Source organism: Lepidochelys kempii, chromosome 1 (genome assembly GCF_965140265.1).
Source record: "Lepidochelys kempii isolate rLepKem1 chromosome 1, rLepKem1.hap2, whole genome shotgun sequence".
NCBI lineage: Eukaryota > Metazoa > Chordata > Testudines > Cheloniidae > Lepidochelys > Lepidochelys kempii.
In genome coordinates this window covers 256,091,791-256,339,316 of record NC_133256.1, presented here as the reverse complement: position 1 = coordinate 256,339,316, position 247,526 = coordinate 256,091,791, and the positions used below count along the sequence as shown (strand labels likewise).

General features: G+C 48.3%; 9 protein-coding genes and 2 non-coding genes across 30 annotated transcripts; 6 read left to right on the top strand and 5 right to left on the bottom strand.

Moving 5' to 3' along the window:
• The first annotated feature begins 6,939 nt into the window (after nt 1-6,939).
• TMPRSS6 (transmembrane serine protease 6) lies at nt 6,940-38,690 on the top strand. Its single transcript, XM_073325420.1, has 17 exons — nt 6,940-7,096; nt 7,323-7,465; nt 7,657-7,724; nt 9,013-9,197; nt 12,566-12,607; nt 13,376-13,580; nt 15,387-15,523; nt 16,633-16,745; nt 17,712-17,821; nt 19,673-19,818; nt 20,752-20,850; nt 29,958-30,071; nt 30,537-30,653; nt 31,161-31,329; nt 33,533-33,807; nt 37,450-37,586; nt 38,532-38,690. Exons 1-17 carry the CDS (start codon nt 6,940-6,942, stop codon nt 38,688-38,690), a joined length of 2,376 nt encoding a protein of 791 aa, XP_073181521.1.
• On the top strand, nt 21,282-21,443 carry LOC140905663 (U1 spliceosomal RNA). Its single transcript, XR_012156906.1, has one exon. It is a non-coding gene; the product is annotated as a U1 spliceosomal RNA (small nuclear RNA).
• On the bottom strand, nt 36,857-37,049 carry LOC140905667 (U2 spliceosomal RNA). The gene has a single exon (XR_012156910.1). It is a non-coding gene; the product is annotated as a U2 spliceosomal RNA (small nuclear RNA).
• Nucleotides 38,691-41,098: 2,408 nt separating the features above from the next.
• Nucleotides 41,099-51,431, bottom strand: KCTD17 (potassium channel tetramerization domain containing 17). Of its 9 annotated transcripts, none has more exons than XM_073325530.1 (8): nt 50,968-51,049; nt 49,592-49,744; nt 48,774-48,882; nt 46,840-46,931; nt 44,976-45,071; nt 43,589-43,714; nt 42,774-42,971; nt 41,162-42,532 (listed from the first exon to the last, which is right to left on the bottom strand). In XM_073325530.1, the coding sequence occupies exons 3-8, from the start codon at nt 48,784-48,786 to the stop codon at nt 42,194-42,196; spliced, it is 864 nt and encodes a 287-aa protein (XP_073181631.1). In that variant the 5' UTR covers nt 48,787-48,882; nt 49,592-49,744; nt 50,968-51,049; the 3' UTR covers nt 41,162-42,193. The 9 variants fall into 9 exon arrangements, with proteins under 9 accessions (XP_073181645.1, XP_073181654.1, XP_073181631.1 ...); XM_073325493.1 differs by lacking the exons at nt 49,592-49,744; nt 50,968-51,049 and adding exons at nt 49,001-49,117; nt 50,710-50,948; XM_073325544.1 differs by lacking the exon at nt 49,592-49,744 and having other exon boundaries at nt 41,099-41,255; nt 42,774-42,837; nt 50,968-51,223.
• A 2,826-nt stretch (nt 51,432-54,257) lies between these two features.
• On the bottom strand, nt 54,258-88,394 carry MPST (mercaptopyruvate sulfurtransferase). 6 transcript variants are annotated; one of them, XM_073325434.1, is made up of 3 exons: nt 87,937-88,394; nt 60,588-61,225; nt 54,258-55,602 (listed from the first exon to the last, which is right to left on the bottom strand). In XM_073325434.1, exons 1-3 carry the CDS (start codon nt 88,254-88,256, stop codon nt 55,304-55,306), a joined length of 1,257 nt encoding a protein of 418 aa, XP_073181535.1. In that variant the 5' UTR covers nt 88,257-88,394; the 3' UTR covers nt 54,258-55,303. The 6 variants fall into 6 exon arrangements, with proteins under 6 accessions (XP_073181535.1, XP_073181555.1, XP_073181545.1 ...); XM_073325454.1 differs by lacking the exon at nt 87,937-88,394 and adding an exon at nt 63,756-63,774; XM_073325444.1 differs by lacking the exon at nt 87,937-88,394 and adding an exon at nt 63,155-63,352.
• TST (thiosulfate sulfurtransferase) lies at nt 70,686-77,207 on the top strand. Its single transcript, XM_073325384.1, has 2 exons — nt 70,686-71,345; nt 76,707-77,207. Exons 1-2 carry the CDS (start codon nt 70,751-70,753, stop codon nt 77,003-77,005), a joined length of 894 nt encoding a protein of 297 aa, XP_073181485.1. The 5' UTR covers nt 70,686-70,750; the 3' UTR covers nt 77,006-77,207.
• CIMIP4 (ciliary microtubule inner protein 4) lies at nt 77,667-83,865 on the top strand. 2 transcript variants are annotated; one of them, XM_073325362.1, is made up of 6 exons: nt 77,667-77,924; nt 79,951-80,026; nt 80,633-81,285; nt 81,964-82,114; nt 83,361-83,471; nt 83,692-83,865. In XM_073325362.1, the coding sequence occupies exons 1-6, from the start codon at nt 77,916-77,918 to the stop codon at nt 83,781-83,783; spliced, it is 1,092 nt and encodes a 363-aa protein (XP_073181463.1). In that variant the 5' UTR covers nt 77,667-77,915; the 3' UTR covers nt 83,784-83,865. The 2 variants fall into 2 exon arrangements, with proteins under 2 accessions (XP_073181463.1, XP_073181471.1); XM_073325370.1 differs by lacking the exon at nt 83,361-83,471.
• Nucleotides 88,395-88,538: 144 nt separating the features above from the next.
• LOC140903696 (cytokine receptor common subunit beta-like) lies at nt 88,539-125,115 on the bottom strand. Of its 2 annotated transcripts, XM_073325405.1 has the most exons (15): nt 124,870-125,115; nt 118,857-118,987; nt 117,704-117,873; nt 114,440-114,569; nt 111,872-112,056; nt 111,056-111,213; nt 110,448-110,619; nt 104,798-104,933; nt 104,547-104,707; nt 104,002-104,147; nt 103,732-103,903; nt 94,279-94,369; nt 93,928-93,997; nt 92,345-92,448; nt 88,539-90,894 (listed from the first exon to the last, which is right to left on the bottom strand). In XM_073325405.1, exons 3-15 carry the CDS (start codon nt 117,771-117,773, stop codon nt 89,637-89,639), a joined length of 2,853 nt encoding a protein of 950 aa, XP_073181506.1. In that variant the 5' UTR covers nt 117,774-117,873; nt 118,857-118,987; nt 124,870-125,115; the 3' UTR covers nt 88,539-89,636. The 2 variants fall into 2 exon arrangements, with proteins under 2 accessions (XP_073181506.1, XP_073181496.1); XM_073325395.1 differs by lacking the exon at nt 124,870-125,115 and having other exon boundaries at nt 118,857-119,138.
• Nucleotides 125,116-140,014: 14,899 nt separating this feature from the next.
• CSF2RB (colony stimulating factor 2 receptor subunit beta) lies at nt 140,015-165,370 on the top strand. The gene is made up of 14 exons (XM_073330213.1): nt 140,015-140,223; nt 141,347-141,516; nt 144,673-144,802; nt 148,154-148,338; nt 150,824-150,966; nt 151,399-151,570; nt 152,223-152,358; nt 152,449-152,609; nt 153,009-153,154; nt 153,253-153,424; nt 154,855-154,945; nt 156,355-156,424; nt 161,679-161,782; nt 164,685-165,370. The coding sequence occupies exons 2-14, from the start codon at nt 141,447-141,449 to the stop codon at nt 165,274-165,276; spliced, it is 2,172 nt and encodes a 723-aa protein (XP_073186314.1). The 5' UTR covers nt 140,015-140,223; nt 141,347-141,446; the 3' UTR covers nt 165,277-165,370.
• Nucleotides 165,371-169,400: 4,030 nt separating this feature from the next.
• NCF4 (neutrophil cytosolic factor 4) lies at nt 169,401-187,735 on the bottom strand. 2 transcript variants are annotated; one of them, XM_073325348.1, is made up of 11 exons: nt 187,520-187,735; nt 184,219-184,303; nt 182,709-182,862; nt 182,317-182,387; nt 181,603-181,730; nt 180,558-180,615; nt 176,994-177,092; nt 174,855-174,985; nt 174,679-174,744; nt 171,629-171,888; nt 169,401-169,598 (listed from the first exon to the last, which is right to left on the bottom strand). In XM_073325348.1, the coding sequence occupies exons 1-10, from the start codon at nt 187,549-187,551 to the stop codon at nt 171,654-171,656; spliced, it is 1,059 nt and encodes a 352-aa protein (XP_073181449.1). In that variant the 5' UTR covers nt 187,552-187,735; the 3' UTR covers nt 169,401-169,598; nt 171,629-171,653. The 2 variants fall into 2 exon arrangements, with proteins under 2 accessions (XP_073181449.1, XP_073181440.1); XM_073325339.1 differs by lacking the exon at nt 169,401-169,598 and having other exon boundaries at nt 170,707-171,888.
• A 43,455-nt stretch (nt 187,736-231,190) lies between these two features.
• PVALB (parvalbumin) lies at nt 231,191-238,184 on the top strand. Of its 4 annotated transcripts, none has more exons than XR_012156324.1 (5): nt 231,191-231,485; nt 233,257-233,389; nt 233,810-233,919; nt 236,554-236,681; nt 237,965-238,184. XR_012156324.1 is itself a non-coding variant. In XM_073325316.1 (5 exons), the coding sequence occupies exons 1-4, from the start codon at nt 231,425-231,427 to the stop codon at nt 236,095-236,097; spliced, it is 342 nt and encodes a 113-aa protein (XP_073181417.1). In that variant the 5' UTR covers nt 231,199-231,424; the 3' UTR covers nt 236,098-236,138; nt 236,554-236,648. The 4 variants fall into 4 exon arrangements, 3 of the variants coding, with proteins under 3 accessions (XP_073181417.1, XP_073181408.1, XP_073181426.1); XM_073325316.1 differs by lacking the exon at nt 237,965-238,184 and adding an exon at nt 236,060-236,138 and having other exon boundaries at nt 231,199-231,485; nt 236,554-236,648; XM_073325307.1 differs by lacking the exon at nt 236,554-236,681 and adding an exon at nt 236,060-236,138 and having other exon boundaries at nt 231,200-231,485.
• The last annotated feature ends 9,342 nt before the right edge of the window (nt 238,185-247,526 follow it).

Below are 247,526 nucleotides of genomic sequence, written 5' to 3'. Positions count from 1 at the left end.
AAATTTCCTAGTGGCCAGTTTATATCCATTTGTTCTTGTGTCCACATTGGTATTGAGTTTAAATAATTCCTCTCCCTCTCTGGTATTTATCCCTCTGATATATTTATAGAGAGCAATCATATCTCCCCTCAACCTTCTTTTAGTTAGGCTAAACAAGCCAAGCTCCCTGAGTCTCCTTTCATAAGACAAGTTTTCCATTCCTCGGATCATCCTAGTAGCCCTTCTCTGTACCTGTTCCAGTTTGAATTCATCCTTCTTAAACATGGGAGACCAGAACTGCACACAGTATTCCAGGTGAGGTCTCACCAGTGCCTTATATAACGGTACTAAAACCTCCTTATCCCTACTGGAAATACCTCTCCTGATGCATCCCAAGACGACATTAGCTTTTTTCACAGCCATATCACATTGGCAGCTCATAGTCAACCTATGATCAACCAATACTCCAAGGTCCTTTTCCTCCTCCGTTACTTCTAGTTGATGCGTCCCTAGCTTATAACTAAAATTCTTGTTATTAATCCCTAAATGCATGACCTTACACTTCTCACTATTAAATTTCATCCTATTCCTATTACTCCAGTTTACAAGGTCATCCAGATCCTCCTGTAGGGTATCCCTGTCCTTCTCTAAATTAGCAATACCTCCCAGCTTTGTATCATCTGCAAACTTTATTAGCACACTCCCACTTTTTGTGCCCAGGTCAGTAATAAAAAGATTAAATAAGATTGGTCCCAAAACTGATCCTTGAGGAACTCCACTGGTAACCTCCCTCCAACTTGACAGTTCACCTTTCAGTAGGACCCGTTGTAGTCTCCCCTTTAACCAATTCCCTATCCACCTTTCAATTTTCCTATTGATGCCCATCTTATCCAATTTAACTAATAATTCCCCATGTGGCACAGTATCAAACGCCTTACTAAAATCTAAATAAATTAGATCCACTGCGTTTCCTTTATCTAAAAAATCTGTTACTCTCTCAAAGAAGGAAATCAGGTTGGTTTGGCACGATCTACCTTTTGTAAAACCATGTTGTATTTTGTCCCATTTACCATTGACTTCAATGTCCTTAACTACCTTCTCCTTCAAAATTTTTTCCAAGACCTTGCATACTACAGATGTCAAACTAACAGGCCTATAATTACTTGGATCACTTTTTTTTCCCTTTCTTAAAAATAGGAACTATGTTAGCAATTCTCCAATCATATGGTACAACCCCTGAATTTACAGATTCATTAAAAATTCTTGCTAATGGGCTTGCAATTTCTTGTGCCAATTCTTTTAATATTCTTGGATGAAGATTATCTGGGCCCCCCGATTTAGCCCCATTAAGCTGTTTGAGTTTCGCTTCTACCTCAGATATGGTGATGTCTACCTCCATATCCTCATTCCCATTTATCATGCTACCATTATCCCTAAGATCCTCTTTAGTCTTATTAAAGACTGAGGCAAAGTATTTGTTTAGATATTGGGCCATGCCTAGATTATCCTTGACCTCCACTCCATCCTCAGTTTTTAGCGGTCCCACTTCTTCTTTCTTTGTTTTTTTCCTATTTATATGACTATAGAACCTTTTACTATTGGTTTTAATTCCCTTTGCAAGGTCCAACTCTACTTGACTTTTAGCCTGTCTCACTTTATCCCTACATATTCTGACCTCAATAAGGTAGCTTTCCTTACTGATCCCTCCCTTCTTCCACTCCCTATATGCTTTCTGCTTTTTCTTAATTACCTCTCTAAGATGCTTGCTCATCCAGCTTGGTCTACAACTCCTGCCTATGAATTTTTTCCCCTTTCTTGGGATGCAGGCTTCCGATAGCTTCTGCAGCTTTAATTTAAAATAATCCCAGGCCTCCTCTACCTTTAAACCCATAAATTCTTCAGTCCAATCCACTTCCCTAACTAATTTCCTTAATTTTTGAAAGTCAGCCCTTTTGAAATCAAAAACCCTAGTTGCAGATTTATTTTTGTTAATCCTTCCATTCAATTTGAACTGAATTAGCTCATGATCACTTGAGCCAAGATTATCCCCTACAACCATTTCCTCTATGAGATCCTCATTACTCGCCAAGACCAGATCTAAAATGGCATCCCCTCTAGTCGGTTCAGCAACTACTTGTTGAAGGAATCCATCAGCTATCGCATCTAGGAAAATCTGAGCCCTATTATTATTACTAGCACTCATCCTCCAGTCTATATCTGGGAAGTTAAAGTCTCCCATGATCACACAGTTTCCATTAGTATTTACTTTATTAAAAACATTAAAAAGGGCTCTATCCATATCCAAATTAGATCCCGGTGGTCTATAGCACACCCCAAGCACTATCCTAGGGGAGGCTCTAATAGTTTTCTTCCCCAATTTAATTATTGCCCAGACAGACTCAGTCATATCCATTTCATCGCTTCTTATTTCTTTACATTCTATCTCATCATTGATATACAGTGCTACTCCACCACCTTTACCTTTATTTCGGTCTTTCCTAAACAGCACATACCCTTCAATACCTGTAGCCCAATCATGACTACTATTCCACCAGGTCTCTGTTATACCTATAATATCTGGTTTCACTTCCTGCACCAGTAACTCTAGTTCCTCCATTTTGTTACCTAGGCTCCTTGCATTAGTGTACAAACATCTTAATTTTTGCTGTTTGGCCTCACTCACATTCTGTACCCTATTAGGCACGGTTATTTTACTACCAGTATAACCTATTAGACTTGTATCTACACTGCCCTTCCTCCTACCTACAGCTGTATCCACTCTTACTTCATTTTCTTTCCACTCTATGCTAAATTCTGGCGTGGAGATTACCTGGACATCTCCCAACCATCTCCCCCAAATTCCTAGTTTAAAGCTCTCTTAATCAGTTGTGCCAGCCTCCATCCTAGAAGTCTATTTCCTTCCCTACTCAGATGAAGTCCATCCCGAGAGAACTGTCCTCTATCCATGAATGCCTCCCAATGGCCATACATCCCAAAGCCCTCCTTATAGCACCACTGCCTAAGCCATCTATTGATAGTCATAATCTTGTCACACCTTTGTTGCCCTTCTCTAGGAACAGGCAAAATCCCACTAAAGATCACCTGAGCCTCAATTTCCTTAAGCGTCCTCCCCAGCCTAACATAGTCTCCCTTAATACTTTCCAGTGAGAATCTAGCCGTATCATTTGTTCCCACATGAAGGATAATTAGGGGATTCTTTCCCGCTCCCTTTAGAATCCTTTTTAACCTCAGGTCTACATCCCGTATCTTAGCACCTGGAAGACAGCACACCCTCCTATTTTCTGGATCAGCTCTGGTTACAGGCCTATCTATTCTTCTCAATAAAATAACATAAAAATACATCTTTCCTTGGACCAACTTCTAAAGCTCATCTTTCTCACCAACAGAAGTTGGTCCAATAAAAGATATAACTGTCTCCCCATTTGCCTTGGCCTTTATTTCTTTATGGCTAAAGCATAGGTACTTCTGGTAAAAAAAAAAAAAAAAACGAGGTACATTTTCAGAGCACAAGGGTGCATGTAGGGTGGGGTCCCTGGACTGTACGCCAGAAGGTGAGTCAGGTGAGATGTATTGTCAGAGCTGCATGGAGAGCCTGGGGCTAAAGAAATGGGATGTGCCAAGCTGGAGTGAGGGGCACTGGCAAATCCGCGTGGGAGCCAAGGGTTGGATTAGCAGTGGGTGCTCTAGGGTGAAGGTGAGGAGAATTGGCAAAGAAGGGACAGGGGGAGGCTGATAATTGGAGTGGCAGGGAGCGTTACAGGACAGGACTGAGGGGCATGGATAAAGCTTTGCCTAGTTCTTACCAGTGCTATTAGTTTGGACAGTGCTAGCCCCTGCCACCTCCCATTGTCCCGCCTTTGTACAGCCCACTGCTTTCAGCAAGAGCGTCCCCCACCCTACCCTGTCTGAACAAGTCTTTTCTTCTCAGTGCCATTTGTGCCTTTTATCTCCACTGGGACCCATGAGCGTAACTAAGACAGAAAGCGGTTGCTGAGCAACTAGTTGCCCCCATAGAGGGAATCTGTGATCCATCTGCACCTGCTTTCCAGGTTAGGCTTCTCAGGGGACAGGGGAACTGTTACCCTGGCTGTTTACAGCATCATCTCTTCACAGCCTGCAGATCCTCTCTCTTGTCAAACCTCCTTTCCCTCTGAGTCATCCTCCATTAGAGAAAGCTGTGGCTCTCCTGGGCAAGCTCAGCCCTCTCTGTAGGGCAGGACAGGGCAAAGGCCAAAACAAAGGGACATGGCCTCAGATTATTGATCGCCAGAGAGGCCAGGGGCTTGAGTAAACACATGTCTACCAATGTGTGTGCGCCTGGCCACACGCAGAGCTGGAGGTTTCAAAGGTAGGTCTGTAGCTCTGGGGGAAACCCCAGTGCCTAGAATTGATCTTCTAGCAAAGGGAGGCTCTTTTTGATCAGTTTGTGGTTCTTTATGCGGCTGCTGTTTTGAAGGAATCCCTTGAAGGTGGAGTAGAGACCCTCGACTCCTCCCTTCTGCTCTGGGGTGGGGGGATACCCCTGAGGAACGTCAGCTGAAAGGAGACCACAGTGAAGAGCAACATCGGTGTATTCCGATCTCTACCGCATGTGAGAGGGTTGTAGGAGACAGGAAGTGGTGGCGTTAATGGATTCATTGTTGTCTTTGTGCCCACTCTTGTTAAGTTAGATGTTTCCACTGAGTTGCTTTTTTTTTTTTAACATTTTTTACATGTGTCTCTTTTTAGAGTGGCAGCCATGTTAGTCTGTATCCACAAAAAGAACAGGAGGACTTGTGGCACCTTAGAGACTAACCAATTTATTAGAACATAAGCTTTCGTGGGCTACAACCCACTGCATTGGATGCATAGAATTCATAGAATGCATCCAATGAAGTGAGCTGTAGCCCACGAAAGCTTATGCTCTAATAAATTTGTTAGTCTCTAAGGTGCCACAAGTCCTCCTGTTCTTTTTACATGTGTCTCTGTATTTGAGGAGCAAAGTTGAGGGTTGGGAGGAGCCTCAGTATCGGGGTGAATAAGGAATGTTGGCTGTCCTTTGTTGTTCTCATGTGGTCATGCAGCATACATGGTAATACAGACTTCCATGTGAGCACATGTATGTGCATCCACATGCTTCAACCCCCTAGGGACCTCCTCTAACAGGCACTCACATAGACCCCTCACACCTACACTCTAACACACACAGGCACAGTCCCATGCATGTACATAACTCACTAACACACACACACGTGTGTCCTCCAGGCAGGCAGAGCACCATGTAAACAGGCTTTGGAACATGCTAACACACACTCAGGCACTCTCTGACACCCCCTCACGTTCACACACACTCATACATCGCTTCTCAGTGAAGGAGACATGCAAATCCTTTGGCCTCTGCTAGTATGTTATTGTGTGACAGGACTTTCACAGGGCCTCTTAAGGGACAGGAGAGGGAAAGTGTCCGAGGAGGCCAGCCCAGGAGCATCCAGTCTTGGCAGGCTACAGTACTTCTTTGCAGAGAATCACGGGGGATTACAGGAAGGGGAGAAGGCAGGAATAAGTCAGACAATCAAGTGTTGTGGGAGGAGGAGTAAAGATGGCGATGTAGAAGGTAGAGGGCTGAATTACATTTGGGGGGTCACCGCTCCCTAGTATCCATCAGTGAGGAGTGGGGAGAGGTGGGGTAGCAAGGAGGTACCTTAGTGTGGGTTTTGCAACATTTGAAAGCATTCCTGTTGCCTTGCAGAACCCTGGAGCTCAGCAGTCTGCAAAGGTGATACTGTTGCATTCAGTGAGATTTGTGGGGAGACACAGGTATGTTGGGGAATGTATTAAAAAGCTAGGACATACAGACGCTAGGGGCACAGAGCTAGCAGGAGGATGGATAGGGCATGATCCTAAAGGTCTCAGTCAGCTGCTGCCTAAGTAATGACTGAATAAACTCCTGCGGGACTTCAACAGGAGTTTTGCTTGTGAAAGCAATGAGCAAGGTCCTAGGGATTTGGCATAGATAGGGCCCTACCAAATTCACAGTCCATTTTGGTCAATTTCACGGTCATAGGATTTTAAAAATCATAAATTTCATGATTTCAGCTATTTAAATCTGAAATTTCACAGTGTAGTAATTGTAGGGGTCCTGACCCAAAAAGGAGTTGTTCAGGGGTTGCAAGATTATTGTAGGGGGATCTCAAAGATATTGTAGGGGGGGTTGCGGTGCTGCTACCCTAACTTCTGCACTGCTGCTGGCAGCGGCGCTGCCTTCAGAGCTGGGCAGCTGGAGAGTGGCGGCTGCCAGCCGGGAGCCCAGCTCTGAAGGCAGCGCCGCCGCCAGCAGCAGCGCAGAAGGAAGGATGGCACGGTGTGGTATTGACACCCTTACCTCTGTGCTGCTGCCTGCAGAGCTGGGCCCTCAGTCAGCAGCCACCATCCTCCGGCACCCAGCTCTGCATGCAGCAGCACAGAAGTAAGGGTGGCAATACCATACTATGCCCTCCTTACTTCTGCACTGCTGCTGACAGGGTTCTGTCTTCAGAGATGGGATGGGATGGCATTGCCACCCTTACCTCTGTGCTGCTGCTGACGGGGTGCTGCCTTCAGAGCTGGACACCCAGCCAATAGCCACCGCTCTCCAGCCACCCAGCTCTGAAGGCAGCATAGAAGTAAGGGTGGCAATACCGTGACTCTCCTGCAACTCCCTTTTGGGTCAGGACCCTCAATTTGAGAAATGCTAGTCTCCCCTGTGAAATCTGTATAGTAGAGGGTAAAAGCACACAAAAGACCAGATTTCACTGTCTGTGACACGTTTTTCACGACCGTGAATTTGGTAGGGCCCTAGGCATAGATAATAAGGGGATACACAGATAGGAAGAGGAGCATATAGATGGTAAAGGACACATAGGAAGGGAGGAAGGGATGCATAGATAATTCAGCCTCACCGATGGTCTGCTGCCTGACTAGATGCCCATGATGGAGGCTGAGCAGCAGGAGGAAGATGCAAACACCCCATCTGAAGATGAACCCAAGAGCAAGGCTCACGACTGCCTGCGCTATGCACCCCTCTGGATAGTCCTTGTGCTGTTGGCTGGAGCTGGTGTGCTGACCTGGTATTTCCTAGGTAACAGTTCTACCGTGTTTTGTCTTTTACACTGGTGATCATGTGTCCTAGCAAGGAAGAAGCTGATTTAGATGCCAAAGAGAATCAGTGACTCCTGGATGGGTTGCCATGGGTCACCCATCTGTGCACTGATTCCCTAGGGAGCTAGCTAAGTTCCTCCACCCAGCCAAAGAGCCTTCTGTCCTCCACATCCATGGGTTAAGCTGTCTGTGTCTTTTGTTGTCAGACTACAGACCACGACACTTGGAATCAACCGTCCTGCAGTTCTACTCTGGCAGCCTCCGGATCCTCAATTGTCAGTACTCCCTGGATCTTGGACGGCCAGAATCCAGAGCCTTCTGGACTGAGTCAGCAAAGCTACAGAAGATGGTGAGGGTGGTTTCATGTGTGGGGGCTGAGGCAGGTCAGTGAGTGGGAGAAGTGGGCCACAGGTACTTCTGTGAATGGAAGCCTAAGCAGGTTATACCAAAACAGAGGGGGCTGGAGCACTGGGTGGGTTCCCTGGGAAGTTTGCTGTTGTACTCTTGCTGGCTAGTTATCAGTTGGCATTCTCGTTACAGCTGAGGGAACTTATTCGTGTCACGGACCTGGATCCATATTACAACTCCAGCACAGTATATGCCTTCGGGTGAGTGTTACTTCCACATTTGTTTGCTTTTCAGGACTCTGTCTCTTCTGTCCCATGTGAAAGTTACAGCTAGGTTGTGAACTTGTTCAGTAGCCATCTATTCATCAGACAAGAGCTGCTGCAACCTCCATTCTTACTCCACATGGGCTCTGGATTAGAGCCTATTGAAAAGTGGAATTTCCATCCCAGAGGAAATTCCAATAATTTAACATTGCTTGTCAGCCCATACTCAGATGAAAATCAAAATATCAAAACTTCTAATGGAACAAAAAGTCCAGAAAGAAAATTAATTCAGAAATGTCAAAAGGTTTAGTCTCAGCATTTTCTTTTGAAAGAATGTTTTGGCATTCTTTGAATCGAAATGTTTCATTTTGTACTGTCAGCACAAAATGAAATACCACAGAGAAAGACCATGATGCATCCTGGGAGATGTAGTTCTGCACAGGGCAGGGCCCGGAAGGGAGAAGTGGAGTAGGAGGGACCTGGACCTACAACTGCCACAGAACACTGTGGTGGCTAGGACAGATGTGGAGATTAGTGTCAACACGATCCTGACATTTTGTTTTGCTTTTCCCAATGGCAAATTACATCAACAGTGATCTTTGCCCACCAAAAATGTCTATTTCAGCAAAAAAAAAAACAAAAAAAACACACCAAAAAAAAACAAACCCAACACCTTTTTCCAGCAGGAGAATGTTTCATTCACATTTTTTCACTCAGGCTTCCTGGCTTGGTCCATTTTCTCTGTCATTTAGCTGACAAACTACAGTAGTTGTGATCTCCTGCAATGTATCAATGGTCCCTGCACAGGATTAAAGGCTCATTCTGATCAGCTGAACAGAGTCTAGAATCAGTCACTTGTCACTACTGGGAGATGGGACATGGAGCCTTAAAGGTCAACATTTTCAATCTATGGCAGCAGCGACCACAAGTCATTTCCACCTGAAGCACATTCAAGTGGATTATAAAAAAGTTTAAATGATCTCATTTTAGTTTCTAGTGGGGCAGGTATCCAGATCATTAAACCCACCATTCCCAGTGGCACAAGATGGCTTCCTCAGCAGAAAGACCAACTATTGAATGGACCATTGATACACTGGCTCTTCTTTTCCACTAAAGGTGGTCTCTCTAGGTTGGGGCTGAGGCACATTGGTGGGGCAGTGTGTTCTGGGACATTTGCACTGATGTGCTTGATCTGTAGCTAAAGAGAGGAGGACATCTGTCTCCAGGGCTGAACTCACTTGAAATGAAAAGGATGAAGGAAATTAATGTGCTATCTCCCTGCTAGGGAGGGGTCCCTGACCTTCTTCTTCTGGTTCGCCCTTCAAGTCCCCAAGAGTCAGCACAAGGAGATGACTGCTGAGAGGGTGAACATGACTCTCTGCAGAGAGCTTCTCGCCAGTGCCAATGGTACAGGCAGACTCTCCTACCAGACAGAGTACAAGGTTGATCCAGATTCTCTGGTTCTGCTGGGTATGTATCAGCCACCCAAGTGTGACCTAAGCTTTCAGGATCAGGGGCTGAGGCCTATAAGTTGCTGCCGGCAGGCTGAGAGGCTAGGCTGAATGGCATTACTAAAAGGGAAGAAGAGAGGAAAGGAGGAGAGGAGTGTGTTAAAGAAGGGAGAGGAAGGGGGATGAGGGGAAAAAGAGAGGAAGGGTAGAGTGTAAGCTAGAGGGAAAGGCAAAAGACAGAACAGGACAGGGGAATGAATTACAAATGTTTCCTCCTTGTACACACTTTTCATGAAGTTTGGTTATTCCCCTGAAGAATTACAGACTCATGGAGTAAGAGATAGCAGTGACTGACTAGGTAGCATCTTGTCCTTTCCTCTACCTCCTCCTTCAACTTTGGCAAACACTGAGTTGTTCCCTACACTATATGCTTTGTAGCTTTACTCCAGTGTCCTAAGCAACTGGGCTTCCATGACATTCCTTGGGAGACTATTCCACTCTCCGATAGACTGAGAACAGAACTGAATGCAACATACTTAGATTACAGTTGTTTCTGCTTCATGATGCTTGTAATATTTCCATCATTTCAATTCCTTATATTGACTTCAAGATTTTATTTTTAATCAGTGCACAAAATAGAGATCACAGCTTGTTAAAGTGTCCTGGGAACGAGGTCCTGACAACTGCCCTTGATATTTCAGGTCCTTTTTAGGCCTTGATCCAAAGTCCATTAAGTCAATGGAAAAAAATGCCATTGATGGCACTGGGGTTTGGATCAGGCTTATGGTGTGATTGCTCCCTCCTTGCTCTGTGCTGCGATACCTCTGTGCATAGAGCTCACAATGACTGTTTGTTTGTTTAAATTCTGCCCTATTGCATTGCAAACTCATCTGTAAGTTTGCTATCACTGTTACTCCCAGGGTCTCTTTCACTATTGCCAGTTCCAAGTTTCTCATTAAATAATATGTTCCAACCATTTCCCCCTAGATACATTATTTTGCATTTTCCCCAGATTAATCTTATTTTGGTATATCCCTACCCTATTTGTCATTTCACACAGTCCTTTTCTCTCTGTTCTCATGGCTGTTTTTGAATTTAGTATTGGGGAATGTAATTAAAATGCTTTTTACTCCCTTTTTCAGATCATTAATGAGGATGTTAAATAAGACCAAACCTAACGTCCCACTGAACACCTCTCTCCGTTTATTAAATTGCCATTTATAATTATTTTTTATTTGCAGCTTTTCAGTTTCTGGTGCACTGTATGTGACAGTGCTCACATTCAAGCCAATTTAAATTAAGATTTCATGAAACACATGCCTAATGATTCACTAAAAATCAAGCTATATTGCATCTTCTGCTTTCCCTTTATCCACTAATTTAGTAATTTAGCAATTGAGTTTGTCAGTACCATTATCTTTTAAAGGTTTTCAGTTTTTTCCTCTCATCCCCTTCACATTTATTCATTATTTTATTAGGGTCTAAAGTTAGATTTGCTCAATTCTAATTGCCACGATCATCCATGGGGGTTTCCCTGTTTCTCCATGAAATTTCAAAATGTAATGTCTGTAGTTGAATAAGATTTGACAGTTTGGGAAGAAGTATGCCTAGCACCTAGAGCAGGGGGCAAAAATCTGGACCCCAGGATTCTATCTCTGGGATAGACACTGCTTTGGCAAATCACTTAATCTAGGTCTTTGTTTACCCATCTGTAAAGTGGGAATAAAATGATAGTTAACAACACTTTCCAACCTCACAGCTTGTTGAGGTGTAATTAATTGACAGCGGTAAAGTGTTTTAAAACCCTCAACCAAATGCTCCTACGTGAAGACTCTTAATATTACTAAATTTGTTAGCTGCCTCTCTATCATGGGGTGCCTATTTTATCAGCCCACTGATTTGTATGTGGTAAGATTGTCCAAGTCTTCCCTCACTTTACTAATAGCTATTTGTAAGCCCGCAATCTCTCTCTAGCCACAGGATTTCAGCCCCTTTTCTTTCAGGAACTCATTTTTATTTCTCCAGAATAAAAATCTATTTAACACAGGTTCAAAAAGATCAATCACATCCTTTCACCCTGACTCAAGGTCTTCTGTAGGAGCCTGTCTACTCCCTATAGGATTACCCTTAGCAGGCCATCTGCCTTGGAATCATATATAACCTGGCCTCTTTTCCCTGCCCTAGGAACTCCTGAAACCACACTCTTCCCACCCCTCAGCAGCCCTCTGCTCAACAAACCTCTTGCTGGCCTTTATGAGGACCAGGTGATCTACAAGCTATCACATGATCACTGCCTCTTAGCATGAGCTGGGAGGCAGCTGATCAGTCACAGGTGGGGCTGGGCCCAACTCCCCTAAATGAGCCAACCACCCTATGACACTATTTTTTTAAACAGGCTTGTGGATTGTCCTCTCTTTATGTTCCTTTTTAAAAGTACATTTAATAAAGCAGTATCCATTGGGCATCACTCACCGGAGGCCCTGTTATCTCTCCACCCCTGTCTCTCAGAGACTACAAGAAACTCCCACTGTTTCCAATGAAAGTTATTCATATCCTGTAACAGGAAGAATAGGGGCCCAGATTTCTTAATTCCCCATAACTGGTTTTCTTGTTAAAGAATCCTTTTGGACTGCAGTATTCTGTTAACCTAGTATTCACTGTGCCAAACTCACATACCTTGTGGTCACTTGTACCAATCCTCCCTATTATCCTCACATTTTCAGGGTTTTTTTTTCCCCCATTCATAACTCTTTGACAGCAGATTCAAAGCCCACTGAAGTCAATGGAAAGAATCCTCCTGCCTTTAGTCCCTGAGTGAGAAGAGCCCAATCCCCTTTGGGATTTGGATCCTTCTACCCCCACATCTCTGCTCACCCCAAGGAACTTTCTTTCCACCTAAAGAAAGAGAGAAAGAAGGTGGAAAGTGGGTTGGGTCACAGGCAGGCAGCCAGGGTAGAACCTGGGAGGTGTGGGAAGCAAGGCACTTCCCTGGTGTACTAGTGCTTGACAATGAGCACGGTTAGGAGGGGAAGGATAAGGACTGGTGGCCTAGGTTAATGACTGACTTGTGTGGGAAGGAAAGAATATACTTGAGAGAGGACCAGATGATGGGCAAGCAAAGAAGGAGAGAGGCTCATGGCAGGCTGAGGCATCATGGGTAAGAGGGACAGGGCCCAGGATAGGAGGAATGGGAGCTAGAGGAGGTGACCAAGGTAGATCTTGATAACAGGCATAGGAAGGAACGAAGGCACCCAGGGTAGTGCTTGATGTGGGGGGAGAGAGAACCATTGGGCACAGAAAGGAGAAGAGGGGCCCCATCCTACAGCTTAGATTTTAGGTACTACAGATTCTTATGTTTTTGTCTTTTATATATTTCCTTTCCAACAGAATCCAGTGTGAAAGACATAGTAGTGCTGAAATCCACTCGGGGTAGGCCATCCTTTCCCTTGCTCTTTGAGTTCATTTTGTTTGGGGGGATTTGGTGAGGGGCCAGAATTATTGTTTACTGTCCTGAGATGTGAGATCAAGGAAAATGACAGGAAGAGAACTGTATTCACGAAGCACTGATGCTGCACACAGTGAAGAACACTTTCAAAAGCACCACTGTGACTTTCAGATCCGCAGAGGTGTTAGGTATTTATCTCTCAATGGAAGTTAAGCACCGAAATCTCTTTGAGGATCTGGGCTAAGGTGCCTAAATCACATAGGTACTTTTGAACACTTATCACAAACTCTCTGGCTAATAGCTGGACATTTGCGCTCAGGTGCTGCGTATGCATGAATGTGTGCATTTGGAAACGCTCTTCCCTTCGCTTACCGTCCCCCTTCAGAGCTGCCAACGCAAAGAGAATTAGAAGGGGCAGCAGGAGAACAGGCAGCATGTACTGTAAACGGAGGATGGGGCCAGGGGAACAAGGAAAATGAGTCAAACAGAAGAGAAATAGGAGAGTGAGAGTTCGCCTAGAAGAAGGGGATAATTAGCATGGAGTTAGCTAGTGAGAGGGGATTGGTGTCACGGGGAGGAACTAGGGTAAAGCGTGACAGTAAACTGAGATCACTGGGAGGAACTGGGCTAACACAGAACCTAACCCTGTAGTAGGGGTTTGTATTGGTCATCATTAGGGTATCTTGTTGGCAAGAGCCCTTCCAACACTCAGCTAACAGCACTCTGGGGTTCGGTTTGTCTCATGGATTCAGGTTGCTACAGGTACAGCCGCATCAGGGCAGAGGAAGTCTTCAGGCTGAAGGGCCCTGACTACTTGGCCTCCAGTTGTCTTTGGCACCTCCGTGGTCCCGAAGGCCACATGATCAAACTACGTCTGGAGTGGACCCTCCCAGAGTGCAGGGACCGGCTGGCCATGTATGATGCAGCTGGGCCACTGGAGAACCATCTCATCACCTCGTAGGTAGCTTTTGTACGACACTGATATCAAATACAGTGAGCGGTAGGAAGAAGGTCAGTCAGCTCCTTAGCTAGTATAAATTGGTGTAGCTGCACTGACTTGAGTGTAACTCTTCTGATTTTACACCAGCTGAAGATCTGGCTCTAAGATTCCTTAGGAATGGGGTCTGGCACAAATTAAGATGAGAGGGAGAACTAGGGCTCCTGAAGGGTCTAAAATAACTGATTTATGGATGAGGGGTTGGTCCCTCTTCTGGGGTGCCACCTGGTGCACTGCGGTTCCACTGAGCCCATGCGTACCACCAGCCTAGGCTGCCTCACCCTGTCCTGCTGCACACACACAGCTAGGGACACACCCAGCTGCAAACAGACACAGAGATCAGCTCTGTGTGGGAAGACTCAGTTCAGGGATTGCCCAGCACTCAGGTGCACACACTCTCTGGAGTGTAAACCCAAAATTATATTGCCTTGCACTGTGGAGAGATCTATACAGCATAAAGTCATGAAATTCGCTCCCCCTTTCAATGTGGAGGAAGATATGCTCAGCTTTTTGCCCTCCCCATTATGAATTACACAAACTGGTTATAGAACAAAAAAACCCAAAAAACCCAAGTGCATTAACTATAAAAGGTAGATTTTAAGTGATAAGGGATAGCAAACAGATCAAAGCAGATTACTGAGCAAATAAAACACACGCAACCTAAGCTTAATATACTAAATTAACTAGTTAATAGTAGCACATTCTCACCCTAAATGTTGTTTCATGCAGATTAGAGTTTCTTGAAAGTAAGCTGCACTGCTTGCAGCTTAAATCTCCAGGTGTTCTTTCCACAGGCTAGACCTTTCTCACCTGCGCTCCCTGCCCCACAGCTTGGTTCCTTTGTTTCTTCAGGTGTTTGCAGCAGTCTTCCTTCTTGGGCAGGGAGGCAGTGAAGAACCACCAAGATTAACTCACTTCCCAGCCTTAAATAGGATTTGCATATGGCAGGAATCCTTTGTTTCCCAGTTTGACCCTCCACCCCCTCCTAGTGGAAAAATACCAGCAGTCCAAGATGGTGTCCAGTATTAGGTGACATGAACACATGACCCTGTAGTGTCAAAGCAACTTCCCAGGAAACTTCTCAGGAAGGAGGGAGATTAGTATCTTTAAAGTCCTATTGTCCTTCCTAATGGCCCATCCAGGCTGATTGCACACTGTCTGGTGGGTGTTCCCCAAGCGTAAACACAGTTGTAATTGTTATAGTCAATATTCCTAACTTCAGATACAGAAATGATATATGCATACAAATGAATAATCATATACAGTAAATCATAACCTTTCCAATGATACCTCACATGATCCATTTTGCATAAAATATATCTTAGTTATGCCATATTCATATCATAAGCATCTCTCTAAGAAGAATATGGGGCATAGCGTCACAAGGGGGACCCCATGGTCTCAGAGTCCTCATGAAGGTGGTCTGGTTTGAGACAAGATGAAGATCCTAACAAGGGGTGCGGACATGTTCCCCCACCCTGATCTGAGCCCTTTTCTCTGTGCTATACCTTGATTTGGTTACTAGGTCCAGAGCTTCAAAGGTATGTAGGCTCCTAATGTTCATTGATTTTGATGAAAGTCAGAAGCCTAAACACCTTTGAGGATCTGGGCCTTAATGTCTAGCAACATACTGAAGTTAAAGGTCTGAATAATCGCATCCTCTCTCTCCCCTCCGTCTCTTACCACCACTTCACTCCTCTCCTTTCCTCACTGCTTTTACTCATTCCCATCCTCTTTCACACTTCCTGCTCTCTCTTTCCTCTCAGATTCTATGGCTGCAGCCGTCAGGAGCCCATGGTGGAAGTCCTTTCTTCGGGCCACGTCATGTCCGTGGTATGGAAGAAAGCGATGTACAGCTACTACGATCCTTTCATCCTCACTGCCCAGGCTGTGCCCTCTGAAGGTGAGGAAGGCTGGAGGGAAAGCGTGGAGAATGAAGGAGCTGGGAGAGCTCACACAGTGCAGACCCCTTGTCAGTTAGCCTCACACGTATTCTACAGGTCACTTCACCCACCATCACAAGATACTCCTCCATTGAGATGGAATATGGCAGCTGTTTCACAGCACATAGAACCACCACACAATGGCTTGGAATAGGAATTCATTAAAGATTGTGAGGCACTTAGATGCTCCAGTGATGGCAGCCAAAAGAAGGATGGCAATAGATAGAAGTGAGGAGTCCTGCATTCAGCTAAAGTCACAGGGGAATTTAGGTCAGCAGAACAGATTCCTATTCGAAATTGGCCAAGAGAAGGAGGTTAACAACCTTAATTTGCACGAAGTGCCATGGGAACTTTAATAACCATGAGTGGTCAGGGCTGGGGTTGCCAAGGCAACTGACAGAAGGCCACACTAATGTCTCAGTAACCCCTAACGTCAGGCTGGAGCAATGGCAGAGAGTCAGAGGGAAGAGCACTGCCGGGTACAGCAGCAACACTGCTTTGGACACTTCTCTGTTGTGTCTCCCAAGCTAATACAAGCCAGGCTTGACCCCGGCTTAGCTCACGAGATCACAGCTTGTAGCCTTTCCCAGTTGGCCTTTCCTCTTTTTTCAGACACTTACTCATTTTTGTGCTGTACCCACTGCCCTTTTCTCCAGCTCTGGTCTCTTGGCATCTCCTGCACTATGATCCTTCACCCTATCGTCCCCAGCTCTTCCCGACACGTACGCACTGTGGGAAGGCGGCATAGCAATGTAGGAAGCCAAGCAGGCAACCACACCTGCAGTTGATTGTCTCGGCAGTCTGCTTCTGAGGGCCCCCCCTCATCAGGAAGTAGCTCCCCTGGGATGTTTCTGGTGCTCCCAGTGAACCCAGCTGGGAAAGCATGATGTTGGTCCCACAGAGAACACAGACCATGAGCACAGCAAACAGCTTCATGGGTCTCTAGCAAACGCGTAGCCTGTGTCTTCCTCCATTCTTCTCTTGCGGGTGAGGCATGTCCCTTTTTTCTGAGGATCCAGTTTTCCCAGGTGATGTGTGTGTGTGTGTGGGGGGGTGTCTGTGTTTTCAGACTGCCAGGTGAATCTAACGCTGCAGGGAGGCCTGGAACTGCAGGGGAAGATCAACACTCCACACTACCCGAGCTACTACTCGCCCAACACACAGTGCACCTGGCTCATGACGGTGAGCCCCACCCCCCGTGGCTCCTCCTCTTTCTCTAGCCAAACCTTTCCACAGTAGTGGCTTTAGACAGAGCACCAGGGCACCTTTTCCCCTACACCACTGCTCTGTGGCAATGCCCTCTCCACTCAGACTCAAGTGATGTGTGGGCGGGGGTTGAGTGCCCTGCAGTTTCATCTCTGCAGACCCTACAGCAGAGAGTCTCAAACAGAAGGTCATGAGATCACAGCTCTTCCTGTAATGCTAAATGGGAGGGAGTCCCCGCTAGATCCCCAGCTAGATGGGAGGAAGGTTGCGGGGAGGCGTGCGGGAAGAGGTTTCCTGTAAGGAAACGGCTGGGAATCATTGCCTTACAATACTTCCAATTCTGGCTGTGGCTCTCAGCCTAGATCTCCACCCTGGACTTGTGACTATCAAACTCACTAGGCAGTCACCTTCTGTTCTTCAAATCCAGCCTGTCTCAGTTCAACCAAGACCCAGCATTAGAGTAGCAGGGATGAGGAGAGAGGTGCATTGGCACAGCTAGGTGCAAGGCCCCAGGACTGGAGCAGCAGGCTTCCTGCAGGGCTGAGGTGCTTTAGCAGGGCTGGAAGTAGGATCTAGGGCTGGAACAGCCAGCAGTGATGGTGCAATGGGAAAGGTGTTTAGGGAGAGGTAGGAGTGGTCTAGCAGGGAGTGTTGGAGGCCATGACTGAGGGGCTCTGGCAGAGGTCTGGGAGGCAGGCCTGGGAGGCAGGCCTGGAATGACTGAGGGTGCCACACTTCAGGATTAAGGTGGTGGCCAGAGGGGGCAGTGGCCTGGTGCCTGTGTAGACTGTGCCTAACTCTTGCCAGCTTGGTACTGTGTGAATTCACTGCTCTCCCATTTGCGTTCATTTGCCCCTTTCATGCCAACGGGTCCCATTTGTTTGGCTGGAAACAGCTTGCTGCTGCTCTCTCATCTCTGCTCTTGGACCACTCTCCATGCAGGTCCCATCTCTCGACTACGGAGTTGTCCTATGGTTTGATGGCTACACACTGAGGAGACAGAAGTATGATCTGCTGTGTACTCAAGGCCAGTGGATTATTCAGAACAGAAGGTCTGTGCTCATGTTCTTGCTGGATTATCACTCTCCATCTCCAACCCCAGATTACTTCTCCATGAGTCTGAATTCGCCCCCACACCTCTGGTTTAGCCAGTCCCCAGGTCTGCTAGGAAACATTTGCCAGCTCTAACTTCTATCTTCTTGCTCCCACTCAGTCATTTGATCTGTGCTATTAACCGTAACTGCTACTACTGTGCTGATGGCACTCAGTTGTCCATATCTTTTTCAATATTCTAGTAACTCCTCCTTGTCCACTGACTGCCTATCTTGATCAAGTCAATGTATTGCTTTGCCTCAGCTTCCTTCAGAAAAGGATCTCAGAGAGAGAGACGTGCTTCTTTTGGGCAAAGGCAACATCCTCAAACCTCTCCAATGTCGCTATCAACTTCCCTTCTTCCTCGTGCTGCGTAAAGCAGATTGTCTTGTTTCCCCCACTTTGTGCAGCCCTGGCGTCCTCCCACACCTCCTGTGTTTGCAAATGTGCCTATCACCACCTCTGCAGTATCGTCTGTGTGCTACTGCCTCAAATCTTCCTCCGCACAAATCTGCCTGAGTCTCTGCCTCTTCTTGCTTTGCCTATTAAAAACTCCCTTCTATAAAGACTTCTCTATGGCGTCCCTAAGCCCAGCTGCCGTCATGCACTGCCTGCCGCTGCCCATTTTCTCCCACGTACAAAGAAGCACAGCCAATGCACTGCCATTCTCAGAGCCTTCCAGCTGGCTCCACTTTAGTTTCAGGAGCCTGTTCAAAATTGTGCTCTTATTTTAAAACTCTGTTTGGGCCTTTTCCAACCTACCATGCAGACCTTGTCTCTGCTGCTCACCTGAGCTCAGCCACCTCTGTCTTTGGACCCAATCCAGGGAATTGTTCCAATGACCTCAGACTCTCCACTATGGGTGTCACAGCCTATCAGCAGCAACAGCTGTCTTGTATGTCTCCAACTTCCCCTTTATTTGTATCCCTTCCTTGCATGTACTTTTTCCTTCTTTTCTCCCTAGTCCAACCTCCCTAACTCTTATTTAGCCATGTGAAGATCTAGGACATGAGTTCATAGGAAAGACAATATAGAAATAGCACTGGTTTAGAAAGCACAAGTTCTGCTCTTACCCAGACAGGTCTAAATCAGGATTAATGCCTCCAAAGTAGGTGGAATCATTCTGGATTTATGCCGAGGTAGCAGAGCAGAATTTGGGCCTGTGTATAAAATATGGCCTGTTTGCAGAAGGACAACCATGACACCAATTCCCTATGCCTGGTTTTTGTTACCAAGTGCATAATATTCTCCCCAAAGCTGTTCAGTCCGGAACATCCAGAACCATTACATGTCTCTCACAAACTTTAAATGGTGTTTTACTTTCGCCATCATTTCAAATTCTCTCCATCTCACCCTTAGCATGTCTCTTTTCCTTTCCCTCCATCAGTCTCTAGGGCTGCTTCCTCACACATTTCATTTTCTCTGGGCACTCGGGGCTAGCCCCTGATCTTGGTTATACTAGTGTAAAACCAGTGATGTCTCCAGAGTTGCTCTGGCCTCAGGACGTTCCAGTCAAGTAGCTAAGTGCTGGTGCAGTGGAGAGCAGAGCGTGGTGCTGGATGGCCTGTCTGCTGAAAAAGCCTGGCTTCCCCTGCATTTCCAGGAGCATCATCACTCTACATCCCCAAAACATAGAGTTTTTTTCCCCATCTCTGCTATCCCAGTCCTTGTGGTTCTCTCCTTCTCATGGTCCAGACCCCAATTCTCAAGTGCCATGGAACCTTCCTGCCCCAACACCCTTTTCCCTTGAGGACGACATTTTTTCTCCTTCATACAAACTCTTGGATATCCTGCCTGTACTTCTCTATCAGGTTGTGTGGCCTGCGGACCCTGCAAGCCTATGCCGAGCGAATTCCTGTTGTATCCTCTACTGGCATCACCATCAGCTTCACCTCTCAGATCTCTCTAACCGGACCTGGAGTGCAGGCTGCCTACAGCCTCTATAACCAATCTGATCGTGAGTACAGGGCTTCTTATAGATTAGACACACTGATTGAGAATGTAGTCTGCATCTTTCACTGCTACCCAGTCACCAGCAGGTTTCTCAAGCTCCTGGCACGTGTTGAGAGCCACACATGCCAAGTCCTAGATACAAGCTCACCTATAGGTACAGACGCACGTTACCCTCATGAATGTGTGCGCATACACCACTCTGAACCATGGACACACAAGCACACAACACTTGATCATATGCACAGCTCACAGAGGTACTGAGGGACCGTACACCTAGGCACAGGTAGACTCACCTCTGCCTCTGTTTTACTGAGCTGGCCTTGGAATTAGATGCCTTAGCTTATTTTAATTTGAAATGACTGTTTCAATCACAAAGGCTCCTGGAGAGTTATTTCCGGCTTTTCCTTGAAATCCGTGTGTGTGTGTGAGAAACAAAGCCTGACACACACACACATTCTCTCTCCAAGTCTGTCTTGTCTCACTGTGCAGTACTTGGCAGGGTACACGGTCCCTCTCTACATACTCCCTGAATGTCATGGGGACACCTCTTTCATGTCCCTGACCAGGGTTTTGCAACAGCCCCAGGGAATCTATCCCAGTATTCCTCCCAGCATCATGCCTGGTGTGGCAGGATGTAATAACAGTGTAGCCCCCAGGAGTTCTGGTGAGAGATTGCCCTTGATTTCCTGGACCCTGTCATATGACCTGCATTGGTTACAAACTTTCAATACCCCCATTGCCTAGCCAGGGTGCATATGCACGGAGTCCAGGGGCTGCCATTACACAGGACTTTGGAAACATAGCAAGCACTGAGCAAACATCCCTGGAGAGCTGGCAAGGTCAATAGCACTTGTAGCCACACACTTTTGAGCCTCAGTGTTTTGCTTTTAGGAGGTCCTGTAATGGGGACTAAACATTCCCTTGTGATTCTTTTTAGCCTGTCCCGGGGAGTTCCTCTGTTCTGTCAATGGACTGTGCGTCCCAGCCTGTGACGGGATCAAAGACTGCCCCAATGGACTGGACGAGAGGAACTGTGGTGAGTCATCCATTATTTCTACCCCCTGTCTCTCCTCAGCGATTTTCAGCCCAGTTCAACCCTCTCCTGCACAAAGGAGTAGGTCTCCATGGTCCAAATCCAACTCTCTAATGGGGGATCTCTGTGGGAGACAGGAGAACCCCACAGAGACTTCACTGCATCAGTCAGGGGGGTGAAAGTAACAAAGGCATTGGCCTGGTTACATGCAGGCAGTCAGTCTTCAGTCCACCAGAATCATACTGCTTCAGTCTGTTAGGAAGCAAGACTGAAAGCTCAACGCGCACCAGGCTCCTCCACGCACTCTCGAGGCCATATATCCCACAGAGACAGTTGGCCCCAGAAAATGGGGCAGTAGAAACAGTTTCCATACGCCAAGATCTACAAGTTCCTCAAATAAATCAGTGTCCAACCTGCAGCATTCCTCTACCCCCACACTGCTAGTACAGTGCAGGCCATGACCACAAAGGTAGTTTTCCAAGGATGAGGCTCATCTGTTGCACTGCAGGTGTGCTGACCCCTGCAATTTCCCCAAATACGGGAAACTTGACCTCATAATTTGTGGTAGTGGGGGACTGCGTTCGCACTCTCCCCTGAAAACAACCCCTCCCCCCAAACAAAACTATACTCCTCTCTCCCACCACAGCTCTGCCAGTGATCCTCAGTCCTGGCCTACAGCCCCACCTGCTGTTCTAGGCCTGAGTGTCCCACGCTGCTCTGCCAACACACCACAGTCTTGGCCACCCATAACATATGGAGTGCTCGCACAGCAGAGCTCTGTGTAAGAGTACTCTACTCACCACTGGATAGTGCTGCCTGCTGGCCATTCTGGGTATTAGCTCCATCAGGCCAATACCCTTTCCTGCAGTTGCACTCCATCTCTCTCTTTCAGTCTGCACCCTTCTCTCAACCTAGGAGCTACTGCTTCCTCTTCATGACTTGGCCCTCCATCCAGTTCACTCAGATCTTCCTCTTCCAGGGTAGTCTTTCAAAATCTCTCCCCAAGCAGCGTCAGGCAGTCCTCACACTGCTGCCCTGACTAAGTCATTCCTACACCGACTCCGGCAGTCTTTGTATCCACTACCCTTAACCATGCCATTCTGCAGTGGATGGTAGGAGAACCCAGGCCCACCCTCTACTCTGGGTTCCAGTCCAGGGCCCTGTAGTGAAGTAGTTAAGATGGGCATCTTCACCACCTTACTGCTCTCAGCCCTAGACTTCTGCCTACTGTGCTTCTTCTCCCCCTTCTTTCTCCTTTACCTCAGGGAGAGGGACTACAGGCTGGCTTCCTCCCTGTTGTCCTCACACACTGCTGCCGGCCTCCTGTCTTTATAGATGCCCCACCTATTTCCTCACAGGTGAGCTTCCTTCTAAATAGCTCCCTCCACACAGCTTAAAGCACTGTCGTTTGCAGTTTAATTGGCTGATTGGGCCCACTTGGCCTAATTCAGCTCTGGCAGGGCCAGTGTGGGGAGTACAGCCCCCTCACAAACTCTTTGTATTGTCAAACCACTTGCAAATATCACCTAATTAACTCTCACAGCTGCCCTGGGAAGTATGCTTAGTATTACTACAGATGGTGTGTGTGTGTGTGTGTGTGGGGAAACAGAGAGGAAAGTTAGATTATTTGCCCAGGGCCACCCAGCAAATCAGTGGAGGGATTAGCACTAGAACTCTGGCATTCTTGGTCTCATGCCCTGAGGATGGGATTAGGAGTTATGTGCCTCTGTGCAGCGCTGCCCATGCCTGTTAGTCCTGGCATGCAATAGTCCCTCCCTGCTGTTCCAGGCCTCCCATGAAACTCACAGTCCTGTGCTCACAGGAACATAAGAATCACAGTGCTGGGTCTCACAGGGCTCTAGTTACCCCAGGATCTGGTCTCTGACCATGGCCAGCACCAGATGATTCAATAAGAGGTACAGAAAACCTTATTGTGGAAAGTTATTGACTAAACCTGTCCATGGAGGAAGTTTCTTTCTAAATCCATCAGTTAGTGCTTGATTCGAAGCAAGAGGGTTTGTTATCTCTAGTTGTGTCCTCCCTGGTGTCTTATATAGCTGTGGATGTTCTCATCCTCTAAATGTCTGATCCTTTTTAGAACCCTATTAAGATGAATTCAAACTAGAACAGGTGCAGAGAAAGGCTATGAGGATGATCAGAGGAATGGAAAACCTGCCTCATGAGAGGAGACTCAAGGAACTTGGCTTGTATTGCTTAACCAAATGAAGGCTGAGGGGAAATATGATTGCTCTCTGTAAATACATCAGAGGGATAAACACTCGGGAGAGAAAGGAGTTATTTAAATTAAAGGCCAATGTTGGCAATAAGAACAAATGGATATAAAATATTCATCAATACGTTTAGGCTTGAAATTAGATGAAGGTTTCTAACCATCAGAGTGATGTTCTGGAACAGCCTTCCAAGGGCAGTAGTGCTGGGGGGGTAGAGGGGAAACACAACAGGTTTCAAGATTGATCTTGATAAATTTACAGGGGAGAAACAGTATGATGAGACTGCCGTGACGGTTATTAGCAAATATCTCCAAAGGCTGGTGATGGGACTCTAGATGGGGAAGGCCCTGCATTACTACAGAGAATTCTCTCCCAGGTTTCTGGGCTGGTGAGTCTCGCCACTTGTTCAGGGTTTAACTGGTGGCCATTTTTGGGGTTGGGAAGGAATTTTCCCCCAGGTTATATTGTCAGAGATCGGGGGCGGGGGGGGGGGTCACCTTCCTCTGCAGCGTGCGGCACGGGTCACCTGCAGATTTTAAGTAGTGTAAATGGTGGATTCTCTGTAACTTGAAGTTTTTAAAATCAAGATTTGAGGACTCCAATAACTCAACCAGAGATTAAAGGCCAATTATTGGAGTGTGTGGGTCAGGTTCTGTGGCCTGTGACGTGCAGGTGGTCAGACTAGATGATCCTGATGGCCCCTTCCGGCCTTAAAGTCTGTGAGTTCTTGGCCTCTGATATCTTGTGGCTGTGAGTTCCACAGGCTAATTATGAGTTGGCTGTAAAAAGACAGTATTTCCTTTTTCAGTTCCAAATGTGCTGCATTTCAGTTTCATTCAATGTCTCTGTGTCGTTGTATTATTAAAATGGATAAAAAGAAGCAGCCCAATTTACCTTCTCTACCACGTTCATTGTCCTGTGTGCCTGTCAAGCCCCCTCCTTTTCATCTCATCTCTAAAGTAAACAGCCCTAGTCTTTTAAATCTCTGTTTTTATTATTCCAGATTTTTCCAGGCCTCTAATCATCTGAACTCCTTGTGTTAATTATTACATAAATAATAAATATATGGAGGCAGTGCCTGGAGGCCCCAGCCCCATTGAGTTTGGGCCTGTTCACACAAGCATAGCAAGCAGACAGTCCCTGCCCCCAAAGGACTTATAATCTAATGATAAGACAAAAGACAACAAGTAGATGCAACAAACAGCAAGGGGAGCACGAGGTAACAGTGAGCCGACCGTAATACATGTCATGTGCTGTGGCCAGTGCTTACCAGTGCCTGAGCCACTGTTGAGTGTTTTGCAGGCAGTGTGACAAAGGTGGGCTTAAGGAAGGATTTGAAGATGTGTAATCTAGTGGCTTTGTGGTCTTCTAGTTTTGTTGTAGATGGGCTAACCAGGACTGGGTACAGTATTCCAAGTGAAGACGCACCTTTGATTTATAGAACAACATTAGAATATTTTCAGTATTACTCTCATTCCTATTCCTGATAGATCCGGACTCTTTGCTTGTCTTTTTAGGGTATGTCCACACTGCATGCTAAGCCCAGGCTATACCTCAGGTTTCAGCCAAGTCCCCCTTCCATCCACACACAAATCAGTCTGACTTGGGTCAGCAAAACACTCAGGACCTGGGTCTTAAGACCATGCTGGGGGGTGGTTCAGTGTCTGAGTCCTGCTGTGACTCAGATCCAGGCCCTGTCATTTTGATGTGTAGATGCAGCTGAAGCCACAGACCCCATTCAGAATGTCTGCGTAGTGCAGTGTGGACACATTAGCACAGCTCAGACACCTGCGTCCAGCAATTGTAAGCCCAGGTTTACAATGCAGCGTGGACACTCAAGCGCAGGCTTGGTAACACCAAGTCCACAAGCCCAGGTCCCACCGACCTGGGATTACAATGCAGTGTAGACATACCCTTTGAGCCTGGCTGTACATGGAATGGAAGCTTTCAATAAGCTAGTTAGGTGACATCCAAGACTTTTTCTTGCATGGTTAGTGAATTTAAAACAGATCAAGTTTCTTCTTCCTAGATGCATTACTGAGCATTTGTTAACAATTTCTTTAATCTGCTAATGAGCTGCCCTCTGAAATTTGCTGCAGTCTTCTCTAGTCTTGACTAACCAAAATAATTTTGTAGCAGCTGCGAATGTTGCCACCTCACTGCGCTCTTTTCCCTCAATTATTAATGAATATATTAAACACCAGTCCTAGCATGGAACCTTGGGCATGCCATTCTCTTCTGCAGGGCCTGATGAAATTCATTCTAAAGTGATTGCTTCAGCTAGTTCTGTAATCTCAGAACTGTTAGTAATTATCTTTGAGAATGTATGGAGGACAGGTGAGGTCCCAGAGGGCTGGAGAAGGGCAAATAGTACTTATCTTTAAAAGGGGGAACAAGACTAAAAGAGGATCCCAGGAATTATAGACTAGTCAGCCTAACTTTAATACCTGGAAAGATACTGGAACACATTATTAAAAAATCAATTTGTAAGCACCTAGAGGATAATAGGATTATGAGGAATAGCCAGCATAGATTTGTCAAGAACAAATCATGCCAAACCAAATTAATTTATTTCTTGACAAGGTTACTGGCCTAGTGGATAAGCTGTGGACATGGTATATCTTGATTTTAGTAAGGCTTTTGACACAGTCCCACATGACAGTCTCATCTAGGGTAATATGAATTTACTATAAGACGTGTGCACAATGGATTGAACGGCTGTACTCAAGGAGTAGTTATTAGTGGTCTGCAGTCAAACTGGGGGTATGTCTCTAGTGGGGTCCCACAGGGGTCAGTCTTGTATCTGGTATTATTCAATATTTTCATTAATGGCTTGGATAATGGAGTGGGAAGTTTGCAGATGACACCAAGCTGGGAGGGGTTGCAAGCACTTTGGAGGACAGGATTAGAATTCAGAAGGATCTTGCCAAATTGGAGGATTGGTCCAATTTCAACAAAATAAAAGTCAATAAAGATAAGTGCAAAGTATCAGAGGGGTAACTGTGTTAGTCTGTATCCACAAAATCAATGAGGAGTCCGGTAGCACCTTAAAGACTAACCAATTTATTTGGGCATAAGCTTTCGTGGTAAAAAACCCACTTCGTCAGATGCATGGAGTGAAAATTACAGATGCATACATAAATATACTGACACATGAAGAAAAGGGAGTTATCTTACAAGTGGAGAACCAGTGTTGACAAGACCAATTCAATCAGGGTGGATGTGGTTCACTTCCAATACCTGATGAGGTGTCAATACCAAGAGGGAAAATTGCTTTTGTAGTGAGCCAGCTGCTCCCAGTCCCTATTCAAGCCCAAATTAATGGTGTTAAATTTGCACTAGCTACCCAAGATCCATGGCACATTTGGTGGCTGAGCTTTGTGACTTTGTCCTCACCCACAACCATTTCAGATTTGGGGACAAATTATACCTTCAAGTCAGTGGCACTGGTGTGGGTACCCGCGTGGCCCCACAGTATGCCAACATTTTTATGGTCGACTTAGAACACTGCCTCAGCTCTCGTCCCCTAGCGCCCCTCCTCTACTTGCGCTACATTGATATCTTCATCATATGGACCCACGGGAAGGAGGCCCTTGAAGAATTCCACCTGGATTTCAACAATTTCCACCCCACCATCAACCTCAGCCTGGACCAGTCCACACAAGAGATCCACTTCCTGGACACTACAGTGCAAATAAGTGACAGTCACATAACCACCACCCTATACCGGAAACCTACTGAACGCTATACTTACCTACATGCCTCCAGCTTCCATACAGGACACATCACATGATCCATTGTCTACAGTCAAGCCCTAAGATACAACCAAATTTGCTCCAATCCCTCAGACAGAGACAAACACCTACAAGAGCTTTATCAAGCATTCTTAAAGCTACAATACCCACCTGAGGAACTGAGGAAACAGATTGACAGAGTGAGATGGGTACCCAGAAATCACCTAGTACAGGACAGGCCCAACAAGGAAAAACAACAGAACACCACTGGCCATCACAAACAGCCCCCAGCTAAAACCTCTCCAGCACATTATCAATGATCTACAACCTATCCTGGAAAATGATCCCTCACTCTCACAGACCTTGGGAGGCAGGCCAGTCCTCACCTACAGACAGCCCCCCAACCTGGAGCAAATACTCACCAGTAACTACACACCCCACCACAGAAACACTAACCCAGGAACCAATCCCTGTAACAAACCCCATTGCCTACTCTGTCTCCATATCTACTCTAACGACACCATCATAGGACCCGACCACATCAGCCACACCATCAGGGGCTCATTCACCTGCAAGTCTACTAATGTGATATATGCCATCACATGCCAGCAATGCCCCTCTGCCATGTACATTGGCCAAACCGGACAGTCTCTATGCAAAAGAATAAATGGACACAAATCAGACATCAGGAATGGTAACATACAAAAGCCAGTAGGAGAAGACTTCAATCTCCCTGGACATTCTATAACAGATTTAAAAGTAGTCATTCCTCAGGAAAAAAAACTTCTAAAAACAGACTTCAAAGAGAAGCCACAGAACTACATTTGTTGGTATGTGCAAAGGACTTCACGTAGGAAGGGAAAAATCAAATGCACAACTACAAAATGGGGACTAGCTGCCTAGGTGGTAGCACTAGGCCAGGTTTTGCTCTTGCTGAGCTAGTTCACTCCCCAGTGTAATTCAGTCTGAGCTCTCTCAAGGAATCCAGGGAAGCAGATTCCAGCAGGTTTAGTTGTTTTTTATTTCAAGCCACCTTAACAAATCAAAAACCCCTTCAAAGGCTAAGCAGTCCCTTCCCCAAATCCATCCCTCACACCGGGAAGTGCCACAACCCATTCTCCTGGCTCTTACCTCAGAGCCTCAGGAATAGGAGGACTTCACACAGTCTCCCTTCTGTCCATTTGGTTTTTGGAGCAACCCCTCTGTACAGTTGCTCCAGCAGAAAGTATTAAGCACACAGCCCCCTCAGCTTTCAGGAGGGTCTGGCCATCTCACCCCTCCATTTCCTGCTGCCCTCTTTTCTGAGGCTTAGCCAGTTACGGTCCAGCTCTTTTCCCAGGTGCAGCAGGTGAGGCTAATCAGCCAGTCAGCTAGCGGCAGGCCTCTGACCCCAAAGGAATGGTATCCCTTATACTGTCATAGGGTTATGGTGGATCACAAATTGAATATCAATCAACAATGTGATGCAGCTGAAAAAAAGGCTAATATCATTCTGGGGTCTATTAATGGGAGTGTTATAGGTAAGACATGGGAGATAATTGTCCCATTCTACTTGGCACTGGTGAGGCCTCAGCAGGAGTGCTGGGTCAAATTCTGGGCATCACATTTTAGGGAAGATGTGGACAAACTGGAGAAAATCCAGAGGAGAGCAACAAAAATTAGAAAAAGTTTAGAAAACCTGACCTGTGAAAGAAGGTTAAAAAAACTGGAGAGAAAAGAAAACTGAGTGGGAACCTAAAAAGAGTTTTCAGATGTGTTAAGGGCTGTTATACAGAGGACGGGGATCAATTGTTTCCATTGTTTTCCATGTTCACTCAAGGCAGGACAAGAATAAATGGGCTTAATCTGCAGCAAGGGAGATTTAGATATTAGGAAAAACTTTCTATCTATAAGGGTAGTTAAGCTCTGGAACAGGCTTCCAAAGGAGGTTGTGGAGGTTTTTAAGAACAGGCTGGACAAACACCTGTCAGGGGGCTGGACTTGGTGACCTCTCGAGGTCCCTTCCAGCCCTACTCTTCTATGATTCTGTGATTAACCTGCTTTAAATCAAGATGGGGCGTCTTTCTAAAATATAGGTTCGAGCTCAGCCATAAGTTATTGAGCCTGAAGCAGGAGCCCCTGGGTGAAAATCCGTAGCCTGTCTTATGCAGGAAGCCAGACTAGATGATCAGAACGGTCTCTTCTGACCTTGTAATCGCTGACTCTGTGGAACCTTTGCCATGATGAAAAGCTACCCATGTATTTCTACTCTTTGTTTTCTTTTAGAGTAACAGCTGTGTTAGTCTGTATTTGCAAAAAGAAAAGGAGTACTTGTGGCACCTTAGAGACTAACCAATTTATTTGAGCATAAGCTTTTGTGAGCTACAGCTCACTTCATCAGATGCATACTTTGTTTTCTGTTGCTTTCCTCTGCTCAGTGCATAAGTCCATGTTGCCTCTCCTAGAGCTCTGTCCACGCACTACAGTCCTGACCCACAGCACCTTTCTGGTGTGCTCTGTTCGCTATACCACATCGGTGCTCTGCTGATACACCTAAATTCTCGTGTACTCCCTTAGTCTCTCTTAAACAAAGCTGGCCAGTTTTGCCAAAAACGGGGCTGTGTGATGGGCACAATATGTGACAAGGCTGAGTGTCCCCCTCCCCACCCGCCCAATTCATTTCACACATGACTTGTCCTATATTTGATGCCAGGACTCCAGAGGCAAAATGGGCTGGTCTCTTAACGCTCACACCACGTGGGCCTCTCAGCCTGGGTAGACAGACTCGCGCTAGCGGGGCCGAGCTCGGGTGCTAACAGTAGCGGTGTGGATGTTGCCGATCAGGCTCTCACGCCCACGTGATCCCTGGGTCTGAGCTCGGGGCGCCAGCCTGAGTCTCTGCTGGAGCCACAACGTTCCCACTGCTATTTACAGTTAGCTCGAGCCCCACTAGCGTGAGTCTGACTGCCCCGCCCAGGTGAGGAGGCTTGCTGCCAGCTGCAGTGCAGACATACCCAAAGTCCCTTTCTCCTCTACCACATGGTGTTTCCAGTTGAAGCCCCCTTGTGACTAGTGGTGGGTATTGCTGAGGGATAAGAGACCCACTCTTTCCCTTTGCCTTGCTTTTCTGAATCCCACCCGTTTCTTCCGGGTGCTTTGGTCTTAGTGTGCTCGGCGAAATTCCAGTGTCAGGAGGACAGCACTTGCATAGAGTTCACCAAGGTCTGCGACCAACACCTGGACTGTGTCAACGGGAGTGACGAGGAGCAGTGCAATGAAGGTAGGGAGGGGAGACTGCTGGGTAGCGATAAATTTCCCCCTATCAGCTAACAATGCAGGCAGTGTTGTTGTAGCCGTGTCAATACCCGGATTTTAGAGGGACAAGGGAGGTGAGGTAATAGCTTTTATTGGACCAGCTTTTGTTGGTGAGAAGTTGGTCCAATCAAAGATGTTACCTCACCCACCTTGTCTCTCTAATAAGCTACTGATAAAATTCCTGTGCTGAGTCCCAGATCAGGACCCTGCTACCAGCTAACACCAAAGTACAGCTAGTAACATTCTCTCTCTTAACCTACCAGCTAATACAGGGGTATTACTGAGGGAACTCCCACCCATTAATCTAGGGGTTCACCCAGGCAGAAGGTTGACGTGGAGTTTTTTGGCTGCCCCATGCTCTCCACTGAAATCCCCCAACCCTCATTCAAGTCTCTCCCCTTTACTCCCCCAACCAACTTCATCTTTCCAGGAGTCCCCTGCGGGCCTTTCACTTACCAGTGTGCAGACAGGAGCTGCGTGAAGAAACCCAACCCTCAGTGCGACTCCACCACTGACTGCAAGGACTCGTCTGATGAGAAGCACTGTGGTGAGGAGTGAGAAGGGAGGGCACTCTCCTAGGCATTGCCAGGGGGAAGCTCCCACTCCTGGAGTTAAGAACAGTGCTGGCTGGGCCCTGCTGTGAGGAACCTCGCTCTACCAGAGCCCTGGTTTGCACTGCTGGAGTCCTGGTTGCCAGTAGTGGGATGCTGCTCCGAGGAAGCTCACATTAACAGAACACTGACTGGCACAGACCGGGCACTGCTGAGAGGAGGCTCACAGCACGGGTGTCCCAGCTGCTGCTGACTGAGCTCAAGCGTGTGGGAAAGGTGGTGCAGGGTTCACCTGTGTTAATAATAGGGAAAAACCTCACACTGGAATTTTCAGTCATCTCAGCCCTGACATGCTATAAAATGGCTCCAGCCAGTGCCAGGCAGGGTGTAAATGGCCAAGGGTATAAATGGTGTAAATGGCAGACTGGAAAGTCAGTAAAGCAAAGGGGAAGGGCAGACTTGATGTCTTTGCTCCTTGTCTTCCTATGTCTTCCTCTCCTTAGACTGTGGATGGCAGGCCCCTCTGAACCGGATTGTGGGTGGCGCCAATTCTGTAGAAGGGGAATGGCCATGGCAGGCTAGCCTTCAGGTCCGCGGGAGCCATATTTGTGGTGGAACGCTGATTGCCGATCGGTGGGTGGTCTCGGCTGCTCACTGCTTCCAGGATGACAGGTAAATGGTGAGGGAAGAGCGCTGTGGAGGAGACCGAGTTCAGACTGCTTTCACATCAAAGCCGGTTGGGTCTCAGCCTAAATCAACTTGGAACCACGTCACAGAATGGCCACTCACTTCGGAACCATTGACGGTAGTGGCTCAGAGCTGGAACAAGGAAGTCAGGCCTGGGAAGCCCTGCTGGAGATGTGTGTGTATGAGGGCAAGATTGTGGTAGCAGGGAGGTGCTGAGGTGCTCTGGGAAGGCATAGAGGGGAGGGAAGCTTGCATAGCTCCCATCCGCTCTGTGCTTGGCTCTGGTTCCACAATGGTCATGAACCCTAAAAACATACACAATTGGACTTTTCTCCTTCATGCGAGAAAAGAGTAAATGGGGACTCACAGGGGGAAGCCCAGCCTAGCTTTATGTGGTGAGAGCATTGGTGGAGCTCAAGCTACCAGCACATTGGCCCCTCACCCGATAGGTGTTAGGCCAGTGATGACTTGCAACCCCATCTTCTCATTTAAAGGTTTCAGAGTAGCAGCCGTGTTAGTCTGTATTCGCAAAAAGAAAAGGAGTGCTTGTGGCACCTTAGAGACTAACCAATTTATTTGAGCATAAGCTTTCGTGAGCTACATGCATCCAATGAAGTGAGCTGTAGCTCACGAAAGCTTTTATGCTCAAATAAATTGGTTAGTCTCTAAGGTGCCACAAGTCCTCCTTTTCTTTTTTCTCATTTAAAGTGGGCCTCAAGCTTTGCTGTCACTCATGTCACAGCCCTCTAGAGGTGACTCGTAGTAAATAATTATATATGGTAGTCCGCAAAGGCCTTAATTAGAATCGGAGCTCCATTTTGCTGGGAACTTGGGCAAGCACCGAAGAGAGAAAATCCCTGCCCAGAGGAGCTTACCATCCGGAGACACACACAGACGAAGGGTAGAGGAAATGGCTACAACAGTCCAGCAGATGGATCTGGTGGAACACTAGCACCGCTTTGCTAGTTATGTATTTTGTAGGGTGGGGCTTGTTTTTATTACTATTATTATTTTGTCCTGGGGTTAGAGGTAGGGAGGAAGAAAAGGGGAAGAGGAATAGTTACAGTTGGGCATGCGCCCAGCTAGGACCAGCAGGCTGGGGTTCAGAGGCATCATGGCAGAGATGAACCTTAAGGAGGGATTTGATGGAGGATGAGGTGGCCAGGGCCGGCTCTACAGGTTTCACTGCCCCAAGCGGTGAAAAAAACTGCAGCCGCGGATGCCAAAAGGGAGAAGCTGCCGCCGAATTGCTGCCGTGGCCGGCGAGACAGAGGAGCTGCCGCCGAATTGCCGCCGCCGTGGAAACACTGCCGCCCCTTTCTAACTACTGCCCCAAGCACCTGCTTGGAACGCTGGTGCCTTGAGCCGGCCCTGAAGGTAGCAGCTGTTTGGAGCGTTTGTCAGGGAGTATTTCCCATGCATTAGGGGCAGCGTGGGAGAAGGCACAGAGGTGGAAGGGACCGTGTGTCCAAACAATAGGCCTCTTACAGTTTTTTTTCCCCAGTCTTCTCCACTGTGTTTTCTTCTCTGCCCTTCACCCTCCCACTTGCAACATGCTCTCCCCTCTCCCATCCCCTTAGGCATGCTAGCTAATCTATCTAAACATCTCCACTGCTCCACCTCCAATCCCCACCTCTCTTGGCTTTTCCCAGTAGGAGGTATGTGCTATTTAATCTATGCTCCCATTTAGGGCTGTTCCTCCTTGTAATGTACCCTTGCTCAACCGAAGGGTATGTCTGCACCACTGGAGTGTAGACACTACAGTGACAGAAGGGGTTCTTCCATCACTGCAGTAAATCCTAGTTAGGTTGACAGAAGAATTCTTCCATTGAGTTAGCGCTGTCTACACTGGGGCTTAGGTTGGCTTACCTATGTCTCTCAGGGGTGTGAATTTTTCACACTGCTGAGCGACGTAGCTAGGTTGACCTACGTTTTCAGTGTAGACCAGCCCTCAGCTATGTCTTTCCCCTCCTTTACATCCCTCCCTCTCTGACCTTTTCACAGAGCTGTCACTTCCCCCATGCTCCCTTCCTTTCCTTTGCCGGTCCGTTGTCTCTCTGATTTTCCAGCCTTCTCCTCACTTCCCTCACTCTCCTTCATTTCCCCCAATTTCTCACTCTCCCTTTTTGTGCTGCACGCCCCACCTGTCTCTCTAACACTGACACACTTTTTCTCCCTTTGCCCCCAGTAGATTGGCTTCCCCATCCATCTGGACTGTCTACCTGGGCAAGTACTTTCAGAATGTCAGCAGCCAGAATGAGGTGTCCTTCAAGGTGAGCCGCCTCCTCCTGCACCCATATTATGAGGAGGACAGCCACGACTACGACGTGGCCCTGCTCCAGCTTGACCACCCAGTTATCAACTCGTCCTTCATTCAGCCCATCTGCTTGCCCGCCCACTCCCACCTCTTTGAACCTGGCCTCCGTTGCTGGATCACTGGATGGGGGGCTCTCAAGGAAGGAGGTACATGCAGGATGTTTGCTGCTCTTGTTAGGATCCACCTTTCTTCCAGGATTTACGGGGGGAGGAAGGGGGGATTTTTCAAAGGTAGTTAGACACCCAGCTCCCATGAAAAGTTGGGCTAATTACTCTTTCTGCCTTTGAAAATCTCCTCCCAAATAAATAAATTCTGTTGTGACGCTAGGAGGCTCACCTCAGGGCTTGGTTGCTTCAGTGTGGCATAATGTTCTTGGCAAGAATCTGACGCGGGGTCCCTCAAACAAAAGTCAGAGAATGTTGCAGTTCCAAGCTCCTTGAAAGATAATGGAAAGCTTTGATATGTCAGTGCCCTTTCCCCCTTTACCTACTGCAACTGCAATCTACCCTAATAGTGCCTCCAGCTCTCCCTAGTGGATCATCATATTGCATCATGCAGAATTATCACATATGGATGTAACATCACAGCATGAAGACAGACTAGCACGAGTCCCCCAAAAGATGAGAGATTTTAACTGTCTGGGCTTGCAGGACCTAGGACAAACTCATGACAGTATGGGTCATCCTGGGAGGACTGGGATGGGAAGGTGCACTGCTCTGGGACAGCTCTCAGCTGGAGGCGTTGGGTCCAAAGACCTAGAGAAGGGTCTTTGTCAGCAAGTGAAGGGAGCATGAAGGATTTTTGTAGCTATAATTCTTTACGGGGAGCTATATGTGTGCATGGTGTATTACACACACAACAACATAGTCTCCCAAGGGAAGCAGTAGAAGCCAAAAGTGGCTGGTGCCCCTGACTGTCAGAAAGAGCTGAGCTCCTGCCCTCTGAAAATCAGGCCCCTTCAAGACGTTGAGCATCCCAAATATGGAGGCACCCAAAATCAGGTGTCACCCCTCCTCAACCTAGGTCATTTAAAACTACACTGGACAAAGCACTAGTAAAAGTATAGTAAGGAAGAATCCTACCCTGGCAGGGAACTGGGCTAAATGACCTACAGTGACAGGTTCCGTCCATATAATAGCTATAATTCTCTGACTGATGAAAAGGGTCCAAATTCTAACCTGTTGTAGACTGGTACAACTCCTTTGGGAGTGTTGAACCCAGTTATATCAGGTTTCAGTTGCAGTGCCCTGCCAATGAGCTTAGTGTTTAATTCAGACAGGTAAGTATGAAACATGGAGAAAGAATTCCCAGGGCAATATTGTCATGAAGATCAATGCTGGACAGCTTTGTGAAAGAAGTGGGCAAGGAGGAGCAGGAGCTCTCTTGGCAGACAAAAAGGCTAGAGATGTTCCAGACTTGGAACACAAGGGATGGCATGAGAGAAGGTGTGGAGCTGAGGTCAAGAAAAGGAGCCAAAGCGCAATAACGAGAGAGGCCTGAGAAGATCAGAGCTGGCTGCGGGGACAACACTGGGCCCAGATATAGCCCTGCACTTGTGCAGGGATAAGGCACCATCAGACAGATGGAGGGGCTGCAGCTTGAACTTCCTCCGATCAGCAGCTGCAGGAGCCAGTGCAGCCCCTGAGGGCTGTCCTAACTTGTGCCCCTGGTGGGAGGGTCACTACAGCCTGCTGCACTCATACAGTATTGCCCATGTGCCTCCTGCAGGGCTGGTGCAACCACTAGGCAAACTAGGCAGCTGCCTAAGCCGCCAAGTGGTTGGGGGCGGCCAAAAGTGCGCTCCGAGGAGGCGGTGGAGTGGAGGTGAGCTGGGGTCAGGGGTGGGGGGCCGCCTGCAGCAAGTAACAGGGGAGGGGGATAGCAGGAGCAAGGTGGAAGTTTTGCCTAGGGCGCGAAACATCCTTGCACCGGCCCTGGCCTCCTGTTCCCCTCATAGAGCTGGTTGGGACAGTCATGGAGACTTAGCAGTTTGGATGAAGTTTTCATCAGAAAGATTCTGCCTTATTCAGAGAGATCTGGGATGAAAACCTCTGCTCTGAATCAGAGAGGACAGGGACTTGAACCTGAGTCTCCCAGCTCCCTAGCCAGTGCCACATACCCACGCTACTTCCTGAATTGAAAAGTTTTGGTTTGGATCCAAAACCGGACAGTTCAACACAATTCTGTTTTCATGGGGATGTTCAGAAGGCCATGTTTTCAATCCACTGTGGGACGAAAACAAGTTCTGAAAGCGCAACAAGTTGCTGCAAAATGGAATTGTCATCCTCCAGATAGCTCTGTTACACTAATAAAAATGATACCAACAGGATCTTGTAAGAGGGACAAGGCAAATTGCCACATTTATTGTAAATACAACAAAATATTCCTATATGCAATTTCTATATAGATCCATTCACACACACAGACATTCACACACAGGTTCTACATAAAGGTTGTTATAGTCACCAGCCTAGATGTTGCTCGTGCCAAGTCACTGGCCAGGTGGCCTGGACACGAGAGTGGAGCTGAGTCATTGTCAGATGCGCATCCGATGCTCCTGGAGGGTGGTCGTAGAACCAGACTCAAAGAACACAGTCCCTGGACCCAATTTTTATAGGTCTCTGGTTCAATACAAGTCTATGGAAGTTGCTTCATCATGCTGAATTTACAATTGAGATGACCATCAATCAGCTCAATCAGCAGGTGGTACATCCATGACGGCTCCATGACGGCGAGGTGTTATCTTCTCGTTCTTCCTTGATGCGTTTTGGGTGGATTCTGGTTCGCCCTCTGGGGGGTCATCCGGTTATCTCCACTTTGCATATTCTTCGGCCCATCGATATCAAGGTTGAAATTCTTAGGATTAGGCTGGCACCATTTACTAACCAATTATTTCCCTGCTTCAGGCTCTCAATTCCATGCACTCATCATTCATTATTTTACTTAACAACACAATCTATGAATCTTGATTCATTTAACAAGTTTTATCCCACTATCTATTTTTCCCTCTTTGGATACCAAGATTTACATAGGCATGACAAGGGACCCCCGCGGGGGAAGAGCATCAGGGTGTTGTTTTGAAGAACAGCATTGTTTCCTCAAAGTTCTTATCACTTTCCAGCACAGTCTCTTTGTCCTGTACCAGCCTGAAATAATTAGCACTTTGGCCTTGCATTTGTTACAGAGTGAAATAAGAAGAGATTTAATAATTTTATTAAGATAATGTTGAAATAAAAAATGGTACAGAGTTCAAGGCTCCTATTCCATCTCCCTGTTCCAAAAATCCATTTAATATATAGTCCTCAGATAGAGGACATATCAGATATTAAACTGATAAGAACAGATACTACACTTGATCTTAGCCAAAATTCAACAGCATGGAACTGATGTTCATACCTTTTTACCATACCTATATAGTCTTTTGTCTATCTTTATTTCTACTACTACATAATTATAATTCTATCATACTTATATAACTTTGAGGGCGACCCAACAGCTCTACTCCCCTCCTGCCCTGCTGGTGCAAAGAGCTGCAGGGTAATGCTGAATAGGGATCAGTTGTGTAGAGCCTTGTGGGTGAAGTGAGAAGTAAAAGGTGAGAAGCTAAGGTAAGGATTAGGGGAGGGGGGAAGATGTGATGCAAGTGGAGGACAAGATGGTGATCCAAGTGGCAGCTCTTTCCATGAACTGGAGACAGAGAGAGGTGAGATGTGGCTGTGGTCTGGGGATAACAAGAAGAGGCAGGGAGCTCTGCTGTTACTGACCCACTGTTCTTGTTCCATACCTAGGGCAACTGAGTAACATCCTACAGAAGGTGGATGTGCAGCTGATCCAGCAGGACATCTGCAGTGTGGCCTATCACTACCAGATCTCTCCCAGAATGCTTTGTGCCGGCTACCGCAAGGGCAAGAAGGATGCCTGCCAGGTGACAGAGGAGATGTGGGACACTTCCACCTTAAAGGGGGATCATCCAGCAATGGATGAGGGCTGGGGAGGGGTCTTTTTTCCCTGAACATGTGCTATAGCTTTGAATAAGGTGTATATTGATTCCAAGAGGTTAGAAGAAAGACCTTCTTGCCCCAACTGCAGGTCACATCCTGCTCATGCTTATCCTCCGGTGCAAACACAGAAACTTTTCAGTTTCTTAGGATTATATCCAGTCTCCCATGAGCTCCACATAGTGCTGGAACCTTGGTGGAGCCACACACAGCTCCATAGGGAAGATTATCCACTTCCTCCTGCTGGTCCTCCCCATAGTCAGGAATGCTGGTGACAATATAGATTGGATTTTCCCTTTTCAGGCCATTACGTCCTCTTCAGCCACTCCTCTGCTTTCCTACTCCAAGCAACTTCCCCGTCATCTACCTGAAGACTGTTCCCATAACTCACCCCACCCCAGCATGTGCTGATTGGTGCTGCTGCTCTCTGCCTGCTCCTACATTACCCTTCATCCCCGGGGAATTCCACTGGCACTCCATTAATTTTAGGATCCAGTTCAAATTTACAATTGGCAAAGCCCTCCCTAGACTTGCTCCAGCCTGTTTCCTCCTGAGGCCCTTCCACTGACTAGAAGAATAAGCAAGAGACTTATTGGGGAAGGGGACACATGGCCGAGGATGTGCTAGTGGCCAATACCTTTTCTTAGAAGTCTTGGGTTTCTGATTCTGTCCTACACTCATCTGCCTGAGATACTTAGCTCCATTGGGGGTGCTGCTGAGGCCTTGGGCAATGGGATGGAGGGGTTGAATTGCAGCCTGAAGATGAGAGGAAGTAGAGGAAATGTATTCTCAAAGTACGTGCTAGTTCTTCATCATGCTCCACCCCCATCACTTTAGTGTTCTGATGGTTCTTTGTTTCCTTCTGTCTCTAGGGTGATTCCGGAGGTCCCCTTGTCTGCAAGGAGCCCAGTGGCAGGTGGTTCCTGGCTGGCCTGGTGAGCTGGGGGCTGGGTTGCGCACGTCCAGATACTTACGGGGTCTACACCAGGATCACCAGGGTGCTAGGCTGGATGAAACAGACAATGAGCTGAGGGATGTCCCCCTGTGCCTTCCCCACTAGGCACAGGCTGCTCTGTTACCTGTTCCTGACATTGATCACTTGTCTCCAGAGTGTTAAGAAAGACAGAGATTATGTTTTGGGATGGGGTGAAAGTAAATCTTCCCCTGGGGGTATGTGAGGACAAGTGGGAAGCCCCTCCACCCTCTCCAAGAAATGCCCCGTCTTGTATTAAGGCCAGGCACACAAAGGTCTCTGGTGCATTGAGGGGAGGGAGGATGGAAAGATGGGGGCCCTGAGCAGATGCTTTCTGGACAGGAGCATGGGGGAGACTAACTTTACATGAACTACATGATTCATCCCCAGTCCCAACACTGGAACATTTGCTGCAAGAAAATCTGACTGATGTAGATAGAAACGAGATTCCAGTAACTGTGATATCAATCCATCTCTCTCTCCTTCCCTGCCATTCATTCTTCTCCTCCCCCCACGCCTCCTCCTCTCCCATCTCTATAATTGCTTCTTTCTTTAGCTAGAGGGTGTAGTTAGGTTCAACAGGGCAATTATTTGTCTATTACAGCCTCCAAGACATGATCCATCACTTTTCCCAAGTACATGTCACTGCCTTGGTGCTGTAATTTCACCATCATTTTATGCTGCAATTGGACTCCCTCCAGGCACAATTCTTGGCCACTGAGTACATAACATCTGTGCAACCTCCTACCCGCTCCCTTGAATTCATTTAATACCTTTAACACAAAAGATCTTCCTTCACTTCCATTCTCTGTTGCTAGCAAGTGAGGGGAGAAGGCAGCAAGCAAAGTATTTTAGATGGTGATGGCTATGTATTTATAAAGAAATATTATGGGCCAATGTCTGGAATTGGGAATAAAAATAATTACTTTTTTGCTCTGCAATTTTCTCTCTGTTTAACTCTCTCTGGGTTGAGAATGTGTCTGCCAACCTAGAATTCCATACGAAGCAACTTGATAAGACCAGATTAGAGAACCTCAAAAAGAGACCAACACCTCCCTCTCAGCTACAGCCTGGGGACAGCATGAACCAGCTGTAATCTGTGTGGGTGCTTATACAGTGCCCATCACTGTGGTGTGAACTGCAACAGAAAGAAGTTCCCCCATCAGCCCTGCTATACACACTTGGGGAACTACAGGCAGAAAAGGGAGGCCCAGCCAGGCTCCCTGGGACTGTGGGAATGTCTCCGTCACTTTAGCCAGGAACCAGGAGAACATCCCCTTCCACCCCTGAGAATGGAAGACAATGCGTATGCAATAAATATCAGTACTTAGGTACATTAGGGTCAGAGTAGGTGACCAGGAGCCCAGGCCAGGGCCAAGCCTCCAGGCTGAGCTACACCCAGCAAGCAACTTTTGTTTCATGCGTGTTTATGAATTTTATCCTGGGCCGCGTGAGCAATGGAAATGGCTTCCTTAGCCCAGCATCATTCCACTGGGACCCATAAGTCTCCTGGCCGACAGAGTGCTGGGTACAGAGACTCCACTCACATGCACATCCTGCCGCACCTGCTGTTCCTGAACAAAGGGGTGGGGAAGGAAGACTAGCCCTGAGTGGATGCGTGCTAATGTCAGTTAATCTGAGGCCTCAACCCAAGCTCTCGGGTCCTTCCCACAAGCACCAAAGTGCTCTGGCAAAAAGGAGAGGAGACAGCCAGTAATGGACAGTGACATTTATTCAGGAGTTATAACACAGCATCCTCAGACACCGCAGAAACACCCCATGCCCAGAAGCCCTGGCAGGCATCTCCTTCCTAGAACAGTCAGAAGCTACATCAGAAGCCAGGTATGCCATGCCGTACTCCTGCCTCTTTCACCCCCATTGAAATTAAACCTCTCCCTGCAGGGCCTCTGTGTGTGTATTACCCAGCAAAGGATCAAGGCTGCCCCTTTACTCCTTGTGCTAAGCACAGAGGCTATCCGGAGAGAGGCAGGGATTCCCCATTTGCCCCCTGGTGACAAGCACAGCTCAACTGCCCTCCCCAACAGTGGCTCTGACAGTGAATCAGACACACAGGCCTGAATCTAGTCAGCAGGTCGGGGTAGGAAGGAAGCGTGTAGCTGCTGAGTTCTGTCCTCCCCAGCAGGGGTCACTGTGACCAGTGCTTAATTTAGAGTGAAAGAGGTGCCGGGGCTCAAGCAATGATTTACTTTCAAAACTGATGCGGCAAATCCAAAGGTGCCGGGGCTATGAACTGCCAAGCCTAGAGATGCCGGGGCTCAGCCCTAGCACAAATTAAGCACTGACTGTGACTCTAAGGAAGGGAAATCCTGTGGGCCTGGGGAGATTGCAGGGTGTGGATTACATCCCCTGCAGCAAGTCAGACACAAAGACGGGGGTATCTGCCTTTCTCGGGGGGATGCGAGTGTGAGCTTCAGAAACGATATTCCAAAACAGAACTTTAAAAACAAAGGCAACAAGTTGAGGGTGAGGAGTGGAGTCGCTGCGACGCTTTCCCCCAGAGGGCTGCCATAAACTACAGTACAAAAATAAAGATTTTAAATGGAAATTAAAAGGCTGGAGTTGATCGTCGGTATCACATCCTGAGGCCTCTGGCTTGTAACAACTAGAAAACGAGAGAGAGACAAAGAACAAAACCAAAGGCAGAGAGAAATCAAGCATGGAGGAGAGAGGGAGAGCAACACAAATCGAGAGGAAGAGGAAAAGCAAAGTGACAGGAGATGAGAGAACAGAAAAGAAAGAGACATGAAAAAGGAGGGAGGGAGAGAAAGAGAGAGGAAGGAAAATCCATGTGAGTAAAATATACTGACTCAGTATAATTCTCAGGCCCCACAGCTAAGGGCAGAGAGACCCCTAAACAGAGGGATGGAGAGAGCCTGGCAAATACCAGAGAACCAATGACTCCCCCTAATCTAAGGGGTGTGGGAAGAGGGGTTCAGGAACCCCCAATTTAGCACAAATCCTGTAAACACCCTAAAAAGATTGAAGCAAGGCCCTTTCTCAGGCCTCCTCACCCCCTTCACCACACAACTAGGGCAGCGAGCCCAAGTTCTCTTTCTCTCTGCCAAAAATTGGGGCACACTTCACACAGAGCTGCCTAGTTTCTATTTTCATCCCCAGAACGCTTACCCTGTCAGAATCTGTTGGGAAACGCCCACCTGGCAAAGGTTGCTTTTAAAGGCAGGGAAATATATGGAAATCCTCATGCAAAATATTCTTTCATCTATCAAGAGGAGGATTAAACAGTAGCTTCTGGGGAAAAGTCCTGTGTTCACATATGCCAGGCAGAAATACAGCATTCTCCCCAGCTCCCCATCTATCTTCCTTGCCCTTGTTCCCATCCCTCTCAATGTCTCACAGCTTTACTCTTCCTTCTGCTACCAGAGCCTCTAGTCCAGAACTGTAAGGCCTGCTTAAAAAGTAAGACACACACAAAAAGAATCAGAAAAGCACAGAGTAAGGAAAGAATCAACCACTCCCTGCCCCCACCAAAGACCTACAAACCAGGGCCAGATCCATAAGAGGGGAGGCGATGAGAGTCACTCATGCAGAGCTCAGAGTCATATCTGAGAGTGCAGACAGGTAACACACCTGCAGAGGAGGAAGAGTGAGGAGCAGGAGGAGACAGGATCCTGAGCAGGGAGCACACAGGACCCCAGAAGTGGAAGGTGACAGGGGAGGCAGGAAACCAGGTGCACGAGGAGAGAGAGAGAGAGAGAGAGAGAGGGAAGAGGGGAGTGGAGGGAGGGATTCTTGGGGAAAGAACTGTGTGGAAGGGAGGAAGTAGGAGAGAGGTGACAAGAACCCCATGGGCGGGAAGGGAGCAGGAGAGGGAATCTGGACAGGAGAAAGAATTAGCAGAATCCCGAGTAGATTAATTTGCTGCAAATAAAAATAAAAAAAACAATAAGTTAAATATAAAGTAGCAGCCATGTGTAATAGATCTCCCACCTCTACCACTGTGACCTCAGCCCCACTGCATCCCCTGCTCCCTGGAGTGGTTCCCTCAGCCCCTTCCCTAGTGCTTCCCTGACACTAGCTGTGTGGACTCTCACCAGACGGGAACGGACGGCTTTATGGTTGGGTTTTTATTATTATCATTTTCCTCAGGGATTTGATGCACCTTTCTCCTCTGCCTCCTCCTCCTCCTGCTCCTGCTCTTCCTCCTCTGGATCCTCCTCTGTGCTCTGCGGCCCAGCGTGCAGTACAAAGGGAAGAAAGATCGGAGACACTTGCAAGACCTGCCATGGTGATTCTTGTTCATGCGCAAGGGCTCAAAGCAGCGGCCAGATTTGGATATAGGGAGGAACGGCCTGAAGACCTTTAGGGTTCAGAGAAATTCAGGCTCTCTCTGGAACCCTGACCGGAGATTGCCCATGGGAATCAGGCAGGTACGTCTCCCCACATAGAAATGCAGAGGGTTGTCAGGGACTGATGGATTTTGGTCCTTCCCATGTTCTGTGTCTACCAAGAAAGCATACCCCAAGGGAGTTTCTCACCTCCCTCTCTGGCCTGAAGGTGAGGAGGGTGCCTCCCATTTCCACACACCACAACTCAGTGGAGAAAGCGTTCCTCGCTCTCCAGAAAGAGGATATGGTGCTCTAGTCAGCAAACAAAGGTACCCACTGCAAAGCATTCTGGGTATTCACACACTGATGGGTCTGATGATAGTGACACACTCAGCGTGGGTAGGAGATGAGGAGGCAGACTGGGGAGGCACAAGAAGGACAGAGGTACCTTGTTATAGTGATTTGCCACACACACAAGGTCCTGTTCATTAGGAGGTAGCACTTTATGACTCTGAACAAAGGGACAGGCCATGACATTTCACCACCTGGTTAGCTCACCGCTGAGGGGGAGGGAGGAAACAGAGAAGAGGCTCTTATGGTGATGAAGATAAGCCATTAACACGGACGGTGAAGTGCAGGTTGGTCTCACCTTGGCTTTGTGGCTAGGCTCAGAGCTCAGACCATTGGGTGAGTTGTACAGCTCTTTGGAGACCACGCACAGGAACTCTGTCTGGTCCTCATTCCCATAGTTATAGGATGACCCGATATTCACCAACTGGAAATCACAAAAGGAACAAAGTCAAAGATCTCACACATGCTTTGCTACACGTCCACTTCTCACTGGGAACAGGGATATAAACAACGCCCTTAGGGAGCATGGAGTCAGATACTTATGTGCTACTCCCATCAAGAAACCAGAGGGACTGAGGACTAAACAGAGGCTGTGACACAGAGACCTGCGGGTGGAGCTGCTGTACACAAAGAACTGTAACCTCACTCAGATTCCTTCAGGCTCCCCAGAGAAGAGGTGGCAGAGAAATGAGATCGACTCAGTGATGAGCTGCCAAAATCTTACCAGTTCCCCCCTCTCCCCACGAGGGGGTTGTGGCCCGTGCCCGCCCCCCCGGGACCCCTGCCCCATCCACCCCCCTCCCCTGTCTCCGGACTGCCCTCAGAACCGGGCACGATGGTATCGTTGGCCACAGTAGTGGGTGCCCACCCCGCCCCGCCCCTAAGAGCCAGAGGGACCTGCCGGGGGGCAAGGTGGGGAGTCCCGGCGGTACTTACCTGGGGTGGCTCCCAGGAAGCATCCGGCAGGTCCCTCTGGCTCCTAGGGGCGGGGTAGCGAAGCTAGGGGGGAAGCAGGGGGAGCAGCTGCACCCCCAATGATCACATCAAAAGTGGCACCTTAGGCACCGACTCCGTGAGTGCTCTGGGGCTGGAGCATCCACGGGGAAAATTTGGTGGGTGCAGAGCACCCACCTGCAGCTCCCCGCCTGGCCCCAGCTCACCTCCACTCCGCCTCCTCCCCTGAACACGCCGCCCTCCTTCGCCACCCCTCCCACTTCCTGCGAATCAGCTGATCGGCAGGAAGCCTGGGAGGGCTGAGAAGCAGGCGGCGGCTTTGCGCTCAGGCCCAAGGAGGCGGAGGTGAGCTGGGACGGGGAGCGGTTCCTCTGCGCGCCCCCTGGGTTACCTGCTGCAGCGCAGGCGGCCTTCCTCACGCCCCCCCCCCCCCCCCCCCCCCCGCCCCAGCTCACCTCCGCCTCCCTGGGCCTGAGCAGGAAGTTCAGTTTTTGGCCACTTGTTAAATTTAGAAGCCCTTTGAGAACCAGTTGTCCCTCATGGGAGAGCCACTTCTAAAAGGGCTTCTAACTTTAACAACCGGTTCCAGCAAACCAGCTCCAGCTCACCACTGGCTCTACTGGCATTGTACCTGGTGAGTAAACAATACCACAGGGGAAGTGGTGTATTCTGGTGCCTTGGTGTTCGAGCACGTTCCCTGTCTCTTCTCTAGCCCACACATCCTACTCTACCTGCTCAAAGCGCCATCCATCTGACATAGTGGAAACCATCTGAGTGAGCTCTTCTTCCTGGCACTGCAGCACCCGGTACACATGCTTCGGAGGCCCCTGTGAGGAAAGTGAGGCACGTTGCTGAGGAACTCTGCCTTGGGGGCAGATGTTCCGGCAGGAAATTGAGCCAAGTGGCTTCATACCCTCAAAAGATTCTGAGTGTTATTCTGTGACAAAAGCTGATACGCCTCTGGCTGGGATTATAAAAATGAGGGGCCTACAAAAAGGTACACCCGCAACCCAACTTCATATTGCCCTGCCCAAAAAGGGGTGGTATGAGAGGACAAAGGTTTCTGCAGGATCACACCTCAGGTGCAGCAGGAGAGCACATGGATTAAAAGGATCTACCGTGAGGAGGGGAAGGGTCCAGCACCCAGCATAGGCCACGCTCATTCTTACAGGAAGTTTGCATTTGTTATCATTGTTAATGAACGCCACTGATATAAGGCCGGGGTTCTCAAACTGGAGGTCAGGAAGTTATTAGGTGGGGGGTCGTGAGCTGTCAGTCTCCACCCCAAACCCTGCTTTGCCTCCAGAATTTATAAGGGTGTTAAATATATTTAAAAAGTGTTTTTAATTTACAAGGGGAGGTCGCACTCAGAGGCTTGCTGTGTGAAAGGAGTAACCAGTACAAAAGTTTGAGAACCTCTGATATAGTGCCATAAATGCCCACTGTGCTCGAGTGTGGAGGCACAGAGCAAAGCAGTCTCTACTTCAGGGAGTTTACAAACTAAGGCAGACAGGACAAAAAGGAATGCAAGTTCAGACATGGGATCAGTGCACAGGGAAAGAGACCATGGAGAGATTACTGGTGAAGCCAAGTAGTAGCTCTGCTGCAGGATTCCTGAGTGACCCTGGGGGGGAAAACACTCTCTGTGTTTGTTTCCAATCTGCAAAATGGGGGTAATAAGCCTGTTTTTCTCCCACCCTTTGTCTTGTCTACTTAAACTGCAGGCTCTTTGGAGGCAGGAGCTGTCTCTGACTGTGTTTGTACAGTGCCTGGCACAATAGGGCTCTAATTTCAGTGTGAGAGTCTATGTGTTACAGTATTGCAAATAATAAACAATTTTTAACTCTTATTATTACTGGAAGAAATGGGTATTAAAGAGCGATTTGAAAGAGGTAATCACAGCCAAAGATGGAGGAGTCATGCCTTAGTGATCTTCCCCACTATAGACATCCCCTCCGCCTCCCACAGCATTAATGCCTCAGTGACTCCCCACCGATATCCCTGCCTCCCACAGTGATAGAGCACTAAAAGTGCACTAAAAGGAACAGGCTGGCTTCTTTCTGGAGTTGCAGGAGCACACAGACAATGCATCTTCCACAAACCATCCCCTTCCCACACTGAAATAGCCCCTGCAACTAATGCCCTGTCTGGAGGTTCAGGATATCGCACCCTTCCAGATCAGAAAAGCACAGCATCCAGTGCCACCTCTGGGACTTCCATTTTATTTTAACTACAATGAAGGTTTCCTGCTGGTGGAAGATTTCATGACACAGCATATATCAGTGGAATCATCCCTGCGTATTTATGTGCCAACAAACAACTCCCATTTATGTGACCGGGCCAGCTGGGCTGACACACCAGGAATTGAACCAAGAACCTCCAGAACTAAAAGCCTTGGCTGCTACAGCTTGAGCTAAAGCTCTGTGGCTCGGGGCTGTAACAACTCATATCCTCTGCAGATAGGCACAGAGTGGGATCAGTAACAGTCACCCACCAGTGGGTTATTTTTCCACGGCACTTTCCCACTGTCCCTCCCCTATTTGACCTCTCTTCTAGCTTTCCATCCACCCTGCCCCTCTCCATTTCCCCTCAGACCTGTGTTATGGTGTAGTTCTTCTCCTCCAGTCTGTCCTTGATTATTCTGATTAAAGGGCCGATGTTATAGAATTCAGCTTCTTCTAGAACCCCTAGACACACCCAGAGCGCAAAAGACATGGGAATAAGTATCTGTCCTTCTTAGTCCCATTTCCCAGTACTCAGAGCTTCCTGAAGAGAAAGCCCCATCTGGCTGCTTCAGGAATTCACATGCCTGTACCAAGAACTCTCTCCCCTGGGGAGAAGGGACACCACAACATCCCACATTAACAGTTCTCTGCTGCCTGGAAGCTCTTACACCTGGGGATTGAATTCAGGCCCCTTTTACTACTGTATCAAGGGGAGGCGCAGGGGTGTCTAACCTGGTTACGATGTCAGGGCTCTACAAGTGAAGACAGAACCCTAACTCTTCTCTGGTTAATGTTCCCAGGATTCACCCTACTGGGAAGTGCATCTATATCCCTACCCTGGCTGTTATTCCAGGAGGAGGACACTACCCACTAATACCTGATCCCAGGCTTGCGGGTTATTTTCCCAGGGAGGGTTCAGGGCTCTACCTATTGGGCACTGAACTCAGGCACCCTGATTACTGACCCAGAGTGTCTATGAACTAGAGTGAATTTAGGCCACTAGCTACTTAAGGGCTCATTCTTGCCCTGCTGGTTACTGTCCTGTAGGCTCTGTTCAGCAGGGATTAAACCCAGACCCCTCAGTTACTGAGTGCTATCCACTTGGGAGCGAATCCTGTTTATTGTTGTAGGTACTGAGCCTAGTCTTCTGGTCCCCATCCTGGGCCTGTTGCTGATCTCTGAATAGCACTTTACCCCAAAGCAGGTAAACAAAGATGTGTGTTTCACTTCATTAACCTACAGTAGCTGCATCTGTCCGCTCCCCTGAGACAAACATGATCATGTTTGTTAACAGGGAGGGTGCGGGGCACCTTATGGGTCCACAAGGGAGAACGATGCCTAGGAACCAGCATTCAGTGACTACACAGGTTCTCTCTTGAGATCAGTACATAGACAGGGCAAGCAGGTGAGATTTAGTTGCCCCTAACCATCCCACGTAGGCCTACGGTACACTGAAAAGTTTCCTGGCATTGCTACGTCAGTCAGGGGTATGAAAAAACCACACAGCTGACCGACATAGCTATGCTGACAAAACCCCTAGTGTAGACGCAGCTCTGTCAACAGAAGTGGATTTCCATCAACATAGCTAACTTTGTCCGGGGAGACAGCATTCCTGCAATGACAGAAAAACTCTGACAGCATTGTCATGCTGGCATAGTCTCCATAGTATAGATAGACTCTGAGATTCCCTCAGAGCTTCTCATTCTCCCACCCCATTAGTCCCTCTCTCACATACACTGGGAGAAATGGCATGCTGGGGAGGAAATCAATAATACTGTAAAGCATTCTCAGTCACTTAGGGCTCAAACCCTGTGGGGTTAACACCAGGGAAGGCCATCCATTTCTTACTTGTTAATTCATCAGAGATCCTACCTACCAGAGATCCACCACTACCATGGCCTAGCCACTCCTTTCCCAGCCCCAGTGACAAAAGCTTCATGCTCCAAGTAGTGGAGCACGGGTGAGGAAATCAGTGTGCACAGGGTTGAATCAGCATGAGTTCACCCTACCATAATATCATACCATCACTAGGAATAAGGGGAAATTCCAGCAAGCTTTTTCTCCCAACTCTCATTCATTTTATTGTATGGCAAATGGGACACAAAGAGTTCCCCGGGATGTGGGCTCCAAAGATAGCTGTCTCAAAAATCCTAGCACAGGGGAGAGGGCCTGCCACTGGGGGGAATTTTTTAGACAGCAGAATTGGATATGGTCAGGAGACTGGGGTTAACAGCACCTACTGTAACCCACCTCTAAGAGAGGGATTGGGTGTGAAGAGGGAGTTTTCTGGGTTTCAACACTCACCCTCCTCAGCCATGTCTTTATTCAGTACCAGCTTGCCATGACGGAGGAAATTCAGGATAGGTCCAAAATATGTGGGGTCCCGGTCTATTAGGTACGCACCAGTTTCATCCTAACAATATAGAGACAAGCCATGATGGGAAGAACCCAGGGGGGAAACTTGCCACTGACCCTAACTTCTCTAGACAATGGAGTACAATAAAATAATAACTGTAGTAATCCTGGGTTACATTTCTATAGCTCCTTTGATCCAGTGGACAGGGCACAGGACTGAGGATGAGGAAACCTGGGTCCTTTTGGCTGTTGATTTTAGGGAATTCACTTAATTTTTCTGTGCCTTGTTTTCCCTGTGAAAAATGGGGATAATGATTAGTGCTGGTCAGGAAACAGTTTTCCAGTCTTGTGAGAATTTTTGAGATTTCAATAATTTTTTCCACCCCAAATTGGGATGAAAAGTCAAAATCTCAACACAAAAAATTATGAATGGAAAATTCAAAAAGAAAAACATTCAAACCAGAGAGATCAAAACATTTCAGTTCAACTTTGACTGTGTCATTTGTTTAACATTTTTAATCTTAAAATAACTTAAAATTTCAAACCAAAACATAATTTTAATCCCAAACCCAGTATTTTCCATTTTGAAAATGTCAAAGTGGGACATTTCAACAATTTCAAAATGTTTCTTTTCCCTGAAAAACAAGAAATTCAAAAAAATGGACCCTTTCCCAGGAACAGCTTGGTTTTGATGAATCAGCATTTTCCAAGGAAAAACCATTTTATCAAAAAATCCCTGACCTGATCTACTAATGATACCTACTCACCTTTGTAAAGTGATCTGAGAGCTAAATATTAAAAGTAGCATATAAGAGCTAACTTTAGGATCCCAAAGCACTTCCCAAACGACATGCATATAGTACTACAGAAAAGCAGCCACCTCTGGGGTGGAAGGCTGCAGTCAGCTGATACACATCACACTGCAAAACAGTAGGGAGAAGAGGCATGTTTGAAAGTACAATGGGTTAAATCAATTCTCTAATTTGTTTCATGTTCTCTATGTATATAAATCTCCCTACTGTATTTTCCACTGAATGCATCCGATGAAGTGAGCTGTAGCTCACGAAAGCTCATGCTCAAATAAATTGGTTAGTCTCTAAGGTGCCACAAGGAGTCCTTTTCTGTTTGCGAATACAGACTAACACGGCTGCTACTCTGAAACATCTCTAATTTAAAGTACCCTGGGACTTCTAACATTCAGGCAGAACCTAAATACACATGCAGCGCAAACTGCACAGTACTCTCAATTTATCTCCTTTGAAAGAGCAAAGGGCTGAACGGATCCTGCTGGGGCCCCAGGTCTTGGTATTTCATCCCTGAGGTGCAGACCCCGCAAGCCTTTCCTATATATAATATGATTCTATAAGGCTAGCAGGGAGATCCTGGAATAAAAAGACGTGATGTGGACTCTGGTCTCAGCAGGGCTCCTACCTCTTCAGCCTGTACTGGGAGGAGGAGACTGGAAGAAGCGCTCTGTGTAAGCTGGGAAGCTTGTCTGGTGCAATAAAGAAAACGTACCTCCCGCACCTTGTGTCTCTGGCGGGAGGCTACTTATTGTGGCTCTACATGGTAAAGCCAAGTCTCCTTGTCAGGCCTGAGTCCCACCCACGGAGCTGGGCGTGTGACAGAGGGAGAAAGGAGGGCGCCTCTTGCGGGGCTGGTGCAAAGCGTCCCAGACCGGTGGCGCGGGGAGGCAGAGGAGACGGGTGCTCTGTGTGCCACACAGCCCCGGGCTGGCGGGCCTGTTCGGTCCCCACTGTTAAGCCACAGCCTCCTCCCGTTCCACAGAGGGGACGGGACGGGCCCACCCCCCGAAGAGGCTCTGGCTGGCACGCAGGGAGTGAGTCCCCCGGGGGGGAGAGGGACGGGGTCTCGCTCCAATCACCCCTGCGCGCGCGCCGCGCCGCGCCGTCCGTCCCGCTGCCTCCCCAGCTCCGTCCATCCCGCTCCCTCTGGACCCTGTACTAGGACCCCGCCTTCCCCCGCCGGAGCTAGCTCCTCCCAGCCCGGCCTGCGCTCTGCTTTGATCCCACCCAGCTCAGGGCTCCGCGCTGCCCCCCTGGGCGCGCCGCAGCCGCAGCCGCAGCCACCCCCCTCCCCAGTGCGGGTCCGGGCGGCCAGCAGGCGCCAGCTCGCCGCTTACCCGGTCTGACTGCAGCTCCTCCCCCTGGCACAAGCGGCAGAGGAACGATTTCTGCTCCCGGCACAGGGTCTGCCTGGTGGTGAGGAAAACCGTGCCCCCGACGTTCAGCCGGACCCACTTGGCCCGGCTGCTGTTTGCGGGCTGCGGCGGGTGGCTCTCCCAGGTCAACGAAACCCTCTCTGGAGCCTGCGTTTCCTCCCCTCCTCCTTCCATCCTCATCTCTCCCTCTCCGTCCCTCCCAGGCTGGAGACGCCCCTGCAGGTGTTGGGCACTGGAGGATTCTGGGACCTGTAGTTTATCTGGTGCTCTCCACCCCAGAGGTGGCTGCATTTCACGGGTGCTCAAAGTGGGCAGCTATGGGATCTTTGGGGAAGAACGATTCTGTATCAATGGCATGTCTGTTATTACTAACGATGGGCACAAGGGACAAAACCCAGCTCCTCATTCTGAACACTCCCCAAATTCCAGGGGTGCCAGGATAATGGGTTTGCCTTGGGGCCTCTCTCTGGTCGCTGCTGTTCAGTTGATAGCTGTAGGTTACTTTGAAATAATATGTAAACCCTGTTAATATGACCACATTACATCGTCTCTGCGATTGCTCACCAAAGAATCCTGAGAGCTGTAGTTTTGCATAGCCCACTCTGCCTGCCGCAGGATCTGCAGTGTTATCTATGCCGCCACTGCTGCTGCACGGGGTGATGAGTGCTAGAGGATTCTGGAAGCTGCAGTTTACACACCTTCTGAGCAGGGTGTTGCAGGCAGTGGTGCTTTGGGTTGAGGAGAAAACTGTTCTCTGCTCTGTGCCTATGTGTTGGATGTGGCTCAGTCTTCCAATGCTGAACCAGCCAGATCTCTTTCATGTTCTCCTTTTGCCCAGCAGGGTGTCCAACTATCATAGCATTCACTTCTCTGCTATTGCAGCAAGACACTCATAGAGGATTCGAACTATTTTGGTCATTGAGACTATGTGGGTGCTCATGCATGTAGGGGACCAGTGTCCACTATCAAAGCCCTGTTGTTGTTTTTTTAATTTATCTGCAGTGATGATCACCTAGTCAGCAAGTTTTCCCCTTGGCTGCTACCCCATCACCAACTCCAAACTTGCCTTGCATAAACCTCCCTTTCCTGGATGGGTGTCTCTATGTTTATGCAGTCCCAGGCCTTGCCCGCACCCCCATCCAGGGGATTAACTCATTCACAAGACCTACCTCTGTCTCTTCTGAGTGCCCCATTTGTGGCGGGGGAGGGGGGAAGGTTTTGAGAAGGAAGAGAGGGTGCCCTTTTGGAAGTTAAGTTGCACATGACCCCTGGCCCAGGTGAAACACGCAAACTTTATCTATCCCCTCAACTATGCTTCTACCATGCCCAACAGAGGTCATCTGACTTATTAACTGCAACCACCTTTGCCAACATTTCAAACAGTATTCACATCAGGCAGAAAAACACAGGTAGCTTCCCTCCCAAAGGCTAACACTGGCCCAAAGCCACCCGCCCAAACAGGTACCTGACCCTTTCCTGCCAGGGCAATAGCCATAAAGTGCAGTGCTGAAATGTAGGCACACGTCTATTAACCTTACAGTTGGGTCTTTTCTTGGGTCTCACACACACACACACCCTTTCTTTTTTTTATTCCATTTAGGGAGCTAGTTCTCTGGTACAATTCAGTCCCTTTATGCCATATAAGGGGCATAAAGGCAACAGTTTTCCCCACAGGTGAGTAACCAAGTCTAAAGGGGTTCCCTGGAAAACAGAGCCAGCCTACCCCACTCCTCTCTAGCGAAGGGGGTGTGCCGGGGGTAGGAGGTAATGTGGCTGGAATATGCTGTCCTCTAGCTATTTTCAGCTGCTGAGTAGTCCCTAGGCCACCACTGCTGAGTGTAAATATGAACAGCCTTGAGTCTCCTCTAATTTAGAAGAGAAGACAGATAGACAGGCCCCTGGATGCACAAAGAATATAAACTATAGGTGGCATAGTCACTTTTGCTCCCCTGCTCCTTAACTCTATATGGCATACCTTGGTTAGAGTGGAGACTCAGGCCCAAACCCTTATTGTCTGTCATCTATTTTTTCCTCTTATCCCCCCCATCTATCTCCTTTTTCTCCAGCCTCCGTCCTTCAATTCCTTAGCCTGCATCTCTTTCCCCACTTTTCTCTGCCCCACTCCCTATCCATCTCTTTCCTTCTACAGCTGCAGATGATCCAGGGAAGGTCTTTAGTCATAGCATGAGTTCTTCTGTCAGCACTGGCCTCTGTTTGTTGCCCAGATGTCAGGATCTGGCCCACCCACAAGAATGAAGTCATCATGGAAGGAAGGGCAAATTGTTAACACCTAACCCACCATATGTAATGCATCCCAGCTGCTCCCTGGGAATTGATCAGGAGACAAACACCCCCTCACCCACCTCTCTCTTCAAGCTGTCTAGGACAATGGGTGTTATGATCAACAGGGACCTTTCTTTAATCAAATATATTGAGGCCACTGTCCTTGTACAGGTGTAACCAAGAGCAGATTAACTCTCCGAATGCACTGAATCAAATACCCCTGATGTCTGCTGGGGGAGATTTTCAGCTCCAAGACTTAAGGTGGTGGCCTTGTGAAAATGACTGCCATTACGCTAGGGCTTCAACTCAGCAAGGTACTGAAGCACATAACTAATTGTAAGCACACGAACAGTCCCATGCAAGTCAGTGCAAGTACCTGAAAAAGAGCTCTATGTAAGTTTGTCTCTCTCACCAACAAAAGCTGATCCAATAGAAGCTATTACTTCACCCACCTTGTCTTGCTAATATCCTGGGAGCAACACTGCCTACAGGGGGAGTACTCTCATTCCTAGCGTTAGGCATGTGTAAGTATCATGCTGAATTGGAACATAGCATCTGAAAGTTGCACAATTGCATGGCTGCAGGACATTAACAGCCTGAAACAAACAACAGAGAGGTATGCTGTCCCTTTCTTATTTGGTCTACAGGTCTCTCCCAGGGAAACTGAAATATACCTACCAAGGATGAAACAAATACTGCAGTCACTTCATCAGCACAGCTTTCTTCATAGAGAATAAGGGTATGTCTACACTGGAAGTGTAATTTGCCACCTGGATAGACATACCTGCGCTAGCTGTGATCGAGTTAGCACGCTAAAAACAGCAGCGTAGCTGCAGCCGCAGCCGCACAAACTGCATGACAGCCTAGCAGCCCCAAGCATGATCCAGTCTGAAACTGCAGGTACGTCCTCGGGCTGGCTGCTCACACTGCTGCAGCTTCACTGCTGGTGCAGGTCTGTCTGTCGGAGCTGGATTTCATAATTTTATTAAGATGATGTTGAAGTAAAAAGAAAACGGTACAGAGTTTAAGCATAGAAGTTTCTGGTTATCAGGGAATAAGGTACAGATTATCAAGGGGTGCGAAATTTGGTTTAGGAATGGGTGGCGTAAGGAATACATAATCTCCCCCATTGGTAGTAAAAGTTTAACCGGTTAAAGTACAGACACTGAGATATGCGGGTATGTTGTCCATATAATGGTTATGTTCAGGGGTGGAGTATAATGAGTGGATACGATGATGGGGATGGATCTACCCTCATTTGGTGGGATTTAATGTTCAGTGAGTTTATGGTTCCAGTTCATATGGTCCAATGGAAAAAGTCTCTCAGTCCCTCTCCCATAGTTGATGCACGATGTCGTACCGGCTCACACCTTACACCTGCTCCAGCTCCACTGTAGACGTATGCTGGATATATGTAGCTGTGGTAACTAAACACTCCCTGTGGAGGGGTACAGAGCAAGATGCCTCTGTGATCTAGGAAGGAGAAGCCCCAGCTATACTGTCCTGGGCTCAGTTCAGGAGAAAAACCTTTAAACTCATTAAATGTTTTTATTATGTAACCTTTTAAATAGATACTTTCTTTTTAAAAAAAACAGGATTTCAAGTTCCCCAGGAACAATGGTGGATGCAGAACTGGCTGAGAACAAATCAGAGTCCAACTACGAGGAGAAACCTAAATTGCTCCTCCACTCATCTTCCTCACTCAGTGTCTAATCAGGAGGGATCATCCCAGCTGATGAGTCCAGCCTGAATCAATTATTCCACCAACCCATAACAAGTGCTTCCTCCCCCTAATAAGACGCTGTAAAAAGGCATCTTCCATGCCCAGAAAAATGGGTTGTAGGCAAGAAGGGGGAGGGGAGTAGGGGGAAGGGACTAGAACCATGTGTTTAGATTTGTCACCCCAGACCTTCACTCAATACCACTATGATTTTAAAAACAGGAAAGGCTAAGACCATCTCCCAAAGCCTGTTCCAAGGCAATCTGTCTGCACCGCAGGGACAGAAGCATTGCTTCAGAGGGTCTTGCCTCTGCCCTCAGAGATGACCTCTCCAGGCCGAGCCCGCATGTACCACTCCACCCAGGCACCATCGTAGACAGCCACGTCTGGCTTGCCACAGAGGTACGCCCCCAAGGCCACATGGCAGGCAGTGACTCCCGAGCCACATGTGGCTACCACTGGCTTTGAGAGGTCCACTTTCTTCTCCTGGAATAAGCTGCGGATCACTTCAGGGGTCTTCTCAAAGCCAGCTTCTGTGAGGAAATCCAAGAAGGGGATGTTCAGGGAGCCAGGGATATGACCAGGCTCAATTCCTGGAGGAAGAGGAAGGAGACCAACGCAGACAGGAGTTAATTTTTACATCACGGAGGGTTCCATCGCACAACCCCTTCTTGACTACCCTCCACGCATACTCATGCCTTGGCAACCCTCCCTCTACAGCCACTGCACAAGGTTATGTGAGGGTTAATGTCTGTATGTTTGACCACAAGGCATCATATCAAAGCTAAATATTATTAAAGTGATGGGGTGTGTGGGAGCTACCTTCTCTTCCGCCTCCCCAGGTCCCCAAGAGATTGAGTGCACTGCTGCCTCTGAACCATGGGACTCTGCATTCATACTAAAATACACAGCTTTCTTCACTTCTTGTACGGACGGAAAGTCACTTTCTGGGGTGCAGCTCTAACAGCTTGGGGTAGGGATAGGAGCACCCTCTTTCAGCCGCATGTGTTAGTCACAATGTATGCAACATCACTTCTATATGCTTGATTTGGGACTCAGCTGTGGCAACAGGTGAATCAGCTGAGAGGAGGGATAGTTTTAGGGTGAAGGCAAGGAATGGGACTCAGAAAATCTTATTTCTATTCCTTCCTCTGCCACAGATTTCCTGTTTGACCTTAGATGTGTATCATAATCGCTGTGTGCCTCAGATTCCCAGCAGGAGAACAGCCATAATTAGGAATAGTTAGTTATTATAGTTAGGAATCATTAGCGAACAGGATGTAAGGAATCATTAAAAAGGGATAAAGAATAATATGGAGAATATCTTATTGCCTTTATATAAATCCATGGTATGCTCACATCTTGAATACTGCGTACAGATGTGGTCTCCTCAACTCAAAAAAGATATACTGGCATTAGAAAAGTTTCAGAGAAGGGCAACTAAAATGATTAGGGGTTTGGAACAGGTCCCATATGAGGAGAGATTAAAGACGCTAGGACTTTTCAGCTTGGAAAAGAGGAGACTAAGGGGGATATGATAGAGGTATATAAAAGTATGAGTGGTGTGGAGAAAGTGAATAAGGAAAAGTTATTTATTTGTTCCCATAATATAAGAACTAGGGGCCACCAAATGAAATTAATGGGTAGCAGGTTTAAAACAAATAAAAGGAAGTTCTTTTTCACACAGTGCACAGTCAACCTGTGGAACTCCTTGCCTGAGAAGGTTGTGAAGGCTAGGACTATAACCGGGTTTAAAAGAGAACTAGATAAATTGATGGAGGTTAAGTCCATTAATGGCTATTAGCCAGGATGGGTAAGGAATGGTGGCCCTAGCCTCTGTTTGTCAGAGGGTGGGGATGGATGGCAGGAGAGAGATCACTTGATCATTACCTGTTAGGTTCACTCCCTCTGGGGCACCTGGCATTGGCCACTGTCGGCAGACAGGATACTGGGTTGGATGGACCTTTGGTCTGACCCAGTATGGCTGTTCTTACGTTCTTAATCTTCCCCTTCTCTCACCATTTGTCTGCCTTGACCATTTAGGTTGTAAGCTCTTTGTGGCAAGGCTGTCTCCTACTATGTGTTTGTACAGCACATACCAGAATCGGGCCTTCTATGCACTACCATAATACAAATTATAATCTACAGTAAATCTGGCTGTCAGATGGAGATCTTCACTGCCAGGTGTTAGGGGAAATCAACCTAGTTAGCATATGTGACTCCATTTTGGGTTTCCTCTTGGCCGTTAACTAGAAGCGAGCACATCACGTACCAAGGGAGGATCCTTCAGGGTGGACAGCTGGACAGTTCTGTGGGGAGATCGGGAATCGAGGCCATAAGAGAAACAACCGCCGAGTCCGGGATGGACATGCGAAGCCCCTTGGGGGCACAATATATGTGGGCTCTCAGTTTGCTAAGCACGTCCCACCCAAGAAGGTTAGCGGGGCCTTCTGGCATGACAACAAATCTATGTGACAACTTTAAAGAACCCAGCTCCACAGGGACGGGGCAGGATAGGGGAGCCGGGCATGGGTTGCCCTCAATACCCTGCACCCAGACCTTGGTATTAGAAAGAGAGCCCGGAACAAAAGTTAAAGTGGAAAGGGTGGCTCCGGTATGCACCAAAAAGGGTACAAACTTTTCCCCAATTTTCAAGTAAATTTGAGACTGCAATCCAAGATCCCATTCTAACTCTCCCACGGCTCCCAAAATCGCCTCCTCTAGTCACTGGGGATTAGCAAAGTCCTGGGGAGCGTTATGGGGAAAGGAAGAACCGATCTCCGGCTGATCCTGCCAAGGAGCCCCTTGTGGAAGCACGGGGCATTGCCTCTTCCAGTGCCCCGGTTGCTTACAATAATTACAGTTCCTGTTCCTTGTCCCACCCCTTCCTCCTCCCCATCCTGTCCCGCGTCCGCATCCCCTCCCTCTTGTATTCCTGTGTCCCTGCCAGTGCTGATTCCTCAAGGGAACCTGCAGTGCGGCTGCCAACATCCTTACTTCCTCCTTCTTTTGCTTACGTTTTTCCTTAGCTTTCTCCTCGTCCCTACCATTAAACACGAAAGTGGCCAGGCGAACTACTTCGCTTAGGGGTTTCCCTGGCCAATCGGGAACATGTTTAGTTAAATGCTTCTTTATGTCTGGTGCCGCTTGATCGACAAAGTAAGAGACCATCATCGTGCGGCTAACCTTGGCTTCTGGCTCCACCCCTCCCCCATACATTGTAACCTGCTTAAACAAACGGGCCAAAAATGCAGACGGATGCTCGTTTAGGTCTTGCTGGCACTCTAATTTTTGACCAATTTGCCGTCTTACTACCCACCCTACGGATGCTCTCCAGGAGCCCTTCCCGGGCAGCTGAGAGGCTGGCCCGGCCATTGAGGTTGTTAGGATTCCAACCTGGATCGGCTTCGGACCAAGGGGTGCGATTCTCAGCGTCCCCCACCCAACGCCGATTAGCGTCTAGAATAGAATACCTCTCGTCGGGGGTAAATAGGGTTTGCAAAATAGCCTGGATGTCTGCCCAGTTAGGCTTAAATGCCGTAAAGACTGAACGGATAATCTGTAGGACTCTTTCTGGACTGTCCCACAACCTCCGCATCTGTGACTGCCAGGTTACCAGGGCCAAAAGGGCGGTGGACCATGATCATAGTGACACAGTCAGTGCCTGTCGCAACGGGCTGTTGTATCCGGGGCGCTTGAAGCGCAACAGGGGGTAGGGTTAGAGACGGGTATAGACAGGCAACAGGAGGAGGAGTAGGGGGAAGAGACGGAGGAGGAAAAGCAGCATAGGGCGGAGCGGAACCTGCAAGCGGCATGCAAACCTTAGATCTGGTACCAGAGCCCAAAGTCGAGGGGCGCCCCTTATCTCGGGCGTATGCCCAATTATCCCATACATACCAATAATCCATTTGAGCTGGATGCTTGTCCTCCAGTTGTTGTCTAAGGCAGGTTAATTCATCCTGTCCAAAAGTTCCGTCAGGTGGCCATCCAAAGGGCGTCTGAATAGTCAGCGCTGGCCACTCAACTTTACACAAAATTACAGCTCTCCTTTTACCTAACCCAGGGGTGCCAGAAATATTTTCCAATTCTCAAGAATCTCAGCCAAAGGGGTTCCCCTGCTCACACTCTGCCCAGAGCCCATTCTAGGGCTACCAAAAGAACGCCTAATGTGCCACCTTATCGCCTAAGCGACGGCCCACACTCCCGTTCCTCGGAGTTCTCGAAGGTGAACTCATCCGGTGCCGGCTGGAGTTGTCCGAGGGAAGGAGTGCGGCTTCGCTTACAAGGGCGAGCCTAGAGTCCCATCTGGGTCGCCAAAACTGTTACGAATTATTCCAGTTAGGACACGTACAGTTCGTTTCTAGGCTGAGGCAACCAAATAAAGACAGACTGCAGAGTATCTCAAAGTTTCTAGGTTTATTCCGCTTAACAGAGCGGTAACACGCTCGAGCATAACGGGACCCCGATTACAGGTTACACAAAGATTATATACTGTTGGCAAAACATCCTGCCTGTGTGCCTCGGTGGGGGGGCCTAAACCAATAAACAGGCCTTCTCCTTATCTATTACCAATCCCCTGCAGCCACCTTCCCCATGCAAAAAAGCTGAATTAGCAACTATTTCAGGCATGTCGGCTGGTTCCTGTCTCCTTTGTTTCCCTTATCTTGAAACTGTCCAGCTGTCTACCCTGAAGGATCCTCCCTTGGTACGTGATGTGCTCGCTTCTAGTTAATGGCCGAGAGGAAACCCAAAATGGAGTCACATATGCTAACTAGGCTGATTTCCCCTAACACAGGATTAAAGTCCTCAGGGCTTACTGCTGGCACAGATGCTGAACTACTAAACATCTTGTGTTTGAATCACAGAATCATAGAACATCAGGGTTGGAAGGGACCTCAGGAGGTCATCTAGTCCAACCCCTGCTCAAAGCAGGACCGATCCCCAATTAAATCATCCCAGCCAGGGCTTTGTCAAGCCTGACCTTAAAAACTTCTAAGGAAGGAGATTCCACCACCTCCCTAGGTAACGCATTCCAGTGTTTCACCACCCTCCTAGTGAAAAAGTTTTTCCTAATATCCAACCTAGACCTCCCGCACTGCAACTTGAGACCATTACTCCTTGTTCTGTCATCTGCTACCACTGAGAACAGTCTAGAGCCATCCTCTTTGGAACCTCCTTTCAGGTAGTTGAAAGCAGCTATCAAATCCCCCCTCATTCTGCTCTTCCATAGACTAAACATCCCCAGTTCCCTCAGCCTCTGCTCATAACTCATGTGTTCCAGTCCCCTAATCATTTGGTGTCATAAGGCTTTGCCCCAGGGTGAATGTGTTTTAAGCAAGCTTTTCCAGCAGCATACAGAGAACAGAACAGTGGGAGTAGCAAATAGACATAGGTAAGCAGAGACAGCAACCACAAAGAGGGATAGATATCAGCCAAGCATCCTCCTCTTGAAACTCATCTTTGGAAAAAGTGAGTTTCCAGCCTCAACCTTCAGCTGGGAACGAGAGTCATGGTTCTGGGTTTGTGCCTTAAAATGAACCCCATGTTTGTCACAGCGATGGCTAAGCAGAGGTGTTACCTTCTCTGGGCTCTGCCTCCGTCCCTCTGAACCGCCCTGCAGAGCGAGCATCAACCAGCTGGAAGCGATGTGACTCTATGTTCTCCTCTACGTCCTCATGGGTCTTCACCAGTGACTTGTCCAAGGAGGCACTGAACTCCGCAGGAACTGCTCGGCTCTTGCCAGAGCTCAGTGGGTACCCCTCCCGCTGCCAGTTCTTCAGCCCACCGTCCAGAAGGGAAACAGCATGGTGCCCAAAGGCCCGGAACATCCACCAGACACGGGGAGCAGAGAAGAGACCCTGATCGCTGGCATCATACACGACCACATGGGAGTCGTTCCCCACACCCAGCTTGCCCACATACTCCGCAAAGTCATCCGCACTGGGCAGCATGTGGTCATATGGCGACATACGGTCGCTACATAGGTCGAGGTCAAAGAAAGCAGCACCAGGGATGTGGCGCTCCTCAAACTCATGCCGGGGGTCACGCTTCATCTTCGGGAGGTACCAGGACGCATCCAGGATCTTCACAGCCTGCCCAGCCTGAGGGGACTTGATGGTTTCTGAGAGCCACTTAGCCGACACCAGTGCCCGATAAAGGAACTGCTGAGACATTGCTCCTGAGTCCTGGCCAGATTCAGACAGTCTCTGGGGTTTCCTGAAGGGGGGAAAAGTCAGGAATTAGTGACAGGAGATATTAGGGTGAGCTACTGCGAAAAAAGAGACTAGAGCTCTTTGGGGGAAGAACTGTCTTTTGTTCTGTGTGTACAGCACCTTGCACAATGGGCTCCTGAGCACTACAATAATACAAATAGTAGAAGAAAAGAACTTGGGCCCCAGGTTACAGAATACAACCCCACCTCTGCTTCACTGTGTTCACACCAGGGTAAAGTCAGCTCTGTAACACCACTGGGGCTACATCAGAAATCGGTTTGGCGATCCAGAGATCATGAAATGAGCCCAGTTAAAGACAGAGAGCGAAATCTAGGGAGAGGAACATCTGCAGAGCCTGCCTCACCCCAAGATGAGTCAGCTGCATGTGGCAGGAACCTGTATTCAAGATCAGGAAGAGAGAACCCTGCGTGTGAGGCACCCTGGCACCTGCTGCATATACCAGAGCCAGCAATCTGAACCTCACAAAAGGGAGCTCTGCATGGTTGGGTCCCGCGTCCTGAATTAAGGACTGCCACCGCCCCATTAAAAAAGCTGTTCGTTTCCCTATGCCCAAGTTTTGCTGTTGCACACTCTGCCAGCACTGTGACTTTCCTACAACTCCCTGCCCCACGCCACAGGCCCGAGAGAGGAAAGCAGCATAGCTTTGGGAAGAGCCCTTGCCTCCGCGGCAGGCTGAGAAAGAACTCCAGGCAGAGAGGGTTGTCCCCTCGGACCTGGCTGAGCCAGCAGCATCCCCCCTGCCCCTGCCCTGGCGGTACTGGACCCTGGGTTCCCACTGCCAGGGGTGTTACACACGAAGCAGACAGGAGTGGCCAATGCCCACTCAAGGCCACTCCCTGGCCTGACCAGCCCCTACAAGGCACTAACTGCACGGTCCCCATCAGCTTTTAAGGGACAGCCCCCGCTCAGGGCAGCAGCGGAAAGCATGCCAGCGTGCCAACAAGGCCTGGCACGGCCTCCTTCCAACCCAGAGCCTGGGGATCGGCGCAACCACTCCGCGCCCACCAGCCAGGTTCAGCCTAGGGAGCCTGGGGGCCGCTGGCCCTGAGCCCGCAGAAGTTCCTGCCTTCGAGTGAGCGACTCCCGTCCAGCAGGCTACTGCCCAGACCTCCGTCCCGCTGCTGGGCCGCGGCTGCTCAGCGGCGTGACTGACACGGGCTTCAGGCCGCCTCCCCCAATGCGCGGCGCTCCCGCCCCCTCCGTACGTTCGCTCCTGGGAGGAGAGAAGCACCAGCTCCCACCCGGCTGCCCAATACGGGAAAGGGCTGCCCGCCCAAACCAACTCCTGGGGGGGTGGGGGGAGGCGGGGGCAGAAGGGACCGCCCCGCACCAGCCCTCCCAGCCCAGAGCCAACCCGCAGCAGCTCCCCTCCGCTCCCAGCCACCAGCGGGCGGGCTTGCCGGAGGGAGCGGCCCCGCGCAGCACTCTCCGGGGGGGGGTTTCCACACACACACACACACACCCCCCTCCTCGCAACAATGGTCCGAGCCGCCCGCGGGGCGAGAAGGAAATGAATCAAAGAGACCTTGTGGCCGCCAGGGTGCGGCGCCGGGAGCCGCTGCCGAGTCAGGGCAATACGCGTGCCCCGAGTGCAATGCGGAGGGAGCGCGGCGCTGCAAGGCCGGCCTCGCCCGGGACAGGCACCCGCCCGCGCTGCGCGTGTGGACTGGCGCTGCGTGGCCCAGGGCTCCGGAGCGAGCTGCGCTGCCAACGCTGCCCTCTGCAACCCGTCCCCCCCCACACACACACCCACCCACACCCCTTTAACCCAGATTCCGGCCCCTCCCCCCGCCCCGTGTGCTGGCCCGGGATCCTGCTCTGGAGCGCGCCCTCCTGCGGGCGTTTCCCGCCGGGGATTTAGTCCTGAGGGGTTTCTCTGAGGCGGGGGGGCTGGGAGCGGCTCCTCCATCACCAGGATTCTTCCGAGAGCAGGAGGCCTTTGTGTCCAGCGGTTTCCTTCATGAGGAGGGAGTCTCCCGGTCTTGCTGTGTAGTGAGGTGTCAGCTGGTCTTTAGCTCGCTTCCCTTACACTTGTACTGTGACCCTCACCCTGCCTGAGACCACAGTCCTAGCTTTCTGCAGAGCCCTTTAGAGTTTCTTCTAGGGTGAGACAAGGTGGGCGAGGTAATACCTTTTATGGCAGTGGCTCTCAACCTTTCCAGACTACTGTAACCCTGTCACGAGCCTGATTTCTCTTGCGTACTCCCAAGTTACACCTCACTTCACTGTTTGCCCGAAGCTGGGAATGGGCGACAGGATGGAGCACTCAGAGATTGCCTGTTCTGTTCATTCCCTCTGAAGCACCAGGCATCGGCCACTTTCGGGAGACAGGATACTGGCTAGACGGACCTTTGGTCTGACCCGCTATTGCCGTTCTTAGGTCCTTAATTTCGCTTACAAAATCAGACATAAAATACAAAAAAGTGTCTCAGCCACTATTACTGGAAAATTGCCAACTTTCTCATTTTTACAATATAATTATAAATCAATTGGAATATAAATATGGTACTTACATGTCAGTATAGTATATACAGCAGTATATACAAGTCACTTGTCTGTATGAAATTTTAGTTTGTATTGACTTCACTAGTGTTTTTATGTATAGCCTGTTGTAAAAGTAGGCAAATATCTAGATGAATTGATGTACCCCCTGGAAGACCTCTGCATACCCCCAGGGGTACACGTACCCTGGGTTGAAACCCACTGTTTTATGAGACCAGCTTCTGTGGGAGAGAGAGAGACAAGCTTTCCAGCCAGCAGCACAGAGTTCTTCTGGTACTGGTAGCTTGAAAGCTCATCTCTCACCAACAGAAGTTGGTCCCATAACAGATAGTAGTACCTCACACTCCTTGTTCTAATATCCTGGGACCAAAACAGCTGCAACACTTCACAGTTTCTTCTTTGAGACTTGCCCTTTGCCCTAACACTGATTTAGCCAGTCATCTGACTGCACTGTCAATGATTCTGGAGTCTGGTTTCACCTTGTTACCTCCTTCCCCTGCCATCAGGGTTTCAGTTTTATGCCCCACAGGAGGCTGAAGATGGTTCCTTATTCCCAGTTCCTTACTGGTGGTACCAGCTCCTTATTCAAAGGCCAAAATTGTTTAAAATATAGAAGGGTAAGAGTAAATGTTTAGAAATGGCATCAAATTAATGTGATGGAATGTGACAAAGATACATTAGTTAATTATTAATTACATAAGCAAATAAGATGGTATTTGACTGACTGTACATAACAAACTAAATCTCATGTCACCTGCAGTGACACATGCCTGTGACCAACAATCTGTTCTGAAGGAGCTGGGATAGGCTGCTGCCTGACCCAAAGTGTAGTTCCTGCAACTTATGCTGTTACATGTCGTGGTCCTGCCCCACTACTACCTTGTAAATGGGGCTTGAATAAAGAGCTGGGATTTGACTGACTGCACGTGACAAAATAAGTCTCAGGTCACCCCAAGTGACATGTCTCTATGATTGTCAGACTGTTCTGAAGGAGCTGGGGCACACCGCTTGCCAACCTGAAGTGTTCTTCTTCAGCAGTATGCTGCCACATGTCATGCCCCCACCCCATTTCCATTTTGTACATGGAGTTTGAATAATGAGCTGGGGCTTGACAGGCTGTACATGACAAAATACATCTTTGGGGCACCCCAAGTGATACATCCCAGCAACCGTCAGACTGAAGAAACTGGGGCCTGCCATTCATTGACCTGAAGCTTTGTTATTGTGCAATAAGATGTCACATCTCCACCTTACTTATATTTTCTATATGGAGTTTGAAAAAGGAGCTGGGTTTTGACAGGGCGTACCTGACAAAATAAGTCTCGGGTCACCCCAGGTGACGCAGCCACTCAACTGTTAAACCGGTCTGATGGATTTGAGACATGCAACTCCCTGACTTGAAACTTTTTCTATGAGAAAAATTGTGGCCCATATCACCAGCCCTCTCCCTGACCCCCAAACACATACACACCTTTTAGAAGGGAATGGGAACAGGAATGGCAAACAGGGCCATTTCAGAAGATGAATATGTGGATCCTATGCTTGCAGCTACAGGGACTTGGTGACTGCTGTGTTTGTTCCATCTGTTTGTTTGTTCTCCATCAGTGTTGTGTACCTGGGCTATGGGTCCCTGAACTGCCTGGGTGAGACAGATCTGTTTGGGTCTCAGTGAGTGGCTAAGTCATTATGCAAGGTAGCCTGTTTCCTCTTGTTTTTTCCTACCCCCCCCCCCCCCAGATGTTCTGGTTTAACTTGGATTTAAACCTGGAGAATGGTCAGTTTAGATGAGCTATTACCAGCAGGAGAGTGAGTTTGTGTGTGTATGGGGGTGGGGGGGATGTGAGAAAACCTTGATCTATGCAGGAAATAGCCCGACTTGATTATGTAAAGAGTTGTCACTTTGGATGGGCTAGCACCAGCAGGAGAGTGAATTTGTGTGGGGGGGTGGAGGGTGAGAAAACCTGGATTTGTGCTGGAAATGGCCCACCTGTTGATCACTTTAGATAAGCTATTACCAGCAGGACAGTGGGGTGGGAGGAGGTATTGTTTCATGATTTCTGTGTGTATATAAAGTCTGCTGCAGTTTCCACGGTAAACATCTGATGAAGTGAGCTGTAGCTCACGAAAGCTCATGCTCAAATAAATTGGTTAGTCTCTAAGGTGCCACAAGTACTCCTTTTCTTTTTGCGAATACAGACTAACACGGCTGTTCCTCTGAAACCTGAACAGAACTAGTGTTTGATGTCTCTGAGTGGTTATTCCCTCCCTGTTTGTGAGGGAGGTAGGTGAACAGTGAGGCTTAATATATATCAGTTGCCAGGTGAACAGGAGAGACAAACCAGATAAATCTCACTGGGAGTTTACAGAGGGATTGTGAAACCAGTTTTAGATATGTACAGTGGTGAGCTGGAGCTGGTTTGTACCGGTTCGCACGAACCAGTTGTTAACTTTGAAGCCGGTTTAGAACTTTTGAAAGCCGGTTTTGGGTCTCAGTGAGGCAAACTCCGGCCCGCGGGACTATCCGGTCTGGCCCACCTGAGCTCTCAGCTGGGGAGGCTCCCCTGAGAATCTCTTTTTAATTTGTACTCACCCGGCGGCACTCCGGGTCTTTGGCGGCACTTCCATGGCGAGCCCTTCAGTCACTCTGGTCTTCGGCAGCACTTCGGCGGCGGGACCTTCAGTGCCGCCAAAGACCTGGAGTGACTGAAGGACCTGCCATCGAAGAGCCGCCGAAGACCCGGAGCAACTGAAGGAACCGGTTCTTCAGCTTTTGCCAGCTCTTCACTGGATATGTCTTTACATAAGGTAGCAGATAGGGATAATGAGGGTACAGCTGCTGTGACTTGCATTGGATGTGCTATGTTTTCCTCTTTGCTGGAAGCCACAATAGATTTATCCGAGGCAATGAAGACTTCTTGGACAACCAGATTTGGAAATCATTGTCACAGACACCACAAGGTGATCAGTGATGAGAGAGTAGAAACCAAAGAGGCAGTCTGTGACCAAGAGGGGAATGAGAGTCAGGAGGCATTCAACCCAATGAGAAGTATCAAAATGTTTTCAGGTAGCAAATCTACTATAGAAGAACCTTTTCTCCGATGAATGGAACAGAAAGCCACAGGGGACATAGCTGATGGGTGTCCTTACAATAGGAAATAAGCTACCAAGAGAAGTTCTTCAGTCATCCTAAGAATGCAAATCATCATCATCAGTGACTCCATATTAAGAAGAGCAGACAGAAAATTAAACAAGAGGCAGAAGGACAATAGGATGGTGTGCTGTCTCCCTGGTGTGAAGATATGAGAGGTAACTGTAGTTAGACAGGTTTATGAAGTTGACTGGCAACTGATTATGATACACATTGGAACCCATGACAAGCATCACATGGAACTATAGAATTATTATAGAAGACCCTAGACATGTTGGAAGCAAGTGGAAGAAAAGGAAAGTTTAAGTGATCTTCTTGGAGATCATACTGGTCCCATGAATGAGAGAAGGCAGAAAATACTGGAGGTGAATTGTTGGCTGCACGATTGGTGTGAGGCTAAAGGTGTTGGTTTTGTTGAACCTTTCAGTGGGAGAGAGGCCGTACAAACAGGATGGGCTGCATCTCACAGGTAGGGAGCTAACCTTCTCAAATGCAGATGAACTAGAGCAGCTAGGAGGCCATTAAACTACCAATGCAAGGGGAGGGTGCTAAGGAGGCAAATGCAGTACAAAACTTCAGACTTGACATCTTGAAAAAATTGGACTGATGTGGCAAAGAACGCAAAGAGAAGACATTCTTAAATTGCTTATATATCAGTGCTAGGAGTCTGGGTAACAAGTAACAGGAAGTAGAAATTCTCAATGAGGAGAAAAAAATTATATAATTGGCATTACTGAAGCCTGATGGGACAATTCACATGAATGGTTATAACCTGTTTAGGAAGTATAGAGTTGGTAGAAGAGGCTTGTGCCTTACAATGAGAGATTTAGAGAGCTCAGTCTGTTTAGTGTATCAAAAAGAAGATTGAGACATGACTTGATTATGGTATATAAATACCTTCACATTAGAGGTCTGCACAGGCCTAAATTTTAAGCCTGACTGGACTTGAACTGGACCCAAGCCCAACTGACCTGACCCAACCCCAAGAGGGTCAAGTCATTTTCCAACCCAACCCCAACCCATCAAACCTGAGATAGCACCACCTCCTGTGACCTGTCCATGCGGTCAACACAAGCCCTGTGACTGCTCGGCACGCTCACTTCGCAGCACACACAGTGCAGCAAGGTGGAAACTGGAAGGAGCGGGCCAGGCAGGGACAGGAAATGGGGAGCAGAGCTGACCCAACCCAAGCCCAAGAAGGTTGGGTTGTTTTCCAATCTGACCTGACCCGAACCTGACACTTCTTGTCGGATCCTATCGGGTTTGGGTCAGGTGCAGGGGTCCACTTCACATGGACAAAATATTGGATACTAAAGGCTCTTTAAACTAGCAGAGAGAGGCAGAACAGGAACCAATGGCTGGAAGCTGAAGCCAGACAAATTCAAACTAGAAATTACTCACAAATTTGTGCGAGTCAGGATGATCAACAATTGGAACAAATTACCAATGCCCTTGGTGGATTCTTCAAATCAAGGGTGGAAGCCATTCTCAAAGATGTATTTTAGTCAAACACAAGTTGTTACTGGACTCAATACAGGCTAACAGGATGAAATTCTATGGTGATACAGGAAAGCAGACTAGATGATCTAATGTCACTTCTGGCCTGAAAATCTCTGAATTTTTGAAGCCTTTTTACAAGCCCTTCTGCACACGCACCTTTTTCAAAGTTTCCCCCTCCCCGTGGAAGTTTGGTGCAGTAGGTTGATTGTGTCAGGATTACAGACTATAAAATACTCCTTGTGGAGAAGCAGGCAGCACCAAATTATGCAGCAATTTTAAGCAGAAATTCACAAAGAAACTTCCCTTCTGTGCAAAACAGGGTCTTATTATACACATCTTTAGGAATACTTAAATATAGCTGCCACCAGTGATCAGCACTAACAACAGCAACAATTGCTCAATTAATTAACATTCTTTTATTATAATAAATAGCAACTTCTTTACTTATGTCACAGTCAAAGTGAACAAGTTCACTGGATTGTGTCAGCTGAGTACACGCCATTTCATTAATGGTGAACCATGCATCTTGTTCTTTATACTTGCATTTAGTCTGATCATAGAAAGATTGAAAATTTTGACCCATAGCTATTTCCATCAGAGATTTCTGTGCATGATAGCAAATAAGTTGAAAGAAAACAAGATGCATTTTGGAAGTCAAATCAAAGCAGTGACCGGGGTCTTTTCATATACCATTCAACGACTATTCAGACAAAAATGAAATGCCCCTACCTCGGAAAACCCCATTATCTGTCCTCACTGTAGCTCTTTTCCATGTAACTTGAATGTAGCTTTCATATTTAAAATATTGATTAGTTCAGTAGAGGTCATCACAATTATTTGCATAAACTGTAAAGTTTATAAAAGAAAAGGTGTTGTTATTATAGGCCCAGAGTTGTTAGGACACCATAAAACACTGGGAGCCATTTTGTATTTTTCCACAAACTTCGTCAAACTGAGGGCGGGCATTTCTAAGATGGAATTTTGGAATTAAAAAGGAAATGAGGTAGAGATATTCTAGCCACAGATAAAGAATCCAGTCCCCCAAATTCCATTAAAGTGTACCCAGCCACATTGCTGCTGTATAAGCCTGACAGCAACTGTAAAAACGCTGGCTGATTCGACTAATTGTAGCATATATAGGTATAGGGCAGGATCCCTTTAAGTAGTGGTGCTCACTGTTTTCTGTGGTTTAGAAGCCACCAGAAACCACTCAGGGCAGCAGGATAGTATTAACCTAGAACTTGTATGATTGCAGGTAATAAACATGATTATTTGGGAGCCAGCTGTGACCAAGTAGGGTCTCCATATTATTTTTATTGTAGAATGAGCAAAAGACACAATACTAATCAAAAGAAATGTTTTTATATCTCTAATCCAATTAAATGATTTTTGATAAATTTAGCTATTTTTCAGCTTCTTAATTCCTCTATTATCACACCAGAGTTCCTACCGATTTCTTCATTTGTAACTATCATATAATTTATGTGAAAACATCACAGCTGGATTTGCAACACATGACTGAATATTGCTTTTTGTTGATTTTTACCTGCATATTGTATGTTTACTAAAAAAGATAACACAAAATAATACATTGGGGTAATATATTTGACAGACCAAAAATAAAGGGTCACCTCTGAGAATGGCATTTCCTCATCTCTTCATAATGAAATAACAATTGCAGGAACTTGTCACTTGGGGGGTGACCTGAAACATACTTTGTCACGTACACAATCAAAACCCCAGTTCCTTATTCACACTCCATTTAGGGCACAGGAGGCTATCAACTCCCGACTTCAGGGAGGTTTGCATCTAGATCTGAACTTCACAGCTGCCCATATCTTTGGTGAGTGGCATGTCCCAGGCCCCACTTCCTTCATAGCAGTTTGATGGTCACAGGGACATGTCATTTTGGGGTGATCTGAAATGTCTGTCATATACAGCCAGTACCAATTACTAATTTAAATGTTTATCACATTCCATTACGTTAATTTGATAACATATCTAAAACATTACCCTTACATAGATATGTTTTAAAAATAATTTTGACCTTTAAATAAGGAGCTGGTACCACAAATAAGAAATTAGGGATATGGAACAAATCCACCAGTTGCTTGCAATAGTGTTCTGGGACTGGCAGCTAGCAGGGGAGAGGAGGCTTGGGGGGAAGGAGGGAGAAGAGGGGGTGGAGTTTTTAGAGCTGTCTCAATCCAGCCAGCTGATTGGCTGAGAACCAGATACCAGGAGCTGGGATTCCAGTAGACTTGGCTCCTTCCATTTCACCCCTGTGGTGGTACAGTTCCTGCACTCACGTACAGTGCTAAGCTCTCAGTTCACAGCACAAACACAGTCTTGGACACAATGGTGCAGCAAGTACTGTACAGAGCTCTGGTCTCCACCAGGTGGCTCTCAGAATCTGTCCTGGCCAACCGGATTGGGCCCAGCCTGCAGGTGCTCGATGTATCCTGGTACCCTCCTGGGGAGAGGGATGCCCAGCAGGAGTTCCGAGACAAGCATATACCTGGGGCCTCATTTTTCGATATCGAGGAGTGTAAAGATAAGTCGTCACCCTATGAGCTCATGCTGCCCAGCGAGGCACACTTCGCCAACTATGTTGGGCACCTGGGGATCAGCAATGACACGCATGTGGTGGTGTATGATGGAGATGACTTGGGGAGCTTCTATGCACCCCGAGCCTGGTGGATGTTCCGGGTCTTTGGGCACAGAACAGTCTCCGTGCTGAATGGCGGGTTCAAGAACTGGGTGAAGGAGGGTCACCCTGTGACATCGGAGCTCAGCCGGCCAGAGCCAGCAGTGTTTAAGGCAACCTTGAACAGGTCCCTGCTGAAGACCTACACAGACATGGTAGAGAACATGGAATCCAAGCGGTTCCTGGTGGTGGATTCCAGGTCTGAGGGGAGGTACCGGGGGACAGAACCAGAACCAGGGAACGAAGGTAGGAGCAGCACATGGCATCTCTTTCAACTACAGCTGGATTTTTGCTCAGGCACTACCCCTCCTCCCTGCTAACAAACACACCTGCAGTAATGCATGCTTGCAACTCACACTAACACACACCTCTCCTCACTGATATGCACTCACGGTGCCCAAATTTCAGCAAACAGATCTGAATCTATTCTGAGTTCAGGGCTGTTCAGATTTAGGGTTTTCTTTGGACCTGTTGTAAAGATGGGCAGCTGTGAAGTTCAGATCCAGTCACAAACTTCCCTGAAGTCTGGAGGTGTTTTTTTCCCCTATGCCCTATTGCCCCCTTGCAGAGTTAATCATACCGCTGATGTGGGAGAATAGGGCCTCCTTATCTAATGTTAACACATGCACACGTGGTTGGTTTTCATGCTTGCACTTTGCCTTCCTTGTAACATGAGAGATCTGTTTTCCCTTGAGGGATAAATCAAGTTCCCAGTCAACAGAGAACTTGCGTGACTGGTTGTTTGCCCTTTGAATCTTTACCATATAAACCCAACCATTTTAAAGAGAGAGAGTCCCAAACCATATCCCAGCAGCTCAGACCCTCCTCCCCTCCCTTTTCCAGACAAGTGGCATGGTTTGTACAACTGTAACATTATCAGCCTGAACAAAGGGATAGAGCTGCCGCAGTGGGAGAGGCTGTATGTTTGGGGAGAGTTTATATAGACGCATGCCTGGAATGGAATTTTGCTCAATTTGAAGTTAAAGGAAAACATCCTTATTGCCAAATCTAAGAGTTCACATAGCACAAAAACAACCCCCAAAATCATAGGAATAATTTAAAAATCACAAGATCTTTTTAAATATCAGGATTTTTTGCTCCGCCTTCTGATTTCTGAACATGGAGCAGAAAGCAGTCAAGTTGTGCATGTGCACCAAGATTGTTGTTGTTCTTATTTCTGGAGAGCCAGACGTGTGTGCAGGGTGTTTTACAGTTAGAAAGGGAGAGAAGCCTGCCCAGAGTTTAATTTGTGCCAGGGGTTGCACCTCTGGGCTTGGAAGTTCATAGCCCTGGCACCTCTGGACTTGCCGCTTCATTTATGAAAATAAAAAAATTGCTTGAGTTCCAGCACCTAATTGCTTCAGCCCCCGCACCTCTTTCGTTACAAATTAAGCACTGGGCCTGCCCAAAAAAAAGATTACAATCTAAGGTCCTGATCCTCCAGTCGGATCCATGCAGGAAGACTCCTGAGCCCATCCAGAGCTTCATTGACTTTGGTGGGGCTGTACACAGGCACAAGGCTCCACATATGTGGATCCAATTGCAGGACTAACACAAGGTGGGATGAGGATGGAAGAGGAGGTATGGCATGACAAAGGTTACAGCAGTGAAAAATCAGGAGATGTGCTTGTTGTTAGTTCCCTTTTTTAGAGTATTAAGATCTGGGATTGCATCTGAGTTCAGTATGTGGAGATTGAAATTCAATCTGAAATGCACACAAAATACTCCTTGCTGGGGACAGATGGATTCCATATTCCTTCTCCCTAGAGTGGAAGTAGGGAGTTGTCATCAGCCTGCAAATGCTGTAATAACTCAAACATTTCAGTGATTATTAATTCTTAGTTTTGAATTAGTTCCCTGGGAGCGGGTGGTCCCCCTTTTGTGTTTGCTTTCTGCAAGTATTCCAGCAGAGGAGCCTTCCAGGCACATATACACACCCACAGCACGGCATGCTCGATAAGTTGCTAAAAGCTGTTTTCAAATCAGTTAACACCCTGAGTGCAAACTGCACGTTGTAAAATGAAGAACTTACACTCAGCTGTGCAATCTGAAATCCCTGCTGTTGTTGGCTGATTACACAGTTCATTACCATAGTGCGTAGCTACCCCATAGTGCAGCACTGCCAGCACTCCCTGCCTCAGTTTCCCTCCCAAGGGGGGATTTCCTCAGTTCTCCACACACCAGTCTGTCTAGAGATGTGGCATAGCCCTCTGTCCAAATCACAGACAGGGTAGCAAAAGACCAGCTAAAAGGCCCAACAAATAAAAAAAGCTCTTCTGCCCTTCAGGAGCTTTTTTTCAGCCCAGCCTCTGGACTCTGTTCCCAACCCCTTTTGGGCTACCTGGGCCAGTTTTTATAGCTCTGGCATAGGGCCCTCCACTCCCAGGCTGGCTCCCCTGAAATACTATTCTCAGTCCCTTCTGGGCTCTGTTCCTTGCAGCCTTCCCTACTCTGATATAGGGCACTGGGTTCCCTGAACTCTATAGGCCCTGTCTTAAGGCCTTCCATAGGAGCCTGCCCACTCCCTGTGTTTCCACCAGCAGAGTGAGCTCTCTCAGTCCTTTTATAAGGCCCACATGTTCATTAAACTATCACCTGACCTTTTAGTCCCACCCCCTCAGGTTAGGAAACAGCTAATTAATTATGGCACATTTGTTACTCTTTTCCTCATTTCCCCTTACAGGGAACTGAAACAAGGGCATCTGGCTTAGAGAAGAAGTGTGTTCCTGAGGTTGAAGAAGTGGCCTGGTCTTTAGGAGACCAAAGTTCCATTACTGGCTCTGCTATTATCTTCCTTAAGCAAGTCACTTCACCTCTCTGTGCCTCAAGGCCCCCTCTGTAAAATGGGGATCATTCTCTCCTTTCTCCCACCTTTTGTCTGTTAGATTGGGTTCCTTGGGACATGGACTGTTTTTAAACAGCATCTAGCACGATGGGACTCCGATCTTGGGTGGGGGCTCCCAGTGCTACCATAAATCAAATAAACAATAATCATCATCATCATAATGACTAATTTACAAGCAATGTCACATTTAAAATATTTAGCACAAACCATCTGCCCAGCAAGAATTATTTGCTTAAGAACTCGTGAATAAATACACTTGAGACTCTCTCTGTTTCTTGGCAGACAACAGAAAAAGAGGGTCAACTTTCCAAATAAATTGTTTGTTAGGAACTATTGCCCAGATCCCCATAGGTGGCACATGAACCCCACTTCGGGGATGCTAGCGCTTGTGCTGCCTCTTCTGCTTGAGGCTCCACCCCTACCCTGCTGCTTCCACCCTCCTCTCCCCTCACCCTCAGCCGCCAGAGCCAGAGGAGCCCTGAGCCCCCACTGTGGCCAGAGGAGACCAGCTGAGCCGAACCTAGCCCGCCTGCCCCAGCCACCCCAAGTACCCAGCTGCCCCAAGCCCCCACCAGCTTCGGGGGAGAGGCAGATGAGGGTAGGAAGAGACACAGCGTGGGCAGGGCCACAGGGGAAGAGCAGGATGCGGGACCTGGGCCTCGGGGCGGAGCGTGGGCAGGGCCACAGCTTGGCTGTTTGGAGAGGCTTAGCCTCCCCGGGCCCATGCAGATCCCTGTCATCCTTCCACTTTCCTTTTCTCCTGCTACTCTTCAACCCCATCCCCTGTATTCTCTGACTCCTCTGCTTCCCTGCCCCTCCCATTCTCCAGAATTCCATTGCTCCTTGTGCTCCACGTGCTGCGTTCTGCTCACCCGGAAAGACCCAGGGAGGAGAGAGGGATGGACTAAGAGGACATTTCTGTGCTATTTAGCAGCTTGAGGATTGAGCGTCTGTTTTCAGACAGTATTTGATTAACTCATTTTGTATTGTTTTTGCTAGGTGTGAACGCACACTGAGCCTGCTCTGAAGGACACAGTTTTAATAATTAAAAACATAAATCAAAATAAATCAAATCTCTAGATGTAGGCCACCTGTGGGCTTGGGTCAGGAGACACCCAAGGACTGAAACAGCAGTTCAAATCAATATATATTTCTTAATTTAAAAAAAGCCAGGAGTGAAAATTGTTCTCAGCTCAGCATTTGCCAGCCAATGCTGAGCCTGTTTTCAAGGGAAGTGCGTGGATACTGCTGGGAGCTGGAGCCAGTTTCTAAGGAGCTCAGAGGAGACAAATCAAGAAGCAAATGAGACGAATAATGTCCGTCTGGAACAGTGGGTGATCACACCATCACAGAGCAGTCTTCCAAAGGGATCTAGCACTGTCACAGATTCTGCCTCCCAACCCTCTAGCTTTACCTGTGGGACAAAATAACCTGCCACAGTCTTTGCAACATCACATTGTAATGCTGCATCCATGAGTGATGAAACTGCAACATCATCACATATAGACATAACATTGTGATGCTGCATTATGATGCAAGGTCAGGGCATTGTGAGGCCTGAAATTAATTGGTGACTCGGTCTTTGTGGGGGACAAATCTATGACCATCAGGACCATCCCACTGATTTTGGGACTGGGGGCGACCTGTCTTTAAGAAGTAGATTATTATCTGATTGTCCCATGACTTGTCTCTTCCAGGCTCTTTAGAAATTCAAACCAGTCTCATTCAGTGGAGACTAATTTCAAGCCAGTGTTTAAAGTCTCCTACTCTTATAGGGCTTGATCCAAAGTCCATTAAAGTCAATGGAAAGACTCCCACTGACTTTAATGGACTTTGGATCAGGCCCGTAATGGAGTTTGCTGTGTGTTTCAGTGAGACATTTAAAATCTCATTCATCATTTTTGAAGCCTCTCTCACACTAACGGACTTTACCCTTAGGTCAGATTCTCAGCTGGCACAAATTAGCAGAGCTTCCTTGAAGTAATTTACGCCAGCAGAAAGTCTGACCCTCGTTTACATCAATGCAGAATGGATTTAAAATGCAACAAAAATCTAAATTCTCCACTCACACTAGTGGTGATGTTTGACCCACACTTGGCCCTGCTGTAAATGACTAGCCAGTGGTGACCCTAAATGCTCCAGGCCTGACAACTCTCTTCTCTAGAAGACCATCTGTGAGTGACACACCTAAATGCTGGGCTCAGAACAGTTTTCATGATATTTCTGGCTCCTGTCTGTTCACGTCATCCTCACCCAACATTGCTGGCAACAGAGATAATTTCATAGATTCTTGGAGCCAAATTCACTACTGACATAAGCGCATGCAACTCTTGTGAATTTAGCCCATATAGGAAATGGTAGAGGCCACTGAATCTTCCAATCTGAACCTTTCTTACATATTTTGTTAGGTTTCTCTTTACACCAGGTCCATCAATATCTGCTCTAGCCTGCTCTTGAATCTCAGCAGTGATGGTACCTCTGGCCATGAAGAATCTTAGGCCCAAATCCTCAAAGGAATTTAGGTGCCTAACTCCCCTTGAATTCAATGCACTTAAATACTTTTGAGGATCTGGGCCATAGTGTCTTAGCCAAGGCTTTTACTTCTGTAACTTCTGGCTTGTCACTCTGTACCCCCAATGTCGTCTCAGATGGTGAAATATTCCCTTGAAGGGATTTATAGGCTATGAACATGCTATGTTATATGGATGTCTTTTGAACACTCTCCTCACACGTCCTTTCCTCTGTCCCCGGGGGTGTTTTAGGGCTTGAACCAGGTCACATCCCCGGCTCGCTGAACATGCCCTTCTTTAAATTCCTCACTGAAGCCGGCTTTGAGAAGAGCCCAGAGGAGATTCGGACCATGTTCCAGGAGAAGAAGGTGGACCTCTCACAGCCACTCATCGCCACGTGCCGTAAGGGGGTCACGGCATGCCACATCGCCCTGGCAGCATACCTTTGTGGCAAGCCAGATGTGGCCATCTATGATGGATCCTGGTCAGAGTGGTTCCGCCAGGCCCCGCCGGAGCACAAGCTCTCTGAGTGGAAGCGCAACAAGGCATAAAGGGGGAGAGGTTGCAATGCAGTCCTTTAGCATTCATTGAGAGTGGGGTTTGTCAACTGTCTTCGTTCAAGAGAGCTGGAAACGAGGGGAAGGAACATAATAAATTCTATGTTACAGTTAGTCCAGTTTTGTAAGAACAATTAGTGGTTTTTAGTCTCTTTCTTTTTTAATGATGCCACTGAATAAAATCTCTGCCTTCCGATTACGTGTCTGTGTGTGCCTCTAATCCTCCCCAGTGACTGTGGGACCTCATCATACTGTGATGTTACAATGTGCAGCTGAAGGAAGAACAGCCACGTTACCTGGGGGAAAGTTAGGCTCTCCCATGAGAGGTTCTGAGAAATCCCAGCTGGGTTGGGAACTACTGAAGCCAAGTTACCAACTCCCCCAAAGAAATGGAGAGCACAGTCCTGTGGTGCAAGCACAGGGCTAGACATCAAACATGGTGGGTTCTAGTCCCAGCTTTGCCATAGACTCACTGTGTGACCTCGGGCAAATCACTTAACCTCTCTGTCTTAGTCTGTAAAAGGGGGGTAATGACGCCTCCCTCCTGGGGAGTGTATGAGGCACAGTTAACACCATCTGGAGATGCTTGGGTGGAAGATGCAATAGAAGTGCTAAGTCCTATTAATTGTTCTTGTTTTATTATGAGAGCCACCAAGGAACCCTACACATGTGCTGAAAACTGTTGGGCCTGTGCTCTTTCTGCGACATGAGCTTTCCCCCCCAAAGATAACACCTAACTGTGCCTTGTTTATTTTGGTTCCCATAGTAACTACAGCTCATAGATGGGGAGGGTTGTTCCCTAGCAACCATCCCTGAGGCTTACTCTTAGTTCCACCTCTGCACTTCTGGACTTCAGCAGGACCTGCCTGGTTAGAAGAATCACTTTGTCATCTCAACTGAGACCATGGAACAGGTGAGAGATACATTTTAAGAAAGGCTTCACCTCTGAGCCTCAATCTGGAAGCTCGGCCCCCCCTCACCTCCCCCCCCCCCACTTCAGACACACACACAAACAAAGAAAGGATGAGCCAATCAAAAACACCATTTCATATGTACTGCCACATTGCTTTTCAGGCCTGAGGCAGCACACTGAGTGTACTATCTTTTTGATGCCAGTCCAGGCCACATGTGGCAGGCATGTGGGGCTATTCTTGGCCATCTCTGGCAGCTGATACTGAGCCCCATTTGGCAGGAGATACCAGGCCACTTCTGGCAGGTGTACAGTTCATCTATAATAATAACAGTGCTTTTCCCAGCCAGAGACCTTGTGAGAATGGCACAGCAATACCTTCAGCAGCCTGAGAAGGTTAGTCTTTAGCTCCACTGGGACAAGTCCCATCTTTCTCCTTGGTCAGTGGGAGTCAGAATGGCAGGAAAGTATTGAACGCGGTGAAAATACCTGAGGAATTACATTAATACTTTATTTGGCGTCTTCAGAAAAAGGCAGAGAAAAAAATTTGGTCATTTTATAGCTCTTTGGTCAGGAGTTGTTTTTTATAACATGTGCATGTACAGTGCCTGGCATAGTAGGAGACTCTGGATGAAATTCTGTGGGTTGCGGTATATAGGAGGTCAGGCTAGATGATTGAACAGTCCCTTATGGACTTAAGAGCTATCCATGTTTGAATGGGGCCTCAAGTTCAGTCAGAGGTTCTAGGCACTGCTGTCAGAAAAATATTAAATAGTAATAATAATAATAATATGTAATTAGTTCAAATCCCAGAAAAGAGGATCTTCATGTGAACGGTAAAGTCACTCAGCTCACCAGAAGCTGGAACAATCAGAGTTACTAAGGAATGTGCTTTGCAGTACAAGGAAAGCAGTGGAGGCAATGCCCCAAGCCTTCTGAGTCAAGGGGTGACCCACAAATGGGAGACTTGCGTGTCTGGGGAACAAGCCGCCCTCTTCCCATGGACATAACAATAATGGTGGTAACTTGATTCAACTCTAGGTGGGAGGTAGGAGTTAACATTGGCGCTAAGTGGGAAAGATCCATTTAGTAACACCGAGTCCTGCAATCTGATAAAAATACAATTAAAATGCTCTTAAAAGGGATTGAAAATAATACAGAACAAAAACCTAATTCTGTCCCATAGAGCAATCATGTGCCCTCACTCAGGGCCTGATCGAATGGCCAGAAAGTCAATTGGAGCCTGTCCATGGACTGTTGGAACAGGGCCTTTGGAGCCCTGCATTCAGGTTTGGCTATCCAACGTGTAAGATGAATAGGGGGCAGAGAAGAGCAAGGACAAAGGTTAGAGTTGTGGGTGGGATTTGCATGACAGCTCCCTCCCCACAGAATGCAGTCAGTCTGGGGAGTCTGCTGCCATTGAAGGGCACAGAGTAAAATACAGTAGCTGCTTTTTATTAACAAAAGGGCTGGCTAATTTGTTGACAACTAGCATTTGCAGTTATCACAGCTTGGGTGAGGGTAGTCAAAGCAAAGCATAAAATGATTACTGCACAGGTCAGTGCTATGCACATCTCCTCCCCACTTTTGTCTGTTTAGACCTTAAGCTCTTTGGGGCAGGGACAGTCTCTCACTGTGTTTGTAGAGTACCTGGCACAACAGGGTCCTGATCTTGACTGAGCCCTGTAATATACATAACAAATAATAATGTCCATGGCAAATGGCATTCTACAGAAACTGATTATACAGCATTACGGGCTGTAGCCTTTTGGGCCAGTCCTGTAGAACACGGTAGTGCTTTTTAATAAGAGAGGATTATGGACTTGATGGACTGCTCTGGTGTGGTAATTGGCTGCTCTGGCGTGGTAATTCCTAGGTAGAATTTGCTGTACCAGATCAATGTTAAAGGTGGTGCCACACCAGGTTATTTGGTTGTGCCATATCTTACGTCTGACAAACAACCAGCCTAACCCACATTCTTGGCTCCTGCTCTATGCCTACTTAACTCCGCCTTTGTTGCTCTTTCAAGGAGATGCCTATGACCTCGGCCTCCCTTACACCTGCTGCAGCGAAACATGAGTCTGTGCTAGCCAACGGCCCAGCAGGTAAGAGACACAGTGTAACAGCTGCTTTGTTCGCTAGCCCCCACTTTGCACTCAGACTTCTGCCCTAGCTCCCACATTCATGGGGGTTTTCCTCCACCCTTTACACCCCTGTATTCCTGTGGGATTGCTTATTTGCATGAATGTGTGCTGATTGGATATGCATGTGTATGAGAGGTTGATGCACGTGGGTTTGTGAACTGATTAGCTACATACACCTGTGGGAATGAGTTCTCATGAGCAAGCCTGCGCTGCTTAGGTATGTGTGTGCCTAAGAGGGCATTCATGTGAGTGCGTGCCAATTAAAGGCAACAGATGTGTGTGTGTGACAGGAAGTATGCCTGCTGATGTGTGAGAAAGTTCAAGCCTGGGTTCAAGTGCACAGGCTGACTAGCCACACCTGTGTGTGTGTGCGCGCACGTGCTTCTGGACACGTGATCACAGGCACACCCGAGCTCCTCGCACAGACTCCACCCAGCTCAGGGGGTGTAGCTTATGTACACTGTACATTTGTGTAACCATGATGCTGTGCAGTGCAAGACCATTTATTGCCGCACTCCTCTATCAAAATGATGGCAAATTGGTTGAGCTTTTCCTTCTATCTTTAAGTGGAACCTGGAGATGGCAACAAGGAGCATGTCCTGGCTGGGGCACGGGCCAGTGGCAAGAGAACCTCCTTGAAAAGTTCCAGTAGAACCTCCTGGAAGACCTCCAAGAACCCTACAGATAGTGGAACACCCAGGAGTTCTCCTCAAGTCAAATCCCAGGCACCCCCCTCTGCACAGCATCTCCACACCAGAAGCTATAGTAAACAGAGTCTCCAGCCCAAAATGCCTTTTGCACAGCGTCATCTCACCAGAGAAGAAGGAGAAGCAGCCCGGGATGTCTCAGGTGTCAAGGAACCAGCAGTGAGGCAACATCAAAGAGGGAGGACAGGAAGTCTCCTACATCTTGCAAAGTCTACCCAGAAGAAGGCAGAAAGTGTCCAAGCCTACTCAGATGGCAAAGAACCAGCAGCAGGGCAACATCGACCGCTGGGGCCCAGGGTGCCTGGATCTCCCCGAAAGACCACCAAGACCAGCCACAAGGAGGCGAGGGAATTCCCGAATGGCTTAAGTGCAAAGGAATCCTTAGCATCAATAGGGCAAGACGTGAAAGCAGAGGGGAAGCTCTTTCAGGGGAAGAAAAGCAGCATAATCCCAATTAACATCAAACACAAGTTTGGGAGCAGCATCGTGGATGAGCTCGTCACTGAGGAGCAGGTTGTAGAAGAAGTGGTGACACTGATACATGAGGAGGGGGAGGATACTTTGGGGGGAAGGGTTCAGAGGGCTGGGTAACTGGAAGTACAGCACCTGGAGAAGGGTGTTTTAGGGAGAGGCATTTGGGCTTTGTAACTGGGGGGCAGGTCCAGTGACAACTTCCATACCCAGAGGCACCAGATATTCAACCATGTCTTGTGTTCTCTCTGTCTGTCTCCCCATCCTGATTATCTCTCTCCCTCCTTGCACTCATGATGAAGAAGCAGAGGGTGAAGGGCCATTAGAGACAATAGCATTAGAGGGTGAGAGGCTGGGGAGAGGGGGTGTGTCATAGCACCCATCCCTGGGCCAAATTCAGACCTGTTGTAAGAAGATGACACTCCACTGATTTCAGCTAAACAGCACCCATGTATACTAGGTCTGAATTAGCCCATGTATTTAGGCTACACCCAGAGACCGGGGTACACATTGGTGAGAGGTTTCAGAGTAGCAGCCGTGTTAGTCTCTAAGGTGCCACAAGTCCTCCTTTTCTTATTGGTGAGAGGGATACACTCAAGGACAGCGCTTGCCCCTGGGTACATCCAGGGCCTGCACTTAGGGCTGGAGGTGCCTCCGGGGAGTCGGGTGCACTTGGGGTTTCTGGGTCAAGACTGACTCCATGATGTTTGTGCTTGCCAGGCACGTCGTGCTCTGTGTGAGGCTGGACTGATTGAGGGGCAGAAACGACTCAGCAACCGGACCCCTAAACCACCAGAGAATCCCATGGCCACCACACCCTTTGCTGATTATTATGAACTAGGTTACAACCTGAGGTCAAACATCTTCCAAGGTGAGGGGCCTTCCATTTCTACCCCTAGATGTCCCTATACTATTTGCATTGCCCCTGGGTTCCTGCATTGGTCTGTGTGTCTCTTTAACTATACCTCTCCCTCCCCTTCCTCTCCCCCCTCTTGTTCAGAGCACTCCTGTAGCAGGATACAGGGGGAAAGGAGGGATGACTATGGGTCCCCTTTTTACCCATTCCCCCTTTTCCTTATCTTCCCCCCCTCTTCCTTCTTTCCAACCAGCAACAGCGAGGCATGAGGGTCCAGCACGACCACCCATCTCCCCGCCATTCGAGAGCTGCCTGGATAGTAGCTTTTGCAATCAAATGTCTCAAGTTAATAGCTCCAGTTCAAATTATACGCTTGTTCCTCTTTGAGGCCTTCTCAGACATGGTGTTCTGAAGCCTCTCCCCCAAGTCACTGTGCCTCCAGAGTCCTCAGTGATCCCTCTATCTGATCAAATCAGACTGGGGAGCGATATACTGCTCTCACCAGCATGGTATTGGAGTGCCTTTTGTGCATGCACCCAATGCCTCACGAGCCGGATGATGATTATTATGTAGTGTGCCCGGTGGTAGCATGTAGGAATCTCAGTCAAGAATTGGGACCTTTGTGTAGCCAGGTAAAATGAAGACAGTCCCTCCCTCAGGAAGCTCACACTTGGCATCAACCAGTGGCTAACAGCCAAGAGCAGGTCTGGGTGGCTTGGGAGGAGGAGGGAATAATGAAACCAAGAAGAGCTGAGCAGGGCTAGAAGGGACCGAGAGAAGTCACAACTCACCATTGCCTAGCCAGGGCCAGATGGGAGTGATCTGGAGGGCCCATGGCCGAGATAGGTTTGAAGGAGGGATTTAAGAGGGTCAGATGATGGCTTTGTGAGTTACATCCAGGTATTGGGAGCAGTAAGGGAGCGTGCAGTAGGGGAGCGTGCACATAAGTGCTTGAGGGAAAAGTAGACCTTGGGACATGACTCAAAATGATGCTCCATCATGGGCCTGCTCTACCTAAGGGCAGGCAGTACTAGCAGACAAAGTGCAAGAATGCACTGGACAGAGGCCAAGTGGTCGCAGAGCCATACCACAGACCCCATCAGAACACATGGCTGAGTCAAATCCAAATGAAAGTGCTAATGTCAGCTGTGTATCCCTTTTCTCTCCCTTCCTCTCCCCCTTTGGCTGCGGGTACACGTCACTGGTGCCAGCAGCAGAGTGGCTCGTGGTAACAAATTCCTGCACATTCGGTTTCTTGCAGGTGGCCCAATAGAGAGTAAGAGCCTGATGAAGGATTCTTATACTCCAGATGTGATTCAAAGGGCAGTCAGAGACCCCAAACACTGGCATGGAAGGAAAACTGATGACCTAGGTAAGGCTCCTGTCATGAGCAAGCAACTGATGCACTTCAGAACTGGGCTCGGACTAAGAATGGGTTAGAGAGGGGCATTGTCACAGGAGGAGAGCCATTGAGCTAGGGCAGAGCACTGCCACAGGCAGGTGGAAGTTATTAAGCCTGGTTCTTACCCACAGGGAGAGCGGTATCATTAGGAATGAAGCAGCGATTGAACTGTGGTTTGTCTTCTTTATAGGGCGATGGCACCAGAAAAATGCCCTAAACCTTAACCTGCAAAAAGCTTTGGAGCAGAAATATGGGGAGAAGACCAAAGGTACCAAATCTTAGAAGGCAAAAGACAGAGAAGCGAGCCACTCTCCAAGAGGGACCCTGCTCTCCCTGACGCTAGAATAAACCTCTGTGCAGCCTCGATCGGTGTGCTTGCTGAGCAGCGGCAATGCGAGTGGCAGGAAGAGAACTGGGCGATCAGCTGGCAGAAACACAATGGCAAAGCCTTTTATCACAGGGAAAGGGAGGGAGAGTCTTTGGGGGCAGCAGCGTGTGAGAGGACTGAATGGCCATGGAAACGGTTCTCATGGAATCCCTGCAGGTGAGACTGGGGGTGGGGGGGACAAGGAGACTGACTATCCAGCAGACTGGGGACCGTGTTTAGGAAATAGCAAGGCTGGAATATGTGCATGCATGTGTGCGGGCGGAGGCGGGATGCCCATGACTGAATGGCCACGGATGGCACTTTGATGGCTGCCAGCCTCTTTTCCGTCTCTCTCCTGGATTGTGTACACAGTTCTCCTGCACAGCGGAAAGCACATTGGCTGTTTGGTGAGCGGTACAAACCCGGCAGAAAGCCATCAGGCTGTGGGCACTTTCTGTGGGAACACTTTCTCGCAGGTGTTTCTGGGGGGCCAGTCACTCTCAGTACAGCATCAAGGTGCAACTCTTGTGCCCGTCGGGGGCGGAGACTGTGAGGCAGGAGGCAATTTCCTTCCCTCTCATAATTCTGGTTGCTTTGAGGCGGCTAGACAGAGACTCACTTGGAGAGCTCCTGCATTGCCAATGACCTACAGTGACTGTGTGAAAACCGCTGCCGGCACTCACTTCAGCACTGGAGGCAGCAGGGCACCCAGCCAAACCCAGGAGCTCCAAAACCCAAACCAGTGCCAAAAAGCCCATCCCACCAAAAGGGAGCCAGAAGGCTGCAGAGGGACCGCTGGGAGCCCCTGGAATTCGCCATGCTGCTGGGTCATCCCACAGTGAGGAGGATTGTTTTGGGGGCTTTTCTGACAAGTTTCTTGTCTATGCCCCATCTCCCACCATCCCCCATAACAATGTCTCTTTGTGGGCAGGGGTGCCAGCATTGCATGGTGCTCTGATGTCCAGGTCCACCCACAGATAGTAAATCCAAATAGGACTGAATCCCTCAGAAGGGAGGAGATGAACTGTGGCAGGCAAGGGGGTGTCACGCAGTAACACTGTCTGCTGGCTGGGGGTGCAAAGGTGGTTTAGGATCTGCTCATGACGGTCCTGTCTGACACAGCTCCTAAGAGAACCCAGGGGCTTCTAGTACTTGTTCCTTCCTGGTGACCCCCCACAGAACACCTACTTGCCACAAAGTTTGCAAGGGCAGAGGGGCCCTCTCTTTCCCCAGCTGCCCCAGCCATAGGTGCTGGAACTAGGGGTGCTGCCATACCCCTGGGCTTGAAGTGGTTTCCGTCAGCTATAGGGTTTACAGTTTGGTTCAGTGGCTCTGAGCACCCCCCACTAAGCAAATTGTTCCAGCACCCCTGGGCCCAGCCGCACCTCCAAGCTTGGAACTGCTGATTATTTTGCCTGCAGATATGAACTGATTCTGGGCACAAATTAGGGCTGTTTCTCCATGCTCTGTCAGTGGGATTAGGTCAGAGCATGCTGACTGCAGAGGAATGCCAGAGGTTTGCAAATAGAAGAAGTTAAAATGTAACTAGTAGTAACTATGGGAGGATTATCTCCCACCCTCAATAATTAACCATTACGGGTTCTGACGTTCCAAGGAACATGGTGTGGCGGAGAAATAATTGCTCACTGACTAAAAAGGGGGGGACCAAGACGCAGGTCACAGAGATCTCCTACTGGGCTTTCTTTTGCTTCAGCATGGAGTGGCACAGGTCTCAGCCAAGTAGCAAAGCACCCTAGGACACCACCACTCTGCACACTGTATGCTGGGGCTGATGCAGAAGGAGGTTACATGTGCCAATTAAGTGCCGCCCTCAAGGCACCCAGCAAATTAGTGGTGGAGCCCATGCTGCTGCTTCAGCACTCTGACTGTAAAACCTCAGCACCTGATCCCGCCACTTGTGAGTTTTAGAATAGCACATTGGGTACAGCGCCACACGACGTGAGCAAGCGTGGCAAAAACAGAAACTCAGACAAGCATCTGCCCTGATCAGAACGGAGTCTGCTGCCAGCCGAGGACGCTGCCCTGTGCTTTATGCAAATAGAAGCAATGCATTTCTGTTTGCTCAAGACCATGAGATTTGGATAATAAACCAATTTCTCCTGTGCAGCCTACAGGAAGTTGCCCACGCCTGAGAGCCGGATAGTGAGACAGTGAGAATTGCTGATAATTATTCATTCATATAAATAAGGAAAGGGTCCAAATGATTAGTTTTGTACACCACTGGCGTATGTAACTGCTTGCTTATATTACTACCTGTATTGGCCTTATCGGTCCCTCCTGCCTCTAGTTAGTCTCACGCTTGTAGAGCCTTGCCTTAAATTACATTGTTAGCACTTTAGAGCTGGGACTGTGTCACCCTATACATGTGTACAGTGCCTAGGCCAACAGGGCTCCCACAGGCCTACAGAGATTATTTGGGATACAGAAAACAGGGCAGCTGGGCGCAGCGAGTTGATACACATCCAGGCATCTGGGTGCAGGGGCAGAGTTAATACATGGGGTTTTTATGGTCTCATTCTAATGCCTACAGAGACACATAACAACACCACAGCACAGACTGGCACACGTGGCCTTCTCTATTCACGAAAGGCTCAGGGCTGGATTAACAAGGTGTGCAACAAGTCAGGAATGAGTTGGGCTGGGAACGCTTGGCTGGCACCTATCTCTGCTCTGGTCAGCCTGAGGCAGTCCTGCCGGCCCCTTGCTTTCAAAAGCAATGAATTCACTATTCACATATCTTAAAGTTTAAAAACAAATGAGTTTATCAGAATTTTAATTATCCAAAAGAAGAATTACACTGAACAATGCAGGCCTGGCAGCATCCAATTAACAGAGCGGGGAAAACAGAAACACACTCCCGAACTGCCCTTTCCTCCCTGTAGTGGATTGAGACTCACCATAGCAGCGCCTCCTGCTGGTCATCTGGGAGTTAGCTCTTTTCCAGCATACAGAGCACCCTCTGCAGGCCGGTGTCCCACCTGCCGCTGGCCCCATGTCCCTCCCAGATCCCAGTTCCCTTTACCTCAGGATTCTGCCCCAGTAGTACCCCCACTCTCTGGGTCTCCCCTCCTCAGGGGAACCCCCAACTCTCTAAGCCCACCTGGCTTCAGTGGGTACTGCCAGTCATCATCTAGCCCCCGCTCACTGGGGCAAACTGCAGTGTGTAATGGACACTCCTCGTTGGCAAGGGGTTAGGACCAGCTGCCTCTACTAGGGTGACCAGATCGCAAGAGTGAAATACCAGGACACATTGGGCGAGGGGGGGTGGGAAGGGACAGACACAGGTGCACACCCCGACCGGAGCCGGAGGCACACTGGTCCGCCTGGCCCTGTGGTGCTACCAGCGTTCCCCTTCCTGTTGGGGATGCGCCCATGCTGCACCACACAGCTCCCCTGCCCAGAACCCCCTGGATCCACTATGCCCAGAGCCCCCCACAATCCTTCCACCACAAATGCACAGTGCTGTGCACACACACACCCTGCCCAGCACCTCCCTGCCCACAGCCCCACTACAGCTGCCCCGCTCCCCACACAGAACCCTCCCCCACTCGCTAGTTTCCCAATACACACAGATTTCCCCTCCCTCCCAGGGCCCTTCCCCACAGCCCCACCACCACAACTACACAATGCCCCATACAGACCCCCACTGCCCTGACACACACACAGATCTCCCCCACTTCCCAGCACCCCCCAACAGGACCCCACTGTCTAGCACCCCAAAACACACAAACCTCCCCCACTGCCCAGTGCCTTCCACACGCCTCCCAGATACTCACCATCACACCCTGCCTTCCCTGGCCACACTTAGCAGCCCTGCTGGGAGGTCTCTGACTCCTAGGGCAAGAGCGGCAAGGGGAGACTCCAGACTCTCCACGTGCTGCGCCCGCCACAAGCGCAAGCTCTGTGGCTCCCATTGGCCAGGAAAAGCACCAATGGGAGCTGCTGCAGAGCGGGGCTTGCAGGCACCAGCAGCACGCAGAGCCCCCCCACCCTAAGAGCCAGAGGGACCTGCCTGGGGGCAAAGTGGGGAGTCCCAGCGGTGCTTACCTGGGGCGGCTCCCATCCCGGGAAGCATCCGGCAGGCAGGTCCCTCTGGCTCCTAAGGTCACAGGTTGGGGGGGGGGGGGCACGGAGGGCTCTCTGCCCCCTCCCAGTGCCTGCAAGCCCCGCCCCTGCAGTGCACGATGCTCCTGCTGGCATGTGGGCACCAGGAACTGCCCCAGGAAGCGGTAAGCGGCAGTGCCGCAGCTGCGGCCCGGATGGTCCCGATATAGGGACAAAGGGCGTCCCGACCAATGTAAGGTCGGGATGCAGGACAAGTCTCCTAAAACCAGGACTGTCCTGATAAAATTGGGACATCTGGTCATCCTAGCCTCTACCTATTCCCAGGCTGCACCTCTGTAGCCCCAGTACCTTTGTAGGCCTTCAGCAAGGCCTGCAGCCTTCCCCAATACTGCTCCAGCTCAGGTTCCTTGCTCCCAGGCAGCTAACCCTTCCCACTCCAGGGCTAGGGTGAGACTTCTACAGCTCCTGGCCTCCAGCCCTCATATCAGTGCCAGCTGTGGCCCGATTAAGCCATCCACACCTGGGGCCAACTATCTCGCCAGCCTCCCTCAGCTGCTCTTAATCCATTTTAATTTGGAGTGGGGCAGCCACCCCACTACACTCCCCTCATCAGCCATGTCACACAAATATACCAAAGTCAGACTCAGACATCCTACGTGGTAGGTGACACATCTAACTCAATCAGTAACAGAGCTGACCCATGGATTGAGAGATGATTTTGCTAGGTCTGATCACTGGGTGGCAGCTCTGAGTCAATGTTGTTCCCTTGCAGAAAGGAGCAGGAAAGAACTGAGTTCTCTTTCCCCGGCACTGTTACTCACCAAAGCAGCTAGCTAGTTGCTATCATCTCCTACAAACAGCCAGTGTACTGGGAATCCAGCATGTCATAGTATTTGAGCAATTAGAGATAGAAGAGATCCATTAAACCATAGTTTGTCCACTCGCATAACCTTTCCCCTGCCCCAACCCTAGTTTTCCCTGCAATAATATATGTCCTCCCTGGCTTTGTCCAGTCTGGTTTTACGTGTCCTGGTGATGGGGCTTCCACTACCTCCCTAGAGACATCATTCTGCAGGATAGAGTCACAGATAGGAAAGGTTTCTCCAGCTGCAGCCAAGTTTCCCCATTGCTGTTTCACCCCTTGACTCCTTGTCCCATCCTTAGCAATTCCAATCCCTCCTTGACAGGTTTGCTATCTACATCCTTCCAACACTAATTCTTCTGGATGCGTATTATCTCTCTAAATAAACTAGATCTGTTTTCAGAATGTGAGGCATTTCATTCCAGGTGCTTGCACCAGAATCTTATCCGTGACATGACATTTGATCGTTCATGCTGTGAAGTTTGCATTGAACTCAATATTACATTGCAGCAGAAGCGTGGCAAAGCTAACATGATAATGGCAGGGGGATTAGAGCTGTGTGTAACGAGCAGAGCTCTCCAAAGGGGAGAGATTTCCTGGTTTCTCTAGCCAAGTACGCTGATACAGCTGAGGAGGATGTGGTGCTGATTGACATCTGCCACTCACTTTGGAAGGAGGGCTGGGAAGAAGGACTGCCCTTTGCTTTTCCTGCCTGGGTTCGGGAGGGGAAACAGTGATGACAAGAAGAGGCAACAGGCTTCGAGTGGGGGACTCGAATCCATTCACCTGTTCTCTTGCCCTCACCAGTCCTCTTGTAGCACTAGTACAGTTCCTTGGCCCTGACAGCTGGTTCCTGTCCTGCCCACGGAGGCAACACAAAGTAATCGTCACACTTCAGGGTTTTGAAGAGCTGAATGGCCTGCATGTGAAGAGCAGGCTCTCGCTTGCTATTGACAGATCCTCCATCACAGGGCGGCTTTCCAAATGCCTGTCTGGCTTCTGATGTCTGATCAGCCAGGGGGCCTTTCTCACCCATGGGGGGCTTCTCACCAGGTTTGAGGCCAGGAAAGAAGCAGTATTCCCCCACCTGGCGTAGAAAAACTGGTCCGGTGCCATCGGGGTTGAACATGACCACATTATCCTCTTGCCCAGGCTCTGCTTTAGCAAAATCAACCCCCTCCAATAGGATGGGTGGGGAAAAAACGACGGGTTCTGGAGTGCCACAGAGAGCCTTGGGGAACATAACATAGCTCCCAAATCCAGAGAGAGCGGCTGATGCTGGAGATGGAACTGGGACTGCGACACCAGGTTTTTCAGGGCCCAACTCGGGGCTAGGGGTGCCCTCTGTGGCATGGGGCAGTTGTGGGTTGGATGACAACATGCCAGAAGCAGTGGGCATCCCCTCCAGTGGGGCCTGTGCAGGGGACAGATGGGCAGAGTCTCTTGCTGGCATCAGTGACAGACCTTCCGTGGTGACGTATCCCAGTGGCAATTTCTGACCGGAATTGTTTAAGACGGCAGCAATCGGTGACCTTTGACCTTTGGTGTCCCCTTGTGCCACTTCCCCACCTGCTGGCTGGCCTTGTGGCCCTTCTTGCCCTCCAGCAAGTGGCTGCTTCATCTCTTTCTCAGCAGGAAGCGAGACGGGGTGGAGCTGAGCTTCTCCTCTCTCCTCCTCCACCAGCAGGATCTGGGAAGAGGCCCCCTGGGGTAGGGACACGTACTCCAGGGACACTGGCCTCCCCTTGGTTCCCAGTGGGGCAGCTTCCTGGTCCTGATGAATGTCAGGCAGGGAGCACCCATGGGGGAAGTGCAAGTATGGACCATTAAAGTCAAAGCAGGACATGGGTGCCTGAGAAGCAGTGACCTTAGCACTGCTCCTCCAGGGGAGCATGGCTGGTGACAAGGACTGACTGGTGCTCTGACTCGAATGGCAGCTAGCCGGGGCTGCAGGATGTGGAGCTGGAGTTGTCACTTCAAGAGTCTGATATGGGTTCTTTGGGTCCAGTGCACCAAGGAAGCACATCATCCTCTCGGTCACGACTGCAGGGAGCTCTGCTGAACTAACCTTCATCTGTCTGCAAGGGGGAAACAAGAGGAATCAGAGATGGCACCCTGCAGAGAACATCACATATGGACAGGGAGTGGAGCTGAGGGCCTCCTGGGAGAAAGGTCTTCTGCGGGTTAGAAGGAATCTTTCCCTGGGGGCAGATTATCGCATAACTGCCTATGGCAGAATTTCTTGTGCTTTCCTCTGAAGCAGCTGGCACCGGCATCTATTCCTGGCAAGATACTGGACTAGATGGACCATTGGCTGGACCCAGTCTGGCAGTTTCTGTGTTTCTTGAGTCTAAGGGGCCCAAGCAGCACATCACCCTTCAGAGACCATGATCACCACCACCTACATTATATATAGCACCAGACCTTTGCCTGGCACTGGGCGAAGTTTATAAAAAGACATGGTCCCTGCCGCAAGGAACTTACAGCCACTGAGGTAGAAGACAGAAAAAGGGAGGGAGCAAACAAGGAGTGATGGGGGTTCAAATAAATACAAATAATGGCCTGCGCTTTCCAAAAGTGACTAGTGATGGCTGGGCACCCACCCATGGGCAGTGGGTATCAAAGGCCAGGGGAGACTAAGCCTCCCCTGACCGAGGCCGTGGCCTTGCCAGTGATCCACCCCTAGGCCATGCCCTCACTCCCCCTCTCCCCTTAAGCCAGCAGGGGCTCAGCTCCTTCCAGTGGCCTGGAGCTCAGGGTTGGTGCTGGCAGCCCAGGGCTGGGGTGGCCGGGGTGGCTCAAGGAGGGTGAAGAGCCTCTGTCCCCAACCTGGAAGGGGAGAGCGCTCTAAGCCCTGGGAAAAGGGGTACAGCTATAAGTGTCTCCAAGTTGGGACTCAGGCTATTCTAACTGAATATGGCCTTCCTCAGGCTACTCTTCTTAACCCAGAATCCCTCACAGCATAGAGCATGATGGGTACCCTGCCTCAGCACAACCTCCCTACATCAGGAGCTGTGCGGAGGGCAGTCTTGGGTTTCTTACATTTGCCCCACACTACTGCATTGGAGGAATTATCCTCTGTCCTATTGCAGCCCCAGCTGGCTCTTGTATGCTGCCAGAGCCAGAATCAGCCCCAAGAGTGGTGAGGGCCTCACTTCCAGGAGGCAGGAAAATAGGATGTGTAGGGCAGGGGGCGTGTATGCATCTGTATGCTGGGGGTGCTTATCCACCTCCATTTCCAGATTGGGAAATCAAAGGCAAGCCCATTACCAGAAGGAGAGATCAGGGAGGAAGGGCTCAGGGTTTGGGACTGGTGTTTCCAGGGAGCCAGGGAGAGCAGGGGCTGCAAGTCCATCCATTGACATTTCCAGATGGTCATGTGGAGGATGTGCCAAGGTTTATCATTCACACCAGTTACATTTGCCATCCGTCCCTGATGGGATCAGCCACCCAGAGGAACTGAGATGCCACCATCACCAAGCAACGTCTCAGAGAGTATCACCACTGAGCAGTGCACTGACCACTCACCCATCCAGCACTTGGATGCAGCTGGCCAGGTCCATCTTCTCGGAAGGGCTCTGCTTGCCAAAGTCCAGCTGGCTGCTCGGCAGCGGAATCCCAAGTGCTACTTTCTGAAAAGAGACAAGGGCAGATAGCATTCCTGGCAGACAGAGGGTGATTCCCTGAGGGCAGAGGGGAGCCAGAAGCCCCATAGTGGAGATGCCACAGTGTGTGGTAGCACTTTAACCCCTCTTGGGGGCAACATTGCTCCTGGGGACTGGTGGTTTGATGGGGGGAATAGGTCTGGAGGCCTCCTGCTGGAGGCCTTGTCGCCCTGCCTCACCACACCCCAGAAAAGAGCAGAGGAGAAGTCCTCCAGGCAGTCTAGAGAGGCTGCAGGGGAGCAGCTAATCAGAGAGGCTGCTGGAGTGACCAGTCAGGGGGCAGAAGGGCCATATAAAAGGAAGCCGCAGGGACACAGCAGTCAGTTGCTGCCTGGAGCTTGAAGAATGGGTGCATGGCTGGCTGGAAGAGTAGCAAGACCATGGCCAGCTCAGTGCAGGCAGGCTGAGCCCAGGACCTAGCCAGACCAGGCAAGGGTACCATGATGGGCCCTGCTGGTCTGGTTGAAGACTAAGCCCAGGGAGAGCTGCCAAAAAGACACTAACCGAGGGTCCCGAGATGGGCTCCTTTGGGGCTGTTAAAGAAGGCAGTACCTCTGGAGGAAGCCTTGGTGCTAGAGCCCCGTACCAGAGCCATGAGCAAGACCTAGAGACTGTACACCCCAGAAGGGGGGACAGTGTGTGTGACTCAGCCGGAGGGGGGGGGTGTGCTCATGAGAGGCAGGTGCCACCCCATTGTAAGAACTGAAAAGAAAGCAGGCTCACACCCAACCAGGAAGGGGGCACCTGCAAGAGGTGTGTACTGCCCTGTTCAAAACTGAGTAATTGCAGTCATGTATTGGCGCTCACAAGTGTAAGGTAAAACACAGTGGCAAAAATCCTGCTATCTCCTGGGCTTCTCCTATGCACCAATGGGCAGGGTCCTCAGACAATGTGTCCCCACATGTGCTGTGAAAGGATAGAGGCTTGAGAGGGCAATTAACCTGCCTGCTTGAACCTGGAGGATGGGCCAGGACTAATCAGAAGTAAAGCCCAGGTGGGGAAGAGAAGGGCTTGTGGCCATAAAGAGCTGAGTGAGACTCATGGGAGGAAGGAGACCCAGGGGAGAAGAGGTGGGAAGTAACCTGAGAGAAGGCTGAGAGGGCGAAGGCAGAGCAGACAGGCTACTCCAGGGGTGAGTGGGAAGCCTGACTGGAGACATGGGCCCTGAAGAGCAGTAGCTTGCCTGAGCCCCTGAGAGAGGGGAGGAGCGTGCCAGCCCCTGGACAGCGGGGCTGTTGAAAGCCCAGGTCCTGTGAGGCCGAGGTGGCCAGCTGAGCCCAGCCAGGCTGAGGGTTTGGTTTTGTTTACAGTTCTGTTGGACTTGGTCAAGAACTCGGCTGGCCAGAAGCGGCAGGACTCTGTCAAGTCGTCAGACCAGAGGGCCGGGATACTCTTACAGCTGGAGTAGGCCAAAGGGTAGTAGGGGAAAGCTCAGTTCTCTCTTACCTGGAGGTAGCTCTGGAGCAGCTGACTCCTGCCGGGATTTGGAATCTTTTCCTCCCATTTTTTCTTCTTGCTGTAACAAGACAGAGTTTGCAGGGTCACTTCTCTTGGGAGGAGGCTACAGCAGATACACAGCCTTACCCTGGGCCCCCTTGTCAACCCAGAGGTCCTGAAACTCCATGGCCCTACACTCAAGCTGCTGTCTGACATGGAGAGAGCTCTGCGCTGCACCCCAGGCATATCTCCAGCTCAACTAAGCCCTAGATCCACGATAGGGATGTGCTCACGCAGCACCTCCCTGCACTCACTCTATTGGTGTGTCTGGTGAATCTCCAACTCCCAGTGCAGACTTACCTGAGTAGGCATCTATAACCACACCAGCCAAATGCTATCAGCACGATGGTGAAGACTGGGATCAGCAGTGGGAGAATCAGTGGTGACCCGGCTGAGGCAGATAAATGAGAGAGAGAGATATAGACAGCAACAGAAAATGGCTTCATTCTGTATCGAAACTTACATTCTGGATGCTCTTTTGGGATGATATTGAGGTCAGGAAAATGTAGGTTGCCTGTCAAGTCACGAGTCCTAACTGACAGGTGTGTTAGACCATGGAATACTCACCCACTTGGGATAGACTAGATGTGACCTAATCAGGAGAGCTGGGCAAAGTACCAGGAGAATGAATTGGTCAACACATTTGCTAAATCCAACTCTTGATTTGGTCTGAGCCCCTTCTTTGGGTTTTTCATGAACATCTGGACAACCAGTTTGTTTGTGCAAACACCTGGGGACGAGCTTGTATTTGTGTGAGTCTTCATATGCTCACAGACCTCATACGTTTCCAAGAAAGAATTCCCTCTCCTGCATAACTCCAAGGGACAGGGTCTCCCAGGAGGTACTGTGGAAATGGGGTTCTCCTCTACAGATCTCATTAGGTCAACCCCAAATGGGATATAGTCCTCAAGCCCCTGTTCTCCCCAGTCCCATGTTAGGACTATTTAAAAAAAACTAAAGAAATTCCCAAAGCAAATAACTTTGTTAAAGTGAAGTTCAGACTGAGGGCTTATCTGTACTTATGGCTAAATCGGCCTTGTTGCGATCAGTGCAGCAGTGTCAATTTAGTGGGTCTGGTGAAGATACACTAAGTCGATGGGAAAGCACTCTCCCGTCAACATCTGTACTCCGCCTCCCTGGGAGGCAGAAGGTAAATTGGCCAGAGAGCGTCTCCCATCAACACAGCATGGGGATCTGAGGGTCATAGTGGACCACAAGCTAAATATGAGTAAACAGTGTAACATTGTTGCGAAAAAAAGCAAACGTCATTCTGGGATGTATAAGCAGGAGTGTTGTAAGCAAGACACAAGAAGTAATTCTTCTGCTCTACTCCGCGCTGATCAGACCTCAACTGGAGTATTGTGTCCAGTTCTAGGTGCCACATTTCAGGAAAGGTGTGGACAAATTGGAGAAAGTCCAGAGAAGAGCAACAAAAATTATGAATGGTCTAGAAAACATGACCTATGATGGAATATTGAAAAAATTGGGTGTGTTTAGTCTGCAAAAGAGAAGACTGAGAGGGGACATGAAAACAGTTTTCAAGTACATAAAAGGTTGTTACAAGGAGGCAGGATAAGAATTGTTCTTCTTAACTTCTGAGGATAGGACGAGAAGCAATGGGCTTAAATTGCAGGAAGGGCAGTTTAAGTTGGACATAAGGAAAAACTTTCTAACTGTCAGGTTAGGAAGCACAGGTTAAGCACTGGAATAAATTGCCTAGGGAGATTGTGGAATCTCTATCACTGGAGATTTTTAAGAGCAGGTTAGACAAACACCTATCAGGAATGGCCTAGATAATACTTAGTCCTGCCATGAGTGCAGGGGACTGGAAGAGATGACCTCTCGAGGTCCCTTCCAGTCCTATAATTCTATGGTGTAGACACTGCTGTAAGTTGACCTAAGTTTCATCAACTTCAGTTACTTAATTTACATAATTTATGTAACTGAAGTAACGTAACTGAGGTCGACTTACAGCTTTAGTGTAGACCAACCCTCCAAGAACAGATCAGTAACTTCAGGGTGAAGATCCTTACAAGAACACTGCAGATAGCAACAAAAAAAGACTTGCAGTTAAGTGTAAATGTACAGGAAACACAAACATTTGAGAGTCTAGAAATTCACAATTAAGGCTTATTCAGTCACCTCTCCTGTTTGTACAGGTTCAGGAAGCCAATCAGAGACCAGGAATTCCATCATGAGACCTAGTGACCAATCACACAGACTGAATTCCAAATACTGAACAACACTCCCATGAAGCAATGCTTCTCTGAATGACCAGAGAAACCCATGTAGGCTCTGATGGATTTGCTTAAAATCAGTTGCAAAGAGCCCATCTTTTCATTATTTCACAAACATGAAAATGTTGTTCAGAATGAACAGTTCAACCAGCTCCACTGATTAATCCCTTTCTACCTTCTAGCATGGATCATTCCTTCCCTTCTCCAGACCTCCACTTAGATCCATGAACTTCTCACACTGGCCTCCAGCCCCATTTTCAGCCTGACCACGTCCAGTGGGATCCAGTCTGCCTGGTTCCTCTTAAAGGTAGTAACCTGGACACCTCAAAGGCTGCAGTGCAGAGATACTATGTGTAGGGGAAGATTACAGTCATGTGACCCTCCTGTGAAATTCTATACATTGGGGAAGCGTGCTGTAACCCCCATATTCCTCATTTTTGTATAATTGTGATCTTACGTATAAAGCATGCCTTGTAATGTATCAGGGAAAGGTTATGATCTGCTGAAAGTCATTTCTCTAGCCATAGATGTGTATCATTAATGCATATGAAGTTATGAGAATTGTGTAGTATGGTTGTCACTAAAACATGCTGTAAGTTGGGGGAATCAGCCAAATATTAGCTCCCCAGAGGCAACAGCAAGGAAAGTAACCAACGCCTGGGCAGGGTGTCAAAAAACCCATCAACAGCCATTATTCAGCAAGGGAGCTACAATGCAATGACTCACCTGCATGAGGCCACACCCAAGAGAATTGCTCAACCTTGCTTGGAGAGACTAAGTAATGCTCACCTGACTCTGAAGCGGGGGGCAGGGGGCAAAGACAAGAGGGGAGAAAGGACATGATAAAAGGGAGAGATATTTGCCATGCTCTTCCTCTCTCTTCCACCTACATCCACAGATACCACACCAAGCAACTGAAGCACTGATCAAAGGGGAGAGCCTGACTGAAGAGCAACCAGCCAGCCTGTAGTGAGAAGCATCTAAGTTTGTGTGAAAGTAGAATGAATTATATTGAAATTATAATTCATTAAAGAAATGCTGCTTGAAGGGTTTGTTGAAATATAGTTGTCAGGAAGAGAAACATTAAGGAGTGTGAGACAATGGGTCCTCAAACTAATTAACTTAGAGCTCCTACTGAGCTAGGAGATTGGTTAACGTTAGTATGCAAATAAGACATGTATGTATATTTGTCAGTTTCTGCTTCCTTTTGTCTCTTATGTTAAATTGGCTTTCCCTTATCTGTTTAAATAAGTTAGCTTGAGCTTTTGCAGGAGGCTCACATATCTGGGTGCATTGGCAAAGCGCTTTGCTAATAAACAGAGTGGTCTGACAAATTCAGTGAGTCTTGAATTTGACTTTGACAATTTGAAGGTTCCACCGAGATGGCAACCGTCTTCACTGGGGCCATGTGACTCCTGACCGTTCTTAGGATGGCCGTAGCAAGCCGGCACCTGGGCATTTGGCCCGAGCGGTCCTCCACCAGAATGGAAGTGTGCATGAGCACAGTGAAGTCTACGCCATCGAACCTGTTGGTTCCCACTCTGTTCTGGTAGGGATCCCGGGATCTGACATCAGGAATCTGGTCAGGTGATTATTTCTATGTTTTGTCCGGACTGAGGACTGTCTTGTCTCTGTGTCTATCTGTCCTCCCTGTGGTGTGTCTGAGTCTGGGTGCCGTCTTCGTCCGGGGATCAGCTGACCAAAGGGTTCCTGTCCCCACGGTCTGAGTGAGTGAAATCTGCACAATCACAGCCACACAGCGCCTTGGGTAAAACCCTTGGTGTGAAAGCAAGGGCGATGGAGGCAGTAGCCTGTGGGCTCCTTTTGTGTGTTGCACGGGGTATCGCTCTGACGAACCCGACTTTCCTTCTTGTGTGATTGGTGTGTAAAGTCCTCCTGTATGGGTAACCAGATGTCTAAGTCGGGACAGTTCCCTAAAGGAACACCAGCTCATTTTATGTATTTTAAGAAGGGTCTGGACTCCTGTAAATTTCTGGAAAAATGGTCTAGGCTAACTCAGGAGAATCCCAAAATTCAGTGGCCACTGTTAGGGTCTTGGGACAAAGACCAAGTAGATGTCTTAAAAGATAAACTCGGCCAACCTAAAACTAAATTGGCAAAAGGAAAGGTTGGTTGTTTCATGCAGTGGTGGGCAAATCATTGGTGGACAGAATCAAAACTTGCCTTCTCAAAGATTCAAATAATAAGTTAAAAGCTTTATTAGAAGCCTCCTCTCCTGCTGCCAGACCGAGCGCTCCCCTTTATCCCGTTCTCCGAGAAAACCAGGATCGATCCCATCCACCTTCATACTCCCATCTCATTGTGGGAAAGGACGAAGAAAACCCCTTGTTAAATTCTGGGGATGACGATGAGGAAGATGCATTAATTGGCTTGGCATCCTTGCATCGGATCAATAGGCGGTCACAACAACTCCCAGGGGTCTCCAGTTCAGACCAGTCCGGATTGTCCAATACCGCCCAGGCCCATTCCTCCGGTACCACTCAGACCCACAAAGAAACCCACCCCCCGTTCCCCCAAAACCCTCCAGTCTGCCTGACTCCTCTGTTTTTCCCCATACATACGAAGATAGCCTGGACACTGATTGGGCCCAACACTTACGCTCTGGCTCTAAACCTGTCCAGGCTCCCCTCTGAATCCTGCATACTGGGGGCCAACAAGAGAGTCCCACTTGGAGCTATAAACCCTGGACTCATACAGAGCTCCTTTCAATTGTAAAAGGCTTTCCAAAACCCCTGGAAAATCCTACCACATTTGCAGAGGAGTTTTTGTTAGTGTGCGACACCTATGAACCCTCTGAGGCAGACCTCCTGCAGCTGTGCAAGCTACTTGTAACCCCTAGCGAGCATGGAAAATGGCTCACAGCAGCCAACTGGCCCATCAGTGAGCGCCATTCAACTCTACCAGACACCGGTCCTGACACTGAATACCGGAAAAAGTGTAAAGACAGAACTAAAAACCTACATGAGGCCATCCCTCAAGTATGGACTCCAAAAACAAACTGGACAGCCATACATACATTGCTGTAAACAGCGACAGGGAGAAAGTCCGGGTGACGATCGCACCTGACTGACTGACGTTTTTCTGCAACATTCTGGTATACAGCAACCGGGTGAAAATGGGAAGGGTGCCCTGGCTCATGCGTTTGTTAATGGCCTCCTACCTGCTATTGGCAATATGCTAAAGCGAATAAGTGTTGGGTGGGAAACGGAAACCATGGATAAATTGCAATCAGTGGCAGAACACTGCCATCACACTCTAAAGGGAAAGGAGGAACAATCTTCCCAAAAGTTAATGGCCCTGCAAATACAGCATTATTCAGGGCAAGATAAACAGTACCGGGGAGGGGGACGTGGTCACGGGAGGGGACGTGGAACTGGATTTTCGGGTTTTGGGGGTGTTTGTAATTACTGTAAACAACTCGGACATTGGAAAAACGAGTGTCCGCGCCGGCCTAATAGCTCTGTAAACAACCAGCTAGACCCCCTGTCGGCATAGCCCGACAGTCCCCAGACTTACTTTGTCCCACAGCAATAACAGAACACCAGGGAACCTCGGGAAATTTTAGCTCCTTTACTACCTCTCACTCCCACGGGTGAATGTGTTTTGACTATTAATGATCTTTCTCTCCCTTTCCTTGTTGATACGGGAGCTTCGCTCTCTGCGGTTCGTACTGCCGACCTGCCTGAGGTTCCCCGCTCCGAAAAAACCATATACGCTGTGGGCATTACGGGACTCCCAACCCCTTATCCCCTTTCAAAACTTCTACCAGTTCAGGTTGGTCCCCTTTCCGCGGACCATGCATTCCTCCTCTCGGATTCCACTCCAGTGAACTTTTTGGGTCGGGACCTGTTATGTAAACTTGGCTGTACCATCTACTGTTCCCCGGATGGTGTCTACTTACAAATCCCCCAGTCCTCTCTGTGTGATTCTGTAGCCTCCCTGCTGTCTGAAACTCCCCTTTCCACTCCGGTCCCCTGCTGCCCATTGGTCCTGTCCCTTGAACACCTAATTTCACAGGTCCCATCCTCTCTGTGGCCAACCCACCCGTCTGAAGTGAGCCGTTTACATACTGACCCCGTCTACATTATTGTTGATTCCTCCAAACCTCTGTCTCGCCTCTCTCAATACCCTTTAAACCCCAAAGCAGAGGCTGGAATTGCTCCAGTCATGACCGCCCTGCAGGAACAAGGCATTATTATCCCCTGCTCCAGCCCCTGTAACACCCCTATCCTCCCAGTTCGAAAAGCTGATGGTAAATCGTGGCGGTTTGTTCAGGATCTTTGGGCCATTAACCGCATTGTCATACCTGCCTTTCCCGTTGTCCCTAACCCAGCGACGATTCTGGCTTCTATCCCACCAGATGCAACTCATTTTACTGTTGTTGATTTGTGCTCTGCTTTCTTTTCTGTCTCGGTTCCCCGTGACTCCCAGTTCCTGTTTGCCTTTTCTTACAAGGGGTAACAGAACACATGGACCACACTGCCCCAGAGGTATACTGAAAGCCCGTCATATTTTTCCCAAGCATTAGCCCGAGACCTTGCTGACCTTGTTTTCCCGTCCAGGTCCACACTAGTCCAATATGTAGATGATCTACTCCTCTGTTCCCCTTCATTGTCCGCCTCTGAAACTGATCCTTTAGTGCTCCTTACTGCCCTAGCAAATAAGGGTCACAAAGCTTTTCGCTCTAAACTACAACTCTGTCAAGCTTCTGTCACATACCTTAGCTTTCTCCTCTCCCAGGGTTCCCGTGCACTTTCTCCCACCCGCGTCCAAGCTATCATTAGCTTTCCCCGACCCCGCTCCCCACACCAGGTCCGGAAGTTTTTAGGCATGGCTAGATTTTGCAGACAATGGATTCCCCAATATGCCTCCCTTGCAAAACCTCTCCAGGAACTCACTCGATTCTCTGTGCCTGACCCCATGTCATGGCCCCCTGAGGCCAATTCTGCCTTCATTTCCCTCAAACAGGGTTTGGCTTCTGCCCCTGCCTTAGGGCTGCCTGACCATTCTAAGCCTTTTACCATTTTCTGCCACGAACAATCTGGGTGTGCACTTGGAGTTCTCACTCAGACGCACGGAGAAAAGAACCGCCCAGTGGCTTATTTCTCTGCCACGTTAGACCCTGTTGCCCAAGGCTTACCCGCCTGCCTGCGTGCTGTGGCTGCTGCAGTGCACCTAGTCGAAATGTCTGATGCCCTTGTTCTCCGCTCTCCTCTTACCCTCCTGGTCCCTCACTCTGTAGAAACTCTCCTGCTACAACGTAACACAGGCCACCTCTCCTCTGTCTGCCTTACCAGGTACGAATTTTTACTACTATCAGCTTCATATATCACCATAAAGCGTTGTTCTCAGTTAAACCCTGCCACTCTCCTTCCTTTGTCTAATGACGGTGATCCCCACGACTGCCTTGCAACTGTCTCTGCTGTCACCGTCCCGCGCTTTGACCTTTCTGATGTCCCTCTCCTTAACTCTTACCTTGTTTTATTTACTGATGGTTCCTGTTTTCGAGATGACCAAGGTCGTCTCCTTGCAGGATACGCTGTAGTTTCACTCTCTGAAACCCTGGAAGCTGCACCTTTACCTTCTGTAACCTCAGCACAAGTTGCTGAATTAGTTGCCCTCACCCGTGCCTGCTTTTTGGCGGAGGGACGCTCCGCCACCATTTACACTGACTCCCGCTACACTTTTGGAGTTGTACATGACTTTGGTACTCTCTGGCAAACTCGGGGTTTCCTTACCTCTGCCAGTACCCCTATTAAAAAGGGGCCCTACATCGCTGCCCTCCTGTATGCAGTTTTACTTCCGTCTGCCCTAGCTATTGTTAAGTGCCCTGGCCACTCAGTGGCGGATACTGATGTTGCTAAGGATAACACATTTGCTGATGCCTCTGCTAAACATGCTGCTGCCATAGAACCTTCCCCAGATGCATTTCTAGGTTCCCTTTCTGTTTCTATACCGCCGCCGTCCCTCACTGACCTCACCCTGCTCCAAGACTCTGCCCCAGAAACCAAGAAAGAATCCTGGGTTGCCCAAGGTTGCTCTCTACATCCTGATCCTCTACTGACGCCTTTGTAGACCCCTTTTCACGCTACCCGTCTCTGGCTGCCCTGCTACACGATGTTTCGCATGTCGGAAAGGAGGGGATGGTCTCTGCTGTAACTAAGACAGGATGGTGGGCCCCCCATTTTAGCTCCAGAGCAACCAGCCAGCCTGTAGTGAGAAGCATCTAAGTTTGTAAGGGCATTGAAAGTGTTAAGATCAGCTTAGAATGCATTTTGCTTTTATTTCATTTGACCAAATTGACTTGTTATGCTTTGACTTATAATCACTTAAAATTTATCTCCGTAATTAATAAATCTGTTTGTTTATTCTACCTGAAGCAGTGCGTTTGGTTTGAAGTGTGGCAGAGACTCCCCTTGGAATAACAAGTCTGGTACATATCAATTTCTTTGTTAAATTGACAATCTCATATAAGCTTGCAGCATCCAGTGGGCATAACTGGACACTACAAGTCGGAGGTTCCTGGGGTTGTTTCTGGGACCGGAGATATTGGCTAGTGTCATTTGGTTGCAAGTAGCTGGGAGCAGCTTACATGCTATAGGCCATGCGTGAACAGCCCAGGAGTGGGGGTTCTCACAGCAGAGCAGGGTAAGGCTGACTCCAAGAGTCAAGGATTGGGGTGACCTAGCAGATTATCGGTCCAGATACCACCAGAGAGGAATGTCACACCTCCCCCTCTAATTTTCCTGGGAATCATGGAACTAAAACCTCTGTAAAACACTCTGACAATGTAGGCAGTTCATGCTTCTAAGCCTCCTTGTGGAGGCCCCCTTCCCTCCTCACCTAGTGCATCCAGTTCCAACCCCTGATTTTCATACAGTTTTCTTGTTCCAATTGTCAAAGTCAGATTCAAGGCTCACAGAATTTGTCAGACCACCCTGTTTATTCGCAAAGCGCTTTGCCGATGCACCCAGATATATGTGAGCCCCTCTCTGAGGCTAATGCTAACTTATTTATACAATTAAGCCAAAGCCAATTTAACATAAGAGACAAAAGGAAGCAGAAACTGACAAATATACATACATATCTTATTTGCATACTAACGTTAACCAATCTCCTAGCTCAGTAGGAGCTCTAAGTTAATTAGTTTGAGGACCCATTGTCTCACACTCCTTAATGTTTCTCTTCCTGACAACTATATTTCAACAAACTCTTCAAGTAGCATTTCTTTAATGAATTATAATTTCAAAATAATTCATTCTACTTTCACACCATGGAGAATGGCAGCCCTGGGCTCCCATTCAGATAAGCCAATTATACTCCTTCTCTGTGAACTGAAGCATGCAGCCAGGTATCAAGGGGACCCTGGTCAGGCTCTTTGCTTAATTAACTGTATGAAACCCCAGTTCCCCTGAAACCCCAGCTAAAGGATCAGTTTCTCTAGGGAGAGAACTGACCCCCTCCCCCCAAAGCCAGTAGCCCAGCTGGGATGTACCACTCTCAGTTTCCCAGGTGCACTCCTCACTCCACTCGCTCCAGGGCCCCTGGTAGCCATCCATGTGCACCCTTGCCCGCATTTTCCCCCTATAGTGTGTGGAGGGCTCCAGCATCTGCAGGGTGAAGATGAGGGGAGGCTCGTCATTGCTGATGTTTACACCCTGGGCATTCTGGGAAGAGAAGAGATGGAGGAGGGGTGAGGAACTCTCTGTCCCATCCACCCACATCCCCAGCAGAGTCCTGGGCTCCCAGCAGTACCGTCACCTACCTCCAACGAGTCACCAGTCTTCCAATACAAGAATTCATATCTCTGGCCTATATAGGCATAGCTTAGGATCTGTTTTGTCCATCTCAGCTCATACTCCTGCTCTTTCCTCTTTGTCATTGTCACGTTGACAGGCGCACGTGGCTTGACTAGAACACAAACAACACGTTAGGAATATGCATCCATCTCCCAGCTTATCTTCCTGCCCATTCCCTTTCCCACTCTGGGCTGTGGGCAGGACTAAGGATACGCTGGTGCGAAACTTGTTGCCTGAGCAGACTAGCACCAAGGACGGCTAATAGCAGTGTCCCCGTCTGACACATCTCATCTCCACATGCCCATTCTGTACCTCCGCGCAGCAGTGCTCTGTTGGTGCCAGTCAGGAGCTCCAGTGCTGGGAGCTTCCTTTACCAGCCATCTGTCCCACCCATGCATCACTGTCTAGCTCTCTTGTTAACCATTCCACCTCTCTGCCAACCCAAGCATTTCCTAAGCTGGAGGAGAAACCTCCAGATAACCCTGGGCAGAGGATCCAAATGGGCTCTCACTGTTTTTGTAGGCTTTAATCAGTTTCTCCTCCTTCTTGGGCCGGACAGTTATGAGGTACTGGCTCAGCCTGCTGGGGTTGGTGACATTGATCTCACAGCTGTGGAACAGGTAGTGGCTGCCAGGCAATTCCTCCTCATGGACTGGAGAGCATTCTGTCTCTCTGGGGAAGAGAGCAGCCAGGCCTGAGTGAGCAGGAGGGATGGTCAGATATAGGAGGACAGGAATACGCTGCCATGGGCAGGTCACTTACTCTGATGCTGGTGGGGTTCTGTAGAAGAGCGTGAACAAGACAGAGCTGGTGACCTCTCTCCTCACTTCCCAGCTGCACGTTAGCCGATCAACCCCATTGAAGAGGCAGCGAAGATTCTTGGGCTGAGCCTCATCCTCTATCGAGGAGACAGTGGTTAGTGTACCTCTGGGAGGGGCAGGGCTGGGAGGGATGGGGAGAACAGTGGAGCTGGGACTGATTGTGACCATTGAGGGAAAAAGGGAAAACTTTTAGACGTAGTCTACACTACAGAGTTAGGTTGATGTAAGTCTGCTTACATTGACCTAAGTAAATAAGTGTCTACACTAAAATTTCATTCCTGCTGATTTAAAGCACCTGCTATGCTGACTTAATATCTCCACCTCCATGAGCAGCATAGAATTTAGGTCGATGTAGTTCGGTCAAAGCAGTGTCAGTGTAGACACTGCGTTACTTACATCGGCTGTTAGTGGCCTCCAGGAGGTATCCCGCAATGCTCCATTTTGACCACTCTGGTCACCATTTTTAACTCCATTGCTTAGCAGCCAGGTACACAGGAAGCCACCCCTCCCCTTTAAAGCCCTGTGAATTTTTGAAGTTCCTTCTCCTGTTTGCCCGGCTTGGAGAGATCACCTAGCAACTCTCGAGCATGCCTAGCAACTACCCCGCTGACCATGCTGGCTACATGCTGCAGACACGCTCCTGCCTGGAGTACACTGGGATGCAGGGGGGTGGGTCGGATCTCTTGGGTCTGTCAGGAGAAGAGGCTGTGCAGGCGCAGCTCTGATCCAGCCGTAGAAATGTCAACATCTGGGAGAAGATCACTTGGAGCATGGAGGAGAAGGGCTACAGGAGGGACCAGCAGCAGCACCATGTGAAAGCCAAGGAGCTGTGGCAGGGAGGCTAAAATCACTCTGGTGTGTAGCCGCAGACCGGCCATTTTTACAAAGAGCTGCATGCCATCCTCAGTGGAGACCCCACAACCACCCCAAAGAGCCCCATGGATATTTCAGAGGAGCCCTAGTCACAGGCCCCTGCCATGAACAGTGAAGACGAGGTGGAGGAAGAAGAGAAGGAGGAGAATGGGGGACAGGCGACTGGTGGTTCCAGCCTCACAGTGAGCCAGGACCTGTTTTTGAGTCCTGGGCAGTCCAGCCAGTCCCTACAGTCCAGCACAGGCGAGTCTGATGCAGGGGAAGGAACCTCTGGTAAGGCTGCAGTTTGCTTTGAAATTAGAGGGATGGAACCCCCAAAGTAGCAGGACATATCTGTTGATTTACTCCTTTTTTACTTAGGTTAGAAGAGGTAGTGAAGTAACCATTAGAGGTAGTGTTGCTATCTGCTTTTCATTCCCCTGTAGAGTTAGGCAGAAGCGTCCCCACAGAACAGTTTGTTTATGTGCACCAGGATGTCCCAGGAATCCTTCATAGAGATCTTAAGGAAACTTTACTGGAGGTAGTCTGCAATCCCCTGCTGAAGGTTTCTGGGGAGGGCTGCCTTATTTCTTCCACCATGGTAGGACATTTTCCCACACCACTCAACAGACATCTATTCCATCTCCGCGCTTCCCCGGTGGAAACTTTCCCTTCTTTGCTACACGGATGTTATGCAGAACACAGCAGGCAGCTATAACCATTGGGATTTTTTTCACTGAAATGACTCTCTTCTCCACTAGAGTGAGCAGATAGCAAGTGTGAAAAATTGGGATGGAGTGCAGGGCAATAGGTGCCTATATAAGACAAAGCCTTGAATATTGGAATTGTCCCTATAAAATTGGGACATCTGGTCACCCTATTCTCCACTGTCAATGAAGATCTCATTTTGGTGTCTCTGAGTTGGAGGGCTGGGGCGAGCTCTGTACACAAATCCAGGCATATGGCCTTGCACATCCGAAAGTTCTGCAGCCACTGCACATCATCCCAAACACGCATGACAATGTGATCCCACCAGTCAGTGCTTATTTCTCAGGCCCAGAACCAGCTCTCCATCATATGCAGCTGCTCCGTAAATGGCACCAACAACTTTGAATTGTTTCTTTCTATGTCCCACAGTAATCTAGCCTCCAAGGAATCATCATAGAAACCACAACTGCATTAAAAAGGCAAGAAGAAAAGCAACAGGGCGGTCTGCAAAATATCTTCAGTGTCTGTATACCAATGCAAGGAGAATGGGGAATAAGCAGGATGGACTGGAAGTCATGGTATGTGAAGAAAATTATGACTTAATTGGCATTACAGAGACTTGGTAGGACACCTCTCATGATTAGAGGGATATAGTTTGTTCCAGAAGGATAGGTAGGGGGAAAAAAGGAGGCAGCATTGTGCTGTACATCAAGAATGTAGACACTTGCTCTGAGGTCCAAGAGGAAGTGAATGGCACACATACTGAGAGTTTCTGGGCGAGGATAAAAATGGAAAAGCATAGTAGCAATGTTATGGTGGGGGTCTATTATACAGCACCAAATCAAGAAGAGGAAGTGGATGAGGCATTCTACAAGCAGGTAACAAGATTAGCTAACACACATGAGCTAATATTAATGGGGGATTTTAACTCCCCTGATATCTGCTGGCAGACTATTACAGCAAAACATAATATGTCCTTCGAAATCTTAGCATGTGTAAGGGACAACTTTCTGATTCAGAAAGTTGAAGTAACAACTAGGGGGTCATCCATTTTGGGCCTGGTATTGACCAAAAGGGATGAATTAGTTGTGAACATGAAGGTGGCCGGGAACTTGGGAGGAAGTGATCATGATCTGATAGAATTCAAGATCCTAAGGAAAGGAGGACATGAGAACAGCCTAAAAAGAACACTGGACTTCAGAAAGATAGATTTCAACCAACTTGGAGAAATAGTAGGCAAGGTCCCATGGAAAGACCAATTAGGAAGAAAAGGAGCCAAAGTGGGCTGGCGGTTCCTAAAAGATGTAATATTAGAGGCTCAACATCCAGCTATTCTAATGCAGAAGAAAGATAAGATGAGTCACAGGAGGCCAATGTGGCTGCACAAGCAGTTTTTTACCTATCTAAGAACCAAATGGGACACATCCAGGCAATGGAAGGAGGGGCGTGTCACCAAGGAGGGTCACACATGGGAATAGTGTGAGTGTGTAGGGACAAAATCAAGAAAGCCAAGGCAAGAATGGCATCTGGCAAGGAATGTTAGAGACAACAAGAAAGAGTTCTACAAATGTGTCAGAAAAATCAGGGATGATGTGAGCTGCTGTTCAATGGAGAAGGTGAGCTGGTAACAGAAGATAGTAGGCACTGAGCAGCTATGCCTTCCTTTGTTTCAGTCTTTCACAGAAAATAACATGTGACTGGATGACTAGTGTAGTTACCATACATAATAAAGAGGAAGGGATGCAGATCAGAATAAAGAACACATCAGAGATCTTTTGACTAATTTGAATGAATTCACGTCAGCAGGGCCAGATGCTATTCACCCCAAGGTGCTGTAGGAATTAGCTGAAGAAATCTAGGAGCCACTTGTGATAATATTTGCAAACTCATGGATGACAGGAGAGGTCCCGGAAGACTGGAGAAGGGCTAACATAGTGCCCACCTTTAAAAAGAGGAGCTGGGAACCATCGACCAGTCAGCCTGACCTCAATTCTTGGGAAGCTACTAGAGCAATATTTAAAACATTCAGTTTCTGAATACCTGGAGGATGAAGGGTGATCACTGGCAGCCAGCATGGATTTACTAAGAACAAATCATGCCAAACCAGCCTGATTTCCTTCTTTGACAGGGTAACTGGTTTGGTGAATGGGGGAATGCAGTGGACATAATATACCTGGACTTCAGCAAAGTTTTGGACACAGTCCCACATGACATTCTGATAAGTAAGCTGGAGAAATGTGGACTCAGCGGAACTACCATTAAGTGCATGCATAATTGGTTAAACAACCACAAAGAGTAACAATTAATGGAATGATGTCGGATTGGAAGGGGGTCTCAAATAGGGTTCCACGAGGATCTGTTCTGGGTCTGGTGTTATTTAACATCTTTTTACATGACCTGGATGTAGGAATAGAGAGCATAGTGATCAAATTTGCAGATGACATAAAAGCTGGGGGAGTTGCAAGCACTTTGGAGCATAGAGTTAAGATGCAGAGGAATCCTGATAAATTGGAGAATTGGGCAATAGACAACAAAATGAAATTTAACAAAGACAATGTAAAGTGCTACACATAAGGAAGGGGGGAAAATGTACAAATACAGACTTGGGGATAACCGGCTTGGCAGCAGTACTGCTGAGAAGGAATTGTGGTGGAGCACAGCCTCAACATGAGTGAGCAACGTGAAGCTGCTGCAGAAAAAGGTTGCATTAACAGAGGCGTAGCATGTTAGTCAAGGAAGGTGATAGTTCTGCTCTACTTGGTGCTGGTTAGGCCTCAGCTAGAGTATTATGTCCAATTTTGGTCACCAATGTATAGAAAGGATGGAGAGAAACTGGAAAGGAGCCAGAGGCAGGCAACAAAGACCAAAGAGATAGAATGCAAGCTCTATGAGCAAAGGCTGAAGGAACTGGGTATGTTCAGATTTGAAAAGAGAATAAGGGGGGACATGATAGTGGTCTTCAATACTTGAAAGGCTGCCATAAAATATGAAGAAAGGTTGTCCTCTCTTGCTACAAAAAGCTGGACAAGAGGCAATGGGTTCAAACTATAGCATAGCAGATTTAGTTTAAATCTCAGGAAAAACTGTAAAAACAGTAGGACAATGGAACAGATACCTAGAGAGGTAATGGAAGCTCATTCTCTGAAGGTTTTCAAAGCAGGCTGGATAGCCATCTGTCTTGGATGGTTTAGATACAAGAAATCCTACATCTTGGCAGTAGGTTAAACTAGATGACCCTTGCGGTCCCTTCTAACCCTGTGATTCTATGTTTCCCCACGGCTCCTCTGGCAGCTCTGCAAACATTGCAAGATCAAGCGCCGTGTGCTCACAACACTCATCACAATAGCTACCCATGGTGCACTGCTCTCTGCATCTGATGAGGATGCGCACCACCAACACAAAGAGCATAGTGTGGACACACACAAATGATTTAATTACTGCGGAGGCTGTATGCCAACGTAACTTCGATCAACATAATTTAGTAGTATAGAGATGCCCTCTGTTTCAGGGTTTTCTATAGGAGCCCAGAGCATTAAGCTGGTCCATTCATCCAAAAGATACAATCCACGTATTGCAATACACAGAGAGACCGGCCTCTCCTGAGCCCACATTCCAAAACCCACCATCTCCATTGGCACACACTGGCCCTGTTGCTGAGAGGCTGGATACTGAGCACACCTAGAAGGGTCCCATCAAAGCGAGGGGTTTGAGGTGCAATGGCAGGGGAAGTGTGTATAAGGAGCTTCTACTGCCCCTGCGAGTGCTGCACTGGGACTGGTACCTGTGCCGTGGGACTAACCAGAGAGCTGAAGTTTCCACAGCTCCTGCTCTGCTACCTGTCAGTGACATCAAATTCACTTAATATAAGAGAGCACCAGTGAAACGGGACCATTTTCATCAAATTCCAGAGATTTTCCAATGTCATCAGTTCAGCCCCCAAATCCTTTGGAAGCAAAACACAATATCCCTCTGCTGCCAGCATCTCATCACGTCCCTCCTTCCCCCCATGGCCCCTCAGCCTCCAGAATTACCTTCCTGGGACCTCCAGGACACAGCAGTGCTCCATTCGCTGGACTGCCCAGACCAACCAGCGCCCTGGCTCGGCTTGGATCGCACACGAGCAACATAGGTGCTGCCCGGCACAAGGGCATCACGCCTCAGCAGGCAGTGGGAGGCACTTGCGACTGACACCGAGGAAGATTTCTGTCAATGGGGAAGAGATAGCGAGGAGTCAGGGGCGGTGAAGAGAGAAAGAGAGAGAGAGACATGTTAGAGAGGCATGGGAGGATCCATTTCTTGGCAATTCTGCTCAGCCAAGCACAGCCAGCACTGTGATCCCTGGGTAAGGAGGAGCCAGATGCTCCTTGTGCAGGGCTCATTGCTCTTATAGCACACAGGCTGCTTTTTAATTGCTAGATCTCTGGTCTTAACCAGCCAAGGCCATGGCTGGACGGTACAGGACTTCTAAGATGCACACACAGCTAGCTGCAACATGCACGGACCCACGGTCTGGGCCATTCAGGTTTCAGAGGATCGGCTGGGTTCAGCAGCAGCCGAGCAGGTTTCAGAGGATTGCAAAGGGTTGTCTTCTGCAACCAAGAACAACACATGCCAATGCTTAAGCATATCTCATGCCTACCTCCCAGGATTCCCACTCCCGCTTGTAGGTCACTTCAAACTCCAATGCATCATATACCCAGTGGCTTCCCTTTCTCTCTCCAGCTGCTTCCCAGGCCAGCAAGAAGTTGCCTGCTTCTGTGACGTTGATCCAGAGCTTCTGAGGTGGGAGGGGCTGGACTGGAAATGAGAAGGGACAACATGGGTTGCAGTTATTAGTAGATGGGGATGGGGAGTGGGCAGAGGGCCTGTCTAGTTCTTATCTCCGTAAGGAAGGACCCAGATCTGCCTAACTTCAGGCTTTTGTGGGATTTATCAGGACTGCTGCAACAAAAAAAAAAAAAATCTAAGGCCTGTTGGCACTTGGCAGTGCAACAAGTAGAATTGCCAAGGCCATAGTGAAAATGGTGGTGAGCGGAACAGAAGGGTAATAGGGAATTGAGTGCTGTATTCATTTAAAGGTGAAGTCATATTAATGAATATTTTTCTGAGTAAAAAGGTTTGTTTGAGATCAGTTTTTTCCTAATGGCAGAGACACTCAGCCAGTGCAAGAAGGTGGGTCAACTGGGAGGAATACATCTGCCTTTTCCATTGTAGGCAGGCAAGGAAGGAATCCGTCCATCCATCATCCTCTAAGTGAGAAATGGGAACACGGGCCTCACAATGGAAATGAAACTATTCCTGGCAAGATAATAGGCTGACGTACAGAAGTAAGGTTCAAAGTTAGAGATCAGGATTCTTGACTAGGGTTAGGGGATCAGGCAGAGGAAGAAGTATTAATTTCAAAGGATCTCAAATATTCCTGGGGAGAAGAGAGCGGTGGGTGTCTCGCCCTTACCATTCTGGAAGAGGCTGATGTTCAGCTTGGCCTGCAGCAACCGATCAGGTTTGAAAGTGTAACTGTCATGCACTCCAACAGCAAAAAGGGTGCTGTTCCTGTAGCAGCTCCAGCCGACACAAAAGTCCTGGCCGACAGGCAGCCTCTTGGCTCCCTGAGGCTCACATGGGATCTGTATGCTTTTCCTGTGTGTAAAAAGAGAGACCTAGGAGAAGCTGATTTAGGTACAGATAGAAAATCCAAAATTAGGCTCCTGAGACTTTCCCCACATTCTGTTCTAGTCTATATAGATTCTTCTGCTGCACTCATCATCGTAGCATCTGAGCGCCTTCAAGTAGATCATTAAGCAATGTGACTTCACCTCTGTCATCTGTGGCTGGGTCTCTCATCCTCTCCCCAGGGGGGAAAGCATGTGAAGTGCAGTGTCTCGTGTTGGTAGGGATTTTTTTTTAAATATACACATGTTGCTATGTATTTATATTAAAGAAGGCATGTCAAAGAGATAGTCTCGCACTTGGAGTGGAAGGTGAGGTTGTGACTGTTGTTAAGTTTCCACAGAAGTTGATTCCACAGTCTCAGACTGGCCCCTGAGAAAGCTTTGTCTCCAGCACAGATGAGCATTACTCTCAGTGACAAGAGTTCCATTGTGCCAGAGGAGCAGAGTTGTCAACCACAATTTTTGTTCGAGAACATTAGATGGCCCATTAGATGGCTTGCGCCCCAACCCTGGAGAGCCTTGAAGATAAGGACGAGACCTTTAACTTGATTTACACACTGTAAGGAGAGTGATCACTTTAGATAAGCTATTACCAGCAGGAAAGTGGGGTGGGGGGAGAAAAAACCTTTTGTAGTGATAAACATCCATTTTTTCATGGTCTGTGTATATAAAAACATCTTCTGTATTTTCCACAGTATGCATCTGATGAAGTGAGCTCTAGCTCACGAAAGCTCATGCTCAAATAAATTGGTTAGTCTCTAAGGTGCCACAAGTACGCCTTTTCTTTTAACTTGATTTGAAATTCTGTGGGAAGCCAGTGTAGAGAGCGGAGGACAGTGGTGGTGAGTTCCTGGTAGCCTGAGGAGACACATTGCAGTGTCTGTACTAGCTGGAGTTTCCTACACACTGAAGGTTTCATGCCCAGGTACTTTGCCTTGCTGTGGTCCAGCTGAGAAGTGACAGAGGGGTGAATAACTGAAGCCAGGTCCTCTAGGATGGGACCGAGTCTCCCAGCCAACCAGAGATGATAAAAAGCGTTACTTGCTGGCGCTGCTATGTGGGAGCTTAGGGTCGGCAAGGAATCCAAGAGTACTCCTTAACAATGGACAGAACTGACCGATTGTGGGTATGTGACTTCAGCCAAAAGAGACTGCACTGTGGGCGCAAACTCTTCAAAATGCTTTCCTCTGCCCACCAGCATCACCTCTATCTTGCTCTAGTCCAGCTTCAGCCAGCTGTTCTTCACCCATGAGCTGGTCTCATCCAAGCACTGGGACGTCTTGGTGGTAGTGGTGTGCTTGTGTGCGGTGAAGGGTAAGTAGTGAGCTGTGTTTCATTGGTATATTGCTGGCACTAGTGTCCATGTTGTCTGACTAGTTCACACTCATCCCAGGATCCATCCTCACAGCTCATCTTCTGATTGGACTCCAGAGCATTCTCTCCAAGGTCAAGTCCTTGTGCGGGTTCTTTTTCCAGAGGTGATGGGCTCACTTAGGTCCCAATCCAAAGCCCAGTGAAGTCAGCGGGAGTCCCTCCACTGACTTCAATAGGCATAGGATCAAGCCACTAATGATTTCAGCATCTCTTCCCCAAAAGACAATAGAGATGACACCTTCCTATTCCCCACCACTTCCCCCCCACTCCTAAACCCTGACCTCTATTTTCCTTATCTCCCCATCTCTTGCTTTCCACACATCCCCTTTCTGTCCCTCTCCCTTTCTGCCCACCACATCACTCGGGGCCTGATGGCTCAGTTCCCCTCTCAGAAGGAAACAGATGTGGTGGGCAGATGCTGAGGTACACAGCCCAGTCACTCTGGGAGGAAACCCAATTGCATAACTAGGCATAACCACTTCTCTTTTCACAGCCTCTCCACCCATCCTTATTTTGCAGACATGACCTCACCAGAGCTATGTTCCTTCTGACGCTGCAACAAAGAAGAGCCAGGGGAAAGTTTGGGAGCAGGGAACCATCCCTCTCTCTTCTGCTGATGAATGAACCTCAACCCAACTGTATTCTAATGCCTCTTTCTCCACTCCAGGTGCAGTAAGCTAACAGGCCCTGCCATCACTCACAACTGGGATCCCCCAGAAAAATCAAGGGAGAGTGATAGAAAAGGTAATGAAAATAAACTGGTCAGCGCACCTTCCTGTATCTCCCCATCCTTCCAATGCAGACCTAAAAGAGTCTCCAAATTCCACCCCCCAGCAAGGCCAGCACAGGTGTCCACATGCGCCTCAAAGCCGGCTGCCAACTTGGATCCCTTTCCTTCCTCCCATTCCCAACTCTTAGGTTCAGCAGCCACAGGCCTCTTATGTCCTTCTGCAGCAGAGCAGGGCTCAGGCACTTACTTGTCTATATTGTCCTCATAGTGAAGAGTCACATTGAGGAAGCGACGTGCCTCTGTGCACTCCTGCCATGTGCAGGTCGTCTGGGAGGTGTAGTCATTGTAGCAGCGTAGGCTCTGCATCGGGAGGCTCTCTGCAGGGTGAAGGAAAGCACAACGCTGCCGGTGGGTCATAGAGATGGGCAGTGAGGAATAACGGGATGTGCACACCGATGCCATGGCGGGAAGGGCAAAGATGGGGGAAGGAGGCGCGAAAGGGTAAACTCTCCCGGGAGTCCCTCGCATGTCAGTTAGCTCACGTGTCAGGGATGGCATGGACAAAAACCTCCCCCTCCCCGACGCTCACAATCCAGAGGCTGGAAAAGAGAGGTTTACTTACCAGAAGCTGTGGTAATGAGAGAATTGTCCCTGTGCATTCACAGTCTGGCTAACTTGTGTGGGTCTCTCATGATTTTGGTAATTAATTGATCTTTAAATATTCATGGTAAATAGGCCTAATGGCCTGTGATGGGATGTTAAATGGGGTGGGATCTAAGTTACCCAGGGAAGAATTTTCTGTAGTATCTGGCTGGTGAATCTTGCCCATTTGCTCAGGGTTTAGCTGATCGCCATATTTGGGGTTGGGAAGGAATTTTCCTCCAGGGCAGATTGGAAGAGGCCCTGGAGGTTTTTCGCCTTCCTCTGTAGCATGGGGCATGGGTCACTTGTTGGAGGATTCTTTGCTCCTTGAAGTCTTTAAACCATGATTTGAGGACTTCAATAGCTCAGACATAGGTGAGAGGTCACAGGAGTAGGTGGGTGAGATTCTGTGGCCTGCGTTGTGCAGGAGGTCAGACCAGATGATCATAATGGTCCCTTCTGACCTTAGTATCTATGTATCTATGAGTGTCGGGCTACTGAGTGTTTTTCTTAAAGCCCCAACATCTGCACTGAGGTTATTACCCGAGAATCTCACTTTTCATGTACAAAAAGTAAGTGTCTGACCTACACGGTTGGGAAGAGAAGCTTGAAGGATGAGCCCTAAATACACCAATGACAAACGACAAATCATCCCCACCTGTACCCCCGCAACTGTATTCTCATTCAAATCTCATGAAATTTAAGTCACTCTCAGGATTTTTTAGGCCTGACCCTTGATTTCTGAACACTGGGGGTTGGCAGTTCTGATTCGCATTGTGGGAGTCGCCCTGGTGGTGAGCACACACAACCCTCGTTGAAAGCCATGTCTGTGGGGGATGCATGAGCATCCTCAGAGTGTCATGGGTCAGACGACCTCCTCTGCATACTGGAGTGTGCCCACCAACCGCCTCCATTCCTTCTCCTGAACTGCTTTATTATTGTTGAATTATTTCAGAAGGTGTCGCTAGCAGTAATGCACTATATGACGTCACATGATGTCAAGTCATGCCATAAAATGCCCAAGTGAAGGACTCGGCAATGAAGTGGGCTGTCCTGGTGTGAGCATGGGATTTGGACCTGAGAATAGATCACATAGCTTAATAGCCTCAGAGGTCAGATAGGCCTGGAGACTTGGGTGTCTTTCCCTGAGCATGTGAGAGATGAAAGCCCTGCCAATAGCACATTGGGCTGGGGAGTGTGATTGCCCCAGCACATCAGACATCAGACATGCACATCCACCTCTGGAAAGGTGTGCATGTGCATGTGATGTGCATGAGGCACCTCCTCTGAAACCCGTTTTAGGGTCTGTACGGGGTCTGGGCTTGGTGCAGAGCTGGGGCAGCAGGGGCTCAGAGGGAACATTGAGGAATTTGTAGAAATTCCTCCCTCTCTAAGGTAGACTGACCTAGAACAAAGCAACAAACAACTAGCTCTAACAGTGGTGGGCAAACTACGGCCCGTGGGCCGCATCCGGCCCTTCAGATGTATTAATCCAGTTCTGTGTGCCTCCTGGAAGCAGTGGCATGTCCCCTCTCCGGCTCCTAAGTGTAGGGGCAGCCAGGGGGCTCTGTACGCTGCCCCTGCCCCAAGCGCCACACCCACAGCTCCCATTGGCCAGGAACCACGGCCAATGGGAGCTGTAGGGTCGGCACCTGCGGACGGGGCAGCGCACAGAGCAGCCTTGCTGTGCCTCCGCATAGGAGCTGGAGAGTGGACATGCCGCTGCTTCCAGGAGCTGCTTCAGATAAGCGCCACCTGGAGACTGCACCCCTGACACCCTCCACGCCCTAATCCGCTGCCCCAGCCCTGATCCCCCTCCCACCCTCCGAACCCTTTGGTCCGAGCCCAGAGCACCCTCCTGCACCCACAACTCCTCATGCCCAGCCCCACCCCAGAGCCCTCAACCCCCTCCCCCAGCCCGGAACTCCCTCCTGCACCCTGAATTCCTCATTTCTGTCCCCACCCCAGAGCCCGCACGCCCAGCCAGAGCCCTCACCCCCTCCCACACCCCAACCCCCAATTTTGTGAGCATTCATGGCCCGCCATACAATTTCCATACCCAAATGTGGCCCTTGGGCCAAAAAGTTTGCCCACCCCTGAACTAGCTCTAACTGTGCACAGATGGGGGATTAAACCTAGAAACAGGAGCAGTCAATGGACATGACAGAGGGTCCTGTTTGTTCTCTGCAGTGGTAAAGAAGGAACTAAGGCAGTTCAGAGGGATGGACACTCCTAGACATGGGCCTTTGACACTGACACTGGTGACTTACTCTGTCTCCCTGCCCCTCACATATTCCCCCCTCCTCTCTGTCTCTCTCTCACACACACCTCACACAGAGTCATCCTCCCATTTGTCCACACCTCCAAATGGTTATTCGTTCACTTACACTCCCACCTGAATCTACATGTCATTCTATCCCTCCACGCTCCTTCAGAGGTCTGTCTATCCCTGCACTGCTCCTCCAGTTCATCCACCTACTCACCAGCCGGCTTGTTCACACATTTGCACAATAGCCCACCTGTCCATCCATCCATCTACTCACTCTCCTGCACTTCCATCCATCCACTTCTCCATTCATCTACTTCTCCATTCGGCCATTTCTCCATTCAGCCATGCACCCTCCCACCCGTAAGTCCATCCACATTTCCATGCACTTACCATACCATCCATTCACATAAACAATCGCCCTCTTGCCTGTCAATCTAGTCACCAACAGATACATCTGGAATGGCAGAGGGAGCAGTCGAGCAGAGGAAAGGGGGAAAGAAGGAAAGGGAATGGAGGAGAGTAAAGGGACTGGAAGGAGGGGAGGGAAAATGACAAAAAGGGCAGGGAAGAAAAAGAAGCTGAAAAGAAACTGAAACTCACCTCGAGATTCTCCGACCCTGAAAGCCCAGCACAGAGCCAGCAGAGCACTCCAGAACGCCTTCATGTTCATGCCAGCCTGAGCCCACCAGCTCAGTCCTACTCCCTGTGCTCTGGGCTGGTCGCCGGCCTGGGGTTCTTGTACTCACACTTGTTCACTGCTTCTTTGTCACCTGTTAAATGTGGAAGCCAAGCTGTGATGGTCAGGTGGGGGAGGTTGGGACCTTCTATGAGATACAAAACCTCCCCTCCCTGCACTGAGGGGACCTTTCACTGATCCATCAAGGCCACAAGGAACCATTAGGTCACCTAGTCAGACCACCTGTAGGACACAGGCTGGAGAATAGAATTTACTTCCAGGACCGATTCATTGCAGGATAGAGGGGAATTCAGTCTCCATGTTCATTCACCACTGGGCTTTCCCCACACATATACACATCTCCCTCATTTGTTCTCAAGCCTGCCCTAGAGACTCACCATCCTACCCTACCCCACCCCATCTCCCCCACTCATATACATCTCCCCTCTCTTGGGATGAGATGGGGATTCAGTCTTCATGTTCCTTCAGTTCTGGGCTTCTACCCCATCTGCTTCTCCTCCAGCAAGCCCGCAGGTGAGAATTGCTTTGAAGTGATTCCAACTGGCAGTTTGCAGCCAGCTCCCCGGGAATTGCTTTGGGACCCTGACCCACAGGCATAATCCCAAAGGAGCTTTAGTGTCTCTTTTTGTGGGATCTAGCATTTAATTCAGTGGTGCAAAGAGCATGGCCAAATTCTCCACGGGGGTAACTCAACGGAAGTTAGAATTGCACCACTGGAGAATGTGCCCCCATATTACTGCTTTCTAAAGAGCATGACAGACGCCTCCTGCCTTGGCCCCAGCCACAGAGCCACGCCTCTGTGCTCTGGCGATGTCTGATCAGTGGCTTTTTCCCACTTTGCGGGAGCATGGAGTTGGGGAGCCATCCAGAACAACCCCCAGCTTCCTAAATGCCATTTCCTTTGATAGAATCTGGTGTGCTAGACAAGTGAACATTCACCACAGAGAAGAGATCCCACTGTGACTGATGGCTCCAGAGCTCGTGAGCCCTTGTCTGTCTGGGGACAGGCTCTCTTTGCCACGTACCCTTCCCCCAGTAAAGGCGGAGTTTCCTCACCTGAGCCAAGAGTTGCCGGTGGGACAGCCGCCTCACAGCAGGTGGATCGCTGGCCCGCTCAGTTCTCAGTTCCTGGCAGCTGGAGCGCCTTTACGCATACAGGAATCAGCAATGACCACGGCTGTCCAAAACTGGAATGGATCCCCATGGGAAATAATGAACCTGGGGTATTCCCCACGCCTTTTGCCCTCTGAGGGCTTCCACACCCCTATCTGCCTCCTTTCAGGGAGTAGACACAGTCCTGAGCACTCTGGATTTGGAGGGTGAGACTCAGACTCTGAACTTCCTATTTTTGCAGTTTGTTTCATACCCTCGGAGCGCCTACTGATGCAGTTCTTAAAATCTGGGCGGGGAAGGAAGTATTTCTCTTTTCATTGTTATATTGTATTGTTTCTGATTAAACAGTTTCCAGGAATCAGGGGACATGGTTTTCTTGAAATCAAGAGTAATATGCTGCTAACAGAGGCTAGCCCTTGCTTCCTACCTCCTTGCCCCCTCCCGCCACCCCCTCAGACCCTTGGGAAGAAGACAGAAGGAAAAGGGAAGTCGTTCCCTCCCTTCTTGTCCCCTGTTTGTTTCATCCACCTGCTGTATCTTCCCATAACCTAGATTGTAGATCTTTGGGGGAAGGGATTACTCTTTACTACATTGACCCCTGGAGTCCCAGTGAATTCAGTGAGCTTTGGATCATACTTTAAATAATAAAGAGAGCACAAGAGGAGCTAGAAGAAAATTAGAGGGTGGAAATGTAGGATAACTCACCCAAGAATCCCACATGGTTTTAAATACAACTTCCTGTAACTACCAATTAGCCTTCAACCTAGAGGTCCATGAAGTGGGCTACGGAGAGTTGTGAGTGTCAAAGATGGGGCCCTCTAAAGCCTAGCAGCCCTTTGGCATGGTTATAAGGGTCAAGGTGGGGCATGAAGGCAGACTGGGGGCCACCATTCCTCTGAGGTTGGTTGTAAAGGCATTTATAGGCCACGGATGGGGCACTCTGCAGTGCACTGCCCAGGGAGACTGTGTGTAAGGGGCACGGCGTGGGGTTACTGGCGACAATGGCAGGCTATAAAAGGTTATATCAGACTGAGTGTTAGGACGCACTGTAGTCCAGCAGCCCCATGAGACAGGCTGCAAGGGGCCAGAATGAGTCAGACCCAAGTGTAGAGCTCCATTTGCTACAGGATACATCTGCACTTCAAGCTGGGGTGTGATTCCCAGTTCCAGGAGACATACTAATGCTAGTTTAAAAGACAATACCGACAGCAGTGTGAGCAATGGGAAGAGCTAGCAGCCCCCAGTACGTACCCATCCAAGACCCTAGGCACAGTGAAAGTATATGGGAACAAGACCCTGGGAATCGTTCCCTGCATAGCTTATCAGAAGGGACTTTTGTGATCATCTAGTTTGACTGCCTAACTCAGGCCATAGGACTTCCCTGAATTAAATTCCTCCATGAACTAGTGCAGCTCTTTTAGAAAAACAGCCAATGTTGATTTTAACATTTCCAGTAATGGCAAATCCGCCACAGCCCTTGCTAAATTGTTCACTGATAAAAATGTTAAATAGTGTAGGGCCAAGAACAAATCCCTATGGACCCCACTTGCAGTACAGTGATGATTTCCCATTTACAGTTACTTTCTGAGACCTATCCATTAGTCAGCTTTTAATCCATTTAATGTGTCGTGTTGATTTTGAATCAGTCTAGTTTCTTAATCAAAATATCCGGCAGTACCAATTCAAATGCCTTACAGAAAGCAAAGTATATTATATCTACACTAGAGCTTCATCAGCCAAACTAGTAATCTCATAAAAAATATCGAATCTGACAAGATTGATTTGCCATGAACCCATGTTGATTGGTATTAATTATATTACTCACATTTAATTCTTTACTAATTGAGTTCCATCTCAGCTGCTCCATTAATTTACCTGGGATCAATGTCAGATTGACAGGCCTATAATATCCAGGTCATCCTGTTTACCTTTTTAAAGTATTGACACAACATTAGGTTACTTCCTGTCTTCCGGAACTTTTCCAGTGTTCTAAGACTTACTGAAATTCAACATTAACAGCCCAGACGTCCTCAAGCACCTCTTGTAAATTCCTGGACCTGCTGATTTAAAGATATCTAACTCATAGGCACTGACTCTGTGGGTGCTCCAGAGCTGGAGCACCCATGGATAAAAATTAGTGGGTGCTTAGCACTCACTGGCAGCCAGCTCCCCCTCTTGCCCCTGCACCTCCCCCTCCCTCCAAGCATCTACTGCCTGCCGCAATCAGCTGTTTCGCAGCATGCAGGAGGCTCTGGGAGTGAGGGGGAAGAGTGGGGATGGGGCATGATGGAGGGAGGGGAAGAACTGGGTGGGAAAGATGTGGGGCGGGAAGAGGTAGGGAAGGGGTGGGGGGTGGGGGGAACGGGTCGGGTGGGGGAGGGGCCTGGGGCAGAGCCGGGGGTTGAGAACCCCCTGGGCCTGGAGGAAGCTGGCACCTATGGTCTAGTAGCTGCTGTTTAACATCCTTCTCAGTTACTATTAGAATGGAGAGTCTTTCATCTTCATCATACAATATGAATACATCACCCTGCCTTCCCCCCCCCCCCAGAAATACAGAACAGAAATGGTCATAGATAAGGCCTTACCAAATTCACGGCCATGAAAAACACATCACGGACCCGTGAAATCTGGTCTCACCCCGTGAAATCTGGTCTTTTGTGTGCTTTTACCCTATACTATACAGATTTCACAGGGGAGACCAGCATTTCTCCAGTTGGGACTCCTGACCCAAAAGGGAGTTGTAGGGAGGTCGCAAGGTTATTTTAGGGGGGGTCGTGGTATTGCCACCCTTACTTCTGTGCTGCCTTCAGAGCTGGGTGGCCAGAGAGAGGCAGCTGTTGGCATGGCGCCCAGCTCTGAAGGCAGTGCCCCATTAGCAGCAGCGCAGAAGTAAGTGTGGCAATACCATGCCATGCCACCGCTACTTCTGTGCTGCTGCATGCAGAGCTGGGCGGCCAGAGAGTGGCGGCTGCTGACTGAGGGCCCAGCTCTGCAGGCAACAGTGCAGAAGTCAGGGTGGGAATACCACACCATGCCATCCTTCCTTCTGCGCTGCTGCTGGCGGCGGCGCTGCCTTCAGAGCTGGGCTCCCGGCCGGCAGCCGCCGCTCTCCAGCTGCCCGGCTCTGAAGGCAGCGCCGCTGCCAGCAACAGCACAGAAGTAAGAGTAGCAGCATCGCAACCCCCCCTACAATGACCTTGCGACCCTCCACCCCTCCTTTTTGGGTCAGGACCCCTACAATTATAACATCATGAAATTTCAGATTTAAATAGCTGAAATCATGACATTTACTATTCTTTAAATCCTATGACTGTAAAATTGACCAAAATGGACCGTGAATTTGGTAGAGCCCTAGTCATAGAAAACATCTGCCATTTCTGTACTACTGACAATTCTACCATTGCTGTCTAGTAATAGACCCGTACCATTGTTGGGACGTCTGTCCATGGAATTTCAGTACTGTAGCAAAGATTTCACAGGAGTTCCTCACTGTAGTGAGAACAGGGGGAGGGAGAAGGGTCTGTGACCAGGCAGTGAGGGCGTGTGTATAGGAAAGCATGTGAGCAAGGAGCAGAGTGGAAGCGTATGCAGAAGAAGAAGGGTTTGCTTTGTATCACACTGCAGAATCAAATGATTCTCCACAGTCCAGGGTGATTTTTGCCAGATACAGGTTTCCTGTTTGCCAGAGGTCATTCTCCCTCCCTTTCCTTCCCCTGCAAAACAACCCCGCATTCACAGAATTGGCTTGCAAGATTGGTGGTGGAGGGATGTGTCTCTTCCAGTCAAAAAGAACCTTCAGGTTTCCTTTGCTCAAGTAAACTCCAGGGCTAAGTGACAGGTGATCCAGCACAAAGCTCCTAAGCCTCTAGGGGGCTTTGTAACCTGGGCCCGTCAATCAGCTTTCAGATGGCTGGCTGGTCCCTTGTCTCACCCAGAGGACAAATTGTGAGCCAATCAATTACCGCATCCCGTGTTATTTCAGTCCTCTTCTTTCCCCTCCCCGCTCCAACCCTGCAAGGCCTGGAAAGTGGAAGTTGGATTTAGTTTTGTAAAAGACACAATCTCCATCACGCTTTCAGTCCGTGAAAAATACAAGACATCACCTGTGTCCAGGCTGGGTGTACGCTAATTGGTTGTGGAATCAGATGTGCTTGGATCCTTCAGCTGAACGCCTTCACACTTGGCAAGTTGGAACAAAGAAGAGACTTCCAGCACAATCTGCCATGGCCCCTCCCCAGGCTGTTCTAATTAGCAGAAGTTCTCTTCCCTTCCCCCACTGCACAATGGACCAACTTCAGAGAAGAGAAATAAGTGTTTATAATTCAAAGCAACAAGCCTTTGGAGCAGGGATGCTCAGCTTTATTAAGGCTTATAATACTGTCTCACATGACCGTCTCATAAACAAATTAGAGAAATATAACCTAGACAAACTTACTAGAAGGTGGGTGCACAATTGGTTGGAAAAGTATACCCGGTAAGTAGTTATCAATGGTTCACAGTTTAGCTGGAAAGGCATACCGAGTGGGGTCCTGCAAGAATAATAGATTCTGCAGGGGAGATGCTACAATTACACCTTTGGCTCACCAGGAGCTGCTGTGGTGACAGAGGAGAGGGCAGCTGGCTCACCACCAAAACCGCCAACCAGAGAGGAAGGGGTACTTTGGCCTTGGCCCCCAACTTCTACATAGATTCCGGCGCCATTGCCTGCAGGGATCTGTCCTGGTCTGGTTCTATTTAATATCTTCATTAATGATTTGGCTAATGACATAGAGAGCAGACTTATAAAATTAGTGGACAAGACCAAGCTGGGAGAGATTGCAAGCACTTTGGAGAACAGGATTGGAATTCAAAATGATCTTGGCATACTGGAGAAATGATCTGAAATAAATAGGATGAAAAATGCAAAGCACTACACTTTGGGAGGAATAATTAACTGTACAGATACAAAATGGGAAATGACTGCCTAGCAAGGAGTATTGCAGAAAAGGAGCTGGGACTTATAGTGGATCATCAACTAAATGAGTCAACAAGTAATACTCTTGGAAAGAAAGAAAGAAAGAAAGAAAGAAAGAAAGAAAGAAAGAAAGAAAGAAAGAAAGAAAGAAAGAAAGAAAGAAAGAAAGAAAGAAAGAAAGAAAGAAAGAAAGAAAGAAAGAAAGAAAGAAAGAAAGAAAACCAAACGTCATGCTGGGATGTATTAGCAGGAGTGTTGTAAGCAAGACACAAGTAGTAATTCTTCCACTCTACTCAGCATGGATGAGGCTTCCACTGCAGTACTGTGTCCAGTTTCTGGCACCACACTTCAGGAAAGATGTGGAAAAATTGAGAAAGTCCAGAGGAGAGCAACAAAAATGAGTAAACATACATGACCCAGGAGAAAAGAATGAAAAAATTGGGTTTGTTTAGTCTGGAAAAGAGAAGACTAAAGGGGGACATGATAACAGTCTTCAAGTATGCAAAAGACTGTTATAAAGATGAAGGTGATAAAGTGTGCTCCTTAACCACTGAGGACAGGACAAGTAGTAATGGGTTTAAATTGCTGCAAGGGATGTTTAGGTTGGACATTAGGAAAAGCTTCCTAACTGTCAGGATGGTTAAACACTGGAACAAATTACCTAGGGAGGTTGTGGAGTCTCCCTCATTGGAGATTTTTAAGAACAGGCTAGACAAACACCTGTCAGGGAGGGGCTAGAGCAATGCTCTTCACAATTTTTGAAGTGGGGGCCACTCTGGCAAAAAACCTTCAATGTGAGAGCCACATCAACTGCTAAATTAACACACTGCTTGCTACTCCTTAATGATGTAATGTTACAGAGCCACTCGTGTAACTAAAACAAAATCTACTTGTACAATAAAACGATATTCCTTTTATAAAATAATAACCAGGAAAATATATGGAATTAAAAAGGCACCTATGCTAGTAAACTTTTTAAGAGCAGAATAATGCAAAACTTACTTTAAAAACTGGATGAGCGAAAGTGCGCTTGTTCTTCTTTGACTTCGTTCATGCGGTATTTGTAATCTGTCATCGCAATCCTAGTAAGACAGTCCAAATGTTCCGTGGTCAATTTGTTCCCCTGTTTTCTTTTCATAATATTCATTGTTGAAAATGTGGATTTGCAGGTATACATACAGACAAAAAATGACAGCATTTTTTGCACACGATGTTTCAGAGATGGATATTGTGTATCAGGAACCATGTTCCAGAAATGATAAACACCTGTCTTAAATTCAGACTTCATGTTGTCATTTGTCTGAAGTTCCACAATTTCACTCCCCAGTTTAGCACAGTCAGAACAAATGTCTATGATAACTGGTGACAGAGATGTCACTGACACATGGAAGGGGTTCTCAATTAAATGAAAAAACTCCTTGTACTCCATTACGTCTTTGAATCGAGACTCTAATTCCACCCTCAATTCTCCCACTACTTGTACAAATGAATTGTAATTGAAATGTTTCAAAAGCTCGGGATTTTCTGAGGTAACTGCTCTGAGTTTTGGAAAGTGAACAAACTGTGTGTCGGGAATGAATAATGTCGTAATCTTGTTTTGAAAAGCAGTTACGAAACGCAGCATGTTACTAGGAAGTTTCTGTTTCCCTTGCAACTGGAGATTTAGTGCATTCAGATGGCAAGTGATGTCAGTCAATAATGCCAGCTTAATTATCCACTCTGGATTTTCTAAGTCTTTCTCCTTCTTCTCCTTGCTTTCAAGGAATTCATGAATCTGAAGAAGGAGACACAAAAATCTTTCAAGGACCCTGCCACAAGATAACCATCTCACTTGATTGTGCATCAGTAGGTCACAATACTCTGTCTTATATTCTTCCAGTAATGCTCAAAACTGCCAGTGATTCAGCACTCTTGAAACAATAAAATTGACCACCTTTGCAACCAACTGCATGACACTTTGCATTTCACTATTTTTTAGTTTACCCACAATTGCTTCTTGGTGTATAATGCAATGAAACACGGCGATTTGGGTATTTCCTTTTGTTCCCTCTTCAGGCCAATCAATCCATTCTCCTTCCCTTGCATATTTGGTGCACTGTCTGTACACAGTCCAAGTTATTCTCAGCAAAAAAATCGAGTAGGGCAGTCAAAATGTTTTCCCCTTTTGTTAGACCTTTCAAAGGTATTAAACACAGCAGTTCTTCCCGGAATAATTCTTCTTTGGGGAAACAAACCCAGACACACAATTGTGTGACATCACATATATCTGTATTTTCATCCACTGCTATGCTAAAACAGGGTGCTGACAAAATATTGGCGGTTAACTGTTGTCAGATTTCTTTTCTGACTTCCTCCATCCTACTCATTATGGTTGTGTCAGACAGTTTGCAGCCCTTTTATTTGCTTTAGGATTGCATTTTTTTTATTGAAATCAGCATACAGGATTTCTGCAGAAGCCAGAAAACACTCTTTAATGACCTCTGTGTCAGTAAATGCCTTTTTATGTCTTGCTAAAATCCATGCGATTTCACAAGATGCGCCTGTCAAACATCCTGCAATGGACCTTGATCTCTGTATTATTGTTTGCTGGCCTTTTAGTGAAACAGCAAGTTGTTCAATTTTACTTTTTCTTAGTGTAAGTGGGGAGGGGAATGGTCCCCCTATTGTAGGGAACTCTCCTGGCTTATACACCACCCCGGTGAAATGGGCTAGCGAAAGGATCTGAGCCCTCGCTCCCACTTCCTTTACCCAGGGCTCCCCTTCCACTCTCCCGTATGACAGAGCCCTCATAACCCCAACAAGACTGGGCCCAGGATTCCTGGGGGGCTCGACCCCCAACCTTGTTGTGGTCACTTAGGTAGGGGCTAGGGTGTCCCCACTCTGGGGTGCTCTCTCTGCACTGGATGTTTCCCTGACCCACTGATCATTACATACAGTTCAAAGCAAATACAATTTATTAAAAAGAAAAGGAGGACTTGTGGCACCTTAGAGACTAACCAATTTATTAGAGCATAAGCTTTCGTGAGCTACAGCTCACTTCCAGCTCACGAAAGCTTATGCTCTAATAAATTGGTTAGTCTCTAAGGTGCCACAAGTCCTCCTTTTCTTTTTGCGAATACAGACTAACACGGCTGTTACTCTGAAACCTGTCACAATTTATTAAGTAGCAATCAATTAAAAAAAAATAAGCAAGAAATGGGAAAGGTTAAAGGAAAACACGTCACCCGCTCTGTGGCACGGGGACGTCACAACCAGGTCTCTGGAATGTCAGGGCGGTTCACAGTCTGTTCCTCACACGTCCCAGGCCTCCTTCTCAGGCCCCGGCTGTGCTGCAGGGATGCTGCGGGTCGGACACTTGCTCTGGCGGTGGCCACACGCTCTAGGTGGCAGGACCCTTCTTCCCAGCATTGCCCCCGCCCTGTAGGGGTTATGATTCCCCTCCAAGCCTGGCCTGCAGGGCTTCTTGGTTGGGGGCATCTCCCTGCGCTGGGCCTGCTGCCCAGGGTCCCCCTTGTTCTCGCCAGCTGCTCACAGCACCCGGCTCCAGACTGCTCCAGCCCCAGCTCCAGCTCCAGCTCTATCACTCTATCTCAGCACCACTATTGCTGCTGCTCTGCCTCCAGCTCCCTGGGCTGCTTCTCTGGCCCCTCTGGCTCTGGTTGCTGCAGCTCTGCTCCCAGGACAGGTCTGCTCTGTGGCCTCTTCTGTGACGCTGCTCCCAGCACTGACCTGCTTCCTGCGCTGCTTCTCTGGCCCCTCTGGCTCTGGTTTCTGCAGCTCTGCTCCCAGGACAGGTCTGCTCTGTGGCCTCTTCTGTGACGCTGCTCCCAGCACTGACCTGCTTCCTGGGCTGCTTCTCTGGCCCCTCTGGCTGGCACAGCTCTGCTCCCCAGCTCAGCTCGGGGCCCCTGCTTTCTCCTTAGCTCGGCCCCACTCTGTCTGATCCAGGCAATTCCAGCTCACACGGAGGACGGGACCCCCCTGGTCTCCTGACTCCCTGATTAGCCTGCCCGCCCTGTCAATCGGGCTGACCTGCAGCATTGGCCTCTCCCCGTTGTTCCTGGGGACTGTCAGTCTCAGGGTCCTGATTTCCCATCGACCCTTCCCCTTTGAGTACGGGGAGCTAGCAATCAAAACACCCCCAGTAAGTTCTAGTACGGGGACAACAGTCCCCTTACATTAGGTTACTTCCAGGTGGGCAATTTTGTGCTGTTGTGTCATGGCATTCTAAGTTGCATGCATGTTTAATTAAGCACAAAGAAAAATGCATCAGTTGACTTGAAACTTTTAATTTTCATCTTCCAAAGCACGTACCTTTGTCTTTTCTTTGCCTGGCTCTGGGAGGGGGCTCAGGGCTGGGGCAGTGGCTTGGGGTGCAGGAGGCACTATAGGGGGCTTGCCCCGAGAGGCTGCAGGTTGCATAGGCGCCGACTTCCCCTCTGCCCGGTGGGTGCTTGACCCCCTCCCGCCCCTGGCCCCACTCCTGCACTGCCCTCACCCCGCCCCCATTCCATCCCTTCCCCAAAGTCCCTGCCCCTGCCCTGCCTCTTAGCAATCAACAGGGAGCCACACTTAGGGTCAATGGGAGCTGCAACTGGCTTGCGGGCCTTGCAATGAAGAACACTGGTCTAGATAATATTTAGTATTGCCTCAGAGCAGGGGGCTGGACTAGATGACCTGTCAAGGTCCCTTCCAGCCCTGCATTTCTGTTTATATTGTCTGCCCAGCAGCACCTAGCACACTGATGGCACTGTACAGTTAATATAGAAAAATCCCATACAAAAAGCTACATATAGGCCCTGATTGAGCAAAGCACTTCAGCACCTGCTTAACTTTAAGCACATGAGTTAGCCCTTTGGTTTCCATGGGACTACTCACATGCTTGCAGTTAAGCACATGCTGAAGTGCGTTGCTGGACCAGGGTCTAATGGAACATTCAAGCTCCAAAGTTGTCTGCACAAGTCAGGAAATGCCCTAGTTGAAAGGGCATATCCCATTGTTACAAGTAATACCTAAGAACACAAAGAGACTAGAGAACGCAATAGCTTGCCTACTTTTTTTCTCCAGTTTGTGTGTGGTCTGTTTTCCTGTTTCCCCTGTATAATCAAGAGAGCTGGGTGATTACGGGGTATTTTGGTTCATTGGTAATGCTGAAAAAAAATTGTTTTGGGGTCAAATGAAACATTTTGACAAGACTGAAATGTTTCATTTTGATCTATCCTCTTAAAAATAAACTTAGAGGGAATTTGGAAACAATTGTTTCAAACAAAACCCAAAGCAGTTAGTTTCAAAAATGTCAAAACATTTTATTTTGATTTGAGGGTATTTCTTTAAAAATCCCCCCACCCTCCGCCACTGAAATAATTCAGTGAAATTGACATAAATTTGTCAAAGATTTTGGTGTGACAGAATCTGCATTTTTTTGCCGGGGAAAATGTGAAATTTTTCATCCAGCTATTAGTCAGTTAATCAGTTTCCCCTGTTAGTGTGGCTTTTACACCCAGCAACAAGAGAAAAAAGCCATTAAAAAAACCCCAGGAAAATGTGATTGTAAAAAACACCAAAATTTGCAGGGGATTCAAGGGCTGGTGAAGTATCTGAACCCACTCTTACTTGTTTGGGGTTTTTACAAATGGCGTAGATTTCAAATTCATGGCATCCCTTTAAAATTACACACGTAAGCTGCATGCTGCCCACTGGTGCAAGCACATTACAGTACCATCTTCAATTACAGGTCTGCACAGTATTTTTCAAATATATCCTTGTTAGCCCTTGTAGCCCTTGTTAGGAGCAGTACATGACTTTCTTGGATGGTTGTTTGTTGTTGTTGTTGTTTGAACAGCCCTGCAACTGAAAACCAATTATTGCAAGAAAATGTTTATAAAAGTGTTTTCTTCCATCCAAATTCCTCCTGCTAAAAATGGCTAAACTGATTTTGCTCAAGCTTTCCAAAAAAAAATGTACGCTTTCAGGCAAAGACCAAGCTTGGGAAATTTCAGCCCCGTAAGTAAAAGTTTCAGAAAGTTACAAGAGACTGAGAAAAGGGAGTTAGAGCTTCCACTCTTAACTATTGCAGGGTTTGATATAGTAGCAATTTGCTGGTAGCTCTGTCATGTGAGGCTGCGAAAGTTGCTTAAAAAAGGAGGAAGCCAGAGAAGGAGTGAAATTTGATCGAGCAACTACGTCATGGAAATTATCATCAATCATCATGCGCCCCATTTCCTAAAAGTGGTGAGAGTTACAGAAAGCCATGGGATTTAACACATTCAAGGAGGAAACTTGACGATCTCTGGTTTTATGATAGGGAACTTAAAATATTTTGGCCTGGAGAGAGGAGGAAGGAAAATGCCTTTGCAGTCTCTGCACTGGCACAATACATTTTCCTCAATGCTTCCAGGAGCAGCTCTGAGTTCCTAGCCATCCCCCGGTGACAGGAATAGTAACAACCTTCCGAGGGATTGCAACCAAGGCATATATAATAAGCAACATAGCAGCTGTCCCTTTAAGCCTAATGTGGAAGCACAGTGAATTAGCTTATTAGTCAGTTAATCAGTTTCCCCTGTTAGTGTGGCTTTTACACCCAGCAACAAGAGAAAAAAGCCATTAAAAAAAACCCCAGGAAAATGTGATTGTAAAAAACACCAAAATTTGCACTGGGCACTGGGTGTGCAGAGGGAGTAAATGCTGCTGCTACGAGAAGAGGCTAGCCTGCAGCTGGGCACTGAGGAGGTCTCTGTCTGCAAGAGGCTCCGAAATAAAGTGGTTTGGACCCCCAGGATAAACAAAGATTTCCTTCAAAAGCTGAGTCTTGTGCTTAAGAATTTAGGGGGACTGGAGCTTCCCAGTGGAGCACAGGGCAGAGAGACAGAGATCTATGTAAGAGCAGGATGCTGCTCTGTACAGGAGGGCCAATCATCGCTGCACACACACAACCAAAGGAGGGGAGAGCAGGTAGGTCTCGGCTCCACCTGAAACTGTCACAAACCTCAGATTCCCAGCAGAGGCGAGCTCACACCGGGGAAGAGGCGTCTCAGGACTTTTGTTTTCTGAGAGCTGTAACTCTTGAGTCCTTTAAGAAGAAAGTCTCTGTGGTTAAGAAATTCCTCTGCTAAGTCTGCGTTCCTCGCTTTCCTGCCACATTTCCCCTAAGGGGTTAAACTAGAATCCCTGAGTGACCCACAATCTCGGAGGAGATCTGGGGAGCAGGAATAAATGACTGGGGTGTTCAGGAGGTCTCAGACACCAGTTTCAGGGTCTAGGGTGGCTAGACACTGGTCCCGCACATCCCAAGGGTGTCAGACAAGAGACCTGAGCCTGGGAGTGTATCCTAGAGTCCAACAGCTAGAAGCAATGACTAGACTCTGCCCAGGCCCACTTGGCTTGGAAGCACATGGGACCCAGTCATTGGGTCCATTCACAACAGACTAGGGACCATACAGGCTGGTCCTGGGCCAGGTTGTGACAACTGCCAACTCTCCAGGTTAATAGGGAGGAGTAAGTCAGGCCCAGAACACTGGGGTGGCTGGACAGACCCTAACACAGCCAGGAGCGGGAGGAACTCAGGAAATATGCCTGGGAGTGACTCTCTGCATCCAGTAGCACCTGCACCTCCATCTGCCTGTGCTGTACCTCATTAATGCCATGAGGTGCTTGAACAATGGGGTGCTGCTCAGGTCCTTTTCCACTGATATGTCCCTAGAAGAGGGAAAAGATATCGTCATCTCACATGATCAGAGCAGTTCCCTGACGGGGCTGCAGGAGCGCGGGCATCTCTCCAGCATCACCTGAAAGCATCGTCTCCTTACCTGATGCTGCCGACAGCGTCATCCTGGTAATAGCAGCGCAGCCAATTGATAGTGCCCTCCTCCGGGGGTAAGTCTTGAATGATCTTCACAAAAGCACATGGGAAGATTCCAGTGGCCTCGTGGACGGTTCCCTGGGACAAGTGGAAAGAAGAGAATGACAAAGAGGGCACTATTTTGGCTACATGTGGTCTGCTGTGGAAATGTGAGTCATTTCCATGGAGATGACTGCCAGAACTCCCCAGGTTTGACTGTGATGATTGAGGATCTTTCTGTATAATTTAATAAATTGTAGTTAATATTATGGAATTGCTCTTATGAAACCTCTGTATCATGAATGCCCTTCCATAGATGAATCTAGCATGTCCCACAAGCCTGAAAGCATGTCTTCCCCTGACTGAGGACAAAGGGGAATACTTAAAGTGGACCATAGTCATTCAAAAGAGTAACTGCATCCTAGGAAACTGAGGGAAGGGTTTTCTGGGAGCAGTGGAAAGATACCGTAACAGAACAAAGAAAGCCAGGTGTTGGTAGGTGGACACAGAGCCACAGAGAGGTTAGGGGTGAAGCACACAGGGAGTTGGGGCAAGAGGAAGGAAGGAAGGGAGTGGACAGACCAAGGTCACAGGACACAAGCTGGGTGGTGTGGCAGGGGGTTGAAGAAGTCTCCGTGTTCCAGGAATCCAAGCCATGCTCTGCAGCAGCAGGACCTCAACTGCTTCAGACGGCTCTGACCCTAGCCCAAAGGATACTCTGCAGTGGTGAAGAATGTAAGGCAGTGAAACGCAAGTAGGGCTGTTATTTTGTATGTATGTGTATATCTTGTGCTACTAAACAAAGAGTATTAAGGTGCTATACCTGTGCAAAGTGTGTGTGTTTCATGCTGCACCTACCACAGGGCCCCTGAGAATGCTTAACGGTAACCCAGAAGGCTCATATCTTTGGTGGGATTCTGGGAGAGGATGTGTTTAAGCTACAGCAGAGTCTGAAGGGTCAGCATGAGCCCAGAGGGTAAGTAGCTAGCCATGGATGGGAAGGGGGAAATCTAAGCTCTCAGGAAGGGATAACACAGAGTCTGCACCCCAAAAGGAGCACCTATGGACCTGTGTCAGGGCGTGCAAACCCCACCCTAGGCAAGAAGGTGTTAAGAGCAGTTTGATGCTTGGGCAGCCCCACCCCACTGCACCTGTTAGGTATGTCATTCTTAGGGGAGGAGCCTTAAAAAGGAAGATGCCCAGTTCAGAAAACGCTGTCCTGGGAGTTACTGTTTTGGACTGGACTCAGTCCCACCCCTTCGGGGTAAGACAGAGTGTGATCTGGCTGGAGGAGGCTGAGTTGCAAGACAGAGGGGACCACCAGCAGCAAGCCTGAATGGCTGGTTGGCAAGGCAACAAAAGGAGGGAAAACCCCTGTGCCCAGCCAGGTGGATGAGTCACTGTCACAAGGCCCCAAGACAGGGACAGGGCCTGGACTCCATTCGATCTCAGGGAGGCTTAATAGCCAGAGATTCAAAGGCTTGAATTCCCCTCACACCAATCTGGAGGGCAGCTAAGAGGAGGTTTTTGACTGGATCTGTGACGATGATCACATAAGGAGAAGAGTACAATGGAAGTGACTTCATGCCATCCCTGTAACAGGACTACTGGATGGGGTAGTCAGCTGCAGAAGAACTGGGGCAGTGTCTCATATACACAAGTACTCATAGGCTCAGAGGCTGTTTTCTTTCACATAACAGAGATACTATATCAGCAATCAGCTTGCATGCACCCTCAGCCCATTTCCACAATCTTCCGGAATTGCCCAAGTCCCCTTTTAGATAAGGTGGTGTGAGAGTGGATGAAGTACGGCACATACCAAGCCACGTAAACAGAAGCAATCTAAAAAACATCTAAACAGGAGTTTCCTTCTGCTTTCTGTGTTACTCACTTCTACAAAATCCAGATGGTATTACAGGAAAGGAGTACAAGTGAAACCAAATGCCAGAGAAGAGAAAACCTGAAATTCAAACAGCCCAGAAAGTAAGGGTATGTCTACACTACGAAATTAGGTCGAATTTATAGAAGTCGGTTTTTTTAGAAATCGTTTTTATATATTTGAGTGTGTGTGTCCCACAGAAAATGCTCTAAGTGCATTAACTCGGCGGAGTGCTTCCACTGTACCGAGGCAAGCGTCGACTTCCGGAGTGTTGCACTGTGGGTGGCTATCCCACAGTTCCTGCAGTCTCCGCTGCCCATTGGAATTCTGGGTTGAGATCCCAGTGCCTGATGGGGCTAAAACATTGTCGCGGGTGGTTCTGGGTACATATCGTCAGGACCCCGTTCCCTCCCTCCCTCCGTGAAAGCAGCAGCAGACAATCGTTTCGCGCCTTTTTTCTTGAGTTCCCTGTGCAGATGCCATACCACAGCAAGCATGGAGCCTGCTCAGGTAACCGTCACCCTATGTCTCCTGGGTGCTGGCAGACGTGGTACTGCATTGCTACACAGCAGCAGCAACCCATTGCCTTGTGGCAGCAGACGGTACAGTAGTACTGGTAGCCGTCATCGTCATGTCTGAGGTGCTCCTGGTCACCTCTGTGAGGTTGATCAGGAGCGCCTGGGCAGACATGGGTGCAGGGACTAAATTTGGGGTGACTTGACCAGGTCATTCTCTTTAGTTCTGCAGTCAGTCCTATTGAACCATCTTATGGTGAGCAGGCAGGTGATATGGATTGCTAGCAGTCCTATTGTACCATCTTCTGCTGAGCAGCCATGAGATGTGGATGGCTTGCAGTCCTTCTGCACCGTCTGCTGCCAGCCAAAGATGTAAAAGGTAGATGGAGTGGATCAAAACAAGAAATAGACCAGATTTGTTTTGTACTCATTTGCTTCTCTCCCCTCCCCGCCCCCGCCCCCGTCTAGGGGACTCATTCCTCTAGGTCACACTGCAGTCACTCACAGAGAAGGTGCAGTGAAGTAAATCTAGCCATGTATCAATCAGAGGCCAGACCAACCAGCTTGTTCCAATAAGAACAATAACTTAGGTGCACCATTTCTTATTGGAACCCTCCATGAAGTCCTGCCTGAAATACTCCTTGATGTAAAGCCACCCCCTTTGTTGATTTTAATTCCCTGTAAGCCAACCCTGTAAGCCATGTCATCAGTCGCCCCTCCCTCCGTCAGAGCAATGGCAGACAATCGTTCTGCGCCTTTTTTCTGTGCGGAGGCCATACCAAGGCAAGCATGGAGGCCACTCAGCTCACTTTGGCAATTAGGAGCACATTAAACACCACACGCATTATCCAGCAGTATATGCAGCACCAGAACCTGGCAGAGCGATACCGGGCGAGGAGGCAATGTCAGCGCGGTCACGTAAGTGATCAGGACATGGACACAGATTTCTCTGAAAGCATGGGCCCTGACAATGCATGCATCATGGTGCTAATGGGGCAGGTTCATGCAGTGGAACACCGATTCTGGGCTTGGGAAACAAGCACAGACTGGTGGGACCGCATAGTGTTGCAGGTCTGGGAAGATTCCCAGTGGCTGCGAAACTTTCGCATGCGTAAGGGCACTTTCATGGAACTTTGTGACTTGCTTTCCCCTGCCCTGAAGCACATGAATACCAAGATGAGAGCAGCCCTCACAGTTGAGAAGCGAGTGGCGATAGCCTTGTGGAAGCTTGCAATGCCAGACAGCTACCGGTCAGTTGGGAACCAATTTGGAGTGGGCAAACCTACTGTGGGGGCTGCTGTGATGCAAGTAGCCCACGCAATCAAAGATCTGCTGATATCAAGGGTAGTGACCCTGGGAAATGTGCAGGTCATAGTGGATGGCTTTGCTGCAATGGGATTCCCTAATTGTGGTGGGGCCAGAGATGGAACCCATATCCCTATTTTGGCACCGGAGCACCAAGCCAGCGAGTACATAAACCGCAAGGGGTACTTTTCAATAGTGCTGCAAGCTCTGGTGGATCACAAGGGATGTTTCACCAACATCAACGTGGGATGACCGGGAAAGGTACATGACGCTCGCATCGTCAGGAACTCTGGTCTGTTTCAAAAACTGCAGGAAGGGACTTTATTCCCAGACCAGAAAATAACTGTTGGGGATGTTGAAATGCCTATAGTTATCCTTGGGGACCCAGCCTACCCCTTAATGCCATGGCTCATGAAGCCGTACACAGGCAGCCTGGACAGTAGTCAGGAGCTGTTCAACTACAGGCTAAGCAAGTGCAGAATGGTGGTAGAATGTGCATTTGGACGTTTAAAGGCACGCTGGCGCAGTTCACTGACTCGGTTAGACCTCAGCGAAACCAATATTCCCACTGTTATTACTGCTTGCTGGGCGCTCCACAATATCTGTGAGAGTAAGGGGGAGACGTTTATGGCGGGGTGGGAGGTTGAGGCAAATCGCCTGACTGCTGGTTACGCGCAGTCAGACACCAGGGCGGTTAGAAGAGCACAGGAGGGCGTGGTACGCATCAGAGAAGCTTTGAAAACCAGTTTCATGACTGGACAGGCTATGGTGTTAAAGTTCTGTTTGTTTCTCCTTGATGAAACCCCCCACCTCTTGGTTCACTCTACTTCCCTGTAAGCTAACCACCCTCCCCTCCTCTCTTCGATCACCACTTGCAGAGGCAATAAAGTCATTGTTGCTTCACATTCATGCATTCTTTATTCATTCATCACACAAATAGGGGGATGACTACCAAGGTAGCCCAGGAGGGGTGGTGGAGGAGGGAAGGAAAATGCCACACAGCACTTTAAAAGTTTACAACTTTAAAACTTATTGAATGCCAGCCTTCTGTTTTTTGGGCAATCCTCTGTGGTGGAGTGGCTGGTTGGCCGGAGGCCCCCCCACCACATTCTTGGGCGTCTGGGTGAGGAGGCTATGGAACTTGGGGAGGAGGATGGTTGGTTACACAGGGGCTGTAGCAGCACTCTGTGCTCCTACTGCCTTTGCTGCAGCTCAACCATACACTGGAGCATACTGGTTTGATCGTCCAGCAGCCTAAGCATTGAATCCTGCCTCCTCTCATCATGCTGCCGCACATTTGAGCTTCAGCCCTGTCTTCAGCCCGCCACTTATTCTCTTCAGCCCACCACCTCTTCTCCCGGTCATATTGTGCTTTCCTGCACTCTGACATTATTTGCCTCCACACATTCGTCTGTGCTCTGTCAGTGTGGGAGGACAGCATGAGCTCAGAGAACATTTCATCACAAGTGTGTTTTTTTTCTTTCTAATCTTCACTAGCCTCTGGGAAGGAGAAGATCCTGTGATCATTGAAACACATGCAGCTGGGGAGAAAAAAAAAGGGACAGCGGTATTTAAAAAGACACATTTTATAAAACAATGGCTATACTCTTTCAGGGTAAACCTTGCTGTTAACATTACATACATAGCACATGTGCTTTCGTTACAAGGTCGCATTTTGCCTCCCCCCACTGCGTGGCTACTCCCTCAACCCTCCCCCCTCCCCGTGGCTAACAGCGGGGAGCATTTCTGTTCAGCCACAGGCAAACAGCCCAGCAGGAATGGGCATCTCTGAGTGTCCCCTGAAGAAAAGCACCCTATTTCAACCAGGTGACCATGAATGATATCTCACTCTCCTGAGGATAACACAGAGAGATAAAGAACGGATGTTGTTTGAACGCCAGCAAACATACACTGCAATGTTTTGTTGTACAATGATTCCCAAGTACGTGCTACTGGCCTGGAGTGGTAAAGTGTCCTACCATGGAGGACGCAATAAGGCTGCCTTCCCCAGAAACCTTTTGCAAAGGCTTTGGGAGTACATCCAGGAGAGCCGTGAATGCCAGGGCAAATTAATCCTTTCACATGCTTGCTTTTAAACCATATATAGTATTTTAAAAGGTACACTCACCGGAGGTCCCTTCTCTGCCTGCCGGGTCCAGGAGGCAGCCGTGGGTGGGTTCGGGGGGTACTGGCTCCAGGTCTAGGGTGAGAAACAGTTCCTGGCTGTCTGGAAAACTGGTTTCTCCACTTGCTTGCTGTGAGCTATCTACAACCTCATCATCATCATCATCTTCTTCGTCCCCAAAACCTGCTTCTGTGTTGCCTCCATCTCCATTGAAGGAGTCAAACAACACGGCTGGGGTAGTGGTGGCTGAACCCCCTAAAATGGCATGCAGCTCATCATAGAAGCGGCATGTTTGGGGCTCTGACCCGGAGCGGCCATTCGCCTCTCTGGTTTTCTGGTTGGCTTGCCTCAGCTCCTTAAGTTTCACGCAGCACTGCTTCGGGTCCCTGTTATGGCCTCTGTCCTTCATGCCCTGGAAGATTTTGACAAAGGTTTTGGCATTTCGAAAACTGGAACGGAATTCTGATAGCACAGATTCCTCTCCCCATACAGCGATCAGATCCCATTCCTCCCGTTCAGTCCATGCTGGAGCTCTTTTGCGATTCTGCTACTCCATCATGGTCACCTCTGCTGATGAGCTCTGCTTGGTCACCTGCAGCTTGCCACGCTGGCCAAACAGGAAATGAGATTCAAAAGTTCGCGGTTCTTTTCCTGTCTACCTGGCCAGTGCATCTGAGTTGAGAGTGCTGTCCAGAGTGGTCACAATGGAGCACTCTGGGATAGCTCCCGGTGGCCAATACCGTCGAATTGTGTCCACAGTACCCCAAATTCAACCCGGCAAGGCCGATTTAAGCGCTAATCCACTTGTCAGGGGTGGAGTAAGGAAATTGATTTTAAGAGCCCTTTGAGTCGAAAAAAAGGGCTTCATCGTGTGGACGGGTGCAGGTTTACATCGATTTAACGCTGCTAAATTCGACCTAAAGTCGTAGTGTAGACCAGGGCTAAGAACCCTGGAATTTGAAGATGGAGGCTTAGTCCCTAGTAGGTTAATGTCTTATGTACCCCAACAGCTTTGTGATCCAAACGCAGTCTCACCTCTAGTCTCTGTTGATCCTGCTGCATAGATAGATCAACTTTCCCTTCTTGAAGTCAGCTCCACTGTACTGATTCCAGGAAAGTCTAACAGTGCCCCGGGGAAACAACCAACATTTACACAATAAACTCAGGGTTTACAACTGCATCCTGTTTTCCTGTTCTGCTTCCAAACAGAAAAGAGGTTACTTCCCTGTAGCTCGCATTCTTGGAGCATACTGCCCATGCAGATCCCTGCTACTGAGCTGCACACTGAGATCTGGAACCATCAGGAAAGCATAGATATGTTTCTATTGGCAGGGGGGGAAAAACTATCCACTTGTCCTAGACTATTATTCTCACATCCCTGAGACAGCCCTATAAGAAGATACTACAGCTAAACAGGTGATGGTGCATGTCAACTCCATTTTTGCTCGACATGGATATATCTGACAGTATTATACAGCCATGTGCCAAGTTTAGTAGGCATGAGTTTAAGTAGTTTGCAATAAGGTAGGGGGATTTGGCAGGTGACTGCCTCCTTATTATCCCCAATCCAATGGGCTGGTGGCAAACTGAGTCAAAATAGTAAAGTGCCTCTAGAAAAAGGCTGCAGAGTCAGACTCTGATCCTACTTAGAACTGTTTAATTACAGAATGAAACCACTGAAGCATAGGCTGTCACCTGATGCTATTTTGTTAAACAGGAAACTAAAAACAAGAATTCCTGCATTGCTAGACACTGATGTCAGAATAACTGGGGATTGGAGAAGCATAGAGACAAATAAGGCAAAATGAAAAAAATCAATATAATTTGGGGGCCTGGGAGCTGCAACCACTTTGTGAAAATGGCACTGTGCATATCTCTGATAGACGACAATGGTCGCAGACATCAGTGATGTTGTCATTCCAGATGGACACATGCTAAAGAGGCGTAGGAGACACTGTCTGCAAGTTTTAGAAGGGAGGGAAATAAGCAGTAGTGAGTTCCTATTGGAGGCATGATCCAAAGCTGATTGAAATCACTGAGAGCCCAGAGGGCAAGGTGCTGTACACACATGTCGTGAAAAGCAGTCACTGCCCCCAAAATCTTACAGTTGAGGTTATGGTAAGATACGGCAGGGCGGGGGGGGCGGGAGAGAAATACAGAACTCCTGTTGCAAGCGCTACTTCCCTTTTCCTTCTCTCTTCTTCGCAACTGTCTCACTGGGTATGGAGGCAAGGAGATGGGAAGCAAAGGCCAGCCTCTTGATTCCTAGAAAACAATGTGTCCTGATTCCTCCAAACCGGTTAATAAGAATCAGTGAAAAGTCACAATGAAATGAGATCTATTTCCTTCCCCTCCCAGGTTTTAAGAGCTGCCTCAGTGGCAGGGACCCAGTGGGTGTGAAACACACCAAAAATAGGAAGTTCAGAGTCTGAGTCTCACACTTCAGCTCCATGGTGTTCAGGGCTGTATCTGCTCCTTGAAAGGAGGCAGATGGGGGTGTGGAAGCCCTCAGAGGGCAAAATGTCCATCCCAGGTTCATTATTTCCCATGGGGATCCATTCCAGTTTTGGACAGCCGTGGTCATTGCTGATTCCTGTATGCGTAAAGGCGCTCCAGCTGCCAGGAACTGAGAACTGAGCGGGCCAGCGATCCACCTGCTGTGAGGCGGCTGTCCCACCGGCAGCTCTTGGCTCAGGTGAGGAAACTCCGCCTTTACTGGGGGAAGGGTACGTGGCAAAGAGAGCCTGTCCCCAGACAGACAAGGGCTCACGAGCTCTGGAGCCATCAGTCACAGTGGGATCTCTTCTCTGTGGTGAATGTTCACTTGTCTAGCACACCAGATTCTATCAAAGGAAATGGCATTTAGGAAGCTGGGGGTTGTTCTGGATGGCTCCCCATCTCCATGCTCCCGCAAAGTGGGAAAAAGCCACTGATCAGACATCGCCAGAGCACAGAGGCATGGCTCTGTGGCTGGGGCCAAGGCGGGGGGCGTCTGTCATGCTCTTTAGAAAGCAGTAATATGGGGGCACATTCTCCAGTGGTGCAACTCTAACTTCCGTTGAGTTACCCCCATGGAGAATTTGGCCATGCTCTTTGCACCACTGAATTCAATGCTAGATCCCACAAAAAGAGACACTAAAGCTCCTTTGGGATTATGCCTGTGGGTCAGCGTCCCAAAGCAATTCCCGGGGAGCTGGCTGCAAACTGCCAGTTGGAATCACTTCAAAGCAATTCTCACCTGCGGGCTTGCTGGAGGAGAAGCAGATGGGGTAGAAGCCCAGAACTGAAGGAACATGAAGACTGAATCCCCATCTCATCCCAAGAGAGGGGAGATGTATATGAGTGGGGGAGATGGGGCGGGGTAGGGTAGGATGGTGTGTCTCCAGGCTAGGCTTGGGAACCAATGTGGGAAGTGTGGGTGTGTGTCTCTGTGTTTGGGGGAAGTCCGGGGAACGAATGAACATGGAGACTGAATTCCCCTCACTCCATAGCCTAGGACTGTTTCTTGCTGATGAGGTTAATAGGGACAATGCCTGTTAGTCAAATAGATCACAACTGCCTCTCAGTTCTCTGGGCATTCAGCAACGCCGCAGTAAGGAGATGGGGACCTTGCTCTGCAATTAATTGGTCCTGCAAAGGAAATTTTATTCTCCATCCTCCCTCCTACAGGAGGTCTGACTAGGTGACCTAATGGTCCCTTGTGGCCTTGATGGATCAGTGAAAGGTCCCCTCAGTGCAGGGAGGGGAAGTTTTGTATCCCACAGAAGCTCCCTACCTCCCCCACCTGACCATCACAGCTTGGCTTCCGCATTTAACAGGTGACAAAGAAGCAGTGAACAAGTGTGAGTGCAAGAACCCCAGGCCGGAGACCAGCCCAGAGCACAGGGAGTGAGACTGAGCTGGTGGGCTCAGGCTGGCATGAACATGAAGGCGTTCTGGAGTGCTCTGCTGGCTCTGTGCTGGGCTTTCAGGGTCGGAGAATCTCGAGGTCAGTTTCAGTTTCTTTTCCGCTTCTTTTTCTTCCCTGCCCTTTTTATCATCTTCCCTCCCCTCCTTCCAGTCCCTTTACTCTCCTCCATTCCCTTTCCTTCTTTCCCCCTTTCCTCTGCTCGACTGCTCCCTCTGCCATTCCAGATGAGTATGTTGGTGACTAGACTGACAGGCAAGAGGGTGATTGTTTATGTGAATGGATGGTATGGTAAGTGGATGGAAATGTGGATGGACTTACAGGTGGGAGGGTGCATGGCTGAATGGAGAAATGGCTGAATGGAGAAGTAGGTGAATGGAGAAGTGGATGGATGGATGGATGGAAGAGCAGGAGAGTGAGTAGATGGATGAATGGACAGGTGGGCTATTGTGCAAATGTGTGAACAAGCTGGCTGGTGAGTAGGTGGGTGAACTGGAGGAGCAGTGCAGGGATAGACAGACCACTGAAGGAGCATGGAGGGATAGAATGACACATAGATTCAGGTGGGAGTGTAAGTGAACAAATATCCATTTGGAGATGTGGACAAATGGGAGGATGACTCTGTGTGAGGTGTGTGTGAGAGAGAGGAGGGGGGAATATGTGAGGGGCAGGGAGACAGAGTAAGTCACCAGTGTCAATGTCAAAGGCCCATGTCTAGGAGTGTCCATCCCTCTGAACCGCCTTAATTCCTTCTTTACCACTGCAGAGAACAAACAGGACCCTCTGTCATGTCCATTGACTGCTCCTGTTTCTAGGTTTAATCTCCCATCTGCGCACTGTTAGAGCTAGTTGTTTGTTGCTTTCTTCTAGGTCAGTGTACTTTAGAGAGGGAGGAATTTCTACAAATTCCTCAATGTTTCCTCTGAGCCCCTGCTGCCCCAGCTCTGCACCAAGCCCAGACCCCATACAGACCCTAAAACGGGTTTCAGAGGAGGTGCCTCATGCACATCTCTCTTTCCAGAGGTGGATGTGAATGTCTGATGTCTGATGTGCTGGGGCAATCACACTCCCCAGCCCAATGTGCTATTGGCAGGGCTTTCATCTCTCACACGCTCAGGGAAAGACACCCAAGTCTCCAGGCCTATCTGACCTCTGAGGCTATTAAGCTATGTGATCTATTCTCAGGTCCAAATCCCATGCTCACACCAGGACAGCCCTCTTCATTGCCGAGTCCTTCACTTGGGCCTTAGAGGCATTTTGTGGCATGGCTTGACATCATGTGACATGTCCTACAGTGCATTACTGCCAGCGACACCTCCTGAAATAATGTAACAATAATAAAAAGAATACAACAGTGACAAAACAAAACACGTTTCTCAATGCAAAGTTTGTTTTAAAATAAAATTTTGAAATTTTTCTTGTACTACATGTGCAAAACAAACTCTTCAGAATTTCCATTGCTGAGTAATTTAAAAGCCTTTGGTTTCGTTTCAGTTTAGAAGGAAACCCAATTTTGTAATGTTGAACTGTCCCATGCAATGGGAATTCCATGTGTGGCCCAGCTTTATCCCTGCTCACAGACAGCACAGACAATTTTACTCCAATCAAGGGTGGTGTCTACCTGGAAATTTTACACACCAGAAGGGACAAGATTTCCCTCCTGAGCCACTAATAAGGAACTGATTGCATCTCAAACTGGAATTCCAGCAATTGTAGATTATCTGCTGCCTGTGAGATCTCTGGACCGTCTGCACCTTCTCAGAAAATGAACCAAGTACCTATCTCTGTTCCCCATCAGCACCAGGAAGGGAGAACTATATTTTCCCATTCCATTTGCTAGATTTTTAAAAGGCCTTATCAATGTTTCTCTCACCCCACACATTCCCTTAAATCTCTTAAAACTGCCTTTCGATTTGCCATAGCCTCGGCTAGGAGGGCCAGTGAACTCCAAGCAATAATCTCCACTCCACCCTATCCAGCAATCCACAAAGACAAAATGATTGTGAGGCCCCAGTTGAATGTCATGCCTAAGGGAATTAGAGAGACAAGGTGGGAGAGGTAATATCTTTCATGGGACCAACTTCGGCTGGGGAGAGAGAGAGAAGCTCTTGAGCTACACAGCGCTCTTCTTCAGGGCTGGGAAAGGGACTCAGAGTGGCACAGCTAAATACAAGGCAGTGTCTGATTTCCATCACAAACAGTCTATCTCCTTCACTGTATTCTTCCCTAGATCCCATTCCCCTCCCAAGGAAACATGTATGCACACCTTAGACATTGTGTTAGAAAGCCAAACAGACATTTGTAGCTCTCTGGGAAAGATGTCAAAAAAACCTCTCAAAACAGACACATTCTCCGTGGGTGAAGAGGTGCATAGGGCTATGTTACACCTTTGGGAAAGTGCAGGTTCCTGCATGGATAAGATCTTCCTCCACTAGCACACCTGCAGCGCCGTAGCTGGCCTTGGACATCAGGACTGTGTGGTTCAGGAGAAGGAATGAAGGTGGTTGGTGGGTGCACTCCTGTATGCAGCGGAGGTCATCTGACCCGTGACACTGTGAGGATGCTCATGCATCCCCCACAGACATGGCTTTCAACGAGGGTTGTGTGTGCTCACCACCAGGACAACTCCCACAATGCGAATCAGAACTGCCAACCCCCAGCGTTCAGAAATCAAGAGTCAGGCCCAAAAAATCCTGAGAGTGACTTCAACATCATGAGATTTGAATGAGAATACAGTTGCGGGGGGGGAGGGGCGTGATTTGTCGTTTGTCATTGGTGCATTTAGGGCTCATCCTTCAAGCTTCTCTTCCCAACCATGTAGATCAGACACTTATTTTTTGTACATGAAAAGTGAGATTCTCGGATAATAACCTCAATGCAGACGTTGGGGCTTTAAGAAAAACACTCAGTAGCCCAACACGCATGAGAGACTCACACAAGTTAGCCAGACTGTGAATGCACAGGGACAATTCTCTCATTACCACAGCTCCTGGTAAGTAAATCTCTCTTTTCCAGCCTCTGGATTGTGAGTGTCGGGGAGGGGGAGATTTTTGTCCATGCCATCCCTGACACGTGAGCTAACTGACATGCGAGGGACTCCCGGGAGAGTTTACCCTTTCGCGCCTCCTTCCCCCATCTTTGCCCTTCCCGCCATGGCACCGGTGTGCACATCCCGTTATTCCTCACTGCCCATCTCTATGACCCATCGGCAGCGTTGTGCTTTCCTTCGCCCTGCAGAGAGCCTCCCGATGCAGAGCCTACGCTGCTACAATGACTACACCTCCCAGACGACCTGCACATGGCAGGAGTGCACAGAGGCACGTCGCTTCCTCAGTGTGACTCTTCACTATGAGGACAATATAGACAAGTAAGTGCCTGAGCCCTGTTCAGCCGGTGTCAAGTGGAGTGCCCCAAGGGGTCAGTCCTGGGGCTGGTTTTGTTCAATATCTTCATAAATGATCTGGAGGATGGTGTGGATTGCACTCTAGCAAATTTGCGGATGATACTAAACTGGGAGGAGTGGTAGATACGGTGGAGGGCAGGGATAGGATACAGAGGGCCCTAGACAAATTGGAGGATTGGGCCAAAAGAAATCTGATGAGGTTCAACAAGGACAAGTGCAGAGTCCTGCACTTGGGACGGAAGAATCCCGTGCACCGCTACAGACTAGCGACCGAATGGCTCGGCAGCAGTTCTGCAGAAAAGGACCTAGGGGTTACAGTGGAAGAGAAGCTGGATATGAGTCAACAGTGTGCCCTTGTTGCCAAGAAGGCCAATGGCATTTTGGGATGTATAAGTAGGGGCATTGCCAGCAGATTGAGGGACGTGATCGTTCCCCTCTATTCGACATTGGTGAGGCCTCATCTGGAGTACTGTATCCAGTTTTGGGTCCCACACTACAAGAAGGATGTGGAAAAATTGGAAAGAGTCCAGCGGAGGGCAACAAAAATGATTAGGAGACTGGAACACATGGGTTATGAGGAGAGGCTGAGGAAACTGGGGGTGTTTAGTCTACGGAAGAGAAGAATGAGGGGGGATTTGATAGCTGCTTTCAACTACCTGAAAGGGCGTTTCAAAGAGGGTGGCTCTAGACTGTTCTCAGTGGTAGCAGATGACAGAACAAGGAGTAATGGTCTCAAGTCGCAGTGGGGGAGATTTAGGTTGGATATTAGGAAAAACTTTTTCACTAGGAAGGTGGTGAAACACTGGAATGCGTTGCCTAGGGAGGTGGTGGAATCTCCTTCCTTAGAATTTTTTAAGGTCAGGCTTGACAAAGCCCTGGCTGGGATGATTTAATTGGGGATTGGTCCTGCTTTTGAGCAGGGGGTTGGACTAGATGACCTCCTGAGGTCCCTTCCAACCCTGATATTCTATGATTCTATGATTCTGCTGCAGAAGGACACAGGAAGCCTGTGGCTCCTGAACCTCAGAGGTGGGAATGGGAGGCGGGAAAGGGATCCAAGTTGACAACCAGGCTTTGAGGCGCACGTGGACACCTGTGCTGGCCCTGCTGGGAGGTGGAAGTTGGAGACTCTTTTAGGTCTGCATTGGGAGGATGGGGAGATGCAGGAGGGTGCGTTACTCAGTTTATTTTCATTACATTCATTGCCACTGAATGCATCCGATGAAGTGAGCTGTAGCTCACGAAAGCTTATGCTCAAATCAATTTGTTAGTCTCTAAGGTGCCGCAAGTCCTCCTTTTCTTATTACCTTTTCTGTCACTCTCCCTTGATTTTTCTGGGGGATCCCAGGTGTGAGTGATGGCAGGGCCTGTTAGCTTACTGCACCTGGAGTGGAGAAAGAGGCATTAGAATACAGCTGGGTTGAGGTTCATTCATCAGCAGAGGAGTGAGCGCTGGCTCTGCTCTCACAGACCTTCCACACCTCCCTTCTTTGCAGCAGGGTCAATGGAAGCATTCTGTTCTATGTGGGTTTTTGCACTTCCCTCATCACTGTCATATCTGAGTGCCTTCCAGGAGCGCGTTTAACCAACATGACTACACATCTGTAACACATGGTTAGCTCTCTGATCCTTTCCCCCAGGGGGAGAAGCATGTGCAGTGCAGTTTGAGTCATTTTTTGTTTGGGGGAGGAGGGGTGTTAATATACAAATGTTGCTCTGTATTTGTATTAGAGAAGGTAAGTCAAAGAAATTCACCTTGCACTTGGAGTGGAAGGTGATGTGGTTTGGGATGGTCCTTAGTTCTTGGGGGAGTTCATTCCACAGCCTCAGTAGCGCCAGAGAAAGGTCTTCTGCCCAGGTCAACTTTACCCTTCCTGTAGGCCCACCTCTAGGATTTTTGCCACCCCAAGCAAAAAAAATTTTGTCTGCCCCTGCTTTTTTTCATTCCCCCCCCCCGGCTCCCACCCCAACTCCACCCCTTCCCCAAATCCCCAGCCCCGCCTCCTCCCCCAGGCGTGCCGCATTCCCCCACCCCCTTGCTTCCTGCAGCTCCCCCCCACCCTGCAACCCCCGCCCTGGCTCACCTCCGCTCCGCCCTTTCCCCTGAACACGCTGCCGCTCCGCTTCTCCCCCCTCCCTCTCAGGCGAGGGAGAGGCAGTGCGTTCAGGGGAGCAGGCGGAGCGGAGGTGAGCGAGGGTGGGGGGAGCACAGGAAGTAACGGGGGGAGTAGAGGAACCGCTCTCCGCCCCAGCGCGCCTCTGCTCCACCACCACTGCCTCCCCCGAGCGCGCCGCCACTCGGCTTCTCCTCCCTCCCAGGCTTGCCGCGCGAAACAGCTGTTTGGCACGTGGCAAGCCTGGGAGGGAGGAGAAGCGGAGCCGTGGCAGCGCGCTCAGGAGAGCAGGCGGAGGCGAGCTGGGGTGGCGGGAGCACATTTCTAGGGGTGGCGTGGCCGGTGCCGGAATGCCGCCCCTAGAAATGTGCTGCCCCAAGCACCTGCTTGTTTTGCTGGTGCCTAGAGCCGGCCCTGCCTGTGTGCCCGAGGAGTAGATTTGTTGACCTTCATCCTGGAGTTTTAGATGATCTGTTAGATACCCTGGGCTCAGGCCATGGGGTGCCATGAAGATAGGGTCCAAGACCTTGAACTTTATTTGACATTTTATGGAAAGCCAGTGTATAGAGCTGAGGAGAGGTCTGATATGTTTACCTCAGCCAGTATTGCTGAGCTCATGCCAGAGACGGCCCATGCCTGCTGATAATGGGTAGCACAACCCCAGAAAAACCTCAAGTCATCCTCTGCTTCCGGCAGCTCTTCCTCCTGGAAAGCAGTGGCCCCTCCCTGCAGCTCCCAGCTGTTCCTCCTGCCTCTGCTCTCCCTGACAGGTGCAGCTCACAGCTCCCCGGCTCAGCTGCCCTGCAGGGAGAGGGCCTGGCTGCACCATGTGACCCAGGAATGGTGGGGGACACATGACCCCACATGCCCCCCTGTGCATCACCTCTGGCTCACCACCTACTGTACCAACTACAAGGCTCATTTCTTTGACCGGCCTTCTCTAATACAAATATAATATAAATGCAAAGCAATATGTGTATATGCTCTCCCCCTGAGGCTAGGGTAAGATAATAACTGTAGCAGAGACATATTCACATTTCTTAAGGCTTTATTGGAAGGTGCTCAGATACTACAGCAATGAGTGCAGTAAAAGAACTTATATTGATTAGAATAGAATAGATGTGGGGAAGATTTCAGGAACCTATTTTGGATTAGCTATCTGTATCTACATCACCTCCTCACCCTCTTTCTCTGCACATAGGAGAAGCATACAGATCCCATGTGAGTCTCAGGGACCTGAGGGGTTGCTGTTCTGCCAGGACTCCTGTGTCTTCTGGAGCTGCCACAGGAACAGCACCGATTTTGGATTAGGGGTGCACGACCATTACACTTTCAAACCTGATCGGTTGCTGCAGGCTGAGCTGAACGTCAGCCTCTTCCAGAATGGTAAGGGCGAGACACCACCCTTCTCTCCACATTTCTTCTCTCCAGGAATATTTTTGATTCTCTGAAATGAATACTTTTTCCTCTGTGCAGGTCCCCCAACCCTAACCAAGACTCCTGATCCCCAATCAGAGTGGATTGGTTTAAATCAAAACAATTTCCATTTTAATCATGATTAAAATCAGCAAGCAGCAAGCCTTGATTTAAATGCTTGATTTTAATTTTGTTTTGTGTTTGTACTTTTTTAGTTATTTTTCTAAAGAGATGTTGATTTTCATTGGTTGGTAACCATTAACACAGGTTGCTTTGCAACTAAATATAGCCTTTCAAAAGGTGACAGAGATGTAGTAATCGATCAGCACTGAATGTCTTTCAGGGCTAATCCAAGGTTGACCCTAGGGACCTCGGCTTTTGTTTCTTAGCTCCAGCCCTTGTCAGAGTCCAAACAGCAGAGATGAAAAATCTTCATGTCCACTATCTTGATTTCCCTCTTCCAGCATTCAAACCGATGGGACAAGGCCTTCTGCACATTCTTCTCTATGAGTGGATGGGGCAATCAACAAATTTTGTGCTACAACGGTCCACTTAATTTTGATAGTCCACCTGGATAGGTGGGGGGAGCTACCCTTCTCATCTGAGTGCATTAGTTCAGAGTGAGCATTTTTATAAATATACCTTGTAGCATGGAATACAGACATTACAAGTAAGATTAATGTATGCAGCAACTTACAAGCATTTTATAGTCTAAACACATCCTTACAAGTCTAACACCTATCTTGAACACTACTAACTTATAAGTGAGCTGGTCTGGTTTCCAGCTATGAATTTGTCAGTGCTCAGCTGATGCTTACAGACTTTACAGGAGCTGGCAGCTGGTTTACCAGCATCACAATACCTATACATGTTTTAAAAGCATTTATATAGCCTAACACATTTATTCAGATTCCTCCTTTTTACTTTTTTGTATTAGGTTACAAAAAGGTGAATGATACATTTCTTACTTACTAGGTTACGTTTCATTTTTACTTGTGATTGGTATTAGGCTCAATTTGGATAGAAATTCAGATTCAATTAAAAAGGCACAAAACCAGCATTTTAGTTTGTATTAGGATTACTATAATTAGTTAAATAAAACTACTTTATGTGTGCTGGATACATAAGAAAAAATGTTTGTCAAAACATGTTTTGCATTTAAAATTAACAGAATTGTTAAACAAAGGAAGTAGTAAGTGACTTTAATTCATTGTTTCGGATCCCCACATTCTTCAAGATTTTAAAACTAGTAGATCTCGTCTTCTCACACCTAATTTTTATACAGAGATTGGAAGAGCAAAACAAGCTTTCCTACTTTTTCAACTCCAGTTGGTTTCTTAATGTGGAATGAACTAGTTGAATAAACAGAAATGAAGAAAATATTCTCTAAACACCAACAGAAGAGGTTACTGCTGTCAAAAGCTGCTTTTAGCACTGTAACAAATTCTGAATCCAGGTGCTTAGCCAGTGACTTCCACCAGTTCAGTCTCACAGTCTTTAAAACTTGCAGCAAATATGTATTGCTTAAAAGAATCATAGGATTGGAAGGGACCTCTGGAGGTCATCTAGTCCAACCCCCTGCTCAAAGCAGGACCAATCCCCAATTTTTGCCCCAGATCCCTAAATGGCCCCCTCAAGGATTGAACTCATAACCCTGGGTTTAAGCAGGCCAAAGCTCAAACCACTGAGTTATCCTTCAAGCGATTATAATAGATTATGGTAAATTTAGGCTTTAAGATAGTTGTCATAATTTCACATTTAATTTTAAATAGACTTTTTTTTTAAAAAAAGGCTGTATTTGATTAAAACTAAAAAAATGATTTCAATAAAAAATAATTTTAATTTAAAAATTGATTTTTCACCCTGTCCCTAACCCTTCACCTTGCTTCTGCATATCAGCTATAATTCTGCTAGGAACTGAGTTTCATTTTCATTGTGACACCTGTTTAATAGCTTCTCACTTACAAGATTCTAGATAGATAGATAAATAGATTCCTTCCTTACCTGCCTACAATGGAAAAGGCGGATGTACTCCTCCCAACTGACCCACACCCTTGCTATACCTGGGTTTCTCTGCTATTAGGAAAAAACTGATGTCAAACAAACCTTTTCACTCAGAAAAATACACAGTAATATGTCTCCATCTTTAAATGAATGCTGGCTGCTATGGGTCTACCTGACAACACTCACCTCCCTATTCTCCTTCTGTTCTGTTCATCGCTATTTTCTGTAAGGCCTTGTCAACTTCATTTCTTTCACTGCCAAGTGCCAACAGACCTTAGATTTTTTTATTTATTTATTTATTTATTTTTTGCAGCAGTCCTGAGAAATCACACAAAAGCCTGATGTTAGGCAGATCTGGGTCCTTCCTTATGGAAATAAAACTTGGAAAAACCCTCTGCCCTCTCCCCATCCACTAATAACCACAGCCCATGTTGTCCCTTCCCATTTCCAGTCCAGACCCTCCCACCTCAGAAGCATTGGATCAATGTCACAGAAGTAGCCTGGGAAGCAGCTGGAGGGAGAAAGGGAAGACACTGGCTGCACAATGCACTGGAGCTTGACATGACTTACCAGTGGGAGTGTGAATCCTGGGAGGTAGGCATGAGATATGCTTAGGCATTGGCATGTGCTGTTCTTGGTTGCAGAAGACAACCCTTTGCAATCCTCTGAAACCTGCTCGGCTACCGCTGAACCCAGCCAATCCTCTGAAACCTGAATGGCCCAGACCGTGGGTCCGTGCACGCTGCAGCTAGCTGTGTGTGCATCTTAGAAGTCCTGTGCCATCCAGCCATCGCCTTGGCTGGTTAAGACCAGAGATTTAGCAATTAAAAAGCAGCCTGTGTGCTATAAGAACAATGAGCCCTGCACAAGGAGCATCTGGCTCCTCCTTACCCAGGGATCACAGCGCTGGCTGTGCTTGGCTGAGCTGAATTTCCCAAGGAAAGGGTCCTTCCCCAACCTCTCTGACAAGTCTCTCTCTCTCCCTCCACCTTCCCTCACCTCTCGCTATCTCATCCCCACTGACAGAAATCTTCCTCGGTGTCAGTCGCAAGCTCCTCCCCCTGCCTGCTGAGGCGTGATGCCCTTGTGTCAAGCAGCAACTATGTTGCTCGTGTGCGATCCAAGCCAAGCCAGGGCGCTGGTTGGTCTGGGCAGTCCAACAAATGGAGCACTGCCGTGTCCTGGAGGTCCCAGGAAGGTAATTCTGGAGGCTGAAGGGTTGTGAGGGGAAGTAGGGACATGCTGGCAGCAAAAGGATATTGTGCTTCGCTTCCAGAGGATTCGGGGGCTGAGCTGATGACATTGGAGAATCTCCGGAATTTGATGAAAATGGTCCCGTTTCACTGTTGCTCTCTTATTTGAAGTGAATTTGCTGTCACTGACAGGTAGCAGAGCAGGAGCCACAGAGACTGCAGCACTCTGCTTAGTTGCTCGGCCCAGGAGCACGACACCAGTCCCAGTGCAGCACTGGTAGGGGCAGTACAGGGTCCTTACGCACTCTTCCCCTGCCACTGCATCTCAAACCCCTGGCCTTGATGGGGCCCTTCTAGAAGTCAGAGCTGTGCTCAGTATCCGGCCTCTCAGCTAAAGGGCCAGTGAGTGCCAGTAGAGATGGTGGGTTTTGGTATATGAGCTCAGGAGAGGCCAGTCTCTGTCTCTCACAATACGTGGATTGTATTGATTGGATGAGTGGACCAGCATAATGCTCTGGACTGCCCTAGAGAACCCTGAAAGTAAAAGTTTTCCCTTCCTCCCTCCAACGGTCACAATCAGTCCCCGCTCCACTGTCCTCCCCATCCCTCCCAACCCTGCCCCTCCCAGAGCTGCACTAACCACTGGCTCCTCACTAGGGGATGAGGCTCAGCCCAAGAACCTTTGCTGCCTCTTCAATGGGGTTGATCGGCTAACGTGCAGCTGGGAAGTGAGGAGAGAGGTCACCAGCTCTGTCTTGTTCACGCTCTTCTACAGAACCCCACCGGCATCAGAGTAAGTGACCTGCCCATGGCAGCGTATTTCTGTCCTCCTGTATCTGGCCATCCCTCCTGCTCACTCAGGCCTGGCTGCTCTCTTCCCCAGAGAGACAGAATGCTCTCCAGTCCATGAGGAGGAATTGCCTGGCAGCCACTACCTGTTCCACTGCTGTGAGATCAATGTCACCAACCCCAGCAGGCTGAGCCAGTACCTCATAACTGTCCGGCCCAAGAAGGAGGAGAAACTGATTAAAGCCAACAAAAACAGTGAGAACCCATTTGGATCCTCTGCCCAGGGTTATCTGGAGGTTTCTCCTCCAGCTTAGGAAATGCTTGGGTTGGCAGAGAGGTGGAATGGTTAACAAGAGAGCTAGACAGTGATGCATGGGTGGAACAGATGGCTGGTAAAGGAAGCTCCCAGCACTGGAGCTCCTGACTGGCACCGACAGAGCACTGCTGCGCGGAGGTACAGAATGGGCATGTGGAGATGAGATGTGTCAGACGGGGACACTGCTATTAGCCGTCCTTGGTGCTAGTCTGCTCAGGCAACAAGTTTCGCACCAGCATATCCTTAGTCCTGCCCACAGCCCAGAGTGGGAAAGGGAATGGGCAGGAAGATAAGCTGGGAGATGGATGCATATTCCTAACGTGTTGTTTGTGTTCTAGTCAAGCCGCTTGCGCCTGTCAACGTGACAATGACAAAGAGGAAAGAGCAGGAGTATGAGCTGAGATGGACAAAACAGATCCTAAGCTATGCCTATATAGGCCAGAGATATGAATTCTTGTATTGGAAGACTGGTGACTCCTTGGAGGTAGGTGATGGTACTGCTGGGAGCCCAGGACTCTGCTGGGGAGGTGGGTGGATGGGACAGAGAGTTCCTCACCCCTCCTCCATCTTTTCTCTTCCCAGAATGCCCAGGGTGTAAACATCAGCAATGACGAGCCTCCCCTCATCTTCACCCTTCAGATGCTGGAGCCCTCCACACACTATAGGGGGAAAATGCGGGCAAGGGTGCACATGGATGGCTACCTGGGGCCCTGGAGCGAGTGGAGTGAGGAGTGCACCTGGGAAACTGAGAGTGGTACATCCCAGCTGGGCTACTGGCTTGGGGGGTTGGGGGTCAGTTCCCTCCCTAGAGAAACTGGTCCTTTAGCTGGGGTTTCAGGGGAACTGGGGTTTCATACAGTTAATTAAGCAAAGAGCCTGACCGGGGTCCCCTTGATACCTGGCTGCATGCTTCAGTTCACAGAGAAGGAATATAATTGGCTTATCTGAATGGGAGCCCAGGGCTGCCATTTTCCATGGCAACAAGGAAACAGTATGAAAATCAGGAGTTGGAAGTGGATGCACTACGTGAGAAGAGAACGGGGCCTCCACAAGGAGGCTTAAAAGCATGAACTGCCTACGTTATCAGAGTGTCATACAGAGGTTTTAGTTCCATGATTCCCAGGAAAATGACTGTAATCTTCCCCTACATGTAGTATCTCTGCACTGCCAGCTTTGAGGTGTCCAGGTTACTACCTTTAAGAGGAACCAGGCAGACTGGATCCCACTGGGCATGTTCAGGATGAAAATGGGGCTGAAAGCCAGTGTGAGAAGTTCATGGATCTACGTGGAGGGCTGGAAAAGGGAAGGAACGATCCATGCTAGAAGGTAGAAAGGGATCAATCAGTGGAGCTGGGTGAACTGTTCATTCTGAACAACATTTTCATGTTTGTGAAATAATGAAAAGATGGGCTCTTTGCAACTGATTTTAAGCAAATCTGTTGGAGTTTACATGGGTTTCTCTGGTCATTCAGAGAAGCATTGCTTCATGGATGTGTTGTTCAGCATTTGGAATTCAGACTGTGTGGTTGGTCACTAGGTCTGATGGTGCGGTTCTTGGTCTCCGATTGGCTTCCTGAACCTGTACCAACAGGAGAGGTGACTGAATAGGCCTTAATTGTGAATTTACAGACTCAAATGTTAATGTTTCCTGTAAATTCACGCTCAACTGCAAGTCTCCTGGCATTTCTAATGACTGGGTGTTTTTCTTTTTTTGTTGATATCTGCCATGTTCTCATAAGGATCTTCACCCTGAAGTTGCTGATCTGTTCTCTCAGTCTGAACTTCACTTTAACAAAGTTCTTTGCTCTGGGAATTTCTTCATTTTTTTTAAAAAACACAAATACAAGCTCGTCCCCAGATGTTTGCAAAAAAGTAAACTGGTTGTCTAGATGGTCATGGAAAACCCAACAGAAAGGGGTCAGGCATGGCTAGATCAAATCACGAGTTGGATTTAGCAAACGTGTTCACAGATTCATTGTCCTGATTAGGTCACATTTAGTCTATCCCACATGGGCAACTATTCTATGGTTGAACAGAACTGTCAGTTAGGACATGTGACTTGATAGGCAACCTACATTTTCCTGACCTCAATATCTTCCCTCAAGAGCATCCACAACATAAGGTTTGATATAGAATGAAGCCATTTTCTGTTGCTGTTCTCTCTCTCTCATTTATCTGTCTCAGTCTGGTCACCACTGATTCTCCCGCTGCTGGTCCCAGTCTTCACCATCGTGCTGATAGCATTTGGCTGGTGCGGTTATAGAGGCTTACTCAGGTAAGTCTGCACTGGGAGTGGGAGATTCTCCAGATGCATTGGTAGAGTGCAAAAAGAAAAGGAGTACTTGTGGCACCTTAGAGACTAACAAATTTATTTGAGCATAAGCTTTCATGGGCTACAGCCCACTTCATCAGATGCATAGAATGGAACTTATAGTAAGAAGATATATATACATACAGAGAACATGAAAAGGTGGAAGTTGCCATACCAACTCTAAGGCTAATTAATTAAGATGAGCTATTATCAGCAGGAGAAAAAAAACTTTTGTAGAGATAATCAAGATGGCCCATTTCAAACAGTTGACAAGAAGGTGTGAGAATACTTAACATGGGGAAATAGATTCAATATGTGTAATGACCCAGCCACTCCCAGTCTCTATTCAAGCCCAAGTTAATGGTATCTAGTTTGCAAATTAATTCTAGTTCAGCAGTTTCTCGTTGGAGTCTGTTCTTGAAGCTTTTCTGTTGCAAAATTGCCACCTTTAAATCTGTTACTGAGTGACTAGAGAGGTTGAAGTGTTCTCCTACTGGTTTTTGAATGCTATGATTCCTGATGTCAGATTTGTGTCCATTTATTCTTTTGCATAGAGACTGTCTGGTTTGGCCAATGTACATGGCAGAGGGGCATTGCTGGCACATGATGGCATATATCACATTGGTGGATGTGCGGGTGAACGAGCCCCTGATGGCGTGGCTAATGTGATTAGGTCCTATGATGGTGTCACTTGAATAAATTTGTGGACAGAATTGGCATCAGACTTTGTTGCAAGGATAGGTTCCTGGGTTAGTGTTTTTGTTGTGTGGTGTGTGGTTGCTGGAGAGTATTTGCTTCAGGTTGGGGGGCTATCTGTAAGCGAGGACTGGGTCTGTCTCCCAAGATCTGTGAGAGTGGGGGATCATTTTTCAGGATAGGTTGTAGATCTTTGATGATGCGCTGGAGAGGTTTTATTTGGGGGATGAAGGTGACGGCTAGTGGTGTTCTGTTATTTTCTTTGTTGGGCCTGTCCTGTAGTAGGTGACTTCTGGGTACTCTTCTGGCTCTGTCAATCTGTTTTTTCACTGCAGCAGGTGGGTATTGTAGTTTTAAGAATGCTTGATAGATAGAGATCTTGTAGGTGTTTGTCTCTGTCTGAGGGGTTGGAGCAAATGCGGTAGAGCTTGGCTGTAGACAATGGATCGTGTGAGCGCAGGGAGGGGCAGAGAAACAAGGGGGAGGTGCTGCATGGGCACACCCCTATCCATGATCTAGGGCTTAGTCCAGCTGGGGATATGCCTGGGCTGCAGCTTGAGTGTAGGGCCATGGAGTTTCAGGACCTCTGGGTTGACAAGGGGGCCCAGGGTAAGGCTGTGTGTCTGGTGTAGCCTCCTCCCAAGAGAAATGACCCTGCAAACTCTGTCTTGTTACAGCAAGAAGAAAAAATGGGAGGAAAAGATTCCAAATCCCGGCAAGAGTCAGCTGCTCCAGAGCTACCTCCAGGTAAGAGAGAACTGCTGACCGTGGAGAAGTGGAAGTGGAAGCTCTGCATGGGTCAGAGAAAGGGGAAATGCTGCCCTGGGGTTTATTGTTGAGTGTGTAGCTGCCCAGGTGGAACCTGTAAATACTGATCAAACCACTGCCTCCGCCTGGGGGATGATGGGAGCACTACGAGTAAAGTGGAAATGGCAGATTAGGCCATTTGTCTCTCCCATCTGTTATCCTGCTTCAGTGGCCAAAACCTGATGCTCCAGAAGTAAACCAGCTCCTGACCAGAATGCATGTGGTCAAGAGTGCAACATTCTGCATAGGGAAATTACTTCCTGGCCCTATGATTGAGATTCGGTTACTACCTGTGTAACTTGCACCACTTCCCATGTTATGAGCCATGCCATTAGATGATTCTTTATAAAGCCACAGCTCTCTGCCCTTCGGAGGCAGGGAGATTTCCAATACAGTGTGGGAAGATCTATTTCTTCTCTCCCCTCCCCCTAATGTTATCAGCTGTTACTTGTATTGAGTGACCCTCTCTTGATATGGGAGAAGGGAAAAAAAGGAGTCGCCACCCAGTCTGCCCAGTCCCCTTAGTAATGATCTTCCAGGGCAAGTCCCAGCTACATGCATTTCCATGTGAGGGCCAGTCACAGTGTTTGATTTGCAGGAGCGCAGGGACTGCTCCCTCCTTGTGCCCCCAAAGGCTGGGGAAGGGGAAGGCAGGAGGCTGAGTCATGGTCCTGTCCCACCTCTGTACCAACTGCACCCCGGTGAGCAGGTTTAATCACCGTACAGGGTGGTGGCCCCTGCCTAGGTCCCCCTCAAGGGGACACAGTTCATCCCCAACCCACCCTGAAGTGGTGGCGCTCCCCAACAACACAATTCCTAAAGACCTCAGCCAAATCTATGCCAGGTTCCTCCATGGCTCCTATCAGCACAGTATGGGGTGCCTCATAACCTTTACTGTATTTCTCCTTATGATGCCCTTATGAGGCAGGGCAGAACTATTATCCCATTTTACAGCTAGAAAACTGAGGCAAGGAGGTTAAATGGCTTGCCCAAGGTCATGCACAAACTCTGTAGAGAAACAGAAACTTAACCCCAGATCTTCCATGCCTGACACTAGCCACCATTCCCCGCCCCCTTGTCCTTAAATAGGACATTCAATAAATCTGTCACTCTTTTTCTGTCCTGTCACTGCTGCCCAGACCTTGACCCACCTCCACTGGCCCTCTCTGAAGCTCTTCAATCTCAGCTACATCCTCCATCCTGGGAGGTGATCAGAAATGTAGTGCTCCAAGGAGAGCATCTCCCCCCCTTCCCCCGGTCTGACAGAAGGGCACTATTTCCATTCCATTTTTAATGCTCCCATGCAACCTATCAGCTTTCACAGCTTTGCCCCCCACTGGACAGACACCTCCATTGTTCTGTTCCTGAAGGCTTGGCTGTGGCAAGTAGCCACCACAGCACACCTGCTCCTGGCTGGGTGGAGCAGTACAGCAACTTTTGTCTTAGTTTTCCCCTACTAATCTTTGGCCTGCTCCAGCCATTAAGAGTTCCCTGGCTCTCCGGTCAGATGACTTGACAGAGTCCTGCCCCTTCTGGCCAACAGATTCCTTTACCAAGTCCGATAGAACTGTAAACAAAACAAAACCCTCAGCCTGGCTGGGCTCAGGTGGCCACAGGCCTGCCTCATTCACTGTAGCTTATCCCCACAGCTTGTTTCCAGGTCTTGTGCTTTCAACAGCCCCGCTGTCCAGGGGCTGGCACGCTCCTCCCCTCTCTCAGGGGCTCAGGCAAGCTACTGCTCTTCAGGGTCCACGTCTCCAGTCAGGCTTCCCACTCACCCCTGGAGTAGCCTATCTGCTCTGCCTCCTCCCTCTCAGCCTTCTCTCAGGTCACTTCCCACCTCCTCTCCCCTGGGTCTCCTTCCTCCCACGAGGCTCACTCAGCTCTTTGTGGCCACAAGCCCTTCTCTTCCCCACCTGGGCTTTATTTCTAATTAGTCCTGGCCCATCCTCCAAGTTCAAGAAGGCAGGTTAACTGGCCTCTCAAGCCTTTACCCTTTCACAGCACCTGTAGAGTAAATACCCCATTACATTGTGTAACTGTGCCGCAGGGGGTCACAACTGAGAATGCCAAACTGCTGAGAAACAGGGCAAACACAGCCCAAAACTGGTGGGTATTCTTCCATAAGATATACCAAACCAGAAACAAAAGTAAACTTCTGTTTCACCACCCTGGCTATCAAGAAGTCATAAAAGCAGTTTCCTTAGACATTCCAGTTCTTATACCACCACCGAAAACGCTGGATTTAGAGAGGAGTGGTTCTTTACAACCAGTCTCAAAAAAAATGAAAAGGTTCTTCTGATCCCAAAGGACCATCCACACACCTAGGTCAATATGTATCTCAGATCTTACCCCAAAATCATGCTGATGCCAATCCTTGAGTATCTAGAATCTAAAGGCTTATTTATAAAAAGAAAGGTGAGAGTTAAAATTGCTCAAAGGAATCAAATACATACAGTAATTGCAAAGTTCTTGGTTCAGGCTTGTAGCAGTGATGGAATAAACTACTGGCTTAAGTCAAGTCTCTGGCTGCTTCCAAATCATTGAAAGGTCCTCAATTCCTTCATTAGAATGCTTCCATTAATAGAAGTTCATAGTCCAGAGCTTTGGGCAGGAAAGAGGCAAAATGGAGGGCTTTCCAGGGCCTTTTAGATCTTCTGCCATGTGGAGGGAACCTATCATTTCACACAAAGCTCTCAGCACAGCTACTGGAAAATTACAGGTGACAAGAGAGTGTTTGGAGTCACATGGGCAAGTCACATGTCCATGCATGAAGGTTTGGACACAGAAGAAGTGTAGCATGGCAGGCACTCACCACTGCAGCATCTCCTGCTGGACATCCAGGAATTAGCTCAGTTCCAGCCTTGGAGCGCCTCTTGCTGGCCAGTGTCTTCCTGATCTCCACCACTTATAGCCCTCTCTGGGGAACCCCAATCCCCATGGCCCACCACGCCTCAGTGACCCATCAGGGTCAACTGGACCCTAATTGGGTGTGGCCACACCTGTGGCTGTTTACCCAACCAGCCTCCCTTGGCTGCCTTTAACCCTTTCTTAACCGGAGCGGGGTGACCACCCCGCTACAAGAAGCCACCACCTATACCTCAAAGAGCACCTTTGCAGGACAGTTCTTTCAGTGTAGATGAGCATCTCCCATGGTCTATTTTCCAGTAAGTGTTTTTTGATGAGCCACTTAATTTGAATAATCCCTCCAAGATGTGCTGGCTAACTACCTTGTGGGAGTTACCTGGATTTCAAATGCTTGCTCCTGGGGTATAGAGCCAATACTTAGAACTTCAAATACAAAAAATGAAACATGCATACAGATAGCATAGTCAGAACCAGCAAATCATAACCTTTTCATAGGTATCTTACATGCCACATTTTGTATGAGATTTGTTGCAAATATAGAACAGAGGTTGCAACAATGATCTATATGGTCCTATCTTAATCAGATAACATCACACATTGTCCTCCGAGGACCCTGCCCATCAGTGCATAGGAGAAGCCCAGGTGATAGTATTTTTGACACTGTGTTTTAGCTTAATCTTGTGCAAGCTGAACTGCACCTACTATCGTGTTGCTCATTCCCTCGAAGGGGTCACATCCACCCGGAGATGCTATCAAGTCTCTCTAGTTCTAACTGAAACAATCTTGTGTCACTGACAAACGTCACCAGCCTGCTGCCCAGTGCTCTGTCCAAATCCATAATGCACACAGCTCCCAGGGCTGGCCCCAGGACAGCTCAGTAATGAGCTCTCTGCGCCCTGAGGAGCAGCCATTCCCAATAGCTCTTTGTTCCCAGTCGTACAGCTGGTTTTCAATCCACAGTTGGACTCTGTTCCTTACCCCATGGTTTTAAGTGTCTGTCACGTTTCATTAGGTGTCTGATCCAAAGGTGTCCGGAAATCCCAGGAAATGGTGTGCCCCAGCTCACCCTGAGATGGCAGAGCTCTCATGCTATAGACACAGGCTGATTTCCTGGGCCTTGTCCCTGCCTACAGCATCCCCATAGTCTTCCAGGGCAGGGCTGACATTACGCACAATGGTTGATTTGCTGCCCTCCTGCACCTGCCCACACTGTTGCCGTTTACTCCTTGGGCAGAGCTGCCATGACACACCTGGCACTACCTGACGAAGGGCGGAGTTAAATGAGAGAGATCAGCACTGGGGAAATGAAAGGCCTAGGGAGAACAAAATAAACCTCACCTGTAATGTCAACATCCATGTCTTGTGAGCCTCTCTGGCCGATACGTGCCTGCAATCACACTCAGTTTTGAACGGGGCAGCACCCACCTCTTGTGGGTGCCCCCTTCCTGGTCGGGTGTGAGCCTGGTTTTCTTTCAGTTCTTACAACAGGGTGGCACCTGCCTCTCGTGAGCACGCCCTCAGCCAATGGTTCTTTTGGTGGTTCTTCAATGGCTCAGCCCTCCAGCTGAATCATACACATTGTTCCCCCTTCCGGGGTGTACAGTCTCTAGGTCTTGCTCATGGCCCTGGTATGGGGCTGTAGCATCAAGGTTTCCCCCGGAGGTGCTGCCTTCTTTAACGGCCCAAAAGGGGCCCACCTCAGTACCCTCAGTCGGTGTCCTTTCCGCAGCCCTCCCTGGACTCAGTCTTCAACCAGATCAGCAGAGCCCACCATGGTACCCTTTTCCAGTCTGGCTAGGTTCTGGGCTCAGCCTGCCCACACTGAGCTGGCCATGGTCCTGCTGCTCTTCCTGCCAGCCAGGCACCTGGTCTTCAGCAGCCTTCCCTGGGCTCAGTCCTGCCTGCAATGAGCTGTCAATGGTCCTGCTGCTCTTCCAGCCAGCCATGCACCCACTTCTCCCTCTTCAAGCTCCAGGCAGCAACTGACTGCTGTGTCCCTGCTGCTTCCTTTTATATGGCCCTTCTGCCCCCTGACTGGTCACTCCAGCAGCTGCTCCCCTGCAGCCACTCTAGATTGCCTGGAGGACTTCTCCTCTGCTCTTTTCTGGGGTGTGATGAGGCAGGGCCACAAGGCCTCCAGCAGGAGGCCTCCAGACCTATTCCCCCCATCAAACCATCAGTCCCCAGGAGCAATGTTGCCCCCAAGAGGGGTTAAAGTGCTACCACACACTGTGGTATCTCCACTATGGGGCTTCTGGCTCCCCTCTGCCCTCAAGGAATCACCCTCTGTCTGCCAGGAGTGCTATCTGCCCTTGTCTCTTTTCAGAAAGTAGCACTTGGGATTCCGCTGCCGAGCAGCCAGCTGGACTTTGGCAAGCAGAGCCCTTCCGAGAAGATGGACCTGGCCAGCTGCATCCAAGTGCTGGATGGGTGAGTGGTCAGTGCACTGCTCAGTGGTGATACTCTCTGAGACGTTGCTTGGTGATGGTGGCATCTCAGTTCCTCTGGGTGGCTGATCCCATCAGGGACGGATGGCAAATGTAACTGGTGTGAATGATAAACCTTGGCACATCCTCCACATGACCATCTGGAAATGTCAATGGATGGACTTGCAGCCCCTGCTCTCCCTGGCTCCCTGGAAACACCAGTCCCAAACCCTGAGCCCTTTCTCCCTGATCTCTCCTTCTAGAAATGGGCTTGCCTCAATGCCCTTGATTTCCCAATCTGGAAATGGAGGTGTGTGACAGGTTGGGTCACAGAAACCCTCTTGGGACTGTCACCTGATGTGCTGAGATTACCTCTTAGCCCATTTGTCATGCCAGTGTGGGACTCCAGAAACCTGACTTGTTAAGCCAGATATGCTAATCTGCTGCAACACAGACCCAGGGTCTGTCCCACACCCCCAAAGCTGCAGACTTAACTGAAAATGGCTTAGCAAGTGCTCCTGTCTCTAGCACCCAGACACGCAGCTCCCAATGAGATGCAAATCCCAAATAAATCTGTTTTACTCTGAATAAAGCTAAAACATGGTAAATTCATAAATTGTCCACCCCTTATAATACTGATAGAGAGATATGCACAGCTGTTTGCTGCCCCAGGTATTAATTGCTTACTCTGGGTTAATTAATAAGCAAAAGTGATTTTGTTAAATATAAAAAGCAGGATTTAAGTGGTTCCACATAATAACAGACAGAACAAAGTAAGTTACCAAGCAAAATAAAACAAAACACACAAGTCTAAGCCTAATACAGTTAAGAAACTGAATACAGATAAATCTCACCCTCAGAGATGTTCCAATAAGCTTCTTTCACAGACTAGACTCCTTTCTAGTCTGTGCCCAATCCTTTCCCCTGGTACAGTCCTAGTTCCAGCTCAGGTGGTAGCTAGGGGATTTCTCATGATTTGCAGCCCTTTCTTCTGTTCCACCCCCTTTTATAGCTTTGGCACAAGGCAGAAATCCTTTGTCTCTCTCTGGCGTCCCACCCCTCATTCTAAATGGAAAAGCATCAGGTGAAAGATGGATTCCAGTACCAGGTGCCATGGTCACATGTCCTGTGAGAACCCAAGCCTTCATTCTTCCTGGCCTGACTCACAGGAAGGCTTGCAAGTAAACAGAGTCGTTTACAACCAATTGTCCTAGTTGATGGGAACCATCAAGATTCCAAACCACCATCAATGGCCCACAATTTGCATAATTACAATAGGACCTCAGAGTTATATTTCATATTTCTAGTTTCAGATACAAGAATGATACATTTATACAAATAGGATGACCACACTCAGTAGATTATAAGTTTTGTAATGATACCTTACAAGAGACCTTTTGCATGAAGCATATTCCAGTTACATTATATTCACACTCATTAGCATATTTTCATAAAATCATATGGAGTGCAGCATCACACCCTCTTCCTGAACTTACTGCCAGAGACTTCGACACTGACCATGGTGGAGACAGTACATCTAAAATTCCCTTTTTTTTTTTGGACAGGGCATTTGCTACCCAGTTCTCTTTTCTTCTCCTCCTGAGCATCTTTCTGTGCTTCAATCTCTTTGTCTTTTAAGTCCAGTACTTGCTGGTGTGCAGCCCTTTGTTTGGCTGCTTCTGCCTTCATGGCAGCCTTTTCCGGGCAAATTGCGCATCAATTTCCATTTGTCTTCCCTTGAGACTGACACTCGATGAGCTGGGATACCACAGGGAACCCCCTCCTGCCAGAACAGGCACCCCTCCACTCCTGTCTTGCTGAGTTAGACACTCCAGTCAGCTTCAGCACAGACCCTGAGGTTGGGCCACACCCCTCTGCAGTTGACTGAAACTGAGATCCACTCAGTTTAGGGGCTTCTGGAAATGGGCTTGCCTCAATGCCCTTGATTTTCCAACCTGGAAATGGAGGTGGATAAGCACCCCCTGCACAAAGATGCATACATGCCCCCTTCCCTACACGCCCTATTTTCCTGTCATCTGGAAGTGAGGCCCTGACCACTCTTGGGGCTGATTCTGGCTCTGGCAGCATACAAGAGCCAGTAGGAGTTGCAATAGGCCATAGGATAATTCCCCCAGTGCAAGAGAAGTGTGGGGCCAATGTAAGAAGCCCAAGACTGCCCTCCTCACAGCTCCTGGTATAGGGAGGTTGTGCTGATGCAGGGTACCCATCATGCTCTATACTGTGAGGGATTCTGGGTTAAGAAGAGTAGCCTGAGGAAGGCCGTATTCAGTTAGAATAGCCTGAGTCCCAACTTGGAGACACTTATAGCTGTACCCCTTCTCTGGCTTAGTCTCCCCTGGCCTTTGATACCCACCACCCATGGGTGGGTGCCCAGCCATCACTGGTCACTTTTGGAAAGTGCAGGCCATTATTTGTATTTGCTTTGAACCCCCATCACTCCTTGCCTGTCCCCTCCCTTTCGCTAGCTTCTACCTCAGTGGCTGTAAGCTCCTTGGGGCAGGGGCCATGTCTTTTTACAATCTCTGCCAAGTGCCAGGCAAAGATCTGGTGCTATATAATGTGGGTGGTGGTGATCACGGTCTCTGAAGGGTGATGTGCTGCTTGGGCCCTTAGACTCCAGAAACACAGAAATTGCCAGACTGGGTCCAGCCAATGGTCCATCTAATCCAGGATCCTGCCAGGAGCAGATGCCAGTGCCAGCTGCTCCAGAGAAAGGAGCAAGAAACTCTGCTATAGGCAATTATGGGATAATCTTCCACCAGGGAAAGATTCCTTCTAACCCACAAGAGACCTTTCTCCCAGGGGGCCCTCAGCTCCGCTCCCTGTCCATATGTGATGTTCTCTGCAGGGTGCCATCTCTGATTACTCTTGTTTCCCCCTTGCAGACCAATGAAAGTTAGTTCAGCAGAGCTCCCTGCAGCTGTGGCCGAGAGGATGATGTGCTTCCTTGGTGCACTGGACCCAGAGAACCCGTATCAGGCTCTTGAAATGACAACTCCAGCTCCACATCCTGCAGCCCCGGCTAGCTGCCGTTTGAGTCAGAGCACCAGTCAGTCCTTGTCACCAGCCACGCTCCCCTGGAGGAGCAGTGCTAAGGTCACTGCTTCTCAGGCACCCATGTCCTGCTTTGACTTTAATGGTCCATACTTGCACTTCCCCCAGGGGTGCTCCCTGCCTGACATTCATCAGGACCAGGAAGCTGCCCCACTGGGAACGAAGGGGAGTCCAGCATCCCTGAAGAACTTGTCCCTACCCCAGGGGGCCCCTTCCCAGACCTTGCTGGTGGGGGAGGAGAGAGGAGCAGCTCAGCTCCACCTCATCTCGCTTCCTGCTGAGAAAGAGATGAAGCAGCCACTTGCTGGAGGGCAAGAAGGGCCACAAGGCCAGCCAGCAGGTGGGGAAGTGGCGCAAGGGGACACCGAAGGTCAGAGATCACCAACTGCTGCCATCTTAAACAACTCTGGTCAGTTGGGATGATGGGAAATGGCCAGTGGGATACGTCACCTCGGAAGGTCTGTCACTGATGCCGACAAGAGACTCTGCCCATCTGTCCCCTGCACTGGCCCCGCAAGAGGGGATGCTCACTGCTGCCGCCGTCTTGACGTCCAACCCTGACGGCCCAGGCCACAGAGGGCACCCCAAGCCCTGAATTGGGCCCTGAGACAACTGATGTCGCAGTCCCAGTTCCATCTCCAGCATTAGCCACTCCCTCTGGAGCGCACCAGCATGCATTTGGGAGTCATGTAACGTTCCTCAAGGCCCCCCAAGGCACCTCAGAACCCATCAGTGTTTCCTGATTGTTCCTGTCAGAGGGGGTTGATACTTCTAAAGCAGAGCCTGTGCACGAGAGTAACATGGTCATGTTCAACCCCGATGACACTGGGCCAGTTTTTCTACACAAGATGGAGGAATACTGCTTCTTTCCTAGCCTCAAATCCACACGCAGGCCATTCAGCTCATCAGAACTCTAAAGTGTGACGCTTACTTTGCATTGCCACTATGGGAACGACGGGAACCAGTTGTCAGGGCCAGGGAACTCTGCTAACTCTGCAAGAGGACTGGTGAAGACAAGAGAGCTAGTGATTGGATGAAAATTCCACCATTCAAAGCATGTCATCACTATTGTTTTCCCCACTGTTCCCCACCCCTCTTACACAGGGAAACAAAAATTGCAATTCTTCTTTCCAGCCTTCTCCACTCTCAAAGGGGGTAAAAGACATCAATTAGCACCATGTCCTCCTCAGCTGTATTATATATTTGGATACAGAAACCAGAAAATATATCCCCATTGGAGAGACCTGCTCATTACACACACTCTAATCCCTCTGCCACTACCATGTTCGTCTTGCTATGGTTTTGGTGCAGAACATAACGTTGAGTTCAATGCAAACTTCACAGCATGAATGATCAAACGTCATGTCACAGATAAGATTCTGTCACAAGCACCTGGAATGAAATGCCTCACATTCTTTAAACAGTCTAGTTTATTTAGAGAGATAATACTCATCCAGAAGAATTGGTGTTGGAAGGGTGTAGATACCAAGGAAGGATTGGAATGGTTGAGTATGGGACAAAGTGCGTCGGAATAAGGGCTGAAACAGAAACAGGGAAATTTGGCTGGGATCAGGAAACCTTTCCTAATTGTGACATCTACTATCCTGTGGAATAATGTCCTTATTAGCAGTGTCCTTAAATGTCCTTAAAGCAGTGGAAAACCCATCATAGGAGACAAAAACTAGATCAGAGAAAACAATGGAAAATATACATTATTGCAGGGAAAGCTAGGGGAGAAGAGGCTTTTAAGATGGACAAGCTACGATTTCATTGGTCTCTTCTATCTCTAATTCAGAGCAATCTGGATTGCTTGTTAAACTGGGAGCAAGCAAACAATATGTGCTTTAATACAGTTAAATGTAAATGTATACATCTGGGACAAAAGAATGCAGGCCATACTTACAGGATGGGGGACTCTATCCTGGGAAGCAATGACTCTGAAAAAGATTTGTCATGGTGGTTAATCAGCTGAACATGAGCTCCCAGTGTGATGCAGGACCCAGAAGGGCTCATTCAAATCTTGGATGCATAAACAGGGACAGGGGAATCTTGGGTAGAAGTAGAGAGGTTATTTTACCTCTGTATTTGGCACTGGTATGACCACTGCTGGAATACTGTATCCAGTTATGGTGACCACAATTCGAGGCTGTTGGTAAATTGGAGAGGGTTCAGACAAGAGCCATGAGAATGATTAAAAGACTGGAAAACACGCATGACAGTGACAGACTTAAGGAGATCAAGCTTTTTTGCTTAACAAAGAGAAAGTTAAGGGGTGACTTGGTCACAATCTATAAGTACCTACATGGGGAACAGATATTTAATAATGGGCTTTTCAGTCTAGCAGAGAAAGGTGTAATGCAATCCAATGACAGAAAGTTGAAGCTAGACAAATTCAAACTCGAAATAAGGCGTACCTTAAATAAGGCGTTTTTGTCAACGAGGGTAATTAAGCACTGAAACAATTTACTGAGGGTCATGGTAGATTCTCCATCATTGACAATTTTTCAGTCAGGATTGGATGTTTTCCCAAAAATCTATTCTAGGAACTATTTTGGGGGAGTTCTCTGGCCTGTGCTATATAGGAGGTCAGATTAGATGATCACAATGGTCCCTTCTGGCCTTGGAATCTATGAATGTATGATTGCTAAAATACTACGATTTGCTGGCTTTCCAGTGCATTGGCTGTTTGTGGAAGATGGTAACATCAAGCTGGTGCTTTGGTGAAGATCTGAGCAGTTTCTTGTAAGGTATGAACTGTGCCAAACAAAAAGAAGCCAGTTCTTTCCAGTTCCTCTATTGCAAGGAAAAAATATTTGCTCAGAGCTGTAATCAATGATCACACCTGGTAAAAGTCAGCTCTCAATCCATTGGTCAGCTCCATTACTGATTGATTTAGATGTGTCACCTACCAGGTGGGATGTTGGAGTCTCACTTGTTTGGGGCATCAAGTGACAAGGCTGATGAGGTGAGGAAAGGGCAGTTTGGGAGTATGTTTCTGTTTTTTCCACTATGATAATCAAACACTGCCAGGCCTGCATTGTGCACTGCAATTCTTCTTTTGAATATTTTAATTTCTGATAAACTCATTAGTTTTAAACATGTGAAAAGTGAATTCATTGCTCTTGAAAGCAAGGGACTGACAGCACTGCCTCAGGCCGACCAAAGTGGAGATAGGTGCCATCCAAGCATTCCCAGCCCAACTCATTCCTCACTTTCTAATCCAGTCCCAGGCCTTGAATGAATAGAGAAGGCCACATGTGCCAGTCTGTGCTGTGGTTTTGTTATGTGTCTATGTAGGCATTAGAATGAGACCACAAAAACACCATGTATTAACTCAGCCCATGTACCCAGATGCCTGGATGTGTATCAATTTGTTGCGCCCCCGAGCTGCCCTGTTTTCTTTATCCCAGATAATCTCTGTGAGCCTGATCATAGTGCCCAATGAAGTCAATGGGAGTCTTTCCACTGAGTTCCATGTGTTTTGCATGAGGCCCAATTAGTGATGCAAATAGATCTCTTCAGGAGCACAGAAACATGTCATCTTGGCACAGCAACAAACCAGTGCCAGGCCAATGGGCCCAAATCGTTCATTCTTTGAAACCCCCAAGAGCCCTAGCACTAACTTTGGGTGGTTGCACCTCCCCACCTTGCTCCTCAGAGCTGTTCACATTGTCATTGTTACTTGTATTGCAGTAGCACCTAAAGGGCGCCCCACTGGCCTCGGCGCTGTACATACACATACAGTGCCTTGCTACTTGGCTGGAGATGGCGCGCTGCATGCTGAGACCTGTGCACTCCGTACTGAAGCAGAAGAAAGCCCAGTAGGAGATCTCTGTGACCTGCGTCTTGGTCCCCCCCTTTTTAGTCAGTGAGTAATTATTTTTACCCCACACCGTGTACCCTGGAACCTCAGAACCTGTAATGGTTAATTATTGAGGGTGGGAGATAATCCTCCCATAGTTACCACTGATTACATTTTAACCTCTTCTACTTTCAAACCCCTGGCATTCCTCTGCAGTCAGCTCATTCTGACCTAATCCCAAGGACAGATAGTGGGGAAACAGCCCTAATTCATACCCAGAATCAGTTCACATCTGCGGGCAAAATAATCAATTGGGGGTGGAGCTGGGGCAGCTGGGGAAAGAGAGAGTCCCTCTCTTTTGTGATGTTCCCCTCTGGTGTTATCTGGACCGGTGATCTGCTAGGTCACCCCAATCCTTGGCTCTGGGAGCCAGCTTTACCCTGCTCTGCTGTGAGAACCCCCACTCCTGGGCTGTTCACGCACAGCCTCTGGCATGTAAGGTGCTCCTTGGATTGTGCAACCGAATGACACTAGCCAATATCTCTGGTCCCAGACACAACCTTAGGAACCTCCGTCTTGTAGTGTCCAGTTATGCCCGCTGGACGCTGCAAGCTTATATGAGATTGTCAATTTAACGAAGAAATTGATAAGTACCAGGCTTGTCATCCCAAGGGGAGTCTCTTATGCTTCAAACCAAACGCACTGCTTCAGGTAAAATAAACAAACAGATTTATTAACTACAAGGATAGATTTTAAGTGATTATAAGTCAAAACACAATAAATCGGATTTGGTCAAATGAAATAAAAGCAAAACGCATTTTAAGCTGATCTTAACACTTTCAATGCCCTTACAAACTTAGATGCTTCTCACCACAGGCTGGCTGGTTGACCTTCGTCCAGGCTCTTTCTTTTGAGCAGCACTTCAGTCGCTTGGTGGTCATGTCTGTAGATGGAGGTGGAAGAGAGAGGAAGAGCATGGCAAACGTCTCTTCTTTTTATCATGTTCTTTCTTCCCTCTTGGCTTTGCCCCCCTGCCCCCCCCCACCCTTCAGAGTCAGGTGAGCATTACCTCATTGCAATCCCAAACTGACCAAAGGAAGGGGGGTGACTCACTCAAGAGTCCAATAGATCCTTTGTTGTTGCCTAGGCCAGTGTCCTTTGTTCCTGTGAGGCTGGGCTGGGTTTGTCCCATTCAGCCCTGATAAGGTGTGAACTGCCCCTCTGCTCTTGGAGAGTTTTTGCCTTGGCTTGCTTTAAGCCATGAGGACACAGTTACAGCCTCATAACTATATACATGAAATTACAACCTATCACATTACTATAACATTACCATAACAACGATTACTATAACATTACTATAACAACAATGCTCAGTACACCATGAGCCTTCCAAAGACACCCGACATGACAAACTTTGCATTAGATACCACACAATCATATTATAAGGATGAACATGGGGGTGTAAGGTGTTCCCATGAGGTACAGAACGTCACACTCTTCCCTTGCAAACTGTGGCAAGTAGATGATCTGTGTAGGGCCAGCAGGAAGGAACAAACACTAGAAGCCCTTGGGTTCCCTGAGGAGCCATGTCAGACAGGACAGTCATGAGCAGATCCTAAACCACCAGTGCACCCCCAGCCAGTGGACAGTGTTACTGTGTGATGCCCCCTCGCCAGCCACGGTTCATCTCCTCCCTTCTGAGGGATTCATTCCCATTTGGAAAAAAGAAAAGGAGTACTTGTGGCACCTTAGATACTAACCAATTTATTTGAGCGTAAGCTTTCGTGAGCTAAAGCTCACTTCATCGGATGCATATCGTGGAAAATACAGATGTTTTTATACACACAGACCATGAAAAAATGGGTGTTTATCACTACAAAAGGTTTTCTCTATTACCAGAAGGAGAGTGGGGTGGGGGGAGAGAAAACCTTTTGTAGTGATAAACACCCATTTTTTCATGGTCTGTGTGTATAAAAACATCTTCTGTATTTTCCACAGTATGCATCCGATGAAGTGAGCTCTAGCTCACGAAAGCTTACACTCAAATAAATTGGTTAGTCTCTAAGGTGCACAAGTACTCCTTTTCTTTTTGCGAATACAGACTAACACGGCTGTTACTCTGATTCCCATTTGGATTTACTATCTGTGAAGTGAACCTAGACATCAGAGAACAGGGGAAGGGATAGCTCAGTGGTTTGAGCACTGGCCTGCTAAACCCAGGATTGTGAGTTCAATCCTTGAGGGGGCCATTTAGGGATATGGGGCAAAAACTGGGGATTGGTCCTGCTTTGAGCAGGGGGTTGGACTAGATGACCTCCTGAGGTCCCTTCCAACCCTGATATTCTATGATTCTATGAACACGGACCCTGAGATGCTGGCATCTTCATGCCCACAGAGAGACGTTGCTATGGGAGATTGGGCTTAGACAAGCAGGAACAGCTTGTCATAAAAGCCCCTGAAATTATCCTCCTCACTGTAGGGTGACCCAGCAGCATGGCAAATCCCAGGGGCCATTTGGGGTCCCCCAGCATCCTTCCCATTCCCTTTTGTGGTGTTCTGTCATCACTCAGTGCTAAAGGCACTAGACAGAGCTCTGCTTTATTCCGTGACCAGTTCCAGTCGGCCCCAGATTTCAAGCTGGGGCGCTCAGCCCTTAAAGGCATAATCCACAATAGCACATCTTCTCTTCCCAGCCAAAACAACACTTCAAACCCAACACGGACACACAATTACAATTATTTACAGCCAGCTTACTAACTACATTTACTAACAATGTCCACTTAGTCTTTGAGGTGCCTGGGCTTGCAGGGCTCCCCTGACACCTCAGCACTTCTGCTCTCAGGCGCCAGTAGGTCCACTTGTTCTGATTGTTCCATGTCCCGGGGCACCAGTATCTAACCTGCTGTGATTGTTGCCTGTCTCAAGCCTAGTTAAAAGAAGCAGTCGGTACAGTGAATGGAGGGGTGCAGCCACCTGTTGAAACAGCTCCCTGTGGCAGTCACCGTCCTTTCATTTCTAGTGCCTGACTAGTGTCTCCTCCTGGGCTGGTGTTGTAGACACTGAGGTCATCTTGGTGGGTGATGTGCAACTTCCAAGGGAAAAAATGCTTCTTAGAGGGTCGTCTCCTGCTCTGAGACACCATGAGTTCGACATCCTGGTCAGAGACCAGACGGATCAGGTCACCCTCAGAGTCCCGGTAATTCAGAACAATGTCATCACGGTCAAACTCTCTCCTAGGAGAGGAAAAATGGATTAAACCCTAGGGTTCAAACAATGCCAGGAAGATACTGCATGTTAGTGTACAAAAGACAGCAGCCCTCTAAGCAGAACTCTAAAGAATGGCAGCACACCCAGCTTTTTGAAGATATTTAACCCTTCCCAAGCCAATGAATGGGAGGTGTCAGATCAGCTGTGCCCATACCGTGCTGTGTATTAACACTATACAGATATGAAGCTGAGGCCGGGGTCTCTTTGCCCTTCACTCGAACACTGGCCTCTGTGAGTACATCTGCACTAGGCCAATACTTATTGAAAATGGTTGCCAGCATGCATCTCACTGAGGCAGGGGCAGGCAAACTTTTTGGCCCAAGGACCACATCTGGGTATGGAAATTGTATGGCGGGCCATGAATGCTCACAAAATTAGGGGTTGGGGTGTGGGAGTGGGTGAGGTCTCCGGCTGGGGGTGCGGGTTCTGGGGTGGGGGATGAGGGGTTGGGAGTGCAGTAGGGTGCTCTGGGCTGGGACTGAGGGGTTCAGAGGGCAGGAGGGTGATCAGGGCAGGGGCAGGGGGTTGGGGCACAGGAGGGGATTAGGGATGCAGCGTCTGGGTGGCACTTACCTCAAGCAGCTCCCAGAAGCAGCGGCATGTCCTCCCTCCGGCTCCTATGCACAGGCGTGGCCAGGTGACTCTGCACTCTGCCCCATCCGCAGGTGCTGCCCCTGCCCCTGGAGCTCCCATTGGCCACAATTGCCAGCCAATGGGAGCTGAGGGGGCAGTGTGCGGTGCCCCCTGGTTGCCCCTACGCATAGGAGGTGGAGAGGGGACATGCCACTGCTTCTGGAAGCTGCATGGAGCCCTGGCATGCACGGAGCGGAACAAGCCCCCAACCCCACTCCCCCACTGGTGCAGGGCAAGCCCTGGACCCTGCTCCCCGGCTGGAGCTCTGAAATGTCTGAAGGGCCGAATGAGGCCTCTGGGCCGTAATTTACCCCCCGCCCCACCCCCTGCACTAGGGACACACTATAGAGTTTGGCTGCTAGTAGACAACCAGTGTTTCAAACACCATTACAGAAACCCAGCTAGACTGCCAGGGATAGGTGAATTTGCAACTGGAGCAGTTAGGAGGCAGGAGTAGTATTGCCTAGTGAGTATATCTGTAATTCCACTGTCATTCAAAATGAAGTTATAATGCTTCTTCTACTATCCCTTTCAGAGGTTGGGCAAACATAGGGGATGCTACTCCACCAACTCCCAGATGAGTGGCCCAACAAAAAACTGCTCTACAATAAGTAAAATAGTTTATTGGTTTAATATTTGTTTGCAGTGTTGTTGTAGCCACGTTCCTCCCAAGATATGAGAGAGACGAGGTGGGTGAGGTAATATCTTATTTTGGAACAACTTCTGTTGGTGAGAGAGATGAGCTTTCAAGCCACGCAGAGTTCTTTCTTGGGTCTCTTGGTCTACTGGTTTAATAGTGTATTAAACCTATATAAAATTGGTAAATTCATAAAAAACCCCTTTCCCCCTTGTTTGTTTCCTTTATAAGAGTGGAAGGAAACTGGCCCCCATGTTTGATTTTTAATACTCCAAGTTTTAAAACTATAGTGAAATTCTATTGCCTATTGCCATGTGTCCAGCTTGTTATTTGTGGGATTGTCAGTCACAACAAGCCAGGTGATAGATGGCTCAGTGGCTTGCAGGCCTGCTAAAACCAGGTTGGAGAGAACAAGGCGAGCCAAGACCAAAGGGAGGTGTTAACAGAGTGCAGAGAGGTCACTGATCAGTAGTGTTGCCAAGTCTCTCAATTTTATTGCAAGTTTTTCTTAAACCCCAGCTCCTGGAGTCATTTGATTACATGGGTATCTCAGACCTCATGCTTGAGAAAATAATTTGAAAATGTGACCCTTTTCAAATGCCAAAAAGGTAAATTAAAAAAAAAAACCCTCCAACATTTATAATTAAAGTCTCAGGAGTCTCAAGCCAATCTCATGATCTTGAGGGCCTGGACTCATTATTTCTATAAGCTTAGGGCTGGCAAGCTTAGGGCTGAGTAGAGAAAAGCATTGGTGGGCTGAGATGGGAGAACCAGCCATGTCTATGTGACTGCAATGCCTGTGAGTTCCAGCCACCCTGGACTTGCAACAGTGGGCAAGGATGTTGGGGTAGACTCTGTGTTTGTTCAGTACTTAGCCCAATGGGGTCCTGGTCTATAACTAGGGTTCTAGGCACTACGGCAATACCACTCATAAATAACAGGGTGGGCAGAGACATTATCAAGACTTGCTCAGAGGAGGTGCACACTCAATGATGCTGGCATCACTTGTAAAAATAAAGAGCATTTTTGTGTGTGGACACAACATAGTATGTGCCGTGCAGATGTCTCCACGGGTGGTGGCAATACCTTTTCTCTCCTGTGTAGATGACTGTCTAGGGTGGCTGGACACTGGTCCCGCACATCCCAAGGGTGTCAGACAAGAGGCCTGAGCCTGGGAGTGTATCCTAGAGTCCAACAGCTAGAAGCAATGACTAGACTCTGCCCAGGCCCACTTGGCTTGGAAGCACATGGGACCCAGTCATTGGGTCCATTCACAACAGACTAGGGACCACACAGGCTGGTCCTGGGCCAGGTTGTGACAACTGCCAACTCTCCAGGTTAATAGGGAGGAGTATGTCAGGCCCAGAACACTGGGGTGGCTGGACAGACCCTAACACAGCCAGGAGCGGGAGGAACTCAGGAAATATGCCTGGGAGTGACTCTCTGCATGCAGTAGCGCCTGCACCTCCATCTGCCTGTGCTGTACCTCATTAATGCCATGAGGTGCTTGAACAATGGGGTGCTGCTCAGGTCCTCTTCCACTGATATGTCCCTAGAAGAGGGAAAAGATATCGTCATCTCACATGATCAGAGCAGTTCCCTGACGGGGCTGCAGGAGCGCGGGCATCTCTCCAGCATCACCTGAAAGCATCGCCTCCTTACCTGATGCTGCTGACAGTGTCATCCTGGTAATAGCAGCGCAGCCAATTGATAGTGCCCTCCTCCGGGGGTAAGTCTTGAATGATCTTCACAAAAGCACATGGGAAGATTCCAGTGGCCTCGTGGACGGTTCCCTGGGACAAGTGGAAAGAAGAGAATGACAAAGAGGGCACTATTTTGGCTACATGTGGTCTGCTGTGGAAATGTGAGTCATTTCCATGGAGATGACTGCCAGAACTCCCCAGATATGGTCATGTAAGAACAGCCATACTGGGTAATACTAATGGCCCATCTAGCCCAGTATCCTGTCTCTGACAGTGTCCAGTGACAGATGCTTCAGAGGGCATGAAGAGAACAGGGTAATTATTGAGAGAGCCATCCTCTGTCATCCACTGTCAGCTTATGGCAGTCAGAGGTTTAGGGACACTCAGAGCAGGGGATTGCATCCCTGACCATCTTGGCTAATAGCCCTTGACGGTTCCTATCCTCCATGAACTTACCTAGTTCTTTTCTGAACCTAGTTCTACTTTTGGCCTTCACCACATGCCCTCGCAGTGAGTTCCACAGGTTGACTGTGCATTGTGTGAAGAAGTACTTCCTTTTGTTTGTTTTAAACCTGCTGCCTATTCATTTCATTGGATGACCCCCAATTCTTTCATTCTGTGAAGGGGTAACTAACACTTTCCTCTGTACTTTCTCCATACCTTTCATGATTTTATAGGCCTCAGCCATACCACGCCTTAGACATCTCTTTAGTCTAATCTCTCTTCATTTCTGTTGCCCTTCTCTGTACCTTTTCCAATTCTGATACATCTTTTTTTGAGATGGGTTGACCAGAACTGCCTAGAATATTCCAGGTGTGGGCGTACCATGGATTTATACAGTGTCATTGTGATATTTTCTGTCTTATTATCTATCTCTTTCCTAACGGTTCCTAACATTCTGTAGCTTTTTTTGACTGCTGTTGCACACTGAGCAGATGTTTTCAAAGAACTATAAATAATAACTCTATTTCTTGAGTGGTAACAGCTAATTTAGACCTTATCATTTTTGCATGTATAGTTGGGATTATAGTTTCCAATGTGCCTTGCTTTGCATTTATCAACACTGAATTTCATCTACTAACTTGTCACCCAGTCACCAAGTTTTGTGAAATCCTTTTGTAACTTCACAGTCAGCTTTGGACTTCAGTATCTTGAGTAGTTTTGTATCATCTGCAAACTTTGCCACCTCACTGTTTTACCCACTTTTCCAAATCATTTATGAATATGTTGAACAGCACTGGTTCCAGTAGAGATCCTTGGGGGACCCAGATATTTACCTCTCTTCACTGGGACAGCTGACCATTTATTCCTATCCTTTGTTTCCTATCTTTTTACCAGTTATTGATCCATGAGAGGACTTTCCCTCATTATCCTATGGCTGTTTAATTTGCTTAAGAGCCTTTGATATAGTACCTTGTCCAAGGCTTTCTGAAAGTCCAAGTACACTATATCAACATAATGAGATGACTGTAGTGGAAGTGACCTGATGTCGTACCTGTAACAGGAATATTGGATTGGGTGGTTGGCTACAGAAGGACTGGAGCAGTGTATGATATACAGACATCAGATACTTCCCCATGAAGGCTGTCCTCTTATAGAAAGCAGAGATACCATATCAGCAGACATCCAGCATGCTCCTGCAGCCCATTCTCGTTACCTCCTCATAGTGCCCAAGTCCCCCCAAAACAGGGCGGTGCAGGTGGGGCTGGAGGGCAGTGTGTCACAAGTAATGCAAACACAAGCAATCACATCTGAACAGGAGTTTCCTTCTCTTTTCTGTGGCCTGTGTGTGTTCTACTCACTCTACATACCCTAGAGCGCACTACAGGCAAAGAGAGTACAAGTAAAACACAAGCACCAAAGGAGAGGAAACCTAAAATCCAAACAGAGCCTAGAAAGGAAGGACCCTGGAATATGGAGATAGAGGCTTAGTCCCAGATCCTCAGAATTATTTAGACTGCTAATTTCCATTGAAATCATTGGAAGTCAGGCATCTAAAAACCTTTGAGGATCTGGGCCTTAGTCTCTCATGGACTAATGTCAGCTGTACACTGACAGCTCAGAAACTCTAGCATAGCCCCAGTAACCTCAGTCTTACCTCTAGCCAATCTTTGTTGATCCTGCTGAGTAGATAGATCAAGTCTCCCTTCTTGAAATTCAACTCCAGTGTACTGGTTCCAAGAAAGTCAAACAGTGCCTGGGGGGAAATAATCACCATTTCAATGATAAATTCAGAGTTACAGAACTCTGCTTTCCTGCTTTCCCTGTCTGGCATACTCACAGGAAAAGGTTATTTCCCTGTAACTCACATTCTTGGGAGCATATTGCCTAATAGATCCCTGCTATTGAGATGCACACTGCGAGCTGGAGCGATCAGGAAAGCAAGGAGAGTTGGAGCAACATGCACTTCCCATCACAGATCCAAATGTTTGTACAAGGTCATATAGAGAACTGGAGCCTCAAGCCCCTCAGATCTTTTCTGCTATTCAGAATAACAAATAAAGACTGAGATCTCAGAAGATGGTGGTTCTCATAATGGAGGACGGACACCCCATCCCCTCTCACTAGTGACTAATATAAATAGCTCTTTAAACAGGCTTTCATAAACCACATAAACTATAGTAACTATTAATTAAAAAAAGGGTACAGCTGCAATGGAGAATGATTGATCCAAGAGCTGCTGTCTTCAGCTGTTGAAAAGGATCTCAAAGCAACTGAGCCCATAGTTTCTAATAGCCTTACACTGAACATTCAGATCTGCCAGAGGGCAAAACCATGGCCCAAACAATTTCTGCTTTTGAGACCATTCCAAGCTGCTAGTGCCCAGGAAATGTGCATGGAAATGTGCATCCCCAGAGCAGGGCAGTTCAAAGGCAAAGTCTCGCTGGAATCCCTCTGTTCCAGAACACATTCTGGGTAAACCTTTCCATGGCATTTCCCCTTGGCTGCAGCCCCCTTTCCTTTGTGTTGTCCCCTTACTAAAACTCAGTGGGGGTGTTTGGTTGGCTAGCTCCCAGTACCAAAAGAAAGGGTAAGGGTCCATGGGAAATCAGAACCCTGAGACTGACAGTCCCCAGGAACAATGGGAAGAGGTCAGCTCCAGGTCAGCCTGATTGACAGGGCGGGCAGGCTAATCAGGGAGTCAGGAAGCCAAGAGGCCCTGCAGGCCAGACTTGGAGGGGGATCCGGGCAGGGGCGAGGCTGGGAAGGGTCCTGCCACCTAGAGCCTGAGAGCTTGTGGCCACCGCCAGAGCAAGTGTCCAACCCACAGCATCCCTGCTGCACAGCCAGGGCCTGAGAAGGAGGCCTGGGACGTGTGAGGAACAGACTGTGAACTTCCCTTACATTCTAGAGACGCTGGTTGTGACGTTCCCGTGCCACAGAGCGGGGTGACACGTTTTCCTTTAACCTTTCCCATTTCTTCTTTTTTTTTTTTTTAATTGATTGCTGCTTATAAATTGTATTTGCTTTGAACTGTATGTAATGATCAGTGGATCAGGGAAGCATCTAGTGCAGAGAGAGCACCCCAGAGTTGGGACACCCTAGCCCCTGCCCTACGTGACCATGACAAGGTTGGGGGTCGAGCCCCCCAGGAATCCTCAGCCCAGCCTTGTCGGGGTTACAAGAACTTTGCCACTCAGGAGAGTGGAAGGGGAGCCTTTCAGGTCAGGCAGGCCTCTGGGTAAAGGAAGTGAGAGCGAGGACTCAGATCCTTTCACTAGCCCATTTCACTAGAGTAGTATATAAGCCAGGAAAGTTCTGCACAATAGCAGGACCATTCCCCCATTTACATAATATGCAGGGCCTCTTGACTGGGGGCGTCTCCCTGTGCTGGGCCCGCTGCCCAGGCTCCCCCCTCACTCTCTCCAGCTGCTCAGTGTATTGGCTCTGGACTGATCCAGCTCCAGCTGCAACTCCAGCTCCACTCTGCCTCCAGCTCCCTGGGCTGCTTCTCTGGCCCCTCTGGCCCTGGTTGCTGCAGCTCTGCTCCCAGCACAGGTCTGCTCTGTGGCCTCTTCTGTGACTCTGCTCCCAGCACTGACCTGCTTCCTGCGCTGCTTCTCTGGCCCCTCTGGCTGGCACAGCTCTGCTCCCCAACTCAGCTCGGGGCCCCTGCTTTCTCCTTAGCTCGGCCCCACTCTGTCTGATCCAGGCAATTCCAGCTCACACAGAGGACGGGACCCCCCTGGTCTCCTGACTCCCTGATTAGCCTGCCCGCCCTGTCAATCAGGCTGACCTGCAGCATTGGCCTCTCCCCGTTGTTCCTGGGGACTGTCAGTCTCAGGGTCCTGATTTCCCATTGACCCTTCCCCTTTGTACTGGGAGGTAGCCAACCCAAACACCCCCACTGAGTTTTAGTTAGGGGCAAGAGTCCCCTTACGTTTGCCTTAGAGAAGCAAGAACATACCAGCATATTCTACTCTGGGGCCCCAAAAAAGGAGCTTAGTGTGTCTCTTAAGAAGGGCCTCCCACACCGGCTTCACAGTGCAAGTGTCTTGTGTCTTGACAGAGGGAAATAACCACTCCAACTCAGGAAAACTCTGAGCCAACTCTGCGTGCTCAAACAGGAAAGAGGCTTGCAGCCGCATGCCCTGAAAAGCCCCCACTTCCTGTTAGTGACAGAAAGGAATGCAGTCAGCCTTACAAATACCCAAGGGGAGCTGGGGCTGAGGAAGGAGTGTCAACTCGTCTTTCCCAAAGCCAGGAAAGATTATTTTTAAAGCAGCTGGAAACATCCAAATCGCCATCAAATGGCAGATTCAAAATCTTGTATCAAACAAGTTTTCTATCCACTTAAAGGAGAAGGGGGTGGGGTCAGGAACTTGCCCTCTCCTTTGTTCTTCTCCTTCTTTTCCCTTTGCTCTTCCTATTTTCCATGTATCTTCCTGGATTTTGAGTGTATCTTTCCCAATGCCCAACTTTTCCCTTGGACTATTAGTTCTGTAAGTGTTCCCCCTTTTACAAGTTTTCAGTTTATTGAAACGTTCTCTTTTTTCTGATTCAGCCTTGTCCCATCTACTTTTACCTTCTGTGTTTTATCTCTCTCTCTCCTTTCCCCCACTCTTTCACGTTCTCTCCCCACCCCTTTCCATTTGTAAGAGTTTCCCCTTCCCAGCTTAGGTCTTGAGGCTGGAACAGGAGTGTTGGTTTTCCCTGCTCTTCCAATCCTGGTGACGAGAATGCTGCAGGCCCTGATTCAAAGCATTTAAGCACGTGCTTATCTTACAGCAAGCAATGGGACTTAAGTACATACTTCCAGCTAAGCATGTGCTTAAGTCCTTTGCTGAATCGGAGCCTGAGACTGAGGCTATGGGTGACACCCCCTAAATGCAGAAAAGTTGGCACTGAGTTCTCTATGTTCTGTCATTTCTGAGATTCAGCTCATATTGATCCTCCAATAAGACCCTCCTGTTATTCAGCAGAGGGGGGGATTCAGTCTATATATATCTTCAGTCCTCTGCTTCACCGCACACTAGTCTCTCCTACCCTTCCCATCTCCTGCACTGAAGTGAGAGGAATTTCCTATCTATGCTTATTCCATTTTCCCTCCTCCCCCAACACATGAACCTCTCCCAAGAATGGCACAGATGTAATAAGACAGATCCGTGAGTGGAAAAGCAGTTTTGTTTACAACCTGCTACATGCTGCACAGGGTACCCACCTCAGCCCGCGGAGCTGCCATGCGGTCAAAACCGGGCGCCTGGGGCACAATGCTTTTGCTGCAGAGGAAGGAGACAACGGGAAGGTAAACACCCCTTTCTAGCGGTAAGAAAAGCAGCTGAATAGCACAGTCTTTGCTTCCTCACCATCTAGGAGGCAGGTGATCCAAGTCACAAGTCACTTTACAAAGCGCCAGAGTATCTGGGCACAACATGCGACTCGAGCAAATAGACACGGACACGACTACATTAACCTCAGTGTTCTCAGCTCTCGTGTGTCGCAGCAGCAAACCCTGCCTGGCAAAGCCCTCTGCTGAGCACAGAGGGGAATTCCAACAGTGTACTCAGAATCTTAGACCTCCCTTACCCACCCCGCTCTGGAGGAATCCCTCTCTCCCGCTGCGCTGAGCAGGGAAGTGAGACTTGCCCTGGGGGGCTAGTTAGTTCCCTTGGAAAAATCTCAGCCTTAAGGATTGTGTTAATTCAATCCAGGCCTTCACACACACATGCTGCTGGGTTGGGAGGGGAATTCATTCTCCTTTGCTCTACACAGCACAGCTCTCCTGTGGGATCCCAGTGCTGCTCTGGAGGATAGGCCCCTGCTCAGGTGAGGCATGGGGACCAGTTGAGTCTCCACATTCATTTAAGATCTGATCCAACTGCTGTTGAGATCAATGGCAAAACTCCCATTGACTTCAGCAGTGCAGGATCAAGTCCCCAGTCCTGGCCTGCCCACACCACACACAGCTCCCTACAGAGATCACTGGAACAGAGTCACTAGCGCAATGAGTGGGGCACCATTTTAAAACAGTGCCAATGGCCTTTCAGCATTTCCCTGGCCTTAGACAGAATGCAGCCTGAATACTGGAGGGTTAGCTACTGAGTGTGGGAACAGTCCAGTTTACATGGCACAGACAAGCAGTAGAGTAGGATCTGACTGACTTATTTGGGGGACACATTGGGACTCCCCAATTTCCCTCTCCTCAAGGGGCGCTGGACACCCTCCCTTCGAGCAGGCACCCAGGCGGAAACACATCCGAGGCTTACACTCGGCGAGTGCGTGGGCGAAGCCGCCGCAGCCCCTGTGGCACCTGCTCGCAGTCAAACTCCGACTGGTAGAAAAACAGTCGTAGGTGTTCATCCATCAGCACCCAGCTGGGCAGGCAGAGCAGCTTCTGTGTCAGGGGAGACAAGGGAGCAGAATAACACCAGTGAGAGAGATCCGCTTTGTATGTTACCTGGGTAATGGAAACACCTCTCCAACCTACAGACACACAAAGGAGGTGCATCACTGTCAGAAATCCCCCTGCTAAGTGGGACAGGGTTGAGCAGCTGCTGGTTTTGCCTCTATTCACTGCTGGCCTTGGCCAATGTGTTGCCGGTATGCCTGATCTACTCCAGGGACGTTCACCCTCTTCCTGTCATCCTCCCACCCCAGAATCACAGCAATCCCTGTGGGGAGAGGGCAGAGCTGGGCAGTGGCAGGCTCCCATCACTGCCTATCAGCCCATCCGCTGCTGCAGGCCCCAGTCAGCCACTCATTTAATACAGGGCCCATAATCAACCTGCACACGAAGGAGTTCTCTCCCCAGTGTTATGGTGACTCGGGGAAGTAGGGTGTCTCAGGGTGAGCACCATAAAGAGAGCCAGGTACCCCCTGCTGGGATGGACATAGCTATCCAAGATGATTTCAAATGGGACCTATCCAAAACATTGACTCTGTATACCCACAACAAACTCTACTCTAACTTCAAGCTTTACCTTCATGTAAATATTGAGGATAGGGATCCGGCTCTCTGCAATCTCCTTTTTCGCGCCAACATAAACCTTTCCTGGAAAGCACAAAACCAACAAACCATAAGAGTTACCAAAAAGAAAATGGGAAGGAAGCAATATGACAGTAGCATCTGGGACAAGAAATACAGGCAAAAGAATTTCCAGCTTTCCACATCAGTGACCCCTGCTGGAGGAAATCCCCCAGCCACTACTACACCTGCACTGATCTCTACAACCACCATTGCTGGGAACTGGTTCTCACAGCCAGGACTCCGGCACCCTTCCCTGCAATGAGCTCCACTAGGAGAAGCTAAGATTGGAATAACTACCAAGGATGTCTGCAAGCAGGCACAGGGCTGCATTCGACAACAGCCTACCTGGCAACACGGGGAGGGTGAAGGCAAAGGTGTTGCTTTTGTTCTCTGCCCCATATCTCTCCTCTAGCTTGTTATGCAGGGCGTAGAACTGGCGGTAGCGGCGGAAGATCAAGTATCTGCCACCTCCTTTTGTCTTCACCTCAATGACAAACACCTGAAGGGGAAGAGGGAGTGAGGGCCACATGCATACCTAATAAGATCTACAGAGCGCAAGTGAGGCACAGAGCGGATGGATATAGCCAGCCGTCCACTGTCTGGGCTGTTTTTTCAGGAGGCTGGAGTAGAAGGTAAGCTTTCTGTTAAGAATCTGGCATTTTGGGTGCTATAAAATAATAACTACGCCAGGCTGATTTTGCCTGTGTCCCCAAGTTTCCTATGGATCAAGTCACTGTGATTGTTTACTACCACACCATCAAGCGCACAGCAAACCTGGGAGGATCTGAGGCATTAGATAATGCTAACAATAATACTTTACTCTCATATAACACCTTCCATCAGAGGGCAGAACACCACTTTATGATTGCCATTTGACAGATGGGGAAGTTAATGCCCCCAAGAGATTAAAGATAATATTTTAAAGCTTGGGTTCCTTGGACATCTTAAATCCACATTTAGGCCCCTAATTTAAGGTCCTGGTTTTCAGAGGTGTTGAGCACTCATAACTCTCGCTGATTTCAAGCACACAAGTTTGAACATTCTGGCCTAGGAGTCTTGTCCATGGTCATGCAGCAAGTCAGTGGCAGAGTCAGAAACAGTGCCCAGATTTCCTGACTCTGGGTCCCCTGCTCTAACCACCAGACAGTACTCCCGTTGATTTCCCAAACAGATTGGTCTGCTGTGATTAATGGACGGCCTGATTCCCAAGCATTGAACCCTGTGCCACTTGGTACCCAGACACTCCAAGGAGACTTAAGCAGATAGTAGCCAAGACTTATTGCAGCCGAGTCTAAACCCTGCAGACCCTCAGTGGGAGATCAGTGGTCAATGCCTCTGGCAAGAGGAGTCTACCCAGCAGAGGGCACACTGAGCAGACCTCATCCAGAGCTCACTCTTTGCACATCTCACGCCCCTCTTTCCTCCTTCCCTCCCGTTCTCCTCCCTGGTGTTCCAGTGATTCACTGTCCTGATCTCCCATCCTCTTCTGTGGAGGAGGGAGCTTCCTAATTTGCACGTGCCAAGATGGGCTATTCCTTGTCAGACTGTCTATCCCCCTATCCCCATTGAATCTCCTATACAAGGCTATGGAAAGACTTAGGAAACAGGCAGGGCCAAAGAGCCCATCACTGTCAGGCCACACCCACAGCTACTTGGATTGTCAGGGTGCACCTGTGACAGACACCGCCCCATTCCAGAGGGAGGCAAGCCCCACCCAACAACACGGAGACCGGAAGGCTGTATACACAGCAGGCCATGCCTAGCGGCATCAGGCCAGACACGTTGCATCCTATTTCCCTGGCCCAATGCTGAGCCAGTCACACCTGTGAGCACATGGAGAGAGTCTCTCTCTTACATAGTAACTGGTGAAGCCTCTCTTCTCTTGGGCATCTGCAATGTTAGCGGAGACAGGCACTTCATTTGGAAGCTGGTCAAAGTCACTGGAAGGCAAGAGAAGAAAGAGCTGGGTTACTACAGCTGGTGTTGGCCTTTGGCACAAGCAAACTAATGGCTCCATGTAAGCTCTGCAACTCTTGGGCTGGTCCTATCCCCTGCTGTCAAGGTTCCTTCCCCACTCTGAACTCTAGGGTACAGATGTGGGGACCCGCATGAAAGACCCCCCCCCAAGCTTATTTCTACCAGTTTAGGTTAAAACTTCCCCAAGGCACAAAGTCTTTGCCCTTGGATTAGGTAAAACGCTGCCACCACCAAGTATTTTAGACAAAGAACACGGAAAGGACCACTTGGAGTCCTATTCCCCCAAAATATTCCCCCAAGCCCTACACCCCCTTTCCTGGGGAAGGCTTGATAATAATATCCTCACCAACTTGTACAAGTGAACACAGACCCAAACCCTTGGATATTAAGAACAATGAGAAATCAATCAGGTTTTAAAAGAAGAATTTTATTTAAAGAAAAGGTAAAAGAATCACCTCTGTAAAATCAGGATGGTAAATACTTTACAGGGTAATCAGATTCAAAACATAGAGAATCCCTCTAGGCAAAACCTTAAGTTACAAAAAGACACAAAAAGAGGAATATACATTCCCTCCAGCACAGCGAATTTTACAAGCCGTTAAACAAAGAAAACCTAACGTATTTTCTAGCTAGATTACTTATTAACTTTACAGGAGTTGGAGAACTTTCATCCTTGATCTGTTCCTGGCAAAGGTATCACACAGACAGACAAAAACCCTTTGTCCCCCCTCCAGATTTGAAAGTATCTTGTCCTCTCATTGGTCATTTTGGGTCAGGTGCCAGCGAGGTTACCTTAGCTTCTTAACCCTTTACAGGTGAAAGGGTTTTGCCTCTGGCCAGGAGGGATTTTATAGCACTGTATACAAAGGTGGTTACCCTTCCCTTTATATTTATAACACCCTCACAGGCAGTAGAGCCAGGGGGGGAAGGCAACATCTTGCTGCCAGGCACCAGACAGCAACAGAAGCAAGAAGAAGGCAATTCATGCCCCGATTTCTCTCTTTCTGGAAGCCTGGGGTCCCACAAACTGCAAGGATGACTGTATAGTCCTCCGATGTCTGATTTTCAGGAGCATTGAATACATACAACTCCAACTGAAATCAGTGAGAGCTGTGGGTATGCAGTGAGTCTGAAAATCTGCCCCCATGCTCTAAGGTCCAGCCACACCAGCAGGGCTACCCACCGAAGGGTCTGGGTTAGCGCGCTTTTGCTGGCAGACAACGGGGCACGTTCTTGACCATCCTACAGTATATAGAAAACTTGGTGTAAGGGCACTGTTGGCCCCTTTCTGAAATGTAATGGGGGTTTTGGTTGGCCCTCTCCCAGGACCAAAAGAAAGGGGAACGGCTGAAGAGGAATCAAGATCCTGAGACTGACAGCCCTCAGGGCCAATGGGGAGAGGACAATGCTCCAGGTCAGCCTGATGGATGAGGCAGGCAGGGCAATGAGAGAATCAGGAGCATGGGGTCCCGTCCTTCTCAGTGTGAGCTGGGGCTGCCTGTCCAGAAGGGCAGAGCTAAGGAGAGAGCAGCAGCCAGAGCCAGAGAGGGGCTAGAGGAGGAGCCTGGGGAGCTGAGCTGGAGGCACAGCAGCAGCCGTGCTGGAGCTGGAGTTGGAGTAGACCAGACCAGAGCTGTGTGCTGTGAGCAGCTGGGGAGAGCGAGGGGGGACCCTGGGCAGCGGACCCAGCACAGGGAGACGCCCCCAGCCAAGAGGCCCTGCAGGCTAGACTTGGAGGGGGATCATAACCCCAACGGGGCAGAGGCGACACTGGGAAGGGTCCTGCTGCCTAGAGCCTGATGACGTGTGGCCACGGCCAGAGCAAGTGTCTGACCCGCAGCATCTCTGCAGCACAGCCGGGGCCTGAGAAGGAGGCCTGGGACGTGTGAGGAACAGACTGTGAACTGCCCTGACATTCCAGAGACGCTGGTTGTGGCGTCCCCATGCCACAGAGCGGGGTGACACGTTTTCCTTTTACCTTTCCCATTTCTTACTTATTTTTTAAAAATTGATTGTTTAATAAATTGTGTTTGCTTTGAACTGTATGCAATGGTCAGTGGGTCAGGGAAGCGTCCAGAGTGGAAAGAGCACCCCAGAGTGGGGACACCTTAGCCCCTGCCCTAAGTGACCACAACAAGGTTAGGGGTCGAGCCCCCCAGGAATCCTGGGCCCAGCCTTGTTGGGGTTATGAGGACTCTGCCACACAGGAGAGTGGAAGGGGAGCCCTCGAGGTCAGGCAGGTCTCTGGGTAAAGGGAGTGGGGACTCAGATCCTTCTGCTACTTAAGTCCACTGGAATACTGTATAAGCCAGGAAAGTTCCTCACAATAGCGGGACCATTCCCCCGCTTACATTAGGATAATAATTGTAGACCAGTCTGCCTTGGCCTAAGGTGAGCATGGGCACCTATCTCACTTTTGTCTGTATACACAATAAAGAGTAATGGGCTCACAGGTCTGACCAGACCATTTTCACCTTCTTTTAAGGCCCTTCTCTGCCCAACCCCCTTGATAAAAACAGAGAGGTGCACATTCATTTGCCTCAGTCACATGCCACCGTGTGAGAGCTCTCTCTGTGTTAATCCTGAAGTAAAAGTACTGGAGAAGAAAGTGGAGGAGCAGTGGGAATGGGGAAAAGGTGGTTTCCAGTTCTAGCAATGGAATTTTTTCCCACTCAGCAAAGAGTATGGAAGGGGGATCAATTCTCCCTTCTCCCATCAGACCCCAGAACAAGGGGCCTCTGACGGTGGAGAGTCCACACAGAAGGGCATTGTAGTGTCGCAAGGTGCCCACAATCTCTTGCTCTGCCGGAGTTAGTCAACACAACTCCAAACTCGGGAGGCGCCACCACTTGCTGTTAGAGCGGCCACGGGATGTGCCCGTGGGTCACAGCCAGCCTTTGCTGCGGAGCCCCAGCTGCAGTTTAAAGTTACCCTCCCCTGGTGGAACTACAGGAAGGACAAAGAGGCAAATACCTGCTGCCCTCCCTGGATGGGGAGCCTTCCATGGGGCCCCTGATAGCACTAGGGGGGGCTATTCCTATTTAAAAACTGAGGGCTCCCACACACACAAAGGAAGCCCAATGTTTTGGTGGCTGCAGCCACACCTAGGCAGTGTCTCTTCACAGACAAAGCAAAAGGGAAGGAGCAGAGTGGTATCGCAGTGTTTCTGTGGAACTCACCTCTTGTCTCGCAGCTGACGGGGAAGAGACATCCTTTCAGCTTCTTGGTGTCCAGGTGAGCCCCAGAAAGGACCAGCCCTTCCTTTCTTCTAGTGGACTGGGAGCAAACAGGACCCCACCCCTCTAGCTCTGTTAGTCTGGATGTACTGGGAACCCTCTGCAAGGCCTCAGGAATCTTACTCTGAATACATCAGTGTTAGCCTGTCGTTTCCCGCTCCCACCAGATTGAGGAAGTGCTACCGAAAGAGAGCCCATAAGCCAGGCAGCTTTGTGACTGCAGCATGTGTGGCGAAACTTCCCCCATGTTAGGGAAGTGAAAGGCAGACTGTCAAAAGGGACCGATGAGCCTGACTCATTACTGCCAGTCACCACACAGAAACTGTGGCTCCTGTGCAAAGGGACTGTCACAAGCTACCAGGCTGGTAGCATTTTACACTCTCTTTGCACTGGTGTCCTGCAGAGTGCAGAGCAGTGGAGAATCAGGCCCAATAAAAATGCCAGGGCAAGGCTGACTGGCATTGTGCAGAAATCTGGATCTCAGGGACTGGCAAAAAGTAGTCCATCTCCCCACACCCCACTTGCCTCTCTGGATAATGACACGTGCCACCCAGAGAACAGAGTTGGGCCTCGGTTTTGTGAGGCTGTATGTGAAATAACCCATGAGGGGCCTGTCCACCTCCCTTCCCTCTGATGTCCAAACTCCCACACATCCCTGTATCCACAGCCCCCCCTCCTCCCTGCCAGTGACCCCCTCAGGCTGTAGCAAATCCTTCACCTCTGAATGAAGCTCTGTGGCTCCTTGGGGACTCTCCCTTATATGGCCAGGAGATGGAGCCAAAGTGCAGCTTTCCAAGCAGGGGTAGGAAGAGCTGTTATGAAACTCACCTGCTGCCACTGCCCTTGGGTGCCAGATTCAAAGGGGATCACGGCCAGGAACCAGCCAGGATGATGGGTTGGTGGGAGTGAGAAGTAGGACCCCAGAAAGGGCAGGGATTAATGCAGCTGCATAGGCCTAAAGCAGCAATTGCTGCTGAGATTCCTAGCCACAAGGACTCCTGTCACCCAAAGAGGACCCTGCCTGCCCTACCACTGTGCACATGAGGTAGTGACACGTCACCTGCAGCAGGTGGGTTGGCAAAGCCTTAATGAGGAAAAGAGAAGGAAGAAAGTGTCATTTGCTAATGCTCCAGCAGTGTTGCAGCATATCCTGGCCCTTCTCTGATCAAATAACTTCCTCACACAGCCTCTCTGCCTCCCCATGCGCCTTCCTTTGTTTCAGTCCTTGCCTCTCCTCTCCTTCCAAATTCAGTACAAATTTGGCTCCTTTTAATCCTCGTAGGGCCAACTGACAGAAAGTTTGTGGCTTGCACGGACCCAGCCAGCATGCTCCAGAGTGGAAACCTGCTTACAACTGTTACAGTCAAGCTTGAATCTGCCTTGTAAAGAGAACTCTGTCCCTCCCCTGGATGCAGTTCCCAGAGATGAATGGGAAGCATCATTACAAGGAGTCTGAGCTGGACTGTGTTGTATTTTAGCTAGAAGAACCTGATGGCTGCTCATCTCTGGGGATTGCAAAGAGAGACCCCCAGGTTCTTTGCTGGATTGTCCCTGCAATCCCCTCCCCTGTGCAGCTTGCATGAGCAGAGAGTACAATAGCTACAGGGAAGAGGTGTTGCACATAAGTATCCCTCTGGACCTTCATGCTCTGCCATTTGCTCTGTTTTCTCTGCAAGCCCTGCTGCATGTGCAGTGCTCATGTAACCTGAGGAGGCAGACACAGCATTCCCTTCCCTTTCCCTGGGGTGCCTGTTAATGGAGCTTCCTAACTGCCATCCTCTTGCTTCCTCCTGATGCCCAGAGGGAAATGAGGCCAGATCACCTTGAACAGAAGCCTTAGTCACAAGATCCAACCTGTGTTGGCTCAGGAAAAATTAAAGGGGAACCTAAGTTGGCAGTACATTGGGAAAGGAGACCCCAGGGCTGAGTGCAAAGGATTGGAAGTGACACCAGTAGAGGGCATTCTCCCTTGGATAGGGATGAGTGGGTTGGCGGGGTATTTTTGAGATCATTGGGTGCATGAACCATGTTCGACAAAAAACACACAAGTTACATCTCATCCTCTCAAATGGCATGTAAGATAGACCAGAGATGCTACCCCAGGGGAACAAAGGAGCCTAAAGAGGGCATGATGTGGTACACATGGCTTACTCAGTTTTCTCCTGTGCAATAGGATGTTGCCTTCCGAGAAGAGGGATTACCGCATATAATCCCCTCCAGCCACAGTGAAAAAAAAAGAAAAGCAAGTCAAGACTGCTCACAGCTAGGGTGACCAGATGTCCCGATATTTAATCCTTTGTCCCGCGTCCTGATCAATGTACGATGGGGACGCCATTTGTCCTGATATTCAGGTAAGGAGGCAAGTGGGAGGGATGCACTGACCCCATGGTTCTCCGGGGCTGGAGCACCCATGGGGAAAAATTGCAGCCAAGCTCCCCCACCCTCGCCTCCTTCTCCACCCCAGTGTGCCGTGTCCCTGCTCCTCCCCCCCTCCAGCACTTCCTGCCGCCTAACAGCTGTTTGGAGGTGCTTAGCGCTTTCCAGGAGGGAGGGGGAAGGAGCGGGTACACGGCGCGCTCAGGGGAGGAGGCAGAGAAGAGGCAGGGCAGGGGCGGGGACTTGGGGGAAGGGGGTGGAATGGGGGCAGTGCGATGGTGGTGCAGAGGCGGGAAGAGGTGGGGGGTGGGCGAGCACCCACCCAGCAGAGGGGAAGTCGGCGCCATAGGGGTGAGTGGCAGGTGGGCGAAGAGGTGAGTGGCAGGTGTGCGGGCGGGGAGGCAAGCGGTGGGTGGGGGACTGAGGAGGGACGCAGTAAGCCAGGAGCAGGCAGGGGGATGAGGAAGGGCGCAGTGGAAGGGCTGAGTGGGGAGGGGGCGGGACCTGGGGAAGAGTGGGGGCGGAGCCTGGGAGGAGCAGCGGTGGGCTGTGGGCGGGGCTGATGGCACCCCAGTGTGTCCCGATATTTAGTGTGGTGATCTGGTCACCCTACTCATGGCTACTGTAATCTGCACTTTTACTATGCTGTACGTGGCACTGCAGCCAATATCAGTGCTAGCCTGGGGTTGTTGGTAGACTCTGGGTACTTACAGGATGTATTGGTGGTTAATATAATCTAAGGTTCCCTTGCCATAATGACATCATACTGACCATACATATGACAAGGAACCAGTATTCATTGGGATATATGCCACTTGATGTTCAGGTATATTCAGTGGTGAGCTGGAGCCGGTTCATACTGGTTCGCGCGAACCGGTTGCTAAATTTTGAAGCCGGTTTAGAACCGGTTGTTAAAGGGGTGGGCAAACTCCAGCCGTGGCCTGTGGGACCGTCCTGTCTGGCCCACCTGAGCTCTCGGCTGGGTAGGCTCCCCTGAGAATCCCTTTTTAATTTTTACTCACCCGGCGATGCTCTGGCTCTTCAGCAGCACTTCAGCGGCAGGCCCTTCACTCGCTCCAGGTCTTCAGCGGTGGGTCCTTCAGTGCCACCGAAGACCTGGAGCGACTGAAGGACTCGCCGCCGAAGTGCCACCGAAGACCCCGAGCAAGTGAAGGAACCGGTTCTTCAGCTTTTGGCAGCTCATCACTGGGTATATTGAACTGAATGTGGGAGCACTGTTTTCTTTACAAATTGGTCTCTGAGTGGATTGAATTTCTTTTCTGAATATGTTCCCTGTTCATTTTGCTCTGTTGCTGAATGTATTGACTCTTTATTTGATGACTGAGTATAACCATACACTGCTTTTCCAACAACATGTGCAGAGAGAAGCCAGCATTCCAGCACTCCCCAGCATGCACGGCCAAAATAACATTGTACCTACGACACTATTAGACATAATACATTGTGCTGTCAGGATACGTGCATAGATGAATAATTTCTTATCAGCCATGTCTGATTTGCCTCAGTTACTTTGTTTTTCCCCCTCTCTCCTGAGATTTGGAACTACATTCCCGTTAGCCATTCATCTACTGTCTAGCTACTGATAGCCCCAGCTCCCCAAGCCACTGTGCTACGTAATATAAAGATCTTTCACATCCAGCTAGGTTTAGAAGATCTTTATAATTATTGTTTTATTGGATCACTGAATTATAACTCTGTGCATGTGCTGGACAAAAACTGCATCAGCCCTGCTGGTAATGTCTACCTTACAATACTTAGTAGAAGAGTTGATGTATTACCAGATGGCTGCTTTGAAACTGCACCACATTCTGCCCAGGACTGCTGGTCTGATGGGCTTTCACTGGTACAGAATCAGGCTATCCTTCTTGGAGATATGCTTCAAGGTTAGCTGAAGGAGTTCATCAAGAAATCATAGATTCATGAATCATAATGCCAGAAAGGACCACTGTGATCATCTAGTCTGACCTTCTGTATAACACCTTTCCTGAGTTAACTCTCATTTGAACTACAGCATATCTTTTAGTAAAACATCCAATCTTGATTTAAAGATTTTTCCAGTGATTCCATGCTTTTGAAGCTGCTTTGTCTTTGTATGCTGCTCCAAAAGAGACAAAGAGTTGATCAAGCAAGCTGAATGTTTTTGTCCTCCTCAAGTAATGTTTAATGGTTCTGTTTGCATCAAGCAGCGAGTGCATGATCCTTTCCATGTTACATTACATACTGGGAGAAGAGAAAACATGAGGGACTATTGAGTAATACTAAAGATGGAATTTTGCTTTGGGTTGACACAGGGCACAATTTTAAAGATTGCTTTGCCAGGGTGCAATGCAGCTAGTGGGAATTTGCAGAAAAACACTGCAGTTTCTCTCAGGCTTCTGGCTAAGGTAATCACAACCCAAAAACACTACCTTGAACAAAAGAAAGTTTCAGGGCCTGGTTCTGCCACCGTTCCTCACACTGAGTTCAATGGTGCTATTTCCAGCGTGAGACCCTAGTTGACATGAGTAAGGATGGAAGAACCATGTCCTAAAGAAATATTGTAGTGACCTTCAGTTCAAAAGGAGGAGTGGCAATGTCTTTTGAACACCAGACTGAGTCACTACCATGGAATCTTGGCTTTAGATGCATGACTGCTTATAAAAAACTCTTGACTGAGGCAAAAGGTCCTACAGAGAAGCCCCCATCAGTAGAGCCTTTAATAATGCTAAATGCAGAAGCTTGGCCCTTTAAGGTCCTAAGAATTAGAATTTTCTTTAGGTAACATTAGGGAAATTTTAAAAATTCAGCTATCTGGCACATGAAGGAGGAAATACACCTATCAACATACCATGAGAAGGTTCTTCACACAAGGTAGTGCTCATCACTGGTCGGTTGTTTCTGATTGAATGAATTACTTGAATGAATATTGACTGAGGCAGATTATACTTGGGGCTTCACTCAGCCTCTCACAATCAGTGCCTACAGGGACAGGCTGCTGAGATACAGTAGAAGACCAGCCCATGAGACAACAGTTTGTCCACGTGAGGAAGAAACCAGAGCATAGCTAGGGTCAACAGAGCCAGATAGGCAAAACAGCTTCTTTGCAATCTGAGGCTAAGATAATCAGTTTATATTCTCTCCCATTAGTCTTCTGAGCACCTTGGCAATGCAGATAAAAGAAGGAAAGGCCTAGAGAAGGCTGTGATTTGTAGCAACAGAGACCATTTTATCAGTATAACCTCGTATCTATTGTAGAACAGAGGCACTTTGCAGTTGTGGCAAACCTGTCTATCATAGATTCTTGCTGTAGATTTGTCTCACCCTGGTTTCTCCATGACTCACCTTACTTCACCTGTAGTCACACAGAAATCAATGGCACTACTCATGGAATAAGACTCAACTGAGATTGAAGAAGAGTCAGAGAATCAGGCCCCAGTGAAATATTTCTAAATTAAGATTGCACTTTCCAGGACCTATGCTAGAATAGCGGGCACAATCTGTTGTGAGGCTGAGTTGGTTCCCCAAATACCTGGGTTGCTTTGAGAAATAAGAGAACCATTTTTCCCCATTTCAAGAGGAGTAATCTTTCCCTTAGCAAAGCTACCCTGTCCCTCCTGAATTATTGAGGTTAGCCACCATCACAGCACTGTCTGAACTGACTTGGACTGGATCCTGTAAAATCTATAGCCTGAAATCTAATAGCACAGAGTGAATGGCTTTCATTTATAGCCGCCTGGTATAAAGGTGTTTAACTACTTGCCCTGTGCTGACATCTGGATCATATGGTCTCCTATCTGAGGATAACAGCTCCTTTTGTTCCTGTGAAACCTCAAGGGAGATATGGATTCCTCTTTGACCTTGTTAAAAGGTCTCTTTGGTGACGAAGGCCTGCAAGACTTCTTGCCATGACACCAGGATGTTTTGCTTGAGGAATGAGTTTGTTGCTTTTATGGCACTCAGAGGGGGACGAAGTCCCAAGGTAAAGCTGAGTGGGAAAGGCAGGGGCTCGTGCAGCAGCTGCAGAACATTTAGCTTCTTTGTTGAGGTAGCTTACCAGTTCCAGAGCAAAGGATGCAAAGGGGAAGGCAAGGAGACAGGGCAGGTTGCTGAGTGGGCCTGGCAGTAGTAGTGAAACTATCTGAGTGTGCTGTGGAGGTACCCTTGGTGACAACACAGCAAGGAGCTGCTCACACGAAGGGTTCACCTTAGTTAGGCCTGTCAAAATTTAGCAGGGGACCTGTCTACTGTACTAGGCTCTGGAGATGGCTTGGTTGTGAGCGGGAGATCCGAGCCCATGCACTCCAGGCACATAGTAGCTTCGGAATCTGGCCACCGTGGGCAGAGCAGAAGGTAAACAGCTTCTTATTTTTCTCCAGGGATCTTCTTCTGAAACCCAGAGTGCGCTGTGCACCAGCAACTGCTCCTCACTAAGGAACAGCACAAACTGGTGTACACTAGCAACAGCGACCCCATCAGCCAGAGTCTTTTCTTTCTTCTGATTCATTTATTTATCTGTAATCACCTGAGGACCGAGGGAACCCCCCCGGTATAAAGGGCTGTTGTTCAGTGCAGAAACAGATACACTTCTGGCTCACAGCTGAAAGAAACCCAACAGAACAACAAAAGAGCAGCCTGAATTTTTCCACACTTCAAAAAGGTTTGGGATTGTCAAAGTCAGATTCAGGACTCACATAATTTGTCAGACCACTCTGTTTATTAGCAAAGAGCCTTGCTAATGCACCCAGATGTGAGCCCCTCTCTGAGGCCCAAGATAACCTATTTATACAGCTAAGCCAAAGTCAATTTAACATAAGAGACAAAAGAAAGCAGAAACTGACAAATATACATACATATCTTATTTGCATACTAATGTTTACCAATCTCCTAGCTCAGTAGGAGCTCTAAGTTAATTAGTTTGAGGACCCATTGTCTCACACTCCTTAATGTTTCTCTTCCTGACAACTATATTTCAACAAATCCTTCAAGTAGCATTTCTTTAATGAATTATAATTTCAATATAATTCATTCTACTTTCACAACCCCTCCTTTTGTTCCACTTTCACAACCCCTCCTTTTGGTCAAGCTACACAATGACCAACAATTACTGGGTTCCACATATCAAGCGCTCTTTATCTCTTTGTTCATCAGTGATATTTAAAATCATCAAATTAGCACTCTGGTTTGGGGCAGCTATCTGTGTAGCATGTCTGACACAATTTTGGATACAACAGGAAAGTAACTGAAAACATACAAAAATTATTAGGATTCCAAACAGGAAAGTTAGGGCTCCCTGAAACAACCAGTTTCCTATGCCAGAGAAATTGAAAAGGTTACTTAGCCACTTCCATAAAGAACTTGGCTTTTCGTGGGGAAGATATGCGATTTGTTCTAAGTGGCTAGCACGATCTATTTCCTCATTGGTGTTGTCTGGTGTATACACACAGCAGTCTTTTCCAATGAGAGCACAAGTCCCTCCTTTTGCCGCCAGCACTATGTCCAATGCCTGACAGTTTTGGAGGGCCATCTGTCGGATTGCCCCTGTTTCTTTGGCCAGGGCTCTTAAACTTTCTCCGGTTTCATTTGCCATTATTTCAACTACTGCTTGTAACCTTAGGAGCCTTTTTGCATGGTGTATTACTCCCCCTAATGGTATTAAGGAACGGCTGCTCTTCCCAGGTTAAGGGGCTTATGTTATTTACATACCATTGGGCATCTGTTAAGTCCCTTCTTTTTTGCCTGAAATTGCGGAGGCATTCTCGAGGGAAGGTTCCTAGCACTCGTAATTGTGGGAAGAGTCGGGCAGGATAACAGATTCCTGACCAATTAGCTGGTAGTGCGGTATAAGCTCTGGTCCCACACACCCAGTGATGGCCTATTAAGGCCAGGAAGGGTCGGTTGCACCCATTTGTCATATAGGTGTTTGCAAAGGAGGAGTAGTATCCCCTAAAGGGTACAGGATAATTCTCCTTACGAGGAGTGGTGTTATTTGCATGACATTGAAAGATTGTATTGTTTTCACTAATGTTACTGTAGGGGGAATATGAGATTGATTTCTCTGTTTGATCCCAGGTTGAGAAAAAATTCATATCTCCATACCCGGCCCGCCACTTTTTAGTTTTGTTTGAATAATCCCGTACACCATTGGCCACAATATGCTGAAGGCAACGGCTTTTCCCCAGATCCAGCCCTGTCCCATTACACACCCAACACCAATGACCTTTTCCCTCCACCACACTTATCCATTTAGTTGCATTTATTCCCACCGCTTCCCAAGTGTCATTGCTGATCCATATTTTGTTAAACGGACGAAGCCCTCCAGTGAGATCTGGGGACTTGAGTGGGATAGCCAGGACAGGAATACCAGTTTGAGAGTGGGCTGGGATGTGGCTACAGACCCAGCAATTAGAAATATTAAGGGTCTGAGCTATCCACACCTGCTGCTGGATAAAATAATTGTCATCGTGGTCTCCCCAGACCGTAAGATACCAGCAGCTGAGGAACAGCGTCTGCTTCTGGCAACCCTTATGAGAGCGTAGATTGTAAGGTATTGCAAACTGTTCCTCTACGTCTTCTTCTGGAGTCAAAATTGACTCTGCGTTGTCCTGAGGTGATGATTGGTTCTCTGGGGATGGTGCCTTCTTACACTGTGAAGCATGTATCCACGCTGCAATGCCAGATAGTTTAACAGCTGTCTGTGTAGTAAGCAGTACCTGATGAGGACCCTTCCACCGGGGCTCCAAGGTGTGCTTTCGATGATGGCGCTGTAGGTAGACCCAATCACCTGGCTCGAGGTTGTGGCAAGCGTCGGAGGTGGGTTCCGTGGGCCAGGCGACTCGAACCTGTGAATGGAAGTGACTTACAGCTTGCATTAGTCCCTTGCAATACTGAAGGAGCGCACTGTGAGTCAAGTTCAAATCTGGAACGGGAGTAATGGTAGTCATAGCTCGCATAGGGCGTCCCATAACAATTTCAAAGGGACTTAATTTATGCCTTTGGGATGGAGTGGATCTCATGTCCGTAAGGGCTAATGGTAAGGCTACTGGCCAGCTTAATCCTGTAGAGTTACAAATTTTAGCAAGCTTATTCTTAAGTACACCATTTCATCTTTCAACTGCAGCTGCACTCTGTGGGTGGTAGGGACAGTGCAACAGGTGTTTGATATGCAATATACGGTCCAGGTGTTGAACAAGTTGTCCAGTAAAATGTGTACCCCAATCACTGGACAGAGTAGCAGGAATTCCCTTGACAGGCATAATATGATTTAACAAACATTTGGCAACAGTGAGTCAGCCTTGCAACAAGGAAAGGCTTCAATCCAACTGGAGAATAAACATACCATAACCAATATAAATTCATATTGTTGACACTTCGGCATTTGTGCAAGAACGGTGCTTGAGGCAGGCCCTGGGCCACTTTTACAGGTTTACCAATATTATGGCTTTGGCAAATGGTACAGGCTGCACAGTGGCTGGTTGCAAAAGAGCTACAATGGGGGGGGGGCACCATCCTGTCTTAGTTACAGCAGAGACCATCCCTTCCTTTCCGACATGCGAAACACCGTGTAGCAGGGCGGCCAGAGATGGGTAGAGTGAAAAGGGGGCTACAAAGGCGCCAGCAGGCGAGCACCAAAAGAAATCAGGATGTAGAGAGCAACCTTGGGCAACCCAGGATTCTTTCTCGGTTTCTGGGGCAGAGTCTTGGAGCAGGGTGAGGTCAGTGAGGGACCAGGAGGGTAAGAGGAGAGCAGAGAACAAGGGAATCAGACATTTCGACTAGGTGCACTGCAGCAGCCACAGCACGCAGGCAGGGGGGTAAGCCTTGGGCAACAGGGTCTAAAGTGGCAGAGAAATAAGCCACTGGGCGGTTCTTTTCTCCGTGCGTCTGAGTGAGAACTCCAGTGCACACCCAGATTGTTCGTGGCAGAAAAGGGTAAAAGGCTTAGAATGGTCAGGCAGCCCTAAGGCAGGGGCAGAAGCCAAACCCTGTTTGAGGGAAACGAAAGCAGAATTGGCCTCAGGGGGCCACGGCATGGGGTCAGGCACAGAGAATCGAGTGAGTTCCTGGAGAGGTTTTGCAAGGGAGCCATGGGGACAGGAACCCCTCGGTCAGCCGATCCCCAGACAGAGACAGCGCCCAGACTCAAACACACCATAGGGAGGACGGATAGACACAGAGACAAGACAGTCCTCAGTCCGGACAAAACACAGAAATAATTACCTGACCAGATTCCTGATGTCAGATCCTGGGATCCCTACCAGAACAGAGTGGGAACCAACAGGTTTGATGGCGTAGACTTCACTGTGGTCATGCACCCTTCCGTTCTGGCGGAGGACCGCTCGGGCCAAATGCCCAGGTGCCTGCTTGCCATGGCCGTCCTAAGAACAGTCAGGAGTCACACGGCCCCAGTGAAGACGGTTGCCATCTCGGTGGAATATTTGACAATCTCCAAATTGTCAAAGTCAGATTCAGGACTCATGTAATTTGTCAGACCACTCTGTTTATTAGCAAAGAGCCTTGCTAATGCACCCAGATGTGAGCCCCTCTCTGAGGCCCAAGATAACCTATTTATACAGCTAAGCCAAAGCCAATTTAACATAAGAGACAAAAGAAAGCAGAAACTGACAAATATACATACGTATCTTATTTGCATACTAATGTTTACCAATCTCCTAGCTCAGTAGGAGCTCTAAGTTAATTAGTTTGAGGACCCATTGTCTCACACTCCTTAATGTTTCTCTTCCTGACAACTATATTTCAACAAACCCTTCAAGTAGCATTTCTTTAATGAATTATAATTTTAATATAATTCATTCTACTTTCACAGGATCAAGGTTTGGGTGGTACTTTATTCAAATCAAAACACCCGATCCCTAACCACTTATTTAGATTGTCTTTAGCTATCTTGTAAAAGCCAGTTATACAAATACAAAGGTGCCTTATATAGGTATAGCTTATTCTCCTTTCCATATGGGAATAAGCTATACAGGTATAAACACCTTTATACCAGTACTGGATAACTCTGTCTGAACTGGGGAGAAGTGGATGTTGAATCACTCTCACTATATTGGTATATAGACAAAGCAGAAAAGTGCAGAAAAGGCCCCAGTTTGCTAATTTTACAAAGCCTTATGGCTAATTTTCTAGTGTGGCCTATTCTATCAGCATTGCACTCAGTATACACCTGTGACCTGCCTCACCTGCTGCCCCTTCATGACTTCATCCTCTCTGCTAGAGAAAATAAACTTGGTGAGTGAATCCACCCCAAACAAACAACCTGATCCCACTCCCAGCTGCCAAAACTTTTGTTACAAGTATGGGTGGTGGAAATTTGCCTGAGGCCCCCATAGCTTACTACGCAGAGGGTGACTTACTGTCTAAAACCTAGGCTGGGCTTTGTTTTAGAGCAGGGGACTGGGAGTCAGAGTGGATTCTGTTCCAAGTTTGCTACTGATTTGCTTTGTGATCTCTCTGCCTCAGCTTCCCCATCTGTAAAATGGACATAATAATCCCTCCCTCCCAGGGATGTTGTGAGGGTTAGTTTCTAAATCTGGAGAAAGCTCTTTGAGAGAATCAGGTAAAAGGTGATAGAGGAGTGCAAGTATCATCAGCTTGGCTTCATCTGCCAGTGGAAGTCATCCACATGGCAACATACTCAGGCTCAAAAAAAATGGAAAAGCTTTGGCTCTTTACAAACATACCCTTACTGTGTCCTCTAAAATAGCTGTGTTTGCAAGCGAATGACACCAAAGCTCAAGAACTGATTCCTCTTCCCCCCAAAGGAGAATGCTGTTCTTCAGTTATAGACCATGGTAGATGAAGGGAACTAACGGGTCTGCTGGAATGCAGAATGAAAATGGGGAGAAGAAATAAACACAGGTCTCTGTGCCTGAAAGATATCTAGTCTAGCTGCTCATCGCCTGGACCTCGGTAGTGCCAGTGCTTTGAACCCGACAGAAATGTGGCAAGACTCTGAATATTGTGTGAATCTGTACACACACACGGGTCCCTGGGCGACTGCCTCTGGACAATCCACAGCTACATACAGATGCCCCTGAAGAATACTCTCTCACACACGCAGGTTTAAGGGCATTCAACACTGGCATCCCAAGGCTTTTACTCCTTTTAAGATGTGAGGATGAAACCAAAATAATCCCTCAACCCATGATATTTTCTGAATGAGATGTCTGCGGCTGGCATAGTATCTGAAGAACCCAGCCCCTGAGTGGCTGCCAATGTCTGCCTGGGTGCTCTCACCCCTCTTGCCAGTGCTTTATTTAGTTTTCCAGATTTCATGGCAAACAGCTTGTTTATTACCATAAGATGCTCCCTGGGAATCATAAAAAGAAAAGGAGGACTTGTGGCACCTTAGAGACTAACCAATTGATTTGAGCATAAGCTTTCGTGAGCTACAGCTCACTTCATTGGATGCATCCAATGAAGTGAGCTGCAGCTCACAAAAGCTTATGCTCAAATAAATTTGTTAGTCTCCAAGGTGCCACAAGTCCTCCTTTTCTTTTTGCGAATACAGACTAACACAGCTGCTACTCTGAAACCTGGGAATCATGCGAGGCCTGCGGGGAAGGAGGGAAAAAAACACATACTTCCGTGCTGGGTGCTAGCATGACCAGACAGCAAATGTGAAAAATCGGGACAGGGGGTGGGGGGTAATAGAAGCCTATATAAGAAAAAGACCAAAAAATCGGGACGTCCCTATAAAATCGGGACATCTGGTCACCCTACTGGGTGCTGAGCATCCTTTGCAGCACGAAGGGAATTTTCCTGCAAGGCGCTGAGAATAGAGAGAGGCATTTTCCGAATGAGAAGAGAGAAATGAATGGGAGGGTTGGGGAAAAGAGAAAATGAGATGGAAGGAAAAGGCAAAATAATCCTGTTCCTAAGGCACACAGTGAAATGACTCTTCTCCCCAAAAGGGCTTTATTTCAAGCCAATGGGTTGTGGAGTCCTGGGAAGTGGACACGTCTAGTGCAGGGAGGCGAGAGTTGGGGGATAGGGGCAATGCCCCCCAGCTTCAGCTCCCTCTCTCTCTGCCCAGAGTTCTGCTGAATGTGACATTTTTGCCCAGTGCCTCACACACAAAACTCTGCTGCTAATTTTATGCCCAGGGTTCTGTTGCTGTGTAATTTGAGGCCACAGACTCCTCCAGAAGCCTGTCAGCCAGGGTGCACACCACTTCCAAAGTGACTCCTGCTGCCCAGGAGTGGGGGAGGGGAAGGAGCCAGGCAAGAGATAAGCCTTGTGTGGGCTGTATGGCTGACTATAGTCTAGAGCAGGGGTGGGCAAACTTTTTGGCCTGAGGGCCACATCGGGGTTGCAAAACTGTACGGAGAGCCGGGTAGGGAAGACTGTGCCTCCCCAAACAGACTGGCCCCCACCCCCTATCCGCCCCCTCCCATTTCCCACCCCCTGACTTCCCACTCAGAACCCCCGACCCATCCAACCCCCCCATGCTCCTTGTCCCCTGACCCCCCCGCAGGACCCTACCCCCTATCTAACCCCCCTGCTCCTTGACCCCTGACTTCCCTGACCCCTATCCACACCCCTGCCCCCTGACAGGCCCCCCGGGACTCCACGCCTATCCAACCCCCCCACCCCGCTCCCTGTTTGCCCCCGCCCCCAGAACCTCTGCCCCATCCAACCGCCCCCGCTCCCTGTCCCCTGTCTGGCCCCTGGGATCCCCTGCCCCTTATCCAACCCCCGCCCCCCCACTGTGCCGCTCAGAGCGACAGGAGCTCGCAGCCGCGCAACCCGGCCAGAGCCAGCCACGCCACCACACTGCCCAGCAGGAGCGGCTGGCCAGAGCGCTGGCGGTGCGGTGAGGTGAGGCTGCAGGGGAGGGAGGACAGCAGGGGAGGGGTTGGGGGCTGGCCTCCCAGGCTGGGCGCTCCGGAGCTGGAGCACCCACAGGGAAAAATGAGCAGGTGCTCCGCACCCACTGGCAGCCAAACTCCGCCCCCCTCCCTTGAGCGCGCTGCATTCCTGCTCCTCCCCCTCTCTCCCTCCCTCCCTCCCAGCACTTCTGTCCGCCCCCAAACAGCTCAAAGGAGGAGGCAGGGAAGAGGCGGGGCAGGGACTTGGGGAAGGGGGTGGAATGGGGGCGGGGTGGAAGCAGAGCAGGGGTGAGAAGAGGCAGGGCGGGGATGGGAACTTGGGGGAAGGAATGGAGTGGGGGCAGGGCCAGGGGCAGAGGGGGGTTGAGCACCCACCGGCTGGAGCAGAAGTTGGCGCCTATGCCTTTGTCCCCCTCCTTCCATGACAAGCAGCCTTGCCATTCTCTGCTGATTATCTTACGCAGGATCCACACTTTCTAGGAAAGTGGAGGAAGCACTGAATTAAACCCAGATTCCACACCGCTTTCGCCTCCCCTGCAGCTGACACTGCAAAATGGAGACCACCCAGCACTGCTCTCCTCTTCCCACTCCCAGTTCCCTTCCTCTTTAATGCACCAGCCAGCAGATGGAAAAGGGGAACGACGTGTTAAAGAGAAGAAAACAGACCATGACAGCAGAAGAAATGGAGGGGACACCCAGTCCCCTCCCAGTTGGTACGTATCAGGCTCCTTTTCTTTCCAAAAAGATCATGGGTTTGCACTGTTCAGGTAGCAGGAAGCAAATCGTCCCCCTCCACATGCTCCATTCTAGGCCCTTGTGACCAACACACCATTGTAATTCACCATTGTATTCACACCCAACACACCATTGTAATAATCTCTGTCCAAAATATGCGTTGTGAGGTATCATTTGACAACTAATAACTCACTGGTCAATAATATCATGGTGACATGAGTAGCAACATTATATGTAAAGTTATGCATTCCCTCTGAATGATGTTGGTAGCATATGTTCAAATTCACATAGCTCTGATTAGGAAGGGGCGGTTAAACAGATCTATCTTAAACCGTGGAATGTGTGTTTACCTCAATTTACGTATAGGTAGTAAACAAAGAGCTTGAGACAGCCGGGGGCAGGAACAGACCGGCCTGCATTTTAGCAAACAACAGCATGGAACCTCTTCCACCATGAGACTCTTTGTCTGCATCCTCATAGTGGGAATTAACTTTATCTAGGGGGAACCCTCAGGAAAATGCATTTGAAAGAGTGACTGCACTGTAAAAGTGAGGGGCAAAAACACCCCATGGTACCTCTCCCTATCTCTCTCTCTCACTTTGGGAGAGATCCTGACCTGAAATTTGGCCATCCTTGTTGCTGGGAGCACATAGTAAGGATTTTATCTTGAGCCAAGTCTTAGCTTGTTAAGTTTTACCACTAGAAAGCATTTTATCTTTATTTCTCTTGTAACCATGTCTGATTTTAATGGCTTGAACTTGTACTCACTTAAAATCTCTCTCTTTGTAGATAAAAACCCTTGTTTTAGTCTTAATCAAACTAATCTAGTGCTGTGTTTAAACTGAAATGTTGGGAAACTCCAATTAAAGTAGCAAATTGTTGTATATTGACCCCTTACCAGGGCAATAGACTTATGATATCTGAACTGTCCAGGAGAGGGCTGGACAGTGCAGAACACATGTCTTTGGGGAAAATTCAGAACTGGGAGTGTGTTGTGGTCACCCTGCAAGTAGTAACCGAGGCTGCTGGGCTCAGTGTTGCTGGCAGGCTGTAGCTATCCACAGATACTCAGTGTGACCTGCATGCTGGCTGGCTGTTTATGAGGAACCCAGGTGGGACTTGCACCAAAGAATTGTGAGGCACCCCGGGTTGCAGGGCAGTTGGTGACAATCCCTCACTTGTCTGGACTGCACCCCGAAATGTGATAGTGGCGTAGTCTAAACAGGATTTATATACAGCTTGCTATTTGAACTGAGAGTTACACTTTAAGCACGAATGTAACGGTTTAAGTGAGTCTCAAGTGTGGTGGCTGGGAACAGTCAAAGAAAGGCTACAGTTTGTTGTTTTCTGTTTGTTTATTTCAGATGAAAGACAGAGAATAGAAGCAGGGGCAAGATGAGCAAATAAACATATGCCAAATGCACCAAAAAATAGAAGAATTGTGTTCAGATCACTGCTTATTCTATGCTGGAAAAAAGCCAGAGGACTTAAGAAGCCTCCTCATGGATTATGACAAAGCCAAGGGAGGGCATGCAGCTTGCCTGGACTCATCTGAGGTCCCAGAGTCTACAGCTTCAGGAAGAAATAGATCCGCCGGCTTACAAGTTAGCCCCGAATGGATGCAGCAGTAGCGAAAGAAACTGCAGTTGGAAACCCTTTGGATCCAACATGAATGGGAAGAGAATGAAAAGAAACTAGAAGAGGACAATAAGAAATGTCAATGTGAAATCAAGATGTGGGAACTAAGGGTGGACAATCCTCAAGCAATGATCAATCCTACCCAAGAAACCCCCAGCATTGTGCCCTGCATACAAAGAAACAGACTGTATTGAAGAAAGGCTATGAGAAGTATCAATGGCAACTGGGAACCACATCCTACCCAAAGAGGGAAGAAATGTATCCTTGTGGTAGTGAACTTTGCCACTAGCTATCCTGAAGCAGTTGCTCTAACACAGGGGCTGATTCTGTGGCAAAAGCCCTTTTCCCTATTTTTAGCACAATGGGTTTCCCTAAAGAGATTTTATCTGACTGTGGGTCAAATTTCATGTCTCAGCTGTTTACTGAGTTCTGGAAGTTGTGTGGGGTGAATCAAAGCTGCACCACATCACCCAGAGACAAATGCACTAGTGGAGAGGTTTAGTGGAACTCTGAAATCTATGCTGGGAATGTATGCAAATAAGAGAGTTCAAGACTGGGGTGAAATGCTACCCTATTTGCTATTCATTTATGGGAGGTGACCCAAGAAACAAGCAGATTCTCCCCATTTGATATCCTATACAGAAGGGAAAGTGAGGGGACCCCTAGATCTCCTCAGAGACTCCTGGGAAGAGGACACTGAGGCTAAGGGAAAACCAGTAACTGAATATGTACAAAGGTTCAGAAAAGAGTTAAAAGATATTACGGGTATTGTTGAGACTAACATCAGGGGTAGTCAGTCCAAACAAAAGGAGTGGCCTGACCTACATACTTGTAAACAGTCTTTTGAAATAGGGGACTTGGTGTTAGTATTAAACCCTGTGAAAAAAATACAAAATGCAAAATTCTTGGGAAGGATCTTTACAGGTGATAGAAGAAGTGAATAAAAATACATATCATGTTAAAAGGCCTCATGGTAATGCTGACCCACATCTGGTGTATGTAAACAAACTTAAAGCTTATCACAGCAGAGAAGTCATGGTAAACATAGAATCATAGAATATCAGGGTTGGAAGGGACCCCAGAAGGTCATTTAGTCCAACCCCCTGCTCAAAGCAGGACCAATTCCCAGTTAAATCATCCCAGCCAGGGCTTTGTCAAGCCTGACCTTAAAAACCTCTAAGGAAGGAGATTCTACCACCCTAGGTAATGCATTCCAGTGTTTCACCACCCTCTTAGTGAAAAAGTTTTTCCTAATATCCAATCTAAACCTCCCCCACTGCAACTTGAGACCATTACTCCTCGTTCTGTCATCTGCTACCATTGAGAACAGTCTAGAGCCATCCTCTTTGGAACCCCCTTTCAGGTAGTTGAAAGCAGCTATCAAATCCCCCCTCATTCTTCTCTTCTGCAGGCTAAACAATCCCAGCTCCCTCAGCCTCTCCTCATAACTCATGTGTTCCAGTCCCCTAATCATTTTTGTTGCCCTTCGCTGGACTCTCTCCAATTTATCCACATCCTTCTTGAAGTGTGGGGCCCAAAACGGGACACAGTACTCCAGATGAGGCCTCACCAATGTCGAATAGAGGGGAACGATCACGTCCCTCGATCTGCTCGCTATGCCCCTACTTATACATCCCAAAATGCCATTGGCCTTCTTGGCAACAAGGGCACACTGCTGACTCATATCCAGCTTCTCGTCCACTGTCACTCCTAGGTCCTTTTCCGCAGAACTGCTGCCTAGCCATTCGGTCCCTAGTCTGTAGCTGTGCATTGGGTTCTTCCGTCCTAAGTGCAGGACCCTGCACTTATCCTTATTGAACCTCATCAGATTTCTTTTGGCCCAATCCTCCAATTTGTCTAGGTCTTTCTGTATCCTATCCCTCCCCTCCAGCGTATCTACCACTCCTCCCAGTTTAGTATCATCCGCAAATTTGCTGAGAGTGCAATCCACATCATCCTCCAGATCATTTATGAAGATATTGAACAAAACTGGCCCCAGGACCGACCCTTGGGGTACTCCACTTGATACCGGCTGCCAACTAGATATGGAGCCATTGATCACTACCCGTTGAGCCCGACAATCTAGCCAGCTTTCTACCCACCTTGTAGTGCATTCATCCAGCCCATACTTCCTTAACTTGCTGACAAGAATACTGTGGGAGACCGTGCCAAACGCTTTGCTAAAGTCAAGAAACAATACATCCACTGCTTTCCCTTCATCCACAGAACCAGTAATCTCATCATAAAAGGCGATTAGATTAGTCAGGCATGACCTTCCCTTGGTGAATCCATGCTGGCTGTTCCTGATCACTTTCCTCTCATGCAAGTGCTTCAGGATTGATTCTTTGAGGACCTGCTCCATGATTTTTCCAGGGACTGAAGTGAGGCTGACTGGCCTGTAGTTCCCAGGATCCTCCTTCTTCCCTTTTTTAAAGATTGGCACTACATTAGCCTTTTTCCAGTCATCCGGGACTTCCCCGGTTCGCCACGAGTTTTCAAAGATAATGGCCAATGGCTCTGCAATCACAGCCGCCAATTCCTTCAGCACTCTCGGATGCAACTCGTCCGGCCCCATGGACTTGTGCACGTCCAGCTTTTCTAAATAGTCCCTAACCACCTCTATCTCCACAGAGGGCTGGCCATCTCTTCCCCGTTTTGTGATGCCCAGCGCAGCAGTCTGGGAGCTGACCTTGTTAGTGAAAACAGAGACAAAAAAAGCATTGAGTACATTAGCTTTTTCCACATCCTCTGTCACTAGGTTGCCTCCCTTATTCAGTAAGGGGCCCACACATTCCTTGGCTTTCTTCTTGTTGCCAACATACCTGAAGAAACCCTTCTTGTTACTCTTGACATCTCTGGCTAGCTGCAGCTCCAGGTGCGATTTGGCCCTCCTGATAACATTCCTACATGCCCGAGCAATATTTTTATACTCTTCCCTGGTCATATGTCCAACCTTCCACTTCTTGTAAGCTTCTTTTTTATGTTTAAGATCCGCTAGGATTTCACCATTAAGCCAAGCTGGTCGCCTGCCATATTTACTATTCTTTCGACTCATCGGGATGGTTTGTCCCTGTAACCTCAACAGGGATTCCTTGAAATACAGCCAGTTCTCCTGGACTCCTTTCCCCTTCAAGTTAGTCCCCCAGGGGATCCTGGCCATCCGTTCCCTAAGGGAGTCGAAGTCTGCTTTCCTGAAGTCCAGGGTCCGTATCCTGCTGCTTACCTATCTTCCCTGCGTCAGGATCCTGAACTCAACCAACTCATGGTCACTGCCTCCCAGATTCCCATCCACTTTTGCTTCCCCCACTAATTCTACCTGGTTTGTGAGCAGCAGGTCAAGAAAAGCGCCCCCCCTAGTTGGCTCCTCTAGCACTTGCGCCAGGAAATTGTCCCCTACGCTTTCCAAAAACTTCCTGGATTGTCTATGCACCGCTGTATTGCTCTCCCAGCAGATATCAGGAAAATTAAAGTCACCCAGGAGAATCAGGGCATGCGATCTAGTAGCTTCCGTGAGCTGCCGGAAGAAAGCCTCATCTACCTCATCCCCCTGGTCCGGTGGTCTATAGCATGATCTGTTGTGTAGAAGGGGAAACTGAGGCACACTGCCTCATTGATTTGTCCAGCTTGACAAAGCCCTGGCTGGGATGATTTAGTTGGGGATTGATCCTGCTTTGAGCAGGGGGTTGGACTAAATGACCTCCTGAGGTTCCTTCCAACCCTAATCTTGTATGATTCTATGATTTGATGATTGAAGACCAAACTGACTTATCTCTGGAAAGCATCAATATCTGCAGTGAGTTAACACCAGTTGAAAAGGCAGAGGTGTTACCTGTGCTGCAAGAACCCAGAGAAGTGTTTTCCAGCAAGCTGAGGAAGACTCACTTGTTGATTGATAAAATCATTACTGGAGGAGCATAGCCATCTCCCAGCAGAGCAAGGTGCAAGAGCAAATTCACACAGAAATACAAAGCATGCTGGACCATGGAGTAATTAAAGAGTCTGCCAGCTCTTGGGCATCACCTGCGGTCTTGATCCCTAAGAACGACGACACTATGAGGTTTTGTGTTGATTGTAGGAAACTCAATGCTGTCAGAGTGCCAGATGCTTATCCTACGCCTAGAATTGATTAAATGCTGGATATCTTAAGCAAAGCTAAATATCTCAGCTCTTTTGGTTTAGTTAAGGAGTACTGGCAAATTCTTTTAAATGATGATGCACAGAAAAAAAGTCTGCTTTTATTACTGATATGGGACTGTATGCATTGAAAGTGATGCCATTTGGGTTAATAAATGCAGGAGCCACTTTTCAGAGGCTGGCCAACCAAGTATTAAATGGATTACAGGACTTTGCAAGGTCTCTGACCTGCTACCTCCAGGCCAGCCAGTGGCCTTTTTAGGCCCTACCAGCCCAAGAACTGATCTGAGCAGCACAGATACAAGAGTGTTTCAGTAAAGCCACCAGCAATGGTGGAAGGAGATCATCTCCCTTCTTCTCTTATTCTTTCTAAGCCAGCCCCTTCTGCATGCTGTAATGCCCAGGCACACCCACGCTGTCTCTCCCTTCCCCACCTTCACAGGGGAAAAATCAAATCAAATTAATGTACATTTGAGGCAAAACATCAACCTTTTCCTGCCTTTTTCAGTGCAGTGAATCCTTTGCAATAATAAGGTGTTGCCTTCATTATGACAATTCCTCCTCACAAGCACTCCTCCCAACCTCCTTTCTCCATCACTATGGACAGCACCTCCATCCTGCCTGTCACTCAGGCCTATAACCTGGGCATCATCTTTAACTTGGACCTATCTCTAGGTTCTCACACCTAGGCTATGGCTAAACCTTGCACATTCTTTCCATGACATCTCTAAAGTATGGCTTTTCCTATCCATCCCCACAGCTAAAACTCTTCTCAAGGCTCTCATCATCTTGCATCTTGATTACTGCAACATCCTTCTCCCTGACCTTCACAAATGCAATCCTGTATTGCTCACATTCATTCAGAATTCTGCTGTGAAGATCATTTCCTAGCCTGTTGCCTTGATGATGTCTCCCCTCTCTTTGCATTCTTCTACTGGATCACACTTCTCTGTTGCATCAGACACAAGCTGCTTGTCTTCACTTTCAAGGCCCTTCATGGCCTTTCCCCATCCTACCTACCATCTCTCATTCACTATTGAAATGTCAGCTCCCACCCCGGACACCAGCCTCCGTCACACACTTGTTACATTTTCAAACAAGCACTTTTGTGTTTTCTCCCATGCTGCTCTCACATTTGGGAGGAGCTCCCCATAAATATTTGCAAAGCCGTCTCATTATCCACCTTCAAATCCCTCCTCAAAACTCTCCTGTGCTGTGATGCCTACAAAAAACTTGACAACAGTTAGGCCACTGTTGCACTGAGACCATTTCCTATCATGCTGAACAATATTTTCTCATAGTTTCCTTTGTACTACCCCATCTGTCTATATCCATCTGTCGTCTCTTGTCTTATGCTTAGATTAGAAGGACTTTGGGGCCGGGATTGTTTTTTGTTCTGTTTGTACGTGCCGAGCACAATAAGGTCCTGGTCCATGACTGGGGCTCCTAGGTGCTACAGTAATAGAAATAAATAAATAATGATATTTAGGGTAAACTCATGATTTTGCTTAAGGAAGAGGAGATATGATATCCCCTGGATGAAACTATTGAGTCTCTATGAGAAAATCCTATCATGTATTTTTTTTATTTATTCATTGACTTAGTGATTAACACAACAGTAGATAAGCACTTTCCATAAAATGCACAAATCATCAGGCATTGACCCAATAAATGTCCATCAGTGTCCCACAAGTTACTAAGAATTCACCTGCCACAAACATCCAACCAGAATAGAAACAAATCCCAACAAAGGCTTGGTTGAGCAAATGTGTTTTGCAGTTTTATCTGAAGATCATCCCAGGCAGATCATTGGGGAAGTGAATTCTAAAGACAAGAACCATAAATTGACAATGCCCTGCCACTGGCCATGAATAAATAATATCCAAGAACCATGCAGGAAATTCCCCCAGCTATTCTCAACCATCATGGTGGAACTCAGAGAAAGTGGTGATCACTTAGCCCTTTTCTACATTAGAAAGGGTTTGCCGGTATAGCTATACTGACAAACCCTCATAGTGGAGATGCAGCTTATACCAGCAAAAGATTTCTTTTGCCAGTATAGCTTATACCAGTTCCCCAAATGAAATAAGCTATGCCAGCACAAGGACTTTTTTGCCAGTATAACTGCATCTACACTAAGGCTTTTGTTGACATAGCTATGTCAATTTGGGGGGTGACTTTTTCACACTCCTGATTGACATCGGTATGCCAGCAGAGCCTTTGAGTATAGGCAGTTATGATAAGGTGGCCCCCGCCTAGAGCACCCTCCAGCAGCAGGCTGTGACTGAACAGGCCTGTCTGCCTCAGTTTCCCCTTGCAGAGTTCCCAGTAACTCCACACCAGGCTTTTTCTCTGTCTCAGTAATACCCATCTTTGAGGACAGTTAATTACCAAAACATAGTCCACACAATATATAACAGAAGCCCCAAAACACAGTCCATTTATCACCCCCAGTGAATGTAGTCCTTAAAATCCCATATCCTTGTCCATCAATATAGCACATACCATGCTCCAGCATCTTCCACCACACCCTCCACTTTTGTCCTTTTGCCAGGACAGCCACCCAGCCCTTCCAGCTGGAATGCATCTCCTCTCGTCCCAGCGGGAGCCCCCAAAGCCCCGCTGCTGGGAGTTCATCCTCATCAAGAGAGCATCCCTCAGCTGTCTGGCTCCAGCTCTCCAACATAATGTCAGCAGGTAAGCCCCACTACTGCTCCCCCGCCTTCAGCTCTGTCCAGTTTAGAAGTCATCAGGAACACCCTGGGCTGCTCTCCGGTTTTCAGCGCTCTCCAGCCCTGCCTCTCTGGCTTAGGGAGGTCAGCCAGCAAACCCCTCTTGCTGTTCCCCTGCCTTCAGCTTCCCCATAGGAACCCCCTCACAGCTTCCTTCAGGGACCTCCCACAGTCTCCTGGTTTCTAGCGGCTTCCACCTACCAATTTTCTGACTCTCCTAGGCTGTTGTCAGGCAGCTCTCACTTGCCCCTTTTCCTGATTTACTCTCACTAACCGTCCTCAGGCACTCCCCCATTTATACAGCCCAGGTACCCTCTCTTAAAACCCAATCAGAAGGCAGCGGACAAGTCACAGGTGTACTGGCCTCTTTCCTCTCATAGGGTTGATGTCACCCTGTGGCACCAGGCCTTATACAACTGGTTCCAGACCTTTACACACAGCAAGAGGAATTAGAGTACAGGGACCTGACTGAGACCAAACATACCCTCTCCTGACCACTCTCTAAGTAAGACCTAGAGCATCTTTGGGGGTCATAGGTAACAGACTGTAAAGATTTTTAATGTTCAAAGCACAGTCATTGTAATTCCCTTCTCCATTCATTGTGAACTTTGAACCTGGGATGCAAGGGAGGAAAAGGTTAGGGTGAAGAACATGGTCACTCGTTCCTCATCCTGAGTGTGGTATAAATAAATGTCTGAGATAGAATAGACAGATAAATGCCCATGTTTGCTGGGAGACCTGCTACCCTGTTGACTGGAGAAAAAGAGGGGCGCAGGGGAGGAGAGAAAGGGAGAACGGACAAGGAAGAAAGAGGGAAGCAGGAAAGAAGAACATGAATGGAGAAGAAAGACCGGGATGTGGGGAAAGATAAAGTACAGAGAAGGAAGGGGAGAATCCATCCACTTCTCCAAAGGCATGTGTTGGGTTTCCAAACCTGACTACACATGTCCTGTTTGCTAATTTATGAGAGGCACAAAATTGGACCAAGTAGCAGCTGGGCTGTAAATCACTCCTCTTGGCTAAGCCATGCTGAACTAGATGTGCAGAGGGGGAGAGGGCTGAGTGAGTCAGAACCCAGAGCCTCCCCTTCTTTGAGTCATTGCTTGAGATATGTCCTCTAGGCTTCCAAGATCTACAGGTATCGTGAGATGACACTCATCCTTCCCTAGTTCTTTCTGATACAGGAGTAATGGAACCTTGCATCTTTCCACTGCCTGACCCCCCGCTGCACCCTCCCACCCTCCTCAACACGCTTTTATCTCCATGGTACTAACAATCCTGCTGTTCCAGACGCTCTCTCCAATGCCTGTTTTTCCATTTCTTTCACTCCTTTCAATTGTCTACCTTCCTCCTCCTCTCCCTCTCTCTCCTTTTTCCTCCCTTGTTTCATTTCTCTCTTTCCACTTCTCTACCTCTCTCTTGTTATTATTTTTCATATATCTGACAGTAGGGCCCAGAGGACCCAGTCAGGGACCAGGGCCTCACCATCCCATGCACTATACAAATGTATCATGCAAGACAGGCCCTACCCCGAAGAGCTCACAGTCTAACAACAATCCTAAATGACCTGCTCCCTCTCCTTCCCTTTCTTCATCTTTGTCACCATCCTTCTTTCTTATCTTCATCTCTCTTTTCTTCCTGTCTTTCTTTGCCTTCCTAGCTGGGGAGAGGGCATTTGGAAGAGGGAGGGAAAGCATTTCTGGGGGGAGGAGGGTTATTCGGGGGGGGCAGCCATAAGCAGTGCTAAATTTATGCCAAGGCTTGCCAGGGCTGAGCCATGGCACCTCTAGGCTTGGCAGTTCGTAGTCCCTGGCACCTCTGGGCTTGCTGCATCAGTTACAAATATAAAAAAAATTGCTTGAGCCCCAGCACATAATTTCTTGAGCCCTGGCACCTCTTTCATTACAAATTAAGTGCTGGCCAGAAGGATGGGTAGAGAGGGACCTCTCAGCCAGCAATGAATGAGGCTCGCCAGCTGAGAAAGCTGTCAGAGATGACTATGCTGGTTGTATCAGTGGGATGTGGCAATGCTGGCACTTAGTTGATTGAGCTGCAATTGACTGAGGCTTTATCCCGACAAGTTAGCAGGGCAACTTCAATGGCTTGTTACCTCCCTAACCATCGACAAACGTGCCTTTGTGCATGGTTTGATGGGTTGGATCACAGAAACCCCCTGGGGGCTGCCACCTGATGTGCCAAGACTACTTCTGCTCCTGCTTTCCTGCCCTGTCAGTTTAGGACTTCAGTGCCCTGCCTGGTTTGAGCCAGACCCGCTACCCTGCTGCAAACCCAGACCCAGGTCTGAACCACATCCCCTAACTGCTATAGGCTTACCTGAAAGCAGCTTACAGAAGTGTTCCTGTCTTTAACACACAGATGCCCAACTCCCAATGGGGTCCAAACCCTAAATAAATCTGTTTTACTCTGTATAAAGCTTATACAGAGTAAACTCATAAATTGTTCGCCCTCTAAAACACTGACAGAGAGATATGCACAGCTGTTTGCGCCTCCCCCTCCCCAGGTATTAATACATACTCTGGGTTAATTAATAAGTAAAAAGTGATTTTATTAAATACAGAAAGTAGGATTTAAGTGGTTCCAAGTAGTAACAGACAGAACAAAGTGAATTACAAGCAAAATAAAATAAAACACTCAAGTCTACGTCTAATCAAACTGAATATAGATAAAAACCTCACCAGTTCCAGTAAGCTTCCTTTTACAGACTAATCTCCTTCTAGTCTGGGTCCAGCAATCACTCACATCCCCTGTAGTTACTGACTTTTGTTCCAGTTTCTTTCAGGTATCTTTGGGTGTGGAGAGGCTCTCTCTTTAGCCAACTGAGGCAAAACGGAGCGGTCTCCCACTGGCTTAAATAGACTTTCTCTTGTGGGTGGAGACCCCCTCCTCTCTCCTATGCAAAGTCCGCTACAAAATGGAGTTTTGGAGTCACCTGGGCAAGTCACATGTCCATGCATGACTGAGTTCCTTACCAGCCAAGCCACATTCCTGGGAAAGCCCAGATGTGGATTGGCGTCTCCAAGTTCATTGTTGGCTTACGGGCTTCTTGATTGGGCACTTACTGAGCCTAGCCTTTTCTCAGGAAGCTGACCAACTGCTTCACTAAAACTTACTCAGAATCAAACCAGTATGCAGCCAATATTCATAACTTTGAATACAAAAATGATACATGCATACACATAGGATTAATAGATTCAGTAGATCATAACCTTTACAGAGATATTTTACATGGCATATGTAGCATAAAACACATTCTAGTTATGTCATATATACATTCATAAGCATATTTCCATTAAGCCTTATGGGGGGCACCGTCACAATGGACTTGACAGTCGATTGATCTTTCTAGTCCAGACAAGACCTCTGACAGTATGTTCAGACACTGACTGGATGTCTTTCCTAACTGGCTGAAGTCCCCTTAGAGTATATGGCTAGTAGACACCATCCATCCTGAAATGTCCAGGATGGTCCACTGACCTATAATTAAAAAGTCCCACATTCCTTTGGAAAATGTAGAGGTCACGGCCAGGTATGGGGGTAGAGAATCTAGTCTCCTATATCTGGGGAGGGCTTCAAGGGAAGGGGAGGAGACATCGGGGGAATTCTCCTAAGAAAATGAAGCATCCAGGAAAGTTACCTTTACTAACACCCAGCAGGAAGTAATGATGGAGATTCTACAAGTAGGATGCCAGTCAGAAAGAATAAACTGTCTCTCCATCCTTCTTCTCTCACTCCCCTCTCTTCCTCTGGAAAGTCTCTCCTCTTTCCTCCAACCTAATCTTCTCCCTCCTATCTTCCCTTTCCCCTCATCCTACTCCCCTCCCACATCATCTTCCCAACCTACTTTCCTCCCCACTCTCCTTCTTCCTTTCTATCCTCTCCTTTGCTCCCCATCCCACCCGTCTCTCCACCCTGTACCACATCTCTGACCTTGAAAGAGAGAATGGAATTCCTCAAGGCGCCTTCCCAAATAGCAGCTAATGACTTGGCTTTTGGCCAGGTCCTGCCCTGATGGCTCTCTCTTGTGAACTGGCATGCCGAGCATGGGAGGAAGTTTTTGAAATGAGAGCCAGGAAATCCACAGGCTGACCTGGTAGTCCTAGGGAAAGCCAGGTCTGTATTAATTATTCTTGTAAAATAAGCAGCAGAGTTTAGTGTCTGAAGCGTCTTTCCCCCCACCCCCGAAATAATGTCCAACATTGCACATGTTCAGTGCTGGTAAATGGGGGAGAGAGTAGTGGGAACAGACACCACCAACATGAAGACTTGGACCAAACTTCTGCTAGCGCAAGCAGAGAACTCAATAGAAGTGCTCCATTTTTACCAGCAGTGAATGTGGCTCTCTTTGTGTTCTCTTTTGTCTCAGGACCTTAGCCACCACCTCAGCCACTCACAGACCCACCTTACCCCCCTCGCACCCAGACCTCAAAGGGTCTCGCTGAAAGAAACTGACACATTTGAAGACACTGCTCCCCAGTCATTCCTATAGAGACTGGCTGTGTCAAATTATGTGCTGTTCTGACAGTAAAGCAAAAAAGAGGTGGAGAAAATTCCATGGGATTTGAGACTTGAACTCTCATGCCCAGTGAGGCTCAGGAGAGCAGCAGAGGGTCACAAACATACTTTGATCTGACAACAAGAAGCATAAGGACATCAATACATGCATCAGCCAGCTGTCCAGTTGAGTAGGACTTCTACTTCAGAGATACTGTCTGAAAGTTTCTTGACATTTTGTGGTCACTTATGGAAAAGTCACTGTTGCACACAGTTAAAAAGCATTGCTAGGGCTGACCAGTGCAGCTTTGTTACCCATGTAATCAACCAGCTAGTTTAATTACACAGGAATTCTTACATCAGAACAGGCTTTTGGTGCAAGCACTCCAGTATCCCTCTTCTTGACACATCAAAGCACACCGATTGTGTTTCTCTGGTACCCCATTTGCCACAGTGGTTTATGCCAGATGTTTCAGAGCATGGTTAAGAACAAAATGCATCTGCACATTTCTGCAATACAGCAATTTCTTACCCTTGCTGGTGATCAGCTTATGCACTACAGGCTTGATACCTTTAGCTAGTGTCAGGGCAGAATAGTATACTATATAATATTATATATACTATATAAATGTATAGTGCTTTTTCAGGACTCACTATGTTATATGCTGCAACAGTATCATGCAGCAGTGAGTTCCGCAAGCTAATTAGGTATTGTGTGAAAAAGCATTTCCTTTTATGCACATTGAAATGTTTTTTATCAAGTGTCTCTCCTTTATTTTGGCTAAGGATAAATAGGAAGAGTTTGGCTGGTCTTCTCCCTCCCATTAAGTATTTCATAAATTTTTAGCATCTCTCCTCTCACCAAGCTCCTTTTTCCTTGCTCTTTTGGGTGATACAGAAAGATAAAGTTTAACTGAGAGTTAACACAAGCAAACGAACAAACAAAATCAAACCATGGAACAATCACTCATTTATAGTTTCGGCCCCAGCTCCTACTTCAATGGGACCATTCACAGTGTTTAAAGTTAAGCAGGGGTGTAAGTCTGTGCAGGATTGGGGCCTCCAATGATTAGTATAACAGGGCCCCGTTCTTGCTTGCAACCGCCAGGCACTACTGTCAAACAATAAAAATAGCAAACAACAGCAACACAGAGGCCTCCAAGAGACAACCTTCTGATCAGTTAAAGGTTTCAGAGTGGTAACCGTGTTAGTCTGTATCAGCAAAAATAACAAGGAGTCCTTGTGGCACCTTAGAAACTAACAAATTTATTCGGGCATAAGCTTTCATGAGTTAGAACCCACTTCATCAGATGCATGGAGTGAAAATACAGCCCCCCCACCTGAAGCAAATACTCACCAGCAACTACACACCACACAACAAAAAAACAACCCAGGAGCCAAACCCTGCTACAAACCCCGGTGCCAACTCTGTCCACATATCTATTCAAGGGACACCATCATAGGACCTAACCACATCAGCCACGCCATCAGGAGCTTGTTCCCCTGCACATCTACCAATGTGAGATATGCCATCATATGCCAGCAATGCCCCTCTGCCATGTACATTGGCCAAACCGGACAGTCACTATGCAAAAGAATAAATGGACACAAATCTGACATCAGGAATCATAACATTCAAAAACCAGTAGGAGAACACTTCAACTTCTCTAGTCACTCAATAACAGACCTAAAAGTGGCAATTCTTCAACAAAAAAACCCATCAAAAACAGACTCCAACGCGAAGCTGCAGAACTGGAATTAATTTGCAAACTGGATACCATCAGATTAGGCCTGAATAGAGACTGGGCGTGGTTGGATCATTACAAAACCTAAATTTAATTTCCCCAATACTAATTTCTCCCTACTGTTACTCACTAGGGTGACCAGATGTCCTGATTTTATAGGGACAGTCCCGATTTTGGGGTCTTTTTCTTATGTAGGCTCCTATTACCCCCCACCCTCTGTCCCGATTTTTCATATTTGCTGTCTGGTCACCCTATTACTCACACCTTCTTGTCAACTGTCTGTAATAGGCCACTCTCTTACCACTTCAAAAGTTATTTTTCCTCCCTTGGTATCCTTCTGTTAATTGATTTATCTCGTTAGACTGACCTCACACTTGGTAAAGCAACCCCCATCCTTTCATGTATTTATACCTGCTTCTGTATTTTCACTCCATGCATCTGATGAAGTGGGTTCTAACCATGACAGCTTATGGCCAAATAAATTTGTTAATCTCTAAGGTGCCACAAGGACTCCTCGTTATTTTTGCTGATCAGTTAAAGTCCCTTTACCAATGAAATGTCTGGCTGAACCTCCCTAGCGCTGATGTAGTGAGTATCTTTACATTTGATTGCATACACACAGTACTAGTCACCGCCTCACCCCCGCCCTCTCTACGCTGCTACACCCAGGCAGTGTTCAGAGAACACAGCTGCTCTGCTGAGAACAAACACATGTACACCTATCTGCATGCTGCCCCAGAAGGAGTGGGGAGAAAGACATTCCCCAGACAGGACAGACTGCTTAGGTGTTACAATAGGCAAGAAAGGTAAGATTATCCCTGACATAACACATAACAGGTTTAGGTTGGATATTAGGAAAAACTTCTTCACTAGGAGGGTGGTGAAACACTGGAATGCATTACCTAGGGAGGTGGTAGAATCTCCTTCCTTAGAAGTTTTTAAGGTCAGGCTTGACAAAGCCCTGGCTGGGATGATTTAATTGGGGATTGGTCCTGCTTTGAGCAGGGGGTTGGACTAGATGACCTCCTGAGGTCCCTTCCAACCTGATATTCTATGATTCTATGATAACACGGTCATGGTTAGTCTGACACTGAAGGAAAGAGCTGACTAGCACACTACTATCTGGAGCAACTTTGGGAGGAGAATGTTTATTATATCCAGCTTGTTCCACTCAGAATGTCCTTGGCCTAGATTTGCAAAGGAAACAATTGGCTTAAAGGTCCATTCTGCTAAACCTCCCTTTCCCTGCCCTTCTGTTAGCATGCTGGTCTCCTGCAAAGTCCCAAAAATGATCCTTTTACTTTGCAAAGATAAGACTGCATTGTGCATCACTTTTCAAGGCAGGTTTTGAGAATATGTCTGTGTTTTGTTCTCCCATCTTTAGGCTCCTTGTAAGGAGCTATTAGTCTTAAAGATTTCTTAATCCCCCAACTAAATTTATCAGCTGTTGATTGCAGCCAAGAGTTAAGCTAAATTAAACTTTGGAATCCCATGTACAGTGTATCAGATGCACTTAAGTTCGGTGGAGCTGCGAACCACCGAATGTCCCAGTTACCAAATGCCAGGAGACCCGTCCTTCTAATGAGGTTTCTCAGAGCGCTTTCAGCTATTCCAGACCGACACAGCATTCACCACTGAAAACTGATCCAAGGAAGCAATCTGCCACTTGAACCCATACTACACAGCAAGGGTGAGTATGCGTGCAGGCGGGTGCAGTTGTGTGCATGTATGGAGGGGATGCGTGCTATGGCTGTGTGCACGTTTGAGGTGTTTGTGCCAATACATACACGTGGTATACATCTTTGTGTGTGTGTGTCTGCTCTCCATTACTTACCTTCAGGTATTCTCTTTCTCTCACGCAGCATCTGTCACAGTTGTCACCTCTGCAACCCCCACGGCTGCTCTCAGCCCAGACAGCGAGGCATAAAGAGACTCACACAAACATTACAAACACAATCCACATAAAGAATTGGTTGGGTTTTGTGACACCGTCATGTTCCCCCACCTTCCAGAACTATGCAGTTCTGTGCCATCCCAATGTCCGAAGAGGCACAGCTACTGACCCGCATATGCCACAAAAACAGGCAAGGTACAACAGAGGACTTCTCCAGTTAAAAATACCTAGAAAAAAATACGGACATTTAAGAGAAAGAGGAATAGGATACAGGCCTTTCACCTCTAGGTCACCTGTTCAAAATTCAAGCCAGGTCAAAAGTCATGGCTATCTAAAAGTTGCTCAGTGGCCATGTAAAATGGCCAACTTCCTAGCAGACAGGTCTTCTGATCACAAAATAAACACCTGTTGGTGCTAATCAGTCCCTTTGTTGGTAGTCTCAATAACTGAGGGCCTGATCCAACTCCTATTAAAGACTACGGATAGACTTCCATTGGCTTTAGTGGGAGATGGATTAGCCTCAGGGCAAGGGAGACTGAAATCCCATCTTATGATCTAGAAGTGGTCCCTGCAAGACAAGGGTAAGGTACATTGGTGAAGCAGTATGGGGAAGCTTGTGCTGCCAGAGGCCACACAGTTCCTGCTCTGCAGACAATGGAAGATTTCTCTCTCTGAGGCTATCAGTCTTTTTTCCCAGCATAGTATTAACTTTTTCCTAGGAAAGGAAAAGGGAAGGCATGTGGAATTTGAAATTCTGCGATCCCATATCCCCACAGCTACCAGACACAGAACTGGGAAGGGAAGTGGGACAAAACACAGTCTACACAGCATATAAACAGGCAGGTGAACAGACCCCGATACAACACTCAGAGAAACAGATGCTAGTTCACTGCCCTCCTCCCCCCATCACCCACCAACCATGCTGAGTAGAAAAATCAACAGCAGGGGTCTAGCCAAAGCCATGTGATCGGGCCAAGTATCACTCTCAGGAATGTATGTCACTCAAGAAATAGGACAAACAGCGAGCAAGTCACCTGATTGTACCCATAGAAGTATAAAGGATGCCCACAGTGTAAAGAATGCAGTCAGGCAATGAGCTATCTCCCTATCCCGTGTGCGTGTGTCTCTGTGTGTCTTGTGTCTGTGTAGCATTAATAGCATGTAACCTGAAAGAGAACCCTCTGCCCAGCCCATCCCGAGACAGAAGAAAACCCTCTCCTTTTCAGGAGAAAAAAGACATCCTCCCATCCTGACTGTGGCTTTTGGGTACTGCCATGGCATACAGGTTTATGACTGTCAGGGTTCCTTCCCCACTCTGAACTCTAGGGTACAGATGTGGGGACCCGCATGAAAGACCCCCTAAATTTATTCTTACCAGCTTAGGTTAAAAACTTCCCCAAGGTACAAACTTTGCCTTGTCCTTGAACAGTATACTGCCACCACCGAGCATTTTAAACAAAGAACAGGGAAAGAGCCCACTTGGAGACATCTTTCCCCAAAATATCCCCCCAAGCCCTATACCCCCTTTCCTGGGGAAGGCTTGATAATAATCCCACTAATTTGTACAGGTGAACACAGACCCAAACCCTTGGATCTTAAGAACAATGAAAAATCAATCAGGTTCTTAAAAGAAGAATTTTAATTAAAGAAAAGGTAAAAGAATCTCCTCTGTAAAATCAGGATGGAAAATACTTTACAGGGTATTCAGATTCAAAACACAGAGGATCCCCCTCTGGGCAAAACCTTAAAGTTACAGAAAACAGGAATAAACCTCCCTTTTAACACAGGGAAAAGTCACATAAAACAAAAGATAAACTAATCCGCCTTGCCGGGCCTACCTATACTGGTTGCAATATTGGAGACTTGGATTAGGATGGGTTGGAGAAGATGGATTTCTGTCTGGCCTCTCTCAGTCCCAAGAGAGAACAACCCTGTAAACAAAGAGCCCAAACAAAAGCCTTCCCCCCCCCCCCCCAAGATTTGAAAGTATCTTGTTCCCTTATTGGTCCTTTGGGTCAGGTGCCAGCCAGGTTAGCTGAGCTTCTTAACCCTTTACAGGTAACAGGATGTTGCCTCTGGCCAGGAGGGATTTTATAGCATTGTATACAGAAAGGTGGTTACCCTTCCCTTTATATTTATGACAATGACTAATATGAATAACTAGAGAGAATCAAATCCCCACTCCACCTGAGAAAGGCAAAAGAGGCCCACCTCAAGAGAGAGAAGGTGGACACTTCATATGTGATGTACCAGCTACTGAAGTGGTTAACCAATGAGACGAGGTCCTCCAACGCACTCAGAGTGAAAGCAGTGGGGGTGACCCCATAAGAGGTGCTATCTTTCTATGGTTCATGCATTGTGACCGCCATGACTCAGCTCACCAGAAGAGAGAAAGAATGATCCATTGGTAGGGGGTCTGGGACTCAGGAGGCTCCGTTCAATTCCTTGCTCTGCTAAAGGCTCCCTGAGTGATCTTACACAAGTCACAGGCTTTCTCTGTAATGGGGATAATAGTGGTGTTGGAAAGATAAATACATTAAAGATTGTAAGGTACTGAGGCCCTACTAACGGGGTGGCTGTATAAGGACCTTATCTAGTCCAGGGAGGTTCACAAACGGTGGTTCTGGCAGGAGAACTAAAAGGGAGGATGTCTCTGGTGGGCATGGCAATGCGTTAACTTCTGTTGGGAGATACTCGACACTAAACTCCCTTAAAAAGAGACAAGTATCAGAGGGGTAGCCGTGTTAGTCTGGATCTGTAAAAATGGCAAAGAGTCCTCTTTGCCACTTAAAAAGGAGAGATGATGCTACTGGGCAGAAGCAAATGTAGGTCTACAGGGCGAGGCAGTTTCAAGGTGCAGGCTCGAGGCAAGGCCGTGTAGAGCTCTATAGGGCAGCTGATAAAGCGGTGTCATCTTTTGAAAATAATATTGTGAGTCTTGGGGGGGGGCGTAAAAATGTAGCTACTAAGTCGTAGACTCCTGTGCCTGGGAAGAATGGATTTTCCCACAGTTGAGGTGTGAGTGGAGTAGGGAGGGATTATGGGAAGGGTTGCTTAACAAAGCTTTGTAAGGGGGAATTGTGGTATACTGGGTGACTAGGAGTGAATATACTGAGACAACAAGGAGTTGCTCTTGGACAAAACATCTCATCAGAAGAAAGGGCATCAGAGGGATGCTGCTGAAGATTTCAAATCTCCAGTCTGAGATTCACCTGGAGGCCTCCCAGATGAAGAAGGGAAGAATGGTGCTGGACAGGCAGCCTTGAATGGTGATTGAGGTCCTCTGGCATTACAGCCAGTCCAGCATGGGCAGCAGCAGTGTAAGCCTCCCTCACTCGTTGCCCCCTACCGTCTGAGCTGCTGAAACAAAAGCAAGGAGTGAAGGAAGTTCACAGTACATGGCCTGTTCAGTCCTTGAACTCTCCACTGAGATACCCAATTAGGGTCAAACCAGGTGGCTGTTTTTGTGATGTGGACATTTGTCCATAAGCAACTGGGCTGAGGCCCTCCAGCTCATTTCACATAGCCCATTGAACTGAACAGAGTAATGACTTTTAGTTACTACTATAGTCTAGGGCTGGATTCAAACTACTGACCTAAAAGATAGCAGGGTCTGTATCCTGTAGCCTCGGGGGGCGGGGAACCATTAGATAATGAAATATTGCCACTTAAATTACCAGCTGACAGAATCTCACTCCCTGTCTGAGGCTAGTTATAGACTTTCTTAGCCAGCACTTTTCCATGATATGTTGGCAGGAAAAAACCCAGAATGAAGTTCTGGGATCATCACCATGTTGCCTCCCCCAGTTCCGTCCCGGCCCCAGGACAGCTGGAGCTACATGAGTCCTGTACAAACTTCTGACTATTAAAAGACATTTCATTTTGCACTTTGAGTTAGCAGACAAAAAACATCTGATTAGCTGCAAATCTTTACAAAAACCAGATTTCTTCCACTTGGAAGCATGCTCATAATCCAAATTTGGGGGACATAGTCTGGGGATCCAGATAACCACGAGACCCCTGACTGCTAAAACTGAAGGTAAGTCTCATTGAAGGCCATTTACCCTGATCTAAATCCATTCAGTTCTCCCATCTCCCCAGCCTAGTGTAAGTGTGGATAGGTAATGTAGCCACCTTTCTGCTGAGCTAGTTTATACCGGTATATAAACCCCTGTGGAAATAATTATATGGGTTTGTCCACCCCAGTGTGAATAACACCACAGTGGCAATTACGACAACTGCCTGATAGATGCAACTACCTATTATAGAAAAAACTGATTCTTTCCATTCCCCTAACCTGGGGCTCAGGGCTTCCCACTGGGGCTAACAGCCATTTTTGCTTTTGTAGATATCCAGCTGAGAGTTTCTGGGAGGTTTTATGACACACAGATCTATTTCTTCGGCTCTATTTTTTTGTTTTCTTGATTAGTGAGCTGAACCCAGCTCTCACCAGGGGCTTATATAGAAATGGTTATCACTGGTTTTGGTTTGTATTCTCTCCTTCTGCTGTTACCTCTCAAGACCTTTCCCTTGCTTTTCCACATCCTTTACAGTATGTTAAGAGCAGCAAAGGTCCCAGATCTCGTCGCTGGAGTGGCCTGCTGGTGACCTAGTTCCAGCATCAAATATCCATTTACAGTTGCTAGATTCTGAGTCAATTTTCACAGAAGCGGGTTCAGAGACTAGAACTCACAAACTTTGATTCAAGGATTATAGAGTTCTAGCAGGTAAAATAAAGGAACTGTTCCATGGACTGACAAGACGTAACAGAAACTAATAAATATTTGAGCAGGTCTGACATCCAGTACCGGGTAACAAGGCATACAAACAAATCATAGAGATAATTGGTATACACGAAAAGATTGACATATTTCAGTCAGAAAGTAGTGGTGCAAAAATATGCGTGTGCCCACACACAGGAGAAGAAAAGGAGTACTTGTGGCACCTTAGAGACTAACCAATTTATTAGAGCATAAGCTTTCGTGAGCTTATGCTCACAGGAGAAGATATCACACCTCAGCAAAGAACACTGGTATACAGAAACAAATTTGAAAGTTTATTCCTGGTGAGAAAAAGAGCTTTGCACTCTATGTATTTTCAAACAGCAGGCTCTGAAAAATGGGTGATTTCTTTTAATTGGGATACATTTCATGCACAGTCTGTTAAACGGATCCTTCCCTATTTCATGCACACGTACCAGAGTGGGCTTTCCCACACCTACTCCACCCAATACCCGTGGGGCATTTTGCTTACTCCTTTTTAGGCTAAAGCTTAACATCCTTTAGCACTCCAATGTGTATTTCGAATGAGATACAAAACCCCATTTGTTGTCATTAAAGATTCCAGGGTACTCTTTGTAAGAGCAAGGGTGTTTGCCCTAAAGCCCCTGTCAGGCAATTACTTTCCACCTACTTAATAATTCCTATTGCACTTGAATTAGTTAAAATTATTCTTCACTTCTCCTCCCAAAAAAAGGGTATTGGTAGACAGCTTCTGGCACAGAAAAGATGTTACATTGCACCCCAGATGTGGCTGCATCAGAGCTGGTCCCAGGGACATGCAAGCAGTGTAGCTGCATGGGGCACCCTTTTGGCAGACAGCTCACGAGGGCTGGGAAGAGTGGCAATACTGTATTTTTCCCTTTTTTAAATAGGAAGAAGATGGAAGAGAATCAGCTGGAGCCTCAAGAGAAGAGAGGGTGAGTCTGACTGCAGCCTCATGAGGAGTAGGGGGAAGTGGACGGATACAGCTCAAGACTCATAATGAGGACACAGAAGAAAATGGTGCCATCTAGGAGAGTCTTACCCTTCCTCTAACAATAGGTCAGATCAGCACCGAGCTGCATTTCAATAATGGGTGAAGTGATCCCTACAGACAGCATATGCCCTATAAAGTGCTTTGAGACCCTTTTAATTGAAACGTTCTACAGACATCCAAGATATTCTTTTAAGTATTACAATCCCTGTGGGGATTGTTTTCAAATCTAATTGGCATTGTGCTCAGTCACTATGTCCTATGTGCGCCCCTACCCCCAGCAACTTCAACCTGATTTATTATTCTTGGATTACTTCCTGGGGGCAGGATGGAAACTGCCACAGATAGTTAGGATAGCCCACGAGCTCCGAGAGTAAAGCAATCCTATATTATCCTTGGCACCGCAGTACTGGAAAGATGCCGACAAAACTGGAGGGAGTTCAGAGATGAGCAACAAAAACGATTAAAGGGCCAGAGGGACTGATTTATGAGGAACGATTAAAAAGAACTAATTATGCATAGCTTGGCTGACTGATGACTGGGGGATAACATAACTGTCTGTAAAAATATCTGAAGGGTACACATGCCCAGAGAGAGAGGAATTGTTCAGGGTAGACCAAGGAGATAGAAGTGGGAATAATGGGATAAAGATGAGAAAGGAAAATTTAAGCTGAATAGCAGGAAACATTTCCCATCAGTGAGGGCTACAAAACTGGGCAATATTCTCCCAAAGAAAGTGATCGTGTGAGTCACTTAGCAAACAATCAGAAAGGGAATTTGGTGTTAGGGAAAGGTGTCAGATTGGCAGCCCTGCAGACTGAAGTCTCTTTTTATCCACATAACGGATAGAGCAGGGAGCACTTCAAGCTTCCTTTCTAATGAGCTACCAATGTGCACCAGTCCTGACCCTGAGGGTTTCTCTCAGCTGGGCCAGTTAACTTCAGTTTAAAACACCTCCAAACATAGCTCAGATGTTGGTGTGTGCGGACAGTAGGGAGCCCAGGGGAAGCACCCCAGTAAGAGCCCAAGTTAACTCTGCAAGGAAGCCATACTCTAAAAGAGAAAAGCTAATTCAGTTTCCAAGGCCTACTCAGTTCTTGATCTCTCCTGAAACAGCCGGCTGCGGTGGCAGCTGCATGTCTATTGATTAGTGTGATGAGACACCATCTCTACCCAACTAATTTCATATAGGCAAACTTTCACTGATCAGATGTCAGGTTCTAACAAGATTCAGTGACTCCGGACCTGGGCTGGATTCATAGCGGTGACCCAGAAGAGTCTGGGTCTGCATCTCAAGCTCACCAAGTGGAAAAAATATTAGCTAATGAACTATTGTCAGGTAAACTAGCATCTGACAGAGTCCTCGCTCTCTGTCTTCTGACAGAGGGGTGTGGATTTTCTTCCCTTTTTGTGAATAGGCTTCAGCAGGAACCACCTCCACGGATAAGAAAGGATTTCAGTCTCTTCCTCTAATCTGTGTGGCTTTCCCACTGCTGGACTAAACAAGGCAATCACATTGACTAGCACTCCACTTGCTCTGCATTAGCTGCTGGGTTCTCGGTCCCCACTGGTGGACAAATACACACATTTCCACACATCAGGCCAGATGGAAGGGAGGAGAAAGGCAGGGCCACAGGCCAGGAGGAAAGGCATACAGCCCTCATCTCCTCAAACCAGTTAAAAGAAGAAAATAAGAGGGAAAGGCTGCCCTGCTAGCTGCCAAGAGGAGGGGGAATAGAGCCCCCTACAAACACCCAAGAGGATGCTGCCATCCCCAAACCAGCATTACTCTTGTTACCACATCAGTCGGGTAGGAAGTGGTGACTTGAGCAACAAACTCCATATTGCAGGTTTAAGCAAAGGGCACATTGTGGGACCAAGCTGCTTTAGTAGCCATCCTACCTGAGGGAAACATACAAGAACATAAACCTCAGCTAGCTCATAACATGACTAGATACACCGTCTCATCCACCCAAAGCCAGGGCAGTGGGGCAGCTGGGTGTTGGAGGGAAGAACAAGGAGTTCAGGATCACCCCCAAAATATAACAGCATCTCCATCCTACCATTGTCTGAACTAAACTCTGTGGTGGACTGGAAATTCAAGGGCATGTACAAGAAAGTAAGTATGTGATAAATAACCCAAGGGACACTCGACTGAGCTTCAGAGCTGATTCCATACAATGCCCGCTTTTGAAATTGCCTTAAGCTGCTGGAGAACTTCCAGTATGCCACCACATCCAGCACCAGAGTGATGCAGAAACTAGAGGGCTTTGATGCAGTATTTAGGTCCAGTCACCTTGCCTATACCTCTGTTATGTTCCCTCCCCTCTGGAATCCAGCACTCACGCCAGGAAAATAACTCCCCAGAGGAGAGCTTCAGATGTGTTACTGATGTGTCTGACCATTTCCGAGCAATCTGTGTTGGTTCTGCACTTGAGAGCAGTTGGCTAACAAGCCCTGAAATAAAAAAAAAGACATGCCTTTTTTTCAGCAACAAACATCCAGCAGATAGATCAGTGTGATTAGCGAGCCCCTGTAAAAACGCCAGGGGAAATGAAAGTAGCAAAGAGAAGTGCCCTCCCCAAAATACTGAAGGGCACATGGGGCTCAGTGCCACTTAATTATTATTCTTATTTTACTAATTATACAAAGCAATCAATAAATCAGTAGTAATGAGCACCTGCCAGAAGATGGCAGTGGATTGAGATGAGACAGCTCCATTTCCTGGCCCTTCTGTGTTAAAGGGGGCCTGAAGAAGAGCTTGTCTCCCCACAGAAGTGGGTCTAATAAAAGATATTACTTCACCCACCTTGTCTCTTTACAGAAGATTATTCCCTGTGGCTCAGTCTTGTCTGAGAGCAGGATTCCACCTTAGCAAGGAAATCAGGGTTAAGTGGTAACACTTTCAGTGCAGGCCAGCTTTGGGGAGGGGAAGACCTTATTGCCTCTTGTACGGAGAGGGGATTTGCCAAGGCAGCAGACAAGAAAGTTACAGGATCCCTAAACCTGCTTCCCCTTAGTCTCTGATGCCTCCTTGAGCAGGGTACGTCTTCCCACCCCTTCCTTCCCAGATACAGCAGGCCTCCTTTCACCTGGGGCTCCCTGTCTGAGCAGGGCTCTCGGCGATCACTAAGGCAGCCATTTGCCCCAGATGTCAAACTGAACCCTTAGCACTACAAACTCCATAATAAAAGCGTCGCTTGCCAGTCTGCCAAGGGAACAGGTTTCGGGAGCTAGGGGAAGATGGGTGCTAAGGATTATTAATAGCGCCCCTTGATTAGCTAGCGGGGAGGTGAATGTGATACTGAGTGTGTCCCTGGGTAGCTGACACCGGTGAGGAGGGGGTATCACCCACCAAAAATAGAAAAGGCCAGGAGCCTATATAAGTGGGGTTCCCAGCCTGGCTGTCACCTCCTTTGGCCCCCTCCAAATCTAACAGCCCTTCCCACAGCACTTGGGAGTGTTCAGAAGGTAAGTAGCGAACAACTGGCCCACTTCCATAGCAAGGATCAATTCGTCCTGGCAGAGCAGGAGAGCAGGACTCCAGCCTGAGGGGAAAAAGGGGGAAATTGACCCCCTCCCCCCATAAATAACAGTAAAGGGAGATAGCAGAGAGCCCCTCTTCAGAGCCAACTGCCTGCAGATGGAAGACTCCAGAGGAGGAGAGACAGGACCCTGTGGAGGGGGAAATGACTACATAGTCAGGAGAAATGGAGGGAAAGCAAGGGGGAAATGGGAGGGGGGAAAGGGAAGGGTGGTGCAAACAACAGCATCTCCCGCAAGACCCGCTAGCAAACCTTACACACCAAAGCTCCCTGTTGCAGAAAGGAAATTGGCTCTTTCGACCTCAGCTCCCCTTGGGCAGCCGTTTGGATGCTGTGCAGAGTGCTCCATCCTTTCTGGCAAGAGAGTCCCAGGTTTCTGCCCAGCAGCTGCTGTACCTGGGGCAGAGGGGGGGCCGGCTGGTTGTTGTTGCCAAGGTGCTGTCTGCGTTGCTTGGTGGTGGTGGCTTTATTGTTACTTTATATTTACATCGTGGGGCGTGTTGCCTGCCTGCCTGCCTGCCGCTAGCCCTGGGTGCACCCTGGCCCCAAAGCAGGTTCTATGACTCCAGGGACCAGTGAGCCGCAGCCACGGGTGGGGGAGAAAGCCCGAGTTGCAAGGCGGGGAAAGAAACCACTCTTTCGCACCCCCTGCTTTGTGGGTTGCAGCCGACGGGAGAGAACCTCCAGGGCCTGTCCACCGGGGCCCGCTCCCACAGGACACAAGCAGGGGCTTCTCTCTGTTATGCAAGTGAGGGGGAGAGGATGTGAGCACCTGCTGAATTCCGAAGACCATGTCAGGGGCATTTTGCTGTTTCTCCTCAATGGCTGGGGGTCGCTGGGATGAAACCTGAGGGAGGCGTGCCATGGGCTAAGGGTTGGCGCGGTTGATGGGGGTGGGCACGGAGCTCCACAAGCCAACTTCGGGGAAGACTTTGTCACCCTCTTGATGTTTACTCGAGGCCAAATGCAGCTGCGATGGACCTGGCAAATGTCTTCGTGGCGAGGGGGGAGGCGAGAGAATTCGCTCGGGTCGGCTCACAGGACAGGAAAACTGAACTGAGTCTGACCCGCGCTGCTGCACTTTAGGCTTGGCACAAGCCCTGAGCTGTTTGGGTCCGCTTTAGCCACTGCTTAGGGGAGAGCTGCTCAGGGCTTGACCCAGACACCCAGGCGCCCTCTGGGTGCGGGGCTGTGGTTCACCTGCGGAGAAAGGAGTGACTGGCTCCTGCCAGGAGCAAATACAACAAATGGGGACAAGAAGGGGCCAAAGATTCACCCACCCTCCGGCCTCCAGTGAGGTGAGGCCCTTGTTAAACAAAAGGACCCCAATATCTTAACACACACACGCACAGGTGCGCTCAGTGGCCTTCTACCAGAACTAGGCCTGGACTTGGGGCAGGGAGGGGCATGTTCCCTTAGGAAGCAGCTGAGGAGGAGTCATTGAGAGGATGAACAAAGTTTCTCCCGAAGCCTGTTTCCTTTCTGGGCCCGATGATCCTTCAAAATCTTAGGCAGCGCAGCCACCCCATTGTCTTCAACGGGAAGGAGTGGTGGGGGTGGGCCCCGCAGCTGTGCTGGAAGGCACGACACAGCCCGGCCCTTGGTTTAAGTACTCGACGTGCAGCCAATGTGCCGGCACCTCCCGCACGGATCTGCCCCAGTGTCCCCACGCTTCAGCGCCCCCGGCTCCTCCCGCACGGATCTGCCCCAGTGTCCCCACGCTTCAGCGCCCCCGGCTCCTCCCGCACGGATCTGCCCCAGTGTCCCCACGCTTCAGCGCCCCCGGCTCCTCCCGCACGGATCTGCCCCAGTGTCCCCACGCTTCAGCGCCCCCGGCTCCTCCCGCACGGATCTGCCCCAGTGTCCCCACGCTTCAGCGCCCCCGGCTCCTCCCGCACGGATCTGCCCCAGTGTCCCCACGCTTCAGCGCCCCCGGCTCCTCCCGCACGGATCTGCCCCAGTGTCCCCACGCTTCAGCGTCCCCGGCTCCTCCCGCACGGATCTGCCCCAGTGTCCCCACGCTTCAGCGCCCCCGGCTCCTCCCGCACGGATCTGCCCTCGTGCCCCCGGCACCTTGCGTGGCAGAGGAGGGAGGTCGGGTGGATCATTTCTGTGAAGAGCAATGGGCAAGTCGCTTACCAGGCAATCCAGACAAACTTCCCGGGCGGCTGGGCCGGCTGCTCCCAGCGGTGACTGAGCAGCGCAGCCCAAAGTCTGAGCAGCCTGCGCCCGCAGGACCGCACATCAGCATAGTTACTATGGCACCCCCAGCTTCACCCTGCTGCCCTCGTGTCTGGCGTGTTGGGCGTCAGACCGGGGCTGTGGGTCAGCTACGGGGCGGGGGTGAAGAATTCAGCCCGGGGGCGGGTTAAGACGGGGGGCTCCCAAAGAGCCGAGGGCTGAAAGGTGCCGGGGGGGGGGGGGCGGGAGGGAGAAGCGTCTCCAGCTAAGGCTAAGTTCCATCCGCTCCCCCACCCCAGCTGGCGCGCGGCTTGAGGCGGGGCGCCTGCTGCAGTGCCGTGCTCCGCGCCGCCGTGTGGAACCGGGACAGCGCACGTCTGATTTCCCCGCGCTGCACCACTCGCTCTGTCCCACTGCACCCGGGAGTCTGCCCTTGACACAACTCCTCTGCCAGCCTAGATCGGCCCCTGGCGCTGCTCCAACGGGGCTTAGTCTGCAGCCTTCCAGAGAACCACCCCCCCCCCCTGCAGCCCCCATCCACACACCGACACGCACGTGCCCCAGAGTGCTTGTTTCCACAGCCCACTTCGGCTAGCGACCCTTCCCCCTCGAGAGCGGTCGCTGGCACGGGTCCAGCCCTTCCCGGTGTGCAGTCCCCAGCCGGCGCTGCAGCTTGGGTCATATGCGCAGGAATGATGAGAGAGGCACTGTTTAATCTTTTCGCACTCGCCTCTCCCTTCACCCAGCGGCAGGATGGCGATGTCGGACCTGCTCAGCCCGGAGGAGATCAAGGCGGCTGTGGGAGCCTTTTCAGGTGAGTGGCTTTTCCTCTCTCCCCATGCGGGGCTGCGGTGCAATTGTGCTCCGCTCGGGGAAGGGCAGAGGAGCCGGCTGGATAAAACATCCGATGGGGATGGGGAGAAACGTGCAAAGTGAGCATGTCGGGCTTATTAAACCCAGGGCTGTGTCCCCTGCAAACTTCCCCGGGCCACTGGAGACGTGAAACGCTCCATTCATTCGAAGGAGAAGTAGGTAGGAAAGCAGACAGACTCGGTTCCTAGGCACGAGATATTTCCAAACGGAACAAAGCTGTAACCACACTAGGGAAGGATATGCCTGGGGGGGGGGGGGAACAGAACCTGGGGGACCCCCCGGCCCCCAAATCCTGTCCCCAGCGTTGCAGCGCTCTCGATTCTTGTTTCACTGGCAGACGCAACTGCTGCGGTCTGTCCTGTTCGGGGTTTTTACTTTTCAGGCTGAAGAGGAGTTGAGAGAGTGGGCTCAGCCTGCTGGGTTGCAGAAGCTTCCCGCAGGACAGATGGCTGCAGTGCGCCTTACTTCAGGCACAGATCGATGCCTCCCGTTTCAAACTCCCCCCGTTTCTCTCCGCCAGCGTTCGACAGGTGACCCCCCAAATAAACCGCACGCCGCTGCATCTGCGGATTGGGCTTCTGCCGGGCAAGCGTCGGGATCTGTGTTCTCGGATGAACACGATCCACGCCCACCCAACAAAAACTCCCTTTTCCAGCCTGCAAAGGGGGGAGCCTCTTTTTACTTCCTTCCCCCCCACACACAGAGCGCACAGCCGGGAAACTCGACAGCCCGGAGCTGACGGGACATCGGGCCCCGCTCTCTTCGCTGCGGCAGCTGCCTCCATGATTCTAGGACAGCCACAAAGTTGCCCCTGGTGGAATTAACTAGGGCTCCGGACTCAAGCAGCTCCCACGCGCCCAAACCCCCTTATGTTGCTGTAAACCCAGAGATGCTACTAGGATAAGGATGCTTTGCAAACAGGGCAGCCTACTGCACTTTGATTTCCCCTGACATCTCTCCAGCCCCCACTGTTATAGGGCTCCCTAGGGGTGGAGGTGCTGGTGAGGGAAGGGAGAAGTGGGCCAGATAACCTCATCTTTCCCCCCTACTTGTGCAGCACATGATCTTGCAGGGGCCATGCAGCACAGCAGTCCCCCCGACCCTGCCCCAGAATACAAACTACTTCTGCCTGTCCCTTTGGCTCCTAAAATGCTCCACTTGACATTTTGAAGCCAGGTGTGGGGAATGAGGAAATGGGAGATGTCACCATAAACTAGAGGCAGGTCTTCTCGAGTCAGCCTGCACGGCTGAGCCGGGCAGAACTCTGATTTCCAAAAGGAGAAGTTTTAAAAATATGTTCGGTACAGTCTGACTCCAGTTCAGGTTTCAGGTGAATGCTCTTACTCCTCTTTGGGACATCTGGCAGTGTAGGCACTGGAGAGGAAGGGAGGAGGCCTGGGTTTAATTCCCCAACTCCCTCACTGCCTCTTGGGGTGACCTTGAGTAAGCCACTTCCCCCCTTCTGTACAGTGGGGGCACTGTCTCTGGCCCTTTGTCTATTCAGAGTTTAAGCTCTTTGGGGCAGTGACTGCATATTGCTCTGTCTATATACAAGGCCTAGCATAACGGGGCCCTGACCTTGTGGCCTCTAGGGGTAGGATTAAGAAGGCAGGTTCTTTGTGGCAGAGGGAGAGAAAACCAGGAATATCTATACCAATGTGCCTCAGTAACCAGCCTACAACTAACCCAGCCTCACTCTTCTTCTCCCGCAGTTGCTGAATCCTTCTGCTACAAGAAGTTCTTTGAAATCATGGGGCTGAAAAAGAAGAGCCAGGAAGATGTAAAGAAGGTTTTCCACATTCTTGATAAAGATCAAAGTGGCTTCATTGAGGAAGATGAGTTGAAGTAAGTAGGTCAAGTCTTCCCTCTGTCCTTACATTAAGAGGATGTGTTCATATTTTCATCTGAGTGAAACACACCCGAAAACGCAGTCCCATTCAGACTTCTAATTGCCCTGTCTTGGGCAGTGTCCGGTTGTTTGCATGGCTCAGCAGGGGGAGTAAACAGTTAAAAGTAGGATCAAATGTGTGTCGAGAGAAAGGTATCTAACTTTTATGTGAGTGATCTGTAATCTAACTACAACTCCTCCATCTCAAACAATTCCAGGTGAGAGCACTCGTTCTGTGTGATAAAGAAGGTCGCCAACAGGGGCCAGGCCTTTGGGTTCAATTGCATGTGTCAACACCACTGCTCATCATCTCTAAAAACCAGGAACGTTAAACCCTAGTGACCCAGCCTTCTCTTTGTCCCATGCCTTTTCTTTAGATTTGTACTGAAGGGCTTCACCCCTGATGGCAGAGACCTATCTGATAAAGAAACCAAGGCGCTCCTGGTTGCTGGAGATAAGGATGGCGATGGCAAAATCGGCATTGATGGTAGGTGGTTTCAGGAGGGTCAAATTCTGCCCCTAGTACAGAGGTATAAGCACCATAGGCTTCATTGCCAGTTGTGACCTTGTGGAGGGCAGATTAGGACTTTAGTTACATTTCAGGGTTTACTAAATTTGTGGTACCTTCCTTGGTGCAGAAGCTGAGTCCCAACACTAGAGGGAGCAGGAATTCATAGAAACCCAGATTTAGCACAGGATGGGAGATAGCAAAGGCACTCACACGGGGGGGAGGGATAAAGGGCCCCCTCCAACCCTCACTGAAGTCAGGGGGAGTATTTCCATTGGTTGCAATGGGCTCAGGATCAGGCCCTCAGAGTTTACAGGAGCTGAATTTGGAGGCAGGAAGAGAGAGACATAGCAGAAGCTGAAGAGCAGCATTTCTCCTTGATTAAAAAAATCCTGTTTCACTTAAATGAGAACGTGATGCAAGACTTCTGATGGCTTAGCAAAGCAAATTCTTAACATTCAGTGTTGAGTAAGTCCATTGTGCAGCCTCACTGTCTATCCAAGTTCCCACCGACAATCTTCACAGGGAAGATAGGGAAACCGGTCATTTAACTTCATTAACCATCAAGATTATAGCATCAGGCTTACAAGAAAGGGGCACATTTTTGTCCACAGCATGGCTAGAAATTTAGAAACCGATATTTTGCTCTTGCTGGCAACTTCTTGTCAAAATAATCCACAGACTGCATTTCTCCCTTTCCTTTTCCTTTCTCTCCTCCACATTACCGAGGCTCATTGGAACAGATATGAAGTTGTGCAGGTCTGAATGAATCCTTTCCCTCCATTATAAGAAAGGAGGTGGAAGCGGGGGGGGCGGTTCTAGCTGGATCATTATGCCAGCTCAGCAGTAGAAAATCACTTTGTAACCTCCCATCATCCTGACAGCCTCTTTGACAGGGTGAAAATTGGAAACATCTCAATTTTAACTTCAGATAGTCCTGTCTTAGTATTATCCATTCTCTTGGATTTATAAAGGTGTGGTCTTCAAATGGTATGCAAAATACAAGTGAAAGTGAGGTTACTTAACATGATCTCACAGTTTATAGGGTAGAAATAGAAGGGATGGCATACAAAATTACCCAATGAGAGAGGTGACAAATAAGATATGCTCAGCTGCCTGACCATGGCACACCAGTAGAACAGTGTCTATGGGCCTATTTCCAGGCTAAATTCTCTTAAGTTATCAGGCCCTGATACGTCACAGTGACATAGGAGCAAAGCGAGCTGTTGCTGATTACTAGCAGCCGTCTTGAACTCAGGGTTCTAGGTCATAAATCTCAGATACTTTCACATGCTTTATTACTGACCGAGCCTTTCCAGTCCCACTCAAATCAGTGGCTCGGTTCCCAGAGATCTAGACAGGAGTGCAATTTACAGGAGTCAAGTCATCTGAAGATCCTTGTAAGGATGCTCATAGTTGGTTGGCCAACGTGATAACTCCACGGCTGCGAAACAGGAGCAATCCCAGTTGAGTTAAAAGAAACCTCTACTTATGAAATGTTTCAGACTCATCTTGGCTTATATGAAAGAGAAGGGTGTTGGCATCTCTTAAAATTAATGGTGTGGCCAACATTTAAAAAAAAAAAAAAAAAAAGGGAAGCGATGCCTGCGAGCAGACCTATTCTATGAGAGCAATCTGGAGTATCTCCTCAGCCAAGGCTCCTCTCCCATCAGTTTCGCACCTGTGAAAGTCCACTGAATTCTGTGGAGTTACTGTGGATTTACCCTAGTGTAAGTGCGAAGGGAATCAAGACCCTGATTCTTTTTCCTTGCACACTTCTGGCCAACACCCCCACCAAGCAACATTCCAGAGCTCTCCTCCCTCCCAAGCCTCATTCTACTAGCAAACTGCTGCAGCAGTGAGGCGTGGAACGTGTGGCAATTTACCTGTTGTGAGGGACAGAGCAAAAGAGCAAGGAGAAATGGTGATAAGCGACATGTTTGAGACACTTTGCCCTGTCTCACAATATGCCTGATTCACCAACCATGAAAGCCTTAGCAGCTGGAACTCCCACAGCTATTTCTTAGCTTTGGTATTTTTCAATTTTGATGCTATATTTTCTGCTACAGAAACACTGGATTTTTTTTTCTAATAAATGAATTGTCCTCCTTCACCCCAGGTCCATCCCTTGGGTCAAGTTTTCAAACGCCACCCTGATCATTAGCTGACTATGGAGATCCAGCCTTTTACAGATGATGGTAATGAATTGGATATCCCCTCAGTCTAGTTCCCAGCAGCCCATAACAGTTCTGAGAGATGAAGGATTGGCATTCCTGCCTTCTAAAGATTTATTTGAGCATGCCAGGTCCACCTGTTCCTCAGTTCTTTCATTGTAGGCTTCCATCTTAGCTGTCCTATGGAGCCTCCTTCAGAATCATGTGTCAGATTAGGAATGATCTCTCAGATCTCCTATTCAGAGCTCATCTCTGCTTCCACACACAATTCAGGAATTATTCCAATAATCTATCCATACTTCTGGCTAAATGGATCAAGATTTATATTTTGGGGCTGGCCTGCCAATCTAGAAGTGTTGAAAACACGGGGCCTACTCCTGCAAGGTGCTGACCTGTCTCTTGAGAGGTACTGAATCCCTTCATCTTTCATTGGATCCAGTCAAAATTGAGGGACCAGAACAACCTCCAAGCCCAGGTCCATGTTACCCAGGAGGGTGACCATCCTCCAGACCTCATCTCCCAGACTGAAGGGGAATGCTACTGAGGCCACAGTCAGTTTCAGGGCAGGTGAGTCTAGCCTTCCACAGTCCCTCAGCTGGAAATCATCACCACCACCACAAACTCAGATTCCCAGGGCACAAGAGAAAACCAAAAAAAGAAAGGTTTGTACTTGGTCATTTTTTGACCTCTTATGTGCTATTGGACAAATAAATCATACCCTTCAGTTCCTCTAGCTGCCTGATGCTGCTAGGCCTGTGATGTCAGAAGCCATGTTCTCCAGGGAAAAGATTGGAAAAAAGAGCCAAACTTTTATTCAGGTAGATCACAATCTTTATCTAGTACATGTATTCACGCTCCACTCCAGCTGAGGTTCTGGGAATACTTCTAATTCCACCAGTCATTTTCTCAGAACTCTGTCATGAAATATGTTCAGACTTCAAATCCACTATTTGTTGGCTCAAGTTAAAAAAAAAAAAAACCACACACACAACACTGAAAGAAAAATCAGGAGGGGGTAAAAAATGTTCTGATGAGTTTCTCTTTTGCACTCGTGTGTCCCAAAATAATGCATTACCAGTTTGGAGAGAGAAATGATTAGTCTATAATAAATTCAGAGATTACCTTTGGTAGTTCAATGAAATACCACAGGGTTTGTGCTGGGTCCTCTGCAATGTTCAGGGAAAGTCTGCTGATGGTCCAAAGAGCATTTCAAAATAAAGTGAAAATAAGTTTTACATAATTAGAACTCTGGAATTTGTTTAGAATACTTAAATGTGATATACTGGGAATATAGGAATCATTCACAGACATGTAAAATATAGGGGTTATTCATATACATAATGTATTTTAATAAATAAATAGCTTTGAGCTATGTTGACAATATACAATAATAGCATCAATATAACTATTACTTTAGAAAATATCTGGCTATAGCCATGATTAATGTATTTGCAGATGTGCTGCCAGCCACTGACAGAGCGGAATCCACCTCACTACAAAATTTATATCCAGTGCTTGCCTTCTTCCTTTTAGGTGATGTCTGTTGGGTTCACAAAGGAAATTGACTTTGTGACTAAGGAGTATGGCACAGCTAAAGAGACTGGCCAAGCGGGCACCAACGGGCAGTCTGGGTGGATTGACATATCCTGAATTCCCTCTTTGGCTTCTCAAAAATGGTTTAGCTTCACTGTGAGGTTTTCTGACCCACAATCTGACCCTCTGATTCATTTTGGTTTATAAGCCATTCAATTATTGTAAAAGGTTGTTAATGAAGTTGCCCCTGCTGTCTCGGTGATGCTATGAACCTCTATAACATGCTTCTTAATTTAAACAAATTTTCCCTTCTCCAGAATTCATAACTTTGGTGGCTGAATCATAAAGCCTTTGACCAATCTGAACCTTCCATCTGCCCTTCACCACCTGATTCCAGCCAACTCCTGCTGACCTCCTTGGCTCCTGTTCTATTTATTTTTGTTATTTTATACTCCCACTCTGTTCTCTGCAGCCTTGTAACTCTGTAATTGTGCTGAAAGATGCTGTTAAAATAAAGGTCACTGATTTTGGCTCTACTTTCTGACTATCACATGTTCCTTCTTTCATTTAGGTTTGGGGTATGTTTGAGAGGAAGGGGATATTTTCTTATGATTTTGTGCTGAAACCATATCTGCTATTGTATCTCTGGTTAGGGTAAGGTGGGAAAGCATTAAAATAATTACTTGGGGGTGAAATATACCTAAAGTGACTCATTCAGTCAACATCCCTGCATTGGGGTAAGACTGATTTCACTCTCCTTAAACCATCTCTGATAGATGGGTGCATATACAAAGCCTTGACAAATATCTAGCACTGGCAATCCCATAAGCTCATTTGGCAGTTTGTTCCTCTGACTTACCTGTTCTTCTAGCTATAAAGCATTTCCTAATATTTAGCCTATATTTTCCCCCGATTCATTTCGGTGATCAAGACACTGCTCCCCAGATGTACCGTTTGTTAAATGTGTCCAGTGCTTAGAGATCTTTGGAGGAAAGGTTCTCCAGAAATATCGGTTGGCATCAGTCATGCAGGGGGATCATTTCACACCACTGAAAATACAAACCTTTCTGGGATGGAGCGCAGCGTGTATTGACGAGCAATACTACACAGCGACTTCGGCCAGGAAACGAAAAACGATTCACCAGATGAAGGCACAGGAGGAAAAGGAGAAAAAAAAAACAAACAGCAGAGATTGGGCCACGATGCTGGCGTTAAAACACCTACTTGTGATGAAGAGCATCATGTAAGTGTTACGACTAGGACTAGGTCCTGAGTCACCACCATCACATCATACACCCTCCAGTACTGTGGGGACCAACACCGCTCTGTGAAGCCAGCCCGCACTCCATAGCGCCATTCCCCAGGACATGGCTCCGTGTGGACTCAGCAGGAAGCATACTTATTGAAGTTTGTGTTCCTACAAAAGGAGTCCTCTGCTTTTGCAGAACTACAATGCTAACGGATGGATGGGTGTGAAGAACACATTCATCTTCATGAAGTCTAAGTAAATGAAAATGGAGTAATAAAGCAAGATAGTGTTTGCTAACTTGATGGCTTTTTCTCAGCAGCTGCTGACCTCAAGTGGCAATAAGATGTAATTACACCGAGAGTAGAGTAATCACGGGGCTCACTAGGCAAGTGTAACACAGACTCATCCTTGGCCAGGATCAAACCTGGGACACCTCTGAAGCGTCAGGTATCTCTACTGCATGAGCTGTGAGAGAGCAGGAAGGCAGCAATATTTCCAACCCCAAGCATTCAAAAACCACGGGTCAGTGCTGCCTCCGTCCCTCCCCGCCCCAAAAAATCATGACATTAGCTTAAAAACCATGCGATTTTTAATAAGTAAAAATGAATTTGGGATCCTTTACATTTGCCTTCTGGTTTTTATGAATCCTAAAGGCTCATTTTCCAGCTTTTCTCTGTAACCATGAGGGTTAGAAACTTACTTTTAAAAAAAATCGTTGCAGAATAAACCTTCGGTTGCTCACTTGGGCTCTAAAATCCAAAGTTTCATTTAGAACAAAGTTTCTAGCCTGTCTGGTTGTGACAAAAAATGTTCCAAATGTGAATCAAGTATAAATCAATATCCACTTCTGTCTGAACAGCCTGACACAATGAAGTGTGATCATCTACAAATTTCACTATCAAAGTATTGTTGACTATTGCACTGCTGATTTTTTAACATTTAGCTACTGACCTTGCTCTGTAAGCCCAAACTGCATCCACATTTTTGCAAGGGCCAAAAGCCCCAATTGTTTGCTAGTCAAGTGACAAGAACTCCCAGCACCCTCTTGGCTACTTCTATTATTCAGGTTTCAGAGTAGCAGCCGTGTTAGTCTATATTCGCAAAAAGAAAAAAGGAGGACTTGTGGCACCTTAGAGACTAATAAAATTATCTGACCATAAGCTTTCATGCGCTACAGCTCACTTCATTGGATGCATCAAATAAATTGGTTAGTCTCTAAGGTGCCACAAGTCCTCCTTTTCTTTCTATTATTCAGTTACACAGTTTTGATACAAAAGTCTGCAGCATGCTGTAAATAAACATTTGGGGCACTATAAAATAAACAAACAATCAAATTCAATTACAGGGGCTACAGTACTGACTGAATTAACCATTTTCGTATTTAATTCAATAAAACCCTCAATTGTTTAATGCATCTAATGCTGACATAGAATTTACAGTGTAGATTGGAGACCACAGGCAGATTTTAGGTCAGCCTTGCAACAGAGTATACATTATACTATGCCTGTTACATACATAAAATATCTACATAGCCCTGTGGTGTAAGATCACATACTGAAAGCCCCTACAACTGTCACGTGCCTATGCAAGGCAGCAGAGTTAAATTCACTCTTAGCTTCATGATTTGCAGATAAAACCTCCCTCTCTGTCCTGAATATTAAGTCCTCTATAATCTTTTTCCCCTGATCATCAAACGCCAACGAAAGTCTTGATGTTGGAGGATAAACCTTAAATAAGCACTACAGCCATTATACATCTTGACAGTGGCTTGGCATGTTTGCAAAAAGACATGGAATTGACACTATGGAAGGAATCTGAATAGGCTTTGGTCCCTAGATTTAAGGAGGTTTAAGATAGGTAAATTATGTTCAGCCACACGATGAAAGACTCCACCTGTTTGTGCTCGTTTGTCCTGCTGCCAGGAAAGCATTTGCCTGGGATGGGGGTGCTTCTCCCAATTTTCCCCAGGCTACAAGATATTTTAAAGGATGGGAGAGCAGGTTTTACTCTCCTCTTGCTACCCCATGTGTAGATTATATCTATCTTAAGTATCCATAAAGGCCTTTGTACTATGGAATCTAAGCCCTGACAGGATTCCACTGAGGCCAGGATTGTAACGGATACTGAACAGCAGCAGCCTGTGATGTCTTCATCTGCCTCTGCTGTCCTGGGTGCAACTTGCTACTGGTTCTGCTTCATGAGGATGAGGACATGGGAAACTAACTGAACACTGAAGGCAGTGAGCTTGCACTAGGGTCACTAAGGATACAAGCCAACATGCAGAACCTGGCGATAATGTGCAAAAAGAAAAGAACCCAGTTTAACTCCCAGACCCCAGTGGAGTTTATAGGGCCAACAATTAGAGAATGCATTGTTTTATTTGTAAACCATCCACAACTGATATGGAATTTTTTTTTAAACCACACATTACCTTTTCAGAATAGAACTCACTTTAAGAACGCCCGCCAACAGGCACTAAACTGTCGTGAACCTCCTGCCCCCCCCCCAAACGGTTTTAGAAACTTTTCTCCAAAGTAGGGAACAGAGGGAGAGAAGGGAGTTACCTGGTGTCTTTAGCCATGGGCTACTAGCTATCTAATCTGAGACCATTTCATAAATGTAGAAGTGATATAAAGCCAAGTACTAGAAGGCCAATTTGCCATTGTCCAGGCAGCTAAAATGGAAATGCAGGTAGCTGCTTGCAACAATGGGATCAGGAAACCTAGAAATGAAAAGAAGGTGGTGCTTCAAGAAGTAGGTAAGACTGGCCAGCTAAAATGGGAGCTGGAAGACTAAAGGAGTGCACTAAAACCCAAGCAGATGTGAGCTAAAGGGAACAGGAACCTTGACAGCAACCGAATCAGAATGCTCAACCCTTACAACAAAAGAATGTGGAAGACCTGGGCCTGATTCTCCACTCTGTTACCAATTTTGCACTGCTGAAATTCAGTTGATTTCAGCAGAGTTACAGGAGTGTAAAACTGGTGTTACAGAGGGAAGAATCAATTCCCTGGGTGTTAAGAATATGTTAATCTGGATCTTCTCCAATGGAAGTGCTGTCATGGTCAGAACCCCAAGAAGAAAAGAAACTGTCCAGGGGAGGGACAAAGGTCAGATACCTAAAAATGGACCGGTTGTGGGGAGAGCTGACTGGCTGTTTGGAGGGAATGAATGAAATAGCAGTTTTATCAGTGTTTGGGCCTGCTGGCTGGGAGGGTTTTTTGAAGTTCTGATTGTTTCATTGTTAACTGGTTTTATTTTTCAGTAGGTTGTAATGCACCTAAAGTTCAGGATGGGCACCACTGAAGAGATAGTGAAATACATAAAGTTTTGAACTATCAAGCAGTGTTATTAAGTTAGTGATCTAATAGAAACAAGTTAATCAGACTCACTTAGCTCCAGACCTACAAGTGTACTTAGGTGCTGTAGCAGCATACAGACTCACCAGTGCGGCACCTCCCACTGCTCATCCCTGGAATTAGCTCTTGTCCAGCTCCAGAGCTCCTCCTTCTGGCCAATGTCTCACCTGCCTTAAGCCCTATGTCCCTTCCAGACCCCAGTGCCCCTTACCCAGGGGTTCTGCCCCCCAGCAATCCCCACACTCTGGGTCTCCCCTCCCAGGGGAACCCCCAACCCTCTATCCCAACCTTGCCTCAGTAGCTACTGAGAGTCATCATCTAGCCCCTATTCACTGGGGCAGACTGCCATCTGTAATGGCCACTCATTACTGGCAAATGATAGACCACCAAGTTGGACCACCTCCCTCTGCAGCCCCAGTATCTTTGTAGGCCTTCACCAAGGCTTGCAGCCTGGTGGTTTACCAGGCTGGATCTCCGCAGCTCCTCTTGCCCTTTCCTAGCACTGCTCTATGTTTGGTACCCTGAGCTCCCAGGCAGCTAAGTCCTTCTCTCTCTAGGGCTGGAGTGAGACTTCATCAGTTCCTGGCCCCGAGCCCTCTTATCAGGGCCAGCTGAGCCCTAATTGAGCTTACCACACCTGTGGTCAGCTACTCCCTCCGCTGCTCTCGCTGCATATCCCAGCTGCAGCCCTCTCCAGGACCGCTTTTAACCCCTGTTCTGCTGGAGTGGGGTAGCTGCCCCACTACAGGTGCCCAAAGCCCAGATTAGACATCTAGATCCCAAATTTAAGAGTCACTGTGATCCACAAAACCTCCACTTAGCTATCACCTTACCCTATAGATACCTAAACTCGGTGCCTACATTGTTGGGGTAAAAGTTCCCTAGGGGCCTAAGTTTCTACTTCTGGGCATGTCCAGTGCTGCCTCACACTAGGCACCTGGCCACCTGAACCTCAGCATGATCCACAAACTAGGGGAAGATAGCCACTCCTCTGCTTATCTTACCTGAAGGCCTCGATCCAATAGTCATGCTCTGACCACACCTACCAGATCAGGTCCCATTCAAAGTCCAACCAGGGGAAAAGGTGGTGGTAAGTCATTGGAGCAGGGACACAGGGTCTCCCACCTTCCAGATGGGTGCCCTAACCACCAGGCTATCTCTCTCTCTATCCCAGAGGATTGTGCGTGTATTTTGGAGCAGGGGTTCTCAACCTTTTTCTTTCTGAGCCTCCCCTCTCCCCCCCCCCCCGCCCCAATATGCTATAAAAACTCCTTTTCTGCGGATAAAAGCCAGGGCTGGTGTTAGGGGGTAGCAAGCAGGGCAATTGCCTGGGACTCCATGCCACAACAAGCCCCACAAAGCTAAGTTGCTCAGGCTTCAACTTCAGCCCCAGGAGACAGAGCTCAGGGATCTGGGCTTCAGCTTTCTGCCCTAGGCTCCAATGAGTCTAATGCTGGCCCTGCTTGGTGGACCCCCTGAAACCTGCCCATGGCTTCCCAGACCTCTGGTTGAGAACTGCTGTTTTGGAGGATGGTTGCAAGTGGGTGTCCTTTGCTGTTCTCTCTATTTCTTTCTCTTGGGGAAGTGGGACTTTGGGTATTTTGTATGTGTAGCTTTGTGGCCACTGAATGTTATATTTCAGGGTTTCTTTTGTTTTAACAGGCTTTTGTCTGCCCTCTGGGCTGGCATGGCCAGGCCCCGGGGACAGAGACCTCTGTTTGTTGTGGATTTTGAGGGTTTAACCCATGGCCACGTGGGTTGCGGATTTTGCCTCTAGACTCTCTGATTCTGCCTGTGTGGAGAGGTGGGTTGCAGCTGTGGGGAAGATGACTAGATTTAAAAATGTGAGGTATGGCTCCCGCACGAGCAAGGCTGTGGTGTTTGTTGCTGCATTTAGCCTTGTTGAACAGGTGGTTGTGGAGGGGATTGTTCTGCAGGGTGTTTTTGTCCCTGTTGTGCCCCTCACCACACCTGCTGTTAAAGTCACTGTCTCTAATGTGCCTCTTTTATTAGGAAATAAGCAGCTACCTAAAGACCTGGCAAGTTATATTAAGATTCACTAGCCCTATTAGGATAATTCCTTTGGGCTGTAAACCCCAGAGGTTCAGCATGTCTTGTCCTTTCATAGCCAGGTTTATGTGATATTAAACTATGCTTCCGAAGTGTTAGAAGTTTCTCTGAAGTATAGCGTTGGGGAGTGTGAGTACATTGTGTTTGTTGTCACTGAGGACATGGCCTGTTTTTGTTGTTTGAGTCTCCTACATTTGATCAATCAGCGCGCTAAGAAGAGGCAGACTGCCCCTGGGAATGTAGGGGTTTCCTAACAGGCTCCAGTTGGTTTGGGGCGGTGGGGTTCGTGCCCCCTTTACCACCTGGGGAAGATGGCATTACTGGTTCTGTGGCTCCTGACTGCAAAATGGAGGCTGAGCCTGTTGCTATGGAATCCGTGGCCCTGGCTGAGGATCAGGTTTGCTGACGAAGCCCCAAAATAAAAAACGGTTGTTGAAGGTGGAGGAAGTTCCAAGCTTCTGAGGGGGCTGCGAAGCGGGCTGGTTTGGTCAGCACAGTCGGGGAGCACGCTGTTGACTGTACTGCTGAGAGTAGTTCTTTGGTTGGGAGCATGGAGAATTCTCAGCTAGTAGTTTTGCCCCCTAGGTCCCAGCAGCCCCCACCCTCTTGTCTCTCTGAGGTTCCCTCAGTCGAGGTCAGTAGTGACACTCAATCTGAGAGAGTGGGGGATGATGAACTCACAGATTCTTTGGATGATGAACTCCCTGAGGGGAGTTTTCTGGATGAGACGAATGGGAAACATGAAGTAGAGGGGGACAGATAGATTAAGGTCAGGAAACCAGTCTTTGTTGTCCGCTCAGCATACTATGAGACATGTCTCTATGTGTGAGTTTGACAAACAGAAATGGTACAGACTGAAAAAACTGATGACCAAAGTGCGTGTCCCTTTGACCAATGGAAATGTTGGGGAATAATGGATATGGGAGAATTCAGTGTTGCTGTCTGAAGTTCTGGGAGTTTTTTCTGCATCTTTTTTCTTATTAATAATTTTGTATGTGGCTCTCTGAATATAAGTGGGTGTAGGGACATTATAATACTTTTACCTGTCCCAGGAAACGGTGGACATTTCATTTTTGCAAGAGACCCACACATAGGGTGACCAGATGTCCCGATTTTATAGAGACAGTCCCAATATTTGAAGCCTTTTCTTATATAGAAGCCTACTGCACCCCTCCCCCCCCCCCATCCCCATCCAGATTTTTCACACTTGCTGTCTGGTCACTGTCAAAGTCAGATTCAAGACTCACTGAATTTGTCAGACCACTCTGTTTATTAGCAAAGCGCTTTGTCAATGCACCCAGATATATGTGAGCCCCCTGCAAAAGCTCAAGCTAACTTATTTATACAGATAAGCCAAAGCCAATTTAACATAGGAGACAAAAGGAAGCAGAAACTGGTACAAATAAGATATGTATGTATATTTGTCAATCTCCTAGCTCAGTAGGAGCTCTAAGTTAATTAGTTTGAGGACCCATTGTCTCGCACTCCTTAATGTTTCTCCTCCTGACAACTATATTTCAACAAACCCTTCAAGCAGCATTTCTTTAATGAATTATAATTCATTCTACTTTCACATCACCCTACCCACACAGATGCAGGCAACGAAATTGATTGGCTTGCTGATTGGAGAGGGGAGGTTTTCCTGAGTCATGGTTCCACTGCAAGTGCAGGGATTGCCATTCTCTTTGCGGACAGGGTGAAGCCTGATTCGGTGGTTTTGCAGGAAGCTGTTCCAGACTGCTCAGAAGAGGTCGAACAGTCAATAGACAGTCTCTTCTTTTGATTAATGTCTATGGTCCTACTATAGGGAAAGACTGTGTGTGTGTTTTCAAACCTTGGATGCTCTTTTGACAAATTGTTTGGCAAATGGTATTTTAATTTTTTTGGGGGAGGGTTAATTGTACTCTTAATAAGAGATTGGATAGGAATAGTTTGGAACTGCATCCACTGTCCGCTCAGTGACTTGCAACACTTTTACAGGATTCTGGTCTGACTGATGTGTGGCAACATTTTCACCTTATGTGCGGTACACCTCGTTGGGTACATGTGCCAGCTCTTTCTCTATGACCCATTTGGACTGTTTTTATGTTTTTACTCATCATTTGTCTCATTTGCTTTCCAGTTATATTGTCCCTATTGGGATTTCAGATCATGATTTGCTCTTATTTGTGTTGTCTCTTCCTTCTACTCAAGACCATCATTCATACTGGCATTTTAACATTTGCCTTTTACAAGATGTTCGCTTTTGGGGCTCTTTCAATTATTTTTGGGAAGCCTGGGTTCCCTGAACAGGTGTTTACCAACCTACCATCATTGCCGCAAGGAGAGGAAAAGTTAATATTAAATATATTTATCAGCAATACATATTCCAGATAAGTCTGGACCTTCGCTGGAGTATAGATTATAGAAGACTTAGTAATGATGTTGAGTTGCATGAGAGCTGGAAATATAAAAAATAAAGTTTGCATGACCTATTGGATAACAAAGTTTAGAATGCACTGGCTAGGGCCCAATGTCAGGGCCTTTCTCAAATGGATGTGCCTTTTAAGATTTTCTTTGGCTTGGAAAGAAAGTTTTTCTTGGTTTTCTTCATGCAGAGCTGAAGATGATTGACCGCTTCAAGATGCCATTAGGCCAATGTCATTAAGATCCTGTGGGGATTAGGAACTTTGCCATGAATTTTTCCTCAGACCTGTACGTAGGGTTGCCAACTTTCTACTCACACAAAACCGAACACCTTTGCCCCCCTTCTCCGAGGCCCCACCCCCTGCTCACTCCATCCCCACCTCCCTCTGTCGCTCGCTTTCCCCCACCCTCACTCGCTCATTTTCACTGGGCTGGCTCAGGGATTGAGGAGATGAGGGCTATGGCTGGGGGTGCAGGCTACAGGGTGGGGCCAAAAATGAGGAGTTCAGGGTGCGGGAGGAGACTCCAGGCTGAGGCAGTGGGCTGGGATGCAGGAGGGGGTGAGGGTTCCAGCTGGGGGTGAGGGCTCTGGGGTGCAGGAGGGTGCTCTGGGCTGGGACCGAGGAGCCCGGAGGGCAGGCAGGGGGCTGAGGCACGGGAGGGAGTGAGGGCTCCAGCTGGGGATGCAGGCTCTGGGGTGGGGCTGGGGATGAAGGATTTTGGGTGCAGGAGGGTGGCCCAGACTGGGATCGATGAGTTCAGAGGGCGGAAGGGGGATCAAGGTGGGACAGGGGG

Bases quoted from the DNA above. Each gene is read 5' to 3' on its own strand.
- TMPRSS6 (XM_073325420.1), top strand. From the start codon at position 6,940: ATGCCCATGATGGAGGCTGAGCAGCAGGAGGAAGATGCAAACACCCCA. The intron at 7,725-9,012 runs GTGAGTGTTACT...TCTCCCTGCTAG, and splicing joins AGCACAGTATATGCCTTCGG to GGAGGGGTCCCTGACCTTCT. The intron at 31,330-33,532 runs GTAAATGGTGAG...CTTTGCCCCCAG, and splicing joins CACTGCTTCCAGGATGACAG to TAGATTGGCTTCCCCATCCA.
- KCTD17 (XM_073325484.1), bottom strand. From the start codon at position 51,186: ATGAGGATGGAAGGAGGAGGGGAGGAAACGCAGGCTCCAGAGAGGGTT. The intron at 48,883-50,967 runs GTAAGCGGCGAG...CTATATTGTTAG, and splicing joins AGGAGCTGCAGTCAGACCGG to GATGAAACTGGTGCGTACCT. The intron at 43,715-44,975 runs GTAGAGTAGGAT...TGTGATTTCCAG, and splicing joins ATGGATGGCGCTTTGAGCAG to TTGGTGAATATCGGGTCATC.
- TST (XM_073325384.1), top strand. From the start codon at position 70,751: ATGGTGCAGCAAGTACTGTACAGAGCTCTGGTCTCCACCAGGTGGCTC. The intron at 71,346-76,706 runs GTAGGAGCAGCA...GGGGTGTTTTAG, and splicing joins ACCAGAACCAGGGAACGAAG to GGCTTGAACCAGGTCACATC.
- CIMIP4 (XM_073325362.1), top strand. The intron at 81,286-81,963 runs GTTGTAGAAGAA...TGTGCTTGCCAG, and splicing joins AGCTCGTCACTGAGGAGCAG to GCACGTCGTGCTCTGTGTGA. The intron at 82,115-83,360 runs GTGAGGGGCCTT...GGTTTCTTGCAG, and splicing joins GAGGTCAAACATCTTCCAAG to GTGGCCCAATAGAGAGTAAG.
- MPST (XM_073325434.1), bottom strand. From the start codon at position 88,256: ATGACCAGATGTCCCAATTTTATCAGGACAGTCCTGGTTTTAGGAGAC. The intron at 61,226-87,936 runs GTAAGCACCGCT...TCCCCCCTTCAG, and splicing joins CGGGATGGGAGCCGCCCCAG to GAAACCCCAGAGACTGTCTG. The intron at 55,603-60,587 runs GTAACACCTCTG...CTCTTCCTCCAG, and splicing joins GGAGGCAGAGCCCAGAGAAG to GAATTGAGCCTGGTCATATC.
- LOC140903696 (XM_073325405.1), bottom strand. From the start codon at position 117,773: ATGAACATGAAGGCGTTCTGGAGTGCTCTGCTGGCTCTGTGCTGGGCT. The intron at 112,057-114,439 runs GTAAGTGCCTGA...TTTTACACACAG, and splicing joins TATGAGGACAATATAGACAA to GAAAAGCATACAGATCCCAT. The intron at 93,998-94,278 runs GTAAGTCTGCAC...GTCTTGTTACAG, and splicing joins GGTTATAGATGCCTACTCAG to CAAGAAGAAAAAATGGGAGG.
- CSF2RB (XM_073330213.1), top strand. From the start codon at position 141,447: ATGAACATGAAGGCGTTCTGGAGTGCTCTGCTGGCTCTGTGCTGGGCT. The intron at 152,359-152,448 runs GTAAGTGACCTG...TCTCTTCCCCAG, and splicing joins AGAACCCCACCGGCATCAGA to AGAGACAGAATGCTCTCCAG. The intron at 153,425-154,854 runs GTACATCCCAGC...TATCTGTCTCAG, and splicing joins CACCTGGGAAACTGAGAGTG to TCTGGTCACCACTGATTCTC.
- NCF4 (XM_073325348.1), bottom strand. From the start codon at position 187,551: ATGTCTCTTCCCCGTCAGCTGCGAGACAAGAG. The intron at 184,304-187,519 runs GTGAGTTCCACA...CTTGCCTTCCAG, and splicing joins CGTCAGCTGCGAGACAAGAG to TGACTTTGACCAGCTTCCAA. The intron at 181,731-182,316 runs GTAAAGCTTGAA...CCCCTGACACAG, and splicing joins TCCTCAATATTTACATGAAG to AAGCTGCTCTGCCTGCCCAG.
- PVALB (XM_073325307.1), top strand. From the start codon at position 231,425: ATGGCGATGTCGGACCTGCTCAGCCCGGAGGAGATCAAGGCGGCTGTG. The intron at 231,486-233,256 runs GTGAGTGGCTTT...CTTCTCCCGCAG, and splicing joins GGCTGTGGGAGCCTTTTCAG to TTGCTGAATCCTTCTGCTAC. The intron at 233,390-233,809 runs GTAAGTAGGTCA...CCTTTTCTTTAG, and splicing joins ATTGAGGAAGATGAGTTGAA to ATTTGTACTGAAGGGCTTCA.